Genomic DNA, 288,358 nt, shown 5'->3' with positions numbered 1-288,358 from the left:
GTGCATCCTGTAGCACTAACTCCAAACAGTTTTGGGACACTGTAAAGTCCATGGAGAATAAGAGCACTTCCTCCCAGCTGCCCACTGCACTGAGGCTAGGAAACACTATCACCACCGATGAATCTACAATAATCGAGAATTTCAACAAGCATTTTGCTACGGCTGGCCATGCTTTCCACCTGGCTACCACTACCCCGGCCACCAACTCTGCACCCTCCGCTGCAACTTGCCCATGCCCCCCCGCTTCTCCTTCACACAAATTCAGACAGCTGATGTTCTGAAAGAGCTGCAAAATCTGGACCCCTACAAATCAGCTGGGCTAGACAATCTGGACCCTTTCTTTCTAAAACTAGCCGCCGAAATTGTCGCAACCCCTATTACTAGTCTGTTCAACCTCTCTTTCGTAACGTCTGAGATCCCCAGAGATTGGAAAGCTGCCGCGGTCATCCCCCTCTTCAAAGGGGGTGACACTCTAGATCCAAACTGTTACAGACCTATATCCATCCTGCCCTGCCTTTCGAAAGTATTTGAAAGCCAAGTTAACAAACAGATCACCGACCATTTCGAATCCCACCGTACCTTCTCCGCTATGCAATCCGGTTTCCGAGCTGGTCATGGGTGCACTTCAGCCACGCTCAAGGTCCTAAACAATATTATAACCGCGATCAATAATAGACAGTTCTGTGCAGCCGTCTTCATCGACCTGGCCAAGGCTTTCGACTCTGTCAACCACCGCATTCTTATTGGCAGACTAAATAGCCTTGGTTTCTCAAATGACTGCCTCGCCTGGTTCACCAACTACTTCTCAGATAGAGTTCAGTGTGTCAAATCGGAGGGCCTGTTGTCTGGACCTATGGCAGTCTCTATGGGGGTGCCACAGGGTTCAATTCTTGGGCCGACTCTTTTCTCTGTGTATATCAATGATGTCGCTCTTGCTGCTGGTGACTCTCAGATCCACCTCTACGCAGACGACACCATTCTGTATACATCTGGCCCTTCATTGGACACTGTGTTAACAAACCTCCAAACGAGCTTCAATGCCATACAACACTCCTTCAGTAGCCTCCAACTGCTCTTAAACACTAGTAAAACTAAATGCATGCTCTTCAATTGAACGCTGCTGGCACCCGCCCACCCGACTAGAATCACCACTCTCGACGGGTCTGACCTAGAGTATGTGGACAACTACAAATACCTAGGTGTCTGGTTAGACTGTAAACTCTCCTTCCAGACACATTAAGAATCTCCAATCCAAAGTTAAATCTAGAATCGGCTTCCTATTTCGCAACAAAGCCTCCTTCACTCATGCTGCCAAACATGCCCTCGTAAAACTGACTATCCTACCGATCCTTGACTTCGGCGATGTCATTTATAAAATAGCCTCCAACACTCTACTCAGCAAATTGGATGTAGTCTATCACAGTGCCATCCGTTTTGTCTCCAAAGCCCCATACACTACCCACCACTGTGACCTGTACGCTCTTGTTGGCTGGTCCTCACTACATGTTCGTCGTCAAACCCACTGGCTCCAGGCCATCTATAAATCACTGTTAGGCAAATCCCCGCCTTATCTTAGCTCAATGGTCACCATAGCAGCACCCACCCGTAGTCTGCGCTCCAGCAGGTATATCTCACTGGTCATTCCCAAAGCCAACACCTCCTTTGGCCGCCATTCCTTCCAGTTCTCTGCTGCCAATGACTGGAACGAATTGCAAAAATCTCTGAAGCTGGAGACTCTTATCTCCTCACTAACTTTAAGCATCAGTTGTCAGAGCACCTTACCGATCCTGCACCTGTACACAGCCCATCTGAAATTAGCCCACCCAACTACCTCATCCCTATATTGTTATTTATTTTGCTATTTTGCACCCCAGTATCTCTATTTGCACATAATCTCTTGCACATCTAGCATTCCAGTGTTAATACTAATTGTAATTATTTTGCACTATAGCCTATTTATTGCCTTACCTCCATAACTTGCTACATTTGCACACACTGTATATATATTTTCTGTTGTATTTTTTGACTTTATGGTTTTTACCCCATATGTAACTCTGTGTTGTTGTTTTTATCGCACTACTATGCTTTATCTTGGCCAGGTCACAGTTGTGACTAAATGAGAACTTGTTCTCAACTGGCTTACCTGGTTAAATAAAGGTGAAATAAATAAAAAATAAAATAAAATAAAAGTACCTGTGGATGTATTTCAAGGCCTACCTTCAAACTCAGTGCCTCTTCACTTGACATCATGGGAAAATCAAAAGAAATCTGCCAAAAAGATTGTAGACCTCCACAAGTCTGGTTCATCCTTGGGAGCAATTTCCAAACGCCTGAAGGTACCACGTTCATCTGTACAAACAATAATACGCAAGTATAAACACCATGGGACCACGCAGCCGTCATACCGCTCAGGAAGGAGACGCGTTCTGTCTCCTAGAGATGAACGTACTTTGGTGCGAAAAGTGCAAATCAATCCAGGAACAACAGCAAAGGACCTTGTGAAGATGCTGGAGGAAACAGGTACAAAAGTATCTATATCCACAGTAAAACGAGTCGTATATCGACATAACCTGAAAGGCCGCTCAGCAAGGAAGAAGCCACTGCTCCAAAACCGCCATAAAAAAGCCAGACTACAGTTTGCAACTGCACATGGGGACAAAGATTGTACTTTTTGGAGAAATGTCCTCTGGTCTGATGAAACAAAAATTTAACTGTTTGGCCATAATGACCATTGTTATGTTTGGAGGAAAAAGGGGGTTCTTGCAAGCTGAAGAACACCATCCCAAACGTGAAGCACGGGGGTGGCAGTATCATGCTGTGGGGGTGTTTTGCTGCTGGAGGGACTGGTGCACTTCACAAAATAGATGGCATCATGAGGAAGGAAAAGTATGTGGATATATTGAAGCAACATCTCAAGACATCAGTCAGGAAGTTAAAGCTTGGTCGCAAATGGGTCTTCCAAATGGACAATGACCCCAAGCATACTTCCAAAGTTGTGGCAAAATGGCTTAAGGACAACAAAATCAAGGTATTGGAGTGGCCACCACAAAGCCCTGACCTCAATCCTATAGACAATGTGTGGGCAAAACTGAAGGCCTACAAACCTGTGCGAGCAAGGAGGCCTACAAACCTGACTCAGTTACACCAGCTCTGTCAGGAGGAATGGGCCAAAATTCACCTTCAAACTTATTGTGGGAAGCTTGTGGAAGGCTACCCGAAATGTTTGACCCAAGTTAAACAATTTAAAGGCAATGCTACCAAATACTAATTGAGTGTATGTAAACTTCTGACACACTAGGAATGTGATGAAAGAAATAAAAGCTGAAATAAATCATTCGCTCTACTATTATTCTGACATTCACATTCTTAAAATAAAGTGGTGATCCTAACTGACCTAAGACAGGGACTTTTTACTAGGATTAAATGTCAGGAATTGTGAAAAACTGAGTTTAAATGTATTTGGCTAAGGTGTATGTAAACTTCCGACTTCAACTGTACATATATACATACATAAACTTCATGGTCTAGCCTATGTATTGTACAGTTGGACCAACATCTTTTATCATAAAATAGCAGATTTTAGACACTCAACAATCTTAATTTTCTGCCATATATATATATATATATATATATATATATATACAGTGGGGGGAAAAAGTATTTAGTCAGCCACCAATTGTGCAAGTACTCCCACTTAAAAAGATGAGAGAGGCCTGTAATTTTCATCATAGGTACACGTCAACTATGACAGACAAATTGAGGAAAAAAAATCCAGAAAATCACATTGTAGGATTTTTAAGGAATTTATTTGCAAATTATGGTGGAAAATTAGTATTTGGTCAATAACAAAAGTTTCTCAATACTTTGTTATATACCCTTTGTTGGCAATGACACAGGTCAAACGTTTTCTGTAAGTCTTCACAAGGTTTTCACACACTGTTGCTGGTATTTTGGCCCATTCCTCCATGCAGATCTCCTCTAGAGCAATGATGTTTTGGGGCTGTCGCTGGGCAACACGGACTTTCAACTCCCTCCAAAGATTTTCTATGGGGTTGAGATCTGGAGACTGGCTAGGCCACTCCAGGACCTTGAAATGCTTCTTACGAAGCCACTCCTTCATTGCCTGGGCGGTGTGTTTGGGATCATTGTCATGCTGAAAGACCCAGCCACGTTTCATCTTCAATGCCCTTGCTGATGGAAGGAGGTTTTCACTCAAAATCTCACGATACATGGCCCCATTCATTCTTTCCTTTACACGGATCAGTCGTCCTGGTCCCTTTGCAGAAAAACAGCCCCAAAGCATGATGTTTCCACCCCCATGCTTCACAGTAGGTATGGTGTTCTTTGGATGCAACTCAGCATTCTTTATCCTCCAAACACGACGAGTTGAGTTATTACCAAAAAGTTCTATTTTGGTTTCATCTGACCATATCACATTCTCCCAATCCTCTTCTGGATCATCCAAATGCACTCTAGCAAACTTCAGACGGGCCTGGACATGTACTGGCTTAAGCAGGGGGACACGTCTGGCACTGCAGGATTTGAGTCCCTGGCAGCGTAGTGTGTTACTGATGGTAGGCTTTGTTACTTAGGTCCCAGCTCTCTGCAGGTCATTCACTAGGTCCCCCCGTGTGGTTCTGGGATTTTGGGGTGAGATCTTGTTTGGAGCCCCAGATCGAGGGAGATTATCAGTGGTCTTGTATGTCTTCCATTTCCTTATAATTGCTCCCACAGTTGATTTCTTCAAACCAAGCTGCTTACCTATTGCAGATTCAGTCTTCCCAGCCTGGTGCAGGTCTACAATTTTGTTTCTGGTGTCCTTTGACAGCTCTTTGGTCTTGGCTATAGTGGAGTTTGGAGTGTGACTGTTTGAGGTTGTGGACAGGTGTCTTTTATACTGATAACAAGTTCAAACAGGTGCCATTAATACAGGTAACGAGTGGAGGACAGAGGAGCCTCTTAAAGAAGAAGTTACAGGTCTGTGAGAGCCAGAAATCTTGCTTGTTTCTAGGTGACCAAATACTTATTTTCCTCCATAATTTGCAAATAAATTCATTAAAAATCCTACAATGTGATTTTCTGGATTTTTTTTCTCAATTTGTCTGTCATAATTGACGTGTACCTATGATGAAAATTACAGGCCTCTCTCAACTTTTTAAGTGGGAGAACTTGCACAATTGGTGGCTGACTAAATACATTTTTTCCCCACTGTATATATATATATATATATATATATATATATATATATAAATATATATATATATATATATAGATGATTTACCATTGACGTGAATATGAAACTACAGCATAAAGAGTTCACAATATTTAACATACAGTACATTATAATTTATATTGCACTGCACACACATGCAATGTATTTTAAATGAACCCATGATCCGGATGACTTTGTCGATCCACAAAGCAAACAGAGAACAGAAGGGATTTTCAAAGACTTGACTTGATATCAATCTGCATATTTTACATCTCTCAGCTCCCAGGAACACCATATGGAATTGTTTGAGAGAATACATAGGGAGACAGGGGCTGTGTCATCCCAATTGGCCTATTTCCTACATAGTGCACTACTTTTGACCAGAGTCGTAGGGTGCCATTTGGGAGCCACACAGACACTTTCCAAACAAAACGTTTTCCCCTGGTTTTCGCACTTTGTCTACTACGCCTCTAGTCCTCACTTGGTGTTGTGCTTTTACATTTTAAAGCATTTATTATGATTTATTAGTTTATATTTCCTTGGGTGTTTTTGTGAAACACAGGGAGGGAGTCTTTGTAATCAAACAGATCTGAGATGGACAGAACAGGACCTGCATAAAGAATGAAAACTATTTGAGGTGCTGCCAGACTGAGCTGCTGTGATTGCTGGAAGCATTAATCATTTGCAATGCTGAAAACGCACAGTCTTTTCCCTGCTGTCAGTACAAATGAAATTTTAAAAATACTCAGAAAGGAAAGGCAGTAAAACACACCTAACACACACACCGACATGCACACGCGCACACACACACACACAAACAAACCCCTAAAACCTTCATGCCTCCACTCTAGTTAACGCAACATCTCAATTACTGATTGTCTTATTTTCTTCTCTAAAAAGGTCCATACTCCTTCTAGCTGTTAGGAGCCTTGAATGTTGAGCCAACGTTTGCACGCTTAAATTGTTTTGAAATTCATGACAGCCGTAATAAAGTATAATTCTCATATGGTCCTGCAGGCTTGTCTAATAGACTAGATGTAACATAGTAAACAAAAATCCGGGACCCTAAAATGTGTATGATATGTTACGTATGGTTACATAAGACAGAAGGTTGCTTAAGGTAAAAAGGAAAGGAGGATGGGTGGGCTTATAACATGAACTTCTGACAACCCAAAGTTTGTGTGTTCGACTCTCATTATGGACAACTTTAGCATTACAGCTAATTAGCAACTTTGCAACTACTTACTACTTTTTGGCTACTTTGCAACTACAATGAACAAAAATATGAATGCAACATGTAAAGTGTTGGTCCCATATTTCATGAGCTAAAATAAAATATCCCCAAAATGTTCCATACGCACATAAAGCTTATTTCTCTCAAATTAGTTTACATCCCTGTTAGTGAGCATTTCTCCTTTGCCAAGATAATCCATCCACCTGACAGGTGTGGCATATCAAGAAGCTGATTAAACAGTATGATCATTACACAGGTGGACCTTGTGCTGGGGTAAATAAAAGGTCACTCTAAAATGTGCAGTTTTGTCACACAACACAATGCCACAGATATCTCAAGTTTTGAGGGAGCATGCAATTGGCATGCTGACTGCAGGACTGTCCACCAGAGCTTTTTCCAGAGAATTGAATGCTAATTTCTCTACCATAAGCCACCTCCAACGTCGTTTTAGAGAATTTGGCAGTACGTCCAACCGGCCTCAAAACCGCAGAACACGTGTAACCACGGCAGCCCAGGACCTCCACATCCTGCTTCTTCACCTGCGGGATCGTCTGGGATGAATTGGATCACTGCCTGCGAGCCAGGCTAATCGCCCAACATCATTGCCCGACCTCACTCATGCTCTTGTGGCTGAATGGAAGCAAGTCTCCGCAGCAATGTTCCAACATCTAGTGGAAAGCCTTTCGAGAAGAGTAGAGGCTGTTATAGCAGCAAAGGGGGGACCAAGTCCATATTAATGCCCATGATTTTGTAATGAGATGCTTGACGAGCAGGTGTTTATATACTTTTGATCATGTAGTGTATACCGTAGCCCATATAGCCCATCTGCAGTACCTTCAGAAAATATTCACACCCCTTTACTTTTTCCACATTATGTTGTGTTACAAGGTGGGATTAAAATGGATTTAAATGTAATTTTTTGTTAACGATCTACACAAAATACTCTGTACTGTCAAAGTGGAAGAAAAATGTGAACATATTTTTTTTTTATTAATGGAAAATAAAACACATATATCTTCATTAGATAAGTATTCAATCCCCTGAGTCAATACATGTTAGAATCACCTTTGGCAGCAATTACAGCTGTGAGTCTTTCTGGGCAAGTCTCTAAGAGCGTTGCACACCTGGATTGTACAATATTTGCCCATTATTCTTTAAACAATTCTTCAAGCTCTGTCAAGTTGGTTGTTGATCATTGCTAGACAGCCATTTTTAAGTCTTGCCATAGATTTTCAAGCTGATTTAAGGCAAAACTGTAACTAGGAACATTCCGGAAAATGTAATGTCATCTTGGTAAGCAACTACAGTGTACATTTGGCCTTTTAGGTAATTGTCCTGCTGAAAGGTGAATTTGTCTCCCAGTGTCTGTTGGAAAGCAAACTGAACAAGGTTTTCCTCTAGGATTTTGCCTGTGCTTAACTCTATTCCGTTTCATTTTATCCTTAAAAAAATCTCCCTAGTCCTTGCCAATGACAAGCATACCCATAACATGATGCAGCCACCACCATGCTTGAAAATAGGGAGAGTGGTTTTCAGTAATGTGTTGTATTGGATTTGCACCAAACATACCAAGTTGTATTCAGGACCAAAAGTTCATTTCTTTGCCACATTTTTTGCAGTATTACTTTAGTGCATATTGCAAATAGGATGCATGTTTTGGAATATTTTTTATTCTGTACAGGCTTCCTTCTTTTCACTCTGTCATGTACAGTGGGGAGAACAAGTATTTGATACACTGCCGATTTTGCAGGTTTTCCTACTTACAAAGCATGTAGAGGTCTGTAATTTTTATCGTAGGTACACTTCAACTGTGAGAGACGGAATCTAAAACAAAAATCCAGAAAATCACAATGTATGATTTTTAAGTAATTAATTTGCATTTTATTGCATGACATAAGTATTTGATACATCAGAAAAGCAGAATACATATTTGGTAGAGAAACCTTTGGAAACCTTTGTTTGCAATTACAGAGATCATATGTTTCCTGTAGGTCTTGACCAGGTTTGCACACACTGCAGCAGGGATTTTGGCCCACTCCTCCATACAGACCTTCTCCAGATCCTTCAGTTTTCGGTGCTGTCGCTGGGCAATACGGACTTTCAGCTCCCTCCAAAGATTTTCTATTGGGTTCAGGTCTGGAGACTGGCTAGGCCAATCCAGGACCTTGAGATGCTTCTTACGGAACCACTCCTTAGTTTCCCTGGCTGTGTGTTTCGGGTCGTTGTCATGCTGGAAGACCCAGCCACGACCCATCTTCAATGCTCTTACTGAGGAAAGGAGGTTGTTGGCCAAGATCTCGCGATACATGGCCCCATCCATCCTCCCCTCAATACGGTGCAGTCATCCTGTCCCCTTTGCAGAAAAGCATCCCCAAAGAATGATGTTTCCACCTCCATGCTTCACGATTGGGATGGTGTTCTTGGGGTTGTACTCATCTTTCTTCTTCCTCCAAACTCGGCGAGTGGAGTTTAGACCAAAAAGCTCTATTTTTGTCTCATCAGACCACATGACCTTCTCCCATTCCTCCTCTGGATCATCCAGATGGTCATTGGCAATCTTCAGACGGGCCTGGACATGCGCTGGCTTGAGCAGGGGGACCTTGCGTGCGCTGCAGGATTTTAATCCATGATGGCGTAGTGTGTTACTAATGGTTTTCTTTGAGACTGTGGTCCCAGCTCTCTTCAGGTCATTGACCAGGTCCTGCCGTGTAGTTCTGGGCTGATCCCTCACCTTCCTCATGATCATTGATGCCCCACGAGGTGAGATCTTGCATGGAGCCCCAGACCGAGGGTGATTGACAGTCATCTTGAAATTCTTTCATTTTCTAATAATTGCGCCAACAGTTGTTGCCTTCTCACCAAGCTGCTTGCCTATTGTCCTGTAGCCCATCCCAGCCTTGTGCAGGTCTACAATTTTATCCCTGATGTCCTTACACAGCTCTCTGGTCTTGGCCATTGTGGAGAGGTTGGAGTCTGTTTGATTGAGTGTGTGGACAGGTGTCTTTTATACTGGTAACGAGTTCAAACAGGTGCAGTTAATACAGGTAATGAGTGGAGAACAGGAGGGCTTCTTAAAGAAAAACGAACAGGTCTGTGAGAGCCGGAATTCTAGGTGATCAAATACTTATGTCATGCAATAAAATGCAAATTAATTACTTAAAAATCATACAATGTGATTTTCTGGATTTTTGTTTTAGATTCCGTCTCTCACAGTTGAAGTGTACCTATGATAAAAATGACAGACCTCTACATGCTTTGTAATTAGGAAAACCTGCAAAATCGGCAGTGTATCAAATACTTGTTCTCCCCACAGTATGTTAGTATTGTGGAGTAACTACAATATTGTTGATCCATCCTCAGTTATCTCTCATTTTAGCTGTAACTGTTGTAAAATCACTATTGGCCTCATGGTGAAATCCCCGAGTGGTTTCCTTCCTCTCCGGCAACTAAGTTAGGAAGGGCGCCTGTATCTTTGTAGTGACTGGGTGTATTGATACACAATCCAAAGTGTAATTAATAACTGCACCATGCTCAAAGGGATATTCAATGTCTGCTTTTTTTTACCAATCTACCAATAGGTGCCCTTCTTTGCGAACCATTGGAAAACATCCCTGGTCTTTGTGGTTGAATCTGTGCTTGAAATTCACTGCTCGACTGGGACCTTACAGATAATTGTATGTGTGGGGTACAGAGATGGGGTAGTCATTTAAAATTCATGTTAAACACTATTATTGCACACAGAGTGAGTCCATGAAACTTATAATGTGACTTGTTAAGCACATTTATATTCCTGAACTTATTTAGGCTTGCCATAACAAAAGGGTTGAATACTTATTGACTCAAGACATTTCAGCTTTTCATTTTTAATTCATTTGTAAACATTTCTAAAAACATAATTCCACATTGACATTATGGGCTATTGTGTGTAGATCAGTGACACAAAATCTCAATTTAATCCATTTTAAATTCAGGTTGTAACACAACAAAATGTGGAAAAAGTCAAGGGGTGTGAATACTTTCTAAAGGCACTGTACCCTATTTAAAAAGGACTGAAGACAGAAACAGATCATTTGTTTCCATTTCAACATATTTATTAGTGAAACCAAACTAATGTAACATATCTAAATTAAATAGCCTAGTACACACCAAAAGTTTTTAAATGTTCAAATCAAAAGGCTATTGCACAGAAGAACGTGGACAGCCGGGTGCATCACAAATTCACAACCACTAGAAAGCAACATAATAAACTAAAGCACTGATAATTGGGAACGAGATCAGAATGACTGCTAAGGCTTGATCCATAAATTAAATTAATAAATAGGTAGCCTAGCCTACAAAACTAAATCAATCCATATGTTCAAATCAAAAGGCCTGATTAACATGGCATCAATAACACAGCCACATCCCGAGTCCCCGGTGCCGACACATTTAGAAATGAAAAGATTGTTTAGTATTTAGTTTAAAAGCACTGATGAAGACCAAGGGAATAAGAAACTCTTTTGAATGAGAAAACAGTAATCCACTTTGGGTAAAAAATACAAATAAAATACTTGTGTTTTCAAAGTTATATCCTACAATGCAATACTCGTGATCATTTTAAGGAGAACAAAATCTACTTAGCCTACTTTTGAACAGAAGCTTCGCTATTCGGCATCTTCCCAATTAAGTTTGGCTGCGAGTGATAGGGCCTATCACTCACAGACCACCTCTTTCAATGCATTGTGGAATAGTGTGCATCGAAATCAACTAGATGAAGTGCTGAAAATAGTATAACATTCTGCCATTTAAACCATACTCGATTTTAGAAAATTCACATACTCTATTTTCACATACTGAGAATCCATCATGCGCGATTGTGTTGTTTCCCGTTATTTGTTGATTTTGGTAGCGCCTCCCCATTTCTAATTGATCAGCTGTTGTCAAAGCTGAAAAGAGTACGATATTGGGCATTTAAAGTATACTCGATTTTCAAAATGTTGCATACTATTAAGCATTCTTTTTTCGCATACTTAAATGGTCTACTATATATGACGCAGCTATGGGTATTCGGACATAGCTAGCTTATTTCCTTTTGCAAACACATTTTATCCAGGTCTTTATCCAGGTCTTTATCCAGGTGTTGTTTTTTTCTCTTTCAGTTTCGTGTTGAATATATTTTAGGAAATACAAAATGAGAGCTGTTTTTATCTAAAGAAAAGTCACAGGAGCAAAAGGGATGACAAGGTTACATTGAAAATCGTATCTCTCTTGATGTTATTTTGATGCGACTAAACTAGCATTAAAAAAACAGCTAATGTTGGCACCGTTCTGTAAAGGCAGAGGTGACTGCAAAACAGTGAATGCATTTTTGGTAGTTTTACTTATCCTTTTCCACAGGCAAAATACATACATTTACAGCAATGGAATTCTTATTTTATGCTAAATGAATGGTTAATACAAGGACATTGAATGAATGAGTCATTGAACTTGCCCTAGGAGGATGACGTGTAATGTTAATCAAAATGTGAAAAGTCCAGCTAGAGTATCAATCAGTCTACACATGACGGCTACTTTGGTTTGTGTTTGTTTGAATAAGAATCATATGATGACTGTTCTTAGAGGTGATACACTGCACCAGGCTGACCTAAACCATGGCAATATACACAGACAAAAGAGAAAAATATGCACATCCAACTTATCAGGTGCAGGACAGAAGAACGTATAAAAAAAGGGAAAAAAGGAATGTCCGCAACTCTGGTATGCTCCCATGGTGATCTAATCAGACGCACAAAAAATACAACATTTCGATCCGAGTTGGATCTTCACCAGGGTGTATGCCCTGACAAAGATCCTACTCGGATCGAAATGTTGTCTTTTTTGTGCGTCTGATTAAAACACCATGGGAGCATACCAGAGCTGCGGACATTCCTAATGTACACAGACACCAACAAACTAGCACAGGATTCATTTCTGAAATCTGAGATTCCAGAGAGTGACACAGGCCTATAGTTCATGTTATACCCAATCTATTTTACAGGGGTGTATTTTTCAGCAATCAAGAATTACAGTCATAGATTAATACACAGCAAATTCTTCAGTGTTAAATCAACAGAGAGAGTGTGGAACCATATAAACACTGGAAAGTGATGACAACACAGTGCTTGGTGTAAAGCCTTATTTCCCAGAGTGCCTTTTGCGTGAATTGTAGAGTTACCACCCATGACTATATTTGTTAGTAACATGGTTGTTGCATTGATCTACAGTGGAGAAAAAAAGAATTTAGTCAGCCACCAATTGTGCAAGTTCTCCCACTTAAAAAGATGAGAGAGGCCTGTAATTTTCATCATAGGTACACACAAATTATGGTGGAAAATAAATATTTGGTCAATAACAAAAGTTTCTCAATACTTTGTTATATACCCTTTGTTGGCAATGACACAGGTCAAAATTTTTCTGTAAGTCTTCACAAGGTTTTCACACACTGTTGCTGGTATTTTGGCCCATTCCTCCATGCAGATCTCCTCTAGAGCAGTGATGTTTTGGGGCTGTCGCTGGGCAACACGGACTTTCAACTCCCTCCAAAGATTTTCTATGGGGTTGAGATCTGGAGACTGGCTAGGCCACTCCAGGACCTTGAAATGCTTCTTACGAAGCCACTCCTTCGTTGCCCGGGCGGTGTGTTTGCGATCATTGTCATTCTGAAAGACCCAGCCACGTTTAATCTTCAATGCCCTTGCTGATGGAAGGAGGTTTTCACTCAAAATCTCACGATACATGGCCCCATTCATTCTTTCCTTTACACGGATCAGTCGTCCTGGTCCCTTTGCAGAAAAACAGCCCCAAAGCATGATGTTTCCACCCCCATGCTTCACAGTAGGTATGGTGTTCTTTGGATGCAACTCAGCATTCTTTGTCCTCCAAACACGACGAGTTGAGTTTTTACCAAAAAGTTCTATTTTGGTTTCATCTGACCATATGACATTCTCCCAATCCTCTTCTGGATCATCCAAATGCACTCTAGCAAACTTCAGACGGGCCTGGACATGTACTGGCTTAAGCAGGGGGACACGTCTGGCACTGCAGGATTTGAGTCCCTGGCGGCATAGTGTGTTACTGATGGTAGGCTTTGTTACTTTGGTCCCAGCTCTCTGCAGGTCATTCACTAGGTCCCCCCATGTGGTTCTGGGATTTTTGCTCACCGTTCTTGTGATCATTTTGACCCCTCGGGGTGAGATCTTGCGTGGAGCCCCAGATCGAGGGAGATTATCAGTGGTCTTTTATGTCTTCCATTTCCTAATAATTGCTCCCACAGTTGATTTCTTCAAACCAAGCTGCTTACCTATTGCAGATTCAGTCTTCCCAGCCTGGTGCAGGTCTACAATTTTGTTTCTGGTGTCCTTTGACAGCTCTTTGGTCTTGGCCATAGTGGAGTTTGGAGTGTGACTGTTTGAGGTTGTGGACAGGTGTCTTTTATACTGATAACAAGTTCAAACAGGTGCCATTAATACAGGTAACGAGTGGAGGACAGAGGAGCCTCTTAAAGAGGAAGTTACAGGTCTGTGAGAGCCAGAAATCTTGCTTGTTTGTAAGTGACCAAATACTTATTTTCCACCATAATTTGCAAATAATTTCATTAAAAATCCTACAATGTGATTTTCTGGATTTTTTTTCTCAATTTGTCTGTCATAGTTGACGTGTACCTATGATGAAAATTACAGGCCTCTCTCATCTTTTTAAGTGGGAGAACTTGCACAATTGGTGGCTGACTAAATACTTTTTTCCCCCACTGTATTTTCAGTTCTTTGGACTTTACCAAGTGAGATCCTGAGCAACTATGTTATCATTAAAATGTAATTATTGAACACAATACAATATGTATTTTGAGGGCCTACACTCTAAACATAACATGTAAGTGTTGAATTAACACTCATTGGTGTAAAATAACCCCGTTGTTGGTGTTAATAACCAGAGTTGAACCAAAGCCACGCCCACATTATCATATTTCCCAGCATGCTCTATTGCAGGTTGATTTTAATACTTATTTTTTTCAATATCTATGTTTTTGCATGTACATTGATTGATTAATACATGTTATGCTTCTCAAATATAAATGACATACATTTTCTAAACTAATCCAATATGTTACTTGGATTTATTGCACCTGTTACTGAAATGGTTGTTCCAGTTTAGATCCTTTAGGTAGTCTCATATTTCAGTCTTCCCAACCTTGGCAGTCATTCCGAATGCAGGTTGCGGGTGATAAAAAAATCAGAAGGTTGACTATCCCCACTCTGGCAGAATTTCAATAGGAATTACACATCACTTTGCAAGCCAGCATAATGTGATAGGTTGTATGAATAATTAGTGATGTAAACCGAGGCTTTCTGAAGGCTTTGGTGCTTTCACCAAATTGTGCCGAAAAACGGTTCATTACTCAGAGCTTCATTATCTGTTCACAATGCACATTAGTGACATCTGCTGGTCAGCAATAAATAGCAGCGTGTGATTATCAGATAGACAGGTTTTTTTCACTGCTTTCATCAAAACTCCATTCCACAGTTAGCTTTAGTAGCTTCCCTTTTTTGCTTTCAAGTTAACTATTTTTCAAAAACTGAATCTATGGCATTATTTAGGATGCTTAACCCTCTACAGTCTAAGCCCTGTCATTCGCCTTTTACGAGTCTGAGTGGCCCTGCGGGGGGTGAACAGGCAGAAAACAGACACCTTCAGCAAGTCAGCAGATCATCTTGTGATCTGCACGTGTTACTGGGTAAAACACCAGCCAGGCATTTGAGGGCTGGGGATGTGTATCCCAACTTTTTTTTACTCTTTGCAACAAAGAGAAAATGGCACCAAAATAGAGCAAAGGACATTTAAACCTGTTACCTGGACAATGTATCAAACTGAAAAACTCATGACATGTTGATATAAACTTGAAGCATACTGTGATGTAAAAATTGTATAATGAGTATTTGCTGTAAAATCAAATGTATGAAATTAACCAAAAGCATGTTTGGTACCTACAGGGTACATTTAAATTGGGGACATTTAAATTGTTTACAAGTACAAAACATTCTGTGAACACTTATGAGGACATCTCAGATTTATCTCATATGAACATAAATGTGCGGTGTTCTCTGAATCAACAGGGCGGTCCCTTGCTACCCTGTCAGTCCTATCAGAGCCCACTCTATAAATTACAGGACTTGCAAACAGATGTCAGATCAAGTTTCTTCGCAGTGCGGCCACACCAAGTTGAACTGAGTGATCCCATCTCCTTGGAAAACAAACACAGATCAACTTTTCCTATCCTACTCAGACAGAAGCAATCATCCCCGAGGGTATCCTGCGAAAATGCTGTTTGCCTTTGAGACTAACTTACTAAGTTCGCAATCCGTCCCGGCTGGGACCAAAGGAAGGATTCATTGCACGGAAGCAACTCTAATAGACTTTACTGAGGACTGAGAAAGAGAAAAAGTAGGTATCGCTCCTTCGGCTGTACACTACTCCGGCCCGCTGGCCTCAGCTCCACTGGCGAGAGAGACTGGGATAACCATCCTCCAACCAACTGAATCCCACTTAGAGGATACAACAACATACAAGTAATTTGCCCTGTCACATTATTCATATCCTATGAAAGTGCCGTTGTGTGTGTAACGTGGTGGGAGTCACTGAGTTAGATGGTAGGTCTAATCTACGAGCCCATGGTCAATACTGTCCCGGCATTGTCTACATTCAGATGCTAACTGATAGCTTGGTTCATTGTGTATTCCTGGTTGGTGAAGATATATCATTTTGCGGTTGTGAAAGCCTGTGTCGGTGTAGCCTCTCACATTTTCTCTTTCAATTAATAAGATCATATCATTCTCAAAGTCCTGTGAATATGTTATTGTATTTGCCTGAGTTAAGTACGGAAGCTATTCATATTGACTTGTGGAGACTCTCATCTCAATAACTGTGTTGTATCCCATTATAAACTGGGTAGTTTTAGCCCTGAATGCTGATTGGCTGTAAGCTGTGGTATATCAGATCGTATACTACGGGTATGACACAATACTTTTTACTGTTCTAATTATATTGGTAACGATTTTATAAAAGCAATAAGGCACTTCGGGGGTTTGTGGTATATGGCCAATATACCATGGCTAATGGCCGTATCCAGGCACTCGACCTTGAATCGTGCTTAAAAACAGCCCTTAGCCGTGGTATATTGGCCATATACCACACCTTCATTGGCCTTATTTCTTAAATATAGCCTTGTTCCTTCCATCCACACACAGCATGGCCCCTACTTGTGAATATAGCCTTGTTCCTTCCATCCACACACAGCATGGCCCATACTTGTGAATATAGCCTTGTTCCATCCATCCATCCACATACATTACATACAGTACAGTATGGATGTCCCAGGATATGCAATCTAAGGTGAGAGGATCATTGAACTTTATCTACCGGGAACCATGTGGAATGCCATTGAGCCCCCATAATGCAATGCTCTTTACAGTACTGTACAAACAGGCAACCGTATGCGTGACTAGCCTCATCACCATGGTGCTGGCTCATTGTGATGTGGTGTTTTCTAATGAAGAACTGACTCTTGTTAGTCTCAAGGGCTTTTCATCAGTGTGAGAGAAAATATTCTAACAAAGGGCCCTGTCTGAGTGATGAAGGTCAGTGTGGTTACGTCCCAAATAGCACCCTATTCCCTATATAGTGTACTACTTTTGACCAGAGCCCTATGGGCCCTGGTCAAAAGTAGCGGACTCGTAGGTAAAAGGGTGCTATTTGGGGCACAGCCTGCGTCTGGCTCTTACAGTCCTGATTGTCTTTCCAGACTCTGAAGCATCCCTTTGGCATCCCTATGGCATCCTTGGACTACACAGGGTGCATTGTGGGAGCCTATGGTCCTGACCTCATCGACATGCCTGAACCCCACTAACAAAACATGGAGCGCCTGCCTATGTGACATTTAGCCTGCGTCCTAAATGTACATTTACGTCATTTAGCAGACGCTCTTATCCAGAGCGACTTACAGTTAGTGAGTGCATACATTATTTTTTATTATTTTTTCATACTGGCCCCCCGTGGGAATCGAACCCACAACACTGGCGTTGCAAACGCCATGCTCTACTAACTGAGCTACATCCCTGCCGGCCATTCCCTCCCCTACCCTGGACGACGCTGGGCCAATTGTGCACTATATAGGGAATAGGGTGCCATTTGGGACGCAGTCTTACTAATTTACTGTCATGTCTGTACACTCTTAGAAAAAAGGGTTCAAAAATGGTTATTTGGCTGTCCCCATAGGAGAACCCTTTTGGGTTCCATGTCAAACCCTCTGTGGAAAGGGTTCTTCATGGAAACCAAAAGGGTTCTACTTAGAACCCCAAAAAAGCTTTTTTAGGTTCTAGATAACACCTTTTTGTCTAAGAGTGTAGTGTGGTGTCCGTGTGGCGAGTGTGTCAATGTCTACTGGGTGGGTCTGTCTGTGACGAGTCATCACTGTACAACATTTCCTGCAATTTTTATGGTACAATTTTGTCTGCACAGTAGCCAGTAAGTCACAATAAAAGTACAGAACATGGTATTTGGATTCCTAAAATACGGTATGGTACAGTATTCTGTGGGGTACAGCATTCTGTTAATGAGCCAGAGATTCTTTCCCTGCCCACAACATTTTCCCACAATGCACCATAATTCACAGTATGCTGCTGTAAATATACAGCAAAACAGGTAATACAGTACTTTAGTGTATAATATTATTGTAACATTTTACAGCAGTGTAGCAGAATGCTATTGAGCTCCCATAATGCATTGCTCTTTACAGTACTGTTATATACAGGGCTAACTGCAATTTTCTTGCAATAAATGTACAGCAATTTGTTACAGTGTAGCAGATAGAAGATAATTAATGCGTCCCAAATGGTGCCCTATTGCCTACATAGTGCACTACTTTTGCCAGGCCCACAGTGCACTATATAGGGAATAGGGGGCCATTTGGGATGCAGGTCATTGTCTTTTTGAGATGCTTTCAGCGTAGAAGCCTACATGTTGCAGCAGGGCCCTCTCTAATCATTGTGTGCTTTGACTAAACGGAACAGAGCCGTAGATGAGTATGATGGGAGCGGATCAAAAGCTAAAGCTAAAGTAGACTGCAGGACAGGCTCAACCGTCCCTACCTCCTCACTCCCTCCTTTATTCCCTCCAGCCCTCCTTTTCTCACATCCCTCTTGTCTATGACCTACAGTCACTCTCTTTCTCTCTTCCTCCTTCCTTCCTTCCCTCCCTCCCTCCCTTCCCTCACCGTCTTTCGGATGGGATGTTAAGTGGGTGTTCTGACTCTCTGTGGTTAGTAAAGATCCCATGGCACATATCGTAAGAGTAGGGGTGTTAACCCCGGTGTCCTGGCTAAATTCCCAATCTGGCCCTCATACCATCATGGCCACCTAATCATCCCCAGCTTCCAATTGGTTCATTCATCCCCCCTCCTCTCCCCTATAACTATTCCCCAGGTCGTTGCTGTAAATGAGAATGTATTCGCAGTCAACTTACCTCCCGAGTGGCGCAGGGGTCTAAGAAACTGCATCGCAGTGCTAGCTGTGCCACTAGAGATCCTGGTTTGAATCCAGGCTCTGTCGTAGCCGGCCGCAACCGGGAGACCCATGGGGTGGCGCACAATTGGCCCAGGGTAGGGGAGGGAATGGCCGGCAGGGATGTAGCTCAGTTGGTAGCGCATGGTGTTTGCAACGCCAGGGTTGTGGGTTTGATTCCCACGGGGGCCAGTATGAAAAAATATATATATAATGTATTCATTCACGAACTGTAAGTTGCTCTGGATAAGAGTGTCTACTAAAATGTAATGCCAAATCTTTTCAGTCTCCTGAGGGGGAATAGGCTTTGTCGTGCCCTCTTCACGAATTGCTTGGAGTGTTTGGACCATGATAGTTTGTTGGTGATGTGGACAACAAGGAACATGAAGCTTTCAACCTGTTCCACTACAGCCCCCTCGATGAGAATGGGGGCGTGCTCAGTCCTCTTTTTTTTCCTGTAGTCCACAATCATCTCCTTTGTCTTGATCACGTTGAGGGAGAGGTTGTTATCCTGGCACCACACGGCCAGGTCTCTGACCTCCTCCCTATAGTCTGTCTCATCATTGTCGGTGATCAAGCCTACCACTGTTGTGTCATCAGCAAACTTAATGATGGTGTTGGAGTCGTGGCTGGCCATGCAGTCATGGGTGAACAGGGAGTACAGGAGGGGACTGAGCATGCACCCCTGAGGGGCCCCCGTGTTGAGGATCAGTGTGGCAGATGTGTTGTTACCTACCCTTACCACCTGGGGGCGGCCCGTCAGGAAGTCCAGGATCCAGTTGCAGAGGGAGGTGTTTAGTCCCAGGGTCCTTAGTTTAGTGATGAGCTTTGAGGGCACTATTTTGTTGAATGCTGAGGTTTAGTCAACGAATAGTATTCTCACGTAGGTGTTCCTCTTGTCCAGGTGGGAAAGGGCATTGTGGAGCGCAATAGAGATTCCATCATCTGTGAATCTGTTGGGACGGTATGCAAATTGGAGTGGGTCTAGGGTTTCTGGGATAATGGTGTTGATGTGAGCTATGACCAGCCTTTCAAAGCACTTCATGGCTACAGACGTGAGTGCTACGGGCCGGTAGTCATTTAGGCAGGTTATCTTGGTGTTCTTGGGCACAGAGACTATGGTGGTCTGCTTGAAACATGTTGGTATTACAGACTCAGTCAGGGACATGTTGAAAATGTCAGTGAAGACACTTGCCAGTTGGTCAGCACATGCTTGGAGTACACGTCCTGGTAATTCGTCTGGCCCTGCGGCCTTGTGAATGTTGTCCTGCTTAAAAGTCTTACTCACATCGGCAACAGAGAGCTTGATCACATAGTCATCTGGAACAGCTGATGCTCTCATGTATGCTTCAGTGTTGCTTGCCTCGAAGCGAGCATAGAAGTTATTTAGCTCGTCTGGTAGGCTTGTGTCACTGGGCAGCTCGCGGCTGTGCTTCCCTTTGTAGTCTGTAATAGTTTTCAAGCACTGCCACATCCGACGAGCTTCAGAGCCGGTGTAGTACGATTCAATCTTAGTCCTGTATTGACTCTTTGCCTGTTTGATGGATCGTCGGAGGGCATAGCGGGATTTCTTATAAGCGTCCGAGTTAGAGTCCCGCTCCTTGAACGCGGCAGCTCTACCCTTTAGCTTAGTGTGGATGTTGCCTGTAACCCATGGCTTCTGGTTAGGGTATGTACGTATGGTCACTGTGGGAACGATGTCATCGATGCACTTATTGATGAAGCCAGTGACTGATGTGGTGTACTCCTCAATGCTATCGGAAGAATCCCGGAACATATTCCAGTCTGTGCTAGCAAAACAGTCCTGTAGCTTAGCATCTTCGTCATCTGACCACTTTTTTATTAACAGAGTCACTGGTGCTTCCTGCTTTAGTTTTTGCTTATAAACAGGAATCAGGAGGATATAGTTATGGTCAGATTTGCCAAATGGAGGGCGAGGGAGAGCTTTGTACGCATCTCTGTGTGTGGAGTAAAGGTGGTCTAGAGTTTTTTTCCCTCTGGCTGCACATTTAACATGCTGGTAGAAATTATGTTGAACGGATTTAAGTTTTCCTGCATTAAAGTCCCTGGCCACTAGGAGCGCTGCCTCTGGATGAGCGTTTTCCTGTTTACTTATGGCCTTATACAGCTCATTCAGTGCAATCTTAGTGCCTGCATCGGTTTGTGGTGATAAATAGACAGCCACGAAAAATATAGATGAAAACTCTCTTGGTAAATAGTGTTGTCTACAGCTTATCATAAGATACTCTACCTCAGGCGAGCAAAACCTCGAGACTTCCTTAGTATTAGATTTTATGCACCAGCTGTTGTTTACAAATATACACAGACCGCCACCCCTTGTCTTACCGGAGTCAGCCTTTCTATCCTGCCGATGTAGCGTATATCCCGCCAGCTGTATGTTATCCATGTCGTCGTTCAGCCACGACTCGGTGAAACATAAGATATTACAGTTTTTAATGTCCCGTTGGTAGGATAACCGTAAACGTAGGTAGTCTAATTTATTTTCAAATGATTGAACATTGGCTAATAGGATTGATGGCAGATGCAGTTGACTCGCTTGCCGTCGGATCCTTACAAGGCACCCCGACCTACATCCACGATATCTCCGTCTCTTTCTCCTGCGAATGACAGAGATTTGGGCCTTGTCGGATGTCTGTAGGATATCCTTCGTGTCCGACTCGTTGAAGAAAAAATCTTCGTCCAATACGAGGTGAGTAATCGCTGTCCTGATATCCAGAAGCTCTTTTTGGTCATAAGAGACGGTGGCAGAAACATTATGTACAGAATAAATTACAAATAACGCAAAAAAACACACATAATAGTACAATTGGTTAGAGGCTGTAAAACGGCTGCCATCTTCTTCGGCGCCATTTCTACTAAGAGAGAGAGAGAGAGTTGCCCTTTTCTTGTGGCAACAGGTCACAAATCTTGCTGCTGTGATGGCACACTGTGGTATTTCACCCAATAGATATGGGAGTTAATCAAAATTGGGATTGTTTTCTAATTCTTTGTGGGTCTGTGTAATATGTGTCTCTAATATGGACATACATTTGGTAGCAGGTTAGGAAGTGCAGCTCTGTTTCCACCTCATTTTGTGGGCAGTGTTTACATAGCCTGTCTTCTCTTGAGAGCCAGGTCTGCCTACGGCGGCCTTTCTCAATAGCAAGGCTATGCTCACTGAGTCTGTACATAGTCAAAGCTTTCCTTAAGTTTGGGTCAGTCACAGTGGTCTGCCACTGCGTACTCTCTGTTTAGGGCCAAACAGCATTCTAGTTTGCTCTGTTTTTTTGTTGATTCTTTCCAATGTGTCAAGTAATTATCTTTTTGTTTTCTAGTGATTTGGCTAATTTCTCTCTCTCTCTCTCTCTCTCTCTCTCTCTCTCTCTCTCTCTCTCTCTCTCTCTCTCTCTCTCTCTCTCTCTCTCTCTCTCTCTCTCTCTCTCTCTCTCTCTCTCTCTCTCTCTCTCTCTCTCTCTCTCTCTCTCTCTCTCTCTCTCTCTCTCTCTCTCTCTCTCTCTCTCTCTCTCTCTCTCTCTCTCTCTCTCTCTCTCTCTCTCTCAGTGAGAGGCAGGAAAGGAAGCCATCACTAATTAACGTCTAAGATCATGCAGCCATCTGTGTGCTGAGACAGTGATTGACTCGGAGCCTCCAGTCCCCTTCACAGACACAGACACAGACACACACATACACACACACAGAGACAGAGACACACACGTCTGGCAGAGCAGACTCAGTAATGCTTAAGGTCTTTATTTATGAATTTATCCTCCTTCCTGACAAGCTGTCTGCATCCGAAATGGCACCGGCTCTATAGGGTGTCATTTCAGACACAGCCTCGGTCTCTGCATGCCTATTTCACATGATACAGACATGGGATACATGCACAGCAAATTCTGCAGTGTTAAAGTAACACACTGTGTGGACCCTTATAGACACTGAACAGTGTTGAATTAACACACTGCTTAGTGTAAAACTTTATTTGCATATTTCCCAGAATGCCTTGCCTTTCGAGTGAATTGTAGAGTCACCATTCATCATTGAATTTGTTAGTGAAAGAGAAATGCTTTTTGCATACATCAATTTTCACTCCTATGAACTTTACTAAGTGACATAAGTGAATATGTTATTATAAAACATTTAATTATTTAACACAATACAATATGTACTTAATAAGGCCTTATTTTGAGGGCTTACAGTAAAAAATACTGGGGTGTTTGGATGACCCAACAGCTGGGTTATTGAGATATGACCCAGCGGGTCAGATCAGAAGACCGGAGACTTGGCTTAGTAGGGGCGTGGCTTTCAGGAAGTTATTCTTCACCACCCATGAGAGTAAATGTCATTCCAGTTAATCTGTTCTGTTGAATTGTTATCACCTGTTATGGTTGAACATAGACTTTTGCAGCTTTCATTTGGCTAACAGAAGTGTATGACTTCCTTAAAAACCTATTCAAATCTCAATGTGTTAGTAACCACTTCATTGCAATATCTAAATAATGTTTTGGTATTAAAATATGTGATGTGCAATACTATTCAAGGAACATTTTACATAGTGTACAAACTTCAAATGTTCAACAGGAATGATATTTACTCTCATATGTGGCCCAAAAATGTCTAAAGGCCAAGACCCTAATAAGCCACACCTCCTGAAAACTATGTGTAATTCCTAATGAAATCCAGCCAGAGTGGGGATGTCCAACTTTCTGGACCTTTAATCACCCACAACCTGCATTCAGAATGACTGCCATGGTTAGGAAGACTGAAATATGAGACTACCTAAAGCACATGTGTCCAACTCATTCCACGGAGGGCCAAGCGTCTGTACGTTTTCACTCCTCCCTTGTACTTGGTTGATGAATTATGATCACTAATTAGTAAAGAACACCTCTCACCTGGTTGTCTAGGGCTTAATTGAAAGGAAACCCCTGAAACACACAGACGCTAGCTCCTCCATGGAATGAGTATGACACCCCTGACCTAAAGCATCTAAACTGGAACAACCAATTCAGTAACAGGTGCAATAAATGTATACAGTATTTGAGAAGCAAAACATTAATTAATCAATTAATGTACAGTACATGCAAAAACATAGCTATTGAAACAAACAATTCTTAAAATCAACCTGCAATAGAGCATGCTGGGAAATATGATGGCCGTGGTTTTGGTTCAACTCTGGTTATTAACACCAACACTGGGGTCATTTTACACCAATGAGTGTTAATTCAACACTTACTGTCACGGTTTCGGCCGAGGCTGCTCCTCCTCCTGGTTCGGGCAGGCTTCGGCGGTCGTCGTCCCCGGAGTACTAGCTGCCACCGATCTATGTTTCATGTTCGATTGGTTTTGTCTGGATGTTGTACACCTGTGTCTTGTTAGTCCTCGTTAGTGCCCTATTTAGTTCTCGTTGTGTGTGCTTGTCGTTGTGTGTGATTGTACTACTGTTTCGTGTTTTGGAGCTACATTTTCCCTCCAGTGTTTGAGAGGGTTGTTTGCACATGTTTGTGCGTCATTCGTTTTGTCGCCTGTGTGCGTCGTGCATTTTGCCTTCGGGCTTATTTTGCTTCGGTTGGATATATATTTATTGCACTAAAGCCTTTGGACTGAGCCTCTGTGTCCTGCGCATGATTCCTACACCACACCCACCTTCAGCACGCCTTGACACTTACAGAGTTAATTGTTATGTTTAGAGTGTAGAACCTCAAAATAAGGCCTTATGAAATACATATTGTATAGTGTTCAGAAAAGTAATTTTAATGATAACCTATTTGCTCAGGATTGCACTTGGCTAAGTCCATAGGACTGAAAATGGATGAATGCAACAGCCATGTCTCTGTCACTAACAAATACAGTCATTGGTGGTAACTACAATTCACTCGAAAGGCAAGCCACTCTGGGAAATAAGGCTTTACACCAAGCAATGTGTTAATTTAACACTGTTCTAGTGTCTAAAGGGGTCTATGCTTTAAGTGTTAATTTAACTATCTCAGTACTGATTTAACCCTGGAGTATTTGCTGTGTGACAATGAAGGCAAGACTGAAGGCGAGGGATCAGACTTAAGAAAAATCTTCCACAGTATTGTATAGCGGTTACAAGGTGATCCCCATGGAAATATGGCTCATGTGCATTCAATCCCTTACCTGTAGATTTGCTAGAGTAACCGTAGCCACCTTAGCAGCCTCAGCTCCCTCCCTCTGCAGGTCATTTCCATTTAGATAGGCAGGGCGATGTGATGGCAACTTTGTGTGTCCCAAATGTCACCCTATATCTCCTATTTAGTGCACTACTTTTGACCAGGACCCATAGGGAATAGGGTGCCATTTGGGACGCACACTTTCTCTCTCGACAGAAGCTATGGATAAGTTGATATGCTCCACATGGCTTCTCCTTCTTTTGAAGTACAGAGGCCACATGGAGGACAGTGTTGATTAGCCTGCTTTGGCTCATCAGACAGGAAACCTGACGGAAAAACGGTCTTCCATGAATACCTATCATCGGCCCATATAGAGCCCCACAGTGGAGGTGTCATAATACCCATAAAACCTAGCGGTCATACAGGGAAATTGTTCCAATCATTTTTCCACCATTAATTTTTCCCATAGGGGATTTTAGAAACACTTAAAATAAGGGCTGTGTTTCATGTAGGCTTACCCTGGCGTGACGTTTTGATAACCATGTAAATCTCTCTTGGACAAGGTGACTTTTATAAATATATTTGGCTCTATTTACTCTCAGATTCGAAAATGCTAATTAGCATCAAAGTAGACATCATGCAAAACTACAAATCCCTGCAAGCTCCTGCACGTCATCTCTAGCTGACACCTTTGCTAACAGGTATTGTGTCAATTTTAAACTTGAACAAGACAGTTCACAGAATTGTCCATTTAAAGATATTTGCAAATTTATTTATTACTACATTTAGCTAACATTAGATAATTAATCCAGACATTCTTACCTTTGCCTGGATTCAGCAGTTTCTTCCAGATACTCATGGATTTGTAGTTCTTTATGATAGCCACATTAGCAGCTAATTAGCATTTCAATTTTGGGGGGTAAATTAACTCTGATGGTTGCTGCAGTTACCTTGGAACTGATGTTACACCACCATGGTAGGTAAGTGGTGTGTTATACAATGCAGGTTATAGCCACTCAACCTACAGCTAAGCTACTTAATCTACAGTGAGGCTACTCAACCCTGTTAGTTCTCGAGAGACAGAGTTTTCCACTGAACAACTAAATCCCCTGATTGAACTAATGGCTGTGCTGATTGAAGGAAACTCTGCCTAGGCAAGCATGAAAAGTGGTGGAAAAACATTCAAGAGAGGTTTTATAGCAAGCCTCTCAGTAAAGCCACTCAGTAGTTACCATTTTCTGTTGCAATTTCAGCCTTGTTTCTCTCCCCAATCACATAGGGCACAACAACACATCAAGCATACCTGAACTGACTCATTTCTCAATAGCTTGGCCTGCAGTGACAGAGATATTTCAAAACAAAATTAATTGGTCAAAACCATAAAGGGGACTGGGACACAATGTCTTTGGCCCGGTTTCCTGGACACAGATTCATTAAACCTAGTCCTGAACTGAAAATAATCTCCATTAAAAGGGCTTTTTAGTCCAGGACTAGGCTTAATGAATCTGTGTCTGGGAAACCGGCCTTCTAAGTTCAATGCAGCTATATTTAGGACACAGGAGTTCAAAACAGGTGCTACATGGTTCTACCTGGAACCAGGAAAGGTTCAAGGTAGCGCCGAAGAACCCTTCATTGTTCTAGGTAGCACATTTTTTTCTAAGAGTGTAGACACAATAGACAGACCAGGAAGGAAATAATTTAATTGCGAAGGTTAGCTTGAGCCAATTTGTCCATATTAACAAGGACGTGCAATGGAACAAAATAAACAATTATTGACATTATTGAACCATGAAAATGGATCGTTTTCATCAGGGCAGCAGTGTACTGTACTTGGTCACATTTGTTTTTTATCACGATTTGTGTTTCTGTAGCAATGGCCAATCATGCACGTATGCACGCACTCATGCCTCCTGCCATTGTTCTCATTCTCACTCCCCAGCAATCGAGCAGAGGAAATGAGTTAGAGGTTTCCTCTCTCACCACCTCCCATGGTGTCTCTTCCACCCAGGGTCAAACGCATCAATGAGTCCTACCTGAGACCTGACAGTCCCACATCTCATCCAAGCAACCAAGCCATAGGAATGCATGGTATCCAGGTAACTGCCAAAATAAAGGAAACACCAACATAACGAGTCTTAATAGGGCTTTGGGCCACCACGAGCTGCCGAACAGCTTCAATGTACAATGGCATAGATTCTATAAGTGTCTGGAACTCTATTGGTGGGGATGCAACACCATTCTTCCACAAGAAATTCCTTCATTTGGGGTTTTGGTGGTGGAAAACACTGTCTCAGGCACCGCTCCAGAATCTCTCATAAGTGTTCAATTGGGTTGAGATCTGGTGACTGAGACACACCCACACCCACCCTTTAAACCCCCTATGCTCATTTGAGACCCCTCTTTCAAAGTCACTGAGATCTCTTCTTTTAGCCATGGTAGCCAAAATAATGGGCAACTGGGCATTTTTATACATGACCCTGAAGCATGATGCTTAATTAACTCAGGAACCACACCTGTGTGGAAGCACCTGCTTTCAATACACTTTGTATCCCTCATTTACTCAAGTGTTTCCTTTATTTTGGCAGTTACATGTATGTCATATCCTCAGCCAAACCCATTTAGAAACTCAAACTCACATTTGCACCTACCTCAGACTATACAAACACAAATTGTGGATTGTCTCAGAAATACCCCCCAATAATTTGAATCTAACCCCGTGCTCTGTGAAGACCACATTACTATTCTGCTTCCTGTAAACAGTGATAGATATGGGGCCAGGGACCAGGAGTAGGCTACATCTAACCTTAGTGTATGGAAAGTAAGGTTTAGCATAAGCCTCTATAATCCCTGTGTCTGTTGATAGTGGTCCTGATACCCACCACAGCATGGCTTACTATTGTGGTATACACCTCCACGTCTGCCTCTAGCCTCACTAATAATCGCAAGGGGAGGTCCATCTCACATGTCAGGCCTGAAAGGAGAGGTGTGGTGTGTTGTGTGTGTGTGTGTGTTATGTGTGTGTATGTCAACAGAGTCATTAGCAGCAAGAATGCTGCTGTGATTTCTCATTTCACACTAGACCTTTGATTGTTAGGCAAAGTTACATATGTAGGATCTTAATTTGATCACTCTTTTGTTGCTGAGAATTTTCCTGAACAGCAGGAAATGCAAACTTGTAGTATATTCGAGGTTTAAAAGGCTTCTAAAGTTAGTAATTTCCACTTTAAAATGCAAGACTTGATTTGCCACAATGAAAGATGTATGTACCCCTAAACAAATGTCCATTAATTATAATCCACATAATAATTCACATTTCCTGTTGCTGCAGGATTATTTTCCTGCTGTATAAAACTGGCTCAAATTAAGATCCTACATCTGTATGCTGTTGTGCAGTACAGCATGCACTCATTTCTAATGACACCTGAATCACCTGAACACCCCCTCTCTTTTTTCTCACTGGTGTTGGGAAATAAAGGGAGTGGGCCTCCATCATGTCAGCAGCACAGGAGAAGGGAGGAAAATTTGATTTGATTTGATTTGATTTGATTTGAATTAATGGAGTTATCCCGATTGGATATCTCCAGAAAATTCCTCCAAAAAGAACTCGGTTTCAAACACACCCAGGTGAACTGCATCTTAACCCTCCCCTATGGGAAAGGCTTCGATGTTAGTTTTGCCGGTGTCAGCTTCCTGAGGGAGTTCTGGAGGAGACTCCAGAATGCCCTGAACACCCAGGGGTCCCTGACAGCAATGTTTGAGGTGACTAAGCTGATGGACAATAGCATTAAAACCGTTATTGTCTGTATGTATAACGAAACTGTACAACCGGAGGACGTTGCAGTATGGTTGGACAGGTACTGCAAAGTGAGGGGGCCCCTGACCCAGGTGAAGGATCCTGATGGGATCTGGACAGGGGCCTGGACGGTCACTGTCCAGCAGAGGGAGGATCCCGGGGGCTATGGTGGGTTGAAAGCCATCCCATCCACCATAGTCCTCGGAGAGAACAGGGGCCATGTTCACTACCAGGACCAGCCTAAGCTGTGTGGTGAGCATGGCCACCTAGGAGACACCTGTGACAAGGTGGTCTGCATGAAGTGCCGGGAGGTTGGCCACCGCTACGAGGATTGCATGAATGGAAGGTTGTGCAACCTCTGTGGCGAGCGGTCCAATCTCATCTGCAGCTGCCCCTCCTCCTGGGCCAATGGGTCAGGGCTGGCAGGATGGAGGTGGTGGTCATGGACCGGGCTTCTGAGCGCCAGGTGGAAGAAATGGCAGTTGCCACGGTGGCGGTAGTGGAGGAGTTAGTTGAGGAGGTGGTGGCGGTAGTGGAGGAGGTGGTGGCGGTAGTGGAGGGCGCGGAAGGTGCGGTGGTGGAAGAAGTGGGAGGGGAGGAAAAAACCCTCCCCACCCCAACCCCCCTGCCCCAGACTGAGGTGATCCCTGAAGGAGAAAGGGCCGAGAAAGACGGCTCTGGAGAGGCTTTGAGTGAGAGCTCCCCAAGTGGGTCAGACAGTATGGTGACAGTGTCGGAAACGAGCCTGTCAAGGGAGGGAGGTACAGGAGAGGTGGGGGAGACTCTGGACGAACACCTTCCCCTATGGAAGAGAAACGCTGAGGAGCTCTCCAACCCCGAACAGGGTGAGGGGAAAAAAGGTAAATTGGAGTGGGAGAGCTCCCAGGGGAGGAGGAATCCAGGGTCTTCCCTTCCAACTCCCTTAACTAAGACTCCTTTTTAAACCCTGTTTTAACCTCCTCTCCCTACCACCCCCCTTACCCCGTAGAGAGAGAGAGAAAGGACCTGATAAGTAACCCCTTTTAAACTGTTCTAATGCCTTCTTTCTTTTTAGCACTGTTTTTAATCTAGTTCAACAGGGCTTTGATTTTAACCAGGAAATTAAAGAAGTAAAGAAATAAATTGCATTTTTAGCAGAACAGAAGAGCAAGGGGGTTATTTTAACATTTACATTTACATTTTAGTCATTTAGCAGACGCTCTTATCCAGAGCGACTTACAGGAGCAATTAGGGTTAAGTGCCTTGCTCAAGGGCACATTTACGTCATTTAGCAGACGCTCTTATCCAGAGCGACTCACAAATTGGTGCATTCACCCTATAGCCAGTGGGATAACCACTTTACAATTTTGGGGGGGTAGAAGGATTACTTTATCCTATCCCAGGTGTTCCTTAAAGAGGTGGGGTTTCAAATGTCTCCGGAAGGTGGTGAGTGACTCCGCTGTCCTGGCGTCGTGAGGGAGCTTGTTCCACCATTGGGGTGCCAGAGCAGCGAACAGTTTTGACTGGGCTGAGCGGGAACTATGCCTCCGCAGAGGAAGGGGAGCCAGCAGGCCAGAGGTGGATGAACGCAATGCTCTCGTTTGGGTGTAGGGACTGATCAGAGCCCGAAGGTACAGAGGTGCCGTTCCCCTCACTGCTCCATAGGCAAGCACCATGGTCTTGTAACGGATGCGAGCTTCAACTGGAAGCCAGTGGAGTGTGCGGAGGAGGGGGTGACGTGAGAGAACTTGGGAAGGTTGAACACCAGACGGGCTGCGGCATTCTGGATGAGTTGTAGGGGTTTAATAGCACAGGCAGGGAGGCCAGCCAACAGTGAGTTGCAGTAATCCAGACGGGAGATGACAAGTGCCTGGATTAGGACCTGTGCCGCTTCCTGTGTAAGGCAGGGTCGTACTCTCCGAATGTTGTAGAGCATGAACCTGCAGGAGTGGGTCACCGCCTTGATGTTAGCGGAGAATGACAGGGTGTTGTCCAGGGTCACGCCAAGGCTCTTCGCACTCTGGGAGGAGGACACAACGGAGTTGTCAACCGTGATGGCGAGATCATGGAACGGGCAGTCCTTCCCCGGGAGGAAGAGCAGCTCCATAAGAAGTAAAGAAAGGGAATTAGAAGAGGGGGAAAAGTGCACTAGGTACTTTTTTAAGAAGATTGTTAGCAAGGGTAGGTTAATGACAGGGTTGAAAAACAAAGACCGGGTTTTAAAAACAGACACAGAAGGAATGAAAAAAGTAGTTGAGGATTTGTGTGGGGAACTGTTTGGGGTAAAAGATGTGTGTGAGGAAACCATGGGGGACGTATTAACATACATTGACAGGACTTTACCCAACACAGACGACCTAACAAAAGACCTGACAATGACAGAACTCGACAAAGGACTGAGACATTTTAAGAGGGGTAAATCACCGGGGGAGGACGGCCTCCCTTTGGAGTTTTATCTGACCTTTTGGGATGTTTTAGCCAACAAACTTCTGACTGTTTTTACTGACTTTGAACAACTCGACAGACTACCTGACAATTTTAGAGTAGGAATCATGACCCTTTTACACAAGAAAAATGACAGGACTGACCTGAAAAACTGGAGACAGATTACCCTTTTAAACTTTGACTCTAAACTTTTTACTAAGGTTTTAACACTCAGAATGTCTTCTGTTTTAGGGGAGGTGATCCGCCCGGACCAAGCCTGTGCCATTCCGGGAAGGAAGATCACGGACAGCCTAGTACTGATCAGAGATGCCATCTGTTATGTGAGAGACAGAAACATGCGGCTTGTAGTACTAAATTTTGATCGGGTCTCGCACCAGTCCCTCTTCAAGGTACTGCAAAAAAAATGGGGTTCCCTGAAATGTTTCTAGCTTGGGTGGGATTGCTGTATGGGGATATCACCAGCAGAATCCTTGTAAATGGGCATTTGTCAAGAGCAGTGCGAGTACACTGCGGCGTCCATCATGGGTGTCCGTTGTCTCTCCTTCTGTTTGTGGCTTGCATTGAACCACTGGCACAGGTCTTGAGAAGGGACCAACGGATCAGTGGGGTGGGTATCCCGGAGAGTGGGGGGATGACCGCCAAGTTCTACATGGACGACGTCAACATTTTATGCACTGACCTTCTATCTGTCGACAGGACAGGACTGACTGGTACGGACGAGCCTCTGGGGCGAGACTGAAAAGAGACAAGACAGAGGCCCAATTTTTCGGACCGTGGGCAAACTCAGACTACCACTGATGGTTAAAATGACGGACATAAGGGTACTGGGTGTAAAATTTGACAGGGAGGGAGGAGGGAGTGGCAATGGACTGGGATTTTAGGGACAGTAAGACAGAGACTGGGCTTTTGGGGACTAAGACGGCTGACCTTTGAGGGCAAGGTTTTAATCATCAAGGCTGTGATTTTACCTGCTTTTATTAATCAGTTCTGTTTTTATCCCCCCACGAATAACTCTTTTAGCTCTGGACCGGATGCTGTTTTATTTTCTGTGGGGAAGAAAGTGGGAGAGGCTGAGGAGGGAGGTGGTGAAGAGGCCCAGGCTCAAGGGGGGGAAAGGCTTGCCTGACCTCTACTTGTTCCTGGGCAGCCACTACACAGCGTTACATCTCACTCTGCCACCTCCCCGGTGAACAACAAGACCCAGGCCCTCGCACGGTTCTGGCTGGGTCAAACCTCAGGACCCTGAGGCTGATCCCAGTCGACCTGCGAGCCCCAGTCTCTTTCCTGCTCCCCACACACTATGTCCAGCTCCAAAAGATTTTAAGACATTTTAAACTGGAAAATGAGGCTGTCACAGTTTAAACAAAACACTGCTCTCTTCTCTCTCTTGTGCAGGAAAGGGAACCAGTGTGTCCAGTGCGCAGGCTCGCTATAGGTGAGCCCACAACGGTTTGGCGTAACGTGGCCCATCCTGCTCTGCTGAATCGGCACCCGGGACCTGTCCTGGATGGTCACCCATGAGATCTTCCCAGTCAGGGCCGTTATGCACTCCCGGGGCATGGCGAGGACATCCGTGTGCCCCCGACCAGGCTGCGGCCAAGACGAGTCGGTGAGGCACTTGCTCTGGGAGTGTAGAGCCGCCAGGGACCTGTGGAAGGAAGCAGGCCCCCTGATCTCACCATGTTTTCCAGCAGGGGAGGACCTAACGCCCCAGCTCGTGCTGTACGGGGTGGGCCGAAGGCCTATAGCACCAAAGGCCTTCATGAAGCTCTGGCCCACCCTCACGTGTCTGAAGGACGCATTGTGGTCCTCCTGCAACCTGCTGGTAGGAAAACGGGTAGAGACCACCCCCCAGGCAGTGGCTTTGGTAGCCACAGAAGCCCTGGGGTGGTATGAACGAAAGGGGGACTCGACCCCAGACGAAGTTCCCCCACAACATCTAAGGTCCCGGCGGCCACGGCCTGACAGCGCTGTGGCGCCTAGGGTGATGCGCCTAGGGGAGGGGTCTCCTCTGGGCCCCAACGGATGGGTACCGAGTTGATTCGGAAGAGGATGAGGAGGCATTTTTGATAAGGACTCACCCCGTTCCTGTACAAAGGACCAAAGACAGCTTTTTAACAAAGTGACTTTTGAGAGGTTTTCCATGTCTTCAAAATGTTTTACCTTTGTTAAATCATTTGTGCACATTTTAAATGGCTTTTTACAGATTGGCTTTTTGCAAGAAAAGGTAATTTTATGCATGGTTGTTTTATTGTTTTAAATAAACAACTTGTACTTTTTTAAATGTAACATACAATGCTGGTTTTCATGCTTTTTATGCCGTTTTTATGTGTATAAATGAGTTAAAAATATATATGCGCAGCGAAGCCTTTTTGTCTTCTACCAAACCAATACCAAACCAATCAGGTGGTTGTTCGATGAAACGAAGCTTCAGACGTCATTGATTACGTGCTTCTGATAAAGTGATACAGGCATCGGCACACATCACTAGTTATTAACACCAACACTGGGGTTATTATACACCAATGAGTGTTAATTCAACACTTACAGAGTTAATTGTTATGTCTGGAGTGTAGGACCTCAATAAGGCCTTACGAAATAGATATTGTATTGTGTTAAATAATTACATTTTAATTATAACATATTCGCTCAGGATATCACTTGGTGAAGTCTACAGGCCTGAAATTGGATGAATGCAACAACCATGTCTCTGTCACTAATAAATACAGTCATGGGTGGTAACTCTACAATTCACTCAAAAGGTAAGGCACTCTGGAAAATAAGGCTGCACACCAAGCAGTGTGTTAATTTACACTGTTCCAGTGTCTATACGGGTCCACACTATCAGTGTTAATTTAACCCCTCAGTGTCGATTTAACACTGGAGAATTTGCTGTGTGCTTTTGATAGGGCTCAAAAGTAGTGCACTATATGATCCCATTTGGGACACACATTAGTCTTCTATCCTTCTCCCACCTCTTCTATAAAATCATGAACCTGTGCTGTCTGTCATCACCGTACTAGACTACTTCACACAGAACTCAGGGGTGAGCACAATGTGCTGTAAAGAGTGCTCCATTCCATGCATGCTTTGGCTGCATCCCCAATGGCACCCTATTCCCTTCATAGTGCACTACTTTTGACCAGAGACCTGGGCCCTTACTTAGGCTTTAGGGCCTATATTCCATCACATTTGCTGTTTGTCACTGCAATATGTTAAAAGCACTGCAATGGGATGAATAATGAATGCCCTGGTCTCTCCAGGCTCCTGTGTGGTGTTGACTGACTGTGGAGGAATAATCACTTTGGCCTTGGACAATGTTAATTTCCCTATCTATGTTAAGCCCCTCCCTCCTTTCTGCATGGCCTGCCTCCTATTCTGGGAAATCAGAATGCACCCGTGTTATGAACACACTTTTGGAGAATATAGAACAGAGTTGAATACGGTGAGTAAAATTGTGTTTTGGTTATGCTGATGTGTTTGTATTGTAATTTAAGATGTAAAGTGCTTACACGATTGAATTCAGGAGAATAGAATGCAACAATTCTCGCATTTTGACAGCTCAATTAATAGTATTTGGCTCCTCTTATTCAACCAATATTCCACTCGTCGGCTGTGCAGAATCAAACTGTGCAGAATAATGCAAAAATTCCTTTCTATATCAACAGCTTTCTGTCGCTCTGTAACAATAAGCCAAACACTGTTTTAAAGATGGACACAGTTTGGAAGAATTTAGGAGGGAGAGAAAGGATGGGCATTGTGTTTGACAATGATGATGTGGATTTGTATTAATTTGAAATGTAATGTTGTAAAAAAATAACACATTTTGTATTTTTCCAGCAATGACTCAATGACTATTTATCTTTAATACCCAATGTTCCACAGGGATGGTGGCCCATGTTGACTCCAATGCTTCCCACAGTGGTGTCAAGTTGGCTGGATGTCCTTTTGGTGGTGGACCATTCTTGATACACATGGGAAACTGTTGAGCATGAAAAACCCAGGAGTGTTGCAGTTCTTGACACAAACTGGTACGCCTGGCACCTACTACCATACCCCGTTCAAAGGCACTTAAATATTTGTATTTGCCCATTCACCCTCTGGATGGCACACATACACAATCCATGTCTTAATTGTCTCAAGGCTTAAAAATCCTTCTTTAACCTGTCTCCTGCCCTAATCTATACTGATTTAAGTGGATTTAACAAGTAACATCAATAAGGGATCATAGTTTTCACCTGGATTCACCTGGTCAGTCTATGACATGGAAAGAGCAGGTTTCCTTAATGTTTTGTACACTCAGTGTATACATTACAGTGTATCCAGCAGCTCTCAGGTGATGTGGTGGGCTAGTGCCGATTTAATTGATTACAGCTCATAGTTGGCAATTTTCTAAAGGTTATGGACGGAGCAGCGGCATTTATGTGCAGAATAGTCACAAAGATGGCATCGCTCTAAAGGTTACAAAACACATAAAGGCAGGCATTAACTCCAAAGACCTCTGCAAATAAAAGCATTCCCTCAGTATATGTGCTTTTCTCCTACAGGGGATAACCATTTTCTATTCGAATCATTAAAACAGTTGCAGCTGCATAGCCTGCATACAAATACTGCATTGAAGACAAAAAAAAAAGAACTATAATTATGGACACAACAGGTAAAAGATGAGGCCTAGCATTCATTTTTCCTAATGTGTTGACAGTCTTCCATTGGAATTTGGAGTGCCATTTAGTAGAATTTTGGTGTTTTATAAGAACTCAAATGTTCCAGTAATCTATTCTGTCTAAAATCCACAATAAATCCTGGACTGTAAATGGACAATACTGAAGAGTACATATACAGTATGCTGAACTAAGCCATAGTTTGATCTGTGCACTCTTTCGTTGGTATAGATCCCATGCATTCTAGCCATGCTTCCTTCACCCTTATTGAACTGACTCCCTATTATTGGAATGTTTACACGTGCAGAACTCTGAGAACTACTACCATAAAAGGGTTCTGGAACTGAAGTGTAACGTGGCATGATTAATCATGTATGAGACTGCTGTTTAATCAAAGTCATCAAGCAATTGGCTAGCACTGCGTCATAGCTGTAACAGGGCCCTGTTTCTGCCTTGTTCCATGCATTAGCCAGACTTAATCACATGAATCACTACATTGATGTAATGGGCTATGTAAAAATTAGATTATTATTGGGACAGTGACATATTTTTTGTTGTTTTGGCTCTGTACTCCAGGGGTTTGGATTTGAAATGATACATGACTATGAGGTTAAAATGCAAACAGTCAGCTTTAATTTTAGGGTATTTTCATCCATATCAGGTGAACCGTTTAGAAATTACAGCATTTTTTTAAGGGACCAAAACTATTGAGACAAATTCACTTATACGTACACTACATTACCAAACGTATGTGGACATCTGCTCATCGAACATCTCATTCCAAAATCATGGGCATTAATATGGAGTTGGTTCCCCCTTTGCTGCCTCCACTATTCTGGGAAGGCTTTCCACTAGATGTTGGAACATTGCTGCAGGGACTTGCTTCCATTCAGCCACAAGAGCATTAGTGAGGTCCGCCACTGATGTTTGGTGATTAGGCCTGGCTCGCAGTCGGAGTTCCAATTCATCCCAAAGGTGTTCGATGGAGTTGAGGTCAGGGCTCTGTGCAGGCCAGTCAAGTTCTTCCACACAGATCTTGACAAACCACTTCTGTATGGACTTCGCTTTGTGCACGGGGGCATTGTCACATTGATACAGGAAAGGGCCTTCCCCAAACTGTTGCCACAAAGTTGGAAGCACAGAATTGTCTAGAATGTCATTGTATGCTGTAGCATTAAGATTTCCCTTCACTGGAACTAAGGGGCCTATCCCGAACCATGAAAAACAGCCCCAGACCATTATTCCTCCTCCAACATGCATTTGGACAGGTAGCTTTCTCCTGGTATCAGCCAAACCCAGATTCGTCCGTCGGACTGCCAGACGGTGAAGCGTGATTCATCACTCCAGAGAACGCGTTTCCACTGCTCCAGAGTCCAATGGCGGCAAGCTTCACACCACTCCAGCTGACGCTTGGCATTGCGCATGGTGATCTTAGGCTTGTGTGCGGCTGCTCGGCCTTGGAAACCCACTTCATGAAGCTCCCGACAAATAGTTATTGTGCTGACATTGCTTCCAGAGGCAGTTTGGAACTCAGTAGTGAGTGTTGCAACCAAGTACAGACGATTTTTACACGGTACGCGCTTCCGCACTCGGCGGTCCCGTTCTGTGAGCTTGTGTGGCCTCCCACTTCTGGGCTGACCCGTTGTTGATCCTAGACGTTTCCACTTCACAATAACAGAAGTTACAGTTGACTGGGGAAGCTCTAGCAGGGCAGAAATTTGACGAACTGACTTGTTGGAAAGGTGGCATCCTATGACGGTGCCACGTTGAAAGTCACTGAGCTCTTCAATAAGGCCATTCTACTGCCAGTGTTTGTCTATGGAGATTGCATGGCTGTGTGCTCGATTTTATACACCTGTCAGCAACGGGTGTGGCTGAAATAGCCGAATCCACTAATTTGAAGGGGTGTCCACATACTTTAGTATATATAGTGTATGTGTATAAAAGTAGTAAAAAGTTAAGTATTTGGTCCCATATTCATAGCACACAATGATTACATCAAGCTTGTGACTACACGTTTGTTTTGGTTGTGTTTCAGATTATTTTGTGCCCAATAGAAATTAATGGTAAATAATGTATTGTGTAATTTTGGAGTCACTTTTATTAAACACTTCTACATTAATGTGGATGCTACCATGGTTATGGAAAATCCTGAATGTATCGTGAATAATGATGAGTGAGAAAGTTACAGATGCACAAATGTCATACCCCCAAGACATGCTAACCTCTCACCCAGTGTTGTACTACTCGAGACCGATCTCATATTATTGAGTGTCTCGGTCTTGTCTCGGTGTCGGATACATTTGTACTCGGTCTTGACTCGGTCTCGGACAATGACCCAAAACACACCTCCAGGCTGTGTAAGGGCTATTTGACGAAAAATGAGAGTGATGGAGTGCTGGCCTCTTCAATCACCTGACCTCAACCCAGTTGAGATGGTTTGGGATGAGTTGGACCGCAGAGTGAACGAAAAGCAGCCAACAAGTGCTCAGCATATGTGGGAACTCCTTCAAGACTGTTGGTAAAGCATTCCAGGTGAAGCTGGTTGAGAGCATGCCAATAGTGTGCAAAGCTGTCATCAAGGCAAAGGGTGGCTACTTTGAAGAATCTCAAATATAAAATATATTTTGATTTGTTTAACACTTTTTTGGTTACTACATGATTCCATATGTGTTATTACATAGTTTTGATGTTTTCACTATTATTCTACAATGTAGAAAATAGTAAAAATAAAGAAAATCCCTGGAATGAGTAGGTGTGTCCAAACTTTGACTGGTGCTGTATTTGCAGAAATCCATTCAGGTGCTTTTTGTGGCTTTTGGCGAATGCATTCTATAGATCTAAAGTCGCGCTGCTGCAACTGCCTGTAAACACACAGTCCAGTTCAAAGTGAATTATGGCAGGCCCATGTGGAAAATGGCTCGTTTGAATAAAGGCCTACTGTAGCTCTGATTGGCTATAGCGCACCAGTCTGTGTAGACTCCGGTCCTGGACAAGACAGATGTTTTTATTCGGTTTTATTTACTGCAGTGTCTATTAATTGTCAAAATGCATGGCCGCTTCCCCTCTTTATATTGCTGTAGAATTTTCACAAATGCCTTTGTATACATAATTCCCAAACATTCTAAGAATTTATGAAAACGTGAAAATGACCGTATCTAAGTGGTCGCTTATCATATATTTTTTAAAAGTGTCATATTCTTCCTGGGAGTGTATATGAACAGATTTTTTATAAGATTGAATGTTGCTAAAATGCTGTCAGTTCCACTTTAAATGCAACAACGTTTCACACACATAAGTTATTTTCAAAGAGATGGCTAACAACAGCAATCGCGCTGCAATAAAAAACACAGTTGCACTCACCAGATGATGATCATTTGAAACTTAACTTCTTGTTGAAAGTTATTCTTAAAAAGGGAGAAGTTAACAAATTAGCAACAACGTCGTCTTTGATAACACCTGCAGCAGCAGCTGCAAACTAGCCGACAACAAAAGCTAGAGAGCTAGACCGTGGGAAAACTACTGCTCGCTATTGCGCAGTGACCTGTTGGCCTTCAAGAAGGCAGAAGTTTCCATATGTTTTTGTAAAAACGGTCCCATCCATTAAGTCAAAATGTGATTGGTTGATTCCACTGTCACTCCAAAATGTTGCCCTAATACAGTTGAATGGCAGATGTCTTTATCCACTGTAGCTTCTGATGGCCTAGCCAATGGCTGACTTAGCTAGATAGATTAATCTCTCCAGAGACCAGCAAAGAAAAATCCTAAATTTGATATTTTTTTCTCTTCAGTGTTAACCCTTTCCTTTCCAACATAAACCGAAGAGATTACATCAGAACATAATTGAAAATAATAATATAATTATAATTATATTATTATAATAATTATTGTATAAATCCTTAGCCCTTCTCTGAAGGCGTAGTTAGCCCATTGTTCCCCACTGTGTTTGGGTTAGTAATAATTTGTAGAGTGGCTCTATTTTCCCTCAGCATGCATTTTTTCACTATTCTGAATGTCTAAAGCAGGGGTGGGCAAACCTTTTGGCTCAGGGGCCACATACTACACTGCTCAAAAAAATAAAGGGAACACTAAAATAACACATCCTAGATCTGAATGAATGAAATAATCTTATTCAATACTTTTTTCTTTACATAGTTGAATGTGCTGACAACAAAATCACACAAAAATTATCAATGGAAATCAAATGTATCAACCCATGGAGGTCTGGATTTGGAGTCACCCTCAAAATTAAAGTGGAAAACCACACTACAGGCTGATCCAACTTTGATGTAATGTCCTTAAAACAAGTCAAAATGAGGCTCAGTAGTGTGTATGGCCTCCACGTGCCTGTATGACCTCCCTACAACGCCTGGACATGCTCCTGATGAGGTGGCGGATGGTCTCCTGAGGGATCTCCTCCCAGACCTGGACTAAAGCATCCGCCAACTCCTGGACAGTCTGTGGTGCAACGTGGCGTTGGTGGATGGAGCGAGACATGATGTCCCAGATGTGCTCAATTGGATTCAGGTCTGGGGAACGGGCGGGCCAGTCCATAGCATCAATGCCTTCCTCTTGCAGGAACTGCTGACACACTCCAGCCACATGAGGTCTAGCATTGTCTTGCATTAGGAGGAACCCAGGGCCAACCGCACCAGCATATGGTCTCACAAGGGGTCTGAGGATCTCATCTCGGTACCTAATGGCAGTCAGGCTACCTCTGGCGAGCACATGGAGGGCTGTGCGGCCCCCCAAAGAAATGCCACCCCACACCATGACTGACCCACCGCCAAACCGGTCATGCTGGAGGATGTTGCAGGCAGCAGAACGTTCTCCACGGCGTCTCCAGACTCTGTCACGTCTGTCACGTGCTCAGTGTGAACCTGCTTTCATCTGTGAAGAGCACAGGGCGCCAGTGGCGAATTTGCCAATCTTGGTGTTCTCTGGCAAATGCCAAACGTCCTGCACGGTGTTGGGCTGTAAGCACAACCCCCACTGTGGACGTTGGGCCCTCATACCACCCTCATGGAGTCTGTTTCTGACCGTTTGAGCAGACACATGCACATTTGTGGCCTGCTGGAGGTCATTTTGCAGGGCTCTGGCAGTGCTCCTCCTGCTCCTCCTTGCACAAAGGCGGAGGTAGCAGTCCTGCTGCTGGGTTGTTGCCCTCCTACGGCCTCCTCCACGTCTCCTGATGTACTGGCCTGTCTCCTGGTAGCGCCTCCATGCTCTGGACACTACGCTGACAGACACAGCAAACCTTCTTGCCACAGCTCGCATTGATGTGCCATCCTGGATGAGCTGCACTACCTGAGCCACTTGTGTGGGTTGTGGACTCCGTCTCATGCTACCACTAGAGTGAAAGCACCGCCAGCATTCAAAAGTGACCAAAACATCAGCCAGGAAGCATAGGAACTGAGAAGTGGTCTGTGGTCACCACTTGCAAAACCAGTCCTTTATTGGGGGTGTCTTGCTAATTGCCTATAATTTCCACCTGTTGTCTATTCCATTTGCACAACAGCATGTGAAATGTATTGTCAATCAGTGTTGCTTCCTAAGTGGACAGTTTGATTTCACAGAAGTGTGATTGACTTGGAGTTACATTGTGTTGTTTAAGTGTTCCCTTTATTTTTTTGAGCAGTGTATATGCATGACAAAACATGTGAAGCCTTTATTCATTTTCACAATGAGACATATGCTTGCAGAACAATTCTACCCTTGTACCATCTCTACCCTTGTTTTTTGTGAACACATTTTTCACAAAATGTTCACAAAATCGATATAATTTATAACATCGCAGACATAGTCAAACACACACAGATCCTGCATCTCTACCCTTGCAAAGTACAATCAAACTTACAGTCACAATATGCAAACTTTAAAATAGATATATATTATATGACTGGAGACATGCAAAATGTAACAGCAGATGTGTAAAAAAAAAACTATTCTAAAATTTGAGTGAAACATATGGTAAGAGCATCCGTTTCATTTGAAATGGTCTATTTTTGAAAGCATATTAAGGAACAATTCTAATCTCCATTGTGAGCCATATTTACAGTTATCCAATTACCTCAGCCCAAATCTGACTGATTAGTTATTACCTGTATCCAAGTGCATTGCTGGATAATTCTCACTGCATAACCATCACCATGAAAAAGCATCATCCTTGCCTACCCCAGTCACGGTTATTAGAGTCTTAATGTGAACAATGGGTCTGGTCACCTCTCTTGGCAAGGGCATCAAAGTCTGGTGTCATCTTTGATGTAGAGATTCTCAGAACAGCTGACAAGTGGTCATTTGTTACATTTGACCTGTGACGGGATTTGTTGTAATTCATGACTGAGAACGTTTGTTCACACACATATGTGGACCCGAATTAAACAAGCATCCATTGGGCGTGCTTTTTAATGTTTGGAAACTTTGTTTCATTCAGTGAGCCATAGAACTGGTCTATTGTTGCTGTTTTGTACTTCTCCTTCAAAGCACTGTCACATTGGATGTCGATGAGCTCCAATTGTGTGTCTGGTGGTGCTTTCTCACTGTCGAAATACAGGGGTTATGATACAAGCTCCGATCAAAGTGCTACTGTATGTCTCAGTGCGGCACTGCGATGTGGGCATGTTCAGTGCAGCCAGTGTCGGAAATTGAGCGAGAGACCGGCTGCTCATTTGTCTGGAGAACAACATAAGTTTGGCCTTGAATGCTTTCATGTTGGAATACAGTTCATGCACAAAAACACAATTTCCCTGCAGTTTCACATTTAGATCATTCAGATGCCCCAATATGTCCACACCAAAAGCAAAGTCGCCCAGCCAAACTATGTCTTTCACCTCTGAGAAGTCGTCAGCTTTACCAACCATATCAAGGAACATACCTATCTCCCCTCTCAGTTCCCACACACGGCAAAATACTTTTCCCAGGCTTAGCCAGCGCACATTTGAATGGTACAACAAGTCCTGGTGCTCTGCCTCTGTGTCATTGAGCAGCTGAATGAACTGACGATGGTTAAGCCCCCTTGCCCGTATTTAGTTTACAAGTTTTACAACCACTTTGACAACATTTTCCAGCTTTAACACACTTTTACACAGGGCTTCCTGATGAATAATACAGTGAAGAAATATCAATTCCTCCGAGTTAGGGCTTTCTTCTTTTACTTTGTCTTGTAATCTTGTTTTTACAGGTTAGAATTGGTGATCCATCCGTTGTGACGTTTGCTCCACGGTTGATTAATTTTTTCCAAGCAGACAGACACCCTGTCATATAAGTCAGAGCCCCTGGTTGTTCCCATCATTGATTCCATCGCAAGAAGGTCCTCTGTTATTTCAAAGTTCTCATTTATTCCTCTGACAAAAATTAAAAGTTGAGCGGTGTCTCTGATGTCAGTACTCTCATCCAGTGCTATAGAAAAAATATGGAAGGCATCTGCTTTTTTCTTCAACTCGGAGATTAGCTCCTCACCTATCACTTCCACACGCCTGGTGAAGGTTCTGTGTGATAAGCTAATTTTCTCGAATTGGCTTTTACTCTCAGGACAAAGTATACCAGCAGTCTCCACCATACACTCTTTCACAAACTCCCCTTCAGCAAAAGGCTTGCTATGCTTTGCGATTTTATGTGCCACTACGTAGCTTGCCTTAGTTACAGAGTCTTGAGTAGAGCACCGTTTAGTACACATATTTTGTTGGGCTTTTAAGTTTGTGGCAAGTTTTGAGGTCTTCCTTGCCTTTTCCTGAGAGGACAGATTGCTAGCGTAGTTATTAGCATGCTTGCTTGAAAAATGACGATTGAGGTTATATTCCTTAAAAACAGCAACACTTTCTTGGCATACCAGACATACCGCCTATGGTAGTGTGACCAACACGATCTCACGGTTAGACACGGTTTGACTTCAGTATTCAATGTTTGTCCAGGGGTTGGATAAACATCACAATTCTACGTTTAAGGCTTACGCCCATCCGCCATCCCTAATGCCCTAGTAAGCTCAGTTGGTAGAGAATGGCGCTTGCAACGCCAGGGTTGTGGGTTCGATTCCCACGGGGGGCCAGTATGAAACAATTTATGCACTCACTAACTGTAAGTTGCTCTGGATAAGAGCATCTGCTAAATGACTAAAATGTAAATGTAAGCTGCAAGCCTACTTGATGGTAATAGTGCTCACCGTCGCCACTAGTCTTCGATTTTGAAGGCATCTCCCGACGTCCTGGGGACCTAGACGAACATTGAAAATCGCCATGGATCTCGATTGACCTGGCTGAGTGTGACACATGGTCTAATTTAGCAAAATAAGATTTTCCCACACAGGAAAAAGGCAAAACATCCAAGTAAGGATATTATTATTAATATATATTGTATAGCGGGATGTGTAGCATGGTGAAAAGTAAATTAGTCTTGGGTCCCTTCCATTACATTGCATGGCTCAATTACAAACACAATATCCATAATGTCACATCAAATCACATCTATAGACCAGTTCACCATTTATTTTTATTTTTTATAAAGCTCAAACGTATTCCTTGTTAGCATCCTGTACAGACACATTAATCATTTCAACTACGACTTTAAAAAGAAAGAAAACACATGAGTAATTTGTGAAGAGAAAAGTTATGCAGCACTCCGACTCCCCAGCACATCAGATGAGATCAGAATCCACACAGGAAAAAGGCAGAGCATTGAAGTGGAGGATGTATACATTTTTAAACCCTTGGCCAGGTTCCATACAGTATATTCATTGATGTTACTCCAGGCGCTTACTTTAGAAAAATAATATGTTTTATTTAAAGAAGAGAGGGGAGATTTGCTTCAATGTAGACACAGCACCATTACAGGGGGCCATACTGATGAGTGGAAGTGAAGCTGGTAGAGTCTGAGTGTGATGGGATGTATAGATATTATGGACAGTATGTGGATAGAATATTTAGTATTTCTGTAGAATATGTAGGATAAAATAGTATATATACAGCAATAGTTGAATAGGATGGCATTGACAAGAATACAGTAAATACATATGAAATTAGTAAAACGGTGTGCAAACATTATTAAAGAGACCAGTGTTCCATTATTAAAGTGACCAGTGATTCCATGTCTATGCACATACAGTAGGGCAGCAGCCTCTGAAGTGCAGGGTTGAGTAACTGGGTGGTAGTCGGCTAGTGACAGTGACTAAGTTCAGGGCAGGGTACTGGGTGGAGGCCGACTAGTGATGGATATTTAACAGTCTGATGGCCTTGAGATAGAAGCTGTTTTTCAGCCTCTCTGTCCTAGCTTTGATGCACCTGTACTGACCTCGCCTTCTGGATGATAGCGGGGTGAACAGGCCGTGGCTTGGGTGGTTGATGTCCTTGATTATCTTTTTGGCCTTCCTGTGACATCGGTGCTGTAGATGTCCTGGAGGGTAGGCAGTGTGCCCCCGGTGATGCATTCGGCAGACCGCACCACCCTCTGGAGAGCCCTGCAGTTGAGGGTGGTGCAGTTGCCGTACCAGGCAGTGATACAGCCTGACAAGATGCTCTCAATGGTGCATCTGTAAAAGTTTGTTAAGGTTATGTTGATTGAATGGCATCTATGAGAGTCTATGAGGGGCTACATATGACAGCATTGTGAACACATCACCTGGATTCACCACCATTACTGTAACAGTGTATGGTTCACACACATTTTTACATTTTACATTTTAGTCACTTAGTAGACGCTCTTATCCAGAGCGACTTACAGTAGTGAGTGCATACATTTTCATTTTTTTTTCCACACACACACTACTCTCATTGTTAAAATGGCCAGCTTCAGTCAGCTGATTCTAGCCATCGCTTCTGGTTAGTTCTAGTCGGGCAGCTTAGTCTCCCATTCAGAGGACCCCCACTTTTGTTAGTGTCTTATTGGTCAAGGTCACGCCAAATACTTATCACCAAATATCCTTCAGCCTATCAGTGACCTTGGTTCCCGGGACTTCAGTTTCAGTTAGTCTATGACCCCAGCATGCTGTGTAGTCAGAAACGTGCTTTCCCCATCTTGATGAGCACTTCCACAGTTTTCCCTCCTGCTGAACTTTTCCTCCTGTGGACTGAATCCCTGTATGTCTGATGGTTAATTGTGCGTGCATCTAAACGTAAGTGCATGGATATTTGTGACATATTATGTGGAGCTAAGTTTTGTGGTCTATTGTGTATAATTACCATATGTTGAGCTTGTTAGTTGCTTGCGCTCCCGCTAGCACTACCGTTAGCATTTGCATTGGAATGCATGAGCATTTTAGCATGACTGTTAGCGATTAGACGTTTATTAGCATTACTCATTTATGGTGCTAGGCTATTTTCTATTCTATATATATATATCACTCATGCTCATTGTAATTATATTATGTATACATTTCAACATTACTATAATGTTTATTCGAGCACATTTGTCTGAGTTTCATTTGAACAAGTCCAACAGGCTGTTTAGTCTATTGCCATGTGACTAGGCCTTATGCCTGCTGTACTGTATAGCTCATGCTGTTTAATACTTACCTGTGCTAGCTTATACAGCCATGTCATTCATATTATAGCAGTGCTATAGTCTAAGTTTTCTTCCTCCTCTTCCCTTTCAGAACCATGGTTAAAATCAGTTCTCACTGGACATCATTCTCAGTTATCTGAACCATGAGTGGTCAGATGTGTGTGTAAATGTGGACATCTTCGTCCATTAAACTCCCCTTAACCTGAACATCCGCCTCATCCTTGTTCTGACCGGACATTCTGTAGTGGTTGCTACCAGCCTTAAGCCAGCACCTAAGGTTTCTTATTACATTCATGGTCCTTTGTTTCTCTACAACCCTACCCCTATTTTTCACTCATGGAATACTAACATCAGCATAATAGCTCACGCATGTACTGTATGTTTGTCACGGATTCTGCCGAGGCTGCCCCTCCTCCTTGCTCGGGCAGGCTTTGGCGTTCGTCGTCACCGGAATACTAGCTACTGCCTATCTATGTTCTATGTTCTACCTGTTGTTGTCTGATTGTCACGCACCTGTTTCCCATCATGTCATTACTCCTTCCCTATTTAACCCGGTGGCTCCTATTGTGTTTTGTGCGTGTTTGTTTTTCGTTTCGGGTGTCGTTTGGTGAGCGGGTTTGTTCCTCCCTGTGTGGAGGTATTTTGTATTGGTTTCTTTACTTATTCAGTAAAGTACGTTTTCATAGAGTTCTGTGTCCTGCGCCTGACTTCGATCCACCGCATTACACTGACACTCGTGACAATGTTGGTCTCTTGAAATGACATTTATAACTTTAGACATCAGCAGGCATTGTTCAAAATAATGTTAAACTGCCAACACATTTGCATGATTGCATACATTTCATGACAGAATGATTACAGTCCTAGCTGGCAGATCCACCCAAGCCCCTTCTGAATGAATGAGTGACTGTTTGTGTGTGTGTGTGTGTGTGTGTGTGTGTGTGTGTGTGTGTATGTGTACGTGTATTTGTATATGTGTGTACTGTATATTGCCATGCCAGCCCAAACTCTAAAGGATTTTAAATGCATGTGTGTTTTATGAAGTTTTAATGCACATCCTCTGCATGGTTCAGTCCCACCGGCCGACTCCCATTAGCTACAGAAGATAAATCAGAGCTTGTTGGGTGCTTGCTGAGGCACCGACAGTATGTGTGTGTGTGTAATGCATGGCAGGTTTACACTCTGTGTGTATGTGCATGGCTTACATCCCGCTGCAGTTATTCTAATTCAAATCCCTCATCTCATGGTTGAGGAAACACTACAAGGCTTTAGACATCTTCGTTCGGCTGAGGCAAGCCTTATTTTGTGTTACTGATTAGGAATGGTGCCCACCCTATTTCAGCAAAATATTCAACAACATTTAATCACTTTATTTTTGGGACAGATTATTCACTAAAATAAGTAGGGTGGTTAGTTCAGAACTACAGCACTAAAGACTATTTATCTAAAGTTTGCCAGTAATTACTTACAGTGGGGAAAAAAAGTATTTAGTCAGCCACCAATTGTGCAAGTTCTCCCACTTAAAAAGATGAGAGGCCTGTAATTTTCATCATAGCTACACGTCAACTATGACAGACAAATTGAGGAAAATCATATTGTAGGATTTTATATGAATTTATTTGCAAATTATGGTGGAAAATAAGTATTTGGTCACCTACAAAAAAGCAAGATTTCTGGCTCTCACAGACCTGTAACTTCTTCTTTAAGAGGCTCCTCTGTCCTCCACTCGTTACCTGTATTAATGGCACCTGTTTGAACTTGTTATCAGTATAAAAGACACCTGTCCACAACCTCAAACAGTCACACTCCAAACTCCACTATGGCCAAGACCAAAGAGCTGTCAAAGGACACCAGAAACAAAATTGTAGACCTGCACCAGGCTGGGAAGACTGAATCTGCAATAGGTAAGCAGCTTGGTTTGAAGAAATCAACTGTGGGAGCAATTATTAGGAAATGGAAGACATACAAGACCACTGATAATCTCCCTCGATCTGGGGCTCCACGCAAGATCTCACCCCGTGGGGTCAAAATGATCACAAGAACGGTGAGCAAAATCCCAGAACCACACGGGGGGACCTAGTGAATGACCTGCAGAGAGCTGGGACCAAAGTAACAAAGCCTACCATCAGTAACACACTACGCCGCCAGGGACTCAAATCCTGCAGTGCCAGACGTGTCCCCCTGCTTAAGCCAGTACATGTCCAGGCCCGTCTGAAGTTTGCTAGAGTGCATTTGGATGATCCAGAAGAGGATTGGGAGAATGTCATATGGTCAGATGTAACCAAAATAGAACTTTTTTGGTAAAAACTCAACTCGTCGTGTTTGGAGGACAAAGAATGCTGAGTTGCATCCAAAGAACACCATACCTACTGTGAAGCATGGGGGTGGAAACATCATGCTTTGGGGCTGTTTTTCTGCAAAGGGACCAGGACGACTGATCCGTGTAAAGGAAAGAATGAATGGGGCCATGTATCGTGAGATTTTGAGTGAAAACCTCCTTCCATCAGCAAGGGCATTGAAGATGAAACGTGGCTGGGTCTTTCAGCATGACAATGATCCCAAACACACCGCCCGGGCAACAAAGGAGTGGCTTCGTAAGAAGCATTTCAAGGTCCTGGAGTGGCCTAGCCAGTCTCCAGATCTCAACCCCATCGAAAATCTTTGGAGGGAGTTGAAAGTCCGTGTTGCCCAGCGACAGCCCCAAAACATCACTGCTCTAGAGGAGATCTGCATGGAGGAATGGGCCAAAATACCAGCAACAGTGTGTGAAAACCTTGTGAAGACTTACAGAAAACATTTGACCTGTGTCATTGCCAACAAAGGGTATATAACAAAGTATTTGTTATTGACCAAATACTTATTTTCCACCATAATTTGCAAATAAATTCATTAAAAATACTACAATGTGATTATCTGGATTTTATTTTCTAATTTTGTCTGTCATAGTTGACGTGTACCTATGATGAAAATTACAGGCCTCTCTCATCTTTTTAAGTTGGAGAACTTGCACAATTGGTGGCTGACTAAATACTTTTTTTCCCCACTGTATGTTCCCTAGATGAGTTCTTAATTTTTGTATGGGTGTCCGTAGGCCCATCAACATACTTGGATTGAGTGATGAATTCCCAATACCTCATGGCTATGTTTACATACAGTTCTTCATCCAGTATCTGGTCTGTAGTCATCAGCAGAACAACATAACTGACTCAAGCATGTTCCATTATGTCTACTAATATCATGGAGGCACATAGTAGGCCTATCCAAGGATATAAAATTACAACAAAATGTTAAATATAATGTAAAAGGCATAGCCTATACCTGACTGGAGCTCCCACAGGGAATGGGCTGTAGTTCCCCTCATTGGTCAGAACAGAGTGCTAATAAAAGTGCAAAATTACTGAGCAGAGCAGAAAGATTGTACCACTGATGGACAATTTCTTTTTACATTTCCACGACTGCTAAGAGAACAGTTTACCTGCACCGTATCCTGTATATCTCTTCATTGGTATGTTGTTGTTGTTCATCAAAATAATGTATTTATCTTGTATCCCTGCACCAAGGACACGTTCTATTCAACCGGCAAATGCAGAGCTACTGTATCTATCTGTTTGCATCATGTCCTATAGCATGCTGTTTAGGTTACAGGTCATAGTGAAGCAGTTTTAATTGGAATCATGTTTGACCTGTTTACTCAGCCGTCTGCAAGCATGCATGTAGCGGAGCGTACGCATGGTGTGCTACAGTACTGCATGTGTTTGCTGCTGGAAGCCTCAACACATTCACTTGACCTTTCAGTAAGGCACATTACCTTACATGCCTGTTTACAAAGTTATGTATTTGTGTGATTCAGTTTTATGTAATTTGACATCTACTTTATACTGAAGTAAACAAGCTGTACCTATTAAAATCTTGTCTAAGCATTTTTTCTGTTTTCAATTTATTCAAATGCTATTTGGAAGGACAACCCAACACCCCAACCTTTCAAAATATTTACTTATATATAATAATAATAATAATAATAATATATTTTTAAACATAATCTGTGAAAGAGACTGTGGTGTCAGCATGACTCCCTGCTTAAATTAAGGTTAAATTAAAATCCAAAATAATGAGTTGACGTGTAAAGTGGATTAAGGGATGATAAATTCTTCATATAGCACTTTCTCAAATTATGAAACTGATCTCTTAATTTCTCTTCAACAGGCTACTCTTGCGACAATCAAAGTCACTCTTCACTTAGACAAATACGTATTCTAAGCATAGTTGTTTGGTTAAAAACAGAAAAATAACATTATGATTGATTTACTGATTGACTGCTATTTTAACAAGCATCACACAAGCAGTGTTGGTAATTATGAAGTGCATTTGATTTTGCTTGTTTAAACAAGACTAGTTTTGGTACATTAAATATCCTGCCCATCAGAGTTGCCCAATGGTAGTCCCAAAGCTCCTCATCATTTGTCAATCAGGGTTAAAACTGTCAAAGACTAACATCACATTATACAGGTACCTTAGGGTGCGTTTAGACAGGCAGCCCAATTCTGATCTTCGTTTTCATTAATTGGTATTTTGACCAACCAGATCAACTCTGAAAAAAATATCTTATGTGATTGGTGAAAAGACCAATTAGTGGAAATAAATATCAGAATTGGGCTGCCTGTGTAAACACAGCCATAGTCTAACTAGCATACTGTATGTGCAATTAATACTACTTGTGGGGGAAACAGTTGTAAGAAATTCCACAGGGAACACATTTCTGCCATGTTTTAGACAGAGAACTAAAGATTGTTTAAAACCCATGAAGAGTTAGCTAGTATCTGTAACAATATTACTGAAATAACTCTGAAACTTTCCTGTTAAACTCTGGATGCTTATACTGCCTATCAACAACCGCCAAAAAATCTCAAATTACAGTTTCCTGTTTTGTATTTATTCTGGAATTATATTTGTGGTAATCTGAATTTTGGTTATTCTCACACTGAAAATGTATGTTTAGGTGGGTTTTTCCAAGATATGTTACATAAGATAGGAGCTCCCTGTGGGTTATTTAATATGAAATGTATTCTTCCTATTCAACACGTCCATGCAAAAACAAAATAGTTTTGTAGAGGCTTTCTGTGTGCCTCCCCAGAGCCATTTGTGCATAGGTGGGTAAATGAAAGCGGAGTGTGCCATGTAGACCCAACACTCTGTATATTCCCCCATTCTCTATATCTTTCTCTCTTTCCCCATTCCAAAGTTCCAGAGTTAGTCATTAAGCCACACTCCAGGGAGACTTGTTAAAAACATTCTGGAGAGATCCAAACTTTCATTTCATTTGTAAATTATCAGTGCGGTTTGTCACAGTCTAAGTCCTACCATGTAGTCCTGTTGTTCTCCTGGGGATTCTGCCACATTTTCTTCCCTTGTAGTTTAGTTCCAATTGAATGTTCTTGGTTCCATAGTTCTATGTTAGTTAAGCCAGTGTGCTGCTGATAATATAGAGGGTTGGGTTAGAGGCATGACTAGCCCCTTCGCCCTTCCGATCTTTCAAGATCAGCTAACCAGACAGGCTCAGAGAGAAAGCAAGGAGTGCTAATGAGTGATGTATTCTCTTCACTTAAGGCCCTTTGGCTACTGAGCTCAGAGACCAAATTATGGGCCAATTTCAGTGCACAGCACAGCTTGAAGACAGATACACTCTGTTGCTTTCTCCATCAAATCAGGCCATCCATTTCTCTGGTCACTTGTGTACACATTATAGAAGCTGACGGGAGGGATGAGGAGGGATGAGGGATGAAGGAAGGGATGGCAGCCTAGTCCTCAGAAATGTTTATGATGACTCTCAGTGTTGACTCAGGGTTATGTGATTAATCCCTTCACTCTCTCTGCCTGGTGATTACACACCACTAGTGTGGTCCTATCTGGGCTTCATAAGCCGGGAGAAGGAACCGTGAGTGAGGAAGATGCTCTGTTACATGACTACTCTTTCCACTCCACATTCCGACCTTATTCTATCCATAGAATACTGTTTAGATATTCTAATTCTATGACTCTATCCTTGGCAAACAGCTATAGTTATACTGTAGGTTGTAGTGCTCCTCACGCTGTTCTCAGGTTTAGCCTATTGTGTTGGAATCTGAGTAGGTTGAATGCTGCTTGTTTATTTAAGTGTTGTACCACTACCAGCCGTTTTCACCAGACTGTCTCGAGATATCTCTTATCTCATCATGCAAGCCATTGCAATCCCAGTGCAGGCACAGAAGCCTAGTACGATACGAAGCAACAAGCAGCCCTCCACTACACTGCCAAGATGATTACAGCCATTCTCCCCAGAATCCCATACACAGAGCTTTTGTCTGATGGGCTTGACACTTACACAAGCTAGATTAGAACATTGGTAGTAGAGGACGGTCTTCATGTAGCCTGGAATCCAAACTGGATATAATTCAGTTTCACAAGTGAAACAGCGACATTCATTTTGGATTTCAGGCTGGTTTTCTGTAGCCTTTATGGAAGTTGCAAAATAAATGGTTGACTGCATTTGAATGGTTCACGTCAACTAGAACGGAGGGTTATTTTCAAACTATTGTCTCTGTTCACATCTACAGAGACATTGGTCTCAGAATGGAGGACCTTGCAGCTTCCATGAAGGACAGAAAGCTATCAGCTATGGCATGCAATCTTTCAGCGCATTGTGCCTCCATAAGAAAGTACACATCTGCTCACATCCGTCTGCTCAATACACATCTGATACGGAAGGCAGGATACGGTTGCCCCAGAGAGAGAGAGAGATAGAGTTGAGAGATTTGACAGGCAACAATGCCTGATTCCCCATATCCCCTTTAAGAACCCCAGCTCCATTGGTTTTAAGAGCACACGGAACTGTTCTCATTATACAGCTGCTGTTCACTTTGGTGCTTACATTGTTTTCGGAAACTCAGCTAACATTGTTTTAAGAAACTCAGCTGATAAATGAATGTCATTGGCTGCCAATGGCTGCTGGGGGCAAAACTGGCTTTAATTCAACTCTGTTTATCAATGTCCACTAGGTTGTTTTACAAAACGAAATCAATAAAATAAAAACTGCAGATGAGACCTCTTGCCACAGCAGATTAGGAATGGTGAACGTATACTTGCCTACTATCCTGTCTGTGTGAAGTACTTGAAATGCAAAGCACACAATATCACTGACAATTTGTGGTAAACAAAAACGCTGTACCTTATTTGCTCAACGCTTCACAACTACACAGTTTAGGCTCTTCTGAGGACAATCCAGCAATTATATCAAACCCTCTTTTCTTCATTCAGTCAAATCATGTTTTATTAGTCGTATGGTATACATCGTCCAACGGAATTCTTACTTCCAGGTTCCTTCTAGACAATGCAACAACAATATGAAATAAAATATAACAATACAAACAAATTAAATGGCTCAGTAGAATAGAATAAACATTTTAGCATAGGTATAATACAGGAAGTCACAATTTATAGTCCAATATTTACATGTGTTTTGGGAAAGGGGATTGGGGGTCAAGTTTTTAAAACGTCTGGTAGCAGCAGCTGATGTGTGTGTAGCATGAATGTATGTGTGTCTGTGTGGGTGGGTATGTGAGTTCGTGCATGTGTGCTAACGTGTAGAGAATCAGAGCAGGTGGTCAGTCCAGTTCAAGTGTTCAGCAGTCTGATGGCTTGTAGATAGAAACTGTCTCTGCGCTTGTTGATATCAGACCTCATGCTCCAATACAGTCTGCCCGACGGTATGGGAGTGAACAGTTCATGGTTGGGGTGTGTGGGGTCCTTTATGATGCTGCGGGCCTTCCTCAGGCACTGTTTCAAATAGATGTCCTGGACGGGTGGGAGAACGGTCCCAGTGATGTACTGGGCGTTCTTCACCTCCCGCTGGAAGGCCTTGCGGTTTTGGACGGAGCCTTTCCCGTACCAACCGGTCAGGACGCTCTCGATGGTGCAGCGGTAGTATTTGGAGAGGATTTCTTCAGCCGTCATAACATGCTGACTAGACCGGGCATGCGCCATCATGCGCATGTTGATTTTGGCCATCCACACCAGACGCGAGCAGGACGCACAGGTTGAAATATATTAAACATTCATGGCCATTTAGCTAGCTAGCTTGCTGTTGCTAGGTAATTTGTCCTGGGATATAAACATTGGGTTGTTATTTTACCTGACATGTACAAGGTCCTCTAGTCTGACAATTAATCCACAGATAAAAGGGTACACCTAGTACATTTCTATTAATCTCTCCTCTTCTTCTTCTTTGGACTTTATATGGCGGTTGGCAACCAACTTTAAGGTGCATTACCACCACCAACTGTACTGAAGTGTGGACCTCAGTTCAGCTTTCAATCGCCACGTGGGTATATGCCCCTAAAAACCAATGAGAAGAAGGGAGAGGCGGGACTTGCAGCGCATCAAGCGTAAAAAATAGAACCAAGTTCTATTTTAGTGCCTGGCTACGCAGATGCTCGTTGACGCGCGCAAGCCGTTTGGATGAAATGATTGAATAAAGTATATGTGTACGCCGAGGAACTTAAAACTGCTGACTCTCTCTACTGCAGTCACGTTGATGTGGTTCAGAGCATGTTACCTTCTCTGCTTCCTGAAGTCAACAATCAATTATTTTGTCTTGCAGACGTTGAGGGAGAGGTTGTTGTCCTGGCACCACACTGACACTTCACTTACCTCCTCCCTATAGGCTGACTCGTTATCAGGCCTACAACCGTGGTGTCATCAGTAAACTAGTCCTGTCCTGGCTGTGTTGTCTCTGTTTTCTGACAGTATTATTTAGATGAGTTCTGCATTGCATTCTAAGTCTGTTTATTGTCCAAAGCAGCATTGTGAAATCCAGAATAATTGTTTTCACAAGTCCCTTGGCACAATGAGTTCTATTCAGTTTACGCTGCAAGTCCAACAGAGAGAGAATAGAGAAATGTTTACATTTTCAACGTCCTAAAACTAAACTGCCCACTATAGAACAGTTGTTTATGTTTATAATATTGTGGTGGCAGAATTTGGGGTGAGCCGTTATAACTTCAAGGGATATGACTGTGATGTTATGCCTTTCATAGACTCCTGGTATGTCTGCACCCTAACACATTGTGTTCCGGAACTGTTGCTTGTATAAAATAACTGTTGTGTAAACAATATGATTGTATTATTACCTCCCACTATATAAAGGGACATGTGACCATTTCCTCTTCGAGTTCTTCCCTGTGAAATCAGAGACAGATCTCCCTCGCAGCTGCTTGAGTAAAGATTTTTCTATTATACAATAGTCTCTGCCTTAATCTTTGGATAGTTTTCCACAACAATATGAAATGGTGGAAACCATAGCTCTCTGCAAGTGATTTCTTGTCAATATCAAGTAGTATTGCATAGCTAGATGCCGTATTGTTGCATTCACATCCTGACTAGGAGAATCCTAAAAGCCTGGCAAGAACAAGGCTAAATGTCAAGCAATAAAGTGGGGTACACCAACATCCCCGGAGAATCCACACACCAAGGCAACTCTATCCCCCTCATCTCAGGGTCCCTTATTACCAGACAGTCAAAGCTTGCCAAGAGTCAACAGGTGTTATAATCTAGTCTCCATCTCGCAATGGAAAATAGATGTTCAAGTACTAAGAAACAAACAGCTCCCTTAGTTGACAGGGAAAACTCCTGCATGCAGGGCATATTCGGTAGCAGCTAGTAGCATGGTCCCTTCGCAGCAGCACACACCTTTGGCTTACACTACTACCAGAGCATTTACTGACAGACAGTGAGGAGAAGGGAAGAGAGGAGGGGAGTGCACTGTGACAGCTTACCAAGACTGTGGCAGGCAGCAGCAGCTTGACAGGCACAGCAAAGTCCCACTGCCTTAGCGCCTCTGGTGTTGTTGACAGTATAGAGAGGTGGGAGGACATCACTGCCATCCACAACACGGCTGCCTGCTCTGCTACACACACACCTCAGAACAGTGCCTTCCCTGTACAGGCATGCCACTCTTCCCAATTGCTTCATGTTCTTTATAAATACTTAAAAAACAAAAACAATACTTCCTAGCTTTGATCGCACTTTCAAGCTATACCAATTTAATAGGTTTATATGTCCTATATGTTTCACTGGAGAGGACCACATATTTAAGACATATTTAAGACATACTCATACTGCCATCTATTGGTGATTTAAGACACTCATACTGCCATCTATTGTATTTAACATTTCTGAACATGCAAGGCTATAATGATCAAATATGAATACTATCCAACAGCCACAATGTTAATCTAATTTTATAATCTCTAACTATTGACTCAAAAGCAGTAGAACAAATCTGTTTGTGGCTGAGGTGAATATATGCATTGGGCTTCAAACATACAATACCCTACTACAGTACATAAAAACATGAAGTTGTTCTGCAGGCTGCAAAAACAAGTCAAGGATGGCCAGTTCCAGGTCCGCAGGGTGAGAAGTTCCCTGCTTGGTCAATACACCACAGAGTATACAGACTGTATTTGTTTAATTAATTCAGTTTTGCTAATTGAGAGATATCATGACAACCCCCCAGACTGTTAACTGTCCTCAACATTACCCACCATGCCAGGGATTTTTTATATGTTCTTCTGTTCAAATTGCTGTCATATGCAGAGAAACTCATCCACGCCATCTTCTCTCTGATCGACTACGGCAATGCGCTGTTTGGGGCCTCCCAGCCAAATCACTACAGAGGCTCCAATTAATCCAGAACAGTGCTGCCAGGACCAACAAGTCAGACCACATCGCCCCGATCCTGGCACAACTCCACTGGCTCCTGGTCAACTACAGGATCAACTCCAACATCCTCATGCTTGTATTTAAAGCCTTCAATGGATTGAGCCCCACCTACATCAGAGACCTCATCTCAATCAGCGAGCCACCTCGAACTCCCTGCTACAGCCACTCCCTACTGCTTTAAGTCCCCAAGACATCTCCGAACTATGGGTGACCAAGCCTTCTGCTCCCTTGCCTATGGAATGATCTCCCTGACCATCTGACCAGCCGCTCAATTACTCAGAACTTTTAAAACAGGCCTTAAAACCTACTTCTACAGACAGTCTCTCTCATAGTCCCAATCTAACATTTATTTAGCATCTAGCCTACTATTGCTATTTTACAGTGGGGGAAAAAAGTATTTAGTCAGCCACCAATTGTGCAAGTTCTCCCACTTAAAAAGATGAGAGAGGCCTGTAATTTTCATCATAGGTACACGTCAACTATGACAGACAAAATAAGAAAATAAAATCCAGAAAATCACATTGTAGGATTTTTAATGAATTTATTTGCAAATTATGGTGTAAAATAAGTATTTGGTCAATAACAAAAGTTTCTCAATACTTTGTTATATACCCTTTGTTGGCATTGACACAGGTCAAACGTTTTCTGTAAGTCTTCACAAGGTTTTCACACACTGTTGCTGGTATTTTGGCCCATTCCTCCATGCAGATCTCCTCTAGAGCAGTGATGTTTTGGGGCTGTCGCTGGGCAACACGGACTTTCAACTCCCTCCAAAGATTTTCTATGGGGTTGAGATCTGGAGACTGGCTAGGCCACTCCAGGACCTTGAAATGCTTCTTACGAAGCCACTCCTTCGTTGCCCGGACGGTGTGTTTGGGATCATTGTCATGCTGAAAGACCCAGCCACGTTTCATCTTCAATGCCCTTGCTGATGGAAGGAGGTTTTCACTCAAAATCTCACGATACATGGCCCCATTCATTCTTTCCTTTACACGGATCAGTCATCCTGGTCCCTTTGCAGAAAAACAGCCCCAAAGCATGATGTTTCCACCCCCCATGCTTCACAGTAGGTATGGTGTTCTTTGGATGCAACTCAGCATTCTTTGTCCTCCAAACACGACGAGTTGAGTTTTTACCAAAAAGTTATATTTTGGTTTCATCTGACCATATGACATTCTCCCAATCCTCTTCTGGATCATCCAAATGCACTCTAGCAAACTTCAGACGGGCCTGGACATGTACTGGCTTAAGCAGGGGGACACGTCTGGCACTGCAGGATTTGAGTCCCTGGCGGCGTAGTGTGTTACTGATGGTAGGCTTTGTTACTTTGGTCCCAGCTCTCTGCAGGTCATTCACTCGGTCCCCCCGTGTGGTTCTGGGATTTTTGCTCACCGTTCTTGTGATCATTTTGACCCCACGGGGTGAGATCTTGCGTGGAGCCCCAGATCGAGGGAGATTATCAGTGGTCTTGTATGTCTTCCATTTCCTAATAATTGCTCCCACAGTTGATTTCTTCAAACCAAGCTGCTTACCTATTGCAGATGCAGTCTTCCCAGCCTGGTGCAGGTCTACAATTTTGTTTCTGGTGTCCTTTGACAGCTCTTTGTGGAGTTTGGAGTGTGACTGTTTGAGGTTGTGGACAGGTGTCTTTTATACTGATAACAAGTTCAAACAGGTGCCATTAATACAGGTAACGAGTGGAGGACAGAGGAACCTCTTAAAGAAGAAGTTACAGGTCTGTGAGAGCCAGAAATCTTGCTTGTTTGTAGGTGACCAAATACTTATTTTCCACCATAATTTGCAAATAAATTCATTAAAAATCCTACAATGTGATTTTCTGGAGAAAAGAAATCTCAATTTGTCTGTCATAATTGACGTGTACCCATGATGAAAATTACAGGCCTCTCATCTTTTTAAGTGGGAGAACTTGCACAATTGGTGGCTGACTAAATACTTTTTTCCCCCACTGTACCTGCCTTAATTCCAAATGTTTTTATTGTATATAATACATTTTTCCTCAGTAGAGCTTTGAGAAAACTCAAGAAAAGCACTTACAAATTAAATGTATTTTGTTCTAAATTACCTGTTTTTCACTGCCTCGACCTAGGTGAAATTCAAGTGTTTACATTGGGCTTTGAATTACTGTCTCATCCCCATGTTTCCCTCATGCTTGACTGAGCCATAATTGCCATTTAAAGTGAGGAGAGAAATTGACCGAGTTGGATCGTTGTTTTGTAATTTACACAATGTGAATAATGTTGCTCCTTGTGCACTTCAAGGTGTGTAGCGCATACTGTTAGTCTTGCCAGGTACTTTGGATTACGTGTAGGTGAGGTTAACATTGCATGAGTATGAGCATGGATCATATGAAAGGGATCTGTACAAACCATCATTCTATTACCAACCAAACTCTGCATCTGCACTGTTCCAAGTAAATGTGTTTTTGTAAAATGTTCAGTGGAAATTGTTAAAAGTAGTCCTTGTGCATACAGTTGTATGGTTTGTTGAACTTTGCAGTCATTGGTTTTTGTTTGACATAGTTTTTCACTTTAAAATGTGTCTGTCAGTGTTACCATGGAATTGCCCATAACTTAATTTACACAAGCCTCCCATAGAGGATTCCCATCTTTTTAACAGACAAGGCACTAACATAATCCATCCTTTTAAAATCACTCATATTTTGCAGTTACATCAACAACCTCTCTATGCCCCAACTTTCCATAACTGCTGCTGAGGGTCATTTCAGAAGCCTCATGAGTAAATGACACTATTCAGAATGACACAAGCTCAGATAGTAATTACACCAACACTGAATACCAGTACTAAACTAAAAAAATTTAAGTCTAATTGATATCAGGGTAAAGAAATTATAATAACAACCAATATTAAATCTACTAAGCTATATGGAATTGTTTTAAGGTCATAACAAGGATCATTTTGCCATTTGATTTTGAAGACCACTTGAAGTATCAAAAACAAATAGGCTATTGAAAAATGTATGAAACATTTTATTTGGCCTTTGCCATTAGCCCATACAAACTCATTGAATAACAGATTCCCCCCCCCCCCCAAAAGAAAATCAAAAGGAAGTTTGTTTTGAAGTGTCTATCCTATATTTGAGAGATCTAAGAAAGATTAGGGAAAAAAAATCTAAACATTTAACCCTATTTTTGGCACTAAGTCTCCATATATACACTTCCGTTAAATTTTTCCAACTATTACCGGGGGACATTCATCTGAATCTTGTGAGGCCTGTGGGCGTCCTAGTGCAAAACAACCGACATGTACGGGAGAGTCTCACCTTTCCACAAAGGGGTCATATTAGTGCGTAGCCCAAACAGTTCGGACGCTACAGACAGAAGTTGGCAGATCGGCTGTACCACCTTCAGGCGAGTCCCAAGACTCTTGTTTGGGGGGTCGCAGAGCAAAACGGAGAACACCATTGTGTTCGTGGGAGTCTTAACTTTCCATAGAGGGGTCATCATTTATACGCCAAACAGTTCAGAAGCTATTGTGAGAAGACCGATTTTCGGGACATCGACCTTAGGGGGTTCAATGTGGCAACATGTATTTTCCTTCAAATGAGGAATCATTAAGAATTTCAAGGGAGACTACTCATTATTCATGCTATCCACAAGTGTAAACTTTATTAGTTTTAAAAGGAACAGAATGAAAAAGCCCTTACATCACATCATACATTATGGTTGGAGTACAGGAGGTAGAATTTAAAAAATAAAAGGGGGGGGGGTGAAGAGAGAAGCACTTCTATAACAGAACATTCTACTGCTCCTGGTGCTACTGTATGTTAGAAAAAAACACAATTATGACACGCCTTGGATTTGGCTTGAGGTCCGTTAGTCAGCCTCTTCCTCCTCAGACTCAGATTCTGGGAAAAACAGATCAGATTTAAGTCAACTGAATAAACAGACTATGGTGCAATAGTGAATACAGCCAAAACTACAGACATCAGACGATGGGACTAGCAGATATTTTGAAGGTTTTTGTACCTACATTAGCTAGTTGAATTAATTGATTTTCAGTCGCTCTGGATAAGAATTTCTGATAAATTACCTGACTAATGTAAAATGTAAGCCATGCTCACCTTCCTCTGCGTTCTTGAGCCACTCCACAAATTTTTTCATCTGTTCCAGGAACACACTCCTTCCTTTGGCAACGTGGGCCTCTGTGTACCACTTCAGAATGGCCTCCTCACTCAAAACATCCGCTGGGAAAAATACATAAACATGAAAATTACAACTGCATGAAGATGCAGTTATGGCTACTTGACAAAGACAATTGTGCCAAACTACAAAGTGTTGATGTGAATCTGTTAGGCAACAGAAACATATTTTCTCATGTCACTCACCTTGCATTCCACACACTAACAGCAAAATATGCTTATTCAGCAAGTGAAAGCGTACATATGTCTCACCTCTCCCCCTCTTATATTTGGAAGAATACAAACCAATCTAAACTGACCACTGTCCCTCCAATATTTTCTGGTGGGCTTGGGTTGGCGGAATAGGAACACACTTATAATGGTAGTTAATCCAGATCCCGCTTTGATAAGCTCGGCGGGAAGGTTTTGGCTGCTACTGTCAATGCAGGGTCATTCAGAAAGGATCAGAAGATAGGATCAAAACACATTGGATACAAGTATCCAAGGTCCCTCCCTCGAACATCCTCCTCCAATGAGCTTTGATAGGGATTGAGGAAACAAGGACTGAGGATGCAGACAACGCTATTCACTGTTCTCCTTTACCTTTGTATAAGTAAGCCTTGTCCAAGCTAGAACAACCCATAGGGCGGGAGCCCTTTTCCTGTTTCTGTGCGTAAGGCAGATTGATGTACAAGTACACTCCCTGGACAGGAAGCTAGTCTGTCACAGGGCCTTTCCCTCAATCCATCTCCTTAATGCTGAGTGCCAAGCAGAGAGGCATCGCTTCTGTTAACTAACCAAAGATATCTCATTGGCTCCTTCTTCTACCCGTGCTTTTACCTTTGTAGAGCAGCACCACGATCTTCTGGAAGGAGTTCATGAAGTGGATGTTGTCGTAGCAGTACTCCTGCATCTTCACGAGCAGCAGGATCTCAGACGCTCCCTGGGATGTAAACGCCTTCAGAAGGGGGCTGTATTGCTGCGGAGAGGTGGAGAGAACGGGGGTGTTTTGTTGAGTCATGAAAACTAGCGACAAAAAAATGACACTCAATCCCGTCACATTGTGGAGCGCCATGTGCCCATCTATGCCCTCCAATTCCAAGGCTGATTGTGAGAATCCTACGGAAATGGTGAACTCAAGTCTCTCTCCGCACAACTCATAGCCTGTAAGCAGTGAAAGTGATGGCTCGGTGAAATCAGTGCAAACCAACCAGCTCACCTTCAAGTGCTTGATGGCTTGTTCTGTGACCAGCTCCTCTTTCTTGTTCCACTCCACATAGCTCATAACACTGGTCCACACGATGCCGATCATGGTCTGCTCTGAGATGTTGTTCTTCTTCATCTCCTCCCTGGCTGAGGCAATGATCTGGAGGGAAAGGATGATAGGAACGTAGGTCAGTAAGTAAGGAACAATAGCTTCTGGTTATTGGGCATGTCATCTCCATCCCATGCTAACAAAATTAGGAATCATAATCTAACAATATCCTTCAACACAGACCAAGGCTGTGATCCGATTCTCTACCCCAAGTGTGCTCAAATTCACTCCTCCTCACTCCACATGCTAACACCAACCCAATGCTTCTAAATCCACAAGGGAGAATGAGAGCAATTGCACCCTTCAAGGGTTAAGGGTAGGGAACTCAACCAGTGGAGTCCTTCTCCAGCAATCAGCATAGACCCAGACTTCGGACTCACGTCTTTGAAAGCATCCCCGCGTTCCATTTGTTCCTGGAGATCCTTCTGAAGCTCCTTACGGGACCCTATGGCCTGCTGGTTCCTGGCAAAGTCTGACAGCTCTTTGAGACCAGCATCTGTGAAGTACTTAGAGAAATGCTCACAGCTCCGCTTGTTGGCAGGGAACAGCTCCTGCAAGACACAAGGTGGAACAACAGGCTTTACATCACATAATTAAATAGAACAAATACTATTACATTGTATATTTATGCTTAAGCACTGTCCGACAGAGAACGCTTCTCCTTGGCAATTTCTCAATTCATCTTTCCTCGATTCCTTGCATCCTTTCTCATCACCTCCTTCTCAAAACCCATTGGAAAGATGGTCAAAGGGGATCGACCTTGGACCTTCTCCTCCAATACAGTTGAGGCGGCGGCGAGGAGATACAGCCAAATAGACAAATTGAGATACAACCTTTGTATTCCCGGGAGAGCTGCCCATTCTTAACTTCCCTGCTACCCAATTACTGTTTTACACTGACCCAAGGAAAACTAGCATGGCTTCTGTTTGGACATCACCTACATGATTGGTGGTCTCACTCACCAGAAGTCTGTTATCCATGCCGACCTTCCGGAGACTTCCTGCCACAGAGTTGATATCCTTCTCATGGATCCAGGATTTGAAAAGTTTCACAGCAAAGGCTGCAGAGACACCTGGGTAAAAAAAATAGGGGGAAAACGTTTATTTTAGGCCTAGTGCCTACCAGGTGAAAAGACAAATTCCACGGGACACGATTCTACAACTTTTACAAGTCTGCCCCGTAAAAACAGAAATGAAGCAACTTCAGACATAAGGACTGTTGTATGAGACAAAACCATAAATATGCCCTTAGTAAATTCACATTTTACAGTGAATGTATGCAACTTTCAATTTAAGTAAGCAAGTAACTGGATACGAGCTTGTAAGTATACAGGCTGGTTTCCAGGACACAGATTAAATCTAGTCTTGGATTTTTTTTAAATAACACTCAATAGAGAATCTCTATTAAAAGTGATTTTTAGTCCAGGACCAGGATTAAAAGGATGATGCAAGATCAGATTAACTCATGGACTCTGTGTCCAGTATGAAGGAAGTTAAGAGGTAGTTTCACGAGCCAATCAGAGACATAAAAATTGTATCCATGAGTTCATCAGACTCTGGGTAAGTAGATAAAATCTCATACTATCCCTTTCATTTTTTGTAGCAGAAGCATGCCCTATTGAACTGGCAGTGCTGCACACCTTCTTTGACGAGGTTCTCATTGTAGAGGCTGTTGAGGATAGAGGCTGAGATGTTCCCATTGGCCAGCAGGATGCCAGTCAACATGGCCAGCTTGTTGCGCTCAGACTCAGTGAATCCCTTTAGGAAGAGTAGCAACTGCACAGGAGAGAAGAACAAGAGGGAAACTCAAACACTCTGAAACTTAGAATGGAATACAATAGAATGCTGGTATAAGAACAGAATGGAACGCAATTCTATCCTTACCAAACTTGAATGGCATATTCTCCAAAGACAGGAGTATACTGTTTGGATAGAATGCAGCACTTTGGACTGGATAACATTGAACATAAGTTGAAAGAATTGCATATTCTATAACCATGTCAGGCTCAATAATGTCATCCATCTGACATCTATCAAGACTGCATCCCAAATGGCACCCTATTCCCTTTACAGTGCACTCATTTTTACCAGAACCCTACGGATGTAATTTGGGAAACAGCAATGAGTTGAATAACTAATTTACGGTGACAACCGGAATATCCAACAAATAAGAGAGCAAGTCATATATTGAACAATGTTGCTCAAGAAGACAATCAACAATGTATTCACCTTCTTGATCTCCTCTTCGAACCCTTTCTCCAGGTACTTGTAACGCCTGATAAGCTTGTTGAAAACCTAGGTATCGAAAAGGAAAATAAAATCAGATCTCTAAAAAACAGCCCAATGTCAATACAAAAACTGTAGCACACTTAACAAAATCAACCTTTTCTGTTGGTAAAAAGGAAAAGGGGTTTGAACCACCACTACTAATATTGCTAGTAAGTCAAGGAAGCATCATATTCAGCTCTTTATTGCTAAACCAATAACAAACACCATTGCACAAGCGTACCTGAGCATACGCTTGCATGGTCTCCAGGTCTTCTTGTGCTGTAAACAGACAGAACTCAGTACGGGTCAAGTCATCTGACAAGGTACCCCCTGGGGCTGAACAAGAAGAAAAAGGGGAAGTTATTATACAGACTTTCGCACACATTTTTCATTCTATTCTTTCACCAGAATTATATTATTTTCCCAGCATTCTAGTGTATTCTATTCTTTCCCATTCTTACACTAACATTCTATCCTTACCCAGCATTCTATTATATTCCATTATATCCTTACCCAGCATTCCGCCAGCCACCAGGATGTCGAAGAGTGTCTCAGCATAGCGGCGGTAGTCAAGCTTGGCACCAGAGGCATCAAGAAATTTCGCAACAGCGTCCAGATCACTGCCAGTTTGGTTCAGACCTTGTACAATGGTTTCCTGAAACTGAGTAGGGTCAAACACCTTCTTTTCATCTGTTGAAAGATCAATGCATTCATTAGGGCCACAAATTTACATTTTAGTCATTTAACAGACGCTCTTATCCAGAGTGCCTTACAGTTCGTGAGTGCATACAGCATTTGACCAGTCATGATATCAATATTCAGTTTATACCCACCTCTCTTCCTAGTTTTAAAACGCTGGCCTGTAAGCGTTGGCTTCTGAATCTTTTGATTACTCATAAAAGACACCCTGAATGAGACAAAGAGAAGATTATATTATTATAGCTGAAAGATTAGCTCATGTTAGTTGCTTTAACTGCATTACTTTCCCAGCAGATCCGACCCGCTTGCTTACAGCTGTACTAGGGTCAGACAGCATTCCTGTATATATTAAGACACAGAGGAGCCGGCACAAGACATGGCTCGGAAAACGTACCTCAATCCAGAGATGAGAAATGCATACTCAATTGTCCCATTAACCCAACTGTTACACAAAGAAGATTGAACGACTGCTAGTTTTTTCCAGAAAACTGTCCTTTTTGTCCCCATGCTAGGTAGCAGAAGCCACAGCAGCCATTTTGAAATAGCAGTGTTAGCCAATCAGCTCCTTTGTTGTTCAACGGGATGTACCATTACATAACGGCTGCTGTTGTTACTGCTAGCTAATGAGGACGAAAATGTCAGTTTACTTATAAACAAAGTCATTCAATTTTCTCTGTGTAACAGTTGGGATAATGGGACCAGGGGTGAAAGTAAGTCAGTACAGCGTCCAGGCATAATAAATAGTGGGGGTACGCCGTACCGGTAAAACGTGAGCCTATCACAAATAATACAACATGCCCAAAAAGCTACAAGCTATTACACCATTATTTAACATTACTGCATGTCAGACGAATGAAAAAATAGCAAATTGACTGGAAACCGGGTGGTATCAAATTGCGCAGTGGTTTGAGGAGAACACTTACATTTTGTCAAGGCAGAGATTAGTGGCTGAGACGCTTGCGGACAAGGCCTAGACAGAGGCGCGCGTGGACAACAGTGGATACATCAATTCAGGCTACAAGTGTAGGCCTAATGACAATCACAGAATGTCATTACAATACACGTAGGTGTTTTGTAACAGATGTCTCTTTCCATTCATCAAATTGCGGGTGCACAGTGCACTGTTTGTGTTTGGATGCTGAAATTACTTTGTGAGTGGACGAATATGTGCGGGTAGCCTACAGGAGCGTCTTTGTTTGACAATCTGATGAAAACATAATGACTGGTTGTGTTTATGCCACATTATGAAGGCATAGGCGGCGTGTCCTAAGGCTAGGGGAAGCTTTCCCTAAAGTATATTTAATTAAATTGGCAAAATGATATAGCCTAATTAGCTTACTCCTGTCTATACAGAAATAAATACAATAATTCAAAATAGGATACACCCGAAAGCATGATTTGTCCACAGAAGATCATTAGCTTGTTAAAAAAAAAACCTGTGGATTGTTTTAGATCACATTGCCTACAGTCGGAAGGGCCTGCAATTTGGGCAGCGCGAGCTGCAAATACCAAACAGATGATTGTTGAAGTGCAACTGTCAGTGAAAAGCAGAGACCCAGTCAGGCATATCGCAATATTTAAAAATACAATCGCTGAAAAACTGTTTGGAAAGCAAATAGCTATTGCTGTAAAGAGATGACAATGAAGACTCCAATCTGTCTTTTAGTTATCAAAATTCTTAATTTAATTGAGCGAACAGTAGCCTCATATTGGCACCAGTGGACATCAGCCATATCCCTGATGAGTGTGCAGATGCATATTCACTGTCTTTGTCATTGGGTCTGTGACACTTTTGTTTGATTTTAGACAATAATTTCCTCCTCCAGGATATATGGATTTCATATTGAATTTGTGTCTCCACTTTTCGTAGGCCAATTACCAGAGGTGGGACAAAGTCATTGTTATGCAAGTCACAAGTAAGTCTCAAGTCTTTGCCCTCGAGTCCCGAGTCAAGTCGAGTCAAAGATGAGGCAAGTCCCAAGTCGAGTCAAAAGTCAAAGCCATCAAGTCTCAAGTCGAGTCCAAAGTCCTACATTTTAGTTTCGAGTCATTTCAAGTCCTCTTAGCAAGCCTTTGCAAGTCATTACAAGTCCTCGTAGCAAGTCTTCTCGAGTCATAAGGCGCAAGTCCAAGTCAAGTCACGAGTCATTGATGTTAAAGTCCAAGTCGAGTTGCAAGTCTTTGTACATTTTGTCGAGTCGAGTCTGAAGTCATCAAATTCATGACTCGAGTCTGACTCGAGTCCAAGTCACATGACTCGAGTCCACACCTCTGCCAATTACATGGATCAGAGAAAATATTTTTTATTGATATGTTTGTCAGTGTCAGCAGAGTAGGCTACCCTGTAATTTTTTTAGTATAAAAAAAAAATGCACTAGGGTGTCCCATACCGGTAAACAATTACATCTACTTTCACCCCTGCATTCGGTGTACATCCATTTCTCATCCCTGGATTGAGGTACGTTTTCCGAGCCATATCACCCCTGCGGTGTCTTAATACACTCAGTAATGCTGTCCGACCCTAGCGTAGCTGTAAATAATGGGGTCGGATCTGCTGGCTATGCGTTACTTAGCTAGCTAGTTAGCAAGCTTAAAGGCCCGCCGGCTGGCTAACTACACCGGCCTCGGAGATGCAATCCATGCATGGCCAAGTTAGCTAGCTAGTTAGTAAGTTACTGACGAATTTAACTGCAAATCAACAAATACTGACCATCTGTAAAATCTTGCAAGACGAACTAGCAAACTACTGCTGTGAAGACATAGCTAGCTACAACGCATGCATGATTGACAGAGTTAACTAGCTATCTAGAGTAAGCTAACGTTAGCTAGCATGATTGCTAACGTTAGCAAACTTACGCAGGCGTAATAAACTTGATTGATTTAGCGATCTACAACTGTCGTCAGCATACCAGACATACAAGTTCAATTACACTACTTACCGAAATCAAAGTTATTCTCAAAAACAGTCGAAGAAACACGAAGTACTGCGACACAACTAAACTGGCTCGATCAAAAAACAGTGAAAAGTGAAGTGTGTACTACGGCTGCGCAAGGCTGATATGACGTGATTCATTATGCCGCGTTCATAACATCTCTAAATTTCGTAAGTACCCGCATATGACTGGGAAAACCCACATGAACGCCCCTCCAACTGCTAATTGTGGGAAACTCGTATTTCATCGCGAACTCCGAGTTTCCCCACTTTCAATTCAATTTCAATTTAAGGGCTTTATTGGCATGGGAAACGTATGTTAACATTGCCAAAGCAAGTGAAGTAGATAGTAAACAAAAGTGAAATAAACATTTACATTAACATTCACGTCATTTAGCAGACACTCTTATCCAGAGCGACTTACAGTTAGTGAGTGCATACATATATATTTTTTTTTTCATACTGGCCCCCCGCGGGAATCGAACCCACAACCCTGGCGTTGCAAACGCCATGCTCTACCAACATCCCTGCCTGCCATTCCCTCCCCTACCCTGGACGACGCTGGGCCAATTGTGCGCCGCCCCATGGGTCTCCCGGTCACGGCCGGCCACGACAGAGCCTGGATTTGAAGTTCCAAAAGAATAAATACATTTCAAATGTCTTATTATGTCTATATACAGTGTTGTAACAATGCGCAAATAGTTAAAGTACAAATGGGAAAATAAATAAACATAAATATGGGTTGTATTTACATTGGTGTTTGTTCTTCACTGGTTGCCCTTTTCTTGTGGCAACAGGTCACAAATATTGCTGCTGTGATGGCACACTGTGGTTTTTCACCCAGTAGATAAAGAAGTTTATCAAAATTGGGTTTGTTTTCTAATTCTTTGTGGATTTCTGTAATCTGAGGGAAATACAGTGGGGAAAAAAAGTATTTAGTCAGCCACCAATTGTGCAAGTTCTCCCACTTAAAAAGATGAGAGAGGCCTGTAATTTTCATCATAGGTACACGTCAACTATGAAAGACAAAATGAAAAAAAAAAATCCAGAAAATCACATTGTAGGATTTTTAATGAATTTATTTGCAAATTATGGTGGAAAATAAGTATTTGGTCAATAACAAAAGTTTCTCAATACTTTGTTATATACCCTTTGTTGGCAATGACACAGGTCAAATGTTTTCTGTAAGTCTTCACAAGGTTTTCACACACTGTTGCTGGTATTTTGGCCCATTCCTCCATTCAGATCTCATCTAGAGCAGTGATGTTTTGGGGCTGTCGCTGGGCAACACAGACTTTCAACTCCCTCCAAAGATTTTCTATGGGGTTGAGATCTGGAGACTGGCTAGGCCACTCCAGGACCTTGAAATGCTTCTTACGAAGCCACTCCTTCGTTGCCCGGGCGGTGTGTTTGGGATCATTGTCATGCTGAAAGACCCAGCCACGTTTCATCTTCAATGCCCTTGCTGATGGAAGGAGGTTTTCACTCAAAATCTCACGATACATGGCCCCATTCATTCTTTCCTTTACACGGATCAGTCGTCCTGGTCCCTTTGCAGAAAAACAGCCCCAAAGCATGATGTTTCCACCCCCATGCTTCACAGTAGGTATGGTGTTCTTTGGATGCAACTCAGCATTCTTTGTCCTCCAAACACGACGAGTTGAGTTTTTACCAAAAAGTTATATTTTGGTTTCATCTGACCATATGACATTCTCCCAATCCTCTTCTGGATCATCCAAATGCACTCTAGCAAACTTCAGACGGGCCTGGACATGTACTGGCTTAAGCAGGGGGGACACGTCTGGCACTGCAGGATTTGAGTCCCTGGCGGCGTAGTGTGTTACTGATGGTAGGCTTTGTTACTTTGGTCCCAGCTCTCTGCAGGTCATTCACTAGGTTCCCCCGTGTGGTTCTGGGATTTTTGCTCACCGTTCTTGTGATCATTTTGACCCCCACGGGGTGAGATCTTGCGTGGAGCCCCAGATCGAGGGAGATTATCAGTGGTCTTGTATGTCTTCCATTTCCTATTAATTGCTCCCACAGTTGATTTCTTCAAACCAAGCTGCTTACCTATTGCAGATTCAGTCTTCCCAGCCTGGTGCAGGTCTACAATTTTGTTTCTGGTGTCCTTTGACAGCTCTTTGGTCATGGCCATAGTGGAGTTTGGAGTGTGACTGTTTGAGGTTGTGGACAGGTGTCTTTTATACTGATAACAAGTTCAAACAGGTGCCATTAATACAGGTAACGAGTGGAGGACAGAGGAACCTCTTAAAGAAGAAGGTACAGGTCTGTGAGAGCCAGAAATCTTGCTTGTTTGTAGGTGACCAAATAGTTATTTTCCACCATAATTTGCAAATAAATTCATTAAAAATCCTACAATTTGATTTTCTGGATTTTTTTTCTCATTTTGTCTGTCATAGTTGTCGTGTACCTATGATGAAAATTACAGGCCTCTCTCATCTTTTTAAGTGGGAGAACTTGCACAATTGGTGGCTGACTAAATAATTTTTTTCCCCACTGTATGTGTCTCTAATATGGTCATACATCTGGCAGGAGGTTAGGAAGTGCAGCTCAGTTTACACCTCATGTTGTGGGCAAAGTGCACATAGCCTGTCTTCTATTGAGAAGGAATACCTGGGATAGGATAAAGTAATCCTTCTACCCCCCCCCAAAATAAATAAATAAATAAAAACATTGTGGTAAGGGGGGGTTGTGCACACTGCCCACAACATGAGGTGTAAACTGAGCTGCACTTCCTAACCCCAAAAATAAATAAATAAATAAAAACAAAGTGGTTATCCCACTGGCTATAAGGTGAATGCACCTATTTGTAAGTCGCTCTGGATAAGAGTGTCTGCTAAATGACGTAAATGTAAATGTAAATGAGAGCTTTCCTTAAGTTTGGGTCAGTCACAGTGGTCAGGTATTCTGCCACTGTGTACTCTCTGTTTAGATCCAAATAGCATTCTAGTTTGCTCAGTTTTTTTGTTAATTCTTTCCAATGTGTCAAGTAATTCTCATTTATTTTTATTTTTATTTAACCTTTATTTAACCAGGTAAGCCAATTGAGAACAAGTTCTCATTTACAACTGCGACCTGGCCAAGATAAAGCAAAGCAGTGCGATAAAAACAACAACACAGAGTTACATATGGGGTAAAACAAAACATAAAGTCAAAAATACCACAGAAAATATATATACAGTGTGTGCAAATGTAGCAAGTTATGGAGGTAAGGCAATAAATAGGCCATAGTGCAAAATAATTACAATTAGTATTAACACTGGAATGATAGATGTGCAAGAGATGATGTGCAAATAGAGATACTGGGGTGCAAATGAGCAAAATAAATAACAATATGGGGATGAGGTAGTTGAGTGGGCTAATTTCAGAAGGGCTGTGTACAGGTGCAGTGATCGGTAAGGTACTCTGACAACTGATGCTTAAAGTTAGTGAGGGAGATAAGAGTCTCCAGCTTCAGAGATCTTTGCAATTCGTTCCAGTCATTGGCAGCAGAGAACTGGAAGGAATGGCGGCCAAAGGAGGTGTTGGCTTTGGGGATGACCAGTGAGATATACCTGCTGGAGCGCATACTACGGGTGGGTGTTGCAATGGTGACCAATGAGCTAAGATAAGGCGGAGATTTGCCTAGCAGTGATTTATAGATGACCTGGAGCCAGTGGGTTTGGCGACGAATATGTAGTGAGGACCAGCCAACAAGAGCGTACAGGTCACAGTGGTGGGTAGTATATGGGGCTTTGGTGACAAAACGGATGGTAGACTACATCCAATTTGCTGAGTAGAGTGTTGGAGGCTATTTTGTAAATGACATCGCCAAAGTCAAGGATCGGTAGGATAGTCAGTTTTACGAGGGCATGTTTGGCAGCATGAGTGAAGGAGGCTTTGTTGCGAAATAGGAAGCCGATTCTAGATTTTACTTTGGATTGGAGATGCTTAATGTGAGTCTGGAAGGAGAGTTTACAGTCTAACCAGACACCTAGGTATTTGTAGTTGTCCACATACTCTAGGTCAGACCCGTCGTGAGTAGTGATTCTAGTCGGGTGGGCGGGTGCCAGCAGCGTTCGATTGAAGAGCATGCATTTAGTTTTACTAGTGTTTAAGAGCAGTTGGAGGCTACAGGAAGGAGTGTTGTATGGCATTGAAGCTCGTTTGGAGGTTTGTTAACACAGTGTCCAATGAAGGGCCAGATGTATACAAAATGGTGTCGTCTGCGTAGAGGTGGATCTGAGAGTCACCAGCAGCAAGAGCGACATCATTGATATACACAGAGAAAAGAGTCGGCCCAAGATTTGAACACTGTGGCACCCCCATAGAGACTGCCATAGGTCCAGACAACAGGCCCTCCGATTTGACACATTGAACTCTATCTGATGAGTAGTTGGTGAACCAGGCGAGGCAGTCATTTGAGAAACCAAGGCTATTTAGTCTGCCAATAAGAATGCGGTGGTTGACAGAGTCGAAAGCCTTGGCCAGGTCGATGAAGACGGCTGCACAGTGCTGTCTATTATCGATCACGGTTATAATATCGTTTAGGACCTCAAGCGTGGCTGAGGTGCACCCATGACCAGCTCGGAAACCGGATTGCATAGCAGAGAAGGTACGGTGGGATTCGAAATGGTCGGTGATCTGTTTGTTAACTTGGCTTTCAAAAACTTTAGAAAGGCAGGTCAGGATGGATATAGGTCTGTAACAGTTTGGATCTAGAGTGTCACCCCTTTGAAGAGGGGGATGACCGTGGCAGCTTTCCAATCTCTGGCGATCTCAGACGTTACGAAAGAGAGGTTGAACAGGCTAGTAAATAGGGGTTGCGACAATTTCGGCGGCTAATTTTAGAAAGAAAGGGTCCAGATTGTCTAGCCCAGATGATTTGTAGGGGTCCAGATTTTGCAGCTCTTTCAGAACATCAGCTGTCTGAATTTGTGTGAAGGAGAAGCGGGGGGGGCATGGGCAAGTTGCAGTGGAGGGTGCAGAGCTGGTGGCCGGGGTAGTGGTAGCCAGGTGGAAAGCATGGCCAGCTGTAGCAAAATGCTTGTTGAAATTCTCGATTATTGTAGATTTATCGGTGGTGATAGTGTTTCCTAGCCTCAGTGCAGTGGGCAGCTGGGAGGAGGTGCTCTTATTCTCCATGGACTTTACAGTGTCCCAAAACTTTTTGGAGTTAGTGCTACAGGATGCAAATTTCTGTTTGAAAAAGCTAGCCTTTGCTTTCCTAACTGATTGTGTATATTGGTTCCTGACTTCCCTGAAAAGTTGCATATCGCGGGGGCAGTTCGATGCTAATGCAGTACGCCACAGGATGTTTTTGTGCTGGTCAAGGGCAGTCAAGTCTGAGGAGAACCAGGGGCTATATCTGTTCTTAGTTCTGAATTTTTTGAATGGGGCATGCTTATTTAAGATTGAGAGGAAAGCACTTTTAAAGAACAACCAGGCATCCTCTACTGACAGAATGAGATCAATATCCATACAGGATACCTGGGCCAGGTCAATTAGGATGCCTGCTCGCTAAAGTGTTTTAGGGAGCATTTGACAGTGATGAGGGGTGGTCGTTTGACCGCGGACCCATTACGGACGCAGGCAATAAGGCAGTGATCGCTGAGATCCTGGTTCAAGACAGCGGAGGTGTATTTAGAGGGTAAGTTAGTCAGGATGATATCTATGAGGGTGCCCATGTTTACGGATTTAGGGTTGTACCTGGTAGGTTCCTTGATAATTTGTGTGAGATTGAGGGCATCTAGTTTGGATTGTAGGATGGCCGGGGTGTTAAGCATATCCCAGTTTAGGTCACCAAGCAGTACAATCTCTGAGGATAGATGGGGAGCAATCAATTCACATATGGTGTCCAGGGCACAGCTGGGGGCTGAGGGGGGGCTGTAGCAAGCGGCAACAGTGAGATACTTATTTCTGGAAAGGTGGATTTTTAGAAGTAGGAGCTCAAACTGTTTGGGCACAGACCTGGATAGTATGATAGCGCTCTGCAGGCTATCTCTACAGTAGATTGCAACTCCACCCCCTTTGGCAGTTCTGTCTAGACGGAAAATGATTTGGTTGGGTCTAATTGTGTTGTTGTTGTTCTGGGGCTATGTGTGGTCTGTTTGTGTTTGTGAACAGAGCCCCAGGACCAGCTTACTTAGGGGACTCTTCTCCAAGTTCATCTCTCTGTAGATGGTGGCTTTGTTATGGAAGGTTTGGGAATCCGTTCGTTTTCAGTGCTTATAGAGTTTAACGGCTCTTTTCTGGATTTTGATAATTAGCGGGTATCGGCCTAATTCTGCTCTGCATGCATTATTTGGTGTTTTTCGTTGTACACAGAGGATATTTTTGCAGAATTCTGCATGCAGAATCTCAATTTGGTGTTTGTCCCATTTTGTGAATTCTTGGTTGGTGAGCGGACCCCAGACCTCACAACCATAGAGGGCAATGGGTTCTATAACTGATTCAAGTATTTTTAGCCAGATCCTAATTAGTATGTCAAATTTGATGTTCCTTTTGATGGCATAGAAGGCCCATCTTGCCTTGTCTCTCAGATCGTTCACAGCTTTGTGGAAGTTACCTGTGGCGCTGATGTTTAGGCTACAGGGTATGTAACATAGAGGGTATGTATAGTTTTTTGTGTGCTCTAGGGCAATGGTGTCTAGATGGAATTTGTGTTTGTGGTCCTGGCAACTGGACATTTTTTGGAACACCATTATTTTTGTCTTACTGAGATTTACTGTCAGGGCCCAGGTCTGACATAATCTGTGCAGAAGATCTAGGTGCTGCTGTAGGCCCTCCTTGGTTGGTGACAGAAGCACCAGATCATCAGCAAACAGTAGACATTTGACTTCAGATTCTAGTAGGGTGAGGCCGGGTGCTGCAGACTGTTCTAGTGCCCTCGCCAATTCGTTGAGATATATGTTGAAGAGGGTAGGGCTTAAACTTCATCCTTGTCTCACCCCACGGCCCTGTGGAAAGAAATGTGTGTGTTTTTTGCCAATTTTAACTGCACACTTGTTGTTTGTGTACATGGATTTTATAATGTCGTATGTTTTTCCCCCAACCCCACTTTCCATCAATTTGTATAGCAGACCCTGATGCCAAATTAAGTCAAAAGTTTTTTTGAAATCAACAAAGCATGAGAAGACTTTGCCTTTGTTTTGGTTTGTTTGTTTGTCAATTAGGGTGTACAGGGTGATTACGTGGTCTGTCGTACGGTAATTTGGTAAAAAGCCAATTTGACATTTGCTCAGTACATTGTTTTCACTGAGGAAATGAACTAGTCTGTTGTTAATGATAATGCAGAGGATTTTCCCAAGGTTGCTGTTGAGGCATATCCCACGGTAGTTATTGGGGTGATCAGTCCTTGGTTCCAAATATTGGGGAAGATGCCAGAGCTAAGGATGATGTTAAAGAGTTTAAGTATAGCCAATTGGAATTTGTGGTCTGTATATTTTATCATTTCATTGAGGATACCATCAACACCACAGGCATTTTTGGGTTGGAGGGTTTGTGTTTTGTCCTGTAGTTCATTCAATGTAATTGGAGAATCCAGTGGGTTCTGGTAGTTGATTCTAAGATTTGCATTTGATAATGTATATTTTTAGCTGTTTGTTCTTTGTTATAGGGCCAAAAAGATTGGAGAAGTGGTGTATGGACATCTCTGTTTTGGATAGATACAGTGGGGGGAAAAAGTATTTAGTCAGCCACCAATTGTGCAAGTTCTCCCACTTAAAAAGATGAGAGAGGCCTGTAATTTTCATCATAGGTACACGTCAACTATGACAGACAAATTGAGAAAAAAATCACATTGTAGGATTTTTAATGAATTTATTTGCAAATTATGGTGGAAAATAAGTATTTGGTCACCTACAAACAAGCAAGATTTCTGGCTCTCACAGACCTGTAGCTTCTTCTTTAAGAGGCTCCTCTGTCCTCCACTCGTTACCTGTATTAATGGCACCTGTTTGAACTTGTTATCAGTATAAAAGACACCTGTCCACAACCTCAAACAGTCACACTCCAAACTCCACTATGGCCAAGACCAAAGAGCTGTCAAAGGACACCAGAAACAAAATTGTAAACCTGCACCAGGCTGGGAAGACTGAATCTGCAATAGGTAAGCAGCTTGGTTTGAAGAAATCAACAGTGGGAGCAATTATTAGGAAATGGAAGACATACAAGACCACTGATAATCTCCCTCAATCTGGGGCTCCACGCAAGATCTCACCCCATGGGGTCAAAATGATCACAAGAATGGTGAGCAAAAATCCCAGAACCACACAGGGGGACCTGGTGAATGACCCGCAGAGAGCTGGGACCAAAGTCAGATGAAACCAAAATATAACTTTTTGGTAAAAACTCAACTCGTCGTGTTTGGAGGACAAAGAATGCTGAGTTGCATCCAAAGAACACCATACCTACTGTGAAGCATGGGGGTGGAAACATCATGCTTTGGGGCTGTTTTTCTGCAAAGGGACCAGGACGACTGATCCGTGTAAAGGAAAGAATGAATGGGGCCATGTATCGTGAGATTTTGAGTGAAAACCTCCTTCCATCAGCAAGGGCATTGAATATGAAATGTGGCTGGGTCTTTCAGCATGACAATGATCCCAAACACACCGCCCGGGCAACGAAGGAATGGCTTCGTAAGAAGCATTTCAAGGTCCTGGAGTGGCCTAGCCAGTCTCCAGATCTCAACCCCATAGAAAATCTTTGGAGGGAGTTGAAAGTCTGTGTTGCCCAGCGACAGCCCCAAAACATCACTGCTCTAGAGGAGATCTGCATGGAGGAATGGGCCAAAATACCAGCAACAGTGTGTGAAAACCTTGTGAAGACTTACAGAAAACGTTTGACCTGTGTCATTGCCAACAAAGGGTATATAACAAAGTATTGAGAAACTTTTGTTATTGACCAAATACTTATTTTCCACCATCATTTGCAAATAAATAAATTACAAATCCTACAATGTGATTTTCTGGATTTTTTTTCCTCATTTTGTCTGTCATAGTTGACGTGTACCTATGATGAAAATTACAGGCCTCTCTCATCTTTTTAAGTGGGAGAACTTGCACAATTGGTGGCTGACTAAATACTTTTTTCCCCCACTGTAGCTCTTCGTGTTGTTGTTTGTTTAGTGTTTTCCAATTTTCCCAAAAGTGGTTAGAGTCTATGGATTCTTCAATTACATTGAGCTGATTTCTGACATGCTGTTCCTTCTTTTTCCTTAGTGTATTTCTGTATTGTTTTAGTGATTCACCATAATGAAGGCGTAGGCTCAGGTTTTCTGGGTCTCTGTGTTTTTGGTTGGATAGGTTTCTCAATTTCTTTCTTAGGTTTTTGCATTCTTCATCAAACCATTTGTCACTGTTCTTACTTTTCTTCAGTTTTCTGTTTGAGATTTTTAGATTTGATAGCGAAGCTGAGAGGTCAAATATACTGTTTAGGTTTTCTACTGCCAAGTTTACACCTTCACTATTACAGTGGAACGTTTTGTCCAGGAAGTTGTCTAGAATGGATTGAATTTGTTGTTGCCTAATTGTTTTTTGGTAGGTTTCGACACTACTTTCCTTCCATCTATAGTGTTTCTTCATATTATTCAGTTCATTTGGCTTTGATGCCTCATGATTGACTATTGCTCTGTTCAAGTAGACTGTGATTTTGCTGTGGTCTGATAGGGGTGTCAGTGGGCTGACTGTGAACACTCTGAGAGACTGGGTTGAGGTCAGTGATAAAGTAGTCTACAGTACTACTGCCAAGAGATGAGCTATAGGTGTACCTACCATAGGAGTCCCCTCGAAGCCTACCATTGACTATGTACATACCCAGTGTGCGACAGAGCTGCAGGAGTTGTGACCCATTTTTGTTGGTGATGTTGTCGTAGTTGTGCCTAGGAGGGCATATGGGGGAGGGAATACTGTCACCTCCAGGTAGGTGTTTGTCCCCCTGTGTGCTGAGGGTGTCAGGTTCTTGTCCAGTTCTGGTATTTAGGTCGCCACAGACTAGTACATGTCCCTGGGTCTGGAAATGATTGATTTCGCCCTCCAGGATGGAGAAGATGTCTTCATTAAAGTATGGGGATTCTAGTGGGGGGATATAGGTAGCACACAGGAGGACATTTTTCTCTGTTGAGATAATTTCCTTTTGAATTTCTAGCCAAATGTAAAATGTTCCTGTTTTGATTCATTTAATAGAGTGAGTTAGGTCTGCTCTATACCAAATTAGCATACCCCCTGAGTCCCTTCCCTGTTTCACACCTGGTAGTTTGGTGGATGGGACTACCAGCTCTCTGTAACCTAGAGGGCAACCAGTGGGTCCGTCTCCTCTACACCATGTTTCTTGTAGGATGACAATGTCTGTATTTCCGATTTCTTTGGTGAAATCCAGGTTCCTTCTCTTTAGGCCAAAGGCAGATGACCTCAGGCCTTGGATATTCCAGGATGAAATAGTGAAGGCTTTGTGTTCCATAAAGTGTCTAATGTTGTTGGTCGTGAGGTTTGGCCTCAGGTCAGTAATTGTGAGCAGAGCCTACTGAGCATCTGGTACATGCCATTGGCTTGGGCTAGTGTAAGAGTGGGGGTTGGGCCTGTTTGCGTGCTCACGGCCTGGGCGTATGTGTGACTTTCATGTTGAGGCCCTCTTTGCGGGAGTGGGGGGCATGGGGTGGGTAGGAGGGGCATAGGTCTGATCCGAGGGGCCCTAAATGGGGTGGGGGGGTCCCGCAGGTCTGGGACAGTGTCTCGCAGGTCTGCGCGGGGTGTCTTTTGATCTGTTGCTCCCGTTTGAGTCCATAAGGAGTACAATCTGTGGCTTGTGTATGTCCTCAGTGGGTATGGGGGGGGGGGTCGTCATGAGGGCTATCTGGGTGGCTGACAGGGGGGGTGCTCAGAGGGGTTGGGATCCCCTGGGCTTGGGGTTCTTCATTTGTTTGTCTGGCTGTGATGTCGAGGCTATGGTCAGGGTCTAGGGTGTCCTGTTCTGCTGCCGTGTCGAGACTTTGGCCAGGATCTGAGGTGGGCTGTTCTGCTGGCTTCTCTGCGGGGGTGGCCAGCTCTCTAATGGGTTGTTCTCTGTCACCCGTCATCATTCTCACCTTCTCCTCCAGCACTCTGATCCTCTCCTCTAGTGCTCTGTTCTTCTCCTGCTCCTGCTCTTTCTCCTGTTGATGTTGTCTCACCACAGTCCAGAGTGCAGACATGTCTCTCTCTACCTCCAGCTCTCCAGGTCTAGTTAAGGGGGTGTTGTTGTGCTGGACTGTTGTCTGGGTCTGTGCTGACTGGAGTGTGTTCACCTGCTGTTCCAGCCCCACCTGCCTTACCTCCAGCTGGGTGAATTTATCCTTCATTTCAATGAGGGAGTAGTACTCTGTGCTGGGAAGTTGACTTTCCGCTTAGGGTTGCTCTGTGGGGTTATTTAATGAAGAGGTCTTGTCTGACCCACTCGGGGTGGGGATATCTTTCTCAAGGGAGAGCTTCTCCTGCTGAGCTATTTCTTTGATTAGGTGAAAGTCCAGCTGGAACTGTTTGGTGTTGCCCTGTACCAATACTGTTCCAGATTTATAGAGATTTATATTAGATTAGATGACTCAGAGTCCTCGTTGTCTGGTATCCTGAGTTTCCACCCATTGCTAACACCCCCCCTCTTAACAGAGGGGTAGTGTGCTAGTATAGCACTGTGCCATGCCAGGGGATGGTGTGGAAGATAAGGTTGCTTATTTTCCCTATTTTATAAAAGTCAGCAAAAAGTGTCTGCTGATTTCCCATAAGGAGCTTCATTTTGTACTCTTTTCGTGTCTTATCATTCTTTACATTCAGAGGGTACTGTATTTGAATGACCTCTGAACAACGGGAAGGTGCTTCTAAGGCCTCTCCATTTGGTTGGGGTAGACTGTGCGTCTCTCCTGCCATTGTTGGGCTCAAGGGCTTTGACACCTCTCACTTCACACGTCAGTGCTAATTGAAGTTGTATCTCTTTGTACTAGCAAGCTTGGTAGCCTTAGCATTCAGTCCTTATAAAGTAAAATATATCATTGTAATGTATTTTTCTTCTTGGTTTTTGAAAGTAAAAAATAGCTTCAGACTAAACATTACTCACTCAGTTCCAGGTTGGATGGTGTTTTCAGGTTTCTGTTTGTTTGCCAGAGCATTTGCTGTATAGCTTGGGAATAGTAATCCTTGGTAGTAGAAAGCCTTCCAGGTAATTCCGTCCAAAATCAGGTTGTAGGTTTGGAGTTTTGGTTTGGAATGAAGGTTATGTTGTGGAGGGTAGCATTCTGTATATGTCCCTGCCAAAAAATCCAAGTTTATCTAACTCTAAATCTATATTTTTTTGTAAAAACATGCTGAAAAATGCAGGAGCAATGTATTTGAGCTCTCTCTCTCTCTCTCTCTGTCACACTTTCATCTCTCTCAACAAAGAACACAGCAAGCATGGCGGCAAAATCAAATCAAATGTTATTCAATCACGCACATAATTTACAGCATGTAAAGTGATATATGATAGTAGTCCCCTAATAATTAAATGTATATGGGTAGTTGACGTGAAACCCCTTTTTTTTGTCCATGATGGCAAACACAAATTTAACTTAACCTAAATTGGCTAAAATTGTGATATAATACTAAAAGCTTTGTTTTTTAAAACCTTGGATTATAAGTATATTCATACCTTGTATTATTAGTTTTCTTACAATTTTGAACCAAACGTGACAATTGTCCCAGGTAAGGTTGTGGAGCTTTGCATTTAAGCATTTATTTTTTATTTGTTATTTTATTTTTATGAATACAATTCCCTTCACCTAATCTTTTAGTTATAACACAGAAGTTTATTTCAAGAAACAATAGTCCTCAAGTCTATTCATGATATTTCCAAATAGTTTTGATTGATTACATTTTGGCCCTAAAAGCAATGTCCACTTGGTGTGACACAATTCTGTGATTAAATAATGAGCCAGCATTTGGGCACCATTGTGGTAGGGACAGTTCTCTTGCAATGAGTAAGTACTGAAGACATGGCTGGAGCACATGGCCTGAACAGATGGTAAAGCTTTATGATAAATATTTATCAAAATATTGCACTTTTCTGCCATTGCCATAAAGGGGTCAGTTTCTTAGTCCTTTGGTGTGACGCAGTTTGAATGTGTATATATTAAAAATAATAATACTTTTTTGACAATTGAAGTATAAAAAGCAATGAAAACATGTTGTGGTGAAATCATATGGAAAGCTTACTGTTAACAATAAGCCCCAAAATGGACCATACAGCCTGTGATTTCCAATGGTGTGACAGCTTTTTTCCCTTGTTGTGTCACACCAGAGGAAATAGCTGTCACTCCAGGGAACATAACCTATTAATAAATTTCTATAATGACCTTTGTAGACTTTTTTTTCATCAAATAACACTTATTTGCATTAGACCTATTTGTATCCTGTTGCAATTTCGATCACTTTAAGTGATTCTGAGTGCAATATTTATGTATTCATTCTCCCAGGCCTGGTTTCTCACTCTTGGCATGTGAACATTGCTCTGGTGACCTCTGGGTCTGTCTCTGCCCTCTGGGGAAGGTCTAGTTATTTTACGTGGCCCTAGTGATGGTGCAGGCACATATTCGGGGCTGTGGTGCACCCATTCCTGGTTCTCACTCCCTGCATTAGACCATCCCTCCCCTTGGTCCCTCTCTGTCTGTCCTACCAGTTTCACTCCTCCAATTGGTATACGTGATCCACCCTGAGAGGGCCAAATCAGCCGGGCCTCTTTTGGAGACTGTTCCCCCCTGCTCTAACTGGTTGATCCTGCCATATTCTTCTCCCAAAGATTAAGCCATGCAAGTCTTAGTACACACGGCCGGTACAGTGAAAATGTGAATGGCTCATTAAATCAATTATGGTTCAATTTATCGCTCCAATGTTACTTGGATAACTGTGGCAATTCTAGGGCTAAGCTATGCCAACAATTGCTGACCTTCGAGGACATATGCATTTATCAGACCCAAAACCCGTATGGGGTGACCCTTCGTGACACTGGCCTCTCATTCGAATGTCTGTCCTATCAACTTTTGATGGTAGTTTCTGTGCCTACCATGGTGACCACGGGTAACGGGGAATCAGGGTTCGATTCCGGAGAGGGAGCCTGAGAAACGGCTACAACATTCAAGGAAGGCAGCAGGCACGCAAATTATCCACTTATGATTTGGGGCGGTAGTGATGAAAAATAACAATACAGGACTCTTTCGAGTCCCTGTAATTGGAATGAGTACACTTCAAATGCTTTAATGAGGATCCATTACTGATGTTTAGAACTGATTTTTAGAAGCATTTTTACAGTGGTCAGAAACTTCTGAAAGTGTCATTAATTATGTGTTAACAATCAAATTTGACTGCCTATTGTGTATTGTCCATCGGTGTGACATAATGTCCTATGGGGTGACGCCAATAAATGAAAGGAAAAAAAGGTGTTATCTTGGATAAAATGTCAAATTAATTGTTAAGCATGAGGCAGGTAACATTATAATAATACACAAGTAAGTTAACTGCTTTTTATCTAGGTTTATTGAAATAACTGTGAATCTTACCCAAAATGTAATTGCGAGACACTTGGTTATCGTCATTATACAAGGAAATAATGTGTTTTTCATTTTAAATGCAAGAATATGATTACTGATTTAAAAGACAGAAGTAACTGAATAATGGAAACAAATATTTGTCTTGTCTATTTGGGAATCATTAAAACCTTTACATTACCATTAATTGGGATGTCACACCAGAGGACAAATTCAAGGCACTAATGCATTAAATGGTTAATTCAATTTGGTATGAATTCAAAATTGAAGCTGTCCATATAAAATGTTGAGTTGTTTAGACAGTATATTGTAACTCTGTTTTTTTACTTACATTTTAGAGGAAATAATTGTTTCACTTTTGTTTTGGCCATATGGCAACTACCCATATAGGAAACAGATCAGAGGGAAAGCGGGTCTGAAACCTTTTAATGGTTGAATTTTTACTCTTGTCCATTTGATCTGTTTTCCCCCGTAATCACGGCCAGTTTGGAAGCCTTTGTTTAGGCCACTAGAAGAGCAACTGATATAAAACACCTAGTATTCATTAATATACTGTAAATGCATACAGTCAACCTGCTAGCTCAAATCCCTTTTAATTACAGTGAAATACTATAGAAATAATGTTCTTACAGTTTAATAGTCACTTTTACTGTACTGTACTGTGTTTCATTGCTCTGGCATCAAGTTACCATGAATATCTCAGTAGTATTGTATTGGCACTATCTAGAGATAGTCAGAGATATGTCATAAGATATATTTACATTTGACATTTTAGTCATTTAGCAGACGCTCTTTTCCAGAGCGACTTACAGTTAGTGAGTGCATAATATTATTTTCTTCATACTGGCCCCCCGTGGGAATCGAACCCACAACCCTGCCGTTGCAAGCACCATGCTCTACCAACTGAGCTACACGGGACATATATTGCTGTAATTACAAAAAAATTTAAGACCAATGTATCCTTAACTACAGCAGTATTTTCAGTAACGGTTACAGAAACGTTTTACTTGCTATGACTGTGATATGTAAAAAAAAAATGTTTTGATCAACCTTGGTTGAATGCACTGACTGTAAGTTGCTAATGACAAGAGCGCCCGCTAAATGACCAACATGTAAATGTAAAATTGAAAACTTGCAAAGAACACTGGGTAATATGTTGCTGCATGGGTAATTCCAGTAATATACTGTACATTAGATTACAGTAGCATCTTTGGTCCCGTAAAATGGATTACCGTAAAATGGATTACAGTAACTTTACTGTAAAAATAAATTACAGTAAACTACTGGCCAATTTCTGTCAGTAAGTTACTGTAAATGTTACAGGAATGCCCCCCCTGTTTCATCTCTCCATTCACCTCCAGGTTCGTTGGACACCACATGTGGTTGGGGACCTCACATAGAAACAACACATACTAGTATATTTGCTATTTTATGCTAGTGATATGCTATCAATGTCACACTTCGTTGTTCTCAATAGGGAATTGAAGAGAGGCTTCAACAGATAGTTAGATAATACAAAATAAATTAAATGGTACTCTGAATAATAAACTCAAACTTATCGAATGAACTACGTAGGTTATTGAAGTTGTTCAGGAGGCTATGGAATTGTCCATTAAAGTCAGCTCTTAAATTAATCATAAACTTGTTTAATTCAGCACCTTATCAACAGATCAATAACTACAGTGTGCACTTCTTCCCTTACCCTCCACTGGCTATGTGACTTGTTTGAACAATGTACTGTATTTCCTGTGTGTGTGTGTCTGCTAATTCCTACCTTGATGGTCCCTTTGGTTCCAGTGATAACAGCATCATTTGTCAGCATCATAGTGATGGAGCACGTGCACACAGCCATTTTGTTCCCTTAAGATCAATACTACTGTTCCATCCACTTCTGAGGGTGCAAATACAAAGCATTAGATACAGCAAAATCTTCAAACTTAACCAAATGGGAATATTGCACTACACTGTTTCTGAGACCTTCATATTGTGTCCAACTCAGAGTTGATATAAGCATGCACAACACAGAAAGCATTCATTTATTTTTGTGGGAGACTTAAAAAGGGAGACTGATATGTGAGTCAGAATAACACCAATTACCTGTGTCGATTCAGTGTCCTGTGGCTTGGATGGACTCAGGCCTCTCCCAATTGAACACCATGAAGAAAAACTGCAGGCAGTAGATCCCCAGGTCCAGTAGTGCCCCTCCACCTCTCTCTGGGCTAGGTGAGGAATGTGTGTGAGCAGGGCTTCCAGGTCAGCCCTAACCATCTGGACCTCTCCCACCTCACCCTGGCCACCTCTACAGACGCAGGGAATAAATGAGCACAGATCGTCTTGGAGACAGAGAGATATAAGGTAGATAGATATAAGAGGGATGATTTACTACTGCATACCTTTTTGATAAGCCAATCTTTCCCACCAGTAGGGGGAGACAGAATACCAGAAGCAGATCTAAGATGGTACATTCGCTGACTTCCACTGGGTGGCGCCAGAGGATTCTGCAACTGACATCTCGAAATACCCGAGGGTCACATAAGTACGTTTATTAACATCACTGATGTGATTATATTATGCAGATGTTTAGGTCTAAACGTATTGGAACTCTGTGCAGACCACCACACTCAACTTTATACACAAGCAGGCACTGGTGTTATAAGCAAAACTGTGATGAATCAAACAAATTATTGCAATTGTGTTCATTGATTATATTTGTATGTTGTGAGCTCTGATTTATTATCCACTGTCAATCACATATAGCTACACGTGGCGATGCTTTGTCTGTTCTGTTCCTTGTTAGCCCCTCCCACAGAGAGCTGGTTCTCTTCTCAGCAGGAGACTAAGCCACACCTTCCTTTCCCAGCCTGCAGAGGACTATAGGACGGTGGGAACTTGGTCCGGAACAGCCCATAATTGTGGGCTATTTATATCTGTCAAGGCTGCTCCTCAGGGGCCTGCTGCCGGCAGTCTCCCCAAGCCACGGAATTTAACCCAGGACAACTCTCCAGATGTGATGGAAAACATCTGGGTAGCTGCCTGGTCGGGTCTTCCTACATACAGGCCCTTCCAGTCCACCCCTTACTATCAATGAACCAGGAGAGCTGAAAGAGAGAGGGCCTCTCCCCCAGCTCACCTGATACACTACTAATAAATATCATCTCAGACTCAGTCATTTGATCTAATGGATGAAGTGGTAGTGGAGTTCACAGTGCCCCGTCTGTCCACTTTAAGTACTGTATAGTAGGTCTATGGTGGCTGGCCAGATGTGAAAAGACAATAACAGGAGCTCTAGAGAGTTCAGAAAGACTATTATTTGTGTTGTGTGATGGATATACTGTAATGTACTGCTAATATGTTATTTGTTTGTTTGTGTGTACGCATCAATGGTTAGCGGTCGATGACTGGTAATGCTGATGACTGGAAAACATTGTCTTGAGCGATCATAAACTAAACTGATGAACATGTACAGTACATATGGCCAATTCCAGTTTCAGAGTGATGTGGAATTGCCCATATGCTTCCACTCTTTCAAAACCAACACAATCACAAAGTCAAAGTATTTATTTATTGCTTTTTTAATTTAAAAAAATTACTTGTAAGTGTGTTACATTGAGTACTATTGAAATAATTCCATGTTCTCGGTCTTACATTAGGCACACAAGAATGCATACAACATGTTGCGTTTCTATTTTCATCTTTTACTTCAAATAATCACAGAAGAGCGAGAGGGTTAACCTTGTAGCAAACTGCATTGAAATCTCAAACTGTACAGAACTGAACTGAGAAGCAACAAATATACTTCTATTCAGCTCAACATCCTCCCCGTGCAAGGAAAAAACAATAATTCCTCAAAGTCCACCTGTGGTTTTTCTGTGAAATTACAAAAACTTAAAATGAAAATACCCCAGCAGAATCTATAGGAATGTGATCTAGAGCAGTTTGGCTGAGCTACAACCTCCACCACCAGAGAACCCAATGGTTTCACATTGAAGTCAACAGTACAAAGCCCCTACGAAACCTCCTGATAAAGAATATCATATTAAATATACTTCCAAATATAGGGCTCAAATTTCAAAGATCAGGGACATTGGCTTGTGTGTATAAAGTATATCAAGTTTGTACACAGGTAGACAGTAAAGCTGTGATTGTTAGATTTCTGAAAAAAATTCCCAAGAATGTACTATATGGCCATATGCACTCAGAAAACTGTTTGGGTCAGTCCCAAGAAAAACACTGCATTTATTATTAGCCAGAGTGGGGCTACAAAAAATGTAACCACCCACATTGCAATGGCAAAAACAATAGATATTTCTGCAACACAGCAATAAGAGAACTAGCATAAGGATACTATAATTTACCCCTACATACTCTATCTATGCTGGGTCTACGTCTTCGCCTATGTACAGCTGATGTGTATGACAGTGAGTGAGTGTTTCTCTCAACAGCATGTGCCTGAGAAACGTCTGTCAGAGTGTAGGACTTAATCTTGTGTCCTGTCTGTCGACATGCTGCGTCCTTTTACTAATTTACTCAGGCCAAAGGGAGGAGGAATGCTTGAGCTGGTGTAGCCTAGCCTAGGCAGCATTCCAGGCAAATAGCTAATTTCCCTTAAATTTCACACAAGAGGGCCATTGAAAACAAGCAGCCTTGTGGCTCTAAAAAGACTGACCAGCCTTGAATCTGCGATAGTCATCTGGGCCCAGTTTTTCAAAAGTTAACTATTGGGATTTCGCTTATCGGCTAAGATTAAATGCAAAGAAATAGAATGAATAGAACGGATGAATGATTGACTTGAATGGGGACTGCCGTTATATTCGATTTCTATGCATTTAATCCTATCCCATAGCTGAAAACTGGGCGCAGGGTAGGCTTGGGAACCCTGGGGTCCATCTAATTTCCTGTGGTGGTTGGGAACTTCCTGTCCATCCGACCGATCACAAGCCTTCATAAGGGGCGGTCCCTGTGTACCAAACCACTGAATTATTGTCTGAGTAATGACATTTATAAGGATATGGATCTGCACTGCTCAGTTACACATAGCAAAAGATAACAGTTAAGAATAATGATTTATACATGTATATTGAGTAAAGCTTGGAGATGTAAAGTAAAAGAGATGTACTTTGAGGACAACTGGAAAGTGAGGAAATGAATATTGATCACATGTGCAGTGTGTTATCAAATAAAGTATTGGTCCTGGTTGATTAAGTCCCTCTTCAAAATGTTTTGGGGCATTTCCTTATAATGATAAACTGAGTGTAGGGACCATTCACCTTTTCGGTTTTCACTTAGGCCAAGACCTGACTAGATGACAACACTGATACATGTAACACGTCATGGCACCACACAGCGAAGGGGCCGACAATGGCAGATGGGAATTGTTATGGATACTAAGTGGTTAACGATAGAGCACTTGGCAAAATCACATTTGACAAGTGTTGATTCTTCTACTTGACCACCCACTGTCAGCTGTGTAGGTGTCAGCAAAGCACAACAATAAACAGAAACAACCCAGCCAATTTTCTGACTATTCATCATTATTTTTCTCATTTTAACTCACCTGAGTGAACATAACAAGTGCAGTCATATTGTATAATTTTTTTAATTTTCAGCTAAAAATTTTAAGCAACCCTGAAAGCTCTCTGGTCATCGTTGGTCTTTAGAGTTGCCATTTCAGAGTTCAAACAGAAGAAATAAGCCGATGACCTGAAGCTAGTTCAGGGGTGTGACTTGTCAATACCTTCTTTCTTTGACCTTTATAGAGATCTCTGAATATGGGTATGGCTTGGCATGGCTGTCTTTGATACCATACCACACAGCCTGCATATTAGCTTCACCAAGCTCAACAATCATCATCATTGTCATCATCATTATCTGACTGTAGATATCTTATGCTCCATTGACAACTCCATCACCCACCACCCTTCTTTAAAAACAATACAAGTAAAACAAAGTAACATCTTTCTCTCTCTCATAACCCTATCGTCATGCAATCCTGTGGGTCTTTCACTCTCTACCAAAAGTGGCAGCGCTTTTAAATATTACAGTGATGTAATGACTCAGAATAGAGGAAATAAGAGAACAAATAACAACAACAAAAAGTAGCGTAATTGCACAGTCATCGGGGGCGGGGCTGGCGTTTAGGTGTTGATGGTCAACTGTCATGACAACCCATTTAGGGAGGCTGTGTCGTCTCTATGGCGATGATGGCACAGACACCTCCAGTAGGCGGTTGTTCTTGCGTTTGCAGGCAGCACTGGTGCCATTCTTAGGCCCCCCCTGGATGAACTTGACACACACCTTGTCCTGCTTGAACTGCACCAGGAACCTGCCATGGAGATAAAGAGGAAGTATGATTAGAAACATCTGACATCACATCCTGGGATTTAACTAGCCTGATCCTAGATCTGTTTGTGCAAATGTGATATTGACCGTAGCAGTTGGCAAGACGTCACAAACACATCTGGGACGAAGATTTGACAAAGGGAAACAACAGCATTGCAATGTAAAGTCAACATGGCGACGTGTCTCCGGTTCTTACTCGTCTGAGATGTTGATGTTGATTTGGTCCCCGTCTGCAGCGGTGGTCCCTGTGCGGTGGAGTTTGGTGATGATCTCTATAAGATGCTCACTGCTTAGCAAGAAGTCACCTTTGGCAGCTGAAGCAGAGCCCTATGGTTAAAAACACAGAGGAGTGTTAGTAATTTCAAAGTCAATATGCCTACCCAGTCTTTCCATGATTAGCACCTTAATGTTGAATTAAAAGTTATGAAGCAGAACTTTATTATTACAACTAGAAACTGTTTGAAATGACATCATTAGAATCAGTTTGCAACCAGTGGTTATGCAGCAAGCAAAGCAGGTTAATTTCAACCAGCTTTGCCAGCTGGGTAGTTAGCTAGATGGATGATGTCCATGTGTAAGTGCATCACAGTGCAGCTGGAGTAACACTCCCTGCCTCCATCACCTCTTTGAGCTTGAGGGCGAAGAAGCCGTCACTCTGAGTGCTGACCGAAACACTGGTGAGGTCTGGCAGCGGCACGCTGGCCTTCACCTGGCCTGTCTTCTGGTCAGCCAGTACAAAGTTGCTTTTGGTCAGCAAGAAGAGCCTTGGTGACCCCTGTAACAAGAAGAAGGCTAGGTTTAATACCCTAAGAATTTGGTAACATTTTATTTTACGGTACAGAAATTAGTTATTTACCTAGAAAGTACATGGTAAAATCATAATAACAAAGTAATAACCTATAGAAATATAAACACATTTATTGCAAAAACAGCATTTATTCTTGGCTATAGTGGTATAAAAGCACAGGTAGGCTGTATCTGTAAAACATACATTTTCCTAGTGTACAGCATAGTTACAGATATAATACTTATAATATAGCAATGACTCTGAAGAGTTTGGGCCATATGAACTGTAATACAGTCCTGTTCAGGCCTGTCAGTTAGACAGACCCCCTCAGGCTTCAGTACAATTATATGAACAGTCATAAACGTGACAGAGATTTTACTGAGGTAAGGTCAAATCAAAGATTATTGGTCACGTACACAGTTTTGCAGATGTAATTGCAGCTGCAGCGAAATGCTTATGTTTCTAGCTCCAAAAACAATATCTAGCAATAATACACACATAATCCAAAAGTAAAAAAACTAAAACAATAAAATAACCCCTTACACTCCTAGGAATTGACCTATATGGATAGGGCTAAATTGAAATGTTTCTTACAGACGAAATATGGAAAGTATATGCATAACCATGGTAGTAATTAAAAGGGAACAGTTTAGAGATTATGCGAAAACACAACAGTTCACCTGACAAGACAGAATCCAAACATTACACTGTTGATTTTGTGTTAATTTTCCATTTACTGTACTTTTCACCACATTTGTTGATAACGAAATCTGAAAATACTCTGGATACATTCAGTATCATGATAAGAATATTCTTGGAAAACCTGGGGTTGGTGCACCATAAGACAAAAAAAATGAAAGGGTTTGAGTGAGAGGACTAACTGGTCTCTCCAAATGGCCACACACCTCTCCAAAGTGAGCACAGTTCCTAAGTCATATCAATGCACTTTTATGACTCAAAGAAGTCTTCAACTATAAGGTGATTTTTTGAGCTCTCCTAGCTGTGCCGTTGAGGAACTAGAGCAGCACACTGGTAGTTGTTTTGTTTGGAACACAGCCCTGCATCCCTGCCTTTAAACAATTACTGTTGCTGTTTACGCAATTCAAAAACATTCCATTACAAATCACAATCTGGGTCAGGTGGGCATCATTTGAAAGCTTGTTCTATTGCAAACATGACTAGCTAAATCATAAAATACAATCTTACAGTGTTAGGCTTTCACTAGGCAATTCAGAGAAGCAGACACATTTTGGTGTGCATAGAATGAGTCATGAGTGCATTCAAATGTGTGGCCACGGCAAATTGTCTTCACAATACATCATTCTGTTCAGGACAACCCAGGTCGCTTAGGTCAGTCATTTTGCCCATGTTCAATCGAACAGTAACTGAATGCCTCGATGCCCGTCTGCCTGCTTATATAACAAGCCACGGCCTCACGACTCACTTTCTGTAGGAGCAAACCATTTACGTGAACGGGGTGGTATACCTAATAAACTGTCCACTGAGTGTATAGACAGTATGGACAGTATTTGCATAGAAAAGGTGTGTACAGCAGTAGTTACAGTGGGGAAAAAAAGTATTTAGTCAGCCACCAATTGTGCAAGTTCTCCCACTTAAAAAGATGAGAGAGGCCTGTAATTTTCATCATAGGTACACGTCAACTATGACAGACAAAATGAGAAAAAAAATTCCAGAAAATCACATTGTAGGATTTTTAATGAATTTATTGGCATATGATGGTGGAAAATAAGTATTTGGTCAATAACAAAAGTTTCTCAATACTTTGTTATATACCCTTTGTTGGCAATGACACAGGTCAAACGTTTTCTGTAAGTCTTCACAAGGTTTTCACACACTGTTGCTGGTATTTTGGCCCATTCCTCCATGCAGATCTCCTCTAGAGCAGTGATGTTTTGGGGCTGTCGCTGGGCAACACAGACTTTCAACTCCCTACAAAGATTTTCTATGGGGTTGAGATCTGGAGACTGGCTAGGCCACTCCAGGACCTTGAAATGCTTCTTACGAAACCACTCCTTCGTTGCCCGGGCGGTGTGTTTGGGATCATTGTCATGCTGAAAGACCCAGCCACGTTTCATCTTCAATGCCCTTGCTGATGGAAGGAGGGTTTCACTCAATCTCACGATACATGGCCCCATTCATTCTTTCCTTTACACGGATCAGTCGTCCTGGTCCCTTTGCAGAAAAACAGCCCCAAAGCATGATGTTTCCAACCCCATGCTTCACAGTAGGTATGGTGTTCTTTGGATGCAACTCAGCATTCTTTGTCCTCCAAACATGACGAGTTGAGTTTTTACCAAAAAGTTATATTTTGGTTTCATCTGACCATATGACATTCTCCCAATCCTCTTCTGGATCATCCAAATGCACTTCAGACGGGCCTGGACATGTACTGGCTTAAGCAGGGGGACACGTCTCGCACTGCAGGATTTGAGTCCCTGGCGGCGTAGTGTGTTACTGATGGTTGGCTTTGTTACTTTGGTCCCAGCTCTCTGCAGGTCATTCACTAGGTCCCCCCGTGTGGTTCTGGGATTTTTGCTCACCGTTCTTGTGATCATTTTGACCCCACGGGGTGAGATCTTGCGTGGAGCCCCAGATCGAGGGAGATTATCAGTGGTCTTGTATGTCTTCCATTTCCTAATAATTGCTCCCACAGTTGATTTCTTCAAACCAAGCTGCTTACCTATTGCAGATTCAGTCTTCCCAGCCTGGTGCAGGTCTACAATTTTGTTTTTGGTGTCCTTTGACAGCTCTTTGGTCTTGGCCATTGTGAAGTTTGGAGTGTGACTGTTTGAGGTTGTGGACAGGTGTATTTTATACTGATAACAAGTTCAAACAGGTGCCATTAATACAGGTAACGAGTGGAGGACAGAGGAGCCTCTGAAAGAAGAAGTTTCAGGTCTGTGAGAGCCAGAAATCTTGCTTGTTTGTAGGTGACCAAATACTTAATTTCCACCATAATTTGCAAATAAATTCATAAAAAATCCTACAATGGGATTTTCTGGATTTTTTTCCCTCAATTTGTCTGTCATAGTTGACGTGTACCTATGATGAAAATTACAGGCCTCTCTCATCTTTTTAAGTGGGAGAACTTGCACAATTGGTGGCTGACTAAATACTTTTTTCCCCCACTGTATATAGGATGAGCCATGGCTAGAATAAAGTATATACATACAGTGCCCTCAGAAAGTATTCATACCCCTTGACTTATTCTACATTGTTGTGTTACAGCCTGAATTCAAAATGGACTAAATAGATCTCACCCATCTACACACAATACCTCATTAATGACAAAGTGAAAACTTGTTTTTAGAAATGTTAGCAAATGTATTGAAAATTAAATATATAATTTACATACGCTTTCACACCCGAGTCAATACTTTGTAGAAGCACCTTTGGCAGCGATTACAGCTGTGAGTCTTTCTGGGTAAGCCTCTAAGAGCTTTCCACACCTGCGCTGTGCAACATTTGCCCATTATACTTTTCAAAAGTCCTCAAGCTCTGTCAAATTGGTTGTTGGTCATTGCTAGACAACCATTTTCAGGTCTTGCCATAGATTTTCAAGTAGATTTCAGTCAAAACTGTAACTCAGCCACTCAGGAACATTCACTGTCTTCTTGGTAAGCAACTCCAGTGTAGGTTTGGCCTTGTGTTTTAGGTTATTGTCCTGCTGAAAGGGGAATTCATCTCCCAGTGGCTGGTGGAAAGCAGACAACCAGGTTTTACTCTGGGATTTTGACTGTGCTTAGCTCCATTATGTTTATTTATCCTGAAAAACTCCCCAGTCCTTAACGATTACAAGCATATCCATAACATGATACAGCCACTATGCTTGAAAATATAGAGAGTGGTACTCAGTAATGGGTTGTTTTGGATTTGCCCCAAACATACCACTTTGTATTGCCACATTTTTTGCAGTATTACTTTAGTGCCTTGTTGCAAACAGGATGTTTTGGAATATTTTTTTTAGAATTGAGGAGTAACTACAATGTTGTTGATCCATCCTCAGTTCTCCCATCACAGCCATTAAACTGTTTTAAAGTCACCATTGGCCTCATGGTGAAATCCCTGAGCGGTTTCCTTCCTCTCCGGCAACTGAGTATTGATACACCATCCAAAGTGTAATTATTAACTTCACCATGTTCAAAGAGATATTCAATGTCTGCTTTTTAAATGTTTTACCCATCTACCAATGGGTGCCCTTCTTTGTGAGGCATTGGAAAACCTCCCTGGTCTTTGTGGTTGAAATGTACTGCTTGACTGAGGGACCTTACAGATCATTTTATGTGTGGGGTCCATAAATGAGCTAGTGACTCAAAAATCATGCAATTTATGTGACCTGTTAAGCACATTTTTTCAGCTGAACTTATTTAGGCTTGCCATAACAAAAGGGGTTGAATACTTGACTCAAGACATTTCAGCTTTTCATTTCTAATTTGACATTTTGGGGTATTGTGTGTAGGCCAATGACAAAAATAAATCTACATTTAATCTATTTTAAATTCAGACTAACACAACAAAATGTGGAAACAGTCAAGTAGTGTGAATACTTTCTGAAGGCACTGTATAAAGTGGGTAAAACAGTATGTAAACATTATTAAAGTGACCAGCTTTAAATGACTATGTACATAGGGCAGCAGTCTTGAACTTGTCGATCTGATTTTGCTAAGGTAAGGTACTTCATCTGATTTTGCTGAGGTAAGGTACTTGTTGATCTGATTTTGCCGAGGTAAGGTATTTGTTGATCTGATTTTGCTGAGGTAAGGTACTTGTCGATCTGATTTTGCGGAGGTAAGGTACTTGTTGATCTGATTTTGCTGAGGTAAGGTACTTTGAGAAAGGTACTTGCCTTGCCGTTGGCCCTGTTGATCTTGTTCACCACGTCAGCCAGTAGCACCTTCTCCTCCACAGCACTGTTCAGCTTCTGGTACTTGGGGTTCTTCTGGATCTCCAGATAATCTCCTTTGAAAGGCTGGCTCACACTGAAATAATAATAATGCATGTATTTTATATAGCGCTTTTCATGGACCTAAGAAAGCAACAGAGAGGAACCTGCAGCAATTCATAGATTATACTCAGAGGAAAAATGTGCCAGATTCACTGCTTGGAACATTAGCTTTACGTCAAACATTATGTAATGTATTAAATCAAAAAGGACAATATGATATACCTGCTGGGATACAGAGCCTTTTTGTCCTTGAAGATCTCACTGGCCTCCAGTTTCTCCTCATACACAGCCTTCTTCTCCTTTGTGAACTGGCCCCTGTACTTCTTGCACTAATCATTCAAAAAATACATAATCAATCCCTAGGAAATGTGTTATATTGATGTCCCCCGTACTGTAAGTTATAAAGCCAGCGCGCAACGCTGGTTGTACATCCGTACAACCAGTTTACAACCAGGTTGTAATCTGGTTATAATGACATATCAATCAGATTTGCCCGCTGGGTAGTGGCATATACTACTTGACGCTTATAATAATTTGTAGGATCAGTGATGACCACTTGAAAGAACTGCCAAAGATAATAACTAACTGACCCTCCAGAGGTGGAAGATCCTCCTGAGCTCAGTGTGAGCTCCCTCCAGGAAACTGTAAGGCTGGGCCAGCCAGGTGTTGTCTATGGGGGACATGGAGGGCATGGTAGTCTTCAGACCCAGGAAGTACTTCTGCATCTGGAGGGAGGGAGACGGGCATATATTCTATACCTCCCATTCAGACTTGGATTACTGTTGACATTCAGGAATATATAGAACCGGTTTCCCGGACAAAGATTAAGCCTTGTCCGAGAAGCATGTTCAACTGAGATTCTCCATTTAATGTGCTTTTTAATACAGGACTAGGCTTAATCTGTGTCCAGGAAACCGGACCCTAGTGATTCAGAAGAACAGTGCTTAAAAGGGACGGACGGCTCATTCCTGCTAGGCTGGTCCCCGATCTGATTGTGTTGTCTTGCCATCTTGCTCCCACTTACAATTCTCTGGATGATAAAGTTGTAGATCTTCTTGCCAGCGTTGGCCCTAAAGAATTTCCTGTACTCCTGGCGCACCTGTAACCAAGGAGACAACTGATCATCACCATAGTGATCTGATTTGAGGAATGATATCACAACAACACTGATTGACATGACTCTAGAACAGGACCCTCCAACCCTGTTCCTGGGGAGCTCTTGTAGGTTCACTCCAACCCCAGTTTTATCTAAACCGATTCATCTCATCAACCAGCTAATTATTAGAATCAGGTGCACTAGATTAAGGGTTGGAGCAAAAATCTACAGGACAGAAACTCTCCAGGAACAGGGTTGGAGAACCCTTCACTAGAACAACAGGCAGACGTGGTTAGTTAAACAATGAACCCAACGTACAAAGGGAGAGAAAATATTATACTGTAGGTAAATTGCTGAGCATTCAACAAAACTTTGATCAGAATTTGACTTTTCTTCTAAATGGTTTTGCTGAAAATGAGATGTTACATAAATTGATGAGGTCAATTTAAATCACACTGATTGGAGTCAGTTAATCGTTAACAGGTGCTGAGAGCTTCTCTGTGATGTGCAAAGGTGACGTGCACATTGTGCAGTCAATTAGTGAGAGGATTGGGGCCACTCAGACTACAATAATACTGGTGAAAAGGACAAGAGAATGGAGTAGATATAGCATCAGACAAAGCGGAAGCTAGACAAAACAACAGGTCAAAACAGTAGAGAAATGGGACACAACCAGGACACCTGGACGAAAACAGAGCGAAAGATGATATGCTACATTGGGACTGAGTACATGTAAAGGGTTAGATAGCTTAGCGTGCAGACAGGACAGACAAACATGGCTAGAGAGACAGTCAGACAGACACAGAGACAGACATCCAGGCAGCCTCTGCCATGTCAGTCAGGGCAAGTAGTATCCTTTGACCTCTCTGTTAAGGGGCTGCAGTCTTCAGGAACAAGCAGGGGTAAAGAAAAGCAGCTGTCACTCAATTATAACCAGCCATAGCCAGCTTATCTAAAGCCCTGGGTTATATAGGGCAGATTTAACCTCATGGCACACATCTGAATCCTCTAAACACTGGACGTGGAACGTAATAATGTAATGTGTGTCACTGCAGGGATAGAGGAGAGGAGGGAAGGTAGGAGGGGCATATACTTTGGTACTGGACTGCCCAGATATCAAATCAGTCACTCTGGAGCTTGCATGCATTAACTGGGACATCACTGTGTGGTTGGTCCAGGGGGCTCCCGAGTTTTGACAGGCTGAGGCTGGCTACATGCTGGTTTTGTGAAGTGTGCCTACCCCTCCAACACCAAAGGCAGGGGTGATGTCTGGGAGGTAGGGGGTGGCAGGGTGTAAGGGCAGGGTAGAAGGGTGGCTGGAGGGTAGTAGGGAGTGGCTGGGCAGGATAGTAGGGAGTGGCTGAGGGTAAGAGGGAGTGGGCAGGTATACCTGGAGTCCCCGCCAGTAGGCCCAAATGACAGCGACGGCGTGCTTACGCCTGGCCTCCTCCTTCAGGCGCCTTAGCTCCCTGCGTGCCTGTCGGGAAGAAGGGAGGAAAAAGAGGGAAGGAAAGAGTGAAAGGAGGAAATAATAAGAGACTGATATGGAGGAAGAGACACTGCCCTGTGTGAGGACACATCACACAAGAGCCTGTCTAGTTAGCAAGATCCTGAAGACAATTGAACCCACTATGGGAAGAATGCAACTATCATGAAATAGACTACAGTATTATTAAATGTGTATGTACTGTACATCTATATTGGCTAGAACCTTTTTATTTAAACAGGTGGCTCTGTTGAGCAGGAGCAAAGTACAAAGTTCAAAGGTTTCTCCAAGGTTCCATACACTGCATTGCACACAAAAAAAACAATCACTGCAAGCCTCAAGGAATCAGCAAGCAAAGAGTAGCAGCATGCAACTTCTAAAGAGAACAGTATGCAAAAGGTGAGGCTTGGGCCTCAGGGAGGAATAGAAACACAACACACCCAAACATCCTGACCTTTGATAACAAGGGAGGAGAAATCAATGGAGGATAAATCAATGCCAGGATAGCGGAGTGTGTTGGTGGTTTGGGGTAGGGCAGGCACAGGGTCTATCCAAGGTTCCAGACACGGTGCGAGTGTGTGTGTGTGTGATGCCAGTCTAGCGCGTGGCAAAATTCCCCCTGCCGCACCCCCGTCTTCCTCACCCCCCTCCCGATTTCAGTCTGGATCAGCTATAATCCATCAGGCTGCATAGCAAAGAGGCTTAAGTGACTGTATCTTTACCCTTACCCCACCCCCATCCCTCCCCCCTAGTGCACAGGCCTGTCTATTATCTACCAGAGCCAAGGGTCACCAGAACTCCAGCCATCTATCTCTAGATCTCTTCCATTAAACCATTAAAGGCTAGCTAACAGCAGCTAGCTGGGCTGAGAGAGCCAGCATGGGGGCTTAGGGGTCTTGCTCCATTCCAGTAGGTTAGGTGACTTTCCCCCCCTTCAATTATGTTTTGGCATGCGACGGGACATTGGATGAGGGGTTCGTATGGCACCTTTTCATGCAATATAGATGAGATGGGTGGTGGTAATGGGGAGGATAGCTAGAGAGACATGTTGGGGTCTGTTCAGACCAATGTTTAGCTAATGCAGGGCTCTGGCATCGGCCTGGGTTGATTTGATGGAGAAATGGCAGGTGGGCGGATGGATATTGTCGACGACAGGCTGCTTCCCAAATACCTTGGTCCCCTGCCAGCCAGCCCAAATGACAGACACAGCGAGCTTTTCTCGCGCCTCCTTCTTTAGACGCCGCAGTTCTTGCCGAGCCTGGGGAAGTGGTGGGGTTTATTGTTTATTGTGTTTTGGAAAGAATATACCTGTTGGGATGGGTGTTGGTAGCAATAAGAAGCAGACAGACAGAAATGTGTAGCCTACCCCGCAATGAAGTAGCAAAAAGATTAAGACAATGGAGGATAACATGAACGACTCTTTGACGCTTATGACTGAGTGATATGAATTAGCACCATTAGTACAAAAGTTCAGGTTTTCATGATGTAGACAGAAGTTAATTGTATCCGATATAGTATCTGACATCAATTATATTCATTAAACTTTGTGACTACTGTGTATGGCTATTTGATACCACGTTAGAACTCGGCATGGTCTGTTTTAGTACAACAGCTCACATAACTCACTGACCCCACTCTGATTCAGTGGCAGTACCGTGGGCTTTCCCCAGGCTAAGAGACTAGATCCACCAATCAGATGGGCCGATTAGTCGCGACTGCTTCAGTCATGTAACCGACTACAGTAGGCTTGATAAATGTGTCAATAAAAGGTATTTGATGATTATTTGGTCAGTGTGCCCGTAAAGCCTTTAGATAAGATGTTGCTGAGTTACAAAATAGTGTCAGATTAAAGGCCCATCAAATATGACATGTAGTGCATGGACTGTTTTAAAGGATTTAAAGGGCCTCTAATGCAAAGAATGGCACGCTAAGTACATAAACTGCTAATGGTAGCATATGTGCTATGACCATTAGGGCCTAGGCTACATGATCGGTGGCTCTAGTGTGTTATATAGCACATAGAATACAGTCTATTCTCAGCATGGTCTATTCTCAGAACTAATGCAGCATCAAAGTGAACACATGATATACCATTTTGATGATCTATTGTAGCCTACTGTACATCAAGTCTCATATAGTAACAGATTACAGCGGAATGAAATGACAAACGTCAACAAGAAAACAACAGACCAAGACAATGGCGTGTTGTGTTGTGGGACTTGCTGTTGTTCCTAAGGGAAGTAAGTAAGGAAGGCTCTATAGCAGTAAAAACCGAGGCTGCTAGCACACAGACGTTTCTAGGTTAAAGGGGTAAAAATATGTTAGTGGGTAACCCTTTCAACAAGCCCCAAAATGACACCTATGAAAAGGGACAATAAAACAGATGAGTCAAAGAGTGGTAGGCGAGGGGCGACATTAGTGGACCACGGGACAACAGAGGGATAAGGAGGAGCCATTTAATTGGTAAGTTTCAAGGGGAGGGGCGGGACATGGGGGATGACGGACAGCTGAGATGGCAAAACACGATGGCAGCAGGCTTAAATACCTTGGTCCCCTGCCAGTATGCCCATATCACAGACACAGCGCGCTTATTCCGCGCCTCCGTCTTTAGGCGCCGCAGCTCCATCCGAGCCTGGGGGTGGCCGGGAGGGTGGAAGGATGGAGGGAGCAGGGAGGGAAGAGAGTGAGGTGGGAAGAATTAGAGAGGGTGGAAAGAGTGAAAAAGAGTGAGAAAAAGCAGCAGTGGTAAGATCAGCCACAGCAGAAGAAGACTAGAGGGGAAAAGCTGTGGAATTGCTCTAGTTTAGCTTTTAGTATAGCTGAGAGACCTGAGCAGAGCCATGTCTTAAAATACAGTACTTCCCTACCTGGCTTTATCACAGACAAACCTTGTAAAAGCAAAAAGTCAGTGGATGCCCGTAATCAGTAGTCCATTAATATTCCTCCCAATATCTTCATTCTATATATTTACATTGTCTAATCATTATGTAGCCATTAGGTAGTGTTTTTTAGCCAGTACCTGAGTCCCGTGCCAGTACGCTGCAATTGTAGTCACTGCCTCCTTGCATCTCTTCTCATATTTCAGCTGTCGCAATATCTTGCGGGCCTGGAGAAAAACAATTGTTTTAAAAACATGCCTTTACTGCAGCATTATCACAGAAAAATATGCATTCTTATAGTGTTTGACTGGCATGTGGATATAGACATACCTTCCACCCTCTGGTGAAGGACTGCATCACTAGTGTAGCGCTCTTGATTTTCTCATATTTCTTTTGTTGCTGCAACAGGACAAGGCAAAAAACACTGAGCTCAACAGACAAGTAAATTCGAACTACAGAGATCTAAGCTCTAGAGCTAGCATATACAGATGTGGGAACTTAATTTGATCACCCTGTTGTTACAGGACATTTCCTGAACAGCAGGAAATGCAAACTTGTAGTGTATTCAAGGTTTAAAAAGGCTTCTAAAGTTAGTAATTCCCACTTTAAAATGTCAGACCTGATTTGCCCTAAGTAAAAATGTATCAACCCCCACAAAAATGTCCATTAATTATAATCCACATTTCCTGTTACTGCAGGATTATTTTCCTGCTGTGAGAAACTGGTTAAATTAAGATCCTGCACCTGTACAAGAGCTCCAGAAATGAACAGGAGAGGAATCACGATTCTCTCCCCGCCTTTCCCCTCCTGATTCTGAGAATCATCCAAACTAAAATTTCTGGAAAACCTGAGGACTTCGGGAAAGTTTCCAGAATTTTGCAACCCCCTTCACTTGAGACTGAATAAAGGCTGGTATGAAGTTGTGTGTGTGTGCCTGCATGTGCATAGTTGAGACAAGCTAACTCACTGCATATCTGCGGTACCAGGCTGCTACCACCACCTGGCTTTTCTTCAGCAGGAGGAAGTGAGTACGACACTTCCAGCCCCGGTAGATCTTCTGGATCAGGGTGGCCAGGTCCTCCAGACACGCCCTCCTCCTCTCCTCAAGGGTGAACAGCTGGGGACACAGGAACAGGAAGAGGATGATCGGAACATCAAACATGTACTATAATACTATGGACGCCAGCATAGTCTGTACAATTTAGGAATGAGAGGACATTTTCAATTAGACAGGATGCCATTTTGGCACAAGATCTTGAGATTGATAAGAGCCTTCTATATCTGCCCAAACACATCTTCCACCTCAAAAGACAGTTCCAGACAGATCTAGGGGATGGGACTAGACCCCACCCTACCACCAGCCTGACTGAACTGTACCTTCACTGTACAGCTGAGAGATGGAGATACCTAGCTAATCTGGTAAGAAGGTAACGTAGATCAAGGATAAGGACAAACCCCTATGAGATCAGGCTTTGTTTAGGCTGGCTCCTGGACTGACTAAAGAGTACGTTGTTCCACCCATCACTGCAGTTTCTAAAAGCCCATGCTGCTATGGAGAGTAGGCCTAAATGTTCCCCCCCATGCACCTATGTGAGCAGCTGTAGAATGGATAAGTGAAACCATGTGTTCTTAGAATGTTCCATAATGTAGGTTAAGTGTTGTAATTAGTAGAGAGGGGCTCAGCAGAGCACGACTTCCTGCTTCTAGAAGCTTTTTAATGCAGGTCAAACATGAGAGCATGAGCCCACTGGATTCTGGCTTTAGTCAAACTGTATATGAATACATCCATGTCTCCTCACATTTATGATCTATGGCTAAATCTTCCGTACTAATAAAACTGGACAAATGCCAGTTACAGAGCATGCTGCTCTCTTCAAAGTTATGTCACATCCTTGGCGGTAACCCTTTCTAAACCTTACGTACAAAATACAATAAAAACAAAACATCAAGTAGTACCATTAATACCATCAGACTCAGTAACATGGTCCAGATCAACTGGGTGTGCTTCTACAATGTTATGTTATCTCATGTCATGCTACCGTTCTGGGGTTCCTGATGAAGATCTTGGAGCGTCCGTAGGCAAACTCCTCAGCTGAAACAGAACAGTCGGTCAGCAGCACCTCCACTCCGTCCCTACAGGGAGACAGAGATGAACAACTCTTAACTATTCTGTTACGACCATTCTCTTAACTAGTTAGACATGGGACTGTCACATGTACATGATTAAAGGTACAAGATCGGGATAGTTCAGATGAAGCGGAAAGGACAAAAGATAGGGGAGTGAGAGAGAGAGAGACAGAGGGAGAGAGACAGAGGGAGAGGGGGTAGATGGATTAGATAAGGCAGGGAGTACAGGGGGAAAGATGCCATTCTAAGACGATAACATGATGAAAACATGTTGTAACCTCATGAACCACTTATTCACACCATATAAGGAGGATAGTAGGCACACACACTAGACACCAAATATGCTGTTGTGTATAATCCACATCAGATAGGAATCGATGTAATACCTTTTAGGGATGGGCATTTGAAATTATTTTCCTATTCGAATAATATAAAACAATTACGATATCCAGACTCTTGACCAATCAGAATGACAAATTCACATGGCAGGGGCGGACGTGCTACTTTTCTCCAGTAGTTTGGTTAACAGCAACAGCGAAAGAAAAGGCTGATATTCGCCATGATACAACTGATTCTGTTCCAAAAAGGGTTTCTGGTGAGTGTTTTGCATTGATCTGTGTCAGGTATTGTGGAAACTCAAGTGAGTGCCTGTAAATGCTATTTGAAGTAAATACCGATTTCAGGGCAGCCTGGAGGGCGAAATGCGCAGCAGTAGCTCAACGCATCATTAGAGAAAGTACATTCAAAAGTTTGTCGTTTAATTAAATTAATAATTTTAATTGTCACGGTATATCCTTATAGGTAAAAATGTCACAAGATTAATTTAATTTAGACAATGCTTTTTCATTGTTAAAATAGGCCTACAATTTTTCTCCCAAAACGTATTCTCAATAAGCGAATACTAAAGTCTGTTCGATTAACCGTGCCCATCCCTAATACCTTTACAGTGAATGTAACATGACAGAGTGATATGGGCACATAGCAGAGATATGGGGCAACTGCCTCAACATGCCCTGGACAAAGTAAAGGAATTGATTGAGCTGTTAGATGATCTGATAGTCACCCAGCACAACCAGATCAAGCCAACCCAACACGGCTTGTTGACAGTTGTATCATGGTGGGATATGCATGGGAAAATCCTCCATGATGACTACAGTGCTGTTGCTACATTGTTATACAATTAGAACACTGCTGAACATGGGAAGGGAAACTGTAAAAGCCCTTTGTGGAAACTGCTGACGTAAAAAAGGCTTTATAAATACATTAGATTGATTTGATTGAGGAAGAGGTAGATCTTTTTACTCTATGATCATCACATGGTAAATAACATATTACGAACAGGCAGTTAATAACTACAGTATTTCTGTAAAGGCAGAGCTGAGGTCCTACCTGGCGGGTCCTCTCCAGTGAGGCCAGGTCTGCTTGCAGAGCATCTTGTATCGCTCCAGACAAGGCTCATAGGGCTGGCGGAATGCGTAGCCTGCCCTCCTCACACGCACATTCTCCATCAGTCCCAGGTAACGCACCTGGTGACACACCAGTGAGTCAGTGAAGATGTGGGCTGCCTTCTTATCGTTGGGCTTGATGCACCTGAGGAGAACAGACAGACAGATAGTCGGACATGCAATGGTCACACAATGGTAGACAGTGGACCCGATCAGAGTTAACAGATCTCAGAATACTGCCCCAAGGAGTTTAGAGTTTGTTGATTTTTTTCTGATCACAATACTGTTCCTTTTGAATACATTATCCTCGGAGTGAATGGTAATTTACATGATGTAAGTGGGGTTCTAGGTTTACTGTACATGATATACACTACCGTTCAAAAGTTTGGGGTCACTTAGAAATGTCCTTGTTTTAGAAAGAAATTTAGAAAGAATTTTTTTGTCCATTAAAATAGCATCAAATTGATCAGAAATACACTGTAGACATTGTTAATGTTGTAAATGGCTATTGTAGCTGGAAATGGCTGATTTTTTATGTAATATCTACATAGGCGTACAGAGGCCCATTATCAGCAACCATCAGTCTTGTATTCCAATGGCACGTTGTGTTTGCTAATCTAAGTTTATCATTTTAAAAGGCTAATTGATCATTAGAAAACCCTTTTGCAATTATGTTAGCACAGCTGAAAAACTGTTGTGCTTATTAAAGCAATAAAACTGGCCTTCTTGAGACTAGTTGAGTATCTGGAGCATTAGCAATTGTGGGTTCGATTACAGGCTCAAAATGGCCAGAAACAAAGAACTTTCTTCTGAAACTCATCAGTCTATTGTTGTTCTGAGATATCTGCCTAGAAGTTGAGCATCCCGGAGTCGCCTCTTCACTGTTGACGTTGAGACTGGTGTTTTGCGGGTACTATTTAATGAAGCTGCCAGTTGAGGACCTGTGAGGCGTCTGTTTCTCAAACTAGACACTAATGTATTTCTCCTCTTGCTCGGTTGTGCACCGGGGCCTCCCACTCCTCTTTCTATTCTGGTTAGAGCCAGTTTGCACTGTTCTGTGAAGGGAGTAGTACACCGCGTTGTACGAGACCTTCAGTTACATTTCTCACATGGAATAGCCTTCATTTCTCAGAACAAGAATAGACTGACGAGTTTCATTAGAAAGTTATTTGTTTCTGGCCATTTTGAGCCTGTAATCGAACCCACAATTGCTGATGCTCCAGATACTCAACTAGTCTCAAGAAGGAACGTTTAATTTCTTCTGTAATCACCACAACAGTTTTCAGCTGCGCTAACATAATTGCAAAAGGTTTTTCTGATGATCAATTAGCCTTTTAAAATGATTAGCAAACACAACGTGCCATTGGACTGATGGTTGCTGATAATGGGCCTCTGTACGCCTATGTAGATATTCTATTAAAAATCAGCTGTTTCCAGCTACAATAGCCATTTACAACATTAACAATGTCTACACTGTATTTCTGTTCAATTTGATGCTATTTTAAAATGGACAAGAAATTTGATTTTCTTTCAAAAACAAGGACATTTCTAAGTGACCCCACACTTTCAAAAGGTAGTGTAGGTGGGGTTTTAGGTTTACTGTACCTGATGTAGTTAGGGTTCTTGGTCTGCAGGTTCCTCATGAGTCCCCCTACGGAGGCCTTGAACTGGAAGCCTGCAGTGGGGGGTCTCTTCAGGTTGACCTTAGCAGGGTTTCCTTCAGGAAACAGCTGTCTCATCAGGCTGTGGGTGGCCTTGTACATGGCCTGGGACAGGTCTCTGTACAGCAGGTCATTGTTCTTGTCTACAAAGCCCTCCACGCGGTACAGCACCTAGACCACAAGACAATGATGAAAACACCAAGACAGTGATGTAAATACTCAGACACGAAGCACAGAAAATATCTGTTATTGCCCTGTAAAAAGACAGACAACCCAGTCAGAGGGAGGAGGAGTAGTAGCACTTCACTGTCAATCCTAAACTCATCCTGAGGAAATACTTGCCATGGATTGAATCCGATTAATGAAAATGCAACACTGTAGGGCATTTTGACCAAATGGGGATTATAGATCCATTTACCCGGAGTGTCTTTAAAGCAGGATATATTCTGGGCTATTCTGGTCCATCATGTGTCAAGGAAAACCTCTGCATTATTGATATTTTTTACAATCACTGCATGTGATGCACTCCAGGTAATGCTCTTAACCCAAATCTGCATGCTCCTCTCCTCTCCGCTCATGTGACTATAATCAGTATTGATCCCATCTTTTCTCCTCGCCAGTGATTACCAGTGCCAGATCTAGGTAATACATGTCTATGTTCAGTTTAATTCAGGTCCCACCAGGATTGGGGTTAATTTATCCATTTAAATTCAGTCAAGTCAGGAAAAAAACTAAAATTGGACTTGGAATTTCAGTTTACTTCCTGAATTGAAATGGAATTGACCCCAACCCTGGGTCCCACATGGTCTCCCAGTATATGTAAGGTGTGTTTCTCCTCCCTACTTTCCCGGCGTAGTGTTGGATGCGGAAGCAGCTGTGAGGCAGGCTGTGGTCTGTCAGGAACTTGGAGTTCTTGCTGAGGCGACTCTCAAAGTGCTGGTGCTCAGCACAGATGGTGTTGAGCTTGTCTAGGAAGGTGTCATCAGTCACTGTGCCTGGCCTGAGACACTCCTCATCCAACATGGCCAAGATACCATTCTGGTTCTACAACAGAGATAAAGAGGAGAGAGTGGGATTATTATAACGCATGCCTCTTAACATATTATTCTTAGAATACATTCTTAGGACATTCTTCAAAATAAATTCTAAATGTACGAAACAGTATTATAATTGTTCTAAACAGAGTCAACTGTGATTACAGCCCAAAGTTCTCTCATATTTGATGTAATCATGTCTTGTCACTAGCGATAAACCATGATGTGTATATCATGGAAAATTGTTAAGTTATTATTCATGGTTTATTGTGAAATTGCTTTGTTTTGGTTTCCAAGAATCAGATGGCATTGAGGGAGACCGACTTACATTCTCGATGAGGTCACAGATAACGGCGTTGTTGAAATACTCAATGTTGGTCCATTCGATGCCCTGTCAAACAACAGAGGACAAGAGGTTACAAACGGGTTACTATTTTCTCTTTTTCCCTATTAACTTTCACTTAGGTCTTGGGCGTTCCAACAAAGCATTGTCCTGTAGCGTAATCCTGACCTCACCTAGACTTACTTATACAGACCTGAGTGGCTTAAGAGATAAACGCCCTGACTTTCTATACTCTCAGACAGGCAGCTAACCAATGGGCCATAGAGTACCACAGTAGGAGTCATCATACCCATAAAACCTAGCGGTCAAACAGGGAAATGGTTCCAATCGTTTTTTCCACCATTCATTTTTCCCACAGGGGATTTTAGAAACACTTAAAATAAGGGCTGTGTCCCTAGTAGGTTTACCCTGGCGTGACGTTTTGATAACCGTGTAAATATCTCTAGGACAAGGTGACTTATCAAAATATTTGCCTGTATTTACCCCCCCCCCCCCCAAAATGAAATGCTAATTAGCTGCTAATGAGGCAATCATAAAGAACTACAAATGCCATGATGATCTAGATGAGACTGCCGAATCAAAGCAAAGGTAAGAATCTCTGGATTAACTATCTAACGTTAGCTAAACGTAGTAATGAATTAATTAGCTACATTTCCTTAAAATTTACAATTCTGTGAACCGTCTTGAGCAAGTTTTAAACTGACAATTTCTGTTTGCAAAGGTATCAGCTAGAGATGACATGCAGGAGCTTGCAGGGATGTGTAGTCTTGCATGATGTCTTCTTTGATGCTAATTAGCATTTTCGATTTCAGTATAAATAGAGCAGAATATATTTATAAAAATCACCTTGTCTGAGTGAGATTTACATGCTTATCAAAACTTCACGCCAGGGTAAGCCTAAACGAAACACAGCCCTTATTTTAAGTGTTTCTAAAATCCCCTATGGGAAAAATGAATGGTGGAAAAACAATTGGAACCGCTAGGTTCTGGCTGACTTGGCCTGTGTGACAGACAGACAGGGAGACCAGGTTTGGGGGCGGGGCTGGGTTAGCCATGTGGGGATGCAGACTCTGCATCCTGATTGGTGGTTTGTCCCCACTCTCCTGCCCCCTCCTGTCTCCCACAGTGTGGTATTTTCCCATGCACTGATCTGGAGCGAGGCCAGGCAGTGGAATATCATGGAGGGGAGGTCAAGGGAGTAGCACTCACATACTTAGAGCTCTGAAAGCAAACAGAGGCCCGAGCCCCAGGGGGAGAAGTCTGTTTACCCCTGCTGGAGTGAAGGATCACTTCAGTCCCCAAACCCACAGAGGAGGAGAGGGAGGAGAATGAGAGAGATATGGAAATAGTGGTGAAGAGAGCAGGAGAGAAGGGTGAGGGCAGGGAAGGAGGGAGAGAGAGAGGACTAGAAAGATAAGGGAGGTGGACAATAGAACATGGAGGAAGAGAAATGGGAAACAGAGGCAGAGAGAAAAGTGAAAGATTAAATGGATGGGAAAGAAAAGAGTGAAAGAGCAAGAGGTACACGGAGCGAACAGGGGAGCGTCTAGACAAAACAGAGGTGAAAGAGAGAGTGATATAGGCATGGTCAACGTCACAGCCCAGACATACTAAAACACTGGATGACAGGCCTGGCTCACACTACAAATTGACCCGTCAGTGTGTGGAATGTAGAGGTGTCAGGGGGGCAGAGAGGATGCTATGGCTTTCGCTGTAATGTCACGCTAACAAAGAAAATGTTTATTTCCAAACAAACCAAGGGAATATCTTTTCTCTCTGAACTACTGTGGGCACTGATCTACTAGAACAATGAGGCAATGCTATAAGAAACACTCATTTTCATTGACTCTTTTAAAACGTTTTGATACGGTGTGCTCTAAAGCCCGGTTGTCCCCAGTAAGGGAAACAGGGAACCATTCCTTACCTCTCTGACGTACTCCTCCTGCTCTTCACGTAGCGTCAGTTCGATGAAGATCTGCTGAAGCTTCTCGTTGCAGTAGTTGATGATAAACTGTTCAAAGCTGTTGTCCTGTAGAGGAGAACACCCATAGATACCATTTAGACTCATGTTCGGTCATTAGGCCACATTTGAGCATTTTAGCCTGTCCAGATGCAAACAGCAGGGTACCACATATTGGGGGTAAAACTCACTAATAAACTGGACTGCTGTCCTCTCTCGCATGCATGCCAAAACAGACCCAGGCTGGCTCCAAAATTGCTCAAGCTCCATTCCTTCACTGTAATGTCACGCTAACAAAGAAAATGTCTCTTTCCAAACAAACCGAGATAATCTATTTTCTCTCTGAAGTACTGTGGGAACTGATCTACTTTAAAACTGTGGCAATGCTAGCTACCAATCTAGGCAACCAAGCAACCAGAAAGGGTCTAGAACTTTCTATTCCTTGTTGACATTCCTCCTTATTGCTTTACAACCACTCTTGAACAAACAAAGGACAGTGTCTTTGGACAAGACAAATAGCTTCCTGATCGTAAAATCCTACCTGTGTTTCTTATCATGGATACATGTAAACTAACCTCGGTAAAGCTTCAGTGTTTATCAGAAACCCGTTTCAAAAGGTGTTGAACAGTGAGCACGAAATATTGTTTTTTGTTAACCATTTCAAAGCCTAAATTATAAAAAAGTACCCCCTTTTCCTATCAATTAAGAACACCAGTTCATTTTTTCATTGCAATCAACCCTTCTTGGCAAACAGCATCAGCGTTGGTTGGGTTAGGTAACAATATATCACTCATTTGCTTAGGTTACAGTGGGTTAGAACAGCATAACTATTGGGGGCGAAGGGCGTACTGGACACTGCTGGTCAGGAGGAGCAGGACACACATGGCAACAGGAGTGTGTTCATACATAACCTGGTCTCAGATCTGTTTGTGCAGCCTTGCCAAACATTTGGAGGACCATAGGAGTTGACAAGACCGCACAAACAGATCTGGGACCAGGCTACTTCATACACTCTTCAGAAAAGCTCTGCTATTGTATGTCCTCTCCTTCACTTAAGAGGCACCAGTACTCCTTCATATCGCACCACAAAAAACACAATGGAAGTCCTGTTCTAGATGAGGATCTGAATTAGGACTAGAAGATAGATAGTAGCATGCACACTGCACCCAGCACGCCCTCGGCAGGTGTACTTACTCCATCCTGTCGGCCCAGACAACAACATTCAGGAGAGAGGAATGGAACGACTTCACAATGAGTGGGGAACAGTCAGGCGCATTAGGAACATGCTATTTCGAGATCAACTTAAAAGACACACTGGACTGTGTAAGTTTAGTTGCTAGTTGTTTATGTCAAATGTATTATCTCATGAAACCACACAAATTCTTTGTTTTAGGCAAACAATATGCTTTTGCTCATGGGTGAGGGGATGTGTGAGGTAGCTTCTGTCCATTTAGGTCCCTTTCACAAACTGTGGGCCATTACACTTACCTCAAATATTTCAAAACCATAGATGTCCAGGACTCCCATCACCTTGTGCCGTGTTTTGGCCTGAGCCTGAGAAAAGCGAGAAAGAGGAAGTATAAAATAGATATACACTACCGGTCAAAAGTTTTACAACACCTACTCATTTAACATTTTTTCTTTATTTTGACTATTTTCTACATTGTAGAATCATAGTGAAGACATCAAAACTATGAAATAACACATATGGAATCATGTAGTAACCAAAATTTTTTTGTACAAATCAAAATACAGTTAAAGTCGGAAGTTTACATACACCTTAGCCAAATACATTTAAACTCAGTTTTTCACAATTCCTGACATTTAATCCTAGTAAAAATCCCCTCTCCTAGGTCAGTTAGGATCACCACTTCATTTTAAGAATGTGAAATGTCAGAATAATAATAGTGGGTCAGAAGTTTACATACTCAATTAGTATTTCGGTAGCATTGCCTTTAAATTGTTTAACTTGGGTCAAACATTTCAGGTAGCCTTCCACAAGCTTCCCACAATAAATTGGGTGAATTTTGGCCCATTCCTCCTGACAGAGCTGGTGTAACTGAGTCAGGTTTGTAGGCCTCCTTGCTCGCACACGCTTTTTCAGTTCTGCCACAAATTGTCTATAGGATTGAGGTCAGGGCTTTGTGATGGCCACTCAATACCTTGACTTTGTTGTCCTTAAGCCATTTTGCCACAACTTTGGAAGTATGCTTGGGGTTATTGTCCATTTGGAAGACCCATTTGCGACCAAGCTTTAACTTCCTGACTGATGTCTTGAGATGTTGCTTCAATATATCCTCATAATTTTCCTTCCTCATGATGCCATCCATTTTGTGAAGTGCACCAGTCCCTCCTGCAGCAAAGCACCCCCACAGCATGATGCTGCCACCCCCGTGCTTCACGGTTGGGATGGTGTTCTTCGGCTTGCAAGCTACCCCCTTTTTCCTGGTCATTATGGCCAAACAGTTCTATATTTGTTTCATCAGACCAGAGGACATTTCTCCAAAAAGTACGATCTTTGTCCCCATGTGCAGTTACAAACCGTAGTCTGGCTTTTTTATGGCGGTTTTGGAGCAGTGGCTTCTTTCTTGCTGAGCAGCCTTTCAGGTTATGTCGATATAGGACTTGTTTTACTGTGGATATAGATACTTTTGTACCCGTTTCCTCCAGCATCTTCACAAGGTCCTTTGCTGTTGTTCTGGGATTGATTTGCACTTTTTGCACCAAAGTACGTTCATCTCTAGGAGACAGAACCAGTCTCCTTCCTGAGCGGTATGACGGCTGCGTGGTCCCATGGTGTTTATACTTGCGTACTATTGTTTGTACAGATGAACGTGGTACCTTCAGGCGTTTGGAAATTGCTCCCAAGGTTGAACCAGACTTGTGGAGGTCTACAATTGTTTTTCTGAGGTCTTGGCTGATTTGTTTTGATTTTCCCGTGATGTTAAGCAAAGAGGCACTGAGTTTGAAGGTAGGCCTTGAAATACATCCACACCTCCAATTGACTCAAATGATCAGAAGCTTCTAAAGCCATGACATCACTTTCTGGAATTTTCCAAGCTGTTTAAAGGCACCGTCAACTTAGTGTATGTAAACTTCTGACCCACTGGAATTGTGATACAGTAAATTATAAGTTAAATAATCTGTCTGTAAACAATTGTTGGAAAAATGTATTGTGTCATGCAAAGTAGATGTCCTAACCGACTTGCCAAAACTATAGTTTGTTAACAAGAAATGTGTGGATTGGTTGAAAAACAAGTTTTAATGACTCCAACCTAAGTGTATGTAAACGTCCAACTTCAACTGTATATTTGAGATTCTTCAAAGTAGGAACCCTTTGCCTTGATGACAGCTTTGGACACTCTTGGCATTCTCTCAACCAGCCTCATGAGGTAGTCACCTGGAATGCATTTCAATTAACAGGTGTGCCTTCTTAAAAGTTAATTTGTGGAATTTCTTTCCTTCTTAATGTGTTTGAGCCAATCAGTTGTGTTGTGACAAGGTAGGGGTGGTATACAGAAGATAGCCCTATTTGGTAAAATACCAAGTCCATATTATGGCAAGAACAGCTCAAATAAGCAAAGAGAAACAACAGTCCATCATTACCTTAGGACATGAAGGTCAGTCAGTACGGAACATTTCAAGAACTTTGAACGTTTCTTCAAGTGAAGTCACAAAAACCATCAAGCGCTATGATGAAACTGGCTCTCATGAGGACCGCCACAGGAATGGAAGACCCAGAGTTACCTCTGCTGCAGAGGATAAGTTCATTAGAGTTACCAGCCTCAGAAATTGCAGCCCAAATAAATGCTTCAGAGTTCAAGTAACAGACACATCTCAACATCAACTGGTCAGAGGTGACTTGGACCATGAAGGCCTGATTCACTAAGTGCTGCAAAGAAACCACTACTAAAGGACACCAATAAGAAGAGACCTGCTTGGGCCAAGAAATATGAGCAATGGACATTAGACCGGTGGAAATGTGTCCTTTGGTCTGGAGTCCAAATTTGAGATTTCTGGTTCCAATCGCCGAGTCTTTGTGAGACGCGGCGTGGGTGAACGGATAATCTACGCATGTGTATTTCCCACCGTAAAGCATGGAGGAGGAGGTGTTATGGTGTGGGGGTGCTTTGCTGGTGACACTGTATGTAATTTATTTAGAATTCAAGGCACACTTAACCAGCATGGCTACCACAGCATTCTGCAGCGATACGCCATCCCATCTGGTTTGGGCTTAGTGGGACTATCATTTGTTTTTCAACAGGACAATGACCCAACACACCTCCAGGCTGTGTAAAGGCTATTTGACCAAGACGGAGAGTGATGGAGTGCTGCATCAGATGACCTGACCTCCACAATCCCCCGACCTCAACCAAATTGAGATGGTTTGGGATGAGTCAGACCGCATAGTGAAGGAAAAGCAGCCAACAAGTGCTCAGCATATGTGGGAACTCCTTCAAGACTGTTGGAAAAGCATTCCAGGTGAAGCTGGTTGAGAGAATGCCAAGAGTGTGCAAGGCTGTCATCAAGGAAAAGGGTGGCTATTTGAAGAATCTCAGATATAAAATATATTTTGTTTAACACTATTGATTCCTACATGATTCCATGTGTTATTTCATAGTTTTGATGTCTTCACTATTATTCTACAATGTAGAAAATAGTAAAAATAAAGAAAAACCCTTGAATGAGTAGGTGTTCTAAAACTTTTGACCGGTAGTGTATATATAAAATCATAGTCCTTTTAATCTACTTTGGTAGGGCTTATATCTTTACAGTCAATGGCTTAATGAGACCAGACCTACCTTGATGCTTTCATTGATCCTTGTGACCAGCCAGCTGAACAGACGGCTGTAGAGGTTTTTGGCCAGGGCATCACGGGCATAGTAGGCCTTGCAAATCACACAATAAGGGCTTAGTATATACAAAGATTTTAGTTTCAGTTCATATAAGGAAATCAGTCAATTTAAATACATAAATTAGGCTCTAATACCTTAAAAAAAAGTAGGGGTGTGGATCAGAAAACCAGTCAGTATCTGGTGTGACCACCTTTTGCCTCATGCAGCGCGACACATCTCCTTCGCATAGAGTTGATCAGGCTGTTAATTGCGGCCAGTGGAATGTTTTACCACTCCTTTTCATTGGCTGTGCGAAGTTGCTGGATATTGGCGGGAACTGGAACACACTGTCGTACACGTCGATCCAGAGCATCCCAAACATGCTCAATGGGTAACATGTCTGGTGAGTATGCAGGCCATGGAAGAACTGGGACATTTTCAGCTTCCAGGAATTGTGTACAGATCCTTGCGACATGGGGCCATGCATTATCATGCTGAAACATGAGGTGATGGCGGCAGATGATTGGCACGACAATGGGCCTCATGATCATGTTACGGTATCTCTGTGCATTCAAATTGCCATCGATAAAATGCAATCGTGTTCATTGTCTGTAGCTTATGCCTGCCCATACCATAACCCCACCATCACCATAGGGCACTGTGTTCGTAATGTTGACATCAGCAAAGCGCTCATGCACACAACGCCATACACGTGGTCTGTGGTTATGAGGCCGGTTGGACATACTGCCAGATTCTCTAAAACGATGTTGAAGGTGGCTTATGGTGAATTAACATTAAATTCTCTGCCAACAGTTCTGGTGGACATTCCTGCAGTTAGACTGCCAATTGCGCGCTCCCTCAAAACTTTGTGGCATTGTGTTGTGTGACAAAACTACACATTTTAAAATGGCCTTTTATTGTCCCCAGCACAAGATGCACCTGTGTAATGATCATGCTGTTTAATCAGCTTTTTGATATGCCACACCTGTCAGGTGGATGGACTATCTTGGCAAAGGAGAAATGCTCACTAACAGGGATGTAAACAAATTTGTGCACACCATTTGAGAGAAATAAGCTTTTTGTGCATATGGAACATTTCTGGGATCTTTTATTTCAGCTCATGAAACATTGGACCAACACTTTACATGTTGCGTTTTATATTTTTATTCAGTGTAGATTTCAGTGCTCTCATACAGAGAAATAAAGCTGTAGTAAATATCTCTGGTAAATGCTTGTAGTAGCGTAGCATTCAACTGGGACAGCGATAGATCAGTCTCTATGGATGTGAAGTGACATCAGTCAAGCTGTGATTCCAGCTGTAGAATGTTTCTCATTCCAACCATCCACAAGGAAACAACAGTGAAATTATACATTGAGCTGTCTGAGGAGGCGTGTCCTAGCGTGGGCCGAAAAACATCCCTATAGTTAGGGAGGCTCATCCTCTGGCATACAGCCACACTGGAGTAGAGAGGCTGTCATTCCTCATGTAAACAACACACACACACACCGGAAGAGATTAACTTGGAGTGACAGAGCGCTGTGGCATGGACAGGACCAGGCATAACCTCCCTGACAAACAAACACTTCTAGGAGGTGATTTTTGACTGGTGATGATGTGCTATGGATGAGCTGGTGCTCCTTTAGTTTGATATTTCCTCCAAGGGCTCTAACCAATGTGCTCCGATTTATTGTCTCAGCCTGGCCTTTTTATACCCTTCTGTTTACGCCATCTGGCCGGATGTTTGTGAAGATAAGAGACAGCACACAGTAGCAACAGGGGAGGGTGTCCCAGTCTCAAAGAACCAGATCTGTAGCCTGGTCCCAGATCTGTTTGTGCTGTCTTGTCAACTCCTATGGTCATTTTTATGGTAATGAGTTTAAGAGTTGGCAACACAGCACAAATAGCACTGGGACCAGGCTACCAGAAAACTGCCAAGGATGTTTAAATCACACTTCAGGAGGAGTGAAGCTCATCCCTTCATACTACCCTTCTTCATAAGCTGCTTTTGTGGAGAACAGGGAGAGGACTAGGGAGAGGACAAGGGAGAGGACTAGCCTCTGACATTCTTCTTCTCATCACCAACTGAATGTTGCCTGAACTCAAACCTCCAGCATAGGGAGAGGAGACTAGCTTCTATTCCTCTTATCTAAAACCTGAATGTGCCTGACCTCACTAACCTCCAAAACCTGGCCCACTTCTGCATTTTCCAAGGGAGAATTCACCAAATCCTAATCCATAATGGATATGTTTCCATGTACAGTAGATGGGAAGTAAGCTAGCCAGAGAACTAAGTCAAAGGGAAATAATCCTCTCATCCACCCACAAAACAACTGGAGTGTGAAACATCCCTTGGGACTTCGTCTGTCAGTGCTATCATGAAAGGAAGTATGTTGCTATACACTGATGACAGGTGGTGGTCGTATGTGGCTCAGTTGGTGAGGGTATGGCGCTAGCAAAGTCAAGGTTGTGGGTTCAAGTCCCACAGGGATCACATATACATACTAAAATCAATGCACTGTCATACGGGGTAGTCTAGTATTAGAAACAACATTGGTGCGGATACAATGGGAACATGTGGGATTGCGCAAGTGTGATGTCATGAATGTTTCTGGAAATGTATTAATGTAAACATTAAGTTGTTTATTGATTTTGTCTATGTATGTTTTTTTGTTTGTTGTCAAAAAAAAAAGACAAAAGGTATTACTAAAATAAATACATAAAATCAATGCACTCCAACTCACTGTATGTTGATAAAAGTGGCATACACTATTACATTATATACACACTCATGTTTAAATAGATAGAACTAAATAAGTGTGATGCTATACAGTGCTGATCTTCTCACCTGGGCCACATTGAGTGTGGTAGACACCTTCTCCATCTTGGCTTCCACAGTGCGGTAGCTGAAAGCCCTCTCCAGCACAGACTGCTCAATCCCCAACAGCTCACACATCTCCTTCAGGTCTGGAAGATAGAGCAGAGGAAACACACACTCACTAACAGAACAACAGACACTCAAATCATAGAGCTTTGTATACAGGCCGAAGGCAAGGAAACAAATAGGTAATGACTAGATGACACGCATCAATAAAGGAAATCTATCCCCTGTGAATAAGGAATCCATATCAATATTTAGCTTTACCAACAATGCCACTTGATGCCAGTATCAGGGTTCCAGTGGGTAACCATAAGGGCATTAGCTAAACCCTTTCCTTAGAGAGATAAGATGATCTACTCTCTGTGTTCTCAGACAGTCTTCTTTAGGATCAGTGTTGTGTCTCCTGGCCAGGATACCCCAAAGCAGCCGGACAGAGTAGTGTTTAAGAGGAGTTGGTGCATTAGCCTTAATGTATTTAGGTATTTACAGGTCAATCGTCTCACTCAATTGTCTTATGTAAGAGTAGTGTTGTTGACAAATATTTACATTACATTTTAGTCATTTAGCAGACGCTCTTATCCAGAGCGACTTACAGTTAGTGCATACATTATTTTATCGAACCCACAACCCTGGCGTTGCAAACGCCATGCTCTACCAACTGAGCTACATCCCTTGCCGGCCAAATCCCTCCCCTACCCTGGACGACGCTGGGCCAATTGTGCGCGCCGCCCCATGGGTCTCCCGGTCGCGGCCGGCTACGACAGAGCCTGGATTCGAACCAGGATCTCTAGTGGCACAGCTAGCACTGCGATGCAGTGCCTTAGACCACTGCGCCACTCGGGAGACATACAAATGTGACACATGTGTATAGTGAAAGCTGTCAATTGGTCACAAGGGGAAATCCCATTAATAACCTGGTCTAAATGTAGAAAGTAGAAGTGTAGATTTTAAGATTCACACCACAGGCCATGTGGAGTTCTTCCACTTCAGTGTATCATGTAGATTAGAAAGGCGTTTTGTTTGCAAAGAAAGAATGCAAAGTTGTGCCATGGCTGGGTTATTCAGACATGCAAAATATTACATTTGCTTAATAGGGGAGAGCTGTGAGCAGTTCTATCAGTAGGCCTACTGTACATACCATCAGAAAACATTGCATACTATTGCAAACTGTAGTTAAGCAGTGAATGCTATTCATAAAAAAGGGTTACATGGAGAAAATTGGACCCCTCTCAATTGAAAATGGACGGCCCTCCCTATTTTACCTAAACCCTCCATGAACGCTTGAATAAAAAAAAACAAGTGACCCTCCCCTATATCCAACATAATAATTAAAACAAAGTGGCTCGCAGAGAACATGTCTACCATTTACCCTGACTTCTTGGACAGACCAGAGCCCTAGATATGCAGTTTTAGAAACAGTTTTTCATCCTGTAAGTATTACATAGTAACACAGGAATTTTGATAGCGCACAGGGCTGCGGGCCAGAAGGTTGTGGGTTCGCAGAACACTGTAGACAAGACTACGGGTGGAAAGATATCCTTTATGGTAAAAGTATTGCATGAATCCATCATCGTATTTGCAGTTCCGAGAAAAAATAACCTTTTATAAACATTTAATGCAATTCTACGTCATTTTAAATATTATTATAATATTTTGTAATACCACACAAATTACCGAAATGACAGGCTAAGAACGGACAGAGCGAGAGGCCTGTGTTTTCATCTTATCCAATGCCAAATCAGTGTGTCTTGTTTGCAACGAAACTGTCCCTGTTTGCAAATAATTAAATTTGAGGTATCATTAAGAATCTGAGCATGGTACTTTCAAAAGTTATGCCTACCTGTCCACCCCAAACAGAGTAGGCCTACCAACACAGACAAATGTACGCTTTAACTGCTGGCTACTCTTCTTCCATGGCTTAACCCAATGACAGAAGGTCACAAGTGTTTCCCTAAAAGCTGTCTGGATTTAAACATCTTCTATTGTACAGAAAGTGAAAAGGTTAATCAATTGATAGTGACAGAATTAGATGACTTCCCAAGCAAAGTCTATTTTTTGTCTCCTCGGCTATAGAAGGTTGTAACGCAGCCTCTGAATGTCAACGAAACAAATCAATGATATCCCCATATGTATCAGAGTCAAGTCTTTCCCGGGTATTTTACAGCTTGTTTCTAGCATGAAGCGTCGCGGAACAAAGCACTGTTTGAGATATATATATATCACTCTATATAAATCGGATCCCCGTTTTATTTTCTAAATATTAAGCTAACAAGGGGTAGGCCTAAGCTTTTCCCCACATTTTCTTTAATAAAAAGGTAGGCCTATGGAATACCCTCATATCCCCTCAATTCGAGTCTTGGTTTTAACTTAACAGCCCTTCACTGACACGGAAGTAGGCTATTTAAAGAGTGCATGGTGGGTGGAGGAATTGACCGACAAATCTATGGATATAGCAGCCTATAGCCTAATCTCGTCTGTCAAACAGGTAGGCCTACCTCTTACTTAGGAATAAATAAACTCCCTCCCTTAGCCCTCTTGTTGATAGTAAAGTCTAATTAAAATGAAGACTGTTTAAATGAATTATGCCTACTCAAATGTTTCTACTTTCAGCACCATGAGCTGACCCTTTCTATTGATTGTGTCGTGGCTAATGCTTCAAGTTTCAGCACCACAATTTAAGTTACTAGAATCTGGCTTATTGTGAGGTCAATAACTCTGATAAATACATCATGGGCAAGACACATATTGTTTTTAAAGATCATTTGATTGAGACCACACTAAATAGCCTATAGGCACACTTATTGCACCCCCAGCGGAGAATCAGAGATGAGGGGTGGCATCAGGCACACATTGATATATAGCTTAATAAGCAACTACCGTAATTTTCGGACTATAAGCCGCGCCTTTTTTCCCCATTTTTCGACCCTGCGGCTTATATAACGGTGCGGCTAATCTATGGATTTTTACAGCTAACGGCCACTAGAAGACCTCCTAAATCTATGGATTTTACAGGTTACAGTCCACCAACTTTAACTCTATGGGCTCTATGACCGGTCCGCGCCCCCCACCTTTAAGCGGCGGGCTCCAGCAGGAAAAGCTGGAGGCCGGAAAAGAGTGAGACAGGTAGCGCGCAAAAGTAAAAGTGGAACCGAGAGTGGTACGAGAGACAGAACGAGAGACAGAACGAGAGCAAGACAGACAGACATTACGAGAGCGAGACAGTTTGTCTCTTTCCCGACAATCCACTCTGTGCACGAACCCTTACATATGGTAATTACACATTAAAACACCTGCGGCTTATAGTCCAATGCGGCTTATATATGTACACATCATTCAATATCATTCAATTTAGCTGCTGCGGCTTATACTCCGGTGCGCCTTATAGTGCGGAAAATACGTTAATTCTAAAACACTGAGAAATATTGAAATGACAATAACAAATTACATTACCCTCCCCTGAACTAGATTTAAAAAAAATACTAAACCCTCCCCTTGACTGAAATTGAAAAAGCCAAAATCATGTAGTGTACAGTCGTGGTCAAAAGTTGAGAATGACACAAATACTAATTTTCACAAAGTCTGCTGCCTCAGTTTTGATGATGGCAATTTGCATATACTCCAGAATGTCATGAAGAGTGAGCAGATGAATTGCAATTAATTGCAAAGTCCCTCTTTGCCATGAAAATGAACTTAATCCCCAAAAAACATTTCCACTGCATTTCAGCCCTGCCACAAAAGGACCAGCTGCCATCATGTCAGTGATTCTCTCTTTAACACAGGTGAGAGTGTTGACGAGGACAAGCCTGTAGATCACTCTGTCATGCTGATTGAGTTAGAATAACAGACTGGAAGCTTTAAAAGGAGGGTAGTGCTTGAAATCATTGTTCTTCCTCTGTTAACCAACACGTGCCGTCATCATTGCTTTGCACAAAAAGGGCTTCACAGGCAAGGATATTGCTGCTAGTAAGATTGCACCTAAATCAACCATTTATTGGATCATCAAGAACTTCAAGGAGAGGGGTTCAATTGTTGTGAAGAAGGCGTCGGGGCACCCAAGAAAGTCCAGCAAGTGGCAGGACCGTCTCCTAAAGTTGATTCAGCTGCAAGATCGGGGCACCACCAGTGCAGAGCTTGCTCAGGAATGGCAGCAGGCAGGTGTGAGTGCATCTGCACGCACAGTGAGGCAAATACTTTTGGAGGATGGCCTGGTGTCAAGAAGGACAGCATAGAAGCTACTTCTCTCCAGGAAAAACATCAGGGACAGACATATTCTGCAAAAGGTATAGGGATTGGACAGCTAAGGACTGGGGTAAAGTCATTTTCTCTGATGAATCCCCTTTCCGATTGTTTGGGGCATCCGGAAAACACCTTGTCTGGAGAAGACAAGGTGAGTGCTACCATCAGTCCTGTGTCATGCCAACAGTAAAGCATCCTGAGACCATTCATGTGTGGGATTGCTTCTCAGCCAAGGGAGTGGGCTCACTCACAATTTTGCCTAAGAACACAGCCATGAATAAAGAATGGTACCAACACATCCTCTGAGAGCAACTTCTCCCAACCATCCAAGAACAGTTTGGTGACGACCAATGCCTTTTCAAGCATGATGGAGCACCTTGCCATAAGGCAAAAGTGATAACTAAGTGGCTCGGGGAACAAAACATAGAAAATGTGGGTCCATGGCCAGGAAACTCCCCAGACCTTAATCCCATTGAGAACTTGTGGTCGATTCTCAAGAGGCGGGTGGACAAACAAAAACCCACAAATTCTGACAAATTCCAAGCATTGATTATGCAAGAATGGGCTGCCATCAGTCAGGATGTGGCCCAGAAGTTAATTGACAGCATGCCAGGGCGGATTGCAGAGGTCTTGAAAAAGAAGGGTCAACACTGCAAAGAGTCAATATTTGCATAAACTTAATGTAATTTTCAATAAAAGTCATTGACACTTATGGAATGCTTGTAATTATACTTCAGTATACCATAGTAACATCTGACAAAAAATCTCATAACACTGAAGCAGCGAACTTTGTGAAGACCAATTCTTGTCATTCTCAAAACTTTTGACCATGACTGTACACCCGGCTTTAGTAAACCATGAAATTAAACATTAACCAGTAGGGGGCAGTGCAACAACAAACACATAGGCTGCTGCTGATGGAACTTACTGGTATGGCTTGTGGAGGGACTTACCATTGGTCAGTGGTTATAATCTAATTGATTCCAGAATGCTTATCTTATAGCTTATGTTTTATACGTCCTTAAATTGACCAGACAATGCATAACTAAAACAATATTTTCTACCACCACAATACATTATATTTACATTTTCAAGATGCAAGGGAAATCCACAAGTGTGCGCCAAAGTTATTTAAAAAGTGAGATGTGTATGCATGTGTAGTGTAACAGCACATTGTGTCCCACAGTAAAGCTGCTGGTTATCCAGGTACACTATGGTCTCACCATTCTTGTCCTTGACCCTGCTTTCGTCGAAGCCGTTGACCCTGGACTCTGGTTTGAACTCAATGTTCCCCAGTTTGAGGACGGCTGCTACCAGCTCCAGGACCGACTGCACCTCATCCTCCATGAAGCCCACAATCTGCATAGCATTCTGGGAGAGAAAAGAGAGAAACAGCATATCAGACATTAAGCGTGTTTGAGGGGATTAGTTCGGCCAAGGCGAGGTGCAGAATAACTCATCTTGATCAGTTAATGAGTAGTTATTTGGGATGCAAGGTGATTTGAAGATCAGTGATTCTACGCCGTCTGACTTCAATGTACATGTAGTCAACTGCAAACACACAATGATAACAACAGGAAGGGGAGTGAGTTTCTGGACTGGAGAGGGAAGAGTGAGACAACTAGTGACAGATGGCACAGTGATGTGGACTGTGGTTGGGGAAATATTAAAATGTTTGTTGCTGTGATTTGACACCATTGTGAACGAGGGTGTAGCAGGCTGCCTTTGGCTCCTACCGCAGCATCACATCCAGTGGAGAGACCTACTATTGTATAGCACTGAACTCTATTGTGTTGAGTTGGACTGCAGCGGAGATGTGGCCTACTAGCTCCCTCACTGAGAAAAGTACTAAGACAGGATACACGGAGTCTGCATCCCAAATGGCACTCTATTCCCTATAAAATGCAATACTTTTGTCCAGGGCCCATAGGGTGCACTGTACAAGGAATAGGGTGGCATTTGAGATGCAACCACTGCCACTGAGAGTCCAAAGGCAGCGAGACAGTGGTTTGGGATAAAGGGCAGGCAGGCACCTCATAACATCCTCTGTGTGTGTCATCAACAGTAAGTGAGTCAGGAGGAAGAGGGGCTGAGAGACTGCACATGTTGACCAAGCTCTGCTCTGTAGCGACAGCCCCACGTCAGTGTGTGAGGATGCAGCTGCTGTTTCTCCCTCAGGTTTCCCACAGCAGCACAGAAACAGCAGCCAGACTGCCACTGTGTATTCTTAAGCATTTTGCTATTGTTTACTGTTGGGAAGGCCTGCACTGCAGGTGAAATTCCCCTTTGTGTACAAAAAAACTCATCCTTATTTCTCAGTCACCCACTGTGGATATAGATAGAAGTTACATAACAGGGGGAGAGGCTGTAGAGGAGGCTAGTCCATAATCAACCCTTGGCTGGTAAGGAGCAGGTTAGCATGGACAAGTTACCTTAATCCAATCAACCTGCTCGGGAGATAAAGAGCTCAGACCAGCCCTTACCCTTTACCACACGCCTCAGCTAAACCAAAAATGAGTGACAGGAATTAGTGTGTGTGTGTGTGAGTGAGAGAGAGAGAGAGAGAGAGAGAGAGAGAGAGAGAGAGAGAGAGTGAGAGAGTGTGAGAGAGAGAGAGTGACCCACCCTAACGGTCCGAAAGCTTGCTGCGTCGTCTAGTCCGTTGACAGTGGCTGAATCCAGACTCAAGTAGTTGTACTTACTGAAGTCTCTGTCCAACTTCAGCTTTGCTGTGGGCCAGAAAAACACACACACACAGTCAATGCTGGTGTGCAGGTGCTATACACGCACATAACATTTCAGAGTAGCAGTTTCAATGGGCTCCTTTAAACGCCTGTATCAGGTATCTACGAAAGCCATTCCACCGCATTGTGTATTAGATTACATTAACTGCTGCTAAATCAAGTCTTTGATATTTGTCCACCATTATATTGTTCTCCTTCAACAATACTGCCAAACAGTGGCTGAGCTCCAGCTGAGAACAAATAAGCCATACTGGTTTCAGTCGTTGTTCTCTGTAGTTAAACACAGGCTCATGTTTAAGTATTGGTCACGTAACCAAGACATGCTTCTGTTTGATAACTCGTGATATTTTATTTGACGCCATGTCTAATAACACTGTCATTATATATCTTAAACATTTATGACCGTTTGAGATGTTATGACACATGTAATGAAGCTTCATAACATGTTAATGACATTGTCATTAAGGTGTTATAAGCACTGGTGTCAAATAAAGTGTTACCGATAAATGTGTGTATAACTTACTCAGGGTGTCATCTGAAGCTCCAGAAAGAAGCTGGTAGAAGATGTGGAAGTTTCTCTCTCCTCTCGGCTGCTTGCAAACCCTGGACTTCTCCAGCAAATCTACGGGACAACAAAAATACAGGGGATTAAAAAGACAACTGTTAAAAACAGCAATAACACAACTTATTTTATGAGTTTTCTACACATGGTAGAGGTAAGGCAGGACATGAACGATTCCATTCAATGAGCTAAGAACACAACTGATATTTTACGTCTACACATATGTTCAGTGTCCAGACCACATCTGTAGCGCTCTGATGGATGCATCTCCCTGTTACAGCCAAATATTAGTGTTTCCAAGGTGACCGAGCCACGGTTATATTGGCGTCTCATTGTTCATTGTGTAGAAGTGGAGCCTCCTAGCCGGCCGGCACAGGAAAACTCAGGAGGAAACCATATGAAGAGATCAAGTCAGCTGCTCCTCCATGACTCCTGACCAACTACAACAACACCTTGATTGAAAGGATATATGGGATGTATACTTGTGATACTAAGGAGTTCAACTAAGGAATGTCATCCTCGATTAATTACACATTAACATATTTGACGCACACTTTTGTATTTAATCTGTTAATGTTGTGGTCAGAGTTACAGCTCTAGGTCTTTCAAGCTGATCAGAAAACCACGATAATTTGGTTTTGAGTTTGGTAATTGACAGGCATAGAGAAGCACTGTTTGCTTGACAAGCAAGTTATGATGAAGATAGGGCTATATTCAGCCCTGGGACCTGAGTGGGATGCCTGTTGGCATTCAGCTACGAGCCCTAAGTCCTGACTCATCCTCTCAGCGGGGGCATTAACTGCTTGAAGAGAGTCAGGGATCACTTCATAATGCATTTACACCCTCCCTGGCACAGCACTCAATGCCACTGGCCCGCTGCAGAGACACAGGAGGTCAATAGAACATGTGTGTAGCAGTCACGAATCTGTTCCAACTAATGCCAGCCTCGCTTCAACACCACATGGTAGTGGTAGTCACTAAATGTGTGTGTGTGTGTTCATCACTAAGTGGTTCTCTCTGGGTTGTCCGTCAGCTCATCAATAATGTAGCATCTCTTACAGAGCGACAGACGAGCAGAGGTGAGCAATGCGTTGCCTCTGAACTGTAATCAAAAAGGGGACAGAAAACATGGATCCTCTCTCCCTCTCTGCCAAACCTTGATATCTATTTTCTAATACTGAGTACATACAAGACCACAAAGTCTTGTAATGAGACTATTCTCTACTCCCTCCCTCTGTCATAAAAAATGTCACAGTCTCACTTTGTGGCTCCCCCCTTGGCTTGTACCCTACTCTGAGATGCACATGTAACTGCATGCAAGCATCCTCTTGCCCAGACCAAACTCACAACAGTGAGTTCCAACAACAGAAAATAAGACGCAAGAACAGGAAATATGGCTCAAAAATGTTCTGAACATTCAGGGTCTCCCCCACAGGGGGCTCTTCTCTCTGTCGTGACCTTTCACCTTTTGTACACTGGAAGAGTTCAGCCCTGTTATTGCTTTTTACTACTAAGGCCGCTTTCACTATGTTTTCCATGCCTGCTGTAAAGCATTTGTCAAATTTAGAATGGTATTATGGTTCCTAAGTGAACAAACATACATTTAAGGAGAAATGTCAGACATGCTATATACTGCAAAGTAAGAATGGAAGTCCTGTCTTGTTGTTTTGACTGGGGTATAACAAAACACCAAATGATTGGCCGTTTGGGGATTGGAAACCCTCTTCCTAGCACGTTACCATTATTCAAGTCTACTTTGTTATCAAGAGTGTAAATGTTAGGGTACCAAACAAATTCCCCAATGACATACAACGTTAAAAACATAAAACAAGATTCTCAGTCCAGACAAAGTTCAACACATTATCCCATACAAAACTAGCGCGCATGGATGTAGTGTCCTAAACCCTTCTCCACTGTGGCCTAACCCTTGCTGCTCTGCTGTACTGTAACCATGCCCTAGAGCAGTGGTTCTCAAACCTCTCCTGGGGACCCACAACCGTTCAATGTATTTGATCTATTCCACAGCTAACATCTGATTCAAATTGTCAACTAATTATCAGGCCCTTGACTAAGTGAATCATGTGAGTTAGTTCAGGGCTACAACAAAATTGTGAAATGTAAGGAGAGGTTTGAGAACAACTGCCCTAGAGGTGTTCCTGCTCTATATCCGCAGTTAAAGACGACCTTCAGGGCATGGAGCAAGCTGGAGATGGTGTGAGGGCCATAACGAGGTGTCAGCTGACTGTGCTGCAGCAGCAACATAAAGAACCAGAGGAAGTTATAGCTTGTGACTTCTGAGGGAAGCCCTCAGGCAGTAGAGGGCTTTACCATTCCTTCCATCCATCCCAGTCTGTCCCTCTCGCACTCCATCCTAATAATAATAATAATAATAATAATAATAATAATAATAATAATAATAAACATCTCCTTGTACTGGACCCTCTTCATTAGCTACTCCATAAGACAGAGGAGTGTGTGTGACTGAGCGATCAACCACTCTGTTTCCTGTGACCTCATGGCTGAATCTCTTCACGCCAGACAAAACAACATGAACATGAGACAGGATGAAATAATAACAAAGAGGTTGAGGGGCAAGATAGCGAGACAAGATGAGGCACTGCAGTCAGAAACTAGTCTTCCAGAAACTAGTCTGTCTGTTTGGGAACTGTTTAGGTTGTTTTAGTTTGCTTCCTCCCCCTCTAGTTCCTGTGTGTCAATGACCCTCCATTGACTGGAAACAGTGTAATATCTTTGATCGCCATCTCTTTGGTGAGCCGACCAACCCTGGCGTGTAGGGACAGCATGTGGAATGTGACACGCTATGATCGACCCCCTCTACCCGTTCTCTCTCCCCCTCCCTCCCTCTCCCCATCTCTTCCCCTCTCTCTGGGCCTCCCCTCTCTCTCTTTATCTCCCGGTCCCTCTCTATGACTCCCTCTCTAGCTCTCCCTGGATCTGGCCCTGTGGTGTGAGACAAACCATTACCAGGGTGGGATGACTGACTGACTTACTGGGGGGTTTAATTGAGCCAACTGTGTCAGCGGGATATAACAGTGGGAGGGCTATGCTATCACTACCACACTCACAGCAGTGACATGACATGAGAGGGCTAGCGGGATGGAGGAGAGCTTAGCATGTGGCCATTCTATTGCGGCATAACGTGTGTGTGTACTTTATAATACTCACAGTTGCTAATAACTCCGCCCAGAGGGTCTCCTTTGAAGTCAAACTCAATGTCCATGTATTTGCCCTGCAGAGAAGAAGAGAGAACATAGTGGTTAGAACTGCCTGACAAACACTATATAGGGAATAGGTGCGACACACCCTTGTCTCAGAGGGAAATCAATGTCCTTTTTTCTTTTAGCAATGGAGCGGTTTTCCAGGCAGCCAAAACAAGATAAAAAAGGACTAATAGGATGAGTCGGGCACGGGGCCCACCCCTTGATGATGACAGAGCATCAAGGTCTTTAATACCGTGGCAACGTTGCTTTGGAGCAGTGACAGTACCACAATGCCCTGGTGTGGCTTTAAAGTTATTCTCACTATGCATTTAAAGGACAATCCACCCAAAAACAATATTTTGGTATTTGTTTCAATAGTCCATTGTTGACATAGTCCCAAAATGTTTTGCTTGTCAGCAATCAAGTTGTCAAGATACTGTATGTAACTTTCAAAATACAGAAATCATCCCTGCAAAATGCATCATACAGGGATGATTTCTGTATTTAGAAAGTTACATATATTGACAACTTGATTGCTAACAAGCAAAACATTTTGGGACTATGTCAACAATGGACTAATGAAACAAATACCAAGACTGTTTTTGAGTGGAGTTTTCCTTTAAGTGATATTCTTCAGGAATCAATGGGTAAATATTAATAACTGAAATGGCCATTGAACAGATTCCCAGATCCCAGGCAGTAGGTAAGAGGAAGCTCTCATAGGCACAGGCAGGGATCCCTGCAAACCTCACTGAAATGAGCTTTACGTTACGAGAGGGAATAGAAAGGAGAAAGGAGTTTCTCTTTAAATTCATTTTGAAGAAGTCGTTTTGTCTCCAGGCACTAGACGTGTTCATTAAGTCAGCTGCCAATCACACATAGGTTTGCTGTGAAGTAATGGACTGTGAGTGGAGGAAATGCCTTTTTCTTCTTCTCCCATTTGAAAGGGGAGTAAAACAAACCACCTTGCTTCACTTTCTCCCTCTGTTTAAGGTTTGAAATAGAAGTTACAACAGTGGGCCCAGTGTCTTCGTGGCCGTTTGATTTTTCTTCCTTTTATTTATAGCTGACAGTTCTTCAAAAAGCTGTAGCTTAAACTGCCGATGGACGCTGCCAGATTCAACAACATCACCAGTCTCTCCGCAGGGGGAAGAAACAGAACAAACATTGTCTTCGTCCTGAGGAGAGGAGTTTGGACAAAATGGCATTCAGTGGAACACGCAGGAGGTGCTCATCCAGCGGTTTATACCAAGGTTACCTAAATATAAACAGATCAGGCATAATCCCAAATGATTCCCCTGCTATGATATCCTAAACCTGAGCATAGGCTAGGGACAGGTAGGTAGGTACACCATGGGGTTGGTGAGTGAGTGGCACAACCTTGTGAATGCCAGAGGTCGAATAGTTTGGTACATGGCACACTTGACTAAACTGAGTCATGGGACATTTAGTTACGAAAACAAAATGGTACATGAAAGGGCTGTGAATTTTGTACTGACGACCAGATCCCTAACCACAGCCCTAGACATTAGGCCATCATTATGAATAAGAATGTGTTCTTAACGGACCTGCCTGGTTAAGTAAAGAATAGATAAACAGGCATTAGGTGAGGACTGGTTAGCCCCTGAGGCAGTGTGGGGTATGGTTCAGTCAGTCAATGCGATTCCAGTCTGATTGGGGAAGCCTGCAGTAATGTGATGACATCAGAAACAGCGGAATCTGGAACAGGCCGCAGCTGGCTACCAATGGGCCCCTCTGGAACACACACAGCCAGCCAGCCAGCCAGGAAGCGTGAGAAAGAAATACTGTGCAAAAACCTGCTGCGGTTCAAAACGGGACATCTCATTTTATATCTTCAGTGTCTAGAAATTAAATGTTTTCCTAGATTAGTCTACCAGACAAAAACCTTGCAATAGCAAGATAGTGGTTGCATCAACCTGCTGATGTTATCTCCATCAGTAAAAGCGTCAGTCACAGTTTCCTAAAGCTCCAGTGCTGCAGGAGCCATGTTTGCACCAGATCATTAGTCATTTTAGGGAAGGTGAGGTAGTGTAGTAGGCCTCCAAGTATGTTAGTTCCACAGGGGCAGTTGGCCAATGGCAGCAGCTTGATAGGTCAAAGGTCAGCGGTCACAGTAACACAGTTATTGTAAACCTAACCCTCCCATTGGCTGACGATATCGTATCGTTGATACAGTCTCCACACCAGCCGAGGCCTGAGACCAGCCGAGGCCTGAGACCAGCCGAGGCTGTTTTGCATGATGTGCTGTAATCTTTAACTGTACCATCAGCACCGTACTGGCGCCTGGGCCAGGTGAGAGTGGATATCTTTAGTGCTTTAAGAGCCATCTCCCTGTAGGAAAACATGACATGACACGACAGAGGAGCTGCGCTTCTGGAGAAAATAGAAGTTTCCAAACACTAAAGGCAACTTGGCAGGGGCCATCGGCAGACATCTGGATATAGTTGCCAAAAAAATTTACGCCGACGTGGGTTTCACCTCTATCCTGTGCTGCTGCTATGCCGTAACTGTAAATGTAATGGCTTGGTGTTATGTCAGGTTGTGCAGAGAGGGACAAATGCAGGTTATACTGAGAGAGAAAAAGAGCGAGACAAATGCAGGTTATACTGAGAGAGAAAAAGAGAGGGACAAGGGGAGAAAGAGTGATATGAAGGACATGGAGGAGAAAAAGAGAGGGACAAGGGGAGAAAGAGTGATATGAGAGACATGGAGGAGAAAAAGAGGGAGATAAAAGAGAGAAAGGGTGAGGGTTTGTTTGTCTTAACATAGAGTAAACAATGAACTTCATTGGACAAGACCATCAGATACGGAGTCTCAGAGGATAGCGCCAGAGGGAATAGCAGCAGTTTTAAAGGATCATGACCAATTGTACTAATTTCAGGTTTTTTTTGTAGCGCTGACCTTAACTTTTTTTGTACATGTTTCTGGACATCAGAGCTATCACTAACCTCCATTTGGACGACGACTTCTACTTCAATGAGTCGGAAGCCAAAGACCTAATTGATTATCGCAGACCAGGACCAAATCCCCAACACTAGAAGGAGGAGACGCTGGCGTGTGGGTTACCTGACGAGACTACGTCGAAGAGTGGATAAATCGCCTCTACCCTCTGTTCTGTTGGCGAACATGCAATCACTGGAGAGTATACTGGATGTGCTCCGTTCGAGACTATTCTTTCAACGTGATCTGAAGAACTGTAATATCCTATGTTTCTACGAGTCGTGGCTGAACAAGGACATGGTAAAAATTAATCTAGCAGTTTTTTCTATACATGGCAGGACAGAACGTCTGCGTCCGGGAAGCTCAGAAGAGTGGGGGTGTGTGTCTCTTTGTTAACAACAACTGGTGCGCGATCTCTAATATTAACGAAGTGTCAAGGTTCTGTTCGCTGGAGTTAGAATACCTGCACTCACACCTGCCTGCTGCCATTCCTGAGCAAGCTCTGCACTGGTGGTGCCCCGATCCCGCAGCGGAATCAACTTTAGGAGATGGTCCTGGCGCTTGCTGGACTTTCTTGGGCGCCCTGACGCCTTCTTCACAACAATTGAACCTCTCTCCTTGAAGTTCTTGATGATCCGATAAATGGATGATTTAGGTGCAATCTTACTAGCCCTTTTTGTGCAAAGAAATTATGACGGTACGTGTTTCTTTGCAGGTAAACATGGTTAACAGAGGAAGAACAATGATTTCAAGCACCACCCTCCTTTTAAAGCTTACAGTCTGTTATTCTAACTCAATCAGCATGACAGAGTGATCTCCAGCCTTGTCCTCGTCAACACTCTCACCTGTGTTAAAGAGAGAATCACTGACATGATGGCAGTTGGTCCTTTTGTGGCAGGGCTGAAATGCAGTGGAAATGTTTTTGGGGGATTAAGTTCATTTTCATGGCAAAGAGGGACTTTGCAATTAATTGCAATTCATCTGCTCACTCTTCATGACATTCTGGAGTATATGCTAATTGCCATCATCAAAACTGAGGCAGCAGACTGTGAAAATTTGTATTTGTGTCATTCTCAAAACTTTTGACCACGACCGTATATAGCCAAGTTATTGTTACTCTGTATTTGTTCCTTGTGTTATTTTTATGATTGTATTTTTTCGACTATCTCATCTCTGCATTGTTGGGAAGGGCCCGTAAGTAAGCATTTCACTGTTAGTCTACACCTGTTGTTCACGAAGCATGTGACGAATAAAATCTGATTTGAGGAGACCGCCAGACACCGATCCTCATTGGAGGAGACCATCAGACACTGATTCTTATTGGCGGAGACCGTCAAAGCAACGCCATACTTCACTGTTTGTGTCAGGACAACAAAGAAAAACATAATACTTACAAATCGGGATGAGTTGTCATTTCTCACGGTTTTAGCATTCCCGAAAGCTGAAAAGAAGAACACACATCAGTATACGAGTCTCAGTTAGATACAGTGGGGAAAAAAGTATTTAGTCAGCCACCAATTGTGCAAGTTCTCCCACTTAAAAAGATGAGAGAGGCCTGTAATTTTCATCATAGGTACACGTCAACTATGACAGACAAAATGAGGGAAAAAAAATCCAGAAAATCACATTGTAGGATTTTTAATGAATTTATTTGCAAATTATGGTGGAAAATAAGTATTTGGTCAATAACAAAAGTTTCTCAATACTTTGTTATATACCCTTTGTTGGCAATGACACAGGTCAAATGTTTTCACACACTGTTGCTGGTATTTTGGCCCATTCCTCCATGCAGATCTCCTCTAGAGCAGTGATGTTTTGGGGCTGTCGCTGGGCAACACAGACTTTCAACTCCCTCCAAAGATTTTCTATGTGGTTGAGATCTGGAGACTGGCTATGCCACTCCAGGACCTTGAAATGCTTCTTACGAAGCCACTCCTTCGTTGCCCGGGCGGTGTGTTTGGGATCATTGTCATGCTGAAAGACCCAGCCACGTTTCATATTCAATGCCCTTGCTGATGGAAGGAGATTTTCACTCAAAATCTCACGATACATGGCCCCATTCATTCTTTCCTTTACACGGATCAGTCATCCTGGTCCCTTTGCAGAAAAACAGCCCCAAAGCATGATGTTTCCACCCCCATGCTTCACAGTAGGTATGGTGTTCTTTGGATACAACTCAGCATTCTTTGTCCTCCAAACACGACGAGTTGAGTTTTTACCAAAAAGTTATATTTTGGTTTCATCTGACCATATGACATTCTCCCAATCCTCTTCTGGATCATCCAAATGCACTCTAGCAATCTTCAGACGGGCCTGGACATGTACTGGCTTAAGCAGGGGGACACGTCTGGCACTGCAGGATTTGAGTCCCTGGCGGCGTAGTGTGTTACTGATGGTAGGCTTTGTTACTTTGGTCCCAGCTCTCTGCAGGTCATTCACTAGGTCCCCCCGTGTGGTTCTGGGATTTTTGCTCACCGTTCTTGTGATCATTTTGACCCCACGGGGTGAGATCTTGCGTGGAGCCCCAGATCGAGGGAGATTATCAGTGGTCTTGTATGTCTTCCATTTCCTAATAATTGCTCCCACAGTTGATTTCTTCAAACCAAGCTGCTTACCTATTGCAGATTCAGTCTTCCCAGCCTGGTGCAGGTCTACAATTTTGTTTCTGGTGTCCTTTGACAGCTCTTTGGTCTTGGCCATAGTGGAGTTTGGAGTGTGACTGTTTGAGGTTGTGGACAGGTGTCTTTTATACTGATAACAAGTTCAAACAGGTGCCATTAATACAGGTAACGAGTGGAGGACAGAGGAGCCTCTTAAAGAAGAAGTTACAGGTCCGTGAGAGCCAGAAATCTTGCTTGTTTGTAGGTGACCAAATACTTATTTTCCACCATAATTTGCAAATAAATTCATTAAAAATCATAATGTGATTTTCTGCATTTTTTTTTCTCAATTTGTCTGTCATAGTTGACGTGTACCTATGATGAAAATTACAGGCCTCTCTCATCTTTTTAAGTGGGAGAACTTGCACAATTGGTGGCTGACTAAATACTTTTTTTCCCCACTGTAGATGGCATCCCAAATCAGTATATAAAAAAATATATATATTGTATAACTTCAAAATCAGGGAAAGTAATAAAGCAACCTCACCACTTTCTCTGCTAAATCATAAGCACTAACACTTTGCATACTGATGGATTGATATTCAGTTTAGTAAACCTGTTTCTAAAAAGTGTCAAACCAGCAAAAGCCAATCCTATCCTAGTCCTTATTTATATATTGGTGGGAGCACCAACTACAGTAAAACTGCATTATTAGTGTTCTCTTCCTCTCTCCAAAACCAGTCTAACCGCATTTCACACTAAATAGCATTACATTTGTCATTCAACACACCGTGTAAAAATCAGGGTACCTTGGAAGCCTGAGGGATAGACTAGAGCCTTGTGAAGCAGGATATCTGCTTTGCCTCCCTCTCTCCCTCCCTACCCCTCTCGCTCTCCCTCCCCCCTCACAGGTCATTACAGCCTGTAGCAGTTAAACTCTCACAGATGTGTTCTGGGCCTGGCTCTATAGTGTAGCAGCTCAGTAGTGGGCATCAGTAGGCTGGCTTCATCCTTCACGGGCATTTCCTGTCTACAGACTACCAATTAAAACACTGCAGTCTTTGTGCCAGCACCCAAGTATGGAGAGGGTTTTTTCTTTCCTAATGTATTGGACTGGGGATTGGTGAATATTTGAAATAGGGTAGGGAGATTTTAGAAAGTGTATCATAGTGTGTTGTAGTGAAGGGCAGGGACGAAGAGTGGACTGATGATCAATGTTAGGTAAACTGTAATAAACATCTACATATTGTAAAATTTGGATCACAGATATTCAAAAATGGTGTAGAGGGTCCTGTTAGAAACTTACAGTAAACTGAACATTGTAATTGTTGGCAAAAGCCCTCAAGCTCTATGGGTTGACAGATGTGTGAGAAAGAGACGTACAGGGGAGAGAGAGAAAGAAAGAAAAAGTATTAAAGTGGGTGTGTCCCTGATGCCTTGGCCTTGCTGGCTCTGAACCTGAAGTATGGGAAAGAGAAAAGGGGTGGGGTTGATAAAATGGGTATGGTTAGAACACTCACCCTCCAGCACGGGATTTGACTGCAGCAGCTGCTCCTTCACCTTGTTCACCTCCTGGCCCTTCCCACACACCGCAGCCACATATGACATCACTAGCTTACTGGCCTCTGGATGTTCAGACAGAGAGATAGACAGGGTTATTTTATCAAAAGTAATTCTAGATCTAGACATGGCTGAACTGAGGCACACCCTGAAATCCCCCTTACAACCAGCCCTAACCAGTCCCTCCCGCCACACCCCAAAATCTCCCTTACATCATCCTCCAGAGGCCCTACAGGGACGGGGTGTGTACCCTCAGTCTGGGCCCCTCTCTGGAGAAGAGAACATGATTCACACGGTACAGAACTACCACCACCCACCAACCTTGTTTACTTAGATGGTATTCATTATAACATTGAATATTACAGCGATAATCACCATTAATAGTCCTGACCTCACTAGACACTGGGCACCTAGGGCCACATTATATATGAGAACTTGTTGAGAAAACTTGTTGGTACCCAGACCCAGCTCTTTAAACAGCCTGTATGTATGAATAATCGGTTTGGATTATCCTTGGTTTTTCCCAGAATCAATTCCCATGTCAAGATTTAGCCTTTAGCCTAGGCCAGCTTGGGATTCGAATTCATGGGATTTAGACATTTATGTGCATTGATATGAATATGAAATGTTCCTGAATCATCCTCTGTCTGGTCTTCACAGAAATCATCATGATGAAGTTACATGGTTTGTAGTATTAGTGTTATGAAGTCCAGTCATGGTTTGTAGTATTAGTGTAAAGTTCTGTCCAGACTCCAGAACAGCCCTAGTTGATAAGATGACTGTGTGTAGCTGTGACCCATAAACAGTTTGAGACCTGTCAATCAGATAGAGGAAGGGGATGTGGTGGACCCACAAATGAACCTGGCTAGTGGCGCTAGTGGATCACGGACACTAAGAGTATATATCTGATGAAGGACGTAAGTATTGAAAGGAGAGAAGAGACAAAAAGCAGAGAGGAAAATCTTAAGAGGGCCTACATGACAACCCATATACTATTAAGAGAGAGTGGGTAGAGAGAGGAGCAGGGAATCCGGAACAAGAGTTGAATTAAAGGATCATAGAACCTAAAGCAAATCTAGAGGATCATATCAGTAAGAAACCTTATAGTGACTAAGGCAAAAAATCCCCTATATCATGTTCGGTAATCTCAAAGGTTTCTGATCTGTAACAGCGGTATTTATAACAATCATGACCTTTGAAGACTCAACGCCAAAATAAAAACGTTATTGTTCAGCCATATCTCAGGAATCACAAGCATGCGGCGTCACCTGTACGGTGTCCAATAACAGCTTTTGACACAGCTCTCCAATGCTACTTCAAAGACTAGACCTAGTATAACTAAACATGTTGAGACACTCCCTAGGTCATGGACACGTCTCCCGAGTGGCGCAGTGGTCTAAGGCATTATTTTTACTTTTTTGTTAAAAATAAATGCACTGTTGGTTAAGGGCTGTAAGTAAGCATTTCACTGTAATGTCTGCACCTGTTGTATTCGGCGCATGTGGCCAATAAAATTTGATTTGATTTGAAATACATAAACACACTACAAGTCAAAAGTTTGGACACACCTACTCATTCCAGGGTTTTTCTTTATTTTAAATATTTTCTACATTGTAGAATAAGTGTCTCCCAAGTGGCGCAGTGGTCTAAGGCACTGCATCGCAGTGCTAGCTGTGCCACTAGAGATCCTGGTTCGTATCCAGGCTCTGTCGTAGCCGTCCGCGACCGGGAGACCCATGGGGCGGCGCACAATTGGCCCAGCGTCGTCCAGGGTAGGGGAGGGAATGGCCGGCAGGGATGTAGCTCAGTTGGCAGAGCATGACGTTTGCAACGCCAGGGTTGTGGGTTCGATTCCCATGGGGGGCCAGTATGATTTTTTTATTTTTATAATAATAAATAATGTATGCATTCACTAACTGTAGGTCGCTCTGGATAACAGCGTCTGCTGTTATCCATGACTAAAATGTAAATGTCATGAAGGTATCCTCTGATACATAGACAGTGACCAATTGTGATTCATTCATCCACTTATTTACCATCTCACCCCTATCAGATATTTTATACAAAAACAATGGTTACATGTTCTCCAAACGTGATGAAAGATTCAGGTGGCTTGAAAGCGAATTAGGCTACTTGTTATTTGGTGTATTGAAACATTCAAATTGGCAGAGATTTTGGTTTGAGGTAAGGGAGTTTAGATTTGCGAAAGTATTACATTGCAGACTCTGTATGGTCAGAAATGAATGCACTGGTGGTGCAGTCCTACAAGGCAGTACGTGATAAACATACACTATATATACACACAAAAGTATGTGGACTCCCCTGGATTCGGCTATTTCAGCCACACCTGTTGCTGACAGGTGTATAAAATTGAGCACGCAGCCATGTAATCTTTATAGACAAACATTGGCAGTAGAATGGCCTTACTGAAGAGCTCAGTGACTTTCAAAGTGGCACCGTCATAGGATGCCACCATTCCAACAAGTCAGTTCGTCAAATTTCTGCCCTGCTAGAGCTGCCCCGGTCAACTGTAAGTGCTGTTATTGTGAAGTGGAAACATCTAGGAGCAACATCGGCTCAGCTGCAAAGTGGTAGGCCACACAAGCTCACAGAACTAGACCGCCGAGTGCTGAAGCGCGTAAAAATCATCTGTCTTCGGTTGCAACACTCACTATCGAGTTCCAAACTGCCTCTGGAAGCAACGTCAGCACAAGAACTGTTCGTCGGGAGCTTCATGAAATTGGTTTTCATGACCGAGCAGCCGCACAAGCCTAAGATCACCATGCGCAATGCCAAGTGTCGGCTGGAGTGGTGTAAAGCTTCCCGCCATTGGACTCCGGCGCAGTGGAAACGTGTTCTCTGTAGTAATGAATCACACTTCACCATCTGGCAGTCCAATGGATGAATCTGGGTTTGGCGGAAGCCAGGAGAACGCTACCTGCCCCAATGCATAGTGTAAACTGTAAAGTTTGGTGGAGGAGGAATAATGTTCTGGGGCTGTTTTTCATGGTTCAGGTTAAGCCCCTTAGTTCAATTGAAGGGAAATATTAAATGCTACAGCATACAATTACATTCTAGATGATTCTGTGCTTCCAACTTTGTGACAACAGTTTGGGGAAGTACCTTTCCTGTTTCAGCATGACAATGCCCCCATGCACAAAGCGAGGTCCATACAGAAATGGTTTGTCAAGATCGGTGTGGAAGAACTGGACTGGCCTGCACAAAGCCCGGACCTCAACCCCATGAATTGGAACACAGACTACGAGCCAGGCCTAATCACCCAACATCAGTGCCCGACCTCACTAATGCTTGTGGCTTAATGGAAGCAAGTCCCCGCAGCAATGTTCACACATCTAGTGGAAAGCCTTCCCAGAAGAGTGGAGGCTGTTATAGCAGCAAAGTGGGTACTAACCCCATAATCAATGCCCATGATTTTGGAAGGAGATGTTTGACGAGCAGGTGTCCACAGACTTTTGGTCATGTAGTGTACTATAAATCCTGTCGTGTAGAAATGCCATAACAAGTAAAATACTATCATTTAATTTCTTCATGAGATGACTCCGTAATGAATTGGACCGAAAACCCAGACCCATTTTCATCAGCCTCATCTACCCCCTCCTGTCCTGCCTTTAAACCTACAAAAATTATGAAGAGATTACCCAAAATCCGAACATCTCATTGCCCTGGCTTGGCTGATTCACTTCATGCATTGGGACTTTAAAGCCATGAGTGTCTCGATCTGTCCTTGCCCAACTTGATAAAAAGGCAGAAAAAATCCCTGAAAACAAACAGTGAGTGGTTGTAATGTACTGTACACTAATGTCAGCAGATTGTAGAAAGTTGTGTCGCCACACGACTTAGACAAAAGGTTTGTTGTTCTGAGTTTGAGGGAGAAAAGGAGTTATATAAAAATTGTGAACTCTGACCTGTCAGCACTGTCAATGCTAAGGTGACCAATGAATGATGTTGAACAATGTAACACCACTTGACTAACATTAATGTTCTGTATAAAATAAATTAGGATGTTAACATTGCAGTGACAGATAGCCCAAAGCCTTGTAATCAAAGCACCAGTTAACCACATAATGGTTTCAGGGCTGTGGGATATCTGCTGGCGTAAACATAAATGTATTTATGTAGTGAGATGAAGGCCACGTGTAGAGAGTTTAATCTGATCCAAGTGGAGAGTAAACTGGATTGACACCCCCTTTGTAAATCACCCAGTAGCGCATGTCACCTGGCAGGCAAGCATACTGTAGATTGACTCCAGCCTCCAGGACTACAGATGAGTGGTGCCACACCAGCAAAAGGAAAGCCAGAATTATAATAATAGAACGGTTAAAACCTCTGAGAATTCTATTATTCTATTAATTCCACCACAAACCGATACCACAAAGGGGCTTCTAACAGCAAAAATAGAATTTCGGCAGATTCTTAAAGCCACCACCCAGTGTACTTTTGAATGAAAGTCCCTCCAACAGTCTTGCGTTATTATAGTGGAAATGAGAAACAGTTTGGTTAGAGGCAGAGAAGAAGGAAACAGAAAAGAGTAACAGTAGGCCACAATGTTATGTGAAGTTACAGTATGTTATGTGAATGTTATGTGATGTGAAGTGATCCCATGTGGCTCAGTTGGTAGAGCATTGCGCTTGCAATGCCAGTGTTGTTGGTTCAATTCACACAGGGGACGGGTATGGAACAAACGTATGAAAACGTATGCACTCACTACTGTAAGTCGCTCTGGAAAAGTGTGCCTGCTAAATGACTAAAATGTAAATGTAAGTTGGCTTCTGATAGTTTTGGTAGAAGAGTAACATAAAACCACCACCAACAACAAAAGAAAAGATGTCATTTTAACTGATGTCAGGATAAGGACAGGGTGTGATAGTGATATCATCCTATATAGGGAGCAGGGAGACACTTCCCTGTCAATTCAATATGGCCATCACCTGGGAATCAAATCGCTCTGCCAAAGTACAGTATATACAGTGAGGGAAAAAAGTATTTGATCCCCTGCTGATTTTGTACGTTTACCCACTGACAAAGACATGATCAGTCTATAATTTTAATGGTAGGTTTATTTGAACAGTGAGAGACAGAATAACAACAACAAAAAATCCAGAAAAACGCATGTAAAAAATGTTAGAAATTGATTTGCATTTTAATGAGGGAAATAAGTATTTGACCTCCTCTCAATCAGAAAGATTTCTGGCTCCCAGGTCTCTTTTATACAGGTAACGAGCTGAGATTAGGAGCACACTCTTAAAGGGAGTGCTCCTAATCTCAGTTTGTTACCTGTATAAAAGACACCTGTCCACAGAAGCAATCAATCAGATTCCAAACTCTCCACCATGGCCAAGACCAAAGAGCTCTCCAAGGATGTCAGGGACAAGATTGTAGACCTTCACAAGGCTGGAATGGGCTACAAGACCATCGCCAAGCAGCTTGGTGAGAAGGTGACAACAGTTGGTGCAATTATTCGCAAATGGAAGAAACACAAAATAACTTTCAATCTCCCTCACCCTGGGGCTCCATGCAAGATCTCACCTCGTGGAGTTGCAATGATCATGAGAACGGTGAGGAATCAGACCAGAACTACAGGGGAGGATCTTGTCAATGATCTCAAGGCAGCTGGGACCATAGTCACCAAGAAAACAATTGGTAACACTACGTCGTGAAGGACTGAAATCCTGCAGCGCCCGCAAGGTCCTCCTGCTCAAGAAAGTACATATACAGACCGTCTGAAGTTTGCCAATGAACATCTGAATGATTCAGAGGAGAACTGGGTGACAGTGTTGTGGTCAGATGAGACCAAAATCGAGCTCTTTGGCATCAACTCAACTCGCCGTGTTTGGAGGAGGAGGAATGCTGCCTATGACCCCAAGAACACAATCCCCACCGTCAAACATGGAGGTGGAAACATTATGCTTTAGGGGTGTTTTTCTGCTAAAGGGACAGGACAACTTCACCGCATCAAAGGGACGATGGACGGGGCCATGTACCGTCAAATCTTGGGTGAGAACCTCCTTCCCTCAGCCAGGGCATTGAAAATGGGTCGTGGATGGGTATTCCAGCATGACAATGACCCAAAACACACGGCCAAGGCAACAAAGGAGTGGCTTAAGAAGAAGCACATTAAGGTCCTGGAGTGGCCTAGCCAGTCTCCAGACCTTATTCCCATAGAACATTTGTGGAGGGAGCTGAAGGTTCGAGTTGCCAAACATCAGCCTCGAAACCTTAATGACTTGGAGAAGATCTGCAAAGAGGAGTGGAACAGAATCCCTCCTGAGATGTGTGCAAACCTGGTGGCCAACTACAAGAAACGTCTGACCTCTGTGATTGCCAACAAGGGTTTTGCCACCAAGTACTAAGTCATGTTTTGCAGAGGGGTCAAATACTTATTTCCCTCATTAAAATGCAAATCAATTTATAACATTTTTTACATGTGTTTTCTGGATTTGTTTGTTTGTTATTCTGTCTCTCACTGTTCAAATAAACCTACCATTAAAATTATAGACTGATCATGTCTTTGTCAGTGGGCAAACGTACAAAATCAGCAGCGGATCAAATACTTTTTTCCCCTCACTGTAACAACTAGCCAGCAAATACCATTTCTTACAGCTAATCTCTACCTACATAACACTTTCCAAGATTAGAACAGGTTTTAAAACACTGACAGCACACCATGACAAAATGAAAATAATTGAGGTCTATTTCAAGAGCAGTCATAGTTTGTTGCTAGCGTTTTGTCTCTTTCATTTGACCGTCCACGTTTGCTTCATTAGTCAGCCCCTTTAGTCTTCACACTCAATTGTTTTGCCATGCCTGCATGTACATTTAATTCGCATCTACTGTTTCAGGTACAAACATGACTTTGGCGTTCCCATAACAAATCCTAGTCCCAGCCCTGGTCTGGTAGAAGGTAGGTTTATCTAACTCTGATCTAAATCCTACATGTTGTGGTTACTGCTGCCTGCCCTTATTATCCATTTGCCCTCAGCTACAAGTCTGTTTGTTCTACAGACAGAACAGAATGTACTAGAACAATGCAAACAGAACACAGGCCTATGAGGTGTAAGTAAGCATTTCACTGTAATGTCTCCACCTGTTGTATTTGGCGCATGTGGCAAATACAATTTGATTTGATTTGATTTAGCTAGCAGTCTCAAGATCAGTAAACCCTTGTGTGGTACATTTAAAATAATCCACAATAGTGTTGTACAGTGCCTTCAGAAAGTATTCATACCCCTTGAATTATTACACATTTTGTTGTGTCACAGCCTGAATTCAAAATGGATTAAATAATATCCCATAATGACAAAGTGATAACATATTTGTAAACAATTGTGCAATTGTATTGAAAATGAAATACAGGAAATATTTTACATAAGTATTCACACCACTGAGTCAATACATTTTAGAATCAACTTTAGCAGTGATTACAGCTGTGAGTCTTTCTGGTTAAGTCTAAGAGCTTTACACACCTTGATTGTAGTACAATCATTGCCCATTTATTAGCCTGAAACTCCCCAGTCCTCAACGATTACAAGCATACCCATGACATGATGCAGCCAACACTATGCTTGAAAATATGGAGAGTTGTACACAGTAATGTGTTTTACAGGATTTGCCACAAACATAACACTTTGTATTCAGGACAATTTTTTTTTGCAGTATTACTTTGGTACCTTGTTGCAAACAGGAAGCATGTTTTGGAATATTTATATTCTGCACAAGCTTCCTTTTTTCTCTGTCATTTAGGTTAGTAATGTGGAGTAACTACAATGTTGTTGATCAATCCTCAGTTGTTTTTCCTATCACAGCCATTGGCCTCATGGTGAAATTCCTGAGTGGTTTCCTTCCTCTCTGGCAACTGAGTTAGGAAGGACGCCTGCATCTTTGTAGTGACTGGGTGTATTGATACACCATCCAAAGTGTAATTAGTAACTTCACCATGCTTGAAGGGATAGTCAATGTCAATCTTTACTCCTGAACTTATTTATGCTTGCCATAACAAAGGGGTTGAATACTTATTGACTCAAGACATTTCAGCTTTTAATTTCTAATTAATTTGTAAACACATTGAAAAACATAATTCCACTTTGACATTATGGGGTAGTGTGTAGGCCAGTGACAAAAAACCTCAATTTAATCCCTTTTAAATTCAGGCTGTAATACAAGACAAATGTGGGAAAAAGTCAAAATGTTGATGTATTGATATTATGTTTTGTAAAAGTGTTACAATACAACAACTGATACATTCATGTACTGCAATTAACAGTGGAAGAAAACTAAAGTTTGACCATGCTTTGTGGTTCTGTGACTCCGCCCACAAACTTTAACTAATACAGTTGATTCCTCTCAAAATGAGCCCATAAAAGTGTGTTTGATGCAGGACTCACCTGTCTTTCCAGCTCCACTCTCTCCTGTGATGAGGATACACTGGTCTTTGTCCTGGTCCCTCAGAGAACGGTAGGCCTCGTCTGCCAGGGCATAGCTGGAACACAAGGATATACTCATTAACATTCATTCATAGTCCCACAAACACATTGGATATTCAATTGCGTCACAGATGTCGGTCCATCATTTCCAGGTACCTTATAGAACAACACGTCCATTCCCATATTCTCTATCATCCAAGCTGTTCTATCATATGCACCAACACACCAATTCCACTAATTACAGGCTTGATGATACGTTTATTAGTTGAATCAAATGCATTAATGCTAGGGCAAAAACTAAAAACCATGCACCCTTTTGGTCCCCAGACAATAGAGATATTGTTGCTATAGAGGGATAACAAGGCAGACAGGTTAATAATTAAAAAAAATATATATATATATTCACTGTCTGCCCTGCTAGAGCTTCCCCGGTCAACTGTAAGTGCTGTTCATGTGAAGTGGAAACATCTAGGAGCAACAACAGCTCAGCCGCAAAGTGGTAGGCCACACAAGCTCAGAGAACGGGACCGCAGAGTGCTGAAGAGCGTAAAAATCATCTGTCCTCGGTTGCAACACTCACTACCGATTCCCAAACTGCCACTGGAAGCAACGTCAGCACAATAACTGTTAATCGGGAGCTTCATGAAATGGGTTTCCCTGGCCGAGCTGGTGTCCACATACTTTTGGTCATGTAGTGTATATACAGTGAATATTTAGATGACTGACAAACTGTTGGGCCCGGCCACATGCTTACTAATCAATAACACGTTGCATCCCAGATCTAGGTCTGAATCTAGGTCGCATCGCATCTGTGGAGAAATCAGATTTGTTTGGATGACTTGGAGCATCATCATGTGGATGCATTTGCTCACTTTGCTACATGTATGGTATTGGCACTGTCGTATTGACCAGGTTGAATTTAGTTACTTTGCTCTGCTTAGTTAGCAGTGTCCTATTGATTAAAGTATTTCCAGCAGGATCTACCAAACTAAACTCTGATTGAAAAACAAAGATCTTCTGTGAGTGAAATGCTGGATACTTTGTTCCAAAGCCAGTGGTATGTGTGGAAGCAAGACATTTTGATTATATTTGTTTAATGAGAGCAATCCTATTAAGTGGACATAGTTTAGTGGAAATCAGTCACAAGCAAAGCTTCCATTGAGAGGCAATTAAACTTGAATGATCCATTTTGCATAAGCCTAAATGATAAGCCTCTATCATAAACAAGGGGACGCTGGTCTAAATGAATGGGGTAAAATGAACCCCAGACATTGTACATACAGTGGGGAGAACAAGTATTTGATACACTGCCAATTTTGCAGGTTTTCCTACTTACAAAGCATGTAGAGGTCTGTAATTTTTATCATAGGTACACTTCAACTGTGAGAGACGGAATCTAAAACAAAAATCCAGAAAATCACATTGTATGATTTTTAAGTAATTAATTTGCATTTTATTGCATGACATAAGTATTTGATACATCAGAAAAGCAGAACTTAATATTTGGTACAGAAACCTTTGTTTGCAATTACAGAGATCATACGTTTCCTGTAGGTCTTGACCAGGTTTGCACACACTGCAGCAGGGATTTTGGCCCACTCCTCCATACAGACCTTCTCCAGATCCTTCAGGTTTCGGGGCTGTCGCTGGGCAATACGGACTTTCAGCTCCCTCCAAATATTTTCTATTGGGTTCAGGTCTGGAGACTGGCTAGGCCACTCCAGGACCTTGAGATGCTTCTTACGGAGCCACTCCTTAGTTGTCCTGGCTGTGTGTTTCGGGTCGTTGTCATGCTGGAAGACCCAGCCACGACCCATCTTCAATGCTCTTACTGAGGGAAGGAGGTTGTTGGCCTCTCGCGATACATGTCCCCATCCATCCTCCCCTCAATACGGTGCAGTCGTCCTGTCCCCTTTGCAGAAAAGCATCCCCAAAGAATGATGTTTCCACCTCCATGCTTCACGGTTGGGATGGTGTTCTTGGGGTTGTACTCATCCTTCTTCCTCCAAACAAGGCGAGTGGAGTTTAGACCAAAAAGCTATATTTTTGTCTCATCAGACCACATGATCTTCTCCCATTCCTCCTCTGGATCATCCAGATGGTCACTGGCAAACTTCATACGGGCCTGGACATGCGCTGGCTTGAGCAGGTGGACCTTGCGTGCGCTGCAGGATTTTAATCCATGACGGCGTAGTGTGTTACTAATGGTTTTCTTTGAGACTGTGGTCCCAGCTCTCTTCACGTCATTGACTAGGTCCTGCCGTGTAGTTCTGGGCTGATCCCTCACCTTACTCATGATCATTGATGCCCCACGAGGTGAGATCTTGCATGAAGCCACAGTTCGAGGGTGATTGACCGTCATCTTGAACTTCTTCCATTTTCTAATAATTGCGCCAACAGTTGCCTTCTCACCAAGCTGCTTGCCTATTGTCCTGTAGCCCATTCAATCCTTGTGCATGTCTACAATTGTATCCCTGATGTCCTTACACAGCTCTCTGGTCTTGGCCATTGTGGAGAGGTTGGAGTCTGTTTGATTGAGTGTGTGGACAGGTGTATTTTATACAGGTAACGAGTTCAAACAGGTGCAGTTAATACAGGTAATGAGTGGAGAACAGGAGGGCTTCTTAAAGAAAAACTAATAGGTCTGTGAGAGCCGGAATTCTTACTGGTTGGTAGGTGATCAAATACTTATGTCATGCAATAAAATGCAAATGTATTACTTAAAAATCAATACAATGTGATTTTCTGGATTTTTTTTTAGATTCCGTCTCTCACAGTTGAAGTGTACCTATGATAAAAATTACAGACCTCTACATGCTTTGTAAGTAGGAAAACCTGCAAAATCGGCAGTGTATCAAATACTTGTTCTCCCCACTGTACATACCAGGACGGTGACACAATGGGAAAGTGGGACAGTATAGCATACACATTGGATCACCCTTAACAATGTTGGGATTGCCATTGTCCTGCTCTGATGCTAAAATATCAAGAGTGTGTGGTGTGGTGCGTGTGTGTGTAGGGTTGGCAGTCTGGCAAGGAAGCAATACCGTACAGATTTGATGATGGCTGACTGGGTGTTACGGTGGTCTGTACTTTGAAATTGGGTGAGACCATGTTTGTTGCCACCCTATTGGGTGAGACCAAGGTAGGAGCTACCCTATGGATCACACTTGGCACCTAAACAGTTATCTATTCTACAGTTCTGTTATAGTACCAGTGTTCCAAACTCTCCCTAACCAGCCCACCAGACTCCAAATTAGCCCTGCAAGCCTGCAAGGTCTCCCAGCTCCCATTTTCCTCTCAGTCTGTACTTTTCTACATTCATTACTCAGGAATTTTCCAGAGCCACCACTAATAATAGCTCTGATTGTGGAGGAACTGTTGCATGTAGTTTCCCTTTTGCCTGCCCCCCACATCACCTTCATATGAAGTATGAAAAATGTATGCATTCACTAAACTGTAAGTCGCTCTGGATAAGAGCTTCTGCTAAATGACTAAAATGTAAATGATATACTAAGAAAATATGGCAATGGTTTCTTGTTAAAAGGCAAGGTAGCTCTGACATGCCTTTACAGATGCCCCCTAAGTACGTCTCCTCTCCACTATGGCAATTGACTGAACCTGAGGAGACTCAAGGTCCAAACTCCAAATTCATTTGGTTAATGCCAAATGTGTTATACTCCGCATCCATCCCTGGTCCCAATAGTTGACCGTAACAAAAACACAGGCTGTCTACGACATAGGAATAGAAATATTATAATTCTATGGTCTACAATATCCTTGAAATGTCACTAATGGTTACATTGACAGCCATATGAACCCAAACATATAGCCTAGTGCTAGAGGTAATTTTGCAGGAATGTAGTCAAAATGGCCATTCTCCCAAGTGTCTAATTTTAGTGGCACGTCCTGACCTCATTCCTCCCCCCCCCCAAGGGGGATTGTGGGTTTTCACTAGTCTCAACGATGTGAGAAATGTTATTAACTAATTACATGACCATTAAGACCATAGACTGTCTAAGCATCAGTGGCACGCAAGATCTTTCACACGCCACAATCAGAGCCCTAGACGCACAGCAGCGCTACATACTTTACATTCAGACAATAATGTAGGTTTACATTACGTAGATAATCTCGTTACTTTACATTATGTTGGTTTACAATGATTATGGAGATTAACTCATCTATGAAAAACTTGAATCTATGAAATAGTTTTTACGATCAGATTTATAACATACCCTATGTAACAGGGATACTAATGGAGAGCAACATAACGTTCATAATCACAAAAAGCTGAACCACTGCTGATGTACTATGTGCATTGATGGTCCTCTGTAGCTCAGCTGGTAGAGCACGGCGCTTGGAACGCCAAGGTAGTGGGTTCGATCCCCGGGACCCGTCTGCTAAATGGCATATTATTATTTATTATTATTATTATTATTATTATTATTATTATTATTATTATTATTATTGACTTGACTGCTAGCCTAGCAGACAGCCGTGAGAAGGAGAGAGCCAGATGAACGCACGCCAGGCCACAGTAAAAAGTTGACACTGCATCCTGCCTGGCTAGCTAATAGAGATCTGGGTTCCACACCATCACATAGTGTTCTGGGCCAAGACCTAGCCGCAACCCAGCCCAGCCGCAACCCATCCCTAACCCAGCCAGCCCAAGCACTAACCCAGCTAGCCCCAGTCCAAGCCCAGCCCTGCCCAAGCACTAACCCAGTCCAAGCCCTGCCCAAGCACTAACCCAGCTAGCCCCAGCCCTGCCCAAGCACTAACATAGCCAACCGCAGCCCAGCTTAGCCCTAACCCAGCTATCCCAAGCACCAACACAGCCAATGGGAATCAGGGGAGGGAAGTTAGGACATGGGACATTATGTCATTGTTGAAATGTGCAGCGCACCACGATCACAGCAGATGTCTGCGCTTTGTGAAAACAGCCTGGCCGCTCAAAGTGGGCCAGACAAAAGACAAGCATCACACAATTACCCTGGCCTGAGAGGGGGGTTGGCTAGGGGTGGGGGGCTAACCTGGCCTGAGAGGGGGGTGTTAGTGTGGCTGGGGGTTAGTAGAGGAGGGCTAATAGGGAGGGGCTAGGGAGAAGCAGGGGTGGTGGGAGGGAGGTCCCCTGCTAGGAAATGTGCCAAATGATTAGCAGTCACACACAAACACAACGTGGCCGGGAGCATTCACCCATTATGAAGTTGAACAGGTCATATGAATGGGCCAATCACAATATGAATAGAACTGCAAGATGGTGCATTGGGAACTAGGAGGGTCCCAAAAGAGAGAAAGTAAAGCCGGGGGGGGCAAAAAAATAAAGTCTGTGAAAAAAAACTGTCTGTAGGGCAAGGTAAGGAATGGGGCAACACAAACACATGGTAGCAACTTGTTTGTTACTGTAGCTCTCCCTAAAGTCAAAGCATCTCAACACTCAAGGTTTAAGGGACAAGAGAGGGAAACCCAATATGTCCTGGCTGTCCTCACCCAGCACTGTGTCCAGGCCACACCATGAGACAAAGGGAGAAAGAAAAGAAGAAAACTGAATTAAATCTGCTTGGCCACAGCATTGTGTAATCACCAAGACCATGAAAGAGAGAGAATGCCAAATTGATCCACCATTCACCAAATAGAAGTTGCCATTTATAGGCTACAGACCAGGGCTTCTTATATCAGTGTGGAAATTATGAGAAGGCACCCAATGCACCAGGCACATTAAAGGGTAGCAGCGAACCAAAAGCCAGCAAGCCAATGGCCCTAAGGCACCCTGGTCTGGCTGGGGTCTCAGAGAGAGGGATAGGGAGAGAGGGGTGGAGCAATAGGGTGGAGCGATGCCTCACACACATCCACAGCAGGAGACAACGGCTGTAATTTGTGCATCCTCGTGGCAGCAGTGGGATGCAAAGCCACACTGGCATGAGGCAAGCTGCAGAAAATAGCCACTCAGTCTTTCTTCTCCAAACCCTGAGAACGAACGAGGGAGGGAGGGAAGGATGGAGGGATCTGCAACCTGCTGCATCCGAAAAGAATGTCATTCATAAAATTCTTCAGCAGACATGATTCCTGGTTGGCATGAAGTCAGTGCTGAAACCATGGCCCACCTAGCTAATAGGGAATGACAGATCCTCCCTCAACCAACTGCAGATTTTCATTTTGATATCGTGACGCTAAACTGTTTAGGACTACAGTATATCTACACAGCTGTTTGCATTGTGTTTACTGTTCCACTGTTTAACGTTTCTCATATCTGAGTAATTACATAGTATTTCATGTACTTACAGTAAAGTTTTCTAGCAGCTTGATGTTATTAAAATAACTACACTTCCATGGCTCCTTTATGACAGCTAGCCAAGGTTGTAAGGAAGATCTGTCATTCAGTAGCCTCTCATCCAGCCCAGCGCATGGCAGGTTGCTGGTTCCAGGATATCCGTATCTTGCACTGACTGAGCCACAGAGGAAGCTACCATTTCCAGCTGCAGCCCTGGGTCCAGGTGGCATTAATGTGACCACTGTCAGCCTCAGCCATGAAACAAACACAATGGGGCCAGAGTCACGACCGGCGACTGAAGTTCAGAATAGCTTACCTAAAACAAAATGCAGGTGCTGTCAGCTACTACCAAGAAGAGGTGTGAGCCAGCCAGGGCCAGGGTCTTTGTTCAGTTCAGACACGTGGGCCATGTGACTGACACTGTGGCTGCTACATACATTTGACATTAGTCATTTATCCAGAGCAGCAGCAGAATAATTTTACTTTTGCAGCAGGGGGATGTCGTCACAGGACGTCTATAAATAGTGGATCAATAATTAATAATTGTGTATTTTTTTTTTTTTCACCAACTGCTGTATGGGACTACTGTAACCCATCATCTATCTACAGCCAGGATAGAAGGCCTGTATTCACATTAGGGCTGACCCCAATTAGTCGACTGGTCGATTGTTTGGTCGATATGCTCTTGGTCGACCGATACTTTTTTTTTTTGTCGAGCAGTAGCAAATATATATATTTTTTAAATGGCACACGAGACACCTGTCTAATTTGCGCCCATCCAGTGTGGCTAAAATGCACATCTCACTCCAGAATGTGCTCTCTCCTGCCAATTTGTGCACATTCATTGTTTCATAAATTAATTGTGGGAATTGTTTGCCTTGATTGTTAGTGTATCAATTCCCCATTACATATACCACCAGTAGTGAGCTATATTTACCTTTAATTCCTATAATTTTGTTTGGTTATGTCTGTTAATGCATTCAATATATACTGAGCTAAAATATAAAACACAACATGTAAAGTGTTGGTCCCATGTTTCATGAGCTGAAATAAAAGACCCCATAAATTGTCCATACGCACAATAAGCTTACTTCTCTCAAAATGTTGTGCACAAATGTGTTTACATCCCTGCTAATGAGCATTTCTCCTTTGCCAAGATAATCCATCCACCTGACAGATGTGGCATATCAAGAAGCTGATTAAAACAGCATGATCATTACAGGTGCACCTTGTGCTGGGGACAAAAGGCCACTCTAAAATGTGCAATTTTGTCACCACAGATGTTTCAAGTTTTGATTTGCAATTGGCATGCTGACTGCAGGAATGTCCACCAGAGCTGTTGCCAGATAATTTAATGTTAATTTCTCTGCCATAAGCCGCATCCAACGTTGTTTTAGAGAATTTGGCAGTACGTCCAACGGGCCTCACAACCGCAGACCACATCCGACTTCTTCACCTGCGGGATCGTCTGATGAAACTGAGGAGTATGTGTCTATAATTAAGCGCTTTTGCGGGGAACAACTCATTCTGATTGGCTGGGCCTTGCTCCCCAGTGGTGGCCTGTGCCATCCCAGGCCCACCTATGGCTGTGCCCCTGCCCAGTCATGTGAAATCCATAGATTAGGGCCTAATGAATTTATTTCAATTGACTGATTTGAGAATTGTTGCGTTTATATTTTTGTTCAGTATATTATTATTACAGTCTTTTACCATTCTCATTGTCAGAGTGGACACATTGTTTGCAGACCGCACAACCTATGCTACACTTGTGAGAAACACTTTTTGGTTTATTTCATTCCATTTACGAGTTTTGTAAATTTAGTCATTGTCTTTTGTTTGGAGCGCTACTGTCAATGTTGAGTAAGGACGTGCACCTGATAACGCATCGAAGTAGGCCTATAGGCTACCTGGCTTGCGCGCAAATGTAGGCATATAAAATGTGCCCATTTGGGGATTTGATAGTATTTCTGATTGGCTTAACACAACACAACTAATGAGCTGTGGAGCTTCTCAAAGTAATGTCTTCACCTCAAACAGCAAGCAAACAAAGTCTGTTTTTACAGCCATTGAGAATGATTGAATGGAAAAAATCTTTCCAGCTCTCTTTCGATAACCACTCAGCGTGAAAGGGAAAAATGTCATGCCCTGATCCTGTGGATACGTCATTAAATAGGTATACCTGATGAGCTCTTATCCCTTGGGCAAAATAGCCTACAGCTGTGTCTGTCCCAAGCTCACTGGCGCAGGAAACTGAGGGTCCAGAATATTTTATACAATGTTCCAAGTTTGCTAGCGCGAGCTTCGGGCCGGACACAGTTAATACAATGTTTCAAGTTTGTTGCAGAGGCCAAGCATAGCCAATGTGAGTTATAGGATATTTATTTTTATCAGGATAATTTCTACATGCAGCCTGCAATAGTTTTATTTGTTGGCTTTATTTAGGCTATTTTTATATAGTTGGAGGAGGATAGTTGGGTCAGGTTAAGGTTTTTCTCGTGGTTATCTTGATCTCTGGCTCCCTCAAGTCATTTGAGTCTTATTTCATCAAACCGCATCAGACAAGCATATAGTTCATTTTATTAAAACACAGGGTGTGTCTATATGGAAAAATACACGTTTTAAAAATGTAAAACAATCGATTGGTCGAAGGAACAGACGACTTTCGGTCAACTAAGATGTCTTTTTGTCGGGGACAGCCCTAATTCACATAAGACATGAGGGTAACTTAGCTGTAGTATCAAACTTGAATGGTCGAAAGTAACACAATGGAAAGCATGCAACAGAGTTAAAATAAATGCAAGCACTGATTGTATTTTGGAGTATCCTCAAAGGAGACTGTCTACTTATATCAATGTGTTTTTCTCCTCACTTTCAGGGGATCCTGGCTTTGATTTTATCAACTGCACTGCAATTTAGTGAGAACATTCCGCATATAAAGCTGTTGGTTTGATCCTTGAGAAAGTACAGAATAATCTAATTACCATGCTGACTAAGGGCAGTGAAGCAACTTCTGAAAGTGTTTTCCCCCATACTAGATCAAAACAAGAGGAATCAAAGCACTAGGCTATTTGCGCAACCTTGAGATCTACTTGTGAGAGCTAGCATTTACATTGACGAGTTAGTTACATTTGGTCATAGAACAAACCAGATTATTCAAACCAAATCAGACCCCCAATGGGATAGAAGATCTTTCCTTAGTAGACGATTGAGAGCTTTCTAAGTGGCGAAAGAGTTGACGGTCGATCCACTGGGGTATTGGTTAACAGCCTTAACCTACAGACAATTGGGTGTGTGTATTACAGTAGCCTCTGGGGTATCATGTGTGCGTGACTGGCTTGTGTTCTGAGGGGAACCCCCCCAATCATCTCCTTTGGCCAGAAACACACACTCTCCTCGACAGGATGTTGGAAACAGAGGGAGAAGTCAAGACTGTTTTATCTCTGGGTGCTACAGTAGCTTTAAAGCTTTTTCATGTCTCTCCTGGCCCTGCATGACTCAGCTTTACATCTTCTGTCCTGTCCATCCTACATCAGTCAATGGCTGCCACCGCTATTGAGATACTCGATGATTATAAAAGTTTATTATTAGAGGGTCAGTCCTCAATATAACATTTGCAAGTGACAACTTGCAATTAAGCAAAGCAACATTGAGGCCGGTTCAATGAGATGAACATCAGACAATCTGGACCTATCCCGCTTCCATAAAGACAACTTTCAAGGACGCAGGGAGAGCAGAAGAGACTAGGTGGGCATTAGGCAAAAGTCAAGAGCCAACCCCATTAAAAGCCTCTGTCATTCAATCATTCCTCCTGAATAAACAACGGTTATGCTCTTTAAAATCCAATTATGTTTGATAATACACTGTACTGGGTTAATCTGGCATCTGCTCAAATACGCACTAAACATTAGGCTAGTAAACGATAAGGGCATAGTCCAAGACACCATCCACTGCCCTCTATCTACACACATACATAACCAGTCACTCTTTAGAGGACAAAGAGGGCATAGTACAGCATAATGCTCTGTAGAAAATCGCACAACTATCAATTTACATGTCTCAGAGGAAGCAGTGGCCTGGGCATGAGCCTGGATACCTACTGAGGGCCAGCCACTGGGCTTCATCAGGGCTCAAATCACACTACAGACACTGCCATTGTGGCTCTAACTGACTAAAAGTCTAATGGAACCCCTTCCTCACCACTACACCACACTGAGGAGGGAATAACTGTTTACTTATCCCCAAGCCAGGAAACAAGGAGGGGTATGGTGGCTTGAGAAGAACATCATTGGGAAGTAGAGGGATTGGGGACTTTTTCTAAATATCATGTGCCAAAACAAACATGACTGCACAGTAAAATATTAAAGCTGAAATGTGAAGTAAAGCTGCTGGTGAAAAACGGGACTGGTGCTTGGAAAAGACTACGATGAACTTGCGAGCTGTGGATTTGTCGTTAACATGCGTGTGTAAGATGCACGTCGATGAATGAATAGGAGTAGCATTTGCAAATGTACCAGCCACAAGCAAAAACAAAGTTTGTTGGTTTAAACAGGCCTTATCAAAAAATTTACATCGCTTGAGCCATATCAATTCCAAGCCCACATGTTTCTCAAACATTCTAAGTTAATCATGTCAATTCTTTGGAATGTAAGCAAATGAGAAACCCAAACATTACATAGCCTCCACACAGTAACACAGGTCAGAGTTAAAAGTAAATGGAGTAGCTCCTTGAAAAGGAATGACATGCTCATTAACGTCAACATGGATGTTGATACGGTACTGCAATTGAAGCAGTATTATTTTATTTTTCTTTACCCTAATTGGAGTAAACTAAAAACAGACATTACTTCTAATGCTACTTCAAGCCATTTCGCTCACATCTACAGTAACTGTAGTAAAATAATTATACATGTATTCCTAATTTCCTCTTTCTTCAAGTGCTGGATTTTCACCCACAGCGGCCAATCACCATTCATTCTGATTTTAAGACCAACCCTCCGATGTCCACAGATGAACCCATCTTTCCCAGTATAATGCCATTTTGCTATTTCCTTTTGCAATACATCCCTCCATTTTACTATGTCTTCCGATGGTCCTGAACCTCCCCATTTGTAACATTTCTACCGATATTGCCCGAAAATACTTTACCCAAGAGTATAATGAAGCATAGTCTTCATGGTTTGTCAAAGGTCAAAGGTGACAGGGAAGGAACAAGCTTGGCAAAATTGAAATAACTCGTCCATTTCTCTCTATTCCGTTGTGCTTGGTTTTGGTGGTTATGTAAGCTGTATGCACAAGCAGTAATGAATAGGGAGGTTTCACAAAGACACTGGTTCAATCAAACAGAAAGCTACACTGAACAAAAATATAAATGCAACAATTTCAAAGATTTTACTGAGTTACAGTTCATAAGGAAATCAGTCAATTAAAATAAGAAATAAATTAATTTGGCCCTAATCTGTGGATTTCACAATGACTGGGAATACAGCTATGCATCCATTGGTCACAGACACCTTAATAAAAGAGGTAGGGGCTTGAATCAGTCATTATCTGGTGTGACCACCATTTGCCTCATGCAGCGCGACACATATCCTTCGCATAGAGTTGATCAGGCTGTTGATTGTGGCCTGTGGAATGTTGTCCCACTCCTCTTCAATTACTGTGTAAAGTTGCTAGATATTGGCGGGAACTGGAACACGCTGTCGTACACGTCGACCCAGAGCATTCCAAAACATGCTAAATGGTGACATGTCTGGTGAGTATGCAGGCCATGGAAGAACTGGGACATTTTCAGCTTCCAGAAATTGTGTACAGATCTGACATGGGGCCGTGCATCATCATGCTGAAACATGAGGTGATGGTGGCAAACCGCTCGCCCACACAACGCCATCTGCCCGATACAGTTGAAACTGGGATTCATCCGTGAATAGAACACTTCTCCAGCATGCTAGTGGCCATCATAGGTGAGCATTTGCCAACTGAAGTTAGTTATAACGCCGAACTGCAGTCAGGTCAAGACCCTGGTGAGGACGTCAAGACCCTGGTGAGGACGACGAGCACGCAGATGAGTTTCCCTGAGACGGTTTCTGACAGTTTGCACAGATATTCTTCAGTTGTGCAAACCCACAGTTTAAATCAGCTTTCCAGGTGGCTGGTCTCAGACAATTCCGCAGGTGAAGAAGCCGGATGTGGAGGTCCTGGGCTGACATGGTTACACGTGGTCTGCGGTTTTGAGGCCGGTTGGATGTACTGCCAAATTCTAAAACGACGTTGGAGGTGGCTTATGGTAGAGAAATTAACATTCAATTATTTGGCAACAGCTCTGGTGGCCATTCCTGCAGTCAGCATGCCAATTGCACACTCCCTCAAAACGTGAGACATCTGTGGCATTGTGTTGTGTGACAAAACTGCACATTTTAGAGTGGCCTTTTATTTACCCCAGCACAAGGTGCACCTGTGTAATGATCATACTGTTTAATCAGCTTCTTGATATGCCACACCTGTCAGGTGGATGGATTATCTTGGCAAAGAAGAAATAACAATGAGAGAAATAAGCTTTTTGTGCATATGAAACATTTCTGGTGTCAAGGCTGAGGTGTATGTGGTGTGGGAGTCAGGCGCAGGACACCGAAGCTTAGTCCAACAAAGTTTACTTGTGAACCACAAGGCAAAGATACAACGATCGGCCTCAAACAACACAGAGGCGAGCCATTACGCAAACTATGCGTAAAACAATAAAACTGAGAAAAAACACGCAGCACTACGGACAGGAGAAAAACAACACAACCTAACCAGTACAACTCAGGCAACTTATAGAACACGTAATCAGACACAAACGGACACAGGTGTAACAGACAGACAAAAGCAATCAAACATAGAAACATTCAACGGTGGCAGCTAGTACTCCGGGGACGACGAACGCCGAAGCCTGCCCGAACTAGGAGGAGGAGCAGCCTCGGCAGAATCCGTGACATCTGGGATCTTTTATTTCAGCTCATGAAACATGGGACCAACACTTTACATGTTGCATTTATATTTTTGTTCAGTATATAAAACTGCAAATGAGTACCTACTCCTACTCAAAGCCAAAATCATGGACGGCCACAGAGATGTTTTTGGGGCCACAATGGGGTACTCTCACTGGCATAGGGTCTTTTCAATTTTCACCATGATAATATTTCTGCTTCTAAACCACAATATTCATAAACACTTTGAGAAGGACGTCGAGCACATTGCTTCAGCTTCGTCATAAGATTTGCGATGCACACCATGCCAATGCACACCATGCCAATGCAAACCATCAGAATCAACCCCTTCTTAAGTACTGTGTGGCAAGAGTACAATAAACCATGTAATAGTTTTGCCTGAAATAATTGTCCAGTGAGGATGTGAGTTTCTTTCCTATCCTCGTCTTTCTCCCGGGAGCCATAAGCTAGAGAGGAGAGACTAAGGCTGTTCCTTTCAGTGTCTGTGGCCTAGGCCTTGTCGGCATCCACAAATACAGCTGTTGATTGTAAAGTGGTTACCATAGTTACAGAGGTATCACACTTGCATTTTATTGTCTGGGCTGGGCACGGTATGGTGCGAGTGTGGGACGAGATCGGAGGCTGGAGGCAGGCACACTCAACGAGAGCACTGCTGCCCCCTCATCCCTCTCTACCTTCACCTTACAACATTACGCCAATAAATGCTGCTACAGTCACCTAGTCAACATTACGTCAACACATCACGCGCTACAGAGTGGAGCACTCTACCCACCTGAGTCAACAGGGTGTATTTCAAGTGCCCACTAGCAATTACATACATGCTGCATGTGGACTTTCTTTCCAACATGCCATTTTCAATTGCCCTCTAACAACTCCCTACGTACATGTTGCACGTGGACTTTCTGGTCAGGTGTTCTGTAAAAATATCTTGGATTCAAAGCCGTTTGTTGAGGTTTGTAAAATCTAAAACAAAGAAAAGTTCATGAAGTGTGTAAAAAGGCCTACAACCAGGTGTGATGATAGTATGACTGGAAGACTGCAAATTCACCATAACATGCCATGTTAACATCATAACACAACCATAAACACCTCATGTCTTTAGTAGACATGTACTTAAACATATGTAAGCTAACATATGTAAGCTACATTCCAAGAGAAACCTGACACACACACACCACATGGATAGGGTCTGGAAAAGTCAACAAATTATGTACTGTAGGCTGTACCGTAAACTAAGATGAAAGTGTCAAGAGGGCTGTATCTTTATGGTCACACTGGTGATCTCTCCATAGCAGACTTGCACATGAAAACGCTTCACCCTATGGATCTGTCATTTGACAGTTCTTATTATTGATTGAACAAGATGAAACCATGATGTCACCATTACCTTTTTGAGTGCTTTCACTATAATGGCTGTGTACCTATAGTGAAAATGATCAATGTCCTTTTCCCTCATTGGCTTTGAACACTGCACTCTTACCTGAAACAGTGATAAAGCAAACAAAGCTAAGGGTCTAAAGCACAATGGTTGCCCATGGCAGAACACCATCACTCCGAAACTTTCTAGTGAAATGATGCACTGGATATGGGTGGATAATTTCAACATTCGCTGGGGAATTTTTAGAGCCGAGGTTAGATCAATCATGGCCAGTAGTGTGCGTCTCTGCTAGGGTCTGTGTGTTGGACTTGGTCTCTCAGTGCCAAATCTCACAGCCATGCGAGGAGACGAGGCAGCTATACTGTAGATGGTCTTATTATCCAGGGTGTGGGCCAGATGTCTAGATCTCTCCGTCATCACTACTGTAAATCCCTAGCCTCAGTTCAGTACAGCCATCATGTTAGAAACATACAGCCCTGAACCCCTGGCCTCAGTTCAAACTTTCATCTCCTCTCCATGCCTTATTCAGAACAGGACAGACACCAACATGATAACACAGGGCTAGTGATTCTCATAAGAGCGCTTCTCTGATATGGAGGATTTTCATCTAGGTGACATCCCAGTTTAATGAACTTACTGATATAACATCCCACTCCCTGTTGCCTTGTGTTTCTCACTGTGTGTAGGAGGGAGCTGAGAGGAACAGTGCGCTACTCTGTGTAATGCTGGTTAGCCAACACGCCCTCTGCTTCCTACCTTCTACCCTGCCTCCAGCCTCCAGACACTGCAGCTTTGCCAACCTCTACTCTGGAGCGCATGTTGTTCTGGGTCTCCCTGAGCAGGCTTTCAGGATCATAGTCACCGTTTCTGATGGAGGTGCATTTTAAGGAGAATGGCGCTGGAGGGAATAGCAGACGTTTTACAGGCTCCTGACCAATTGTGCTATTTTGTGTATTTCTTTGCGCCAATCTAAACTTTTTGTACATATTGTTTCCCATGACCGAAAATAGCTTCTGGACAGCATAACAGCTATCACTAACCTCCATTTGGATGAGGACTTCTACTTCAAGGAGTCGGAAGCCAAAGACCTAATTGATTATCACAAACCAGGACCAAATCCCCAACACTAGCAGGAGGAGACGCTGGCGTGTGGGTTACCTGATGAGACTACGTCGAAGAGTGGATAAATCGCCTCTACCCTCTGTTCTGTTGGCGAACATGCAATCACTGGAGAGTAAACTGGATGTGCTCCGTTCGAGACTATCCTATCAACGTGATCTGAAGAACTGTAATATCCTATGTTTTTACGAGTCGTGGCTGAACAAGGACATGGTAAAAATAAATCTAGCTGTTTTTTCTATACATGGCAGGACAGAACATCTGCGTCCGGGAAGCTCAGAAGAGTGGGGGTGTGTGTCTCTTTGTTAACAACAACTGGTGCGCGATCTCTAACATTAACGAAGTGTCAAGGTTCTGTTCGCTGGAGTTAGAATACCTCATGATAAGCTGTAGACCACACCATCTTCCAAGAGTTTATCTATATTTTTCATAGCTGTCCATTTACCACCACAAACCGATGCTGACACTAAGACCCAATTACTACCATCATGTCACGTGCAAATAGAGGAAAAATACTCTCATGATAATAAAAACACTTAAGCGAAATCCCGCTACGCCCTGCGACGAACCATGAAAAACAGGCAAAGCGTCAATATGGGACTACGATTTAATCCTACTTCACTGGCTCTGACGCTCGTCGGATGTGGCAGGGCTTGCAAACTATCACGGATTACAAAGGGGGAAACAGCAACGAGCCTACCAGACAAGCTTAATACCTTCTCGCTTCGAGGCTAGCAACACTGAACCATGCATGAAGGCACCAGCTGTTCCGGACGACTGTGTGATCACGCTCTCCATTGCTGATGTAAGATATTTAAACAGGTTAACATTCACAAGGCTGCAGGGACAGACTGATTACCAGGACGCGTACTCAGAGCACGCACTGACCAGCTGGCAAGCGTCTTCACTGACATTTACAACCTCTCCCTGACCCAGTCTGTAATGGCTACATGTTTCAAGCACACCACCATAGTCCCTGTGCCCAAGAACGCCAAAATAACCTGAGTGTGCAAAGCTGTCATCAAGGCAAAGTGTGGCTACTTTGAAGAATCTCAAATATAAAATACATTTTGATTTGTTTAACACTTTTTTGGTTTCTACATGATTCCATGTGTGTTATTACATATTTTTGATGTCTTCACAATTTTTCCACAACATAGAAAATAGTAAAAATAAAGAAAAACCCTTGAATGAGTAGGTGTCCCCAAAACTTTGACTGGTAGTGTACACACACACACACACAGTCACTTACCGTTTAAAATGAGGGATGACTTGGTCAAAAATTAAATAGAAATACTATGGCTATAGGTTCATTTACCATTTGTGGGGTGTGTGTACAGGCCACCATGTTCTAAATGTACAGTACATTGACATTTTAGTCATTTAGCAGATGCTCTTATCCAGAGCGAATTACAGTTAGTGAATGCATACATATTTTTTTTCCCCCCCATACTGGCCCCCCATGGGAAACGAACCCACATCCCTGCCGGCCAAACCCACCCCTACCTTGGACGACGCTGGACCAATTGTGTGCCGCCCATGGGTCTCCCGCGTGTGGCCGGTTGCGACAGAGCCTGGACTCTCCAGGGTTTTTCCTTATTTTTACTAGTCAGGATCGAGGGAAAGATGAACGGAGCAAAGTACAGAGATCCTTGATGAAAACCTGCTCCAGAGTGCTCAGGACCTCAGACTGGGGCGAATGTTCACCTTCCAACAGAACAACGACCCTAAGCACACAGCCAAGACAACGCAGGAGTGGCTTCTGGACACGTCTCTGAATATCCTTGAGTGGCCCAGCTGACAATCGGGGGAGAAGGGCCTTTGTCAGGGAGGTGACCAAGAACCTGATGGTTACTCTGAAAGAGCTCTAGAGTCCTTCTGGCAAACTCCAAGCGTGCCTTTTACTGAGGAGTGGCTTCCATCTGGCCACTCTGCCATAAAGGCCTGATTGGTTGAGTGCTGCAGAGATGGTTGTCCTTCTGGAAGGTTCTCCCATCTCCACATAGGAACTCTGAAACTCTGTCAGAGTGACCATCGGGTTCTTGGTCACCTCCCTGACCAAGGCCCTTCTCCTCCGATTGCTCAGTTTGGCCGGGCGGCCAGCTCTAGGAAGAGTCTTGGTGGTTCCAAACTTCTTCCATTTAAGAATGATGGAGGCCACTGTGTTCTTGGGGACCTTCAATGCTGCAGACATTTTTTGGTACCCTTCCCCAGATCTGTGCCTCAACACAATCCTGTCTCGGAGCTCTATAGACAATTCCTTCGACCTCATGGCTTGGATTTTGATCTGACATGCACGGTCAACTGTGGGATCTTATATAGACAGGTGTGTGCCTTTTTTACCTCAATTACCTCATATCCCTGCACATTGACTCATACCACGTGTATTTAGCCAAGTTATCAATACTCAGTGTATTTATTCCTTGTGTTAATATTTTTCTATTTGTTTTCTCTGCATTGTTGTTAAGGGCCCGTAAGTAAGCATTTCACAAGCTTCCTTTCAATAGCTACAGTCACTAGCCATGTTTGCTATTTGATGTGGTTGAAGCCAGTCTGTATGCAAGTCCACCTCTAGGGATAGGCAAGTGTTAGAGAGTTGCAATAAGACACTTTTTCCCTCTTGAAACATGCAAGGCTCAGCTAGTTTAATGTCATTCCACAATATCTGTATTTAGTCATACTGGCACAGCAGGCTGCAATCATATTATGAGCTGAAGCAGCATGCAGTGACCATGTCATTTTCAGATCAAAACATGAATCCCAGTTTAAATCCAGGGATAAATGCTAACCCTCTCAGCCTTGGGTTGTGGCTCCTGGCTGGAGGCTGGACCTGGTCTGAGGTGAAATGAAGTGGGACACGACTCTGGTAGGGTTCATTAAGTCACACCGTAGTAAAACATTTTAAACCAGAACATTTAAAATTAGAGTTTCTTATTGGACGAGTTCAGCTAGAACATCCTAGTTTCACTCCTTTTCAGATTCTTCTTTTTTGTGCCTACTGAACATGACCCGTTGTGTTGTGTTCCCAGAACATGGCAATGTCAGGACACACTATCTGTTCCAGGAAGTCTGCAGACTAAACCCAGAGAGTAGAGACATTATCTGCAGCGTGATCTCCAACAAATCCTTGCCACTGGAAGTATAGTATGGCATATTGAATGTAACATCATTACAACACAGGTAGGGCTGGGAATTGCCAGGGACCTCACAATATGATATATATATTTTTTATATTATCACGATACTTAGGTGCCGATACGATATGTATTGCGAATCTCACGATTCTATATGTATTGCGAATCAATACTGCATTATTTTGGGGTGATTCGATGTTCCAAACATATTGCTCACCATATGTCTGCTGCAGAGGGACAAGAGAAAGCCATGAGAAAACGAGTTGATCAGTCATGAAAATAAAAGTACTAAAAACAAAATTGGCTCACTATTTAAAAAGATGGAGAAAAGCTGTGAAGGAAAAATACTCGAGGTTTGGTGCAAGTACAGCTGACTAGCGCAGAAATAATATATTTGATTGTCAAAAATAACATTGTGATGTATCGTTCAAAATAATATCCCGATATGTAACTATCGATTTTTCCCCCCATTACTAAACACAGGTTTGACATTGGTCTTTGTCTTTCCTTGTTGAGAATGAATGACAAGCTCAGGCCACAACAATATGGTATCATCCATAAAAGGGTAGAAATATATGAGTATACATATTGCTTCTTGACAAACACTGAAGAATGGGCAAGCTAATGCATTGTGCTCTCGGATTGTCATCTTTCCCATCCCACTTCCTGATCAGATTTCCAACATGAATAATGCCAATGTAATATCCCTTGTGTCAGAAACTCTGTATACTGATAAAAGCATGTATTTCCTGCAGTCCAGGCAGCAGACTACAACTAGACTACTATCCCAGAAATAAAAAAAATACATGCTGTTCCACAATATCATTCAGAGGGACCCCTCTGGCCCATCAGTCAGCTGTGATGCCCCCTGTGGACCAATTAATACCCTGGTGAATCTGGGGCCTCAGCTGAATGACAGATAGCTGTGTGTGTGCGCGCAATAGGGAAGAGTGGGGTTGAGTGGGCCATGAGGGGCATGAGTGGAGAGTGGGGTTGTGTGGGCCATGTGGGCATGTTGGGGCACCAGGGTCTCATCACCTCATTACCCACAGCCATAACATGATCCCCTCAGGAGACTAAGCTTCCCTGCCTGCTGTACAACCTCCCCACACTCCCCAGTCCCAACTGTACAAGCCCAGCGCAATCCGTGCCTAACTGGCTGGACCCCACTGAGGAAATACATTAGACAGGACACACCATTGCAAGGCCACTGCCGGATATTCTACAAGACCATGATGGGAGTTGAAGGGGCAACACCTGTCTTTTAATATATACGAGCAGGGCTCATTAAAATACACACAACATTGGTCTTTGGGTAGCTTAGGGTGGAGGAAGGATAGGTAGATAGTAGTGTGTTCACGATACCAGAATGTTGACTTCGATACAGATACCAGGTTTAGTATCATGATACTCGATACCATCACGATACTTAACACCAAAACGAAACCACAGCAAAAAAAAAAGGCATATTAGCGAAAGTCACAGAATGGCAGTTGATCTAGACAGATACACTCAGTTACTGCGCTGTTTAAATCATTGGGCATATTTTGAGTTCATTACCAATGCATTTAAAATGAATTACATCAACTTTTCTGACACAACCACGTATGCATTAAATTCAACTACATAACATAATGGTAATCATTTATTTGAATAGTAAATCTCTATTGATAAACTGGGTAAAAAAAAATGTAGCCTATTCACGATACAGGTGAATGCATATTCAAATCGGAGTGTGTGCATGCATTGAGTTATTGAGCTTGTTTTTGCAGGATTCATGGGGCTACAGATGAGAAACAAACAATCTGTTTCCCTTCCATGTGGGACTTATTTTAATTGTACTGATCAACATTTGCATAGAAGCAGTTTATTTTGTGAATGTGAGCGCTGTCTCTAACCAGTAATGATGTAATTCATGAGGCAAGTTCGCTGAGGCAATAGATACTCTTTAGGAGAGACGTGAGCGTGAGACCGATTAAGAGAATGAAAAGTTTTGGTAGCAATCAGCTTTGAAATCAGCATATTTTGCTTTATGGATTGCATATTATCATAAATGAAGTACTAGGATAGTGAATTGATGCGAGCTTCAGCTGTAAGCTAGCAAGGAAAGTTAGCATACAAAGCCAGAAGATACCGCTATCTTTTTGCATTGTAAAGTGTTCTAGCCTGTATGGACATTGTTTTGCAAACAGTAATGAACAGTTTCAACATTTCTACATACCGTGTGGCATTATTCAAGTGTGTTAACTTCAGTGCAGCACGAATGGGGAGCTAACATGATGCAGCCCAGCCCCAGACTCCCAGTGCTGGCTGAGTGTCCCAGGCACGGTGCGCTCACGCTATAAGGGGGACACGGGTGCGCTGATAGACTTGATCCATGAGACACATGACAGAAGTACCGAAAGTAACAAATTCTAGTACCAAACAGTTTCAGGTTGTAGTAACAAAAAAGTACCAACGTTTCGGGATACCTTGCAACACTAGTAGAGATACCTTCTGGTCTGGTCAAGGCCATCCAGAGCGAGATCACTGCTCTACCCTGTAATGGAGTCTGATGACAGTGGAACCCAATAAGAGACAATGAACCCATCAGAGTACGACCAGGCAGGGCGCCAGGTAGACCTTCATAGCACTCTCCTACGGCCCCTTCCCTGCCAGGTGAACACAATGGGAAGTGTAGTGTTAGGGGGGGGAAGGGTTGAGCCTATAATTATAATAGTACTGTAGAGTTAGCGTTAGTAAGTTCCATATTTGAACAGCTCTCTGACGGTTTCAACCTTTCGGTCAATAAGTCACCTAAACGTCCTTTTATATTTGGCAGATAAATACGCAGAAAGGGCAGGCTAACAGCTTCCCATAACACCATATTGTGCATGCATGAAGATGGCGCTGCAGTGGATAGCGGCTGTTTTACGAGCTCCTGACAAATTCTGCTATTTTGTGTGTTTTTTTTTTTCCATGTCTCCACCCTATTACCAAAAACTGCTTCTGGACATCAAAACAGCGATCACCAACCTCGATTTGGATGAAGATATCTACTTCCATGAGTCAGCAGCTCTGGACATTCTGCTTACTCCCTAATCCCCGGGAATCGAAAGAGGAAGCGGCAGCAAAAAAAGTAGGCAGGCAGCCTCCTAACAGCGAACAAATAGACCGCTATTGCCCTCTGTTCTGTTGACGAATGTGCATTTACTGGAGAACAAACTGGATGAACGCCGTTCGAGACTATCGTATCCACGAGACCTGAAGAACGGTAATATTCTATGCATCTCGGAGTCTTGGCTGAACAAGGACATGGATAATATATATATATATATCTATATCTCGCAGGTTTCTCCATGCATCTTTTAGACCAGATATTCCAAACTGGTGGGTCGCTACCCGGAAGGTTGAGTGAGTTGTGGGTGTCGGAGGAACAAAATGTTTTTATTCCATGAAAGAAATACTCCAATCTGAACATAAACTAGGTAGAAAGTGTGTAGAAATGATCATGAACTTACTTTAAATAATTTAATCTCTGATAAATGTTTCTTCAAATCACAGTATTTCTAATATAGGAGCTATTAGCAGCAATATTTTGGTTGATTTTGTGGGCAAAATGTAATTATTGACAATGAAAGAGGTGGGAATTTTGTTCCCTTGTCATATAATTGCTACATTTATAATCAATATAGCATTTAAAATAGTTTTCCAGATTGTATTTTGGCAATTATTTTACGCGATTTACATAGGTGGTGGGGGTGAGAACCACATCAGTGGGCTGCTATTGTTCCTCTGGAGCAGCTCAGCAATGACAATAAAGTGAGCCAACTCATTCACACCGACTGCGCGAGCGAGAGCTCACCGGATCACGCCTGTCTGCAGTTCTGGGTCTGGGGCCAAGGCCTGCAGATATCAGCATACTGTAGCACCTCCCTGGTCACACTGGGCACAGCCTAAAGCCTGCTGCAGAGATCATAGCCACTGAATTGTGAGTTTGTGCTCCATTGTGACATACATCTACGCCTCGATTACTCAATCCAATGGGATTTAATATGGAATATGCAATAGACCGTTGTAGCATACATAATGCAGTCGGATAGTATTCAGACCCCTTGACATTTTTATACATTGTTCCGTTACAGCCTTATTCTAAAATTGATTAAATCAATTTTCTCCCATCAATCGACACACAATACCAATAATGACAAAGCGAACAGGTTGACATTTTAGCAAAAAAAAAATATATATATATATATACAGTGGGGGAACAAGTATTTGATACACTGCCGATTTTGCAGGTTTTCCTGCTTACAAAGCATGTAGAGGTCTGTAATTTTTATCATAGGTACACTTCAACTGTGAGAGACGGAATCTAAAACAAAAATCCAGAAAATCACATTGTATGATTTAAGTAATTAATTTGCATTTTATTGCATGACATAAGTATTTGATACATCAGAAAAGCAGAACTTAATATTTGGTACAGAAACCTTTGTTTGCAATTACAGAGATCATACGTTTCCTGTGGGTCTTGACCAGGTTTGCACACACTGCAGCAGGGATTTTGGCCCACTCCTCCATACAGACCTTCTCCAGATCCTTCAGGTTTCGGGGCTGTCGCTGGGCAATACGGACTTTCAGCTCCCTCCAAAGATGTTCTATTGGGTTCAGGTCTGGAGACTGGCTAGGCCACTCAAGCACCTTGAGATGCTTCTTACGGAGCCACTCCTTAGTTGCCCTGGCTGTGTGTTTCGGGTCGTTGTCATGCTGGAAGACCCAGCCACGACCCATCTTCAATGCTCTTACTAAGGGAAGGAGGTTGTTGGCGAAGATCTCGCGATACATGGCCCCATCCATCCTCCCCTCAATACGGTGCAGTCATCCTGTCCCCTTTGCAGAAAAGCATCCCCAAAGAATGATGTTTCCACCTCCATGCTTCACGGTTGGGATGGTGTTCTTGGGGTTGTACTCATCCTTCTTCCTCCAAACACGGTGAGTGGAGTTTAGTCCAACAAGCTCTATTTTTGTCTCATCAGACCACATGACCTTCTCCCATTCCTCCTCTGGATCATCCAGATGGTCATTGGCAAATTTCAGACGGGCCTGGACATGCGCTGGCTTGAGCAGGGGAACCTTGCGTGCGCTGCAGGATTTTAATCCATGACGGCGTAGTGTGTTACTAATGGTTTTCTTTGAGACTGTGGTCCCAGCTCTCTTCAGGTCATTGACCAGGTCCTGCCATGTAGTTCTGGGCTGATCCCTCACCTTCCTCATGATCATTGATGCCCCACGAGGTGAGATCTTGCATGGAGCCCAGGACCGAGGGTGATTGACCGTCATCTTGAACTTCTTCCATTTTCTAATAATTGCGCCAACAGTTGTTGCCTTCTCACCAAGCTGCTTGCCTATTGTCCTGTAGCCCATCCCAGCCTTGTGCAGGTCTACAATTGTATCCCTCATGTCCTTACACAGCTCTCTGGTCTTGGCCATTGTGGAGAGGTTGGAGTCTGTTTGATTGAGTGTGTGGACAGGTGTCTTTTATACAGGTAACGAGTTCAAACAGGTGCAGTTAATACAGGTAATGAGTGGAGAACAGGAGGGCTTCTTAAGGAAAAACTAACTGGTCCGTGAGAGCCGGAATTCTTACTGGTTGGTAGGTGATCAAATACTTGTCATGCAATAAAATGCAAATTAATTACTTAAAATCATACAATGTGATTTTCTGGATTTTTGTTTTAGATTCCGTCTCTCACAGTTGAAGTGTACCTATGATAAAAATTACAGACCTCTACATGCTTTGTAAGTAGGAAAACCTGCAAAATCGGCAGTGTATCAAATACTTGTTCTCCCCACTGTATGCATGCATGCATGCATGCATGCATGTATGTACACACACACACCTATATATACACACATTCATTTTACATAAGTATTCAGACCATTTGCTACGAGATTCTGCAGCATTGAAGGTTTCCAAGAACACAGTGGCATCCATCATTCTTAAAATGGAAGAAGTTTGGAACCTCCAAGACTCTTTCTAGAGCTGGCCTCCTGGCCAAACTGAGCATACGGGGGAGAAGGGCCTTGGTCTGGGAGGTGACCAAGAACCCAATGTTCACACTGACAGAGCTCCAGAGTTCCTCTGTGGAGATGGGAGAACCTTCCAGAAGGATAACCATCTCTGCAGTACTCCAACAATCAGGCCTTTATGGTAGAGTGGCCAGACGCAAGCCACTCCTCCACGACAGCCCGCATGGAGTTTGCCAAAAGGCACCTAAAGGACTCTGACCATGAGAAACAAGATTCTCTGGTTTGATGAAACCAAGATTGAACGCTCTGGCCTGAATGCCAAGCGTCACGTCTGGAGGAAACCTGGTACCATCCCTACAGTGAAGCATAATGGTGGCAGCATCATGCAGTGGGGATGTTTTTCAGCGGCAGGGACTGGGAGACTAGTCAGGATTGAGGGACAGATGAACGGCGCAAAGTACAGAGAGATCTTTGATGAAAACCGGCTCCAGAGCACTCAGGACCTCAGACAGGGGCAAAGGTTTACCTTCCAACAGGACAACGACCCTAAGCACACAGCCAAAACAACGCAGGAGTGGCTTCGGGACAAGTCTCTGAATGTCCTTGAGTGGCCCAGCCAGAGCGCTCAGGATTTGAACCCGATCGAACATCTCTGGAGAGACCTGAAAATAGCTGTGCAGCGACGCTCCCCATCCAACCTGACAGAGCTTGAGGATCTGCAGAGAAGAATGGGAGAAACTCCCCAAATACAGGTGTGCCAAGCTTGTAGCCTCATACCCAAGAAGACTTGAGGCTGTAATCACTGCAAAAGGTCCTTCAACAAAATACTGAGTAAAGGGTCTGAATACTTAAGTAAATGTGATATTTTGCAAATGTATAAAAAAAATAAAAATAAAACTTTCTTTTGCTTTGTCATTATGGGGTATTGTGTTTAATCAATTTTAGAATAAGGCTGTAACGTAACAATATGTGGAAAAAGCCAAGGTCTGAATACTTCCCGAATGCACTGTATATCCATACTCTGGGCCCAGCCTAACGCATTCCTCTGAGAACACACTGGATATCTATCTTTCATCGCACAAACTCACAAGTAGACTAGTGTTTGAATTCATAGTTTTGTACATTTGTCAATCTGATGCTAGTTATGTTAGTAGGCCTATTCATAAAACACTACATGAAATGAGTTTGATAATCATGCTTTGATTGAAACTCCTCTGGATCCAGGTAGTTTCCAATGAACAGAAAATCTGGAGAGAGTACACTCCCTCATAGGGACTGTTACACCGCATGACAATGCTTAGCATTCTGTATCTAATTTAATACGTGAAACAGTGCTAAATTCTTCCAACCAACTTCTGACTGATATGCATACAGAGTTTTTCCTCAAAGCAGAGCAGATAGCTAGCCCGGCCATAATAAAATGACACTGATGGGCTTGGTTCTTCTCTATAAACCACAGCAGCAAACATGCAGCGAGCCAGGCTTTAATAATCGACAGAAGCCTCAGTATATCAGTCATTATGGAACGCCATGAAGTTAAACAGTCAAGCCTTCTTGCCTAAGTTTGTGTAATATTAAGGCCACCCTTGTTTTCGTTTCCCTGTGCCCTAATGAGCAGGACACTAGACCCTGCATGTCTAAGCTGTGGTCTAGTTCCTGCTGATGGTTTTAGGGTGTTTAAGTCTAATGAGGATCAACTAGAGGAAATGAGGGAGAGGGGTTAGGAGGATAGGAGCAGCAGATGGAATCAAGGAGGCGAGGAGCGGCTGGGGTAAGGAGGCGAGGAGCGGCTGGGGTAAGGAGGCGAGGAGCGGCTGGGGTAAGGAGGCGAGGAGCGGCTGGGGTAAGGAGGCGAGGAGCGGCTGGGGTAAGGAGGCGAGGAGCGGCTGGGGTAAGGAGGCGAGGAAACACTGAACAACACTTTGGTTCCTACCCTGTCACAATACATCCTCCCTGGTATTTTCATTCATTGTCATGTCAAACACTGTATTCAAAGTGCCCACTATTAACCACTACTATAGAATCAGAATATCATTATTTTTCCATGATTCTAACCATTCCCCCAGGTGTTTCGCAAGTCAAATCGCAACATTTGGTTAAAAATAAAGCCTAGATATTTTTGCCCACATCGTGCAGCCCATGTGGCAGCGTGGAAGTTCTCAAATGAGTGCAAAATTATTTTGGGTTGAAGTTTAATTGAACAGTATAAAACAATCAGAATGGAGAGAGACTCATTGAAATCACTTCAAATGTATGTGGTGCCACCCTAGGGTCACGACCTACTCAAAGCAAATTTAGAACTTAAAATACTTTCAAATACCGTCATAGATTAGAAAAATACCTTGATATGATATTATGGCCATGTCACCCAGACCTAAATCAGAGTCATTGTAATCATTTAGACAGTAGGATCAAACCATGCATGGATTAATTAACTAACAGCTTCTTATGATTCATATAAATCACAACTATAGGCCTACATCAGGATTATGTGCCTAGTGAACACTGTTAGACAGATACTCTTTTTTGTTTCACTCTTGATCCTTTCAGATTTGCATGAAATCATTGTGTGTGTGTGCATGTGTTATTTTATTTCAATGTAAATACCCTTGGCCTTTTGGGTCATGGGCGTAAAAGGACCACTTGGCTGAGCAGAGCTGCATGTGTGGAGATCTTGCTAAGCCAAATAAATGTTTAATCTTTAATTTAATCTTGTTGTTTTACTGCACGGTCAACCTTTGAAAGAGCAGGTTGGTGTGGTAAAATAAAGTATTTTCTGGAGGAGCGGCCAATTCCCCTTGAATCTAACCAGCCAATAACTCTACCACGTTGTCCACAAACTGTATTAAAAAACATACTGCCTTTCCTGTCCTGTTGAGCTGATCCAACTCCCCATTTAGTCATAGCACACTGTTGTCTTTTGTGACTTGTAGATCTGATAATGACAATCGAGGGAAATGGCTGAAGAATAAAAATCAACACCATCCCAAATCTTGACCTAGGTACTCCTGAGCCCGTATTCATAAAGGCATCTCAGAGTAGGAGTGCTGATCTAGGATCAGGTTCCCCCTGTTCATATAATCTTATTAATTGTGATCCAAAGGCAACACTGATCCTAGATCAGCATTCCTACTAAATACAGGCCCAGTCCAGCATTAAATATTATGTGCCATTCTTCATACAGTATCAACAGCAATAGTCCATTTAGAGCCCTCAAACTCAACTCTGGACCTCGAAGCCAGCGCCACTGCATTTCACTGTTCCCCTTTAAAATCAGGGACTGATTTAGACCTGGGACACCAGGTGGGTGCAATTAATTATCAGGCAGAACAGAAAACCAGCAGGCTCCAGACCTCGTAGGGTAGAGTTGAATACCCCTGGTCTAGAGTACGTTTCTATTACATACAGTGCCTTCAGAAAGTATTCATACCCCTTGACTTGGTCCACATTTTGTTGTGTTACAGCAGCGTTGCCCAAATTCTGTCCTCGGGACGCACGTTTAGATTTTGGCCCCAACACTACACAGCTGATTCAAATGATCAATGCATGATGATTAGTTGATCATTTGAATCCGCTGTGTAATGCTAGGGCAAAATCCAAAACACGCACCCCCTTGGGGTCGAGGGCTTAGTTTGGGAAACCCTGTGATAGTCTGAATTCAAAATGAGATTTTTTCCCCCCTCACCCATCTACACGCAATACCCCATAATGACAAACTGTAAACATGTTTAGATATTTTTGCAAATGTATTGAAAATGAAATAAAGAAATCTAATTTACATAAGTAGTCACACCCCTTTGCTATGACACCACAAATTGAGCGCAGGTGCATCCAATTTCCTTTGATCATCCTTGAGACGTCCCTACAACTTGATTGAGTCCACCTTTGGCCAATTAAATTGTTTGGACATGATTTAGAAAGAAACACTTGTCTACATAAGTTCCCACAGTTGACAGTGCATGTCAGAGCAGAAACTATACCATGAAGTCCAAGGAATTGTCCGTAGATCTCCGAGATAGAATTGTGATGAGGCATATATCTGGGGAAGGGTATAAAACAATTTCTAGAGTGTTCTAGAGCTGGCCGTCCGACCAAACTGAGCAACCAGGCAAGAAGGACCTTGTTCAAGGAGGTGACCAAGAACCCAATGACCAATCTGACAGAACTATAGAGTTCCTTGGCAGAGATGGGAGAACCTGCCAGAAGGACAACAGTCTCTACAGCACTTCACCATTATCGGACAGTGGCCAGACAGACGCCACTCCTGAGCAAAAATACAGGCAAATCCTTGATAAGAACCTGCTTCAGAGTGCAAACGACCTTAGACTGGACAATGACCCAAGCATACAGCAAAAGCAGTACTAGAATAGCTTCAGAACAAGAATGTGAAAGTCCTTGAGTGCCACAGCCAAAGCCCAGATTTGAATCACATTGAACATCTGTGGAAAGACTTGAAGATTGCTGTTCACCACCACTCCCCATCTAACTTAAGAGCTTGGGAATATTCCCAAATCCAGATGTGCAAAACTAATACTGACATACCCAAGATGACTCAAAGCTGTAATTGCCGCAAAAGGTGCTTCTACAAAGTATTGATTCAGGGGTGTGAATACTTATGTAAATGATGTGTATTTCACTTAATACATTTGCAAACATTTCTTTAAAAACATGTTTTCACTTTGTCATTATGGGGTATTGTGTATATGGGTGAGATAAAAAATAGAATTCATGCTGTAACAATGTGAAATAATTCAAGGGGTATGAATACGTTTAAGCCACTGTAGCTCAAAGTTAAAGATAATTACCTCAAGCTCAAACCTCCTTGCCTGCACACCCATGAAAGTTCATGGCCTGCAGTGATACATATGTCTGCTCTGTTTCAAATACCAGCTAGGATAAGGCTAATGTTAATGTTCTATTCAAAATGTGTTTCCCCACCAAACATTAACATCTACCTTAGGGGAAGGGAATTGATGTTCACTTCATAAATACAAGCCTGTTGATCATTTACATCTTTCTTTGACTGCATTAGGGTCTTTCTATGAACTAGGTTACCAGTGAGGATTTCCTACACTGGACAATTTGTTGTTACAGCTGTTCATACTGTAAGTCATTGATAATAAATGGTGAAGCCAACTTGTGTATTATCAATATCTTAAAAAAAACATTCAGGGTGGGTGTCAAGTGTCATACAGAATCTCAAACACTGAGCTGTAGTAGTGACTGACATTTCCTCAGTTTTCAGCCGTGGTGAAACGGAGTGACAGACAGGTTTGACGTGTAGCAGTGGTCTGGACTCGGTGGTCTCATGTTACACAGAGCAGGTGGTTAGTCAACAAAACAAAGACGGAATGACCGGTACAGATGGTCTGACAGGGACAGGAGGATTAAGATTAATGTATGATGCGTTTGGTTTGGCCTATGACAGACAGCCACTTCTGGACCATTCAGAGAAGCCCCCCAAATAGAGGGACTAATCCATTAGGACACAACCGCTAGTTCGGTTTCAGCCTAAATGACACCCTATTCCCTACATAGTGCACTACTTTTGATCAGAGCCTCTGGTCAAAAGTAGTGCACTATATGTAGGGAATAGGGTGCCATTTGGGACACATACTAGGAGAACAGTGGTCTGTTTCTCTGTTCAGCTGTACCCCATCTATTCCTCTTATCTAAATCGTTTTGCATCAGGTTAGATGTGTCTACATCCACTGACTTTTCCTGAGAAGATTGAAGAGAGCTGAAAACATGCTGAGTACTACAACCTTGAATGCAGACTGCAATGTACTGTAGGAAATGATCAGACATGGCATTGGCAGATATTGAGTAAGGGGGACATCGTGTACGTACAGTATAATGGCAGAAAAACATTTAATCTGAAGATCAATGTATGCTGCAACAGGTTGTGTGTGTTACAGTTGGGCAATATGGACAAAAGGTTATCGCAATAAATGTAACTATTTTGCTTATGAAAATATGCTGCCGTTTATGGTTGTTAAATGGACAGCTACTTTACATTAGCAGCAGGGCGCTATAATTTTTTTCCCCCTTCAGTACCAAGTAAAACAGCTGATATGGTAGCCAATCAAAAAGAAATACATTTAATCTAACATATCCAGAAAATACTCGATTGATATTTTGATGTGCAACCTGTCAAAATAGGATCCAGAATGATCAGATTTTCTTTTGGATCTTTAGAGAATTTTGCAGACATCTTTGTGCATATTGGCTGGCTATATTATTCACCACCTGAGGAAGTAGGAACTCAAAACACTTAGCTAGAAGGCTAACTCTAAATATGATATTGTTGTTAGATTGATTAAACAATTAGCCTACATGGCTATCAGTAACTGTAGGCTAATGTCCTACAAAAAAATAAATACCTTTCCAGTGCTAGGTCTAGGCTGCTTGATGTAGACGCATTTACTCTAAATGGCGCTCTCCGCTCGGCAAATCAAAAACTATAATACACTACAGCCTACTCTGGTTGTAAAGTGGTGCCATGAACTCAATATTAAGAGGTGAGAAATACATGATATACTTACAGAAAGCTGTGACTATGTGTGCACAGTGGGGAGAGGGAGGGGAGTGAGAAGCTTACAGCCAAACAGGGACAGGCAGATACTTTCATAGCAGGAATCAACATAATGCATAGGATATTACTGTTGACCAAATAATGGTTTTAGAACAATCTACAGCCAGGAACATTGGATAGCAAAATCACAGACGTAAGCAAAATGCTTCAGTAAGAGGAAGGCAATGTCGGTCATTTTTGGTTTATCGTCCCAGCTCTAGTGTGTGTGTGCGCCTCATCTGGCAACTGCTACTTAAGCTGTAGTGTTTACTGAGAGGAATGAAGTGTTGACTGTCCAACTCCTCTTCACTGTTCAATGAGCCCTGAAATGGCATGTAATCGTGCATTGTCTCAACCTGCTGGAATGTATCTCTCCCACCATGGGGCTCTTAAATTGAGACTTATCACTCTCCCCATCTGAAAGCTTGGTTTCTGCGCCATGATGGGCAAAACAGATGCCCAGGCCCAGGCCACTGCATGGCTCCAGATCCAAGAGAAATAAGGGCCCTGGTATAGGCTCTGAAGGCTGATATCAGCATTCAAGAGGAGATGGATATACAGTGCATTCGGAAAGTATTTAGACCCAAAGACTTTCCACATTTTGTTACGTTACAGCCTAAAATGTGATAAAATAAAAGTCCTCATCATTTTACACACAATACCCCATAATGAGAAAGCGAAAACAGGTTTAGAAATGTTTGCAAATGTATTACACATTTTAAAAATACCTTATTTACATAAGTATTCAGACCCTTTGCTATGAGACTTGAAATTGAGCTTGAGATGTTTCTATAACTTGATTGGAGTACATCTGTGGTGAATTCAATTGATTGGACATGATTTGGGAAGGCACACACCTGTCTGTATAAGGTCCCATAGTTGACAGTGCATGTCAGAGCAAAAACCAAGCCATGCGGTCGAAGGAATTGTCAGTAGAGCTCAGAGACAGGATCGTGTCGAGGCACAGATCTGGGGAAGGGTACCAAAAATGTTTTGTAGCATTGAAGGTCCAAGAACAGTGGCCTCCATTCTTAAATGGAAGAAGTTTGGAACCACCAAGACTCTTCCTAGAGCTGGCCGCCCGGCCAAACTGAGCAATCGGGGGAGAAGGGCCTTGGTCAGGGAGGTGACCAAAAACCTGACGGTCACTGACAGAGCTCGATAGTTCCACTGTAGAGATCGGAGAACCTTCCAGAAGGACAACCATCTCTGCAGCACTCAACCAATCAGGCCTTTATGGTAGAGTGGCTTGACGGAAGCAGTAAAAAAGGTACATGACAGCCCGCTTGGAGTTTGCCAAAAGGCACCTAAAGGACTCTCAGACCACGAGAAACAAGATTCTCTGGTCTGTTGAAACCAAGATTGAAGTCTTTGGCCTGAATGCTAAGCGTCACATCTGGAGGAAACCTGGCAGCATCCCTACGGTGAAGCGTGGTGGCAGCATGCTGTGGGGATGTTTTTCAGTGGCAGGGAGACTAGTCAGGATCGAGGGAAAGCTGAACGGAGCAAAGTACAGAGAGATCCTTGATGAAAACCTGCTCTAGAGCACTCAGGACCTCAGACTGGGGCAAAGGTTCACCTTCCAACAGAACAACGACCCTAGCACACAGCCAAAACAACGCAGGAGTGGCTTCGGGACAAGTCTCTGAATGTCCTTGCGTGGCCAAGCCAGAGCCCAGACTTGAACCCGATCAAACATCTCTGGAGAGACCTGAAAATAGCTGTGCAGCGATGCTCCCCATCCAACCTGACAGAGCTTGAGAGGATCTGCAGAGAAGAATGGGAGAAACTCCCCAAATACAGGTGTGCCAAGTTTGTAGCATCATACCCAAGAAGACTCAAGGCTGTAATCGCTGCCAAAGGTGCGTCAACAAAGTACTGAGTAAAGGGTCTGAATAGTTAAGTAAATGTAATTTCAGTTTTTTATTATTAATACATTTGCACAAATTTCTAAAAACCTGTTTTTGCTTTGTCATTATCGGGTATTGTGTGTAGATTGATTTAATCAATTTTAGAATAAGACTAACGTAACAAAATGTGGAAAAAGTCAAGGGGTCTGAATAACTACAGAATGCACAGTATTTGCTCACTGGAGCACTTATTTTAAACAAGACTGATGACGCTGGTGCAAGAGAAACTGCAGGCGAGAGAAAGACTGAACAGAGCAGCTGTAGGGTCTGGAGAAAGAAAGAGTGGAAAACATCCTTTAAAGGAAGGAGCTTGCCAAAAGCAAACAGCTGGACACATCTGCCCTGTGACAGTCCTGCTGTCTGCTGAGTCACCGCTTGTGGAGAGAAAGAAGAGAAAGAGGGGGTTCTGGAAGAGGAGCAGACCCTTTGGAGTGTAAGTTCTAGTGTAAATAAAATACCCTTTATTTTGTCTGTCTGTGAGGAGCCCGTCAATGCTGGGACAGTTAAGGGGCCTCTTTCTCTCCCCCCCACACACACCTCCCCCCTCTCCCTTAGAGAGCCGTAAAGTGTCTGCTGCAGCCCAGGGAGACGGCAGGCAGGCAAGCCAATTGACGAATGCTGTCCTTTGTTTTGCTGTGTCAGAGCAGCAGGGCCACTGCTTTGTTTTACTGTGGCAGAGCTGAGCAGCAGGGCCTCTGGGCTGGCTCTGGCACCGCTGTGGAGAAACAGACAGATGGCCACCCGCTGGAGTGTGGCACAACACGGGGTCTGAGAGGAGAGGCCCCCCACTACCCAACCGTCTGTATGCCAAAACAAGGTCTAGTGTGTGGGTCAGCAGCACAGCACGTCCTCCATCTCATTACTGGTTCATTTGGTTGAACTGTAGTTGTTCAACCATACTGGTCCTTGGAAATCAAAGGGAACAGTAAACTGAACTCAAGAGGCAAAACCAAAACCTCTCCACCAACCTACTGTGGATTGTTTGTTGGGCTCTCAAATATTTCTGATGGTGTGCGCCAAACAATGCTGTTCACTTGTGCGTTTGACATTTTGCCTGAAACATCAAGTCTTCATAAAACAGGGGGCCTTTGTTGCTTGTGGCCAACTTTGACAAAAAGATACAACCTACACAACAACATGCCAGCAGTGGGGTGGAGGTAGACTGCTCTTAACAATGACCGGGTGGAGGAAGGACCTAGGCCAGGGACTCACATGTGTGGGCTGAGCTCGTAGAAGTTCCTGTTGCGATACTCCTCCACCTTCTCTGGTGTGAAGATCGGCAGAGACCTGTAGGGGTTCATGGAGATCACCACACTGCCGATGTATGTCTGCAGAGAGAGACAAGAAATCAGGGTATGATATGCAGTAAGTAGTAGTGCTATAAGACATTAGTGACAGAGATCACCACACTGCCGATTTATGTCTGTAGAGAGAGAGAGGGAAAGACGAGAGGGACATTGGAAGCAGTAGTGACCATAGAGATCACCACACTACCAATGTAAGAGATAAAGAATAAGAGTTGATTGCCATCAGGGTGTTTAGCTAGATGCTTCAAGTGGTGTAGGAGATTGAGTAATGTTCAGAGAGTTTGAATATCAGGTAGGCAAACTGCTGTGGTGTCTGAAAGTGAGAACATGCTCAGATCTGCTCTCAGGGCAGCACTGAGGTGAGAGGAGTTTAATTTCTGCCTCCCTCAGCTCTTCCCAGTTGGGAATTCCATCCTGCTGCATTTAATTAGGCATGCTGAAACCGGAGTAGAGAAAGCACCGAGACAGGAGAGGTAAAAGCTAAGGATAAATGTGTGGAATCCCGGGACGTGGTGGTAGGAGAACAACGCTTTGAACAGTGGATGGGCAACGGAGGTCAAGTTGCCACAGGGGTGTCTGGTAGATAGAGGAATGTAGGGGCAATTACTGTATATATATATATATATATATATGAATGGACAAAGCTATCGCTCACATGACACTATTCATTCCTATGTGAAGACTCAACAGCGCATTGTTAGCGTCTGTTAAGATGGCGTCTCATGGAGACATAACATGTGCAGTTTGAGCTACTCCAGGAAGTGACGTTGCAGGCTAGGTCAGTGCTGCCCCCTTTCATTGAGTAACTCAAGTTGAAGGCCGACCGGGGTACTGCAGGCTGCCATAAGCAACTTAATAACTTTGTGATTTTAAAATTTATATATAAATAATAAGAAATAAAATAGCTTCAATAACATACATCAAATCACATTTTCTTGGTCACATGTGCAGAATACAACAGGTGTAGACTTTACCGCGAAATGCTTACTTACGAGCCCATTCTCAACAATGCTGAGTTAAAAGGAAGACATTTTTTAATTTAGGAAAAATATACAGTGAGGGAAAAAAGTATTTGATCCCCTGCTGATTTTGTACGTTTGCCCACTGACAAAGACATGATCAGTCTATAATTTTAATGGTAGGATTATTTGAACAGTGACAGACAGAATAACAACAAAAAAATCCAGAAAAACGCATGTCAAAAATGTTATAAATTGATTTGCATTTGAATGAGGGAAATAAGTATTTGACCCCCTCTCAATCAGAAAGATTTCTGGCTCCCAGGTGTCTTTTATACAGGTAACGAGCTGAGATTAGGAGCACACTCTTAAAGGGAGTGCTCCTAATCTCAGTTTGTTACCTGTATAAAAAGACACCTGTCCACAGAAGCAATCAATCAGATTCCAAACTCTCCACCATGGCCAAGACCAGAGAGCTCTCCAAGGATGTCAGGGACAAGATTGTAGACCTACACAAGGCTGGAATGGGCTACAAGACCATCGCCAAGCAGCTTGGTGAGAAGGTGACAACAGTTGGTGCGATTATTCGCAAGTGGAAGAAACACGAAAGAACTGTCAATCTCCCTCGGCCTGGGGCTCCATGCAAGATCTCACCTCGTTGGAGTTGCAATGAACATGAGAATGGTGAGGAATCAGCCCAGAACTACACGGGAGGATCTTGTCAATGATCTCAAGGCAGCTGGGACCATAATCACCAAGAAAATAATTGGTAACACACTATGCTGTGAAGGACTGAAATCCTGCAGCGCCCGCAAGGTCCCCCTGCTCAAGAAAGCACATATACAGGCCCGTCTGAAGTTTGCCAATGAACATCTGAATGATTCAGAGGAGAACTGGGTGAAAGTGTTGTGGTCAGATGAGACCAAAATCGAGCTCTTTGGCATCAACTCAACTCGCTGTGTTTGGAGGAGGAGGAATGCTGCCTATGACCAAGAACACCAACCCCACCGTCAAACATGGAGGTGGAAACATTATGCTTTGGGGGTGTTTTTCTGCTAAGGGGACAGCACAACTTCACCGCATCAAAGGGAAGATGGACGGGGCCATGTACCGTCAAATCTTGGGTGAGAACCTCCTTCCCTCAGCCAGGGCATTGAAAATGGGTCGTGGATGGGTATTCCAGCATGACAATGACCCAAAACACACGGCCAAGGCAACAAAGGAGTGGCTCAAGAAGAAGGACATTAAGGTCCTGGAGTGGCCTAGCCAGTCTCAAGACCTTTATCCCATAGAAAATCTGTGGAGGGAGCTGAAGGTTTGAGTTGCCAAACGTCAGGCTCGAAACCTTAATGACTTGGAGAAGATCTGCAAAGAAGAGTGGAACAAAATCCCTCCTGAGATGTGTGCAAACCTGGTGGCCAACTACAAGAAACGTCTGACCTCTGTGATTGCCAACAAGGGTTTTGCCACCAAGTACTAAGTCATGTTTTGCAGAGGGGTCAAATACTTATTTCGCTCATTAAAATGCAAATCAATTTATAACGTTTTTGACATGCGTTTTTTTGTTGTTATTCTGTCTCACTGTTCAAATAAACCTACCATTGAAATTATAGACTGATCATGTGTCTTTGTCAGTGAGCAAACATACAAAATCAGCAGGGGATCAAATATTTATTTACAGTGAGGGGAAAAATGTAACAATAACGAGGCTAGAGGGAAGCAATTATTGGTACCGTGATTATCTTTGTGAAAATAACAATCTAAGACAGCAATTTTTCCTTTCACTATAAAATGGGGATCCTGTTTTCTGCAAACAATAATATAATATGCCATTTAGCAGACGCTTTTATCCAAAGCGACTTAGTCATGTGTGCATACATTCTTATGTATGGGTGGTCCCGGGGATCGAACCCACTACCCTTGCGTTACAAGTGCCATGCTCTACCAATTGAGCTTGGCAATTGGCCTGCAGTACCGCGTCGGCCTTGAACTTCCGTGGCTTCAAGGAGAGGGGGCAGTCGTTCTGAGACTTCTTCACCAATAGTGATGGCTGAGAACTGTGATTTAGTCCGAGGGAAAATGGGTTAGCTTGGCAACATTAGCACAGCCGGTGCAATCTCTTATGCTGAGTTTACATGGTACGATGTAGACGGCAAATGACAAACCGGATGTCAACGTTTTCAATAAGAGTACAAAGGTAAATGCCATCGAGGCTGGCGGTGAATGCGGTCAGTCGCCACGGTAGACGGGACTTGCCGCCAGAGTAAAAATATGTCAACTTTTGCCTTAGTCGTTTTCTACGGGATGTTGATTTTCACAGTTTGTTTAGTGAAATCACCATAGCAACACATGCCGTCGTGCTGGTTTGCCTTTGTCGTTAGTTTCTTGTTTTGTTGTCCCTCTATGTCGACTGGTATGACCGTTTTTGCTTCCCTTGTCTAAATGCAGCATTATTGCATTCTCTATGTACAGTAAAAAAAAAAAAATATTCAGATTCAGAAAAACATGAATTTGTGCACTTTGCAATTATTGCTCAGAGAATGTTAAGAAAATGATACATAACTACTTCACATTTGACAGCTTTCCCGAGCTCCGTTTCTTACTGCAGTGTGTGGGTAACGACAGCTAGTACTTTCTGAAAGAGCACCACGTAAAAATCAGTAAAACTGAAAACATTACATTGACCCCACTGCAATTTCAGTCGGCTCTAAACAACTCCTGATCCTCTTCACTTTCTCCTCTCTGTTATAATGGAAGTTACATAACCCACTCAGCACAGGAGAGCCAGACCTTTTCCATGGCAAGACCACATCCCACTGCCTATTGTCAAAAAGTACATGGGAGGCATAATCAACTCAGGAGAAGCAGAGCCGAGGATTGACAAAGACAAATGGAGTGTGCAGAATAAAAACTGTAGGGTCGCTGCTAGATGGTCATCAGATATGTGTACAGAGCAATTAAGGCAATGTTAAGGAGGCTGTCGAAGGCATTTTTTGGCAACAGTTAGATCTCTGGCCATTGATTTGAACTGAAAGCCAGAGTCAAAGTATGACCAACAATACTAGTAATCAGATGATAATGAATATGACTGTTAGTCCCATACAAGAGTGTGTAGTGGTGATCTCCTGACTCTTATATATATATATATATACACTGCTCAAAAAAATAAAAGGGAACACTTAAACAACACAATGTAACTCCAAGTCAATGTTGGCCATTGTGGAGAGGTTGGAGTCTGTTTGTGGACAGGTGTCTTTTATACAGGTAACGAGTGGAGAACAGGAGGGCTTCTTCAAGAAAAACTAACAGGTCTGTGAGAGCCGGAATTCTTACTGGTTGGTAGGTGATCAAATACTTACGTCATGCAATAAAATGCAAATTAATTACTTAAAAATCATACAATGTGTTTTTCTGGATTTTTGTTTTAGATTCCGTCTCTCACAGTTGAAGTCTACCTATGATAAAAATTACAGACCTCTACATGCTTTGTAAGTAGGAAAACCTGCAAAATCGGCAGTGTATCAAATACTTGTTCTCCCCACTGTGTGTGTGTGTATATATATATATATATATATATATATATATATATATATATATATATATATATATATATATATATATATATATATATATATAAATAAAGTAGCAATTTCAAAGCTAGCTCCTTAAAGTTGAGGATGAAAGTTAGGCAGTGATGAATTAATTTAAAAAATCCTTGCAGAACTTGGTAATTACAAGAAAATACTTCCTTGTTCCAAGCTAAGCATCATAATCCAGACATCACAGTCTAACAGTCCCATTAGATCTAAGCTAAAATGGCAAGACCTTTTCAAGGGGATGTGTATAGCCAACACAGAGAAAATGTCATGCCTAAATGTACATTTAAATGTGTCTGTTTGGCTTGGGAGGGGTCAGGGGCAGAAAAAGGGTTGGAATTCTTAGAAATTTGATATTTCCTGCAGTAATGGGATACTTCCTTCTAAATCCCAGGAACACAAAACCATGGAGGGGTTGTTGTGGGCAGGGTGTCATGTGACACTTGGGGTTGGCATGACAACTGGTAAGGGACGAAAAGACCAAGCAAGAACGAAAATTGACAGCATAATAACAAGTAGGGACACTGACCTGACGGGCCTGCTAGGGATTAGAAGCTAAGTGTAGGCTGCAGCCGGCCAGCCAGTCAGGCAGGTTAAACCACTCCTGGCCAGGCCACCAGTGGAGGTGAAAGGCCCCACCAAAATGTTATTATTATAGACTAAGACCAACCATACGCTTTAGGCCCACCTCTATGTTACTGACTAACCACTCTGTAGGTTTCCACTCCGTACTCAGCTGTTGCATTGCTGAAAATAACTTAAGAGAATTAAGCTTTTTGTGCATATGGAACATTTCTGGGATCTTTTATTTCAGCTCATGAAACATGGGACCAACACTTTACATTACATTTACGTCATTTAGCGACTTACAAATTGGTGCATTCACCTTATAGCCAGTGGGATAACCACTTTAATGTTTTTTTCTTTTTTTTTTTTTTTGGGGGTTGGGGTAAGGGGGGGGGTAGAAGGATTACTTTATCCTATCACAGGTATCCCTTAAAGAGATGGGGTTTCAAATGTCTCCGGAAGGTGGTGAGTGACTCCGCTGTCCTGGCGTCGTGAGGGAGCTTGTTCCACCATTGGGGTGCCAGAGCAGCGAACAGTTTTGACTGGGCTGAGCGGGAACTATGCTTCCGCAGAGGTAGGGAGCCAGCAGGCCAGAGGTGGATGAACGCAATGCCCTCGTTTGGGTGTAGGGACTGATCAGAGCCTGAAGGTACGGAGGTGCCGTTCCCCTCACAGCTCCGTAGGCAAGCACCATGGTCTTGTAGCAGATGCGAGCTTCAACTGGAAGCCAGTGGAGTGTGCGGAGGAGCGGGGTGACGTGAGAGAACTTGGGAAGGTTGAACACCAGACAGGCTGCAGCATTCTGGATGAGTTGTAGGGGTTTAATGGCACAGGCAGGGAGCCCAGCCAACAGCGAGTTGCAGTAATCCAGCCGGGAGATGACAAGTGCCTGGATTAGGACCTGTGCCGCTTCCTGTGTAAGGCAGGGTCGTACTCTCCGAATGTTGTAGAGCATGAACCTACAGGATCGGGTCACTGCCTTGATGTTAGCGGAAAACGACAGGGTGTTGTCCAGGGTCACGCCAAGGCTCTTCGCACTCTGGGAGGAGGACACAACGGAGTTGTCAACCGTGATGGCGAGATCATGGAACAGGCAGTCCTTCCCCGGGAGGAAGAGCAGCTCCGTCTTGCATGTTGCGTTTATATTTTTGTTCAGCGTAGTTTGACATCTCATTTGTTGAGAGTCAATATATCAAATTGTGGCAGAACTAGTCTGCATCTCGTCACACTAATCCAAATGAGTAGCTACAATATATTTTCCATGAAACTATTTGTTAAAATGCATCCTTTAGTAGTAAGCCTATATCTTGGACCTACTTTCTACAATGGTCACCACACTGAGCACAGTAAGTTCTGAGTTTACAGTTTGTGACAGAGAAATTTGAGTCCAGCTAAGATGTCACAAACAACTCTCATATCCCCACAGGAAGCTGTATGAACTCAACTAGAATATCATGAAGCCGAGGGAGCCAGCCAATCACAGCTCAGTATGGTGACATCATTCTCTGGGCTCTGGCTTGGCTCTGTCCTAGTCAATAATGAAGAGAGAACCAGAGCAATAATCATAGAGGCTGACATCTGGAGATGATGACCCACAGAGGGGCAGTGTTTCCTGGCAGCAGCCAGGGAGCAGAGCTCTGAGCCAGAGCCCTCATCCAGCCTCTATTCCAGACACGGTTTCAAATATACTATTTGAAATCATCATCATGTCTATGCTTGATTGAGCTTACTGGACCAATAGAATAGTCTCAAATTGCAAACCCTGACCATCTGGCACTCCAGGCAGGCTGAGCAAAAGCTGAAAGTATTTTAAACATTTCAAATAGTATTTGAACCCAGGTCTGCTCCATTCATTCACTCCCCCTCCAGTGAAGCAGCCGCAGAGCCAGTTCTCCAGAGTCTCCTCATCCCTGGAGCTCTGGATGTTCTGCCTCATTTGAGACATCTACATTCTTCAGTGATGTGATTTATTGATTGCTCGACTCAGGGCTCTGTGGTGAGGTTGCTGTATCTGTGCCACTGTTTGAGGCCAGGACTAAGATTAATAGGTTTAAGCACATGGCTAGCAGTGAGTTTAGAAACAATTAATGATGTATCTGCAGATTTCTTAAGTGCACAGTTTGTTTTTGTCTAAGCTAAATGTAAACATGCTGAAGGAAGCTGAAGGAACAAAGATAAAGCTGAACCACAGCATTGAGACTAAAGCAGCTGGGACAAAACCCAGTTACAGTCACAGAGACGCATACAAAGCTCTCCCTCGCCCTCCATTTGGCAAATCTGACCATAACTCTATCCTCCTGATTCCTGCTTATAAGCAAAAACTAAAGCAGGGAGCACCAGTGACTCGGTTAATAAAAAAGTGGTCAGATGACACAGATGCTAAGCTACAGGACTGTTTTGCTAGCACAGACTGGAACATGTTCCGGGATTCTTCAGATAGCATTGAGGAGTACACCACATCAGTCACTGGCTTCATCAATAAGTGCATCGATGATGTCGTCCCCACAGTGACTGTACGTACATACCCCAACCAGAAGCCATGGATTACAGGAAACATCCGCACTGAGCTAAAGGGTAGAGCTGCCGCTTTCAAGGAGCGGGACTCTAACCCGGATGCTTATAAGAAATCCCGCTATGCCCTCCGACGAACCATCAAACAGGCAAAGAGTCAATACAGGACTAAGATTGAATCGTACTACACTGGCTCTGACGCTCGTCGGATGTGGCAGGGCTTGAAAACTATTACAGACTACAAAGGGAAGCACAGCCGCGAGCTGCCCAGTGACACAAGCCTACCAGACGAGCTAAACCACTTCTATGCTCGCCGAGGCAAGCAACACTGAAGCATGCATGAGAGCACCAGCTGTTCCGGATGACTATGTGATCACGCTCTCCGTAGCCGATGTGAGTAAGACTTTTAAGCAGGTCAACATTCACAAGGCCGCAGGGCCAGACGGATTACCAGGACGTGTACTCAGAGCATGTGCTGACCAACTGGCAAGTGTCTTCACTGACATTTTCAACATGTCCCTGACTGAGTCTATAATACCAACATGTTTCAAGCAGACCACCATAGTCTCTGTGCCCAAGGACTCTAAGATAACCTGCCTAAATGACTACCGACCCGTAGCACTGACGTCTGTAGCCATGAAGTGCTTTGAAAGGCTGGTCATGAATCACATCAACAGCATTATCCCAGAAACCCTAGACCCACTCCAATTTGCATACCGCCCCAACAGATCCACAGATGATGCAATCTCTATTGCACTCCACACTGCCCTTTCCCACCTGGACAAGAGGAACACCTACGTGAGAATGCTATTCATTGACTACAGCTCAGCATTCAACACCATAGTGCCCTCAAAGCTCATCACTAAGCTAAGGATCCTGGGACTAAACACCTCCCTCTGCAACTGGATCCTGGACTTCCTGACGGGCCGCCCCCCAAGTGGTAAGGGTAGGTAACAACACATCTGCCACACTGATCCTCAACACGGGGCCCCTCAGGGGTGCGTGCTCAGTCCCCTCCTGTACTCCCTGTTCACCCATGACTGCATGGCCAGGCACGACTCCAACACCATCATTAAGTTTGCCGACGACACAACAGTGGTAGGCCTGATCACCGACAACGATGAGACAGCCTATAGGGAGGAGGTCAGAGACCTGGCCGTGTGGTGCCAGGACAACTACCTCTCCCTCAACGTGACCAAGACAAAGGAGATGATTGTGGACTACAGGAAAAAAAAAAAGAGGACTGAGCACATCCCCATTCTCATCGACGGGGCTGTAGTGGAACAGGTTGAGAGCTTCAAGTTCCTTGGTGTCCACATCACCAACGAACTATCATGGTCTAAAACACACCAAGACAGTCGTGAAGAGGGCACGACAAAGCCTATTCCCCCTCAGGAGACTGAAAAGATTTGGCATGGGTCCTCAGATCCTCAAAAAATTTTACAGCTGCACCAGCGAGAGCATCCTGACTGGTTGCATCGCCGCCTGGTATGGCAACTGCTTGGCCTCCGACCGCAAGGCACTACAGAGGGTAGTGCGTACGGCCCAGTACATCACTGGGGCCAAGCTTCCTGCCATCCAGGACCTCTATACCAGGCGGTGTCAGAGGAAAGCCCTCAAAATTGTCAAAGACTCCAGCCACCCTAGTCATAGACTGTTCTCTCTGCTACCGCACGGCAAGCGGTACCGGAGTGCCAAGTCTAGGTCCAAAAGACTTCTCAACAGCTTCTACCCCCAAGCCATAAGACTCCTGAACAGCTAATCATGGCTACCCGGACTATTTGCACTGCCCCCCACCCCATCCTTTTACACTGCTGCTACTCTGTTAATTATTTATGCATAGTCACTTTAACTCTGCCCACATGTACATATCACTTCAACTACCTCAACTAGCCGGTGCCCCCGCACATTGACTCTGCACCGGTACCCCCCTGTATATATAGCCTCCCTACTGTTATTTTATTTTTTCTGCTCTTTTTTTCTCAACACTTTTTTTGTTGTTGTTTTATTTTTACTTTTATTTATTTTTTTAATGCACTGTTGGTTAAGGGTTGTAAGTAAGCATTTCACTGTAATGTCTGCACCTGTTGTATTCTGAAATACATAAACACACTACAAGTCAAAAGTTTGGACACACCTACTCATTCCAGGGTTTTTCTTTATTTTAAATATTTTCTACATTGTAGAATAAGTGTCTCCCAAGTGGTGCAGTGGTCTAAGGCACTGCATCGCAGTGCTAGCTGTGCCACTAGAGATCCTGGTTCGAAGCTGGCCGCAACCGGGAGACCAATGGGGCGGCGCACAATTGGCCCAGCGTTGTCCAGGGTAGGGGAGGGAATGGCCGGCAGGGAGGTAGCTCAGTTGGTAGAGATGGAGTTTGCAACGCCAGGGTAGTGGGTTCGATTCCCACGGGGGGCCAGTATGAAAATAAAAAAAAGAATAATGTAGTTACCAGCCTCAGAAATTGCAGCCCAAATAAATGCTTCACAGAGTTCAATTAACATTCACATCTCAACATCAACTGTTCAGAGGGGACTGTGTGAATCAGGCCTTCATGGTCGAATTGCTGCAAAGAAACCACTACTAAAGGATACCAATAAGAAGAGACCTGCTTGGGCCAAGAAACACGAGCAATGGACATTAGACCGGTGAAAATGTGTCCTTTGGTTTGGAGTCCAAATTTGAGATTTTTGGTTCCAACCACCGTGTCTTTGAGACGCGGTATGGGTGAACGGATTATCTCCACATGTGTAGTTCCCACCGTAAAGCATGGCGGAGGTGGTGTTATGATGTGGGGGTGCTTTGCTGGTGACACTGTCTGATTTATTTAGAATTCAAGGCACACTTAACCAGCATGACTACCACAGCATTCTGCAGCAATACGCCATCCCATCTGGTTTGGGCTTAGTGGGACTATAATTAGTTTTTCAACAGGACAATGACCCAACACACCTCCAAGCTGTGTAAGGGCTATTTTACCAAGAAGGAGAGTGATGGAGTGCTGCATCAGATGACCTGGCCTCCACAATCCCCCGACCTCAACCCAATTGAGCTGGTTTGGGATGAGTCGGACGGCAGAGTGAAGGAAAAGCAGCCAACAAGCGCTAAGCATATGTGGGAACTTCAAGACTGTTGGAAAAGCATTCCAGGTGAAGCTGGTTGAGAGAATACCAAGAGTGTGCAAAGCTTTCATCAAGGCAAAGGGTGGCTATTTGAAGAATCTCAAATATATTTTGATTTGTTTAACACTTTTTTGGTTACTACATGATTCCATATGTGTTATTTAATAGTTTTGATGTCTTCACTATTATTCTACAATGTAGAAAATAGTAAAAATAAAGAAAAACCCTTCAATGAGTAGGTCTGTCCAAACTTTTGGCTGGTACTGTATGTATGCATGTAACCAAATTATAACTAAAACAAGTTGAACAACAATCCATTTTATATATGTTATAACATGGTTCTAACTTGATGAGGGAGAACTTACGTAGATCTCATTGTGGTCGAAGCGTTTCCTCAGGTTCTCGATGAAGGAGTCTTCGTTGAGGGGTTCTAGCAGGACCATGTCCCCCACCCCTATCATGTTGTCTAGAAGTGATGTCTTCACCTCCATTTTGGAATCAGCAATCCCCCCTGTAGAGAAAAGTAACAAATTGAATACATTAGACACAGACAGTGTGATTTGAAACAAGATAAAATGTGTGCACATGGATGTGGCTACTATATTGGTAGCAAAAGTATGTAGTTGCTACAAATGACATTTTCAGCTGTCAGTCAATGCATCAACTCTAGAACTTCAGTCATTATGGTTTAGGTGAACTCCTATTCCTCTTTAGACAGATTAAGATTAGGCACTCATCCTCGTGCAGTGACAATCTAACGTGGAATAGTGATATACAGGAGGGCTTGATTGGCAGTCCACCACCTTATAGAAGTCTATAGCCTCCCATGTCCATAGTCCACTTCTAGTAGTCCAGCTGTGGTCTGTCTGGAGCAATCGTGTCAAAGACAGTCAGTCAGTGCCCCTTTCTCCGACCCTAGCCAGGTCCAAACCCCTCACCAGAACAGATAGCATGCTACCTGCTGATCCAATTGCTGCAATCCCCTCACATTAACTTGCCTCATCCAGGACCATCATAGTATTTGACTTCTACAAATGGCCGTCTTAGACTGCGCTACAGTGTAAAATGCATGCCTACTGACCACAGTGCTGGTTTTCCCAGAATGATGCATGTTAAAAAAAATTGACAGTCACAGCTGGTTTACAGTTAGTTATTAATCACACTAAGCCAATATTACAAGTGTCACCTTTGAAAAACACAACCCCAACCAACCTAGAAGCCCATGTTAGTGAATGGTGGTAGGTTGTTACTACTGATCTAAAGGACGATGAGCATGTCGCTTCACCCCAGACCCTCTGTTACAACAGCGCACAGAGTTTGGGGTACAGCAAAGCCCCGGTATCAAGGCCTTGAATGTGGCCCTAGGCCTCTTTATCCTCGGCACTATAGCGCTAGGATTAGTGTCCACAGGGGATAGGGAAAGTGGGCGAAAAACTGCCACCCCCAGCAGTGTCTTTGTGTCCTGCTCTCTGGTTCGGATCTTTCCCCTGCTTTCTAAATATTACCCAGGGGTTTTTCTGGATCAAAAAGGGGCTTAGGTGGTGGGCGTGGCATGGGGGCATGGCAATGCGCGAGGTTGGCCGTCGGCACGGCTACATTTTAGAGAATTTGAGACCCCCCCCATCTTGGCCCTGTAGAGAAATTGTATTATTTTTAAGCCAATTTCCTGAAATTCTACAAATTTCTCCATGGAGATGAGATTATACACATTTTACCATGCAAATCGAGAGAATGTTGCAGTTTTAAAGCTAGTTTCCGGCAATTCTATGCATTTCCCCATGGATAATGCTGTCCATAATAACAGAAAACTTAAATTCCTTGTTTTTTTAAATTAAATTCTACCCGACTGTCTAGCATTTCTTTTGGTGATAGTTCTCAAAGATTATATTATGAATACATATATTAGGTCCATTATGTTGTTTTCTACATACTCTATATCTGGTTTTAGTCATTTAAGTTTACACTTTGTGTTTGGGGGCGGGGGAGATGGAAAAACTAACCAAACATAACAAAACACATACACACAAAAGTATGTGGACACCTGCTTCTCAAACATCTCAATCCAAAATCATGGGCATTAATATGGAGTTGGTCCCCCCTTTGCTGCTATAACTCTACTCAGCAAATTGGATGTAGTCTATCACAGTGCCATCCGTTTTGTCACCAAAGCCCCATATACTACCCACCACTGACCTGTACGCTCTTGTTAGCTGGTCCTCACTACATATTCGTCGCCAAACCCATTGGCTCCAGGTCATCTATAAAATCACTGCTAGGAAAATCTCCGCCTTATCTTAATCAATCAATTTTATTTTATATAGCCCTTCTTACATCAGCTAATATCTCGAAGTGCTGTACAGAAACCCAGCCTAAAACCCCAAACAGCTAGTAATGCAGGTGTAGAAGCACGGTGGCTAGGAAAAACTCCCTAGAAAGGTGAAAACCTAGGAAGAAACCTAGAGAGGAACCAGGCTATGAGGGGTGGCCAGTCCTCTTCTGGCTGTGCCGGGTGAAGATTATAACAGAACCATGCCAAGATGTTCAAAAATGTTCATAAGTGACAAGCATGGTCAAATAATAATCAGGAATAAATCTCAGTTGGCTTTTCATAGCCGATCATTAAGAGTTGAAAACAGCAGGTCTGGGACAGGTAGGGGTTCCATAACCGCAGGCAGAACAGTTGAAACTGGAATAGCAGCAAGGCCAGGCGGACTGGGGACAGCAAGGAGTCACCACGGCCGGTAGTCCCGACGTATGGTCCTAGGGCTCAGGTCTCTCAGTTGGCTTTTTCTGCCGATCATTAAGAGTTGAAAACAGCAGGTCTGGGACAGGTAGGGGTTTCGTAACCGCAGGCAGAACAGTTGAAACTGGAATAGCAGCAAGGCCAGGCGGACTGGGGACAGCAAGGTGTCATCATGCCCGGTAGTCCTGACGTATGGTCCTAGGGCTCAGGTTCTCAGAGAGAAAGAGAGAACGAGAGAATTAGAGAGAGCATACTTAAATTCACACAGGACACTAGATAAGACAGGAGAAGTACTCCAGGTATAACCAACTAACCCCAGCCCCCGACACATAAACTACTGCAGCATAAATACTGGAGGCTGAGACAGGAGCGGTCCGGAGACACTGTGGCCCCATCCGAAGAAACCCCGGACAGGGCCAAACAGGAAGGATATAACCCCACCCACTCTGCCAAAGCACAGCCCCGCACCACTAGAGGGATATCCTCAACCACCAACTTACAATCCTGAGACAAGGCCGAGTATAGCCCACAGAGGTCTCCACCACAGCACAAACCAAGGGGGGGCGCCAACCCAGACAGGAAGATCACGTCAGTAACTCAACCCACTCAAGTGACGCACCCCTCCCAGGGACGGCATGAAAGAGCACCAGCAAGCCAGTGACTCAGCCCCTGCAACAGGGTTAGAGGCAGAGAACCCCAGTGGAGAGGGGAACCGCCCGGCAGAGACAGCAAGGGCTGTTCGTTTGCTCCAGAGCCTTTCCGTTCACCTTCACACTCCTGGGCCAGACTACACTCAATCATATGACCTACTGAAGAGATAAGTCTTCAGTAAAGGCTTAAAGGTTGAGACCGAGTCTGCGTCTCTCACATGGGTAGGCAGACTGTTCCATAAAAATGGAGATCTATAGGAGAAAGCCCTGCCTCCCGCTGTTTGCTTAGAAATTCTAGGGACAATTAGGGAGGCCTGCGTCTTGCGACCGTAGCGTACGTATTGGTATGTACGGCAGGACCAACTCGGAAAGATAGGTAGGAGCAAGCCCATGTAACGCTTTATAGGTTAACAGTAAAACCTTGAAATCAGCCCTTGCCTTAACAGGAAGCCAGTGTAGGGAAGCTAGCACTGGAGTAATATGATCAAATTTCTTGGTTCTAGTCAGGATTCTAGCAGCCGTGATTTAGCACTAACTGAAGTTTATTTAGTGCTTTATCCGGGTAGCCGGAAAATAGAGCATTGCAGTAGTCTAACCTAGAAGTAACAAATGCATGGATTAATTTTTCTGCATCATATTTGGACAGAAAATTTCAAATTTTAGCTCATTGGTCACCATTGCAACACCCACCCGTAGTATGCACTCCAGCAGGTATATCTCACTGGTCATCCCCAAAGCCAACACCTCCTTTGGCCGCCATTCCTTCCAGTTCTCTGCTGCCAATGACTGGAACGAACTGCAAAAATCTCTGAAGCTGGAGACTCTTATCTCCCTCACTAACTTTAGGCGTCAGTTGTCAGAGCACCTTACCGATCACTGCACCTGTACACAGCCCATCTGTAATTAGCCATCCAACTACCTCATCCCCATATTGTTATTTATTTTGCTAATTTGCACCCCAGTATCTCTATTTGCACATCATCTCTTGCACATCTATCATTCCAGTGTTAATACGAAATTGTAACCATTTTGCACTATGGCCTATTTATTGCCTTACCTCCATAATTTGCTACATTTGCACACACTATATATATTTTCGACTTTGTTTTACCCCATATGTAACTGTGTTGTTTTTAAATCGCACTGCTTTGCTTTATCTTGGCCAGGTCGCAGTTGTAAATGAGAACTTGTTCTCAACTGACTTACCTGGTTAAATAAAAGGTGAAAAAAATAAAATTAAAATAACCTCCACTCTTCTGGGAAGGCTTTCCACTAAATGTTGGAACATTGCTGCCAGGACTTGCTTCCATTTCAGCCACAAGCATTAGTAATGTCGGCAACTGATGTTGGGCGATTAGGCCTGGCTCAAAGTCTGAGTTCCAATTAATCCCAAAGGTGTTCGATGGGGTTGAGGTCAGGGCTCTGTGCAGGCCAGTCAAGTTCTTCCACACTGATCTCAACGAACAATTTCTGTATGGACTTCACTTTGTGCACGGGGGCATTGTTATGCTGAAACAGGAAAGGTTCTTCCCCAAACTGTTGCCAGCACAGATTGATCTAGAATGTCATTGTATGCGGTAGCGTTAACATTTTCCTTCACTGGAACTAAGGGGCCTAGCCCGAACCATGAAAAAAACTGTCCCACACCATTATTCCTCCTCCACCAAACTTTACAGTTGGCACTATGCATTGGTTTAGGTAGCGTTCTCCTGGCATCATCCAAGCCCAGATTCCTCGGTCGAACTGCCAGATGGGGAAGCGTGATTCATCACTCCAAAAGAACGTGTTGCCACTGCTCCAGAGTCCAATGGTGGCGAGCTATACACCACTCCAGCCAACGCTTGGCATTGCGCATGGTGATCTTAGGCTTGTGTGCGGCTGCTCGGCCATGGAAACCCATTTCATGAAGCTCCCAACTAATAGTTATTGTGCCGACGTTGCTGCCAGAAGCAGTTTGGATCTCGGGAGTGAGTGTTGTAACCGAGGACAGAATTTTTTACGCGCTACAGCACTCGGCGGTCCTGTTGTGAGCTACCCCATCGCGGCTGAGCCATTGTTGCTCCTAGACGTTTTCACTTCACAATAACAGCACTTACAGTTGACCGGGGCAGCTCTAGCAGGGCATAAATTTGACAAACAGAGCGACTTACAGTTAGTGAGTGCATACATTATTTTTTTTTCATACCCCCCCGTGGAAAACGAACCCACAACCCTGGCGTTGCAAACGCCATGCTCTACCAACTGAGCTACATCCCTGCCGGCCATTCCCTCCCCATACCCTGGACGACGCTGGGCCAATTGTGCGTCACCCCATGGGTCTCCCGGTCACGGCCGGCTACGACAGAGCCTGGATTCGAACCAGGATCTCTAGTGGCACAGCTAGCACTGCAATGCAGTGCCTTAGACCACTGTGCCACTCTTGGAAAGGTGCCACGTTCAAAGTAACTGAGCTCTTCAGTATGGGTCATTCTACTGCCACTGTTTGTCTATGGAGATTGCATGGCTGTGTGCTCGATTTTATACACCTGTCAGCAACATGTTGCTGAAATAGCCGAATCCACTAATTTGAAGGGGTGTCCACATACTTTTGTGTGTGTAAAAGAAAGGTAGTTGCCCAGTGCTCCCCAGGCTTCACGGCGCGGAGGTCAGTTCAACTGTTTTAATCTGGTCTTTACGTTCAGATTTTGTCTGTGTGTCCCCAAAAGGCACCCTATTCCCTATAGTGCACTACTTTTGACCAGGGCCCTCCGTTCAAAAGTAGTGCGCTATATACAGTGGGGAAAAAAAGTATTTAGTCAGCCACCAATTGTGCAAGTTCTCCCACTTAAAAAGATGAGAGGCCTGTAATTTTCATCATAGGTACACGTCAACTATGACAAACAAAATGAGATTTTTTTCTCCAGAAAATCACATTGCAGGATTTTTAATGAATTTATTTGCAAATTATGGTGGAAAATAAGTATTTGGTCAATAACAAAAGTTTCTCAATACTTTGTTATATACCCTTTGTTGGCAATGACACAGGTCAAACGTTTTCTGTAAGTCTTCACAAGGTTTTCACACACTGTTGCTGGTATTTTGGCCCATTCCTCCATGCAGATCAGCCACGTTTCATCTTCAATGCCCTTGCTGATAGGAGGTTTTCACTCAAAATCTCACGATACATGGCCCCATTCATTCTTTCCTTTACACGGATCAGTCGTCCTGGTCCCTTTGCAGAAAAACAGCCCCAAAGCATGATGTTTCCACCCCCATGCTTCACAGTAGGTATGGTGTTCTTTGGATGCAACTCAGCATTCTTTGTCCTCCAAACACGACGAGTTGAGTTTTTACCAAAAAGTTCTATTTTGGTTTCATCTGACCATATGACATTCTCCCAATCCTCTTCTGGATCATCCAAATGCACTCTAGCAAACTTCAGACGGGCCTGGACATGTACTGGCTTAAGCAGGGGGACACGTCTGGCACTGCAGGATTTGAGTCCCCTGGCGGCGTAGTGTGTTACTGATGGTAGGCTTTGTTACTTTGGTCCCAGCTCTCTGCAGGTCATTCACTAGGTCCCCCCGTGTGGTTCTGGGATTTTTGCTCACCGTTCTTGTGATCATTTTGACCCCACGGGGTGAGATCTTGCATGGAGCCCCAGATTGAGGGAGATTATCAGTGGTCTTGTATGTCTTCCATTTCCTAATAATTGCTCCCACAGTTGATTTCTTCAAACCAAGCTGCTTACCTATTGCAGATTCAGTCTTCCCAGCCTGGTGCAGGTCTACAATTTTGTTTCTGGTGTCCTTTGACAGCTCTTTGGTCTTGGCCATAGTGGAGTTTGGAGTGTGACTGTTTGAGGTTGTGGACAGGTGTCTTTTATACTGATAACAAGTTCAAAACAGGTGCCATTAATACAGGTAACGAGTGGAGGACAGAGGAACCTCTTAAAGAAGAAGTTACAGGTCTGTGAGAGCCAGAAATCTTGCTTGTTTGTAGGTGACCAAATACTTATTTTCCACCATAATTTGCAAATAAATTCATTAAAAATCCTACAATGTGATTTTCTGGATTTTTTTTCCTCAATTTGTCTGTCATAGTTGACGTGTACCTATGATGAAAATTACAGGCCTCTCATCTTTTTAAGTGGGAGAACTTGCACAATTGGTGGCTGACTAAATACTTTTTTTCCCCACTGTAGAGGATAGGGTGCCATTTGGAACGCACATCAGTTTGAAGATTAAACCCAACCCTGCCTCTCTCAAGCCAAGCAGACGTCCATGGCTCACCCACAGGTCAAGTGAGAGGTCCGTTCTTCCCTTACATAATTCACAGAGGAATCTCTCAAGTCCACTGTGCCGAGTCCGCCGACCTTGTTACTGGCTGATGAAGTGGTCCTCTGGAGACCTCAGGCCTTCAGGATTAATGGACTTCAGGTCCCACAGAGACAGCAGTTTTAGTTTTGGCTGCCTTTCCTGTCCAGGGCCTGTATCATAAACCATCTCAGAGTAGGAGTGCCGATCTAGATTCAGGTTCCCCCTCTAATTCATTCATTAGGACTTTGAAGGCAAAACTGATCCTAGATCAGCACGCTGACGTTGAGATGCTATTAAGAATACAGGCCCAGAACTAAGTGAGCAGCGTCTGTATGGTCGCCTTCTCCAGGTGCTTGTAATGCAAATAAATGAGGCTTAATTCATTGTTATAGTACCCTGCTAAGATTTCTGCAAAAACTACATATTCCAATATCTGGGGGAAAACTGCTCTGTTGGGAAATACAATTCCAAGGTTTATTTTCTTTATTGCATAGCAACGTGGAGAGTTCCGTTGAAAACTGGACTCACTGACTGTGTACCCCCTCTCAGAGTTTCTCTGGCTTCTGTTCTGCTAGAGGGCACACGTATGAGGCTATAAAACTGTTCTTAGTAGGACACAAGCTTCCACGATCCAAACCCACATAACTCACTCTAAGACACACAGGGTACGGAAAATAATAATACATGTCTTTATTCCAGTATAGATGGCAGCTAAAAGCTGAATTGCTTATACATCAGGAAATTCCAAGAAAACAAAATAATCATGTGAAAAAGATCAAGGATTCACAGGTAAAACTGGTAACATTCTGTCCCATTTTTGCTGAGAAAATCTCTTAGAACTTCATTTATTCATCTTATACATGTTGGCTCCATATTAATCTTTGCAGATATTAGACTGTTTAGTGATAAACAAGTTTAACTGCTAAACCCATTCTATTGACCCAGTTTGCATAACTGTAATATTGAAAATGTAAGCCTTGTGGCAGTCTTCTGTCAGTCATCATTAGCCTACCTGTTCACAGTGGGTTGGGTGGGAAGATACGGGACAACAGCAGAGTGGTGTGCCTCAGTTTAAACCATGTGGACCCTCTCAGACTAATTGAGGAAATAATAACAATCCACAAATACATTTAGAGCAGGAAGATAATATACATTAACAACAGGAAGAACCCCGCTGCACCTGGCAGTAGCTGGCTGTAGCCAGAGAACACCAGTCTCTGGTTGTAGCTGAGAAACAGGCCACAGCTGCTCTGGGCCGTGTTCATTAGGCAACACAGACTGAAACGAGAAAGGACTTCCTGGACTAGTCCAATAACAAACATTCATTTTTCATGCAAACACATTTTGCTACTGCGTGTCCTAATGAATAAGACCCTGGCTTGCTGTAGCGTATAACAGCCCACAGCTGCTGTGGATGGGACTGCCTAGTCTAGGCGTATACCATTGGAGGCTGGTGGGAGGAGCTATAGGACGATGGGCTCATTGTAATGTCTGGAATAGTATAAATGGAACCATTTCAAACCATATGTTTGACTCAGTTTCATTTATTCCATTCTAACCATTACAATGAGCCTGTCCTCCTATAGCTCCTCCCACCAGCCTCCTCTGTGTATACTATACTGCTGCTCATTTATGGGCCATACCTTTGGCACTAATTAGAATAGCAGACGGTCATCACCCACCACTTGCATTCAAATGTCAAACATTTCAACGTCACAGGAAATATGTTTAAAAAAAACAAGATCTCTGAATGAGCACTGTGAATAATACAAAGCATGATGTCAGCGTCGGCTTTAGCTTCAGCTGAGAGTCGATTGCTCCGCTAATATTTTTCATGATTTCAACAAGGATCAGGAGAGGGACAAAAATCTGGATGAGCTGCTGCCTGCCTAGTAGCCTGGTACCCCAGATTCAAACAGCACTACAAGGCAGCACCATCAGCAGCCAGTGACACAACACTACCCTATTTTATTGATTTATTGGTTGTTTTTGCAGAGGCAGCAGCTATTCTTCCTGGGATACACATTAAAGAGAGTGCCTGAGCACTGAGCAGCCTCCCTCCCTGCCTGCCATATCGAATCCTATTGAGAGGGGGGGGGCATTGTTGCCAGATCAAGAGAATCAGTAAAACAATGCTGTGTTGTCATACACTGTAGGTCAAATGTACTTAGGATTTGGGTATATACATAATTGGATGAGTTTACAGTGCATTAGCAAATCAGTCCCGTTCCCACAACAAATAGATTTCATAGTATGACAAAATATTAAGCCATTTACTCATTCATAATCCGTAAGAGTAAAGAGAAACTCGATTACATGGCCTAAAAAAACTTTTGCCACATGAAAAGTCTACTTCAATGACTGTTACATGGAGGTTTTGGTCCTGGGATTACAAAGCAAGTCACCTAGATAATATTGGTGCTGGCTCACCTCCAGCGTTTGACATTGCCCCATATTTCCAGATGAGAGCAACGAAAATAATGTATAATTGAAGGTTCCTGGACTGGGGCCATGAGTGATTTTCCACTCACATACCGTGGTGAGAAGTGTGAAAAAGTTCTGTCCATCTCACCATCGGGCAGAGCACGCACACACACAGTCTTACGCAGCTAACCTTGTGGCGACATACAATTCAGTCCCATTCTAAATTATATTACCCCTAACCTAACCCTCACCTTAACCCAAAAACCTTAACCTAATTCTAACGTTAACCCTAAACCCCTTAGAAATAGCATTTTACCGTGTGGGGACCAACAAAATGTCCCCAGTTGGTCCAATTTTTCTTGGTTTACTATTCTTGTGGGGACTTCTGGTCCCCACAACTATATTTAAACACGTCGACACACACACACACACACACACACACACACACACACACACAGGCCTCATTGACTAGGCTACATTTAAAAGATATGCAGAGCATGCCAAATAAAACATGTCTAGCTGCTGGATACTGACTTGAATTGAAAGGATGCCCGATGTACATTTTCAACCATACTGCAATTTCACCATGAGAAATTTAATCTAAATTAAAAACTAATTAAAAAGTCAAAAACGTTGGTAAATAGTAGTCTGATCCACTATGAGCCAGACATGCAAACCTAAGCGCCAGTCTACCTTGCATGACACATGATGGTGCAGCTTGAGCAAACAAATTATATTAAAGTCCATTATGGCATTTAATTGACTGTAAATCCCCTGTGGTAGGGACAGAGAGGTTGTGTGGGTTGTGAGAACATCACAGCTTGTTGGCAATCACAGCGATTAAAAACAGAGACGAAGCAGTCGATCAGACAGGCTGAGGAGCTTTAGTAAAGCAGAGCGAGAGATGCATCATGGGGGGTTGGTGGATGAGGACAAGAGCAATGGAAGGCTGGGACAGTGACCTGCAATACTAGAGTGTGGATTTTCGTGTGTGTGTATATAATTCGTCCTAGTCCTTCCCTGCATTTATAAACTGCTTAACACCACTGAATTAACTGACAACCAACTTAGTGATGGTGAGAGGATTTCTCTAGGAATGGATCTGGATTCATCCTGGGAATACTTAGTGTGCTCAGCTGGCCATTTGACTTGAAATGATGCATGTTGTGATCGTTATCAGGAAGGAATGATGAAGCATCTTGGCACTTGGTCACGGCTGCATCCCAAATGGCACCCTATTCCTTGCATACTGTAGTACACAACACATAGGGCTCTGGTCAAAAGTAGTGCACTATATAGGGAATAGTGGCATTTGGCCATGATTCCAGATCCGTGCATCATACTTGTGTTTGCACAACATTAGTACGGTTGACACCAGTAACCGGTCTATCAGAGAGCGAGAGAGAACACAATACAGGCCCATCTTTCTCCTAAATGACCTTACTTTGTGTGGTAAACTCACCCTGGTGAGTCATGCAAATGAATACAATATCCTCATTCAGAAAATAAGAGAATAATCATAACTGTAATGTCTAGTTCAATTACAACTAGCCTATTAGAACTGAATTCTTTATTTTATTTAATAGTCCACGTAACAGAATGCTGCAGACTCAGATTTTTCCAAAACTGATAACTGCAAAGTTAAACAAACCCTACAACTTCATGCATAAGGACTACTTTAAACAATTTCCACTGAAAAGTTTACAAAAACACATTTCCTTGAAGAACAGTGCAGATGCAAAGTTTGGTAACAGAATGACAACTCGTGCTGTTTGTGCCGTCATTCTGTTACCAAAGTTACATCTGCACTGTTCAAGTAAATGCGTTTAAAATTGTCAGTGGAAATTGTTAAAAGTCGTCCTTGTGCATAGAGTTGCATGGTTTAACTTCGTAGTCATTGGTTTTTGTGTGACATACATTTTAAAGTGAAACATCTGAGTTTCAGCATCATTCTGTTACAGTGGAATTGCCTAGAGCTGACAGAGATACTTATAAATAACATTTATAGAAAGAACATAGATCCTCCTTAGAAACTCAAAGGTTAAGCAACAAGTCTGGTCAAAAGACACAACACATAAATAATAATGAGTTGAAAGTGAGTGTAAAGTGCTCAAAAGGGTCATTGACTTGGCACAGCAACACATCTTCATGACCAACAACTTATAAGCAACAGCTTTAACATTCCCTGTCAGAGCCAAAGTCCTGCCTGGGGCAACAGGGACTTTATGAGGACTTGACATTAGTTTGAAAGTTAATATTAATTAAATAAATGGTTGTCATTTTTGCTGGAGGTGTTTTAGAGAGGGTAGGTTGTTTTCCTTCAGCAAAGCAACCAACCATGCCTGTCCCCAACAAACAAAAGTGTCCCAACTAAAGAGAGCACCAACACCACACAGCAAATTTCTTTGCCTTGTTGACAGTGCGAGACAGCTGGGTAGTGGTCCCTACCACCCTCCTCACAACTACCACCAGTCCATCCAATCAGCCCTGTTAGCCTCCAGTGATAATCACTACCGCTGCAGGGTGTGCTGCTGGTCTGCTAGAGCAGGGTTTCCCACACTTGTTCCTGGGGCCCCCCTTGGGTGCACGTTTTGGTTGTTGCCCTAGCAGATTAAAATAATCAAAGCTTGAGGAGTTGGTTATTTGAAAATCAGCTGTGTAGTGCTTGGGAAAAAAACCAAAACGTGCACCCAGGGGGGCAGGACCGAGTTTGGGAAACCCTGTGCTAGAGTGGAAGGAAGGGTTCCTCTCTAATTTAATCTACCCCACCCCTTCCTCCACCCCCTTATGCTGTGGCCCTGCCTTCCCATGTTTATATGGTGGCTGTCCTGTTCAATCCATGTGCTGCACCAGACCCGATGGTTTTTAACTACCAACTAACCACCCCACTGGGTTAATACCCCTGGTCCCTGCCTCCCTCCACATCTCCCCCTGTGCTCTCGCACCCCCTGCATATGTGCCCCTCCCTCTCAAAAGTATTGCCATAATAGGGTAAACACAACCAGCCACAACATCATATGCTGCCCTGTGGGAGGCCAGGCTATTGCCATCAACTCCGTAGTGCCCCCCATTCCTTGATTCAACGGATTGAAAATACTTCTGTGAGGCAACATGTTCTAGGTAAGCCAGCCACACACAAGCAGAGATAGCACACTCAAATATTCCACTACCTCAATGAATGAATGTACCTTACATTTCCAGGTTTTGTGCAGTGAAGTCTTGTCTGTGGGCTAGAGTACAGTATGTAGCTCTGCTGTGGCTTAGTTTCAGTGACTGAATGGGAAAAGCAGCTGCCCTGGATTTTAGTAGCATTGAATCAAGTTGAACAGTAATATGTCCTGTAGGGTTCAAGGGTTTCAATTTGTGCAATCAAAATCTGGTGACTGACAGTCCCTTCAACAAATCATCTTGCTGTTCCCTTGTTGTGTATCATTACCTGAGAAAGTAAGTATTTTTAAATGAATTGTTTGAGTCAGATAAACAACATAGGAAACACACTAGTCTGTCAGCCTATACCACTTCTAGCAGTAGAGAGGATATCCCCACATCTATAGCCTCCTCCTGTGATGGTCCCATCCTTCAAAAGCATATTTACCAACAGCCTACCCCACATTCCACACACTGGAGATGCCAACCAGGAACAGCTGGCACCAAGGGAAATGGAATATGAGCATTCCCAGATAGAATTCCAACATGAACATGAGCATTCTATGATGAAACAGGGAATGCTCAAGGAACAGGAAATGGGCTTTAATATATCACAGTTGAAGTGGACAATCATACAAAACTTGATGCAACTTTCAGTGATAGGAGGGTGCAGTGAGATTCCCGATAGGTTGGACGATACTTTTCCTCAACAATCTTGAAAAAAACGTATACTTAAATTTGGAAATCAACCAATCTTCCATCGTTAACACAATGGAAAAGTCAAATGCTTTATTATCCAAATGTTGAAAATGCGACAGAGAAACAAAATTGTGCTGTTTGAGGCCATATGGCGGAGAGTGATGCGGGCGCTGGAGATGTGAGCATGTGGGTCTGGGCAGGTGTGATGTAGTTTAGGTGATGTTGTCATTTGAAGGTGTATGTAAAAAATAAGTAACTGTCAGTGATTGCCTGGCTGCTGTCAGAGCTACAACTCAAATGGCAAGCACTGCATTCGTCTATTCAGCCAGTAGAGCTGAGCCTCTAAAATCACCCTCACAACCACCTCTTGAGGCAGAGCTAATGCTGCGTTCACGTGCTAGTCGGAACTAGGACATTTCCGACTTGCTAACTGGTTGTAGTTACACACATGCCGTGTTCAACCAGTTAGCAAGTCAGAAGTGTTCAGAGTTTCGTAGTTCCGACTAGCACGTGAACGCAGCATAACACACAGGACACGCACCTCAGTACTCACAACAGCAGATCACCACAGGCAGATCCGAGCAAACATCATTCATCACCATGGCTGAGGGACTTTGCCCCTGGAAACTAGGCCAGCCTAGAGGGCAAACACATGGTTCCGAACACACATAAGGGTTGAAAACAACGGCATAAACTATGCAAATACTAGACAAATAGCAGGATACACTTGAGACAACTCACTTCCTTCTCAGAAGCATTTCACCTAGCTGTGCTTCCGATTCAATTCTTTGTCCCCAGATGGGTCAATAAACAGCCATTTAGACAAACTGCCCAAAGTTCGAGGCAGCGCCGCACCATCTACTATCAGCATATGTCTGTTTATTTGTTTGATCAGTCCTACTAATAAAAGGGGACTTGGCTCATGAAGGCAGTGTCATATCTGATGAAATCACAGAAGCCACAGTAATAGAGAAAAGGAGAACTGTTCTCTGGATGGATGGACTTATGGGGCCCATGAGCTGAGTGGGCCATTCACCTCTTTGCCACACACAAAAAAAATGTGGACTAACTTACTGTAATGGCGTCCAGGGTAATATGATCAAATTGGAGAGGTTCATAAATCTAACATTAATGTGCTGTAGTAAGAGCACACATTGTAGTTATGACAGTGTCCATTTTGTATTTTTTTGACCAATACATTTGGTATTTTGGCAGGGAACAGCTGAGGGGTCCATAGCAAAGATCCGTTATCCTATCTATAATAGCCTATACAGGACCTTTATGAGCAGTCAGCCTGGAATCAACTAGTTTATCTGAACCAGTGTTTTTGATAGCGGCACTCTGTAGTGGCATTTCAAACATAGCTACTGATCTTCAAGGGTAGTAGAAAGTAAAACATGTTGTAGGCTTTCCCTTACCGTTAGGCATGCTGTGACAGAAGAACCTATGCCATAAACAGACAAAGTTGAGTCCAAAAAACAAAACAGGAGGCAATTCTCCTTTGTATGAAGCAGTGACAAGAGATGTTGGGTTCGAATCACTGTGAGGTTCCAGTATTTAAAATTTTTTAATCATATGAGACCCAGGTTGCATCTTAACTACCAAGCTTCATTAGAAAATGCAGACCTAACCCAATTTTGGTTTATGTTTTTGGGCCACAGCTACAGTGCTTTCGTTAAGTATTCAGACCCCTTGACCTTTTCCACATTTTGTTAGGTTACAGCCTTATTCTAAAATTGATTAAATTGTTCCCCCCCTCATCAATCTACACTCAATACCCCATAATGACAAAGCAAAAACGTATAAAAACCTGTTCTTTCTTTGTCATTATGGGGTGTTGTGTGTAGATTGATGAGGAAAAACATTAATTTAATCAATTTTAGAAAAAGGCTAACATACCAAAATGTTGAGTCAAGGTGTCTGAATACTTTCTGAATGCACTGTAAGATGGGAATCACAGGAGGAGGAAAAGTAGAAAACCTTGACAGGAGAACCTCTGGGATGTTTCTCAGAGAACAACAATGGCTTTTTATGCTTTAAAACGTAGATGGTGTGGTAGGCTAGTAAGACATTCAAAAAGTCACGCAATGACTATGTGTCTAATTCTTTGGAAGGGTAGGCTATTTCAAAGTGTCTGCAATATAAGTAAATTATTTGTGTGAAATCACATTCTTGTAGGCTAGTGGAGTGAAGTGTGGACCACAGTAAGGACACTAACAGCCACGTGAGTGCATGAAATCTGCGAGAAGTCATCTACTTTGTCTTAGAAAAGTTGCACTGCTTTTTTCACCCTTGTCCTACAACCCTCAATAAAAGCACCGTTATCTCAGCGTTGTGTTCTGCTCGAGCGCAATGACCGCAGATGTTCGCATTCTTGATTAACAATACAACATCGCCCTAGATTTGGACGAGGGGAAACTAGTAACAAAAGTAAACCCACCCCTCCCGATTGTAGTCTACCAATCTCTCTCTTCGCAAAGAAAAAAGTATAACACCCCGCCCCCCCCACTCGAAATTTAACAAGGGCTCAGGGAATGAATGGTCAGAAACGATTATCAGTGAAAAAGTTGTGCAAAACCATTACGCCAACCAAACAAGCTACATGTATTCAAAGACAAAAAAAAAAGCAAGGATGCGTCAAACATTTAGGGGGTAGTCTAACGAAAAATGTTACGTGGCATTAGTTGCACAAGTAGGACAAATCAACTAAGGAAAAACAGAATATACTATTTTAAGATCTTTAACATAAACGCCGAGGGACTAGTGACTGCAGTGTAAAGAATGGGCAATAGGCTACTGCATAGACACGTAATATTATTTGGGTTTAGTCCGATTCTCTCTGATTTTACAACCAACGCTGAATTGTCAATTAGGCTACAAAGTAACATTCAAGTGATACAAAAAGTTGCAACGGTATTGCAAACAATAGGCTTAAGGCTAGCACTTAATGTGTTAGCCTACACATAGTGTGGCACATGTGAAATGAGAATATTCTACTTGCCTCTGAATTGGAAATGTTGTCCCCTTAATCCACTCTGGAGGACAGTGAAGAATCCCGGGGATATCCCTTCAGTTGAAAAGCTATCCCCGTTGTCTTTTTTAGTTATCGGAGTTGTGAATGTGCCTGGACGCGTCTCTCATCCGGCTCGGAGGACTTCTACTGGAGCACTGAGGTGGATAGGGACTACTGGTCCACGGGCATAGGGAGTGGCTGGCTGCACAAAGTGCTGCTAGGCGTCCTTCGTTAATCACCATCAGTGAGAGGGAAAACATCCAAAGTTCTCAGATGCGCAGCAGTTTTAGCTTATCATCATAACTCATTGCCAGTAAACACATCTATCAGTGCAATACCGCCATCTTGTGACAATTTCAAATCATCATGTACATCATTGCCATAGAGAGGAGCTACAGGGAGGCTAATTGCCTAAATAAAGGAAACACTTGAGTAAATGAGGGATAAACAACAAAGTATATTGAAAGCAGGTGCTTCCACACAGGTGTGGTTCCTTGGTTAATTAAGCAATTAACATCCCATCATGCTTAGGGTCATGCATAGAAATGGCCAGTTGCCCATTATTTTGGCTACCATGGGTAGAAGATACTGTATCTGTGACTTTGAAAGAGGGGTCTCAAAGGAGTGAGTGAGTGAGTGAGTGAGTGAGTGAGTGAGTGCGTGCGTGCGTGCGTGCGTGCGTGTCCGTGCGTGCGTGCGTGTCCGTGCGTGCGTGCGTGTCCGTGCGTGCGTCCGTCCCCAGATCTTCTTTGGTATAACGTCATTTGCAACAATCAAATGTGCATTCCGCCACCTACTGTACAGGTGTGTGACCAGATCTCAATCCAATTGAACACTTATGGGAAATTCTGGAGCGGCGCCTGGGACAGTGTTTTCCATCAACACAACACCAAATGATGGAATTGATTGTGGAATAATTGTGTCACATCCCTCCAATAGCGTTTCAGACACTTGTAGAATCTATGCCAAGGCGCATTGAAGCTGAACCCAACGACCTGTTAAGAACTTTATTTTGGTGTTACCTTTATTTTGGTAGTTACCTGTAGTTAGCCTACCAATATATTTGAGAAGGGTGCAACTGCAGTCCGCAATTCAGGGTGTTCCTGCATGTGGGCATTCCTGCATCTGCAGGAACCCCTCTTTATACTTATATTGGTCCATTATTGCTTGAGGACGCAGGAATGAATGTACATTACATTTTACATTTACATTTTTACATTTACATTTTAGTCATTTAGCAGACGCTCTTATCCAGAGCGACTTACAGGAGCAATTAGGGTTAAGTGCCTTGCTCAAGGGCACATTTACGTCATTTAGCAGACGCTCTAGTCCAGAGCGACTCACAAATTGATGCATTCACCCTATAGCCAGTGGGATAACCAATTTTTTAAAAAAAATTGGGGGGTAGAAGGATTACTTTATCCTATCCCAGGTATTCCTTAAAGAGGTGGGGTTTCAAATGTCTCCGGAAGGTGGTGAGCGACTCCGCTGTGTGTGTGGGGGGGGTAGAAGGATTGCTTTATCCTATCCCAGGTATTCCTTAAAGAGGTGGGGTTTCAAATGTCTCCGGGAAGGTGGTGAGTGACTCCGCTGTCCTGGCGTCGTGAGGGAGCTTGTTCCACCATTGGGGTGCCAGAGCAGCGAACAGTTTTGACTGGGCTGAGCGGGAACTATGCTTCCGCAGAGGAAGGGGAGCCAGCAGGCCAGAGGTGGATGAACGCAATGCCCTCGTTTGGGTGTAGGGACTGATCAGAGCCCGAAGGTACAGAGGTGCCGTTCCCCTCGCTGCTCTTATCCAGAGCGACTTACAGTTAGTGAGTGCATACATTTTTTTTTTCTTCATACCTGCAGGAACACCCCGAATTGCGGCCTGCAGATGCACATTATTGGTATTTTTGGTATTGAGTCCTCTAGTGTCAGGTGGTGGAATTGCAATAAGCAAACTCAAACGATGGTATGACACACCTATTCTATTCTATTATTTTCTATGCTTCAAAATATGTGACACAGGAAATAGGCTACTCTAGCTGAAAGTTAAATGTATAGGATATTTTCTATTCTATTATTTTCTATCCTATTCTATTATATTCGATATATGCCATATTCTACCAAAATGTCAATATAGTGATATGGAATGTTTCTGGAATTAGTCTGTGTTCTGGAATGGGCCGTTCTAACTAAATTGTATTCCAATCTGACTGTATGTGCACTAATGTAAACTTACTGAAAGAGAACGAGGAAGAATAACTGAGCAGCCTAAAAACAATAAACTGTAAAGGCGTTGCTAAAAATCTACCCCCTTGACACATGCCGCTCCTCCAGCAGGTTAAACTATAATGATACTGTATCAAATTGTTACAAAAATCAATGCAGTTGCTGTGCAACTACAGACGCATCACCCTCCCGGAAGTGCGTGACTTAAATAAAAAATGGCGGACCACAGCTGTGGTGGATTTAATTCGCCAGTGTTGTGGATGTGTTTGTTGGTTCTCGCGTTGAGACCTGTAGACGCTGAGGTTCAAATTGAAGATGCATTCCGTGCAGGAAATAAAGTATTTTCACCGACCGCTGCAGCAGCACGGGACCTACGGTAGGGAGCGTCGACAGCGTACTCATTAGCAATAGTAAACACCGATTTCGGCTGCTCTGTTCTGTAGCCTGTATAGGCGATATGCACAGGCGAGCATGACGTATTTCCGGTTAAAGCTCAAGATGGATGGAAACTTCCGGTTATCGTAGAATGCTGTGCTACCGTATGCTAGCGTTGAATGCTTGTCGTCAAAAACATCCGAAACGGTTAATTTTCGTCGTTGTTGTTGTTTATCTTAATGTTTATGTTAATGTTTTTACTTGTAATACTTCGTCTTGACTTATAACACGATGACGTGTAAACGTACGAAAGTGTCCTTTAAAAAACGGGATGACAGTGGGTAGTGGGTAGTGGGTTGAGGGTTGATGGGTCTGGTAGCTCACCGCTGTAGTCCTTGTAAAGTGTAGATCTGGAATAACAATATCAGGAAAAGTAAAGGGTTCACTAGGAAATACACCAGAATCTAACAGAGATTAATAACATTTCTTTCGCAACACATTGTAGTCTGCCCATTTAATTGGATTCTGCATACCTAATTCCGCTTGCCGGAGTAGCATCTGGTTTGGGCTTCACTACAACCATGGCATCCACAGGTCCTGGCTTCACTCCCTATTTATTTATGAGATGTTATTAGGAGAGATGCTAGTATGCATGTGACACAACTGTCTGGTATTGTTCGCCACTTCTGCTCTGTTTCAGTGCACGAAAGTACAGGAGGGACGACAGACATGCCACATTCAGAGTAATAGTAATACAACCAAATGATTGCATATCCCACACCCAGCCACACAGGAACCGTAGCTTTTAAAAAGCACAACTGGCTGTGAATCACGCAATGTCATCTGAAATACACAGAAGCATAATTTAAATGGGTTTTGAAAGACGAGGGTCTACAGCAGCAGGAGTAAGAGCAAAACTTGTTCTTTCTACTTTTTACTGGTGTAAGCAACTTATCTACGGTCTAGTGTCACTTTTGTGCTTTCTGCATCACTTTCCTACTGTCTTGCACCACTTGGCTATACTGTCTCCCACCACTCACCTATTGTCTTGTGCCATTTACCTACCTTCAAACAGTATTGGCAGAGCAGTAGGTGAGTGGTGCAACATTGTAGCCTAGTACCAATAACAACAGTAGAGTGAAGGTTTTGCTCCTAATTCCTCTTGAAAAGTAGAAACATCAAGTACAAAAGCAAGGAAGTTGGGCCATATGTTTATAAAGAAAGAAGTAAAGATGACCGTACAGTTTTGAGTAGAACATCAGCAGTTTGAAGAATAGCTGAGTGGAATATGTTACTGTCATTGCAGTCATCAAGTCAGGAAAAAGTAGTAATCTCATTATTGTTTACATTTCAAACCAAACTCCAATTTGTTTACAACAGACCCAACAACAAAGCATGGCAATTCCCACTCAGCTACCCTGGTCTGTATTAGGCTACCACTCTTCAGCTATCGTGAAAACCACTAAAGTTCTAAAGTGTTCTCTTAGCAATGGCAATCAAAGCTGTGGTAACATTAAACGAGTAAAACGTGTTGAACGGAACCTTGAACAAGTTCAACAGAACTTTGAACGTGTCACTTAATCTAGTCTTACTCTCAGCTGGTGTGGTGTCTTTAGTTTCTTCATTGAGCGGTAGCAGTGGGCTCTCACAGAGTACTGTCACTGTCTTAATGTTTTTTTCCGGTAACCGGAAATGCCCAAGCATCCTTACACCAATGCGGAACTGAAGCATGCATAGAGCCTATTGCATTAGGGAGGCGTTTAGCTTCAATCTATTCAATTAGGTAACATTTGACTAGTTTCGTTTAGTTTTCTACAGTGGTGCAGTAAAAAAAAAAAAAAAATCGCCCAAGACTTTCTATATTCTGTAACCAGAAAACATTTAATTAAAACGCACAAAAAGCAGGCTACAGTTGTCTGCCTCTGAGTGAACCGCCTCCCTGGGTACCTGGGAGCTATAGCTCTCGGTCTGACAGAACTCATGTTTATCAGGCTGCCGGGCACATCAATAGAACAACAGTATTATACTATTATATTGTATCTCTATAACTTTATGCTGCCAGATATCTTCTCTACGACGTCAACCCACCAGAGGGCTTCAACCTGCGTCGGGACGTGTACATCCGCATGGCGTCCCTGGTGAAGACCCTGAGGAGACACGGTGACTGGGTGCTGGTGCTGCCCCCTTGGGGGCGTCTCTACCACTGGCAGAGCCCAGACATACACCAGACAAGGATCCCCTGGGGAGAGTTCTTCAGCCTCACCAGTCTCCAGGGCAACGTGCCAGTCATAGAATACGAGGAGTTTATAGCCGGTGAGTGCAGCTGAGCTGAAGTGATCTGTACTGTGCTGGCCTGGTTATGTATCCACCATAGTTACTGGGATCATGCTGGAAAGGATATTGTGGAAGGAAAATATCAGAGCCAGCACAGTAAGATTCTGGTCAACACTATAGTGTGAACCACCCCTCAGACATTTGAGTACATTTACATGTTGCTGTGGTTGGTTAACTTCCCCTGACTCCTGGCTCCTTTCCATTTTCCTCTGTTAATGATTGTTCCATGGGTATAATAATGCATTATGATGCCTGGTCATAAAGGCTCATACAAACATAACATTGTACCTGCAGGCTTAAAGTAACATTTTATATTCCAATATTTTTGCCTCTAGAGTCTGGAGGTCCGTTTATTGAGCAGGTCCTGGTGCTACAGAACTACGCTGAAGGGTGGACGGACGGAAAATGGGAGGAGAAAGTGGATGAGAGACCCTGCGTTGAGCGGTTAATGTACTCCAAAGACAAACAGGGTTATTACAGGTACAGTGACCAGGTTCAGAGATGGATAGCAACACAATATATTCAACACAATGCATTCCAAAGACACTAAGGACTACGGCATGAGGAAACTAACAGTCTGTCATCTGTGCTTACCTATATCTATGTCTCGCAAAGTTGAACTAGAAAAGGTAAATACTTGCTTCAGCTACTGAAGGTTTTGTTATGGGAGTGGAAGCAAATGTGTTAGTAGTAGTAATAGTAGTATAGTGGGGTAGTGAGTATTGGGTAGTTGCAGTCATAGAAATATCCCTGTGTTTAATCAATCAATCAAATGTATTTATAAAGCCCTTTTTACATCAGCAGATGTCACAAAGTGCTATAAAGAAACCCAGCCTAAAACCCCAAACAGCAAGCAATGCAGATGTAGAAGCACATTTCCTCTCTCTTTCGCTCTCTCTCTCTCTATAGAGGTTGGTTCTGGGGCTATGAGGAAACCAGGTGTGTGAACGTCACCTGTCTGTCAGCTCAGGGCCACGCCTCCATCCTGGCACCACTCCTGCAGAACAACATCACATCAACGTGAGTCAATAGAAGTCTGTGTTTGGCCATGGTAGAAAAATAATTTCATATGGAACCAGCCCTAATGAATGCTTGATTTAGGCCAAATATTATTGTCTTAGGCAAATCAAATACTAATGACATAACACTGACATGTGCCATGGAATTCCAATTTTAGATGTATAGTCTTTATTGGATTTGCTGAATGTACTGTATGAGATGTGCACCTGTGTCCACTGATGGAGCTCTTTCCTTTCCCTGCAGGTCAGTGATGTTGGATAGAGCAGAGACTGTCCTCCATGATCTCTACGCTGGAAAGGACTACTGGAATGTTAGTCTGATAAGTTGTAAAGAATGTAGCTTAAGTTTGGTAATGTTTGATACCCTACAATCATACACTGAACAAAAATATAAATGCAACAATTTCAATGATTTTAATGAGTTACAGTTCATAAGGAAATCAGTCAATTGAAATAAATTAATTAGGTCCTAATCTATGGATTTCACATGACTGGGAATACAGATATGCATCTGTTGGTCACAGATACCTTTTAAAAAAAAGGTAGGGCGTGGATCATAAAACCAGTCAGTATCTGGTGTGACCACCATTTGCCTCATGCAGTGCGACACATCTCCTTCACATAGAGTTGATCAGGCTGTTGATTGTGGCCTGTGGAATGTTGTCCCACTCCTCTTCAATGGCTGTGCGAAGTTGCTGGATATTAGCGGGAACTGGAACACGCTGTCGTATACGTCGATCCAGAGCAAACCAAACATGCTCAATGGGTGACATGTCTGGTGAGTATGCAGGCCATGGAAGAACTGGAACATTTTCAGCTTCCAGGAATTGTGTACAGATCCTTGCGACATGGGGCTGTGCATTATCATGCTGCAGAACTTGCACCTGTGTAATGATCATGATGTTTAATGAACTTCTTGATATGCCACACCTGTCAGGTGGATGGATTATTTTGGCAAAGGAGAAACGCTCACTAACAGGGATGTAAACAAATTTGTGCACAACATTTGAGGGAAGTAAGCTTTTTGTGCATATGGAACATTTCTGGGATCTTTTATTTCAGCTCAAACGTGGGACCAACACTTTACATGTTGCGTTTATATTTTTGTTCATTGTAGTAACAAGATGATTAACTAAATTGTGCATTTTAATGCCTCAACCTTTTGCTAATGAATTGTTCAGTCATGACAATTGTACCTTATTACCACTAATTTAATGGATAGTCCTTACCTGTTTGGTTTAACACTCCCAATTTTGCCCATTAAGTATTTTTGTGCCTTCTCTCTAGACTCGCCGCAGCATGGTCTTCGCCAAACACCTGCGTCTCCTAGGGGACGAGTTCCGAGCAATGTACCTGAACTCCACAGACGAGCAGGACCAGACCGTATACAATGAGGACTGGACTCTCATTAAGGTTTTTAGACTTCTTCACATACATCCACTTCTTGCACATTTAGATTATATTTATTTATCCACATTGATTACTTCCTGCACTAGCAACATGTAGGTCTACTGTATCTACTTAACCTATACAATTAATGGGGGGACATGTTAAGGTATGGATAGTTATGGTTTGCTGTTGGTGGTTGATTTGGATTGGGCATCAGTGGTTTGATGTGTTATTCATTTCTGTGTGTAAACTTAGAATAAGCTGAGTTCTGCGAGAGGGGGGCCATACCTGGGTGTCCACCTGAGAAGGAAGGACTTTATCTGGGGTCACAGAGAGGATGTGCCCAGCCTCAAAGGAGCTGTCAAGAAGATCAGGAGCCTCATGAAGAAAAACAACCTAGACAGAGTCTTTGTGGCCACAGATGCAGATGATGAAGGTACTGTTGTACTTTGGTGCCATTGAGATAGATTGATGTTGAATTTAGATGAAAGAAGTTGTTGACAATAAAGCGATTCATATTTGCAGCCTTAAGAACATAACAATAATTTTGTTAAGAATTGGAATGTCCACGGTCGATGTCCGCGCCCCTGCGGAAATCTAATTAGCATAATAAATAAATCCCCATAGAAATCTGCCTATGTCGCACTTCCGCATCTGCGGTGAAAGGGCTAGAGCGGTGTTTGTCAGACCATAAGACATGCCCGAAAATCTGTCTTCTCACAAAATCGTCTGTAGCGTCCGAACAGTTTAGCCTTCAAACTATTATGACCCCTCTATAGAATGATGAGACTCTCGTGAACATGTTTTGCTCTAGGATGCCCACAGGCCTCACAAGACTCGTCTGAAGGTCCCCCGGTACCAGTTGAAAAAATTAATGGAAGTATATATGGAGACTGTTTAGTGCTAAAAATAAGGGGTTAAATACAATAAGGGGTTGAATGCATAACAAATGTTTCCTGATTTTTCTCAGATATAGGACAGACACTTCAGAACAAACTTTTTTTGGGACTGTTGCTCCATGTAGTGAATCTGTTATTCAATGCGTTTGTATGGGCTAATAGCAGTAAGGCCAAAAATAATTGTATCATAATTGTTTGATTTTTTTATACTTCAAAAGGTTCTTAATATTCAAAATCAACTGGCAAAATGATCCTTGGTATGACCTTCAAACAATTCCATATAGCTTAGTAGTACCCCCCCTCCCCCGGCTTAGTCTCTTAAGGGTTAAATGAAATTGACCCCAACCCGATTACCCAGTAGAGAGAATAACTACATCAAGGCTTGGCAGGTTTATTCTGTCCGTACCCTACTCCACAGAGTCTGTCCTAGACAATATGACCGGTGTGTTCCTAATGAGGCATATGTCTGTCCTGTGCAGAGCTGGCGGAGCTGAAGAGGATGTTACCAGAGATGACACGCTTCGAGCCCACCTGGGAGGACCTGGAACTACTCAAAGACGGGGGCGTGGCTATCATTGACCAATGGATCTGCGCACATGCCAGGTACAGCTCACACTGTGCTTAGAATATATTCCACCATTCAGATGAAAGTGTTACACAACGTGTGCAGACTGTAGGTAGGGAGCTGTGATGAGTACACATGATGCAGACATTCTTGTGTTTTTCTTTTGTTGATGTGCACATGTAAATACTGACGTTAGTCCATAAGAGTATACTGCTACAGCATGATATAACATAAAGGGCTAAACCAAATACAGAGGCTATAATAGAGAAATACACTTACAGGACAAAGGCCCAATTACTGGTAAACCCAACAGAAACGTGACCATAATGAAACTAGGGTCTGTGCACAATACCACTGTGGAATAGTAACTGTGCCACAAGGAAGGCACAGGCTAAATTAGGCTACATGCATACATAAGGCTAAAAACAGTGCACAGTAGCATGAGGCTACATAAAGGTTCTAAATGTCCATAAACAAGGCTATGCATAAACAGTCAATATGAACTTGAAAATATTACCCCTGAAATGATACGTGAGCTACACCAGGCCTAACGTGCTACCATTACTAGCTAACATCTTGGCTTAGCTGGCTAGCAGTAGCATGACACATGAAAGAAAAATACCTCAAATATGAACTTGACCGCCTTAGCAACACTCAACTAAAGTAATGACATGTCAGACAGTACTTACAATTAGATGCACGCACTAAAACACAGGTCAAATACAGATTGGTGAGGACCAGTCCAACTAGTCCAGTCTGTTCTGACCACGATCTCACTCTGAAGACAGGAGCGGGGTTCAGTGAGTACGTTTACATGTTGTTACGTTCCCCAGCTAGAAAACCCAAATATGTCGCTCAAACAGAAGCAGGATTTAACAAAGTCGCTGAACAACAACCAAAACAGGTGGAGTTTTAGGAGGGGTTCTGAAAGATACTCTTGGGGGTGTCCACTGAAAGTTGACTAGCAACAAAAACTGGAACCTAAAAGACACCCACCATGAGTGCCCACTAAATTTGCCCAAGAAGAGGCAAACAAAAGAAAAACCCACACCAAACTTAAAGACAGGAAGCAAACCAAAAAGTGGAACAAATTGAAAACAGGGAAGATCAAATAAAGGCTTGTTTGTCTAGAAACGAATAGGGAGCGCCAACTAAAAGTGTTAATCCTCTGTCTCTCAAGACAACTGGAGCACTGGACCAGCCACTCTTAAATATAACCTGGACCAGCACAGGTGACACACCTTCCCACTAATGAGATGGCAACCAGCACAGGTTTAACACATACTGACTAACAAGGTGACACCAATCGGTGCGCCCTATATGCTAACGTGCTATACGTGCTAAAGTCCAACCTCAAAACATAAATGGAAAAACCAGACCCTGTAACACATGCACACTAATAATTTGATATTAAACTGATTATGTCAATAGTCATGTAAACACGTTACTCTTCTTATCTTAATCGGCGGAAGGTCAAAATCGAAGTAAGCATACGCCGATAAAAACACCTGGTTTTCTGAGAAATCTTTAGGATTATTAGGACATGTAAACACCTTAATCAGCGTTCCAGCGATGCATTTGATCTGTGCATGTGCTTACACCAGCCGAGCGAGCCTCCCTCTTTAGCGCGGGTGAAGTGTGTTCAGAACACCTGAATGTATGCGTCTTAGAAATAGTTTTCACATACAAACTTTATATGTCGGAACTCAGAATAAAATATGCTTCCCAAAAATAACATGTTCGTTGTGGTAGAACGTTTATTTTGATTGGCGATTTTCTGCAGTTATCAGAGTGCCATCAGGTAGTCTGATTTCAGATGTGTCCATGTAAACAGGATAATTAGGGAAATCGTTCTTCTTGCAAAGCATGTAAACGGTTTAATCAAACTATTATATTAATCTCACTATCCACAATAATTGTGTGCATGTAACGGCAATCAGTTGAGGTGCACTGGGAATGGTGGACTGTGATTGGCTGATAGAAGTGGGGTGACTTGTAGGTACCACTAATGAGAAAATAAGGGGTGTTGGGCAAATAAAACAAATACTAGAATAGGGGAGAAGTAAACACTAAATAAGAGCTGGCCTTTTAACAAGTATTGTATGGAAAGTCCCCTGTAGCTCAGTTGGTAGAGCATGGCGCTTGCAACGCCAGGGTTGTGGGTTCGTTTCCCACGGGGGGCCAGTATGAAAAAAAATGTATGCACTCACTAACTGTAAGTCGCTCTGGATAAGAGCATCTGCTAAATGACTAAAATGTAAATGAACGATGTATTGTATTTGGGAAGGTGAAGTCTGTTGTTATACTGTATTTCATGTTGGTTTGATACTTGTAAAAGTGACTTGTCTTTCTTTCTTAGTTGCCCTTGGAGGGATGGATAAAGTTGTACTAAATTGAATTCCCTCTATCTCCCTTCCATTTCCCAGGTATTTTATCGGAACCTCCGTGTCAACCTTTTCCTTCCGTATCCACGAGGAAAGAGAGATATTGGGATTCGACCCGAAAACCACCTACAACCGCTTCTGTGGGGACAGTGAGAACGTGTGTGAACAGCCCACACACTGGAAAATAGTCTACTGACTCAACGATTCAACACCTCTCTAAAAACATGTCAAAAGCAGTGTTAAAGTGGATCTTTTTTCTATATACAGTACCAGTCAAAAGTTTGGACACACCTACTCATTCAAAGGTTTTTCTTTATTTCTACTATTTTCTACATTGTAGAATAATAGTAAAGACATCAAAACTATGAAATAACACATATGGAATCATGTAGTAACCAAAAATATATTTTATATTTGAGATTCTTCAAAATAGCCACCCTTTGCCCTGATGACAGCTTTGCACACTTGTCATTCTCTCAACCAGCTTCACCTGGAATGCTTTTCCAACAGTCTTGAAGGAGTTCCCACATATGCTGAGCACTTGTTGGCTGCTTTTGCTTCACTCTAAGGTCCAACTCATCCCAAACCATCTCAATTGGGTTGAGGTCGGGTGATTGTGGAGGCCAGGTCATCTGATGCAGCACTCCATCACTCTCCATCTTGGTCAAATAGCCTTTACACAGCTTGGAGGTGTGTTGGGTCATTGTCCTGTTGAAAAACAAATTATAGTCCCACTAAGCCCAAACCAGATGGGATGGCGTATCGCTGCAGAATGCTGTGGTAGCCATGCTGGTTAAGTGTGCCTTGAATTCTAAATAAATCACAGACAGTGTCACCAGCAAAGCACCCCCACACCATAACACCTCCTCCTTCATGCTTCACGGTGGGAACTACACATGCAGAGATCATCCGTTCACCCACACCGCGTCTCACAAAGACACGGCGGCTGGTACCAAATATCTCCAATTTGGACTCCAGACCAAAGGACATATTTCCACCGGTCTAATGTCCATAGTTCGTGTTTCTTGACCCAAGCAAGTCTCTTCTTATTATTGGTGTCCTTTAGTAGTTGTTTCTTTGCAGCAATTCGACCATGAAGGCCTGATTCACACAGTCTCCTCTGAACAGTTGATGTTGAGATGTGTCTGTTACTTCAACTCTGTGAAGCATTTAATAGGGCTGCAATTTCTGAGGCTGGTAACTCTATTGAACTTATCCTCTGCAGCAGAGGTAACTCTGGGTCTTCCTTTCCTGTGGCGGTCCTCATGAGTGCCAGTTTCATCATAGCGCTTGATGGTTTTTGCAACTGCACTTGAAGAAACTTTCAAAGTTCTTGACATTTTCTGTATTGACTGACCTTCATGTCTTCAAGTAATGAGCTGTTCTTGCCATAATATGGACTTGGTCTTTTACCAAATAGGGCTATCTTGTGAATACCCCCCCCCCACCCCCCACACACCTTGTCACAACACAACTGATTGGCTCAAATGCATTGAGAAGGAAATACATTCCACAAATTAACTTTCAAGAAGGCACACCTGTTAATTGAAATGCATTCCAGGTGACTACCTCATGAAGCTGGTTGAGAGAATGCCGAGCGTGTGCAAAGCTGTCATCAAGGCAAAGGTAGCTACTTTGAAGAAACTCAAATATAAAATATATTATGATTTGTTTAACACTTTTTTGTTTTCTACATGATTCCATATGTGTTATTTCATAGTTTTTATATCTTCACTATTATTCTACAATGTAGAAAATAGTAAAAATAAAGAAAAACCCTTGAATGAGTAGGTGTCCAAACTTTTGACTGGTACTGTGTATGTATATACAGTGGGGGGGGGGGGATTATTTAGTCAGCCACCAATTGTGCAAGTTCTCCCACTTATAAAGATGAGAGAGGCCTGTAATTATCATCATAGATACACGTCAACTATGACAGACAAATTGAGAAAAGAAAATCCAGAAAATCACATTGTAGGATTTTTTTGAATTTATTTGCCAATTATGGTGGAAAATAAGTATTTGGTCACCTACAAACAAGCAAGATTTCTGGCTCTCACAGACCTGTAACTTCTTCTTTAAGAGGCTCCTCTGTCCTCCACTCGTTACCTGTATTAATGACACCTGATTGAACTTGTTATCAGTATAAAAGACACCTGTCCACAACCTCAAACAGTCACACTCCAAACTCCACTATGGCCAAGACCAAAGAGCTGTCAAAGGACACCAGAAACAAAATTGTAGACCTGCACCAGGCTGGGAAGACTGAATCTGCAATAGGTAAGCAGCTTGGTTTGAAGAAATCAACTGTGGGAGCAATTATTAGGAAATGGAAGACATACAAGACCACTGATAATCTCCCTCGATCTGGGGCTCCACGCAAGATCTCACCCCGTGGTCAAAATGATCACAAGAACGGTGAGCAAAAAATCCCAGAACCACACGGGGGGACCTAGTGAATGACCTGCAGAGAGCTGGGACCTAAGTAACAAAGCCTACCATCAGTAACACACTACGCCGCCAGGGACTCAAATCCTGCAGTGCCAGACGTGTCCCCTTGTTTAAGCCAGTACATGTCCAGGCCCGTCTGAACTTTGCTAGAGTGCATTTGGATGATCCAGAAGAGGATTGGGAGAATGTCATATGGTCAGATGAAACCAAAATATTACTTTTTGGTAAAAACTCAACACACCGCCCGGGCAACGAAGGAGTGGTTTCGTAAGAAGCATTTCAAGGTCCTGGAGTGGCCTAGCCAGTCTCCAGATCTCAACCCCATAGAAAATCTTTGTAGGGAGTTGAAAGTCCGTGTTGCACAGCGACAGCCCCAAAACATCACTGCTCTAGAGGAGATCTGCATGGAGGAATGGGCCAAAATACCAGCAACAGTGTGTGAAAACCTTGTGAAGACTTACAGAAAACGTTTGACCTGTGTCATTGCCAACAAAGGGTATATAACAAAGTATTGAGAAACTTTTGTTATTGACCAAATACTTATTTTCCACCATAATTTGCAAATAAATTCATTAAAAATCCTACAATGTGATTTTCTGGATTTTTTTTTTTTCTCATTTTGTCTGTCATAGTTGACGTGTACCTATGATGAAAATTACAGGCCTCTCTCATCTTTTTAAGTGGGAGAACTTGCACAATTGGTGGCTAACTAAATACTTTTTTCCCCCACTGTATATACTGTGTGCACAATTATTAGGCAAGTTGTATGTTTGAGGATTCATTTTATTATTTAACAACTACAGTGCTCTCGGTCAATCCAAAATGTTAATAAACCTCAAACCTGAATATTTAAGAAAGTAAATGTGAGGTTTTGGCTTTCTTTGGAGAAAATCTATGTGTGCACAATTATTGGGCAGCTATTAGTGTGTAGAATTATTATGCAACTAAATGAAAAACGAAAAGTTCCCCATCTCACTTGTTTATTTTCATCTGTTAAAGTGAGAATAATAAACAAACCACTCAAAATTCACAAATAAACATTTCTGACAAAAAAAAGAAAAAAAAGAATCAGGTGACCAATATAGCCACCCTTCTTTTCAATAACAGTCATAAGCCTTCCATCCATGGAGTCTGTCAGTTTCTTGATCTGTTGACAATCAACTTTTTGTGCAGCAGCAACCACAGTCTCCCAGACACTGGTCAGAGAGGTGTACTGTTTTCCTTCACCGTAAATCGACCGTTTAATAAGGGACCACAAGTTCGCAATAGGGTTTAGGTCAGGTGAAGGGGGCCATGTCATTATTCTTTCATCTTTAAGGCCTTTACTGGCTAGCCACGCAGTGGAGTACTTCGATGCATGCGATGGAGCATTGTCCTGCATAAAAATCATGGTCTTCTTGAAAGATGCAGACTTTTTCCTGTACCACTACTTGAAGAAAGTGTCTTCTAAAAACTGGCAGTAGGTTTGGGAGTTGAGTTTGAGTCCATCTTCAACCTGAAAAGGTCCAACTAGCTCATCTTTAATAATACCAGCCCATACCAGTACCCCACCTCCACCTTGCTGGCGTCTGAGTCGAAGAGGAGCTCCGTGCCCGTTATTGATCCAGCCACGGGCCCATCCCTCTGGTCCGTCAAGAGTCACTCTCATCTCATCAGTCCATAAAACCTTTGAAAAATCTGTCTTCAGATATTTATTGTCCCAGTCTTGACGGTTCAACTTACAGTGGGGAGAACAAGTATTTGATACACTGCCGATTTTGCAGGTTTTCCTACTTATAAAGCATGTAGAGGTCTGTCATTTTTATCATAGGTACACTTCAACTGTGAGAGACGGAATCTAAAACAAAAATCCAGAAAATCACATTGTATGATTTTTAAAGTAATTAATTTGCATTTTATTGCATGACATAAGTATTTGATACATCAGAAAGCAGAACTTAATATTTGGTACAGAAACCTTTGTTTGCAATTACAGAGATCATCGTTTCCTGTAGGTCTTGACCGGTTTCACGCTGCAGCAGGGATTTTGGCCCACTCCTCCATACAGACCTTCTCTTCTTCCCCAAAGAATGATGTTTCCACCTCCATGCTTCACGGTTGGGATGGTGTTCTTGGGGTTGTACTCATCCTTCTTCTTCCTCCAAACACGCCGAGTGGAGTTTAGACCAAACAGCTCTATTTTTGTCTCATCAGACCACATGACCTTCTCCCATTCCTCCTCTGGATCATCCAGATGGTCATTGGCAAACTTCAAACAGGCCTGGACATGCGCTGGCTTGAACAGGGGGACCTTGCGTGCACTGCAGGATTTTAATCCATGACGGCGTAGTGTGTTACTAATGGTTTTCTTTGAGACTGTGGTCCCAGCTCTCTTCAGGTCATTGACCAGGTCCTGCCGTGTAGTTCTGGGCTGATCCCTCACCTTCCTTGTGATCATTGATGCCCCACGAGGTGAGATCTTGCATGTTGCCTTCTCACCAAGCTGCTTGCCTATTGTCCTGTAGCCCATCTCAGCATTGTGCAGGTCTACAATTTTATCCCTGATGTCCTTACACAGCTCTCTGGTCTTGGCCATTGTGGAGAGGTTGGAGTCTGTTTGATTGAGTGTGTGGACAGGTGTCTTTTATACAGGTAACGAGTTCAAACAGGTGCAGTTAATACAGGTAATGAGTGGAGAACAGGAGGACTTCTTAAAGAAAAACTAACAGGTCTGTGAGCCAATTCTTACTGGTTGGTAGGTGATCAAATACTTATGTCATGCAATAAAATGCAAATTAATTACTTTAAAATCATTCAATGTGATTTTCTGGATTTTTGTTTTAGATTCCGTCTCTCACAGTTGAAGTGTACCTATGATAAAAATTACAGACCTCTACATGCTTTGTAAGTAGGAAAACCTGCAAAATCTGCAGTGTATCAAATACTTGTTCTCCCCACTGTATGTGTCTTGTTCAGTGGTGGTCGGGTTTCAGCCTTCCTTACCTTGGCCATGTCTCTGAGCACTGAACACCTTGTACTTCTGGGCACTCCAGGTAGGTTGAAGTTCTGGAATATGACAGCACTGGGGGATAATGGGTTCCTGGTAGCTTCACGTTGGATTCTTCTCAAATCTTTGGCAGTTAATTTGCGTCTTTTTTTCTCAACATGGTTCTTGCGACCCTGTTGATTATTTGCAACAAAACGTTTGATGGTTCTGTGATCATGCCCCAATATCTTAGCAATTTCAAGAGTGCTGCATCCCTCTGAAATACTTTTTATAATTTATGACTTTTCAGAGTCAGTTAAATCTCTTTTTTGGCCCATTTTGCCTGAGGAAAAGAAGCTGCCTAATAATTATACACACCTTGATATAGGGTGTTGATCTCCTTAGGCCACACCCTCCCTTATTACACAAATACTCATCACCTGATATGCTTAAATCCAATAAGCATTCCAGTTTATACAGCTTGGAGTTGGAAAATATGCATAATAATGATGATATGGTCAAAATACAGACTTGCCTAATAATTGTCACTTAGGGTCACTTAGAAATGTCCTTGTTTTTGAAAGAAAAGCAATTTTTTTGTCCATTAAAATAACATCAAATTGACCAGAAATACAGTGTAGACATTGTTAATGTTGTAAATGGCTATTGTAGCTGGAAACGGCAGATTTTTTATGGAATATCTACATAGGTGTACAGAGACCCATTATCAGCAACCATCAGTCCTGTGTTCCAATGGCACGTTGTGTTTGTTAATCCAAGTTTATCATTTTAAAAGGCTAATTGATCATTAGAAAACCCTTTGTAATTATGTTAGCGCAGCTGAAAACTGTTGTGCTGATTAAAGAAGCAATAAAACTGTCCTTCTTGAGACTAGTTGAGTATCTGGAGCATCAGCAATTGTGGGTTCGATTACAGGCTCAAAATGGCCAGAAACAAATAACTTTCTTCTGAAACTCGTCAGTCTATTCTTATTCTGAGAAATGAAGGCTATTCCATGCGAGAAATTGCCAAGAAACTGAAGATCTCGTACAACGCTGTGTACTACTCCCTTCACAGAACAGCGCAAACTGGCTCTAACCAGAATAGAAAGAGGAATGGGAGGCCCCGGTGCACAACTGAGCAAGAGGACAAATACATTAGAGTGTCTAGTTTGAGAAACAGACGCATCACAGGTCCTCAACTGGCAGCTTCATTAAAAAGTACCCGCAAAACACCAGTCTCAACGTCAACAGTGAAGAGGCGACTCCGGGATGCTGACCTTCTAGGCAAAGTTGCAAAGAAAAAGCCATATCTCAGACTGGCCAATAAAAATCAAAGGTTAAGATGGGCAGTCTGAGATATGGCTTTTTATTTGCAACTCTGCCTAGAGAAGTACTGGCAATGCTTCACTTACACAGTACATTCATTTATCTCAGGTCAACCACGTCAAGTTGACTGTCATGATGTATGTCCTTTCATGTGCATGATAGCAAAGTGTTAAACAAATCAAAATACACTGCTCAAAAAAATAAAGGGAACACTTAAACAACTCAATGTAACTCCAAGTCAATCACACTTCTGTGAAATCAAACTGTCCACTTAGGAAGCAACACTGATTGACAATAAATGTCACATGCTGTTGTGCAAATGGTTTAGACAACAGGTGGAAATTATAGGCAATTAGCAAGACACCCCCAATAAAGAAGTGGTTCTGCAGGTGGTGACCACAGACTACTTCTCAGTTCCTATGCTTCCTGGCTGATGTTTTGGTCACTTTTGAATGCTGGCGGTGCTTTCACTCTAGTGGTAGCATGAGACGGCGTCTACAACCCACACAAGTGGCTCAGGTAGTGCAGCTCATCCAGGATGGCACATCAATGCGAGCTGTGGCAAGAAGGTTTGCTGTGTCTGTCAGCGTAGTGTCCAGAGCATGGAGGCGCTATCAGGATACATGCCGACGTGGAGGAGGCCGTAGGAGGGCAACAACCCAGCAGCAGGACCGCTACCTCCGCCTTTGTGCAAGGAGGAGCAGGAGGAGCACTGCCAGAGCCCTGCAAAATGACCTCCAGCAGGCCACAAATGTGCATGTATCTGCTCAAACGGTCAGAAACAGACTCCATGAGGGTGGTATGAGGGCCCGACGTCCACAGGTGGGGGTTGTGCTTACAGCCCAACACCGTGCAGGACGTTGGCATTTGCCAGAGAACACCAAGATTGGCAAATTCGCCACTGGCGCCCTGTGCTCTTCACAGATGAAAGCAGGTTCCACACTGAGCACATGTGACAGACGTGACAGAGTCTGGAGACGCCGTGGAGAACGTTCTGCTGCCTGCAACATCCTCCAGCATGACCGGTTTGGCGGTGGGTCAGTCATGGTGTGGGGTGGCATTTCTTTGGGGGCCGCACAGCCCTCCATGTGCTCGCCAGAGGTAGCCTGACTGCCATTAGGTACCGAGATGAGATCCTCAGACCCCTTGTGAGACCATATGCTGGTGCGGTTGGCCCTGGGTTCCTCCTAATGCAAGACAATGCTAGACCTCATGTGGCTGGAGTGTGTCAGCAGTTCCTGCAAGAGGAAGGCATTGATGCTATGGACTGGCCCCGCCCGTTCCCCAGACCTGAATCCAATTGAGCACATCTGGGACATCATGTCTCGCTCCATCCACCAACGCCACGTTGCACCACAGACTGTCCAGGAGTTGGCGGATGCTTTAGTCCAGGTCTGGGTGGAGATCCCTCAGAGACCATCCGCCACCTCATCAGGAGCATGCCCAGGCGTTGTAGGGAGGTCATACAGGCACGTGGAGGCCACACACACTACTGAGCCTCATTTTGACTTGTTTTAAGGACATCACATCAAAGTTGGATCAGCCTGTAGTGTGGTTTTCCACTTTAATTTCGAGGGTGACTCCAAATCCAGACCTCCATGGGTTGATAAATTTGATTTCCATTGATCATTTTTGTGTGATTTTGTTGTCAGCACATTCAACTATGTAAAGAAAAAAGTATTTAATAAGATTATTTCATTCATTCAGATCTAGGATGTGTTGTTTAAGTGTTCCCTTTATTTTTTTGAGCAGTGTATATTTTATATTAAAATAGCCACCCTTTGCCTTGATGACAGCTCTGCACACTCTTGGCATTCTCTCAACCAGCTTCACCTGGAATGCTTTTCCAACAATCTTGAAGGAGTTCCCACATATGCTGAGAACTTGTTGGCTGCTTTTCCTTCACTCTGCCGTCCGACTCATCCCAAGCCATCTCAATTGGGTTGAGGTCGGGGGATTGTGGAGGCCAGGTCATCTGATGCAGCACTCCATCACTCTCCTTCTTGGTAAAATAGTCCTTACACAGCCTAGAGGTGTGTTGGGTTATTGTCCTGTTGAAAAACAAATGATAGTCCCACTAAGACCAAACCAGATGGGATGGCATATCGCTGCAGAATGCTGTGGTAGCCATGCGGGTTAAGTGTGTCTTGAAATCTAAATAAATCACAGACAGTGTCACCAGCAACCCCCACACCATAACACCTCCTCCTCCATGCTTTATGGTGAGAACTACACATGCGGAGATCATCCTTTCACCCACACTGCGTCTCACTAAGGCTAAGCGGTTTGAACCAAATATCTCAAATTTGGACTCCAGATCAAAGGACAGATTTCCACCGGTCTAATGTCCATTGCTCATGTTTCTTGGCCCAAGCAAGTCTCTTCTTCTTATTGGTGTCCTTTAGTAGTTGTTTCTTTGCAACAATTCGACCATGAAGGCCTCATTCACACAGTCCCCTCTGAACAGTTGATGTTGAGATGTGTCTGTTACTTCAACTCTGTGAAGCATTTATTTGGGCTGCAATTTCTGAGGCTGGTAACTCAAATGAACTTATCCTCTGCAGCAGAGGTAACTCTGGGTCTTCCATTCCTGTGGCGGTCCTCATGAGAGCCAGTTTCATCATAGAGCTTGATGGTTTTTGCGACTGCACTTGAAGAAACTTTCAAAGTTATTGAAATTTTCCGTGTTGACTGACCTTCATGTCTTAAAGTAATGATGGACAGTCGTTTCTCTTCTTATTTGAGCTGTTCTTGCCATAATATGGACTTGGTCTTTTACCAAATAGGGCTATCTTCTGTATACCCCCTACCTTGTCACCAACACAAATGATTGGCTCAAATGCATTAAGAAGGAAAGAGATTCCACAAATGAACTTTTTAACAAGGCACACCTGTTAATTGAAATGCATTTCAGGTGACTACCTCATGAAGCTGGTTGAGAGAATGCCAAGAGTGTGCAAAGCTGTCATCAAGGCAAAAGGTGGATATTTGAAGAATCTCAAATATAAAATATATTTTGATTTGTTTAACACTGTTTTGGTTACTACATGATTCCATATGTGTTATTTAATAGTTTTGACGTCTTCACTATTATTCTACAATGTAAACTTTTTTTTCAAAATAAAGAAAAACCTTTCAATGAGTAGGTGTGTCCAAAGTTTTGACTGGTAGTGTATATATATATATCAAGAATAGGTTAATGGAAACATTGCATAGCATTTAAAACCTAACAAAACAATCAACGTTGAATAACTGTGGCATAATTGTGACTTGTCACAAAGCAAATATGTTCAATGACGAGGTGGATCAGGACATGTATTGGTTCATTTGAAGAGGCAAAACCTCAGAATGTATCTTATCAGTTGATCAAAACAGTTGAGTTTATAAGTACAATATGAAAGTTGACTACTATAGCCACAACAGTAGGCTATAATCATACCCAAGACTTGGCTATATTAGCCACTACAGTGTTACAATTCATCATATATTATATATATATTATTTCAAACACATTCACTTAGGCAGTGTCACTTGGTGACGGTCTCAAGACTAGAAGGTATTGAATGCAACAGCCATGTCTCTGTGACTAACAAACACAGTCATGGGTGGGTATTTCTCACAGTGTTTAGCACTATTTCGGTGCATCACATAATATCTAAGAATGTGTTAAATTTAACACTGTGGGTGTTAAAATTCTGATCTTAAATTTGCTGTGTGGATTTACATTTGTATTTATTTCCTGATGGAGAGAATCGTCTGTTAAGATTTGCCTGTACGATGTGCCCGCAAAAGTTTATTTTTTCCGGTCATTTAGCAGACGCTCTTATCTAGAGCGACTTACAGGAGCAATTAGGGTTAAGTGCCTGGATTAGAACCAGTGACCTTTCGGTTACTGGCACAACGCTCTTAACCACTAAGCTACCTGCCGCCCCGAGTTATGTGTTTGTGTGAGTGTATGTACAAGTGTTATTGGAGTGGTTTGGCTAGTTTCGTTGTAAATCAGTACACGTATGCACAATGCAGTCATCTTACCATTTTAAATGGGCCCGTGGTTCACCTTGTGAATGTCTTTTGTTTTTTGAAGGGTCTTCACAAGAAACACTACTTTTTAGTCCAAGACTTAATCTGGGTCAGGGAAACTGACCCAAAATCTCCTTTGGGCAATTACTTGTTACTATGTTTATATGAACAAGCCTGTGGTTTACCTTGTGCATGTCTTTTTGTTTCACAAGTCTGACAGCTGGGAAACCAAAGGAGACAGTTCAGTACCGTTTGAGTCTTGCAAATGCGCCCAACATGAACAGGTAGGTTAGAGTTAATTAAAGGACATAACAGTTGCAAATTAGCAGATGTTCTGTGTGTGTGTGTGTGTGTGTGTGTGTGTGTGTGTGTGTGTGTGTGTGTGTGTGTGTGTGTGTGTGTGTGTGTGTGTGTGTGTGTGTGTGTGTGTGTGTGTGTGTGTGTGTGTGTGTGTGTGTGTGTGTGTGTGTGTGTGTGTGTGCGTGCGTGAATCCTTGCATGTCTGTCTGCCTGCCTGTGTTGAAATATACTTTTTATGAGAAAATGTGCAAGAATTGAAGATGCCAACAAATGTTATATTCATTATAAGAATGTTTTACTGTCATATACAAAAAAGCAGCTCCTCCCTCGATGGGGATCGATCAACTTCACGCGTTTTTCGAAGCTTCGGCCCACCACCTACCAGCACTGGGTTGTTTTTAACCCAGCATTTTTTTGTGTAGGTTCTCGCGGGGCACCCATTTGGATCCTATAGTCAGAAAGGTATGGGCCGCATCCCGATTCGCCACCCTTTTCCAGAAGTGTGCACTTCCACACTCCCAGGCATTGGAATGGTGTAAGCAAGCATCGGTTGGATGGAGTTTCCACCATTGTTAAATCCATGCTGGAAAGTGTGCAGGGTTAGGTCATGGTTAGGTCAGTTCTATTGTTTAAAGCCAGGGGGCAGTAGTGACGACTCCTCAGTCTCCTATCACTATGCAGGCTGAATACCAATCAGGGAGTGTTGAGAGGTGTACTCAGGGATTGGGGCAGGCAGACTGATGTTTCATCCCTATTTCAGCACCACCACAGTGCAGCCTGTGGATGTGACCCAAATGGCACCCTATTCCCTTTATAGTACACTACTTTTATAGGGCTCTGGTCAAAAGTAGTGCACTATATAGGGCAGGGTTTCCCAAACTCGGTCCTGGGGCCCCCCCTTGGTGCACGTGTTGGTTTTTGCCCTAGCACTACACAGCTGATTCAAATCATCATAGCTTGATGATGAGTTGGTTATTTGAATTACCTGTGTAGTACTAGGGCAAAAACTAAAACGTGCACCCAGGGGGGGCCTCAGAACCGAGTTAGGGAAAACCCTGATACAGGAATAGGGTGCCATTTGAGACACAATGTGAGATTCACCGTCTGCCTCTGGGCAACATTAATACAAAACCCCCAGCCCAGTCAATAAGGAGACTGAGGGGAGGGAAGGAAGGAATGCAATCATTCAAATGTAACCTGTAGACACAGGTTGAGGGGGAGGAAGGAGAGGGAGGGAGGGGAGAGAGAGAAGGGGGATGAGAAAGCTAGGGGATTGTTTTTAGCACTTGACCTGATGCTACCCTGCTACCCTGGCTGACTGTTGTTTTATCGTTGGCTCAGTCTGTGCAGTGTCATGGTTTCATCTTTTGAATGTGGCTAAAGTGATTCTGTCTGTTTTTGTCTCTGTAGATGAGTTAGCTGGACAACCTCACGAAATAGATGTCCAAGCTTCCAATGGGTCAGAAGTCCGTGTGTTGTTGTGATTCTGGATGGCCAGATAGCTAGCCACAATGACAAGAACCTGCCATGTGGGGAATCGTAGGTGGCTCATTTTATGTTTTACGGAGCTAGTTTTATGTTGTTCTTGATACTATTTCTTGTTTTGAGGTGTTTTGACTGATGTGCTAGCTAACTAACCAACAATTGTAACAATGTATTTGAGCGACAACAAGTGCTCATTGTGCAAATGTATTATATTTTCAATAAACATTGGAGATGAAATATAGTTTCTCTCTCTCTTGGTTCACTCTAAAAATCATATATCTTGTTGCTAAAAGGAGTTACCATGCCTTGTGGTCCTCTGTAGCTCAACTGGTAGACCACGGCGCTTGTAACGCCAAGGTAGTGGGTTCGATCCCTGGGACCACCCATACACAAAAATGTATGCACGCATGACTGTAAGTCGCTTTGGATAAAAGCGTCTGCTAAATGGCATATTATTATTTAAAAAGGAGAGAATTCTAACTTTCATTGGTATTCGTAAGATTGCTTCTATTATCTTGGTTGGGCGTCAAAGCCAATGCCTGATGTTCCTGTGTCTGCCTGGCATACTTAAAGATATCTCAATGTTTATTACTTTCATTAACCTGAGTTGATATCTCCAAAAGGAAACCGGTCTAGCTCTAGCCTGAGATAACAAGGATTATGTGGAGACTGACTTTCTGTATTTACCCATTTTTAATTTGATAAATGGATTTTTCCTAAGCTGGCATTATTGAGCAGGGACAGACATCAGGCCCAATATAATGTGGATGTGTCTCAAATGGCATGCTATTCCATACTATGTGTTAAAATCTCGGGTGTTAAAATCTCAGTATTGAGGTAAATCGGTCTATACATGCTGATTGGGGCTTACATTAGATTTTAGTTTGATTGTTCAGGTTCACAATCAGCAATAGTTTTGCTAGTTTTGCTAGAAACAATCAAGTATACAAATGGTCATTTTTAGATGTACATGGTAAAGTTGATAATTTCATAACGAGGACAGGAATCACTTTTGCTAGGACAAGGACAAGACTCATGATAATAAACCTCAACCTGCCCTCACTGCATGGTCAAAGCGGGAGAAGAAGAGAAGCTCACTCACTTCCAAAAGGTCTAAACCATTCGATTATGAGAGGGGAGTGAAATCCAAAGTTGTGCTATATATTCATTGGCTATGTCATAGCACATTTTTCAAGATAAATATTGATACATTACTAGCTCTAACACTTTTAATCTGCAAAAATGACACATTAATTAGTGCGTGATGGTGATTTCAGGTCAAAAGTGGGGTATGGGACAAAAAGCAAACATTGCCCCCTAACTGATAGTGGGGTAGTAAATGCCCAGTTTCCCTTATGGCTCAGCTCAGGTGCCTACATACACCATATACATAATTTACACACACACACATACAGTCGTGGTCAAAAGTTTTGAGAATGACACAAACACTAATTTTCACAAAGTCTGCTGCCTCAGTTTTGATGATGGCAATTGCATATACTCCAGAATGTCATAAAGAGTGATCAGCTGAATTGCAATTAATTGCAAAGTCCCTCTTTGCCATGAAAATGAACTTCATCCCTAAAAAACATTTCCACTACATTTCAGCCCTGCCACAAAAGGACCAGCTGCCATCATGTCAGTGATTCTCTCGTTAACACAGGTGAGAGTGTTGATGAGGACAAGGCTGGAGATCACTATGTCATGCTGACTGAGTTAAAATAACAGACTGGAAGCTTTAAATGGAGGGTGGTGCTTGAAATCACTGTTCTTCCTCTGTTAACCATGGTTACCTGCAAGGAAACATGTGCCGTCATCATTGCTTTGCACAAAAAGGGCTTCACAGGCAAGGATATTGCTGCTAGTAAGATTGCACCTAAATCAACCATTTAGCGGATCATCAAGAACTTCAAGGAGAGAGGTTCAATTGTAGTGAAGAAGGCGTCAGGGCGCCCAAGAAAGTACAGCAAGCGCCAGGACCGTCTCCTAAAGTTGATTCAGCTGCGGGATTGGGGCACCACCAGTGCAGAGCTTGCTCAGGAATGGCAGCAGGCAGGTGTGAGTGCAGCTGCACGCACAGTGAGGCGAAGACTTTTGGAGGATGGCCTGGTGTCAAGAAGGGCAGCAAAGAAGCCACTTCTCTCCAGGAAAAACATCAGGACAGATTGATATTATGCAAAAGGTACAGGGGATTGGACTGCTGAGGACTGGGGTAAAGTCATTTTCGGTTGTTTGGGGCATCCGAAAACACATTGTCCAGAGAAGACAAGGTGAGCGCTACCATCAGTCCTGTGTCATGCCAACAGTAAAGCATCCTGAGACCATTCATGTGTCGCGGTTGCTTCTCAGCCAAGGGAGTGGGCTCACTCACATTTTTGCCTAAGAACACAGCCATGAATAAAGAATGGTACCAACACATCCTCTGACAGCAACTTCTCCCAACCATCCAAGAACAGTTTGGTGACGACCAATGCCTTTTCCAGCATGATGGAGCACCTTGACATTAGGCAAAGTGATAACTATGGCTCGGGAACAAAACATTGACATTTTGTGTCCATGGCCAGAAAACTCCCCAGACCTTAATCCCATTGAGAACTTGTGGTCGATCCTCAAGAGGCGGGTGGACAAACAAAACCCACAAATTCTGACAAACTCCAAGCATTGATTATGCAAGAATGGGCTGCCATCAGTCAGGATGTGGCCCAGAAGTTAATTGACAGCATGCCAGTGCGGATTGCAGAGGTCTTGAAAAATAGGGTCAACACTGCAAATATTGACTCTTTGCATAAACTTAATGTAATTGTCAATACAAGCCTTTGACACTTATGGAATGCTTGTAATTATCCTTCAGTATACCATAGTAACATCTGACAAAAATAGCTCATAACACTGAAGCAGCGAACTTTGTGAACACCAATACTTGTGTCATTCTCAAAACTTTTGACCACGACTGTACATACACACAGTCAGCTCAGACAAATCCTGCTCAGAGAGGCCCAGCTCATGATCTCCAAAGCAGCAGATTTTTATTTAGAATGGAACATTTATGTGTTTATGCAACAAATGTTAGTGTAGCAAATTGTATCGTATCGCATCAAACCAAATTGCATCGGTTCGCTCCTCTAATCAAACCGAATCGCAATGAATCATTTCAAACTAAAACATATCGTTCCTGTATCGTATCGGAGCCCATGTATCTAGATATGTATCGAATCATCTTGAAAGGGAAAGATGCACATCCCTAGTAAAAAGTGTTGTGAGTATTATATCTGAGTGTTGATTCTAGTGGGGTTAAAATCAGTGGGATTGAAATTGATGCCACCTGCTGTGAATAAATTATAAGTTCTCACCAGGGGGTGTTGTTGTTAATAGACTGTGTTGAGTTAATTTCGTTAAAGGGATATTTCATTGCTGCTCTATTTCACTATATATGTCCATTAATATGTTATTAACATATCATGTGTGTCATAAAAAAATTGAATATCCTCACTACATGCAAATAGGAGCGTTTCTGCATCTAACCGGTAGAAACGGGCCAGCTACATTTCCTGGTTGTAAGCAAACAACAATATCCAGAATTCATAGCGATATTTCCATGACTCCATGATGAGCAAATAAATATACTGGAGCTAGGCATAAACATGGTCCTTGTCTTGTTATCATAGTTGGTGTGTTTACAAGTAGGCTACAACTTCTACTGTAGTTTTCTCCTTATTATGGAGGCTTAGTTGATTGTTCATACAAGGCTTGAAGTCTAAATTTGAGAAAAATAATTATTAGTAAGGAGGGGGATAGTGTGGGTGACTGACTGGTGTCTGTTGGGGGTAGGTATTGTGTGTGTTAAGGTTAGTATGCATGATCTATTGACATGATGGGGTTGGGTAGATATAGCACCTTGTTTGAGTGTGTATTGATGGGGACAAAGTAGTACAATGTTGGCTAATCACTGACTTTGAAACAATCCAGGACAGCCAAAGGTATTTATGAAAGCACAATACCCTCTTGAGAAAACAAAATCACCAATACACTAAACTGTCTACAAAACAAGTGCTCCTCAAACTTTTCACATCCTTGCAGTCAGTTCTTTGGCATGCGGGAGAGGGGCTGTTAGTATACTCTTCTAGCCTATTCTCTCTATTGTTGGCAGTGCTTGTCTACTGAACAGCACAAATCAAATCAAAATCAAATTTTATTTGCCACATGCGCCGAATACAACAGGTATAGACATTACCGTGAAATGCTTACTTAAAGCCCTTAACCGACAATGCATTTATTTTTAATAAAAAGTAAAATAAAACAACAACAAAAAAGTGTTGAGAAAAAAAGAGCAGAAGTAAAATAAAATAACAGTAGGGAGGCTATATACACAGGGGTACTGGTGCAGAGTCAATGTGCGGGGGCACCGGCTGGTTGAGGTAATATGTAGATGTGGGTAGAGTTGAAGTGACTATGCATAAATAATAAACAGAGTAGCAGCAGCGTAAAAAGATGGGGTGGGGGGGCAGTGCAAATAGTCCGGGTAGCCATGATTTGCTGTTCAGGAGTCTTATGGCTTGGGGGTAGAAGCTGTTGAGAAGCCTTTTGGACCTAGACTTGGCGCTCTGGTACTGCTTGCCGTGTGGTAGCAGAGAGAACAGTCTATGACTAGGGTGACTGGGGTCTTTGACAATTTTGATGTGGACACCAAGGAACTTGAAGCTCTCAACCTGTTCCACAGCCCTATCGATGAGAATGGGGGCGTGCTCATTCCTCTTTTTTTTTTCCTGTAGTCCACATTCATCTCCTTTGTCTTGGTCACGTTGAGGGAGAGGTTGTTATCCTGGCACCACACGGCCAGGTCTCTGACCTCCTCCCTATAGGCTGTCTCATCGTTGTCTGTGATCTGGCCTACGACTGTTGTGTCGTCGGAAAACTTAATGATGGTGTTGGAGTCGTGCCTGGCCATGCAGTCATGGGTGAACAGGGAGTACAGGAGGGGACTGAGCACACACCCCTGAGGGGCCCCCGTGTTGAGGATCAGCGTGGCAGATGTGTTGTTACCTACCCTTACCACCTGGGGGCGGCCCGTCAGGAAGTCCAGGACGCAAAGGGAGGTATATAGTCCCAGGATCCTTAGCTTAGTGATGAGCTTTGAGGGCACTATGGTGTTGAATGCTCAGCTGTAGTCAATGAATAGCATTCTCACGTAGGTGTTCCTCTTGTCCAGGTGGGAAAGGGCAGTGTGGAGTGCAATAGAGATTGCATCATCTGTGGATCTGTTGGGGCGGTATGCAAATTTGAATGGGTCTAGGTTTCTGGGATAATGGTGTTGATGTGAGCCATGACCAGCCTTTCAAAGCACTTCATGGCTACAGACGCCAGTGCTACGGGTCGGTAGTCATTTAGGCAGGTTATCTTAGTGTCCTTGGGCACAGGGACTATGCTTGAAACATGTTGGTATTACAGACTCAGTCAGGGATATGTTGAAAATGTCAGTGAAGACACTTGCCAGTTGGTCAGCACATGCTCGGAGTACACGTCCTGGTAATCCGTCTGGCCCTGCGGCCTTGTGAATGTTGACCTGCTTAAAAGTCTTGCTCACTAGGCTACGGAGAGCGTGATCACATAGTCATCCGGAACAGCTGGTGCTCTCATGCATGCTTCAGTGTTGCTTGCCTCGAAGCAAGCATAGAAGTGGTTTAGCTCATCTGGTAGGCTTGTGTCACTGGGCAGCTCGCGGCTGTGCTTCCCTTTGTAGTCTGTAATAGTTTCAAGCCCTGCAACATCCGACGAGCGTCAGAGCCGGTGTAGTACGATTCAATCTTAGTCCTGTATTGACTCTTTGCCTGTTTGATGGTTCGTCGAGGGCATAGCGAGATTTCTTATAAGTGTGCGGGTTAGAGTCCCGCTCTTTGAAAGTGGCAGCTCTACCCTTTAGCTCAGTGCGGATGTTGCCTGTAATCCATGGCTTCTGGTTGGGGTTGTACGTCGGTCACTGTGGGGACGACGTCATCGATGCACTTATTGATGAAGCCAGTGACTGATGTGGTTTACTCCTCAATGCTATCTGAAGAATCCCGGAACATGTTCCAGTCTGTGCTAGCAAAACAGTCCTGTAGCTTAGCATCTGCGTCATCTGACCACTTTTTTATGAACCGAGTCAGTGGTGCTTCCTGCATTAGTTTTTGCTTATAAGCAGGAATCAGGAGGATAGAGTTATGGTAAGATTTGCCAAATGGAGGGCGAGGGAGAGCTTTGTATGCGTCTCTGTGTGTGGAGTAAAGGTGGTCTAGAGTTTTCTTCTCATCTGGATGCACATTTCACATGCTGGTAGAAATTAGGTAGAAATGCTGGTAGAAATTAGGTAGAACGGATTTAAGTTTCCCTGCATTAAAGTCCCCGGCCACTAGGAGCGCTGCCTCTGGATGAGCGTTTTCCTGTTTACTTATGGCCTTATACAGCTCATTGAGTGCAATCTTAATGCCAGCATCGGTTTGTGGTGGTAAATAGACAGCTATGAAAAAATATAGATGAAAACTCTCTTGGTAAATAGTGTGGTTCTACAGCTTATCATAAGATACTCTACCTCAGGCGAGCAAAACCTAGAGACTTCCTTAGTATTTCATTTTGTGCAGCAGCTGTTGTTTACAAATATACACAGACCGCCACCCCTTGTCTTACCGGAGTCAGCCGTTCTATCCTGCCGAGGTAGGGTATATCCCGTCAGCTGTATGTTGTCCATGTCGTCGTTCAGCCACGACTCGGTGAAACATAAGATATTACAGTTTTTTATGTCCCGTTGGTAGGATAACCGTAATCTTAGGTAATTGAATTTATTTTCAAATGATTGAACATTGGCTAATAGGATTGATGGTAGAGGCAGTTTACTCGCTCGCCGTCAGATCCTTACAAGGCGCCCACGATATCTCCGTCTCTTTCTCATGCGAATGACGGGGATTTGGGCCTTGTCGGGTGTCTGTAGGATATCCTTCGCGTCCGACTCGTTGAAGAAAAAATCTTTGTCCAATACGAGGTGAGTAATCGCTGTCCTGATATCCAGAAGCTCTTTTTGGTTATAAGAGACGATGGCAGAAACATTATGTACAGAATAAATTACAAATAACGCGATAAAACACACATATTAGTACAATTGGTTAGAGGGCTGTAGGTGCTCATGCACAACAATACACGACTAGACTGTCTACAAGTTAAACCCCCCTCAAACTTTTCACATCTTTGCTAACAGCCCATCTCAATGCCCCATTATTGACTCTGAGTGTAACAAAACACATACCAGTCTACTTTATCCTTTTTCGTTTACAGATTAACATGGTTTATTGTATGGTTACACATCCTCATGATCAGTGTTCATGTCTTTCCAGGAGACTTGCAGTACATACAAATCTTCTGCAAGAGGTCGAAGCAGTGGGTGGTGAAGAACATCGCCACAGCGCCAAAGCCTGCTAAACCAGCTGCCATTGCCAACACAAGAAGAGGTTCACCAGCTGAAGAACATTCTGGAACCTGCCTGGAACGTTCAACCAACACAACATCCATATTCAGTTAGACTGATGTTGTACTATAATATAGAATGCCTAGTATGCTCACAACTGCATGGTGGTATAGATATTGCTAGCTGTTGTGCATATAGTGCATTCGGAAAAAATTCAGAGCCGTTTACTTTTTCCCCATTTTGTTACGTTACAAACATTTTCCTCATTAGTCTACACAAAATACCCCATAATTGTCACGGATCCCCCTGGTACTGCTGATCATTCCGTTCACCAGTTCCGGAGGTCTACGTCACCGGCTTTCTAGGCGTCACTGACATGGATCATTACCACCAACCCTGTACTGTCTTGTCTCATTACGCACACCTGGTTCCCATTCCCCCTGATTAGTATGTATATATGTGCCCTCTGTTCCCCATTGTCTTGTCGATTATTGTCCCATGTCTGTTGGTCTCGTGAGTACCTTGTATAGTGCGCTTGTTGTTTACGGGTCTCGTCCCGTGTATTGTGTAGAGGTTACACCTCGCTCTTTGTTTTGGGTTACATCCCAAGAATCAATTTTTACCCATTTTAATTTTGCCAAAAATTCTAAAAACCTGTTTTTGCTTTGTCATTATGGGGTATTGTGGGTAGATTGAGGGGAAAAACGATTTTATCCACTTTAGAATAAGGCTGTAACGTAACAACATTTGGAAAAAGTCAAGTGGTCTGAATACTTTCCGAATGCACTGCATGTCTCCACTTTCATATGTGTCTGGTGTTAGCTAGTTACTGGCTAGCTAGGTCTTCAGCCAGTATGGGAAAAAGTGGGTGAAGGGTTGTTCAAAACTCTGACGCAGTTGTCATGTCAACACATCCATCAGTGCTGCTGCGAATTGCATCGCAAGAGACGTGCCAAACTGGAGCTGTAACCACATTTTCATCCACAGTTTCAATGTGTGAAGTCATACTGTATAAAAATAAAAAAATCACGAAAGCTGTGATGGAAACAGGAAGTTGTAGTAAAATTGTATAAATGGCGACAGACCATTTGTTTTTTTGACATGGTGGGATCTTTTTGTGTTGGTAAAATTAATTATGTGAGAAATGTCAGTGGAAACTCTTTTATGCGCAAATATTGACATAATAACCATCATATCGAAGTAAACTTGGAGTCACACGATGACATCTTGTATGGTCCTCCCACTACGACTCAGGAAACCATGCAGTTTATTAGGCTACAGATGAAATAAATAATGATGAACTACACAGTATGGTGAAAGTGCAAGGTGATGAGCTTGATGCTCCTTTCCTATAAATATCGAGCATCTTATTCTGGTGACATGATCATTGATGCTCGGCTGCCGTTTGACATATAAAAATTAATTATTTTGTCCATAAAATCTCATCATGTAGGCTGTAAATGCGCTCAACCCTGTGTGCCGTTGGCTAGAGCACACGTGCCAATACCAGAGTGGGCACACTCGCTATATAATGCAAACATTTTTGTGAGAAAATAATCAGTATAGTTGAAAATGCGATGGAAACCCATTTAACTTATTTTTTTCCGGTACATGGGAATTTAACCGCAAAATATAATTGTATGTGCACTATGTTATCACACACAGCTTTTATCGGCAACAAGTCAATCTCTGGTGAGAAAATACGGATTTTAGAATATTCACAAAATCTGTCGCCAATTGGATAGAAACCTAGCTAGTGATGCAATTTCAATGTTTGAGTTGCTTTGTGTGTCACCACATTTGCTTGAGATTATTTTACGGCAACACTGCTCACTGCATCCACATTTCTTGACATAGGCGTTTCAAAGAGCTCTCAGTCAAGGCAAGTTCATGAATCTAAGCTCCCCGCCCACTTAGCCTGTCTTTTCAAACTTTCTGGTAATTAGCCATGAGAGAAAAGGTACTTTTTAAACAACAAAAAGCATTTCTATCCCCCCAAAATATGATGGTGATATTTTAGTCACACAAAAGGCTATTTTACATTGGAAATAGAATCACTGTTGGGGATCTCTAATTTGCTGCATATGAAGTATAGCAGTATTCCCACAACCTGAGCTAGCTTTGGTTATTTTGAACTGAGAGGGACTGACAGAGCAGAGAGGAGAAACCTGCTTTGAGTAAGATGTTCCCCAGTTCTTTCATCATCATTTTTAAAGATCTCTTGAGTTTTTATGAACTCTTAACTTGCTCTTCCTTCAGATGAGAAATCTGAATCACTAGTTGATTTGCCTTAATTGAGTAAGCTATGCAGTGTGGCAGTCCCACCGACCGCACGCACACACACACACACACACTGGTCTAGTTTTGGACCAAAGCCTGTTATTTTGTTCTGAGGGAGCAGGACACTGTTTCTCAACAATCCCTCGTATGATATTTTTCACTGAGACATTTCAATTTCAGGAAGCAGCTGGTTGGATTCATAAATTATAAGGAGAGCTCTGGCAGGTGGTGTTGGCAAAACAGTAATTCCTTCTTCGTGGCGCTGGAAGTTGGAACATCTGGTGTTGGAACATCTCTGTTAGCGAGAGATAATTTATTATGAATTAAATGCTGTTTGTTGTGGGTTTCTCCACTGAACCATTCAGATAAATTACTGGCTCCGCTGGCATGGAAAACTACTAACAATGTCTCCAGGCCTGTCAAATCAGGACAGTTTGTAGCAGGATTAATAAACATGGACATTTGGCTTTGTGATCGATTAATCAATCAAATGTATTTATTAAGCCCTTTTTACACCACCAGTTGTCACAAAGTACTTTATAGTAACCAGGTCTAGGCCCCAACGAGCAAGCAGAACAGGGGGAGGTCCATCCACTTCTGTCTGTAACAGGACACTTAGCTGTGTGATTCCCCCAGCTAAGTCACCTTCCTCCCTCCCTCCCTCCTTCCCAATTCATAAATTGTAAGGAGTATTTCATAGATCCATGACTAAATGGAACTCTCTGCCACCCCAGGTAACTCAAGCTAGCAATAAAACCATAAAGAAAAATATAAAATAATACTTTACTGCACGACGGGGACTGTGAAGAGACACAGACATTTTTCCGCATTTTGTATTGTATTATGTATTGTACTTTGTGTGTGATACATGGTGGGGATATGACTGTGCTATGTGGTTGTCTCGCCTGACTATCTTAAGATGAATGCACTAACTGTGGGTCGCTCTGGATGGGAGCATCTGTTGAATGGCTAAATTGTAATGTAAATGTAATGCTATGTATGTATATTATATATTTTATTTGTTTTGTTGTTTACTGTTTGGACCCCAGAAAGAGTAGCCACTGCTTCGGCAGCAGCTAATTGGGGATCCTAATAAATACTTAATATTAAAATACTCTCCAGGGTGCGAGGTATGGTCCATATCCTGGTGGCTCTGTGTGTCCTGAGTAGCCACTCAATTATGACGGCTAGCTTCGTGATCTACAAGATCCAGGAGCACCACAGCGGCTTCAAGAGACTACAGCACATCTCTGGAATAGGAGAACCCTTCTACTGGGCTATCAACTTCCTCTACGACATGGTAGGACTACACCAACACATCATGCACAGCTAACTGATACAATACATTTCCACTAGCATTGCTACATTGTCCCAAAAAATGCTAGACAGGAGGTTTTTAACGTTGCTCATCCTGCACTTCCTTCATACAGTCAATGACAGTACTATGGCCCACACCTTTTCCATGTTTGCTTTGGGATTGTGGAGACAATAATATGATGTTTAGCTGTTAAATGAATAGGACTGGTATGCATTTGATTGATTTCCACCATTGAAAAGGGCAGTTGCAGTGATTCTACAGTTTGACATATGTAATGTACACTACAAAACCAAAAGTATATGGACACCTGGTTATCGAACATCTCATTCCAAAATCATGGGCATTAATATGGAGTTGGTCCCCCCTTCGCTGCTATAACAGCCTCCACTCTTCTGGGAAGGCTTTCCACTAGATGTTGGAGCATTGCTACAGGGACTTGCTTCCGTTCAGCCATGAGCATTAGTGAGGTCGGGCACTGATGTTGGGCGATTAGGCCTGGCTCGCAGTCGTCGTTCCAATTCATCCCAAAGGTGTTCGATGGGGTTGAGGTCAGGGCTCTGTGCAGGCCAGTCAATTTTTTCCACACCGATCTCGACAAACCATTTCTGTATGGACCTCACTTTGTGCATGGGGGCATTGTCATGCTGAAATAGGAAAGGGCTTTCCCCAAACGGTTGCCACAAATTTGGAAGCACAGAATCGTCTAGAATGTCATTGTATGGTGTAGCGTTAAGATTTCCCTTCACTGGAACTAAGGGGCCTAGCCCGAACCATGAAAAACAACCCCAGACAATTATTCCTTCTCCACCAAACTTTACAGTTGGTACTATGCATTGGGGCAAGTAGCGTTCTCCTGGTATACACCAAACCCAGGTTAGTCCGTCAGACTGCCAGATGGTGAAGCGTGATTCATCACTCCAGAGAACGCGTTTTCACTGCTCCATAGTCCAATGGCAGCGAGCTTTACACCACTCTAGCCAACGCTTGGCATTGCGCATGGTGATTTTAGGCTTGTGTGCGGCTGCTCGGCCATGGAAACCCATTTCATGAAGCTCCCGACGAACAGTTCTTGTGCTGACGTTGCTTCCAGAGGCAGTTTGGAACTTGGTATTGAGTGTTGCAACCGAGGACAGACGATTTTTACGCACTTCGCGCTTCAGCACTCATTCTTGTCACTAAGTGATGGGTGGCTGCTTGCTACATGTTTTCTTAAGACCCCAGTCTATTTTCCGCAAGGCAGGATGTGAAGCAGAGTTCCCCATTAAGGCAGAGCCTACTTCAGTGGGATTCCCCTTTCACAGCGGCTTGTATGTCTGTCTGTCAGTCAGCCTGCCTGCCTGCCTGCCTGCCTGCCTGTCTGTCAGCCTGCCTGCCTGTCTGTACATATGATGGACTGGTTTCTATGCTTCTGTATGGCATCATGGCTTGGAGCAGATAGTCTCTCTCTCCTATATAGACAGTCTGACAGCCCCACCACCCTCTCCTCTCTCCCCCTCTCTCACTTGCTTCTCTCCCTTCTCTCTCTCCCCCCCTCTCTCTCTCCCCCCCTCTCTCCCCCCCTCTCTCTTCCCCCCCTCTCTCTTCCCCCCCTCTCTCTTCTCTCCCTCTCTCCACTCTCCCCCTCTCCTCTCGCTCTCTTCCCCCTCCCTCCTCTCTCTCTCACTCTTCTCTCCCCTCTCTCCCTCTCTCCACTCTCCCCCTCTCTTCTTTCAGCACATCCTCTCCCTTGACCCAGGCACCCCAATCAAAAGAAAAGGGCAGATCATTTTGAGTAAGAGGAGAGAGGAAAGGGGCCTCACCATGGGGGAATAGAATAAGTAATTTATTTTCTTCTGTTTTAGCTTTTAAGGTTTGAGTGTTTGCCCTCCTTTAAAATGGAGTAAAAGTATTATTCTTTTTCAAAGTTCTCTAGCTTGGTCTCTCGAGTCATTCCACCAAGTCAATTATAAAGAGATTAAACATCTCATGCATTCAACATCTTTTAATCTTGGAACAAAGAAAATGTAATATTATGAAAGTGTCTAAATCTGAACTAGTGGAAACATCAGATTCAGCTGCTCCCCACTACAGAACCACCCACATGTTCTGGTAAAATTAATCGACTGCACATCAAGCACCACCTCCACGAAGTCTGTCACAAGAGATTAGTTGCAAGTTAAAGGCTGAAGGGTGTGATGAGTACTGGTCTCATAGTATCAGAACCCAGAACCAAATATCATGAGCACTAGTTAGCTATGTTAACAGTTTGTCATTAAAGAGACTAATCGTCCTATGTAATAAACATTGAACAACTGTTACAATGTTAAGACTGACAAGTGTCATGTTGTCATCTGGTTTTCAGGTTCTCCATGTTCCCGTGGATGTACCTGCTGTCAGGGGTTTTTAAGGATGCCAAAATGGCCTTCAACAACTACGTGTGCATTAACCTCTTCGTCAGCACCAACACCATCATCTCCATTGTCATCGTCGACTTCCTGGGACAACTCAATGAGAACGATGAGGTGAGCAGCACAATGTAGAGATGGCTGAAGGAGCCATGTTCTCTCTAGGGCAGCAGGTAGCCTAGCAGTTAATAAGAGCATTGGCCCAGTAACCAAAAGGTAGCTGGTTTGAATCCCTGAGCCGACTAGGTGAAAAATATGTCGATGTGCCCTTGAGCAAGGCACGTAACCCTAATGGCTCCTGTAAGTCGCTCTGCGTAAGAGTGTCTGTTAAATCACTAAAATGTAAATGTTGACTGAAGCTATGTTCAAAAGATCTTTCCCCTGAAAGATATGTAGTTCAGACTGTTGTTCTGATTGCCTTTTTATATTGAAGAGGTTTCTGATTCCATTACTCTTTAGGCTTGATAAATCAGTGTACTTCTTAGGTAAACAAAGAAGGGTTTTGAATGGCAACTTCCTTTCAATTCTGCTCAATAATTAAACTCTTTCTTTGTTTACCTAGTTGACATTCCATGGATTGAGACATACAGTTGTGGTCAAAAGTTTTGACAATGACACAAGTATTGGTCTTCACAAAGTTCGCTGCTTCAGTGTTATGAGATATTTCTGTCAGATGTTACTATGGTATACTGAAGTATAATTACAAGCATTCCATAAGTGTCAATTACTTTTATTGACAATTACATTACATTTATGCAAAGAGTCAGTATTTGCAGTGTTGAGCCTTCTTTCTCAAGACCTCTGCAATCCACCCTGGCATGCTGTCAATTAACTTCTGGGCCACATCCTGACGGATGGCAGCCCATTCTTGCATAATCAATGCTTGGAGTTTGTCAGAATTTGTGGGGTTTTGTTTGTCCACCCGCCTCTTGAGGATCGACCACAAGTTCTCAATGGGATTAAGGTCTGGGGAGTTTCCTGGCCATGGACCCAAAATGTCGATGTTTTGTTCCCCAAGCCACTTAGTTAACACTTTTGCCTTATGGCAAGGTGCTTCATCATGCTGGAAAAGGCATTGGTCGTCACCAAACTGTTCTTGGATGGTTGGGAGAAGTTGCTCTCAGAGGATGTGTTGGTACCATTCTTTATTCATGGCTGTGTTCTTAGGCAAAATTGTGAGTGAGCCCACTCCCCTGGCTGAGAAACAACCCCACACCTGAATGGTCTCAGGATGCTTTACTTTTGGCATGACACAGGACTGAAGGTAGCGCTCACCTTGTCTTCTCCGGACAAGGTGTTTTCCGGATGCCCCAAACAATCGGAAAGGGGGTTCATCAGAGAAAATGACTTTACCCCAGTCCTCAGCAGTCCAATCCCTGTACCTTTTGCAGAATATCAGTCTGTCCCTGATGTTTTTCCGGAGAGAAGTGGCTTCTTTGCTGCCCTTCTTGACACCAGGCCATCCTCCAAAAGTCTTCGCCTCACTGTGTGTGCAGATGCACTCACACCTGCCTGCTGCCATTCCTGAGCAAGCTCTGCACTGGTGGTGCCCCGATCCCGCAGCTGAATCAACTTTAGGAGAAGTCCTGGCGCTTGCTGGACTTTCTGGGCGCCCTGACGCCTTCACAACAATTGAACCTCTCTCCTTGAAGTTCTTGATGATCCGATAAATGGTTGATTTAGGTGCAATCTTACTAGCAGCAATATCCTTGCCTGTGAAGCCCTTTTTGTGGAAAGCAATGATGACGGCACGTGTTGCAGGTAACCATGGTTAACAGAGGAAGAACAATGATTTCAAGCACTACCCTCCTTTTAAAGCTTCCAGTCTGTTATTCTAACTCAATCAGAAATGACAGAGTGATCTCCAGCCTTGTCCTCGTCAACACTCTCACCTGTGTTAAAGAGAGAATCACTGACATGATGGCAGCTGGTCCTTTTGTGGCAGGGCTGAAATGCAGTGGGATTAAGTTCACTTTCATGGCAAAGAGGGACTTTGCAATTACTTGCAATTCATCTGATCACTCTTCATGACATTCTGGAGTATATGCAAATTGCCATCATCAAATCTGAGGCAGCAGACTTTGTGAAAATTAGTATTTGTGTCATTCTCAAAACTTTTGACCACGACTGTAGATATGTAAGGTCCTGAATGAAGAGCTAACATCTCTCTCGCTCTCTCAAAAAATATACACTACCATTCAAAAGTTTAGACACACCTACTCATTCAAGGATTTTCAATGATATTTCTTTATTTCTACTATTGTTTTACATTGTAGAATAATAGTAAAGACATCAAAACTATGAAACAACACATATAGAATCATGTAGTAACCAAAAAAGTGTTAAACAGATCAGAATATATTTGAGATTCTTCAAATAGCCACCCTTTGCCTTGATGTCTTTGAAGAGGGGGATGACCGTGGCAGCTTTCTAATCTCTGGGGATCTCAGATGATACAAAAGAGAGGTTGAACAGGCTAGTAATAGGGGTTGTGACAATTTCGGCGGCTAATTTTAGAAAGAAAGGGTCCAGATTGTCTAGCCCAGCTGATTTGTAGGGGTCCAGATTCAGCAGCTCTTTAAGGACATCTGCTATCTGAATCTGGGTGAAGGAGAAGCCGGGGGCATGGGCAGGTTGGAGCGGAGGGTGCAGAGCTGGTGGCCGGGGTAGGGGTAGCCAGGTGGAAAGCATAGCCAGCCATAGCAAAATGCTTATTGAAATTCTCGATTATCGTAGATTTATCGGTGGTGACAGTGTTTCCTAGCCTCAGTGCAGTAGGTAGCTGGGAGGAGGTGCTCTTATTCTCCATGGACTTTACAGTGTCCCAAAACCTTTTGGAGTTAGTGCTACAGGATGCAAATTTCTGTTTGAAAAAGCTAGCCTTTGCTTTCCTAACTGATTGTGTATATTGGTTCCTGACTTCCCTGAAAAGTTGCATATTGCGGGGGCTGTTCGATGCTAATGCAGTATGCCACAGGATGTTTTTGTGCTGGTCAAGGGCAGTCAAGTCTGGGGTGAACCAGGGGCTCTATCTGTTCTTAGTTCTGCATTTTTTGAATGGGGCATGCTTATTTAAGATGGAGAGGAAAGCACTTTTGAAGAACATCCAGGCATCCTCTACTGACGGAATGAGGTCAATATCCATCCAGGATACCCGGCCAGGTCAATTCGAAAGGCCTGCTCGCTGAAGTGTTTTAGGGAGCGTTTGACAGTGATGAGGGGTGGACGTTTGACCGTGGACCCATTACGGACGCAGGCAATGAGGCAGTGATCGCTAAGATCCTGGTTGAAGAAAGCGGAGGTGTATTTAGAGGGTAAATTAGTCAGGATGATATCTATGAGGGTGCCCATGTTTACGTATTTAGGGTTGTACCTGATAGGTTCCTTGATAATTTGTGTGAGATTGAGGGCATCTAGTTTAGATTGTAGGACGGCCGGGGTGTTAAGCATATCCCAGTTTAGGTCACCAAGCAGTACGAACTCTGAGGATAGATGGGGGGGGGGGGGGCAAGCAATTCACATATGGTGTCCAGGGCACAACTGGGGGCTGAGGGGGGTCTGTAGCAAGCGGCAACAGTGAGAGACTTATTTCTGGAAAGGTGGATTTTTAGAAGTAGAAGCTCCTGGATAGTATGATAGAGCTCTGCATGCTATCTCTACAGTAGATTGCAACTCCGCCCCCTTTGGCAGTTCTATCTAGACGGAAAATGTTGTTGTTCGGAATGGACATTTCTGAATTTTTGGTGGCCTTCCTAAGCCAAAATGCAGACACTGCTAGAACATCAGGGTTGGCAGAGTGTGCTAACGCAGTGAATAACTCAAACTTGGGGAGGAGACTTCTGATGTTAATATGCAAGAAACCAAGGCTTTTACAGTTACAGAAGTCAACAAATGAGTGATACTGGGGGCTACAGGGCCTCGGTTAACCTCTACATCACCAGAGGAACAGAGGAGGAATAGAATAAGGATACGGCTAAAGGCTTTAAGAACTGGTCTTCTAGTGCGTTGGGTACAGAGAAAGGGGGCAGATTTCCGGGCATTGTAGAATAGATTCAGGGCATTATGTACAGATAAGGATATGAGTACAGTGGAGGTACACCTAAGCATTGGGTAACTATGAAAGAGAGAGCATCACTGGAGGTACCGATTGAGCCGGTCTCCGCATGTATGGGGGGTGGGACAAAGGAGCTCTCTGAGGCTGGTTGAGCTGAACTTGGGGCTCTACAGTGAAATTATATAATAAGAACTAACCCAAACAGCAATAGGCTAGGCATATTGACATGGGAGAGAGGCATAACGCAATCACAGGTGTTATTCGAGAGGGCTAAGACAAAACTGTTAATGGCGACGAAAGTTTGGGCTGAGGCTAAACAGATTAACAGGATGGGGTACCGTGTAAAGGAACAGTCGTAGGCTGCTAAAGCACAGGCGAGCAGGAGGCACGGCTGTTGATTGCGCGTGCTAGCGGGCCGGGGCTAGCAGATGGATCTTCGTGGTCGTCGCAACGGGAAGCCTGTTGAAACCACATCAGACGATTACGTCGGCAGACCAGACGTGATGGATCGGCGGGGCGCCGTGTCGACACCAGGAGATCCAGTCCGGTTGACAGAGAGGTAGATAGCCGGGAGATGGGCCTGGCTCGAGGCTAGCTCAAGGCTAACCGGTACGTCGGGAAGTGGATTTTAGCCAACAACAGCCATTCGGTTGCAGCTAGCTAGTTGCGATGGTCCGGTGTTAAGGTCCAGTGATTCCGGCAGAAAATCCGATATGCTCTGGGTCGATAGCACGCTGTGCAGACTGGCCGATAATTGTCCAGGCTAGAGCTGTTTGGTAGGTAGTGCAGGCCACGGACAGTAGTGAAGACCACTAACGGTGGCTAATAGCAAGTAGCTAGTTAGCTGACTATCTGGCTAGTTTCAGCCGTAGGTTCTTGATAAAAATAAAGAAATAATAGAATCCGTTCCACATTGGGTGAGGCGGGTTGCAGGAAAGTATATTTAGTTAGAGGATGGAAAGTGAGAGAGAAATATATATGAATAAAAGACAAAAAAACAAATTCATCATTATCTATCATAATATACAGCAATGTTTGTCTATGGCGATTGCATGGCTGTGTGCTTGATTTTATACACCTGTCAGCAATGTGTGTGTTTGAAATAGCCGAATCAACTAATTTGAAGGGGTGTCCACATACCTTTGTATATAGTGTGTGTGTGTGCTGCGGTATATGCTGTATATTATGATAGATAATGATCTATTTTCCCTCTATAACCTGTACTGTGTGTGTTGCAGTATGGAGGAGTGTGAGGCTCTGTGTATCTGTCTGACCATCACGGTGAAGGGTCAGTTCAGGTGTCTGGGCTCCCTGCAGCACATCAAGAACCGGTCAGTGGCTTCTCCCCCCTCCCCCTCTCTCTCTCATCCCCCTCTCCATCTCCTTCTCCTTCCACTCTCATCCTCTTTCAGCTAGTCATTAGTCACCTCTGGTCCTCTGCTGCTCTCCTCCTATTGTCCTCTCACTGATCTGTTGTTCCCTATATCAGAACCAATGCTGGGCTGGTTGCAGATTTGTTTGTGCTGCCTTGCCAACTCCTATGATGGTAATTGTTTGGCATGACAACGGTCAAAGGAGATCTGGAACCAGACTATTCCTATTGTTCTCTGACTCACCTTTTGTTCCATGTACCCTATGCCTACACAGCAAATTCTCCAGTGGTATTTTTTTTTTCAAATAACACTGACAGTGTTAAATCGTATAGACATATAGACACCGGAACAGTGTTAAATTAACACACTTAGTGTAAAGCGTTTTTTCACATATTTCTCAGAGTGCCTTGCCTTTCAAGTATACTGAACACAAATATAAATGCAACATGCAGCAATTTAAAAGATTTTAATGAGTTACAGTTCATATAAGGAAATCAGTCAATTGAAATAAATTCATTAGGGCCTTAATCTATGGATTTCACATGACTGAGAATACAGATATGCATCTGTTGATCACAGATACCTTTAAAAAAGGTAGGGGCTTGGATCAGAAAACCAGTCAGTATCTGGTGTGACCACCATTTGCCTCATGCAGCGCAACACATTTCCTTCGCATAGAGTTGATCAGGCTGTTGATTGTGGCCTGTGGAATGTTGTCCCACTCCTCTTCAATGGCTGTGCAAAGTTGCTGGATATTGGCGGGAACTGTAACACGCTGTCGTACACGTCGATCCAGAGCATTCCAAACATGCTCATTGGGTGACGTCTGGTGAGTATGCAGGCAATCGAAGAACTGTGACAATTTCAGCTTCCAGGAATTGTGTACAGACCCTTGTGACATGGGGCCGTGCATTATCATGCTAAAACATGAGGTGATTGCGGCGGATGAATGGCACGACAATGGGCCTCAGCATCTCATCTCAGTATCTCTGTGCATTCAAAAGGTTGGTTGGACGTACTGCCAAATTCTCTAAAACGACGTTGGAGGCAGTTTATGGTAGAGAAATGAACATTAAATTCTCTGGCAACAGCTCTGGTGGACATTCCTGCAGTCAGCATGCCAATTGCACGCTCCCTCAAAGCTTGAGACATCTGTGGCATTGTGTTGTGTGACGAAACTGCACATTTTAGAGTGGCCTTTTATTGTCCCCAGCACAAGGTGCACCTGTGTAATGATCATGCTGTTTAATCAGCTTCTTGATATGCCACACCTGTCAGGTGGATGGATTATCTTGGCAAAGGAGAAATGCTCACTAACAGGGATGTAAACAAATTTGTGGCCACAATGTAAGAGAAATAAGCTTTTTGTGCGTATGGAACATTTCTGGGATCTTTTATTTCAGCTCATGAAACATGGGACCAACACTTTACATGTTGCGTTTATATTTTTGTTCAGTGCAAATTGAAGAGTTATCACCCATGACTGAATTTGTTAGTGATAGAGACATGGTTGTTGCGTTCATCCATTTATGTATTTTTTTGCAATACAAAACATACACATACAAACGACAACATCACACAAACATCAAGTACATCACTGCCCAGACCCACGTGCTTACACCCTCATCTCCAGCGCCCGCATCACGCTCCACCACATGGCCTCAAACTGGACCATTTTGTTTCTCTCTGTCGCCCATGCACTTTGAACATTTAGATAATAAAGCATTTTACATTTTACCTGACGAGAAAAGTATCGTCCAACCCATTGGGTATCTCACTGTACCCTCATTTGCCATGTCTTGAAATATGCAGACAGACGGGTGAAAAATAAATGTACATTGTAATACTTCTGACTTGTAACTTTCTAACTCCGCCCATAACTTTCGGATTTCACAACATTCTCAGAAGGCATGCATTATTGAGTCATTGTTAGTTTTACACTTAAGACATGACTCTGCCGTTGTGCTGTAGAATTTGTGAATTTTGTCTCTTGTATAATATATTATATACATTAGTTTATACTGGATTAAGTGTACATTTTCGTTAACTGTAATTTCGTTGCTTTTGTTCCAACATTCCCTCCATCTTGTGCCAATATCAGTTATTTTTAGGTCTGGTTCTAATATTTTTTATTTTCTTTCTAAGAGATTGTCAGTTGGATAGGCTCTCTGCAAGGTTTTGTATAGCTTACCTATCATATACAGTGGGGGAAAAAAAGTATTTAGTCAGCCACCAATTGTGCAAGTTCTCCCACTTAAAAAGATGAGAGAGGCCTGTAATTTTCATCATAGGGACACGTCAACTATGACAGACAAATTGAGAATTTTTTTCCCAGAAAATCACATTGTAGGATTTTTAATGAATTTATTTGCAAATTATGGTGGAAAATAAGTATTTGGTCACCTACAAACAAGCATGATTTCTGGCTCTCACAGACCTGTAACTTCTTCTTTAAGAGGTTCCTCTGTCCTCCACTCGTTACCTGTATTAATGGCACCTTTTTGAACTTCTTATCAGTATAAAAGACACCTGTCCACAACCTCAAACAGTCACACTCCAAACTCCACTATGGCCAAGACCAAAGAGCTGTCAAAGGACACCAGAAACAAAATTGTAGACCTGCACCAGGCTGGGAAGACTGAATCTGCAATAGGTAAGTAGCTTGGTTTGAAGAAATCAACTGTGGGAGCAATTATTAGGAAATGGAAGACATACAAGACCACTGATAATCTCCCTTGATCTGGGGCTCCACGCAAGATCTCACCCCGTGGGGTCAAAATGATCACAAGAATGGTGAGCAAAAATCCCAGAACCACACGGGGGGATCTAGTGAATGACCTGCAGAGAGCTGGGACCAAAGTACCAAAGCCTACCATCAGTAACACACTACGCCGCCAGGGACTCAAATCCTGCAGTGCCAGACTTATCCCCCTGCTTAAGCCAGTACATGTCCAGGCCCGTCTGAAGTTTGCTATAGTGCATTTGGATGATCCAGAAGAGGATTGGGAGAATGTCATATGGTCAGATGAAACCAAAATATAACTTTTTGGTAAAAACTCAACTCGTCGTGTTTGGAGGACAAAGAATGCTGAGTTGCATCCAAAGAACACCATACCTACTGTGAAGCATGGGGGTGGAAACATCATGCTTTGGGGCTGTTTTTCTGCAAAGGGACCAGGACGACTGATCCGTGTAAAGGAAAGAATGAATGGGGCCATGTATCGTGAGATTTTGAGTGAAAACCTCCTTCCATCAGCAAGGGCATTGAAGATGAAACGTGGCTGGGTCTTTCAGCATGACAATGATACCAAACACACCGCCCGGGCAACGAAGGAGTGGCTTCGTAAGAAGCATTTCAAGGTCCTGGAGTGGCCTAGCCAGTCTCCAGATCTCAACCCCATAGAAAATCTTTGGAGGGAGTTGAAAGTCGGTGTTGCACAGCGACAGCCCCAAAACATCACTGCTCTAGAGGAGATCTGCATGGAGGAATGGGCCAAAATACCAGCAACAGTGTGTGAAAACCTTATGAAGAGTTACAGAAAATGTTTGACCTGTGTCATTGCCAACAAAGGGTATATAACAAAGTATTGAGAAACTTTTGTTATTGACCAAATACTTATTTTCCACCATAATTTGCAAATAAATTCATTAAAAAATCCTACAATGTGATTTTCTGGAGAAAAAAAATCTCATTTTGTCTGTCATAGTTGACATGTACCTATGATGAAAATTACAGGCCTCTCTCATCTTTTTAAGTGGGAGAACTTGCACAATTGGTGGCTGACTAAATACTTTTTTCCCCCACTGTAAATATCATTTTCTGACTAAAATAGGATTCCCTCAAGGTTGCTCTGATGTCCAAAAGATTTCAAAACGGAATTCCGTGGTATAAAACTGTTAAGTTGCATGTATTTGAAAATATCTACTTTGGTCAATTTCCCAGAGTGCCTTGCCTTTCGAGTAAATTGTAGAGTTACCACCCATGACTGAATTTGTTAGTGAAAGAGACATGCTTTTTGCGTTCATCCATTTTCAGTCATATACATTTCAGTAAGTGAGATCCTAAGTGAATATGTCATTGTAAAAAAAAGTGTATATATTTAAAGGTCATGAACAGTCAAAATCATGTTTTTCATGAAACTGGATGATATCTGAAGGAAACCAGATCAAGGTACAATGACGAAAGTATGACAAATGACTGTTGCTTCTTCAAACACTTTGATTCATTATTAAGGCCTCAAGGTGATATCACCTTAATGCTCATTTTATTACACTAATGGTAACGTGATATTATATTCTGAATGCAGGTTGCAGATGATAAAAAATTCTAACTGTTGGGTATCCTAACTCTGGCTGGATTCCAAAAGGAATTAACATCACTTTGGAAGCTAGCTTAATGTGACTTGCAGGTAGAGTTGTAAAATTACCGATGCTTGTTTGCAGAAAGCCTGGTTGGAAGTTTCCTGGAAACAGAAGCAGGAAATTGATACAAGCATCGGCACACTGCTTAGAAATAAACTGCTTAGTGATTTCGACGCATGCCTCGGAGCTCCGGTATCAAACGTAACATCACTAGGTACCACTACAGTGTCAAGAGTTTGTACCACTTTAGGAACAAATCTAAACCTTTTTTTCAGAAAGCATAATACAATGGCCTGAAAATCACAATTTACTTTACATTTACATTTTAGTCATTTAGCAGACGCTCTTATCCAGAGCGACTTACAGTTAGTGCATACATTATTTTTTATACCACCCGTGGGATTTACAGGCAACATCAGGCCTGCAAGTCACAGTATGCTGGCTTGCAAGGTGATGTGTAATTCCTATTGGAATCCAGCCAGTGTGGGGATAGCCAACTTCAGGAATTTTTCTTGTCACTCACAACCTGTATTCAGAATGACTGCCAGGGTTTGGAAGACTAAGCTATGAGACTACCTAAAAAATCTAAACCGGAACAACCATTTCATTAATGGCTGCAATAAGTCGAAGTAACATAATGGATTAGTTTCAATTTTCTTTGTAATTTATATTTTAGTAGCATAAGATTAATCAGTCAATCAATGTACATGCACAAAAATAGATATTGAAACAACCTGCAATACAGCATGCTGGGAAATATGATAATGATGGGCATGGTTTTGGTTCAAAGTGATGTATGCGTTTCTGGCCATTGTATTAGGGTAAAACTAGGCCCTCAAAATAAGGCTTTGTGAAATACATATGGTATTGTGTTAAAGAATTTATATTTTTAATAATAAAATATATTCATTGGACCGAAAATGGATGAATGCAACAACCATGTCTCTTTCACTAACAAATACAGTCATGGATGGTAACTTCAATTTACTAGAAAGGCAAGGCACTTGAATAATAAGGCTTTACACCAAGCAGTGTGTTAGTTTAACACTATTCCAGTGTCTATATGGGTCCACAGACTCAACACTTTACGTGTAGAATTAACACTCTCAGTGTTAATTTAATGTGGGTTTTTTTACACTGGAGAATTTGTGTAGCATTGTCCCAGATCTGTATGTGCTGCCTTGCCAACTCATATGGTCATTGTTTGGCATGACAACGGCCATTGGAGTTGGCAAGAACGCACAAACCGATATAGGACCAGGCTATTCCTATTGTTCTATGACTGATCTGGTGTTTGTTTCCTGTAACCTAGGCTAGCTTATTCCCAGATCTATTTGTGTTGTATAGCCAACTACTACACCAACACAAACAGATATGGTATCAGGCTAACTGTATGTTATGGCTGTAACCTAATATTCCCCCTTCCGACAGATAATAACATTGACTCTGATTGGTGATAAAATATATACATTCCTTTGTGCTGATGTGTCTCTCAGGTTTGGCAGCGGCTTCACACTGAAGATGTACCTGGCAGTGTCTTCCTGTAAGGTGGAAGTTATTACCAACTTCATGCAGCACCACTTCACCACCACTTCCCCCAGCACGTTCCAAAAGCACAATCACACAGCTTTTTACGTATGGCACCTGATTGATGATTGATTGATTGACATGTGCCCTCCTGTCTCCTCCCAGGACCAGAACTCTTCCATGGTGGAAAGTAATGTGCCTGTGGCAGACATCTTTGACCAGCTGGAGTCCAACAAGGACACTTTGCAGATCAAGCACTTCTCTGTCAGACAGACTACCCTGGACGAGGAGAGATAGAGAGAGAGAGAGAGAGCGAGGGAGGATGGGAAGGAGCGAGGTGGAGGGAAAGAGAGAGACAGGGAGAAAGTGAGATATGGGGTGTCAGAAAAGTGAGACAGAGAGGGTGGGGGGAGTCTGGCGGAGACTTAAAAGGCCATTATGTTTTCATACTTCAGAAATCAAATCAAATTGTATTTGTGACATGCGCCGAATACAACAAGTGTAGACCATACAGTGAAATGCTTACTTACAAGCCCTTAACGAACAATGCAGTTTTAAGAAAGAATACCAAAAAAAATCACACAAAAAAATACAATACAATATAATAGGAAATAAAAGTAACAAATAATTAAAGAGCAGCAGTAAAAATAACAATAGCGGAGAATATATACAGGGGGTACCGGTACTGAGTCAATGTGCGGGGGCACCAGTTAGTTGAGGTAATTGAGGTAATATGTACATGTAGGTAGAGTTATTAAAGTGACTATGCATAGATAATAAACAGAGAGTAGCAGCAGCGTGAAGGGGGGCAATGGTAATTGTCTGGGTCGCCATATGATTAGATGTTCAGGAGTCTTATGGCTTGGGGGTAGAAGCTGTTTAGAAGCCTCTTGGACCTAGACTTGGCGCTCCGGTACCGCTTGCCGTGCGGTAGCAGAGAGAACAGTCTATGACTAGGGTGGCTGGAGTCTTTGACAATTTTTAGGGCCTTCCTCTGACACCGCCTGGTATAAAGGTCCTGGATGGCCGAGCAGTTGCCATACCAGGCAGTGATGTAACCAGTCAGGATGCTCTCGATGGTGCAGCTGTAGAAACTTTTGAGGATCTGAGGACCCATGCAAAATCTTTTCAGTCTCCTTAGGGGGAATAGGTTTTGTCGTGCCCTCTTCACGACTGTCTTGGTGTGCTTGGACCATGTTCGTTTGTTGGTGATGTGGGCACCAAGGAACTTGAAGCTCTCAACCTGCTCCACGACAGCCCCGTCGATGAGAATGGGAGCGTGCTCGGTCCTCTTCTTTTTCCTGTAGTCCACAATCATGTCCTTTGTCTTGATCACGTTGAGGGAGAGGTTGTTGTCCTGGCACCACATGGCCAGGTCTCTGACCTCCTCCCTATAGGCTGTCTCGTCGTTGTCGGTGATCAGGCCGACAACTGTTGTGGCATCTGCAAACTTAATGATGGTGTTGGAGTCATGCCTGGCTATGCAGTCATGAGTGAACAGGGAGTACAGGAGGGGACTGAGCACGCACCCCTGAGGGGCCCCCATGTTGAGGATCAGCGTGGCGGATGTGTTGTTACCTACCCTTACCACCTGGGGGTGGCCTGTCAGGAAGTCCAGGATCCAGTTGCAGAGGGAGGTGTTTAGTCCCAGGGTCCTTAGCTTAGTGATGAGCTTTGAGGGCACTATGGTGTTGAACGCTGAGCTGTAGTCAATGAATAGCATTCTCACATAGGTGTTCCTTTTGTCCAGGTGTGAAAGGGTAGTGTGGAGCGCAATAGAGATTGCATCATCTGTGGATCTGTTGGGGCGGTATGCAAATTGGAGTGGGTCTAGGGTTTCTGGGATAATGGTGTTGATGTGAGCCATGACCAGCCTTTCAAAGCACTTCATGGCTACAGACGTGAGTGCTACGGGTCGGTAGTCATTTAGGCAGGTTACCTTAGTGTTCTTGGGCACAGGGACTATGGTGGTCTGCTGGAAACATGTTGGTATTACAGACTCCGACAGGGAGAGGTTGAAAATGTCAGTGAAGACACTTGCCAGTTGGTCAGCGCATGCTCTGAGTTTTAAGTATTGCTCCGGAGAAGATGGCTGCCGTTTTACAGCCCTCTAACCAATTGTACTATTATGTGTATTTTTTCGTGTTATTTGTAATTTATTCTGTACATAATGTTTCTGCCACCGTCTCTTATGACCAATAAGAGCTTCTGGATATCAGGACAGCGATTACTCACCTCGTATTGGACAAAGATCTTTTCTTCAACGAGTCGGACGCGAAGGATATTCTACAGACACCCGACAAGGCCCAAATCCCTGTCATTCGCATGAGAAAGAGACAGAGATATCGTGGACGTAGGTCGGAGTGCCTTGTAAGGATCCGACGGCGAGCGAGTAAACTGCCTCTTCCATCAATCCTATTAGCCAATGTTCAATCATTTAAAAATAAATTGGACGACCTAAGATCAAGGTTATCCTACCAACGGGACATTAAAAACGGTAATATCTTATGTTTCACCGAGTCGTGGCTGAACGACAACATGGAAAACATACAGCTGGTGGGATATACGCTACATCGGCAGGATATAACGGCTGACTCCGCTAAGACAAGGGGTGGCGGTCTGTGTATTTGTAAACAACAGCTGGTGCATAAAATCTAAAACTAAGGAAGTCTCGAGGTTTTGCTCGCCTGAGGTAGAGTATCTCATGATAAGCTGTAGACCACACTATTTACCAAGAGAGTTTTCATCTATATTTTTAGTAGCTGTCTATTTACCACCACAAACCGATGCTGGCACTAAGATTGCACTCAATGAGCTGTATAAGGCCATAAGTAAACAGGAAAACGCTCATCCAGAGGCAGCGCTCCTAGTGGCCGGGGACTTTAATGCAGGCAAACTTAAATCTGTTCTACCTAACTTCTACCAGCATGTTAAATGTGCAACCAGAAAGAAAAACAACTCTAGACCACCTTTACTCCACACACAGAGACGTGTACAAAGCTCTCCCTCGCCCTCCATTTGGCAAATCTGACCATAACTCAATCATCCTGATTCCTGCTTATAAGCAAAAATGAAAGCATGGAACCGGAAGACAAGCTGACGGAGGCGCCGAGGCAGGTGGCGAACGGAGGGCCCCAATCAGACACCACATCTTGGGGAAGGACATGGACCCAGAAAACGTGCTGCACCACATTTTTACATTTACATTTTAATCATTTAGCAGACGCTCTTATCCAGAGCGACTTACAGGAGCAATTAGGGTTAAGTGCCTTGCTCAAGGGCACATCGACAGATTTTTCACCTAGTCACCACCAACTGAGCCGTCTCCCGGGCTCGACGGGAGTTTGGGAAGGGGAATGAAGTGGGCAGCCTTGGAGATAGGCAGGGGTCGGAGAAGCCCTGCTGCGGGCTGACGTGAGCTCTTCATGCGCGCGCACACCAGGCAAGCAGCCACGAAGGCGCATGTATCCACATCAGCAGACGGCCACCAGAACCTCCTATGCTGGAACTCCAACGTCCTGGCGACCCCCGGATGGCTGGTGAGGACGCGTGAGCCCACTAAAGCAGTCGCAAGTGCGCCGCCTTGGGTACGCACATCCTCCCCGATGGACCTCCGCCTGGATCGGGCTCCCGCCGTAGCGCTGCTCTGACCAAGCCTATCAATTCCCCACGAAACTGGGGCAGTAATAAGGGCATTGGGGACAATGGGGTCGTCCCTACCCACCAGGTCCACAGGGTCGAACTGCCGGGAGAGCGCGTCAGGCTTGGTGTTCTTTGATCCCGGACAGTATGAGATGGTGAACCGGAACCTGGTAAAGAACAACTCCCACCTGGCCTGGCGCGAGTTGAGCCTCTTGGCCCCCTGAATGTAGGCTGTTCTTGTGGTCAGTCCATACGATGAATGGATGGGCAGCCCCCTCTAGCCAATGTCTCCACTCCCCCAGGGCGAGATTGATTGCTAGCAGCTCACGGTTCCCCACGTCGTAATTCCGCTCCGCCGGGGACAGCCGACGGGAGAAAAACACGCAGGGGTGAGTCTTACCATCCGTGAGGAACCGCTGGGACAGGATTGCTCCCACTGCAACGTCTGAAGCATCCACCTCCACAATGAACGGCAGGGACGGATCAGGATGCCCGAGGACCGGGGCAATGTAAAGCGCCGCTTCAGCGCATCAAATGCGTTCCCCGCTTCCGGGGTCCAGGCGAAGGAGCATATGCTCGTCTGGGTGAGGGCTGTCAGGGGAGCTGCTAGGGAGCAAAAATTGCGAATAAATCGGCTATAAAAATGTGCAAACCCTAAAAATGTTGTAGTTGCTTGAGGGATGAGGGCTGGGGCCAATCCAGTACCGCGCTGACCTACTGCTGCTGGTGTTCACTCATGTCCTTCAAAAATATGAGGATGTCATCCAAATACATGAAGACGCTGTAGTCGAGGAGGACACGGATCACGTCATTGACCAATGCCTGGAACACCGCAGGCGTGTTGGCTAGACCAAATGGCATGACTTGGTACTCGTAATGTGTTAAACGCAGTCTTCCACTTGTCCCCCTCACGAATCCTCACCAGGTTGTACTCATTATGTAAGTCCAGCTTGCTAAAGACCTGGGCTCCCTGCAATGACTCGAATGCCGGTTCTTAACCGTGATGTCATTGAGCGCCCGGTTATCAATGCACGGCCACTGCCCACCGTCCTTTTTCCCCACGAAGAAGAAGCCTGCGCCCGCAGGTGAGGTAGAGGGATGGATGTGACCCTCAATGAGTGCCTCGTCGATATACTCCCTCATGGCCAGCGTCTCCGGCTGGGACAAGGAAAACAATAGCCCTAATGTGGACATGGCGCCCGGCAGGAGATCGATCGCGCAGTCATATGGCCTGTGAGGAGGAAGGCCCTTGGCACGCCTCTTACTAAACACCTCCCCCAGATCCCAATACTCCCGGGGAACACCTGCAAGGTATGGGCCGGTGACGGAGTCTGTAGCCGCAGTCCTCCGGGTGGCAACCGCTGCTAGGGCGGTAGGTGGTTCGGAGTGCGGGACCTTGGGAAGAGGTGAGGACTGGTAGGTGGTCTGGGCTGGTGAGTGGTTGGTGGAGACCGGAACGGGAGCGGAGCCTCCCTCCAGGATGAGCCGCCCTGTGGACCAGTCTATCCGGGGTTTGTGGGCGACCAGCCAGGGGTGCCCGAGGATGACGGGACACTCTGGAGAGTCCACAATGAAAAACTGGATACCCTCCCAGTGCCCCCCCGCCACCCGGACACACACGGGGACCTGGCGTCGGGTGATGAAGCCCGACCCAAACAGCCGACCGTCCAGGCCCATGACCGGAACCGGCTCGGAGAGGGAGAGTAACGGAACGCTCCACCCTTGGGCCAGCGCCGCGTCCATCCGGTTTCCCGCGGCCCCAGATTCCACCAATGCATGCGCCCAACGCGCAGCGCGGGCCCACTGAACCCTGACGGGGAGAAAAGTCCGGGAGTCTCTGGAGTTGGGGTTTCGGTTCCGGCTCGCTAGCACCCCTCCCGATACTAGCGAGCCCTCCCGTTTACCCGGCTTCTCCAGGCCGATAGGGGGACGCGGATGCACGCCTTGCGTCATGCCTCTCTCGTGCGCCCTCTCACAACGCCGATTGTCTACCCACACCGAGAGGTCGACGAGGCCGTCCAGTCGCTCAGGCTGCTCCCTGAAGGAGAGTTTGTCCTTCATCCCCTCCGATAGCCCCTGAGCATAAAGGACGACCAGTGTGGCCTCCTCCCATCCTTCCTCTCGAGCCCGGGTCCGGAACTCCATGGGGTATTCCGCCACCGAACGGTCACCCTGCCGTCAGGTCGTGAGCCGCCTCCCGGCCTCGTGCCCCGACACCACCCGAGAGGTGTCAAACACCTTGCGTAGCTCCTGGTTGAATAGGTAGGAATCGGAGCACGCCGGAGTTTGGCCCTTGCGGTAGCCCAGGAAAGAGCCCGACCCATCAACAGAGTGATAATGTAGGCCACCCGGCCCTGCTCCATCGGGAAGGAGGAGGGTTGTAGGCTGAATATCAGGGAACACTGAGTGTGAAATTCCCTGTAGCCCTCTGGACGTCCGTCGTACCTCTCCGGAGGTGGTAGGCGGGGTTCCCGCGATGTCGCAGGCGAGACAGGAAACGCAGCTGCCGCAGCTTCCGCTCCGCCGGCTGCTGGGGCTGGTCGGGTGTCCACCCGGCTCTGCACGCCGATTGTCAGCTGGCGGAGATTCTCTGTGATCTGCTTCAGGCACTGGTCATGCTGGATCAGCACGGCTCCCTGTGTTGATACTGTGCTGCCTCCGCTGGGTCCATATTGGCTCAGTTTTCTGTAAGGGTTGGTGTGAGGTGTGACCCAGGTGCGGTGCAGGATAGACAGTAGGCAGTAGGTAGAGATGGCGAAACAAGGATCTTTACTGATCTTTACTGATGATCCCGAAGCCAGGATACAAAATAACGGACTTTACACAAAAAAGAAAGGCAGAGTAAATAAGACTCCAAAAAGCAGGCTGCCAGCCAAAATACGAAATAATAACTGTGACTGAAATAATAACTAAACAGGGAGAACACTTCTCATGTACCTGTGATCAGACACTGATCAGACACTGATTAGTGATTAAAAGTTTTTATTCAAAAATCCACACCATACATAATCGTACACATTACACACACCATTAATTCCCAACCCCAACATCACTAAAAATAACAATACAAAACTACCCACCACAATATATATCAAACACCCACAAAACCGAACAATAACAGAAATTACACCCCAGGGGAGCACCTTCCCTCCCCATTTATACACAGCTAAAAAACACACACAAATCCTAAATCCCTACCCCTCTACACTAACCCTAACCCTAAACCCCCCTTCCACCTCTCCCGAGCAGCATGCTGCCCCCACTTCCTCTCCTCTCTCTTCATTCTCCCCCTCAAATTCTGCTCCACCCTCTCCTCACTATCCCCTCCACACCCCCTTCTCTCCCTGTCCTTTCCATTTTCTGCCTAGCTTCCCACAACCCCCATTTAAAGAGGGTTATGAGAAGCCAGAGCATAAACCTGTCCCTAACCATCCCCCTTGCTTTCCCTACACCTCTCTCTACCCTAGCCCAAGTCACAACAAAATCCCCCCTCACCCTGCCTATCAACACCTGTGCCCTAGCCCATACCACCCCGGCGAAAGCACAGCCCCAAAAAACATGGCGCAATGTCTCCTCCCCGCCACAAGTTGGCCTTGGGCAGGTGGTCATGCCATGCCCGTACAAGATGGAAGGTACGGGCAAGCCCTTATGGAGGCTCAATCCGTCCTCCCACGCCATCTTCCGAAAAACTTAACGGAAGACTTAGCGTGATTGAGAACCGCTCCCGACGTGCGGGTGAATTTCCCAATGATGGCAAGGGACCTAGTCAGGCACGAGTCCTTGCATAGTAACAAGGAAGTGTGTCGTCGGCGTACTGCGTCATCTTAACGTGCAGCCCACCGCTCCCAGGGATAAGCAAGCCCTCCACCCCTGTGTCTGCCCTAATGGCAGCCCCCAGAGGCTCCATGTACAGAACGAAGAGGAATGCTGAGAGCGGGCACCCGTGCCTGACCCCCGACGCGAGGTCAAAAACGTCACCCATGTGACCGTTTACATTAACCCGGCACTCTGCTCTGACATATAAAGCACGGATCCACCCTATATACTTCTTCCCAAAACCTAACCTACCTAACACCCTGAAAAGAAAATATCTATTAACTCGATCAAAGGCTTTAGCCTGATCAAGTGCTGCTACCATTAACGGCAGCCCTCTATCCTCTACCCAAGCGATGGAGTCCCTAATCAAACTCAGGTTCCACCTAATAGAGCGGCCCTCTATCCCACACGTCTGAACCTCATGGACGACGTAGGGAAGGGCTGTGCGCAACCGGTCCGCTAGAACCTTCGCAAGCAGTTTATAATCTACACACAGCATGGTCAACGGCCACCAGTTGCCAAGGTCTGTTGCGTCCCTCTTCTTGTAAAGAAGTGACAGCACACCTACGGCCATTGATCCCCCCGGGACCACCGTCTCGAGGATGGCCTTCAAGACTTCAAGGACTACCGGACCAAGTTTCCCCCAATACTTCAGGTAAAACTCTGCCGGCAGCCCATCCATCCCGGGCACCTTCCCTTTTCCCATCCTCCTGAGGGCGCTCTCAACCTCTTCGAGGGAGATCTGAGCCTCCATCGCTTGTCTAATGTCCTCTGGCACTCGCCGGGACAGGTGTTCTAAAAACACGTTTCCCTGCTCTACATCTACTGCCCTTTCTTGAAAAAAACCTTGGAAATGTTCCGTGGTCACCTTGACTATTTCCTCAGTTTCTCTCACTACTCTACCGTTTTCTTCCCTAACCCCGTACATTACCTTCCTACTCTGTCTTCCCCTAACTGATTTAAAGAAAATGGCGGAACAAGTCTCGTCGTGTTATAAAAACCCACTATGCGCACGCTCCAGGAAAGCGCGAGCCTTCCGCTCATGCACCTCCCTAAGTTGCGCCTTTAGGGCAGAGGATCTCTCCCAGTCTACCGACCCGCCGAGGTTGCCTGCCTCGAGTTCGAGCAGCCTTTGGATATGATTCACCTCCCTCCTTTCCTCCCTCTTTTTCCTCTTACAATATCCTATTATAAAAACCCTAATCCTCACCTTTGCTATTTCCCACCACTCTAACACCCCCTCACACATGGACCGGAGGCCCTCAAGCCCCCTAAAGAAATCAACAAAACCGTTAATGAAAGCCTGCTCATCCAGTACCTCCCGTTCTAACTTACAGTACCCCCTACCAAAGAGGCAGACTGGTGCCCCCACCTGCAGCAGCACCCCGTCGTGATACAAAAAAAACCCAGGCAACAAACGCCCAGACAACTGACCCAGTGACCTGGATAGAAAAATATAGTCGAGCCTCCGCTCGACCCCTCTGGAGTTGCGCCATGTTGGACCTGCCATTGTCGGAGCAGTGTGCAGGCCCCCATCTACCAGACCATGGCACGCCATTAGCCCGGCGATGGCACCTGCACTACTGTCCCTCCCCCTCCCTATATCTATATTAAAATCCCCCCTATCACCAAGTGTCTATTCGTGGCACACAGCGGCGCCAGGCAGTCCACCATCTCCCTCCTGCCTGCCGCCAACTGTGGCCCGTACACCCCAATTACCCTATATCTATCATCCCTTACTGTGACATCCACCCCCCAAAACCCTCCCCTGCATACCTACCAAAGTGCCCTCCACCTTCACCTCCCTATTCCCAAACAAAATCCTTACCCCCGATGAGTGCACCCCCCCTATACCCCAAACCGACTCTCCCTTGTCCAACTCCCTCTTAAACCTTATTACATCCCCACTATCCCTTAGGTGAACCTCCTGTATAAAACAAACATCAAAACCCACCCCCTCTAAATACCCCAAAACCACCCTTCTTTTAACATCCTCCCTTATTCCCCTCACATTTAAAGTAACAAAAATAATCCCTGCCATAATACATTTCACAAATTACAACCTACTAAACCCCAAAAAACAAAACAAAACAGGAGGCTCACCTGATGCTCCCCTGCTCCATCTCCTCCTGTAGGGACTCCGACTCCACCCCAGATGCCCCCCCACTCCCCTCCATCTCTCCAACCCAAGATGCAGGAATGGTGTTTGGCTCCTGGGTTCCCTGCATCCTGGGCTCACCACCATCCACCTCCAAAACCCAAATCTCAAAACAGGTTGGGAACAGTGCAGTGGATTCTGAGCCCTCCCCCCGCCCCCGTGCGTCAGGGGGGCCAGCAAGGACACAGGAGATTCTTCCCCCACAGCGCCCTTCTCCCCCATGACACGCTTGCCCCCCCCCCCTCTCCCCCACCACCCATTTCCCTCTTCCTGTCCAAGGATCTCCCCCTCCTCTTCCCTCTGTTCTTTGGAGACGCCGCCTCCTCCATCCCCCGCTCCTGCCCCTGCTCCCCCACCAGCTGCAGACGATCCACACTGGTGGCACTTCTTTGACTCGTCACAGTCCCTCGCCTCGTGTGCCTCAGACCCACACACCCTGCGTTTCTTCGCCCCACATGAGGCAAAATTATGGCCATAGGCCATGCATCGTCTTAAGAAAGGGGGCTGACGGGCATAAAACAATGACCCCTGTCAGCCCCCAGGGAGAACAGAGCTGGAGGATGAAAGTAACCTCCCAGGCCCTTTGGGTCTTCCCTCAACAGAGCCTGGAAGCTTCTCCTCCTGTTCCAGAACCCTAGCGAGTCTTTGAGGAGCCTTGCCGAGGAGACATTGTCCATATACCTCCCCATAAAAGCCCTCACCTCCTCATCCTTAACATTAAGGGTTATACATGTTTACTGTTATTACCCTGAAGTTGTTCTTGGCCAACTTTGTCACATCGTAGTGGCACATCGGCCTGTCCTTCTCCACCTCCCTCGCCTTTTTCATGACCTCGTCATGCTTCCCCTCCGTGTGAAAAACCACATCATAAGCCCCTTCCAAGGGGTTCGCCTGGAGGCACATCACGTCCTTTACCGCCAGCTTTAACACTCCCATCAACAAAGTCCTCCCAAATGTTTCCCTTCCAAAAGGCTCCATGTCCTTCTCCTTCCACGCAAACCTAACTGCGTTCGTGATCCCAATCCTGGGAATCGCCCTAAAATTCAAATGTTTTGCCATCTCCGCGAGGACAATAGCGCCCACACCACTGCTCCGACTCTTCTCTATATTAGTTACGAACCATTTTTAACAATTTTAATTGATTTAAACATAGAATTGATTGAGCATAGAAAAACTAGCAGAGAAAACTGAGCAAGGGAACACAGGGAAGTGAGGGCATAGGTGAACAGGTAGAACAGGTGACAGCAATAGGATCATGATTAGTCCCGACTGTGAGTGAGGAGGTGCCTGAGGTTGTCAGAGGATGACACCTAGTGGGTTGTTCTGGAACTGCAACCCCCTCCTGTAACAGCCTCCCTACTGTTATTTTATTTTACTGCTGCTCTTTAATTATTTGCTATTTTAATTTTTTGCTTATATGTTTTTTACTTAACACTTATTTTCTTAAAAACTGCATTGTTGGTTAAGGGCTTGTAAGTAAGCATTTCACTGTAAGTAAGCATTTCACCTGTTGTATTCGGCACATGTGGCAAACACAATTTGATTTGATTTGATTGCACATCCTGGTAATCCGTCTGGCCCTGTGGCCTTGTGAATGTTGACCTGTTTAAAGGTCTTAGTCACATCGGCTACGGAGAGCGTGATCACACAGTCGTCCGAAACAGCTGATGCTCTCATGCATGTTTCAGTGTTACTTGCCTCGAAGCGAGCATAGAAGTAATTTAGCTCGTCTGGTAGGCTAGTGTCACTGGGCAGCTCGCGGCTGTGCTTCCCCCAAAAAAAAAGAAAAGAAAAAAAAGAAAAGAAAAATTGTAAAGTGGTTATCCCACTGGCTATAAGGTGAATGCACCTATTTGTAAGTCGCTCTGGATAAGAGCGTCTGCTAAATGACGTAAATGTAAATGTAAATGTAGTCTGAAATAGTTTTCAAGCCCTGCCACATCCGACGAGCGTCGGAGCCGGTGTAGTACGATTCGATCTTAGTCCTGTATTGACGCTTTGCCTGTTTGATGGTTCGTCGGCGGGCATAGTGGAATTTCTTATCAGCTTCCGGGTTAGAGTCCCGCTCCTTGAAAGCGGCAGCTCTACCCTTTAGCTCAGTGCGGATGTTGCCTGTAATCCATGGCTTCTGGTTGGGGTATCTACGTACAGTCACTTTGGGGACGACGTCATCGATGCACTTATTAATGAAGCCAGTGACTGATGTGGTGTACTCCTCAATGCCATCGGAAGAATCCTGGAACATATTCCAGTCTGTGCTAGCAAAACAGTCCTGTAGCTTAGCATCTGCTTCATCTGACCACTTTTTTATTGACCGAGTCACTGGTGCTTCCTGCTTTAGTTTTTGCTTGTAAGCAGGAATCAGGAGGATGGTATTATGGTCAGATTTGCCAAATGGAGGGCGAGGGAGAGCTTTGTATGCGTCTCTGTTTGTGGAGTAAAGGTTGTCTATAGTTTTTTTCTCCTCAGGTTGCACATTTAACATGCTGGTAGAAATGAGGTAAAACGGATTTAAGTTTGCCTGCATTAAAGTCCCCGGCCACTAGGAGGGCAGCCTCTGGATGTGCGATTTCCTGTTTGTTTATGGCCGTATACAGTTCCTTGAGTGCGGTTGTAGTATCTGAACAGTTTATAATTTTGGCTGACATTTGCAAATGGTGTGTTAGATGAACTTTACTCTGCCTTGCTGAAACATCTGGAAAGCATCACTATAGGGGCCCCCTGAAACAGAGGAGACTTGGATATGTGGAAGCCAGGGATTGGTCTATTCAAAACACCCATCTTATGTTACATAGGATATATACCAGGTTTTCAACAAAGGACGGGGAGAATAATAATATTTGAGATTGGGTTAGTTGTTCTCCAGACTCTGCAAAAGTCTGTAAATTGACGCTGAAATCTTTTGATATAATAAACCTTTATAATCAAAGTACAGTGTCAGCGGATTTCTTATCAACACAGCATATCAGCATCGTTGTTCGGCCACCACAGAAAATTGGCGACGAGGATTTTGGGACGTGTTGTGTCTGTTTCAACGTTCCATCATGGGCTGCGAACTGACTCCCGCTCAAGAGGCCTGCAGATAAGGTGAGCTTTCTCACAACTTTGGGCGCTGGTCAGTTCGTGTGCCTGTGTGTGCGTTGGGGGATGCACCGTTATGAACTTGTGTGTGCGCCTTGCTGTTGTTTGCTGTGTGATGAGAATCCGTTCTAAATTTCTAAAGTTGTTTGCGTTGAAAACAACGCAAACAGGGGGGAGTGAGAATATAATACAGGATAAAAGTGTCTATAGGAATTGATAACACTGGGCCCAGGGAAATTTGGCTTGAATAGAATTAAAGGGAAAAAGGAATAGAATGAAGAAATAAGGAACAAGGAACTAAGGAAAAAAGTATACTGTTAGGACGTCGCTGATCTACGGAAGCCCTCAAATGAGGCGATCATTAGATGGGCCATAAATCCTGGAGAGTCACTAGGTTAATTTTCAGGTCAGTTCAAGGAACTGTGAGATTGTAGAATATACATTCAATTGTATGTTACCTCTCGGTATATAGTTGACGAGATATATGTCCGAAGTAGCCTCTCATTGAATATCTGCAACTCAAGGTAGCACAAATTTAGGAAGGACTATAAAGGAAATAGGAGCGACGGAAGTATGCGGTATGAATGGATGCATTCTTGTTGATTATGTGTGTGTGAGAGAAAGAGAGTGTGTGTTAATTACGGTTAAAACCTTATGAGTCTCCATTTGAGAGAATGTTTTCAAAAATGTGTTAAAAAACTATGAGCCCCCGGGAGGACGTTATGATTGTTTAGAGAGGATTTGTAATGGATACGAAAATGAGTATAAAATCTGCGGATTGGAGTAGAATGGGTGAAGAAAGCGGAGAGAGAAAATAGACTATAGTTACGTTAAAAAACTTAGAAGTAGGATTTGTGTTCTATGTTTTGTGTTCGTTTGTGCGTTTGGTTCAATGTTACTGTTTGTCTGTGTTGGAAAGAACGGAAGGACAGCTGGTCTGTCTGCTGTCTGACTTAGAGAAAAGTCACTTGCAGGAGAGCTCCTCTTACCTTGAAATCGCACTAGTAAATGAGCTGCGCATGTGTGGGATTTTATGAGTTTAGAGTTACACAGAGCAAATATGCCACTCCCCTGCCTGCACTGAGCTGCTGGGAGACACAGACTTAGAGCTGAACAAGAAAGGGGGTGTCACGATCGTTTACGGACGAGAAGGACCAAGGCGCAGCGTGATATGTATTCATATTTATTTCCGTACTGAACACATGACAAAACAACAAACGAAACGTGAAGTCCGAGGTAGACAAAATAACATACCTCACACGGAACAAGATCCCACACAGACTGGTGCCAAAAGACAACGAGCTACAGCTGCCTCTGATTGGGAACCACCCTGGCCAACATAGATCTAAACGATCTAGAAACTAAACATAGAAATAAACACAACACGAAATATACACACCCTGACTCAACAAATAACCGTCCCCTGAGTCAGGGCGTGACAGTACCCCCCCAAAGGTGCGGACTCCGACCGCGCCACATAAACCTAATAGGGTAGGGGCCGGGTGGGCATTCCGCCTCGGAGGCGGATCCGGCTCCGGGTGTAACCACCACTTACTCTCCACCTCCCCGTTGCGCCCCTGGTCTGGTCTGGAACCGCTGACTGGAGCTGGATCAGGCACCGGTGGAGCGGACTGCTCTGTCTCCGGAGTGGAGCCGCTGACCGGGGCTGGACTGGACCCCGGTGGAGCGGATTGCTCTGGCTCCGGAGTGGAGCAGCTGACTGGTGCCGGACCAGGCACCAGTGGAACATGCACGGGCCGTGCCGGACTGGACAAACGCACCACTGGCTTGGTGCGGGGAGCAGGAACGGACCGGACCTGGCTGATGACGCGCACCCCTGGCTTGGTGCGGGGAGCAGGAACGGGCCGGACTGGGCTGACGACGCGCACCACTGGCCTGGTGCGGGGAGCAGGAACGGGCCGGACTGGGCTGACGACGCGCACCCCAGGCTTGGTGCGGGGAGCAGGAACGGGCCGGACTGGGCTGACGACGCGCACCACTGGCTTGGTGCGAGGAGCAGGAACGGACTGGGCTGACGACACGCACCACTGGCTTGGTGCGGGGAGCAGGAACGGGCCGGACTGGGCTGACGACGCGCACCACTGGCTTGGTGCGCGAATCAGGAACGGGCCGGACTGGACTGGCGACACGCACCACTTGATTAGTGCGAGGAGCGGGACTAAGTTCCCTCATTAACCGCCGCTCCTTCTGCTGCCTAACCAGCTCCTCTCGCCGTGCCTCTACACTTTCCTTCTGCTCCCTCTGCACCAATGACCCCCTTAATCTGGCGGCCTCCTCTGCTAAACGGCTGAACCGCTCTATCGTGGCCTCCTGCTGCCTCGTCGTCCACGGCGTGAGCCCCCCCCTAAAAATGTTTTGGGCTTGTCTCTCCCCCGTGATCATGGCCTCCATCCCTCTTGCCAGACTCTCGCTCATCTCCTCCCAAGTCCATCCTCTCTCCTCATCACGCTGCTTGATCCAGGATTGGTGGGATCTTGTTCCGTGTGAGGTATGTTATTTTGTCTACCTCGGACTTCACGTTTCGTTTGTTGTTTTGTCGTGTGTTCAGTACGGAAATAAATATGAATACATATCACGCTGCGCCTTGGTCCTTCTCATCCGTAAACGATCGTGACAGGGGAAGACTTTGAGTACACACAATAAAGTATTCTGTTTGTTAAGTGGCTGTTGCTTAACTATGAAACCATTTGATTGAGATCCATTGCATTTATTAATGAGAGCTATGTTGACGGATAAAAAATTAAATAAAATAAAAATAATAATTATTATTGCACTATTTATAATATTCCTGAGTTAAGCTGTTTGCTTATTTAGCGCGAATGTGAACATAGGTATGTCTAAAAGGGTATTGTATGGTTGAAATAACCCAGTGAGTGCATAAAATACTAAATTCTTGTCTGTTTCTTTTGTTCTCCTGTGATGTGAGAGATGAGAGGGAGGAGACAGAGAGAGAGGAGGTGCTGACCAGTGCGTCACACAACAGCGTGGGCTGTCCCGGATCCAGTCCAATTAAGGCCAGTACTGTTCTATCTACAAACTTACTTCCCCTTACAGGATATTATAGATGAAGGGCATTTATCTGTTTGTGTATGCCTAAAATATTTCATGTTGTGACCATTTAGCAGGGACTTGGCAACAGACTGATCAATTGATGTAATTGAGAATTGCACATTGAAGTTTTTTGTGAATGGGTTGCTTTGATTAGAGTTGTGTTGGAAATCCAGCACTGAGATTATTCTGTATAATTAAGGTAATTGGGTGCTTATTAAGCAATTGGTTTGTGGGTGCTGTAGTGTTGCTGGATTGCAGGTCTTTCTTTTTTGATTGCTCTGAAGTTGACTAGTTTCCTTTACTTTTCTTTATCGGATGTGGTTAGATTGCCACTAATCAATAATTTGGTAGAAGAAAAAAAAAAAGGAGGGAATGATAAGCTACATAGCTTAAAGTATTTTTTGGTTTACAAATTAATTAGTTTAAAATAATAATAATAATAATAATAATAATAATAATAATAATAATAATAATATAATAATTCACAATAAAGGAATATAAAAGAGTTGTTACAATGGGGAAAAAGGACATCAAAACGATGAAAGTAATTACTCCTGTTGATGTAGTACAAAATAGTAATCCATTAGTTAATGGTATTGCAAGGTTATCTGGAAAATGGAATAAATGTTGGCCTGACATTGACAAAAACTGATAAAAGATACAAAAGTTAAAAGAAACAGAGGTATAGAGAAAATGGCAAAAGAGGCGAAGATAACAGAAAAACTAATGGCAGAAGTCAATACACCTTTCTCACATATGGATTCAGCAAAAAGACCCCCACCTTACGAGGAAGAAATAGAGTTTAAGGATGTCTATCCTCAACTTCCAGTGATCATTCAGGAGGGTGATTATTGCATCAGAGATGAAGATGAACGAATAATAGAGAGAGGACAAGCAAAAACGACCATAAAGATGAATCCAAACTCCAAAAGTAAGAAGAAAACTAAGGGTAGAGTGAGGTTCAGGAGGATGGAATTGGAAGATGATGATGATGATCAGAGTGATTCAGAAGAGATCATGGGTGGATATGACCCTGTGATCAGACGGAGGTTGGCCAGAGCGGAAAGAAGGGGTGATGGAAGTTGGAAGAAGAAGGATACAAGAGATTCGATCTCTGATGAAAGTGAAGATGGAGACAGCGATGAAAATTTGGAGATTAAAGGTGCTTCATGTTCAAGAGGATTTTATCCTACAATGACTAGCACAGAAGAAATAGAAAGAGATATGGATCGATGCATATCATGCTTGGATAAGGCGAATAATTTAGAAGAAGCAAGAGAATTGGAAGAACAACTCAAGAAGTTGAAGATACAGAAGGAAAAACTGCTGAAAAAAGAATCTAAAAAAATTGGAGAGGACATTGCGGACAAGAAAAGGGAGCACAAGTAAGAAGATGATGCCAGTGATAATTCGAGGACAGAACCTGGAGTATAAGCCTTTGCAGAATACCGATATGTCAGATATACTTGAGAAGCTGCCTACTCTTTAAGATGGAGCATATCCTTGGATTTCTAAGTTGGAAGAAATTACGGTGGGAACACAGTCTGCCATAGGAGACATTAAGATGCTTTTGGCTAATCTCCTTGGGATTCCAGGGATGGAAGAAATTTTTCAGAGAGCTGGACTTAATGATATATGGGGACTGCAGTGAATGATCCTGAGTTGTTAGCTGCAAGTAGAAATTGGCTGTGGAGAGCACTGAAAGATACGTTTCCAACAAATGTGCATCCTGACAATATTCTGATTGACCCACTAGGACAACAAGAAAATCCGAGAGCCTATGTGTCAAGAGCTCATCAAGTGTGGAGAAATATTACCGGAAATGATCCAGATGTGAGTCAAATAGAGCAGTCAATTTTGAGAGCTAAACTGCAGATGGGGCTGCCCTCACCAGTAAGGAGCAAACTGGCAGAGGTGGTTGGACTTGGAAGCATGACAAAAGGTGTCTATACAGATCATATAGCCCATCAAGTGGATCTATACAGGAAAAAGGAACACAACCAGAAAGAACAGGACCAAGAAACTCTCAGAAAACTCAATCAAATACAACTGGTGGAGAATAAGAAGAAGGAGAAGAAACAGGCTTTGGTTATGCAGAATCGGTGTTCATCAAATCAACAATCACTGCCACAGCTTCAACCGAACCAGGTCCAACCGCAATTGTCCCAGCCACCACTAGTGGGACCAGTTGTTTCATATCCACAGCCAGTTTCCGGACAGACACAGAATTGGAGAGGAAGAGGACGAGAAGGTTTAGGAAGAGGAAGAGGAGGAAGATTTAATCCATACTTCCAGCAATCTTCAGAAGTGTGTTATAATTGTGGACAGGTTGGTCACTTTGCCCGTAATGGGCCAGGAGTGTAATGGGCCAGGAGGAAATACCTGAGGAAATTTCAGAGGAAGATACAGGGGCCAGTCAAGATCATTTGGAGGACCGGTGAACCCTTATAGGGGCCCGGAGCAAGGATTCTAGAGGTGCCCAGAAGATCCGAAAGGGGGGTGTCAGCTGGTAGCATCAGGACCGGAAAAAGATCCAACAATTGAGGTGAAAGTAAACAATCGACCAATTGAAGTGATGGCGGATAGCGGAGCTGCTTTTACCTGTGTTCGGCTTGAAGATGCTACACATCACACTATGTCCAATCAACTGATTTGGACAATTGGATTTGAGGGAGTGAAACAGCTGATTCCTCTTACGGAACCAATTGAGCTCTGCTATAAAAATCAGAAAATTACAATACCCATACTGGTATAGGAACATACACCTATTGCATTGTTGGGAAGAGATGCATTGTGTAGATTGAATTGTACAAAAAAATGTACGCCATACGGCTGTCTGGTAGAAGTGCCAAAAGAAAAGGTTTACCAATTGCTGATGACGACAGAGATGGATTCTTCTTCAGTATTTTGGATTGGAAATCTCAGTGCAGATTTTTTGAAGCAGGCTAAGATATGGGAGAAATTCATTGTGGCAAACATGCCAGATGCGAGGCTTCTGGAATATCCATTTCATTGTACCCTCAAGTATTTCAAGAATGCTGCCCAATCGAACTCAGAGGAATGGTTGAGTCATCAACCAAAGAAAGTTCAACTCAGCTCATGTTGCATAATTTTAGGACCACAAGGAGCAGCTATGAAGATAAACACAGACGATTATCTGGATAAAGAATTTGAGATTGAGAAGAGTGTGCCACATGTGACCTTGTTGGTTTCTAAAGACTATGAGCAGAAGCATATAGGAGAAATGATGACAGAAGCAGAGAAAGCTGTTTTCCTACCGATGAAAGAGAATTTGGCGATTTGGAGGAGTGAAGATCAGCGATTTCTCAAAATCCTGATTTCGGCTCAAGGACAAGGACAGCCACAAGCTGTACAGATGACACATGAATCTATTTGCAGTGTGAAGATGGATTCAGACTCTATGAAAGAGGAGATGTTGCAACAAGTTCCAGAAGGTTTGTGGTCTCAACACAGTACCGATATTGGACTTGTGAAATCAGCCCAACCGGTGAAAGTTGAACTTCGACCAGGAGCCAGACCTCCTTGGAAGAATCAGTATCCATTGAAAGACGAAGCAATCCAAGGGATTGAACCACAAATTGAAGGACTTTCGAAAGCAGGTGTTTTGAAGACAATAAAAAATCCTCAGAGTAACACGCGTTTGTTGCCTTTGAAGAAACCCGATGAGACTTATCGTATGGTTCATGATTTGAGAGCAGTGAATGAAGTAGGGACCTTTGAGAGCTATGGTTAAAGATACTGGGAGTGGTCAACTCCATAGCAATCTTTCCTGGACACAGGAAGGCTTTGTAGCATTTGAAACGATCAAACAGAGGTTACAGGAGGCACCTGCACTCACACTACCAGACTACTCTAAGAATTTCTTGCTATATGTGTCTACTTCTACTGGAGGTAAATATGCATGTGCAGTTCTTTGTCAGCCGACAGGTACAGGGACGAATCCTCAACCTATTCCCTACTACTCTACTGCCTATTCAGAAGTAGAACTAGGGCTACCACTGTGCTACAGAGCAATGGTGGGAGTATATTCAATGTATGACAAAGCATCATCTGTTACGATGGGTTACCCAGTAACAATTCTTACCCATCATAGTCTCAGAAATCTTCTGAACTATGGAAAATATACATTGACTATGCCTAGGCTCAGAGACTATCATAGGCTCTTAGAGCAGGAAGATGTCACCCTAGTGAGGTGTGATACGGTGAATCCAGCCGAGAATTTGCCAACTTCAGAGGATGGTGAGCCACATGATTGTGTTCAAGAAGCAGAGAAATACTCGAGGCTTAGATCAGATTTGCAAGCCTTTCCATTACGTGAGGCAGACCTGGAGTATTGGACTGATGGGTCTTGTTATTGTGTGGGAGATAAATTGTGTGCTGGCTATGCAGTAGTTAAAGCCCAAGGAACTGGATTTGTTGTTGAAAAGGTTGAAGTAATACCACAGCCTGCGTCCGCACAACTTGCTGAACTTGTGGGGCTAACAGAAGCGTGTTTGTTAGCAGAAGGAAAGCGAGTGACAATATATACTGATTCTGCATATGCACATAGTGTATGTCATTTGTTTGGAGCAGTGTGGAAAGGTCGAGGGTTTAAGAAAACGGATGGTTCTCCGATACAACATCATGCGCAAATAATGAAACTGTTGCATGCTATGATGAAGCCTAAAGAGATAGCGATAGCTAAGTGTGCAGCCCATTAAACAGATGTGTCAAAAGTCACACAAGGGAACAAAGCTGCTGATGAAGCTGCAAAAGCCGTCACAGGAGCGGACAAATTGGGCAAGGTTTTTCTGGTCACTCATGGAGTGGACTTGGAAGACAAAATTATGCTTAAGGATGTGATTTTGATGCAGAAAGCTGTTTCTACGATTGACAAACAGTTATGGCTAGACCGAGGTGCCGTCAAAGATGCTACTGGTCTTTGGAGAAACCATGAGGGGTTGATAGTAGCGCCTCTAGACCTATTAGGCCTGATGATTCAGGAAGCACATGGGTTAGCTCATGTTGCAAGGGGGGAGGTTAGGAGAAAGATCACAAAGGAGTATGGTTTTTGGGCACCATATTTGCTTGAACAGGTTGACTATGTCATAGGCAGGTGCACAATCTGTCTGAAAAATAATGTTTGCAGGGGTGTGACTGTTCTTCCTGGTCACATTCCTACACCAAGAGGTCCTATGCGTGAGTTGGTTATCGACTTTGTTGATATGATAAAACTAGTTGAAGGGAAAAGATATATGCTGGTGGTTGTGGATAGATTTTCACGATGGCCGGAGGCCTGTCCAACCAAGCGAAAAGATGCTTAGTCGGTTGCCAAGTTCTTGTGTAAAGAAGTCATAAGCAGGTGGGGACTTCCCGATCGAAATATCCTCAGATAATGGGAAAGAGTTTTGCGGATAAATCAGTGAAATTGATTTTTCTAAAATTGGGAAGAAAGTCAGATCAAAACGTTACGAAAACTAGGGTTGAAGTAACTCTAGGAAAGTTTGAATATCTGATTGTGTGATAATTTTCACATTCCTTTGTTGTGATATTTAGTATTTTCTTATGAATCAAAGGGGGGAAATTGAATGTGATTCATTTATATATATAATTTTTATATTATTGTTGATATTGATGTTTTAATTTGCATGTGTTGCTTTGCAAAATATACTGGTTGGTGTTTTATTTTCTTCCAGAAGCATATGGGGGAATATGTAGAGTGGGATTCAAATACTCAAACATGGACAATATGAATGGACTGGAGGAAGTTGAACAAGGACGGTGTGGAAATGTTCAGATTCCATCATCAACGTTGCATTGAAAGTCGACACTGCTGAGGAGATGCAGTGTAGTGGACTACATTTCAGTGTCTGCAATGATTTATATACATATTTGCATGTGTAATACATCATTTGTGTCATATTCTTTCTGTAAACATTTTTTGATGAATTATGTTTTTTGTTGTCGGGTACATGTGGGGACCTCAGATGTTTTTGTTTTTCTTTGACGCTTAGGGATATTGGGTCTAGGCAGGGACGACCAGCCTGAATGTGGACATTTTTGATTGTATTTTGTTTTCTGAGGTTTTCATGTGTATTCAATTGCATCATAGCTTAAAATGCATTGATAAAGATTTATAAATTGATCTGGAGTACTTAGGTGGTCGCCTGGGGCAGAGGGGCCGTGAGAGAACTTTCCTGTCTTGATTGATTGATGGATATTTGGAATGAAAGCTGCCAGACAGGTTTTTCGCTCTCACACTCCATAAAAATGTGTTTACAATCGATAAAAATGTGTTCACACTCCATACAAATGTGTTTACACTCCATGAAAATGTGTCTACATAAAAATGTGTTTATTCTCCATAAATTTTGTTTTATTGCTAAAGTTACTCAAGAAGCCTGATGTAATAAAAATTGTTATTTGTCATAATCCTATTCTTTTTGTTTTCGATACTTAATTAGTCTCGAAGGGGGGAAATATCTGAACAGTTTAAAATTTTGGCTGACGTTTGCAAATGGTGTGTTAGATTAACTTTACTCTGCCTTGCTGAAACATCTGGAAAGCATCACTATAGGGGCACACTGAAACAGAGGAGACTTGGATATGTGGAAGCCAGGGATTGGTCTATTCAAAACACCCATCTTATGTTACATAGGATATATACCAGGTTTTCAACAAAGGACGGGGAGAATAATAATATTTGAGATTGGGTTAGTTGTTCTCCAGACTCTGCAAAAGTCTGTAAATTGACGCTGAAATCTTTTGATATAATAAACCTTTATAATCAAAGTACAGTGTCAGCGGATTTCTTATCAACACAGCATATCAGCATCGTTGTTCGGCCACCACACGGTCTTAGTGCCAACATCGGTTTGAGGTGGTAAATAGACAGCTACGAAGAATATAGATCTTGGTAGTTAGTGTGGTCTACAGCTTATCATGAGACACTCTACCTCAGGCGAGCAAAACCTTAGATATTCCTTAGATATTGTGCACCAGCTGTTGTTTACAAATATACATAGACCGCCACCCCTTGTCTTACCAGAGGCTGCTGTTCTATCCTGCCGATACAGTGTATAACCCGGCAGCTGTATGTTTTTAATTTATTTATTTATTATTATTTATTTTTTTAGGGGGTAGATCAGCTTTAATATTGCATATAGATTGTAACTTCCATCAATGTAATTGTCTGCATCACTTCTAATCCCCCATATGTTTTTTCTTGCATATATATATATACATTGGGGAGAACAAGTATTTGATACACTGCCGATTTTGCAGATTTTCCTACTTACAAAGCATGTAGAGGTCTGTCATTTTTATCATAGGTACACTTCAACTGTGAGAGACGGAATCTAAAACAAAAATCCAGAAAATCACATTGTATGATTTTTAAGTAATAAATTTGAATTTTATTGAATGACATAAGTATTTGATCACCTACCAACCAATAAGAATTCCGGGACTCACAGACCTGTTAGTTTTTCTTTAAGAAGCCCTCCTGTTCTCTACTCATTACCTGTATTAACTGGACCTGTTTGAACTCGTTACCTGTATAAAAGACACCTGTCCACACACTCAATCAAACAGACTCCAACCTCTCCACAATGGCCAAGACCAGAGAGCTGTGTAAGGACATCAGGGATAAAATTGTAGACCTACCCAAGGTTGGGATGGGCTACAGGACAATAGGCAAGCAGCTTGGTGAGAAGGCAACAACTGTTGACGCAATTATTAGAAAATGGAAGAAGTTCAAGATGACGGTCAATCACCCTCGGTCTGGGGCTCCATGCAAGATCTCACTTCGTGGGGCATCAATGATCATGAGGAAGGTGAGGGATCAGCCCAGAACTACCTGGTCAATGACCTGAAGAGAGCTGGTACCACAGTCTCAAAGAAAACCATTAGCAACACACTACGCCATCATGGATTAAAATCCTGCAGTGCACGCAAGTCCCCCTGCTCAAGCCAGCGCATGTCCAGGCCCATCTGAAGTTTGCCAATGACCATCTGGATGATCCAGAGGAGGAATGGGAGAAGGTCATGTGGTCTGATGAGACAAAAAATAGAGCTTTTTGGTCTAAACTCCACTCGCCGTATTTGGAGGAAGAAGAATGATGAGTACAACCCCAAGAACACCATCCCAACCGTGAAGCATGGAGGTGGAAACATCATTCTTTGGGGATGCTTTTCTGCAAAGGGGACAGGACGACTGCACCGTATTGAGGGGAGGATGGATGGGGCCATGTATCGCGAGATCTTGGCCAACAACCTCCTTCCCTCAGAAAGAGCATTGAAGATGGGTCGTGGCTGGGTCTTCCAGCATGACAACGACCCGAAACAGCCAGGGCAACTAAGGAGTGGCTCCGTAAGAAGCATCTCAAGGTCCTGGAGTGGCCTAGCCAGTCTCCAGACCTGAACCCAATAGAAAATCTTTGGAGGGAGCTGAATGTCCGTATTGCCCAGCGACAGCCACAAAACCTGAAGGATCTGGAGAAGGTCTGTATGGAGGAGTGGGCCAAAATCCCTGCTGCAATGTGTGCAAACCTGGTCAAGACGTATGATCTCTGTAATTGCAAACAAAGGTTTCTGTACCAAATATTAAGCTCTGCTTTTCTGATGTATCAAATACTTATGTCATGCAATAAAATGCAAATCAATTACTTAAAAATCATACAATGTAATTTTCTGGATTTTTGTTTTAGATTCCGTCTCTCACAGTTGAAGTGTACCTATGATAAAAATTACAGACCTCTACATGCTTTGTAAGTAGGAAAACCTGCAAAATCGGCAGTGTATCAAATACTTGTTCTCCCCACTGTATATATATACACATACATACATACATATATACATACATATCCTTTAAAAATATATATATATTTCCCTTTATTACTTTCCAACCCTACCATCCCCTCCCTAATTGGAGTAAACTAGTGAACAACAATGCTTAGGCCTCTACTTCATGCTTATACATACTATATATATTTTATGGACACAGTCTCTAATTATATTTTGTTTGTTTTTACTCCTGAACTTCCTCCGATCATTTTCATGAATTCATTCTGGTATGCTTCTATATGCCATATCTTTCTAACTGTGCTCTTTCACCAACGCTCACAATATATAACCTATATACTTATTATAGACACAGCATGTCTTACACTAGTTATCTTGTTGTTATTTGTTGTTCTTATTAGTCCCATCCTTCAGCTCCATTCAACACCTCCCATCTATCTCTTAACACCATCCATATTGGATTTCTATTTGCCATATATTTTCAACTGTACTGTGATGTTTTACAAAAGTTCTGAACCTTTCTCTTCTCATTGTTTCTACAGTTTGTGAATTGAAAATAAACATCTTTGCTAAAAGTATTGTTATATTATTGATCGATTGACTATGACTTTTCAGATCACCCAGTAGTGCTATCTGCAGGGTCAGCTCCATGCAATTATTACAATCCTTCAGCCATTCCTGGACCTGTGTCCAGAAACAAGCTACAAATGGACAGTACCAAAACAAATGATCTAATGATTCTGTCTCTTCACAGCCAAATCTGCAGAGCTGGGAAGATTGTATCCCCCATACAAATAACATTCTCTTGGTAGCAAGAATTTTATATAATAATTTTAATTGAAAAATCTAAGTTTTGAATCCGTCGTCGTTTTGCGTATCAGTTCATAAACACTATGCCATGGAATCGGTACGTCAAAGATCTCTTCCCAACTATTTTGCAATCTATATGGGACGGCTGTCAATCTTTTGGTCCTTAAATGAAACTGGTAAACTTTTTTATTTATCACAATTTTCTTTAACCAATTATGTTATTTAATGCAAGGCCGACAGACAAGTTCCTTACTTTTTCCTCCTTCCACTTTCCTCTTCCATTTTTGCGGTAATGCTGCAATTATTTGTTTGTAATTTTGGGTAGAGCAGACATTTCCATATGTTTTTGTTAGCTGCATGTGCGACATAACTCCACCATTCCTACCGATAATATCATTTACGAAGATTATACCTTTTTTAAACATTTTCTCAAAAAATTATGTTATTTTTTATCAATTAGTATATTTGAGTTTAACCACAATATTTTTTGCAATATTTGTTCTGTCATTTCTGGAGGATTAAATTGAAATTGCAACCAACTTTCTATGGCTTGTTTTAGAAATAGGGATATTTAGGAGATTATTTCCTTTTCAAATACCTGAAAGTGAGGGGTTGTAATCTGAATAAAGGGAAAAAGTCCCTTCTTGAACATTGGGTGAGACAATCTTTCTAGTTTGCTAGAGAACCAGTTCGGATTTAAGTATAATTTTTGTATGACTGAAGCTTTTAGTGATAGGTCTAATGCTTTAATATTTAATAATTTCTGTCCTCCTAATTCATATTCATTATATAAATAGGCCTGTTTTATTTTGTCTGGCTTGCCGTTCCAAATAAAATGGAATATTTTTTTCTCATATAATTTAAAAAACTGTTTGCTAGGCGTAGACAAGACCATAAGCAAATAGGTAAACTGGGATAATACTAAAGAGTTAATCAGTGTGATTTTTCCACAAATTGACAGGTATTTACCTTTCCATGGTAGCAAGATCTTATCTATTTTTGCTAACTTTCTATTAATTTGTTTTGGAGTGAGATCATTTATTTCATTTGGGATATGTATTCCCGAGTATATCCACATCACCATCAGACCATTTTATTGGTAATCTACATGGTAATGTACAATTTTTATTTTTTAGTGATCCAATACATAATATAGTACATGTATCATAATTTGGTTGTAATCCAGAGAGGTTAGAACATGTATCTAGATCCTCTATGAGGCTGTGGAGGGATTCAAGTTGTGGATTTAAAAGAAAACATGAATCATCAGCGTACAATGACACCTTTGTTTTTAAGCCCTGTATTTCTAATCCCTTGATATTGTTGTTGGATCTGATTTTAATAGCTAACATCTCGATGGCAATAATAAATAGATATGCCGATAGTGGACAACCTTGTTTCACTCCTCTTGACAGTTTAAAACTTTAGGAGAAATAGCCATTATTTACTATTGTCACGATCGTTTAAGGATTGGTTGAACCAAGGCGCAGCGTGATAAGCGTACATTTTATTAAAGTACTGAACACACGACAAAACAACAAACAAACAAAACGTGAAGTCTTAAGGTTACACCAAACAAACCTATACAGAACAAGATCCCACAAACTAACTGGTGCCAACAGGCTGCCTAAGTATGGTCCCCAATCAGAGACAACGAGCTACAGCTGCCTCTGATTAGGAACCACCCTGGCCAACATAGATCTAAACGATCTAGAACTAAACATAGAAAAACACAACATAACACGGAATATACACACCCTGACTCAACAAATCAACGTCCCCTGAGTCAGGGCGTGACAACTATTTTACACCTAGGGTTACTATACATGATTTTAACCCAATTTATAAGAGATTGTCCAAAATTGAAATGCTCCAGGCATTTATATATAAACCCCAGTCATACTTTATCAAATGCCTTTTTGAAGTCTGCTATGAATAGTAGGCCTGGCTTCCCAGATTTTTCATAGTGTTCTATTGTTTCCAGTACTTGCCTTATATTATCTCCAATGTATCGCCCATGTAAAAAACCTGTCTGATTAGAATGAATAATGTCCAACAATACCTTTTTAATTCTATGCGCTATACATTTTGCTAGAATTTTTGCATCACAACACTGAAGTGTAAGGGGCCGCCAATTTTTTTAATGGACTGGATCTTATTATTATGGATATTTTCCACTTGTATCCTGTTTCAGCTGTATGTTATTCATGTCTTCGTTCAGCTACGACTCGGTGAAACATAAGATATTACAGTTTTTAATGTCCTGTTGGTAGGATATACGTGCTTGTAGTTCGTCCACTTTATTATCAAGTGATTGTAAGTTGGCCAATAGTATCGATGGCAAAGGCAGATTAGCCACTCTTGGCCGGCTTCTTACCAGGCACCCTGATTTCCTTCCGCAATATCTCCTTTTCTTTCTATTGCGAATGACTGGGATGAGGGCCTTGTCGGGTGTCTGGAGCAAATCCCTCTCATCCGACTCATTAAAGAAAAATTATTTGTCCAGTTCAAGGTCAGTAATCGCTGTTCTGATGTCCAGAAGCTCTTTTCGGTCAAAAGAGACGGTAGCAGCAACATTATGTACAAAATAAGTTACAAACAATGCGAAAAAAACACACAAAATAGCACGGTTGGTTAAGATTACATAAAACGGCAGCATTCCCCTCCAGCGCCATTGAATTAAGGTGCAAAAATATGTTTTGAATCTTATTCAGTGACTGACAGAGGGTATGAACCTACTACCTATCTTGCATCCCAAAATGGCACCCTATTCCCTTCATAGTGCCCTACTTTTGACCAGAGCCCTATGGTCAAAAGTAATGCACTTGAGAATAGGGTGCCATTTGGGGCACAGGCCTAATGTAAAGCAGTCTGATAAACAAACCCAGTCACTGATCCTGTTGAATCATTCATTCCCTTCCAGGTCTTCACAAACTTTGCCATGGGCAAGGTTGGCATGGAGACATCCCAATCCACAGCGAAGAAGATTCCGAACAAGACAGAATAAGCCTCGAATCCATTGTGGCTTCAGATACATCGCTTTGGCGGCTATGTTGTTCACAATGCACTGTCTGTCTACATGTCTGTCTGTCTGAAGACACCCACTTTGAAGGAAGAAGAGCAACATTCAAGCTGGGCTGGAAATGAATAAACTGATGTACATGTACGTTTTAATAATAATGTAAACATTGAATTAATTCAACCTGTAATTACTTTACTTTATTTGAATTGTATCATTTTGCTTTGGTACTGTTCTCAGTTTATCAAATCACTTTTATTGCTTATGAAGGATAACTTATGAAGTCACTTTGTGGCCACTTTGGACTGTTAAATTGAACAGGGTTTGTCTATTGATGTTTCATCAGGTAATGAGAATCATAGAGATGTTAACATGCTTCTATCATGTTTCTTTACTAATATGGGCTGAAGTCCTAAACATGTAATGGCCATCCTTCCTCACCTGTAGGCTATAACCAATTAACCAAAGTGCAATTACATATGTACTTATCATAAACAAAATATATATATTTATGGAAATCATCTAAGAGCAAATAAATGGTATTGTCATGTTATCATTCCAAATCTAAGTACTGTGGTGGAGGCACTGGTCTTCAGCAACAATTGTAACCTTAGAGAAATGAGCATTCTCCATGTTTCCCATTCTCTGCATTCCATTGGTGAAACTCTTATATTTTGTTGATTCATATATATTTATTTGGCCCATTGGTTAGCAAAAAAAGATTTGAAAAAATACTTGAAAATGTACTACTTAGTATATGTGCAGAGGTTGTCATACTTATGGTGACAATAATATCATCACAGCTTCTGAGATAGATGTAAGTCAATAAAACATTTTCTTTGCCACCCAGAGATATAAATTCTCTCAATATCTCCTATTTTCTCCTTAACACTTCCTCTAAGGGCATATCAAAATATTTTATTAGCACCTCCAAATGCTTTAAAGCGGCAATCAGCAGTTCACAAAGTGTACTCTCCGCCACTGTTTCTCTAAAAAGCTGAGAGATGGGGCTGGAGAAATGTAACCACTCTCAAATTCATAGACATAGATATGGGTGCAAGGGCTGACCATCCATGATATCAAAATTATAGTTTTAATCATATACAGTGTTTGATTAAATTTTTTGTTTACAGACATTGGAGTAAAACAAGCTTATATTTTGGGTTCTGATGGGGTATGACAGTTGAACTAAACTCATAAGGAGTTTATAAGTTATATTCTTCAAGAATCAATGGGTATATATCATTAATTTATAAGTTCAAAAATGGATGTAGCTACTGTAGATTGCCCCACATAAACATGAATGCACTGAACTTATTTAATAAAGCTATTTTTCAATGCATTTGTTGCTTGGGGTGTGCTCATTATATGATAGCAAAGTGTTGCTTGCTTATTACAACAATGTGTCATAAAACATTACTTTGTCCATTAGGCCTATCTATTGCATTTCACCATGTGCATGCAAATTACCCTCCTCCATTCCAGTATGATTAAAGATTGTTGCTAGCTACCCTCATTTTCATCACAATTCACAATTCAAAGCATATTCAATGCATAATGAATGAGTATAACGTTGAGATGGTAGATACAGTATCTACATGATAAGGCTGCTTTCGTTTATGGAAGAGGGGAAGAAATGTGCCATGCATAGTCAGGAAGGTACAGGAAGCAATTGATGAGGTAGAGCAGTGGGCATTAATGTGGGGATTCAGGTTCTCTGTAGAGAAAAGCTAAATAGTGTTCTTTACCAGAAACGTGGGAGATGAGGTACGCTTGCGGTTATATGGGAGAAACTTGGAGAGGGTGGGGGCCTTCAGGTTCCTTAGGGTATATTTTGACAATAGACTGACCTGGGCAGAACACATTGAGAGAGTGGTGGGAAAGTGTAAGAAGGTGCTAAATGTGATGCACTGTCTGACGGGGAAGGAGTGGGGGGCTGGGCGTTCCTCATTGAGGACCATGTATGTTGCATTGATCCGATCTGTAAAAGACTATGGCAGTATAGTGTATGCAGCCCGAACCTCATTGGAAAGGCTAGATGTCATACAGGGGCAAGGACTCAGAATATGTAGTGGGGTATTTCGGACCTCCCCAGTGGCTGCATTACAGGTGGAGATGGGGGATACACCATTGCAGATTAGGAGACGGCAGCTGGCAATGAATTATTGGGTCAACCTACAGGGACATGGGGTGTCTCATCCTGTGAAAGGGATTTTAAAGGCATACTGGGAACATGAGCGAGGACAGAACACAAGCTTTGGGTGGGTGGGTGGGTAATACCCAGGCGAAGGAGATGGGACTGTATGGAAGAGAGTTTAGTCCAACGGTAGCTATTCCTGTAAATCCATCATGGCTACTCCTGCCTCCAGTAGTTGATCTAGAAGTGTTGGAGAGACTACAGAAAGATAGGAAGGGTGTTGATCCATCTGATTTGTTTAATAGACGTCTGGATATTGTGTATCAGGATTTTGTAGCCATTTACAAAGATGGTTCAAAAGATCCAAGGACAGGACGTACTGGGTCAGCATTTGTAGTGCAGGAATGTGGGGTGGCAGTCAGGAAATGTATTACAGATAATCTGGCTGTACATACAGCAGGGCTGATGGCCATACTGTTGGCCTTGCAATGGGTGGAGGAAGTCAAGCCAGACAGAGTAGTTATTTGCTCTTCTTCATGTGCAGTGTTGATGAGTCTGCAGTCCTTTAGCAGACAAGACCTGCTTTATTTTTTTGACGTACTACAAACCCATGGCAGGATTAGACAGATAGATATACAGATAAGATTTACTTGGGTCCCAGCCCATGTGGGGGTGGAGGGGAACAAGGCAGTTGATGTAATGGCTTAACAAGCACTTAGTAGTGGGGATGTTGATGTTGTAGTTTCAATGATCAAGGCAGAGGCAAAAAGCCTGTGATGGTGCAGAGATGGCAGGAGCAGTGTAATAGACATACTAAGGGCAGGCATTTATTTCAAGTACAGAGGAAAGTCGGGGATGGGAGGACGGCATGAAGGGACAGAAGAGAGGAGGCTATTTTCACAAGATTAAGGGTGGGACACAGCCGGTTGAATAAGACTTTAAATGTGATAGGAAAGCATCCAACAGGAAAGTGTGATTATTGCCAGGAAACAGAGACCGTGGAGCGTGTATTGATACAGTGTGGGCAGTATGAGAGAAAGAGAGAGGCTGAGAGTATGAGGGAGAAGGGGGTACAGGAAATTAGTTTAAAGAGTATATTGAGTAGAAAGTCATGAGATATAGTCTCAAATATTTTGTTATCTTTTTTAAGAGCAATGGGGCTGACAGGTAGGATTTAGTTTCTCCCTGTCTCTGGTCCACACTTCAGTACAGTAGGTGGCGGTAATGCACCATAACGTTGGATGCCAACCACCGATAAACCCACCGAAGAAGAAGAAGAAGAAGAAGAAGATGGCTGCTTTCGAGAAAAGAGCAACAGATCATTTATCTGTTTACACAATGGAGTTGTTGGCCATACTATTGGCTGCAGAGTGGGTGGAGGAGGTGAGGCCATACAGGGTAGTCATCTGCTCTGACTCCAGTGCAGCCTATGCTACCCTCCAGTCCCTCGACTTCTTGGCGCTGACGGAAACATGGATTACCACAGAAAACACTGCTACTCCTACTGCTCTTTCCTCGTCTGATCATGTGTTCTCGCATACTCCAAGAGCATCTGGTCAGCGCGGCGGTGGCACAGGAATCCTCATCTCTCCCAAGTGGACATTCTCTCTTTTCTTCCTGATTCATCTGTCTATCTCCTCATTTGAGGAGAAGGACTTCTTTCTCCCCTCTCTCTCCAGATGAAATCTTGCGACTTGTGACGGCCGGCCGCCCAACAACCTGCCCGCTTGACCCTATCCCCTCCTCTCTTCTCCAGACCATTTCCGGAGACCTTCTCCCTTACCTCACCTTGCTCATCAACTCATCCTTGACCGCTGGCTATGTCCCTTCCATCTTCAAGAGAGCGAGAGTTGCACCCCTCCTCAAAAAACCTACACTCGATCCCTCCGATGTCAACAACTACAGACCAGTATCCCTTATTTATTTTCTCTCCAAAACTCTTGAGCGTGCCGTCTCTAGCAAACTCTCCTGCTATCTCTCTCAGTATGACCTTCTTGATCCAAACCAGTCAGGTTTCAAGACTGGTCATTCAACTGAGACTGCTCTTCTCTGTGTCACGGAGGCTCTCCGCACTGCTAAAGCTAACTCTCTCTCCTCTGCTCTTATCCTTCTAGACCTATCTGCTGCCTTTGATACTGTGAACCATCAGATCCTCCTCTCCACCCTCTCCGAGTTGGGCATCTCCGGCGCTGCTCACTCTTGGATTGCGTCCTACCTGACAGGTCGCTCCTACCAGGTGGCGTGGTAAGAATCTGTCTCCGCACCACGTGCTCTCACCACTGGTGTCCCTCAGGGCTCAGTTCTAGGCCATCTCCTATTCTCTCTATACACCAAGTCACTTGGCTCTGTCATATCCTCACATGGTCTCTCCTATCATTGCTACGCAGACGACACACAATTCATTTTCTCCTTTCCCCCTTCTGATAACCAGGTGGCGAATTGCATCTCTGCATGTCTGGCAGACATATCAGTGTGGATGTCGGTTCACCACCTCAAGCTGAACCTCGGCAAGACGGAGCTGCTCTTCCTCCCGGGGAAGGACTGCTCGCCCCATGATCTCGCCATCACGGTTGACGACTCCATTGTGTACTCCTCCCAGAGTGCAAAGAACCTTGGCGTGACCCTGGACAACACCCTGTCGTTCTACGCTAACATCAAAGTGGTGACCCGATCCTGCAGGTTCATGCTCTACAACATTCGCAGAGTACGACCCTACCTTACACAGAAAGCGGCACAGGTCCTAATCCAGGCACTTGTCATCTCCCGTCTGGATTACTGTAACTCGTTGTTGGCTGGGCTCCCTGCCTGTGCCATTAAACCCCTACAACTTATCCAGAACGCTGCAGCCCGTCTGGTGTTCAACCTTCCCAAGTTCTCTCATGTCACCCCGCTCCTCCTCACACTATACTGGCTTCCAGTTGAAGCTTGCATCTGCTACAAAACCATGGTGCTTGCCTACGGAGCTGTGAGGGGAACGGCACCTCCTTACCTTCAGGCTCTGATCAGACCCTACACCCAAACGAGGGCACTATGTTCATCCACCTCTGGCCTGCTAGCCCCCCTACCGCTACGGAAGCACAGTTCCCGCTCAGCCCAGTCAAAACTATTTGCTGCTCTGGCATCCCAATGGTGGAACAAGCTCCCTCACGACGCCAGGACAGTGGAGTCACTGACCACCTTCCGGAGACACTTGAAACCCTACCACTTTAAGGAATACCTGGAATAGTATAAAAGTAATCCTTCTACCCCCCACCTCCCCCACCCCCCCATAAAAAAAAAGGAAGAAAAGTGGTTGTCCCACTGGCTATCAGAAGTTGAATGTCCTCGGGCCGAGAGAGAAGGAAGGAAAGTGTAGTCACAAGGCTGAGACTGGGACACACAAGGCTAAATAGTACATTGAAAGTGGTGGGGAAACATCCGACTGGGAGGTGTGATCATTGTCAGGAGGAGATAGAGACAGTGGAACATGTACTATTTCAGTGCCAGAAATATGTGAGAGAAAGGGAGCGATTGTTATTAGATTTGAGGAGTAATGGGGTTGAAGAGCCAGGATTAAGTGCACTGCTGGGGAAATCTTCAGGGGATGTAGTATTTAAT

At 43.3% G+C, this 288,358-nt stretch overlaps 3 protein-coding genes across 5 annotated transcripts; 1 reads left to right on the top strand and 2 right to left on the bottom strand.

Annotated features, from left to right (window-relative positions):
* Positions 1-60,882: 60,882 nt before the first annotated feature.
* Positions 60,883-68,753, bottom strand: LOC121555012 (basic leucine zipper and W2 domain-containing protein 1-A). Its single transcript, XM_041868773.1, has 12 exons — positions 68,647-68,753; positions 65,842-65,915; positions 65,522-65,698; positions 65,250-65,344; positions 64,970-65,035; positions 64,381-64,516; positions 63,704-63,813; positions 63,122-63,292; positions 62,646-62,792; positions 62,267-62,405; positions 61,370-61,492; positions 60,883-61,153 (listed from the first exon to the last, which is right to left on the bottom strand). The coding sequence occupies exons 2-12, from the start codon at positions 65,903-65,905 to the stop codon at positions 61,122-61,124; spliced, it is 1,260 nt and encodes a 419-aa protein (XP_041724707.1). The 5' UTR covers positions 65,906-65,915; positions 68,647-68,753; the 3' UTR covers positions 60,883-61,121.
* A 17,987-nt stretch (positions 68,754-86,740) lies between these two features.
* On the bottom strand, positions 86,741-206,124 carry LOC121555069 (unconventional myosin-Ib). Its single transcript, XM_041868847.2, has 32 exons — positions 205,755-206,124; positions 189,158-189,303; positions 177,943-178,058; positions 143,308-143,402; positions 134,866-134,970; positions 132,140-132,186; positions 127,750-127,813; positions 124,525-124,623; positions 123,883-123,986; positions 122,481-122,628; positions 116,989-117,107; positions 114,110-114,196; positions 110,796-110,861; positions 109,272-109,376; positions 107,333-107,395; positions 106,814-107,014; positions 105,915-106,141; positions 104,254-104,454; positions 102,777-102,870; positions 101,705-101,854; positions 101,068-101,136; positions 100,878-100,964; positions 100,404-100,490; positions 99,030-99,116; positions 97,763-97,849; positions 96,301-96,375; positions 95,867-96,001; positions 95,499-95,605; positions 95,178-95,310; positions 90,146-90,298; positions 89,720-89,850; positions 86,741-89,506 (listed from the first exon to the last, which is right to left on the bottom strand). The coding sequence occupies exons 2-32, from the start codon at positions 189,281-189,283 to the stop codon at positions 89,374-89,376; spliced, it is 3,501 nt and encodes a 1,166-aa protein (XP_041724781.1). The 5' UTR covers positions 189,284-189,303; positions 205,755-206,124; the 3' UTR covers positions 86,741-89,373.
* On the top strand, positions 201,944-217,267 carry LOC121555070 (GDP-fucose protein O-fucosyltransferase 2-like). Of its 3 annotated transcripts, none has more exons than XM_041868854.2 (9): positions 201,944-202,027; positions 210,418-210,668; positions 211,025-211,169; positions 211,599-211,709; positions 211,953-212,019; positions 212,996-213,121; positions 213,353-213,533; positions 214,476-214,599; positions 216,988-217,267. In XM_041868854.2, the coding sequence occupies exons 2-9, from the start codon at positions 210,482-210,484 to the stop codon at positions 217,139-217,141; spliced, it is 1,095 nt and encodes a 364-aa protein (XP_041724788.1). In that variant the 5' UTR covers positions 201,944-202,027; positions 210,418-210,481; the 3' UTR covers positions 217,142-217,267. The 3 variants fall into 3 exon arrangements, with proteins under 3 accessions (XP_041724788.1, XP_041724786.1, XP_041724787.1); XM_041868852.1 differs by lacking the exon at positions 201,944-202,027 and adding an exon at positions 207,903-208,356; XM_041868853.2 differs by lacking the exon at positions 201,944-202,027 and adding an exon at positions 208,403-208,562.
* The last annotated feature ends 71,091 nt before the right edge of the window (positions 217,268-288,358 follow it).

Source organism: Coregonus clupeaformis, chromosome 40 (genome assembly GCF_020615455.1).
Source record: "Coregonus clupeaformis isolate EN_2021a chromosome 40, ASM2061545v1, whole genome shotgun sequence".
Classification (NCBI taxonomy): Eukaryota; Metazoa; Chordata; class Actinopteri; order Salmoniformes; family Salmonidae; genus Coregonus; species Coregonus clupeaformis.
Note: the sequence above shows the minus strand (reverse complement) of the source record. Positions and strands in the feature narration are given on the sequence as shown.

What these genes read in the sequence shown, in the direction of transcription:
- LOC121555070 (XM_041868852.1), top strand. Translation starts at nt 208,196, where the DNA reads ATGGCGGACCACAGCTGTGGTGGATTTAATTCGCCAGTGTTGTGGATG. An exon ending in GACAAACAGGGTTATTACAG is followed by an intron (nt 211,170 to 211,598) that starts GTACAGTGACCA and finishes CTCTCTCTATAG; the next exon opens with AGGTTGGTTCTGGGGCTATG. An exon ending in CTGGAAAGGACTACTGGAAT is followed by an intron (nt 212,020 to 212,995) that starts GTTAGTCTGATA and finishes CCTTCTCTCTAG; the next exon opens with ACTCGCCGCAGCATGGTCTT.
- LOC121555069 (XM_041868847.2), bottom strand. Translation starts at nt 189,283, where the DNA reads ATGGAGGTGAAGACATCACTTCTAGACAACATGATAGGGGTGGGGGAC. An exon ending in CAGGGTCAAGGACAAGAATG is followed by an intron (nt 117,108 to 122,480) that starts GTGAGACCATAG and finishes TCTATCTTCCAG; the next exon opens with ACCTGAAGGAGATGTGTGAG. An exon ending in AACATCAACATCTCAGACGA is followed by an intron (nt 89,507 to 89,719) that starts GTAAGAACCGGA and finishes TCTCCATGGCAG; the next exon opens with GTTCCTGGTGCAGTTCAAGC.
- LOC121555012 (XM_041868773.1), bottom strand. Translation starts at nt 65,905, where the DNA reads ATGAGTAATCAAAAGATTCAGAAGCCAACGCTTACAGGCCAGCGTTTT. An exon ending in TTTTAAAACTAGGAAGAGAG is followed by an intron (nt 65,699 to 65,841) that starts GTGGGTATAAAC and finishes ATCTTTCAACAG; the next exon opens with ATGAAAAGAAGGTGTTTGAC. An exon ending in GCATGGATAACAGACTTCTG is followed by an intron (nt 63,293 to 63,703) that starts GTGAGTGAGACC and finishes TGTGTCTTGCAG; the next exon opens with GAGCTGTTCCCTGCCAACAA.